Genomic DNA, 288,358 nt, shown 5'->3' with positions numbered 1-288,358 from the left:
TTGCAGGGCACTCCAGACCCTAACGGGGTACATCTGTCACCTGAACTTAGGTGACCTGACATCCGCTCTCTGCACAGACTAAGATCTGCACAGGGATGATGTCACTGCTACTTTTAAAAGGTAATATCTGGGTTTGTAAAGGTGTTACTGTAGTGATATAGTATATAGTGGTGGGTGTATAATTAATTCGTTATTATAAGTACTCTTCCGCAGCAACCCAATTCTTCCAGAGAGATGCACTTTATTGACTTCCAACACAGAACAAAGCAAAGTCTTGCAACAGATGACACAATCCAACAACAATTACGACAACGCTAGTAAATATTCAGAGACCCATGTCTCTTAGACCTTGGTGCCTTCATAACCACACACCCAGACAAGTCTGAATGCCATGTTATATCCCCAACACACTGAATGGCTGAGCAATTTGATTGGGCCTTTCCATTAAATGCTTTGCTGTCCATGTGTCTTTCAGAGTGACAGAAGTTGACCCCTAGCCGTGAACAGCTGTAGTCATAAACTGCCATAATTCACATTTTTACATATTAACATCAACAAGTTTCCTTCAATATGTGGAATTAGATTAACAGATACCACTTTAACTGAAATCTGGCCTGGTAAATCTTGTACTGTATGTGTATTACAACATATACCCCCACTTGGGTCAGTTCTAACTACTAGAACTGACCCATAAATCAAGCAACAAACATATCATTACGATTTGAGGTTCTGGATGCTTTACAATGGCTCATATAAAATATAAAGTTGAAACTGGTTACATCTCTCTTCACCAGCCTCTAAAACAGGGGTGCCCAACCTTTTGAAGAGCGAGGGCCACTTAAGAGACTTGATAACTGGTCGCGGGCCACGATAAGTGAAGCGGAGAGAAGACAGATCTTTGTCCGCTCTGTATATGCAGAGCGGACATGGACAAAGTCCACTCTACTCTGTTGGCCCCCCTATCTGATCCAACCAGATGGAAGGGGACAGATCCCTTTCTGTTTTTTATTTTATTAGTGGATCGGATTGGAGGTAGGTGGGTGCAAATGGACACAAGTTTGTTTACATCTGCCACTCCATAGAGGTGAATGGAGGGTCCGCGTGAGTTGAACCGATCATGTGAAAGGGGCCTAAGGCTGCTTTCACACTGATGTGCAGCAGTTTACCTGCACTGTGGGTGCAGTACAGTGCAATTGTGGTTTTCCTGCAGGTTAGCTGCACTTTGCCATTGATGTCTATTATATCCTGCAGGTGTGGTGCACTTTCTGAAAGCACACCAAACCCGCAGATAATAACAGAAGTCTACCTCAGTGCAGGTAACCCGAAGGTGCAGTGTGCTACACCTGCGGATCAGTTTGAATGCAGCCCAGTAACCACTGCAGAACAGATATGCTGATATATACACTGCTTTTAGTAATAAACTTACCTTTAATAACAGTCTTCCTTTCAGGTATCGCTGGCTGTTGCTGTCCCAGGCAGAATGCATTTGGTATCACTCCGCTTGCGACAGCAGCCAGTGCTATACAGGAAGCATCTGCAAAGGTGGCTCTGCTCCCTCTGCAGCCGCTTGCTTCATCTACCGCTGGCTCAATTTAAAACACTGATGCTCTGGGATGGCAGGCGGCAGCCCACGATCTGGGCTTGAGAACCTGCTTTCCCAAAGCAGGAGGTCGTGGGCCACATCAGAAGGCTCCGCGGGCCACTGGTGTGGCACCCCTGCTCTAAAATATCCCCATGAAATTGTTATTAGATAATATAATTTTAGACCATGACTGGAAAAGGATTTGGTAAACATCAGTGGCCCATATAGCTGCTAGGCCTTATTATATCACATCAAGATCTTGAATATTGCGCAAAGACGAGCTGATGTCACAGTCCATTCTTTGGTCTGATTTCATCACATCTCTCACTGAAAGTAAACTTGGTATGCTCTGGGAGCTCCGATCCACATAAATCCAGGATTCTCTCATCTCCGGGCTCAAGGGTTTTCATTTTTAAAGATGCTTTTACACAAATATTCTACTTTCATCTTCATAATTAGAAGAACCATCAATGTACCAACACTCACTTTCAAGATCAGAAGGTTTGGAAAACACAGTAAAAACTCAGTGCTGCAAACTATTTCCTTGCACTTGACATTCATGAGTCCATCTTGCAAGAATTTTACAATTCACATCTGCTTCTTTCCACTTCCTATTTGAGCAATGATGACCTGTTGTATACCTGTCAAGTACCTGGACTTGTTGATTGCCAGCCACAATTTGCTTTTGTAATTTGCTGTAGGCCGACCCCTCATTGCCTTCAATAGAGCAGTTACTTGGATCATTCAGTCCATAATTCCACCTGAATGGTATACTAACTGAATGTTATATACATATACCGCCACACAATGGTTCAGATAGAATCAGCTTGACATCAGTGTTTATCAGATCTTCTAACCAGACAAAGTGGCAGTGAAAATTCTTGCCAGTATCCTCACCATGAAAGGTAGAAAGGTATTTTTCATCCATTAATGTCATAGCCTTTAGCATATTATAAACAACTGATTAAACAAAGTTTCAAATCATGACTGGAGTGATGAATTTCACTCACCCCTCTTATAAATTTAGGAAAACCACCCAACATAATATAATTTATGCTGTGCCAAGCCATTGTGCAGCATCTCACCTTAGATGTCAAATATGTTGATCAATATGTAATATGTACGGATGTTATGACAATTATGTTAGGTTTAAATGCTCCGCTGTTGTTTTAAGATAAAGTTCAAGAAATAAAACATCATGAAAATAAATAAATAAATAAAAGTAAAATATATCTGGGAAAGGGAGAAAAATAAAAATAAAAAATAGGGTGTTTGGGAAGAAAAGTCCATTGACAAGAAAAGAAAAAAAGGAAAAAAATGAAATTTGAATGTCCGAAAAAAAGGGTCCATTGCTTGATGAATATTGAGAGAGTCCATGAATTCTTTATAATTCCTTGTATAGTAATATATTGTCTATTCAGCTTTCTCCCCCACTAGCCAGCAATTTCAGATACTTCTAGTGCTTCTGCTATTCACATGCAAACGAGCATCTCTGGCAATATCTAAAAGACAAAAACTCTCCAACAAAAACTCATTAGTGAGGTCCTTAAACATTGTTTGAAGTTAAAACAAAGCACTATTTCCATGTTTACAGTTTGAAGCTAATTCACCCCCACTGCTATAGAAGTGTAATTTTGCATTCAAAAACAGATCTGGAGAATGTACATCTTTATGACACCCGGGAATCTCTTCAACTGTTCCAATAATGTGTAATGTTCTATTTTCATCTTATCATACTCAATCTTCAGGTGGTCATATTTCTGTTTTAACTTAGAAAATGGCATCCAGGTCTTGGACCTTTTCTTATTATTATTTTGGTCAACTCTGTTTTTCCCATTTATATCATCTATATTTGACCCGGTGTCTCCACTTTGGTTGTTATCATAAGATATTATCTTTTGATCTTTATGTTCAGTATTTGTCCTAAACAAGAAGTCAATAAGTGGTGTTGCGCTCCAAAGTCGATAAGTGGTGCTGCGCTCCAAAATGTGGCAAAATCAATTTTGACAGCGTGCTCTTTTGATTTTCTCCATAAATGGTCTGCTCTCAACAATATGTCTTTTAACCACTTTCAGACCGGACCAATTTGCTGGTCAAAGACCAGACCACTTTTTGCGATTCGCCACTGCGTCGCTTTAACTGACAATTGCGCGGTCGTGCGACGTGGCTCCCAAACAAAATTGACGTCCTTTTTTTCCCACAAATAGAGCTTTCTTTTGGTGGTATTTGATCACCCCTGCGGTTTTTATTTTTTGCGCTATAAACAAAAATAGAGCGACAATTTTGAAAAAAACGCATTATTTTTTACTTTTTGTTATAATAAATATCCCCCAAAAATATATAAAAAAACATTTTTTTCCCTCAATTTAGGCCGATACGTATTCTTCTACATATTTTTGGTAAAAAAAAATCGCAATAAGCGATTATTGATTGGTTTGCGCAAAAGTTATAGCGTTTACAAAATAGGGATAGTTTTATAGCATTTTTATTAATAATTTTTTATTATTTTTTTTTTTACTAGTAATGGCGGCGATCTGCGATTTTTATTGTGACTGCGACATTGTCGGGGACCCATCGGACATTTTTGACACATTTTTGGGACCATTGTCATTTATACAGTAATCACTGCTATATAAATGCAGTGATTCCTGTGTAAATGACACTGGCAGTGAAAGGGTTAACCTGTGGGTGGCAGTGTAGGGGTTAAGTGTTCCTAGGGGTGTGTTGCTAACTGTGGGGGGGTTGGGCTTTCATTTAGTGTACACTGATCTCTACTCCAATCACATGGAGCAGAGATCAGCGTCACTAGTTGCTAGGCAGAATGGGAAAATGTTGTTTATACAGCATTTCCTCCATTCGGCCGCTCCGTGAGACGATCGCGGGGATGCCCGCGGTGATCGAGTCCGCGGGTCCCGCGACCGGACTCACGGGGGTCCCGACCAGCGCGGGAGCGCGCCGCCGCCGGCGCGCTCCCGATGGCACGGCGGCAACGAATATTGGACGTACATGTACGCCAATATGCCTGCCCGTGCCATTCTGTCGACGTACATCGTCGTGCGCTGGTCGGGAAGTGGTTAAATCATGAGGATTTGGGGAAACGAATAATATATTTTGTTTGATATCTTCATGCAAAGCATCTAGAAACCTACTCATACGTATCAAGCCACCACGTGTGATAATTCATAGGGAGATTTGCATTTGTTGGATCTTCCCATGAATAGTAACATCAGAACGTGCAACATACAAAACACATTTCCTATAGAATGTTGCAAAACTCTTCCTAAATTAGATGGGTTGAAATTGTACATATCTCTGACCTGCTGCGCGTCACAAAACCATTTTAAAAATCTGTTTAAATCATGGTAGGGAATCATTCCTATTTCTTTAAGAATTGCGTCTAATTCTTTTGGTTTCAAAGGCTTTATTACAAGCTTAACTTCACCTGTATTATTATTATTGTTATAAATTGTGGTGGTCACAGTGGGTGTGGCTGGCAATGAATTATCAGATTTAATATGAGGTCCTGTTTCATTTGATAGAAAGTTTGTGTTTGCATTTTGCTGCAGATTGCTGAATCCAAGATTCTATGCATATCTGCATTCCTGAGATCTCTTCTCTAGTTCCATAATTCTTAATTTTAATCTCTCATTTTCCTCTGATAATTCATCACAGCGTTTAGATTTCTCAAGCAAAGCTCCCCCAATGATAACTGCATGCAATTTTAAATTTACTGTCTCAGTGTCTGGTTTTGTAACCTCTAACAAACATTGTTGCTATTAGCAACTGCATTCTCTATCTGGGTAATTTCCTCAACCTTGTCCTTCAAAGAACTTTCTATTGTTAACCACTTTCAGACCGGACCATTTTGCTGGTAAATGACCAGAGGTCTTTTTACAATTTGGCACTGCGCTGCTTTAACTGGTAATTGCGCGGTCATGCAATGTTGTACCCAAACAAAATTTGCGTCCTTTTCTTCCCACAAATAGAGCTTTCTTTTGATGGTATTTGATTGCCTCTGCGATTTTTATTTTTTGCGATATAAACGTAAAAAGACCGCAAATTTTGAAAAAAAATGATATTTTCTACTTTTTGTTATTAGAAAAATCCAATAAACTCAATTTTAGTCATACATTTAGGCCAAAATGTATTCAGCCACATGTCTTTGGTAAAAAAAAAGTCAATAACTGTATATTTATTGGTTTGCGCAAAAGTTGTCACATCTACAAACTAAGGTACGTTTTCTGGAATTTACGCAGCTTTTAGTTTACGCCTATCTCATTTCTTGAGGTGCTAAAATGGCAGGGCAGTACAAAACCCCCCCAAATGACCCCATTTTGAAAAGTAGACCCCCTAAGGAAATTGATAAGTGGCATGTTGAGCCCATTGAATATTTTATTTTTTTGCCTCAAGCGATTGAATAATGACAAAAAAAAAATATTTTTTTTTTTTACACAAAGTTGTCACTAAATGATATATTGCTCACACATGCTATGGGCATATGTGAAATGACACCCCAAAATAAATTCTGCTGCTTCTCCTGAGTACGGGGATACCCCATATGTGGGACTTTTTTGGAGCCTAGCCGCGTACGGGGCCCCGAAAACCAAGCACCGCCTTCAGGCTTTCTAAGGGCGTAAATTTTTGATTTCACTTCTCACTACCTATTACAGTTTTGAAGGCCATAAAATGCCAAGATGGCACAAAACCCCCACAAATGACCCCATTTTAGAAAGTAGACACCCCAAGCTATTTGCTGAGAGGCATGTTGAGTCCATGGAATATTTTATATTTTGCCACAAGTTGCGGGAAAATTACAAACTTTAATTTTTTTTTATTTTTTTTTCACAAAGTTGTCACTAAATGATATATTGCTCACACATGCCATGGGCATATGTGAAATGACACCCCAAAATAAATTCTGCTGCTTCTCCTGAGTACGGGGATACCACATGTGTGGGATTTTTTGGGAGCCTAGCCGCGTACGGGGCCCCGAAATCCAAGAACCGCCTTCAGGTTTTCTAAGGGCGTAAATATTTGACTTCACTCCTCACTACCTATTACAGTTTTGAAGGCCATAAAATGCCAAGATGGCACAAAACCCCCACAAATTACCCCATTTTAGAAAGTAGACACCCAAGCTATTTGCTGAGAGGCATGTTGAGTCCATGGAATATTTTATATTTTGCCACAAGTTGCGGGAAAATTCCAAACTTTTTTTTTTTTTTTCACAAAGTTGTCACTAAATGATATATTGCTCACGCATGCCATGGGCATATGTGAAATGACACCCCAAAATAAATTCTGCTGCTTCTCCTGAGTAGGATACTGAGTGTAGGATGTGGGACTTTTTGGGAGCCTAGCCGCGTACGGGGCCCCAAAAACCAAGCACCGCCTTCAGGCTTTCTAAGGGCGTTACAGTTTTGAAGGCCATAAAATGCCAAGATGGCACAAACCCCCCCCAAATTACCCCATTTTGGAAAGTAGACACCCCTAAATTTAGGGGTACACTAGTGAGACTAGGTAATAAATGGCGGGTGCCCTGAAACTATAAAAAAATAACTAACCAACCAGCGTCACCTGTAACAGTTATATGGTGATCACTGGTGAAAGGGTTAACTAGGGGGCAATCAGGGGGCTTTATGCGGTAGTATATGGGGGTCCCTGGAGCTATAAAAAGCTGCGGCGAACCTAAATACCTACCTGCCTAACTAGCGTCACCTGTGACACTAATACAGCGATCAGAAAAACGATCGCTTATTAGGCTGGGTTCACACTGGAGCGATGCGGGAACGCCACAAATCCACGGCGGGTTCCCGCATCGCATGCCTCCCGGCGGCAGTTCACACTGCCCTATGCGAACTGCTGGGAGTGTCAGTGAAATGTTAATGACACCCCCAGATCAGTTCGCATATCGCAGTGCGATCTGCAAACTCGGATCGCATGGTGTGAACACCCATGCGATCCGATTCTGCTGCGGACCAAAAAAAGGGTCCCGTGCGAATTTGCGGCGGGTGCGGCGGGTGCGGTCGAATTCAGCCATACTATCTGTATGGCTGAACTCGAATCGCACAGAGATCGGATGTGATTTGCACTGCAGTGCGGTGCGAATCACATCCGTTCTCATAAACCGCTGCAATGTGAACCCAGCCTTAGTGACACTGGCGACGGGGGGTGATCACTGGGTTAAACCTTTATTGGGGGGGTTAGGGGGGTACCTTAGAACTAAAGGGGGCTAACTCTAACTGCCCTAACAGTTATTACAGTCACAAATGACACCCGCCGGGTGATCAGGGGGTTAAACCTTTATTAGGTAATAAATGGCGGGTGCCCTGAAACTATAAAAAAATAACTAACCCTGAAGATAGATGGGGGAGTGGTCTGAGCATGGCTGAGTGAGGGTGTGCAGAGTCTGTGCTCCTAGCTGAACCGCCAGTCATAGGTGATTTGCACCTGAGGATCCCGGAATGAGTGCACCTAGACAGAGAGAAACGAAAACCTCGCGCAGAGCTGCAGGGTGTAGTGCCCCACAACCCGCTATACAGCAGTATTTCTCCCCGAGGCGGATGTCAGCTGCCGGGCACATCGCGGAGACTACGGACGTAGCTAAACCCCGCGAGGTGGCGAGCACTCGGACAAACAGGGGGGAGATGAAAAGCGCAATCGAGGCTGGGAACGGCAGAGAGGAAAACGAAGGAGCTACCCCTAGCACTAAACGATCGGAAGTGGAGGTGAGCGTGCGAGCGAATAGGGGGGAGATGAAAAGCTCAACCGAGGCTGGGAACGGCAGAGAGGAAAACGAAGGAGCTACCCCTCGTATTAAACGATCGGAAGCGGAGGCGAGTGCGCGGATGAACAGGGGAGAGATGGAAAGCTCAACCGAGACCGGGAACGGCAAAGAGGAAAACGGAGGAGTCACCCCTCGTAGTATACGATCGGAAGCGGAGGATCTGAAGAGCTTAATCCAGGCTCTACCAACGAAAGCCGATATAGAGGCTCTCATTAAGAGAGTGGAGAAGACACACCGTGCTGAGATTCAGCAAGTACACACTGAGATCCAGGTCATTTCCGACCGCTTGATAGCGGGGGAGGTAAGAGTGTCCTCATTTGAAGGAAAAATGGAGAGAGTGGAAAGGGAGAGCAAAGAGCAGGGTGAGATGTTGGTGGAGATGCAGCTTCAGATCGAGGAACTTGAAGATCGCAGTCGCCGCTGCAACTTGAGGCTCCGAGGTGTTCCAGAAGTCGCTGAGCAGGAGGACTTACAGGAGAAGGTAATGAGCATTTTTCACATGATCTTAGAGGGTAATGTCCCGCCCAACATGGACTTGGACAGAGTACACAGGGCGCTAGGGCCTAAACCAGCAGACCCGCAAAGGCCCAGGGATATAATTTGCCGCCTCCATAGATATGCGCATAAGGAGACTCTGCTGAGGAAGGCATGGGTGGCTGGCAATATTGAGATAGAGGGTTCAGTAGTGAAGCTCCTACCTGACTTATCCCGGGCTACATTACAGCGCAGAGCACAGTTGCGTACTGTCTTGGACTGTGCACGGCGGGAGGGACATACATACAAATGGAAATACCCTCTTGCTGTGGTAATAAGAAAAGGAACATCTACATGCACACTGAGACTATACAGCGATCTTCCAAAGTTATTCGCCTTTATAGGTGTGGAGCCGTTTATGGTGCCGAACTGGAGACTCCCACTCTCTCAGCTACAGAGAAAAAAAACAGAAAGTACAGGAGGGAAAGAGAGGGAGTGGGAAAGATGAGAAAGACATATTACAGTACAATGAGACTTGTGTTAGAAACTACACTAAATTAACTCATATCCCTGAACCTATCTTTTTTTTTTTTTTTCCTTTATTTTTATTTTTTTTTGGTGCGCCTGCTGGGGCTTTTCCCCTTCTTTGTTTACTTTTTTTTTTTTTCTCGTAGCCTCAACCCATAGGTTTTCAACTTGTCTAATCACTCTTGAGAAGTATGGGAGGAGAGAGATATGCTCTTAATTTCTTTTTTGGATTGGGATGAATGGAGATAATGGGAGGCGAGGTGGGGGTAGCGGGTGGGTGGGGGGACGGGGGGGGGGAATACAGGTGGAGAGTCTAAGATAAATACACAAATAATAAGATTAGATAATTATAATAAAGGGGGGGGGGGTTCGGGTCCCTGGGGGGGATTTACATGACCTAGGTTCCTAGAAGAGGTGGTCACTTAGGAGAGTATTATAATTCACTAGGGATAAAGAGAGATAAAGAGGGGGGAAATGGGATGATAGGGGTTGCAGTGGTTTTTCCTTTTTTTTCTTTAGATGTGTTGGGAGGAGGGGGGGATTTAATATAATACATAATTTTTTTTTTCTCTTGTTTTTTTTGGGGGGGGGGGAGGGAGTAATGAATGTGGAGGGTCAGTAAATGTATATGTGTATGATGGCGCACAGGGAATGGTTTAGACTTGTGAGGGATGAGAGGGCGGGATAAGGAGGGATAATGAGCAGGGGGGGAGAGAACATAGAACTAGAACACAAGAAACTGTGGGTTCTTTTTTTCTTTTTTTTGGATAATTAATTAATACGGTCAATCACTAATCACTAATCACTAATATCAGTAACCTTTAATATCACCACTAATAAAATAAAGCACATAGCTAGGGACCTGGGGGAAACAGAGGGCTTACGGATTGGGACCAGACCCCCCTACCGGAACCTAAGGATGAATAAAATAACTTTATAAGATGTGGCCTCCGGCTCCGTCCCCCCCCCTCTTTTCCTTTTCTCCCTCTCCCTCTCCCCACCTTGCCTCCCCTCCCCCCCCTTTTTTTATTTTTTCCTTTTTTTTTTCTTTTTTTTTTTTTTCTGTATTTTTTGGGGATGAGGAATGTAAGGTATTATATTGTATTGTTGTTTTATTGTATTAATGTACGGTTCTTTTGGGACAATGTCAATACACAATATGGCTCTTGGAGGAAGGAAGAGAGAAACGGAGATGAGACATGGAAAATGGGAAAGGGGGGGGATTGATATAAATTATATTATATATATACAGGGGAGGCTTAAGCTTTGGATAAATAAATATAGAGGTGGGAACATGTATGAATTTGCAAATACAGGCGCAGCTGTGGATGTGTGTGTCCATATATGTATATGCAAGGGTATAGGTGTATATATGTAAAAGTATATACGTAGATGGGAATTGACAGACATAATTAACTTTGCCTATATTATGGCCTCTGTCTCCTTTTTTTTTTTTTACCCCCCCTCTTTCAAAAGAGCCATGTTGGAGTAGACACAATTTGTGTAGAGAAGTAACAGGTGATAGTAGAAAACATGATATTATAAAAGACTGGCGGAGGGCACGGGGGAAGCTCGCCCAGGAGCAGCCAAGCACAACCACAAAACCCCATTAGGTAAACACTCATAACCCAGAGGGTCCGGAAATTGAGTGGTTAAAAGCAGTAGAGCTTTGAGATTCGTGGGGAGACCGTTGGTAAACGGCCAACCCAGGGATTGGTAGTGAGGGAGGGAGGGAGGGAGTGGTAGATTAGACGGGAGGGAGGGGGGTGGGAGGGGGTGGGGCTAGAGGGGGCTCTCCCCCCCTTTTTTTTCCTTTTCTTCTTTCCCCCCCCCTTTTTTTTTTTTTTTTCTTTTTTGCACCTTTATTTGTCTCTGCCTCTTTCCCCGAGGAGATATGGAAACTTTAAAAATAATGTCCCTGAATGACTGAACGTTCCGGAAAAAAGACGAATGTTATTCCATGATTTAAAGAGACTGAAGATAGATGTAGCGTTTATTCAAGAAACACATTTCAGAGAAAATAATCTCTCTCTGCTGAGGTCTACGGGGTATCCAACGGTTTACCATGCACTTAACCCGATTTCCAAAACTAAGGGAGTGACCATCATGATATCAAAAACAGTAGCATGGAATCATAGGGATTCCATGATAGATGTAAGGGAAGGTATCTCTTTGTAAAGGGGACTATAGGAGGGGTAGGAGTTACATTAGCAACATATTATGCCCCCAATATACAACAAGACCTCTTTGTTAAAGAGATACTTCACAAACTTATGGAATTTGAAGAAGGACAGTTGATTATGAGGGGAGACCTTAATATCCCATTAATCCCCAATGAAGACACCTCATCAGGGACATCATCAGTGACACCTAAAACAAGAAAGAGGATAGCCCAGGCATTAACAGAAACAAAACTGGTAGATATATGGCGATTATTACACCCCAAGGAAAGAGATTACTCTTTTTTCTCCAATCCGCATAGAGTGTACTCACGGATAGATATGTTTTTTATCCCGCATAAACAATTATCCTCAGTTAAGGAAGCCACTATTGGTCTAATTACCTGGTCAGATCATGCCCCAATTTTTTTAAAATATAACTTAACGGGGAAAAAACATTTAACCTCTAGGATGTGGAAACTTAATGAGAACCTCCTTCAGGATCCTTTAGTCCTGGAGGATGTTAGAAAGGAGATAAAATTCTTCTTTCAGGAGAATGAAGGCCCAGAAAGTTCCTCAGGAACAATCTGGGAAACGCACAAGGCAGTAATCAGAGGAGTATTGATTAAGCATGGAGCAAGGATTAAGAAGGAAAGAGAAACTAAGTTAACAGAATTATTAGTAAAAATGCAACACCTAGAAGCCCAACATAAACATGCCCAGAACTTAGAAGTTGAACAAGAATTAATAAGTATACGTAGGCAAGTTACAGATCTACTACAGTACAGAGCTAAAATGGCAATTCAGATAGGACGTAAGTGTAGCTATGAATCCGGCAATAAATGCGGAAAACAACTAGCGAGAGCATTACGGGAAATACAAACCAAGACATACATATCTATAATTAGAAAAAAAGGTGGGGAGGAAGAACGGGTGCCAGAACAGATTGCTGGTGTGTTTGGCGATTTCTACTCCTCATTGTATAATCTGAACTTGAGGGCATCAGATCAAGCTAAGATAAATGAATACATAAGTTCAAGTGAAATGCCGACTCTGACAAGTACTGCACGGGAGGAGATGGAATCCCCAATCACACTAGAAGAAGTACAAAACACGATAAAACAGATAAAAAGTGGGAAAGCACCTGGTCCAGATGGACTAACAGCCCAATATTATAAGACGCTTATGACGGAATTATGTCCATATATGGTTAAATTGTTTAATGAAATAGGAGACATATCGACTTTCCACTCAGATACACTTAAAGCTACAATTACAGTGATACAGAAAGAAGGTAAAGACCCGAAACAATGTGGAAGCTATAGGCCAATATCTTTACTGAACGCAGATTTGAAAATATTTAGCAAACTACTAGCCTTGAGGATACAACAGTATTTGCCCTCTTTGATTCATCAAGATCAAGTGGGATTTGTCCCAACAAGAGAATCAAGGGACAATACTATTAAGGCCTTAAACCTAATACATACAGTTAACTCTACCGAGACCCCCTGTATATTTCTGGGAACAGATGCAGAAAAGGCTTTTGATCGGGTGGGGTGGAGGTTTATGTTCTCGGTACTCCGACATATAAAGCTAGGAGGGAAAATGATGGGCTGGATAACAAGCCTGTATGAAAAACCTACAGCTCAAGTAAGAGTAAATGGAGTGGTATCTACATCTTTCCCAATAACAAATGGGACCAGACAGGGATGTCCATTGTCCCCTTTGTTATTTGCGTTGACCCTTGAACCACTTCTATGCAGAGTAAGGCTCAACAGGGATATCCAAGGAATAACCATAGGAGAAACCCATAATAAAGTTGCAGCATATGCAGATGATATGCTTTTTACAGTGACGAACCCGATAATCTCGCTCCCAAATCTATGTAAGGAAATCGAGACATACAGTACACTATCTTACTTTAAAATAAACTGCTCCAAGTCAGAAGCCTTAATGATAGCAGTCCCAGAGAAAATGATGAGACTAATAAAATTAAATTATAAATTTAACTGGACGGACTATGGCTTGAAATACTTGGGAATAACGATCACTACAGACCTCAATAAGATATATGAATTACATTTCGCACCAGTATTGAAGATGGTACGAGGATGCCTGGAGAGATGGCACAGGGGAATACATTCCTGGTTTGGAAGAAATAATATAATCAAGATGAATATTTTGCCAAAACTCCTGTACCTCCTCCAGGCAATCCCAATGTTAATACCAAGAAAATTTTTCAGAACTATACAAACATTACTTATGAAATTGATCTGGGCAGACAAACAACCAAGGATACGGAGGACATTATTAACATTACCAAAGCAATACGGGGGATTAGCAACACCAGACATATATAAATATTATCAGGCAATACATCTAGGTAGATTACTAGACTGGTGTCGACATGGAGATCAGAAAATATGGGTAAAATTAGAGCAAGCACAATGTAGGGAGCTATTACATAGAGCACCTTGGTGCTACAGAAATTTGACCTCAGACACGAAGCTACACCCTACAATAGGACCCACATTACAGATATGCTACCATCTCTTAGCTAAGAATAAGATATCGACACAGAACTCCCCTCTAGTCCCTATATTGGGCAACCCCCGATTTATACCAGGCATACAGAAAGGACCTTTTGATAAGTTGATTAAAAAAGGAATATACCAAGCCTCGCATTTCGTGAAAAAAGGTAAATGGCCAACAATGCAGGAGATGATAGATAGAAAAGGCCCCTTTCAATTAGATTTCTGGCAGGCGGCACAATTAGGACATTTTCTAAGAACAGAGATAGAGCCAGAGTTATTAGATCGAGACTATATGCCATTTGAGAAACTCTGTACGGAAAAGGAACCAATTACGCATGTAATCTCGAAAATGTATGCGTTACTGATTAAACCCGTAGAAAATTTTCAGTTACCCTTCTTTCGGAAGTGGGAAATAGACTTAGGAAGGATTTTCTCCGAGGAGCAGAAGAAAAAGATGATACAATCAATTTTTAAAACAGCAACATGCACAAAATTACAGGAAACTAATTATAAAATTATTGCACAGTGGTACAGAACACCAGAAAAACTTCAAAAATATTTCCCTCATATATCAAATAAGTGTTGGAGGTGCCAGAAAGAAGTGGGAAATGTTTTACATATATTTTGGTCATGTCCAAAAATTAAGAAATACTGGAAAGATGTACGAGAGATCGTTCAAAAATTTAGCGAAGTAGAAATACGGGAGGACCCAGCAGCATTCCTTCTGAACTTGTCAGAGACCTCAGGAAATATAGGTGGGAATTCCATCCTGTGTCACTTGGTAAATACAGCCAAGTCATGTATAACACTTAGGTGGAAACAAATACAACCCCCCAGTGTGAGCATGTGGTTGAAGAAAGTTGAGGAGGTGAACAGGATGGAAGACCTAATATGGACAGCTAGGAAAAGAAGGAAAACTTACTTGGAAATATGGACACCATGGAACCTCTATATCTCCTCGGGGGAGGGAAGGAGACGGATCGATGCGATTTAAGGGGGTGGGGGGGGAGATTTTGGGGAAGGAGATGGGAACTCCCCCTCTCTCCCCCCCCCCCTCTCTTTGGTTTGGTTCCCCCCTGTTTTTTTTTTTTCGGGGGGGGGGAGAAGAATAGGGGGGAAAATATTAGGGGGGGGAAGATGAGAAAGAAGAGGATAACAATACAACTCTGATCTGATTGGGAACAGTACCAACCTAGGATGAGACATGGGGTATGTGGGACTGAGAGAGAAGTTCCTATGATACTGTCCCGATATATTATATATATTACCACTAACCTTGCCTGTTCTCTCTGTGGATTTATACATTACACTATAAGGGGAGTAAGAAGCGAAGGGAATAGAATGAATTGTTATGCTATTTTTGTTTATTATGTATGAATATGGAAGCTTGATGTATGACTCTTAGATTGTTTATGTAAAATTCTATTCTTGTTTACTTGAGAAAAAAATGGAAAGGGAAAAAATAAATAAATAAAGAAATTGAAAAAAAAAAAAAACTAACCAACCAGCGTCACCTGTAACAGTTATATGGTGATCACTGGTGAAAGGGTTAACTAGGGGGCAATCAGGGGGCTTTATGCGGTAGTATATGGGGGTCCCTGGCGCTATAAAAAGCTGCGGCGAACCTAAATACCTACCTGCCTAACTAGCGTCACCTGTGACACTAATACAGCGATCAGAAAAATGATCGCTTATTAGGCTGGGTTCACACTGGAGCGATGCGGGAACGCCACGAATCCGCGGCGGGTTCCCGCATAGCATGCCTCCCGGCGGCAGTTCACACTGCCCTATGCGAACTGCTGGGAGTGTCAGTGAAATGTTAATGACACCCCCAGATCAGTTCGCATATCGCAGTGCGATCTGCAAACTCGGATCGCATGGTGTGAACACCCATGCGATCCGATTCTGCTGCGGACCAAAAAAAGGGTCCCGTGCGAATTTGCGGCGGGTGCGGCGCGAATTCAGCCATACTATCTGTATGGCTGAACTCGAATCGCACAGAGATCGGATGTGATTTGCACTGCAGTGCGGTGCGAATCACATTCGTTCTCATAAACCGCTGCAATGTGAACCCAGCCTTAGTGACACTGGCGACGGGGGGTGATCACGGGGTTAAACCTTTATTGGGGGGGTTAGGGGGGTACATTAGAACTAAAGGGGGCTAACCCTAACTGCCCTAACAGTTATTACAGTCACAAATGACACCAATGCAAAAAAAAAAAAAAAAAAATGACATTGGTGTCACTGTGACTGGGGGGCAGGGGTAATTGGGGGGGTGATCGGGGGGGGGTGTGCGTGTGCCTGGCATGTTCTACTGTGTAGTGTCGTGTTGGTGCAACTCACCGATCCTCTCTCCTCGGTGTCGGAACTAAAAATACCGACACGGAGGAGAGATTACATCACTTCCTCTCCTGTGTTTACATTACAGGAGAGGAAGTGATGTCACGGAGCATTTTCATTCGTCGGGAGCGATTGCGAGGGGGTGGCCATGAATAAATGGCCGCCCCCTCATCCCGGATCGCTCCCGAACGAATACCGACCGCCGCAGGCACCGGGGGGGGGGCCCGATCGGGCCCCCCACCCGCGGGAAGGCAGGGACGTACAGGTACGCCCATATGCCTGCCCGTGCCATTCTGTCGACGTACATCGTCATGCGGCGGTCGGCAAGTGGTTAAACAGCAAGATAATAAGCCCTGTACAATACAACCTTTTCTTTTACTTTCTGAAATTTTGCTATCAAAAACATTTTTCTCTAAAAATTCCTTCATCAGAGTCTACGTCTGCTTAAATTTTTCTGAAATTTCATAAGGACCGACATGACGCTTAATATATTTTAATACCAATCTGTTAACTTTATCAGAACTGACACTAGCTTCACACTGAGTAGGCATTTCGACTACATTACTAATAATTTTAAAAATGTTATTTACTCACTGCATTAGTTACTCCTTCAGCTTCCAGTTCAGGTCTTCTGGTACACAACACAGTCCTTTATTTTTCAGTTTCCAGTCTCCAGAGAATAATTCTGGAGTTCCAAACATGTTTAATTTTGTAGATCAGACTCTCTTGTGTCACAACCTGGCATTAGAATCACAGCACAGGTCTCCATCAGACTTTTGTCCACCTCACAAGATTGTTGTCACCACCGACTTCTGTTAATAAGTCTGAAAATGCTCTTGTGGTCACTTGAACGGCACCAATGTAGTGATATAGTATATAGTGGTAGGTATATAATTAATTAGTTATTATAATTACTCTTCCACAGCAACCCAATTATTCCAGAGAGATGCACTTTATTGACTTCCAACACAGAACAAAGTCTTGCAACAGATGACACAATTCAACAGAGTATAATTATGACAACGCTAGTAAATATTCAGAGACCAATGTCTCTTAGACCTTGGTGCCTTCATAACCACACACCCAGACAAGACTGAACGCCATGTTATATTCCCAACACACTGAATGGCTGAGCAATTTGATTGGTCCTTTCCATTAAATGCTTTGATCTCCATGTGTCTTTCAGAGTGAGAGAAGATGACCCCTAGCCGTGAACAGCTGTAGTCATAAACTGCCCTAATTCGCATTCTTGCATATTAACATCAACAAGTTTCCTTCAATATGCGCAATTAGATTAACAGATACCACCTTAACCACTTCGCATCCAGGCCAATTCTGACATTCCTCTCCTACATGTAAAATTCATCATTTTTTTGCTAGAAAATGACATGAAACCCCCAAACATTATATATGTTTTTTTAGCAAAGACCCTAGATAGAGAATACAATGGCGGTGATTGCAATTTTTTATCTTGCACGGTATTTGCGCTGCAATTTTTCGAACGCGTTTTTTTCAGAAAAAAAACAGTTTCCTGCTTAAAAAAAAAACAGTAAAGTTAGCCCAACATTTTTGCATAATGTGATAGATGAAGATACGCCGAGTAAATAGATACCCAACATGTCACACTTCAAAATTGCAAGCGCTTGTGGAATGACGCCAAACTTTGGTATTTAAAAATCCCCATAGGTGACGCTTAAATTTTTTTTACTGGTTACATGTTTTACGTTACAGAGGAGGTCTAGTGCTAGAATTATTGCTCTAGCTCTAACGTTCGCGGTGATACCTCACATGTGTGGTTTGCACATCGTTTTCATATGTGGACGGGACTTGTGTATGCGTTCGCTTCTGCGTACGAGCTCACGGGGACAGGGGCGCTTTAATTTTTTTTTTATTGTTAATCTTACTTAGTTTGATACTTAAAAAAAAAAAAATTACTTTTATTCTTATTACAAGGAATGTAAACATCCCTTGTAATAGAAATATGGCACGATCGGACCTATTTACAGTGAGATATGGGGTCAATAAGACCCCATATCTCATCTCTAGGTTGGGAAGCCTAAAATAATAAAAAAAAAACGATCCAAATCGGCGCCGTTATTTTGAATGCAGAGGCCGGGCGTGACGTCATAACATCGCGCCCGGCCTCCGAACGATCATAGAGACTCCGGGGATGATCTGGTCCACCGGAAATCTCTATGGTATTATCCGGAGGCCGGCGGATCCTGTGACCGACTCACCGATGGAAATGGTGAGTCGGTAGAAGCACCGGAGGGCGGCGGGAGGGGGGACGCCCCCTCCCGCCTCCCGTAAGAACGATCAAGCGGCGCAACAGCCGCTATGATCATTCTTATGGTGCAGGGAATCGCTGGCTGAAAACGCCGATATCTGAATGATGTCTGTGGCCTCAGGCATCATTCAGATATAACCACTGAAAGCCGAGGCCATCCCTGGACGTCCTACCCGCGCGAAGTGGTTAACTGAAATCTGGCCTGGCCAATATTTGTGTGGCCACCATTATTTTTCAGCACTGCCTTAACACTCTTGGGCATGGAATTTCCCAGAGCTTCACATGTGTCCTCTTCCACGCCTCCATGACGACATCACAGAGCTGGTGGATGTTACTTTGCGTTCCTCCACCTTCTGTTTGAGGATGCCCCACAGATGCTCAATAAGATTTAGGTCTAGAGACATACTTGACTAGTCCATCATCTTTACCCTCAAATTCTTTAGCAAGGCAGTGGTCATCTTGGAGTTGTGTTTGGGGTCGCTATCATGTTGGAATATTGCCCTTTGGCACAGTCTCTGAAGGGAGGTGATCATCCTCTTTTTCAGTATGTTACAGTACATGTTGGAATTCATGGTTCCCTCAATGAACTGTAGCTCCCTATTGTCGGCAGCACTCATGCAGTCCCAGACCATGACACTCCCACCACCATGCTTGACCAGGCATGTACTGGCCATAGGGACTATAGGGAGTTTCCCGGTGGGCCGATGGCTCAGTGGGCCGGTTTCAGTGACAGCCAGTGGTATCCCTGGGGGGGGGGACTTTTGGGGCCATATCCCTGAATCTGGGGCCCATAGCCCTGAGTCAGTCCAGGAGTCCCCAACCACAGGGTCCTGGCCCACTACCTGCCCTCTTTCTGGTGACCCTGATGTAAGGAGGGGCTCTCTGGGGAACCTGATGTTAGAGAGAGGCTCTCTGTGGACCCGGATGTAAGGGGGGGCTCTGCGGGGACCCGGATGTAAGGGGTTGGCTCTCTAGGGACCCTGATGTAAGGCGGATGATCTCTGGGGACTCTGATGTAAGAGGGGCTCTCTGGGGACCCTGATGTAAGGGGAAGGCTATATGGGGACCCTGACGTAAGGGGAGGCTCTCTGGGGACCCTGATTTACGTGGGGGGTCTCTGGGGACCCAGATGTAAGGAGGGGCTCTCTGTGGACCCTGATGTAAGGGGGGATCTCTAGGGGCTTTTTTGCCCAATTGCGTACAGTTTATATACTGTTTTTTGCGTGTTTGCAAAATTAAAGTGGGCCGGTCTGGGTGAAGTCCAGGGCCAAATTTTTGTCCCAGTCCAGCCCTGTGCTTGACTGTAGGCAAGACATACTTGTCTTTGTACTTCTCACCTAGTTGCCACCACACACGCTTGACACCATCTGCACCCAATAAGTTTATCTTGGTCTCATCAGACCACAGGACATGGTTCCAATAACCGATGTCCTTAGTCTGCTTGTCTTCAGCAAAATGTTTGTGAGCTTTCTTGTGAATCATCTTTAGTAGAGGCTTCTTTCTGGTACAACAGCCTTGCAGATCAATTTATGCAGTGTGCAGGTATTTTCTGAGCAATGACAGGCTGACTCCCCACCCCTTCAATCTCTGCAGCAATGCTGGCAGCACTCATAGGTCTATTTCCCAAAGACAAGCGCTGGATATGATGCTGAGCATGTGCGCTCAACTTCTTTGGGTGACCATGGCGAGGCCTGTTCTGAGTGGATCTGGTCCTGCTAAACTGCTGTATGGTCTTAGCCACCGTGCTACAGCTCAGTTTCAGGGTCTTGGCAATCTTCCTATAGCCTAAGCCATCTTTATGTAGAGCAACAATTCTTTTTTTCAGATCCTCAGAGAGTTCTTTGCAAAGAGGTGCCATGTTGAACTTCCAGTGACCAGTATGAGAGAGTGAGAGCGATAACACCAAATTTAGCACACCTGCTCCCCATTAATACCTGAGACCTTGTAACACTAACAAGTCACATGACACCGGGGAGGGAAAATGGTTAATTGGGCCCAATTTGGACATTTTCTCTTAGGGGTGTACTCACTTTTGTTTCCGGCGGTTTAGACATTAATGGCTGTGTGTTAAGTTATTTTGAGGGGACAGCAAATTTACACTGATATACAAGTTGTACACTCACTACTTTACATTGCAGCAAAGTGTAATTTCTGCAGTGCTGTCACATAAAAAGATATAATAAAAGAATTACAAAAATGTAAGGGGTGTACTCACTTTTGTGAGCTACTGTACATAGTTACTAGCTAGACAAATACAACTATGTATAAGATATCCATACTTGGAATTTCTCTTTAAAGTCTTCGTAATTAGGTTTATATATACTTTTATATTTTTGTCTCTGAGCTAGAGTGATATGTTACACAATTACTTCTGACAAAACAATTAATATCAAGTTTAAACAAAGAAATGAAAAAAAATAGTACTTATGAATCATGACTAGAAATGCACAAATTATCTATGCTGTCTATATTAGATCAGGCTAATTTGCAGGTCAGCAAAATGTCTTCATTTGTCTATAGATCAACGGAAATTTACTGCACTGTATAAATCACTTAAATTTACTGCTTTGCAATACTGACCTAGAAATCTGTAATAATTTTCCTAGTAATAAAAGAGAAAGAAAGTTAAAGTGTATCTCTCTGAGATTAAAATTGAACAGATGTTAGAATTAGATGAACAAGGGGATACATGATAAAATAGATTAATAATATGATAAACTAATGTGGATTGGAAAATCAACACATAAGCATTAAGTTTAGTAATATTGTATATATTATGTATAAATAGATGTATAGCATTAAGGCAAGTATAACAATTCTGCTCCAGAATTCAGAACAACTCTGTACACATACAATTCACTCATGTAGAGTATATTGCATTTTTGACAACACATTGGTTACTACTTTTGAGGCAAAGTTTATGAATTCCAGAATATTTTTGTCCATCACAACAAAATTAAAAAAATGAAATCCCCCCAAGCCCCCACTGTGCATTGGAAATACAAAGTGCCAATGTACTTTTTTAAGTTTTGATTAGAATGGAAACGATTAGAACACCTGTCAGGTTTGAACTGTTGGATCTCCATTAGAGATTTTTTTGTGACTGTCACGATGAAAGCAATTTTAGTAGGCAGGAATTCAGGAAAAATCTCAAACCACAGTGCTAACAGAATTCTAAATGTTTTTTTTTTTTTTTTAAAACACAATTTTATTTGAATAAAGTACAAAAATACAGAGGAACAAACATTTCCAACAACTGGTTGAATAAAATACCAGCGAAGTTTCAGAGTAAACAGAGTACACATTGCATAAAAACATATTGAAATTCACATGACCGTACGGGCTTGAGCAATAATCCAGCTAAGTGCTTGCCAGGTTGGTAAGTAGAGTGAAAGCAGCCTGGTATGGTTCGCAATTTATTACTTTAGAGGCTACCGCCCCAGGGTCTATGAAGAGGTCGGTTTGCGGGAGGGTATAGGGACTATTAATATGGAAAGGTGGTTCAGCCCTTGTGAAATCCCGGAGCTGGCGGTGAGTCATTTTTAGTGTCCAACTTAGCGGGTCGCAGCAGGGGAGTCCAGGTGGGAATCCGCCTATGATGGTGAAGGGTATGCGTTGTTGGGAGCACATGGTGTTAAGGGTAAAATGGCATGTGTGCACGTCTAGTCTGGGATGTTATGTTACCAGAATAGGTCGGGGGAAGGGGACGGGGGGAGGGATAAATGTTTATTTTTAAGTGCAGTTGGAAGGGCTGGAACCCATGACAGTTATTATTATGATACACAATTTCTTTACTACCAACAGTTGACACAGCACATACCTTATGATTCAGTAGAGTGTTGAGAGGTTGTGCTCATGAGAGCTTACAATCTAAAAGGTAGTGACACATGGTACAAAAGATAATAACTATGTGGGGATGGGTTAATGGAGAAAGTAAACATTCTTTTTGTTTTAGGTGATGGCAGGATAGGCTTCCCTGAAGGGATGGGTTTTCAGAGGGTGCCTAATGCCCCATACACACGATCGGAAATTCCACCAGCAAAAGTCCGATGAGAGCTTTTGGTCGGAAAATGTGATTGTGTGTATGCTCCATCAAACTTTTGCTGGCGGAATTTCAGCCAGAAAAAGATTGAGAGCATGTTCTCAATTTTTCAGTTGGAAAAAGTTCCGATCACCTGTACAAATTCTGAAGCACAAAATTCCTACACATGCTCGGAAACAATTCGTGTTGTACGTCACCGTGTTCTTGATGGTTGAAAGTTCAGAGAACTTTTGTGTGACCGTGTGTATGCAAGCCAAGCTTGAGCAGAATTCTGTCAGAAAAAACATCCAAGTTTTTTTCCAACGGAAAATCCGCTCGTGTGTACGGGGCATAAGGCTCCATGAACACTAGCATCTTTTTAAGCTCCTAGAAGCTGTTATTAGCATTTTCTTTCTGTTCCTAGAAGCAAAATAGTGTTATCCTATGTGTCCATTCACACTACTTTAGGCTATTAACATTTTTTGAGCTTCAGCGTCTAGGAGCAGAAAATACTGCTTTTGTTGAGTTTCTTGGAGCATTTTTCCAGCAGAAAAAAAACCTGATTGTCACTAAATGCTCCTAACTGCTTCTAAATGCTACTAAAATGCTCCTAACAGCTTTTTTTTAGCTTTTTGTTTTTTCTTTGTGTACTGCAAAAAACACTAATAAAATGCTAATGCCCCTAAATACTTCTAAAAGCTACTAAAATGCTATTAGAAGCTGGCACAAAAATGCTATTATCAGCAATTCTCAGCCAGCATTTTTCTGGAATTTTTTTTTTTAGTTTATAGTGTGCATGGAGCCTTATGCCTTGTAAACACAGTCGCAAATTCTGACGCAAAATGTCGGACCATGTTGTCAGAAAATCCGACCGTGTGTGGGCTCCATCGGACGTTTTCCATCGGAATTTCTGACCAACAAAGTTTGAGAGCTGGATGTCAAATTTTCCGACAACATGATCCGATCGCATCAATTCCGATCGTCTGTAGCCTAGTCCGACGGACAAAGTGCAACGCATTCTCAGAATAAATTCTGAGATGGAAGCGCTCGGTCGGGTAAAACTACCGTTCGTAATGAATATAGCACATTCGTCACGCTACAATGTCAAAAATTGTTTAATGCAGCGCATTCTCTTTTTCTTTATAATGCTAGAAGAATTACGTTGTTTTGCTGCTCATATTCACACAGACTTCTCCAAAACGTATTTCTTTATTCTTTTCCTGATTTCATGAATAGAATATTCATCAGATCTTCCTAATAATTTTTTATTTTTATTTATTTTTTGTCAAAATTTTGTTGTTGGTTTTTAATCAGGATCTCCTTTTTTGACATTTTGCCCATCTTTGTAATTTTTGTTGGTGTGTTTTATGTGTCAACTTACCACAACACCATATTATCTGTTTGTTTTATTTTTTAATCTCTAGGAGGTTGTTTGGTGTTGATGCCCCTTGTTAATTTGACTTTTTATTTTTGAAATGTACCTGCCTGCTCACAAACAAACTGTCCTTTTTGAAGTAAAACACATAGGGAAGTATTTCTTGAACCAAATAAAACCTTTATTAGGTATCATAAGCAAATAAACAGGAAGGCAACGCTGGAAAAACTGGTCAATTTGGCGAAGCCTTTGGCCCCCAGGGCAGACATCAATTATTTAAATGCAAAATTGGTGGCCTGAGCAGTCCATATCTAAGGGAGAACAGTCTGGTCCAGAAGAGATCAGGAAGAGCAGATGACAACTATGTCCCCAGGCTGTGGTCACACAAGAGCCTGCATCTTCTGTCAGACCAGACTGAACCCAGGCCATCGCTCTCTGGTCTTTCTTAGGCACTTCCCTCCAGGCTTCCTTCCAGGCTGTGGCTCTGCTGTTGTAGTTGTGGAAGGAGGTGGAGGAGGGCGATGGTCAACCTTCTGGCTGCCACTTGCCACAGCCTCCTCCCAGCTGCCACTTGCCACAGCCTCCTCCTGGCTGCCACTTGCCACAGCCTCCTCCCGGCTGCCATTTGCCATAGCCCCCTCCCGGCTGAGGTCTTCCTGTGTATGAAAATGGGACATAGTTTTAGTTTTTTTGTCATCAATCACACAATTTTCAGCTCATGACTGTTGCAAATTGAATGTTAATAAATAGAACAGATTATCATTCTGGGCCTAGCATTTTTCATTCTTGTCCTAATCATTTTTGGTCACAACTTACTGATCAATAATAACATCTAGTTAACATCATTAAATGAACAACAATAAATATATTGAACAATGCTATATCTGTCTCAAGCTGGGCCCCTCCACATGTTGCTGCCTGGAAGGCCCAGGTTGGACATCACATAGGTCATGTCTGCCGTGGGGACCATGATCTTCACCAAAGCAAGCAGTTTCTCCAGCGCTCCTCTTTTTTAGGTCCTTATAAAAGGGGTTGTTCATCTGTCACAGGTAGGGCAGCTCCCTGAGCATATCAATGACTAGCCCCAGAAAATGTGGTTACTTGAAGGGATCCATATTCTCTGCAAGACATAACACAAGACAAAACCTAATGTCAGGCTAAACTCTCCTAATCTTGTTCCAATATAAGCCTCAATCTAGAAGCAGTATAGGCTAGTGATGTACCAAGTTAAAATTGTACCTTGCTTCAAACGAACGGCGCATCAGTTCCTCCGCTCACAGATCGAATGTATGACGCACGCGCATTGCGTTTTATATATGGTGTGCATGCGTGAAACTCCGCCCGCCCCTGACGTTCTTTCTAGTCTATTCCCCACCCCTTCTCTTTCTGCGCAGTGAGGAGAGCTCATGGCGAAGACACAGCAGGTGCACACTAATTCTTCTACTAAAGAGGAGGAGGACGAGGAAAGCCCAGAGCCAGAAACGTTCCGATCCCAGAGGAAAAGATTTAAGGCCTCAAATGTGTCTTTTGGAGAGATGTTGGAGATGGTGGACATATTGAAAAGGAACGACTATGATGGGAAGTATGGACCTTACCCAAACCCAAATGTCAGAAAGTCCAAGATCATGACTTAAGTTGTGAAGAGTCTTCAGAAGAATTTTGGGGTACAACGATCCAAGGATCAACTGGGGAAACTCTGGTCAGACCTGAAACTGAGGAAGCATAAGCAGCAAGTTATTCAAAAAAATAAGTAGTTGTCGTGTGTTCATATTATTATTATTGCTTGCATACTGCTCCATGTGCTTTGATTTAATGTTGTACAATTTAAAATGGCCACTTTCATGTTCATGGGTTCAATCGTTCGTAATAAACATTGTTCGTTCGCCCACTTCAAAGACGATGTTTTGGCAAGTTGCACTTAACTAAATTTGTTCAGGCATATTTCTAGTCAAAGGAAGTTTGTTGTCTAGAGGGATTTGTAATAGAAAGAAATGCAAACTTGATTCAGTGTAAAGGAGAGGACACTCAGTAGCTGTTTACACATCTGGACTCAGGCGCACTAGTGTGGGACACCAGAGCACCATTTTCATTAGGGTGTTCCACACACGTGCTCGAGTGGTTACTATAGGGTTGTCTCCATCTGTCAAACTTGCACAAAACAGGTAAGCACTGCAGCTTTAGAAAGTGTAAAAAATAATGTTTTCAGCTTTGAACTCTGCAAAAAAACACAATTGTACGACACTTCCAAGCAGTGTTTCATATTACTATTTCTGCCCTCAAATATCAGTGTGCTAAGTATTACTTTTTTACATTCTCATAGGGGAGAGAAGACTCGGGACGTCTGAGGACACCAGGAACCCCACACCTCCCAAAGAAGGGGAAATACCAACACCAGAAGCAGAGGAGGAGGAGGAAGAGAGATTTTTGAAATTGGCGAAATTGTCACCACAACAGGTGAGTGTCTGAGACCACAGCTTCAGGTAAGTAATCAATGTATGCCTGCATATTTATAATACACAGTGTTTTTTTGGTTTATTTTTAGGTGATGTGGATATTGTGGTCGAAGAATCACATTTTACCAGTGAAAGTACCCAGATAATCATCGGGGAGATAATGGGGTGCAATCGCGATTTAGATAATATCAAGAAAAACATCAATTATGTTCAACAAAAAATGAAGAACATCATTGATGTTTTAGGGAGAATCTGAAACACCCAAAACTAGCTAGCATCCATTTTCAATTTTAAAAAACTGTTTTATATTTTTAGAAAAGCCAAATTTTGAAGATGCACACAGTGCGTTAACATGTGCTATCTCCCATCATGGGGGATCAATGATCGCGTTTTGTGGGTACAACCCCTTTCTTTCTACTAAAGTGGCTGAGATGAAGGGGTTGCAGCCCCAAAACACGTACATTGATCCCCCATGATGGGAGATAGCACATGTTGACATTAGGCATGGGATCAGAAGGAAAATGTCCAGTTTGATTCACAATTTGTGTGCATCTTCCAAATTTGGCTTTTACAGGGGTGACACCCCATGTGATGAAGGCAATATCAACACAGTTTGTACATACTCATGTCTGATATTGTCTTCACTTTTTAAAGTTGAACTTTGTAAGTTCCTCAGTTCTGAATCTTATACTTTGATACATGCCTGTTTCCACAAAAATGGCAAGTTATATTTAATGCTATCAAAAATAACGTTATATACACCAAATATGTTGGTTTGTTGTAAAACCCTTTTCTAAACGCACATGTGACTGTGCTTTGAGTAAAAAGTTTAATTATGAACAATGTGTGGCTTCCTTTTTCAATGCGCAAAAGCAGTATTTGTAGTAACGTTTTTGTTTTCTGTGCCAATGGGTGTTATTTACTAAAGGCAACTCCACTTTGCACGCCAAATGCAGTTTCAGGTGCAATTTTGCAGTGCATTTGTAGTGCATAGTGGATTTGCCTTTAGTAAATAACACCCACAGTGCTTTTTAATTTTCCCCAATCATGCCATTTTCATGACTCCACACATTTCTGTCATGGTGCTGAAAAAGAGCAATATTTTTGTCAGCAATGCACTACATACATTAACTAAAACAAGGTGTGTGTGTAGCAGACCCACAAAACAATACTATTATTATCTGAAGAAGAGACTGTCACCTCATCTCGCACAGAAATTGGGTTTGCACTGTTGAAGAAAAAGGCCCCCCAAAAAAACAAAAAAAAGCTAGGAGACACCAAAAACAAACCCAAGTGGTAAATGAAAACAAATATTATTGCAGTTTGAAAGAACTTATTATTATTATTATTATTATTATTTATTAAAAAAATGCCTCTCAGACATTGTCTGGCATATCAATGCCCCCTCTACCTGCAAAGTACTCCATATATCTGTTTCTGACCTCGCGGGCACTTTGGGGGGGAAAGCCAGGATGGCCCTTGAAGTCAGGTTGGCATGTTCAGGTAAATCTGCATCAGGCCCAACTGAGGCCACATAGTTTGGTGAGTATTTCTTCAAAAAATTGTTCAGAATGCAGCATGAAAGCACAATATGACTGAGTTTATATTCTGCCATGTGGATTGGAGTCAAAAATAGGCGGAACCGGCTGGCCATTATTCTGAAAGTGTTCTCAACTACTCTTCTGGCTCTGGCCAGCCGGAAATTAAAAACCCTCTGGTCCTGGGTAAGGGTCCTCATCCGGATGGTTTACCAGCACAAATGCTTCATCTGCAATGAAGATGAAGGGGAGTCCTTCCACATTCTCCTCTGGAGGTGGCAAGCCCAGACTGCCACTCTGGAGACGACAGTAGAACTCTGTCTGCGCAATCACTGCACCATCCGACATCCAGCCATTTTTCCCCACGTCCACTTACAGGAAGTCGTATGTCGCTGACACCACCGCCAACATCACAATACTATTATAACCCTTGTAATTATAATAGTAGGACCCTGAGTTGGGGGCTGGGATGATGCGGACGTGTTTCCCATCAATTGCACCTCCACAATTGGGAAAGTCCCAATGGGTGGCAAAGTGGGAGGCCACAGTCTGCCATTCCTAAGGCGTTGAAGGAAACTGTGGAGTCAAACAAGAAAAAAAATTTGTCATTTTGCACATCAACATTGCAAGCAGATTAGACGCAAACATTTTTGGCCAAGATCAGTATAACATTTTTGGAAATTAGTATTTAAATCCAAAAGTATAAGGTCCCCTTATCAGATTCCTCTTCCCCTCTGAAGGCCCATTGCTAAAAATTGGGGGGGGGGGGGGATGTTTTGGACAAGTAACCCTCTCCACTTCACTGAGAGTTGAATGCATAAATAATGCGTGATACTTTGGCCAGCCCCTCCTTACTAACACTATTGGCTGCCCACTGGACAGGTAAGAAGTGTCATAATACAAAAAAAAAGTGAAAAAAATGAACAAATGTAAGCACATTTTTACATTCTGCTATTACCTATCAATATAATAATAGGAGAAAAAAACTTAAAACAGTAGTATTTGAAAGTATTGAGACAGGCCCTTGCACTACATGCTTTGGTGAATTCATCCATAAATCTGACCACAAAAGAGGAGTTATAGTGAGCATTGGGTTTGGCAAAGTCAGCAGATAGAGGATTGGTATGAGCTGACCTAGCAGTTGGGGAAGGGGGGTTCCTAATGAGTTTGGCCCACCCAAAAAAATCCTCTGCCACTTTGAATGAATTTAAGCACACACATAACATTTGTACACATTTTAGGGGGTGTTTAGGGGAAAGCAATATTATGGAGCTGACAAAATACATAATACAATATATTGCTAAGTGACTAGGCTAGAGGTGTATGGGCCCAGAAGAGCATGCTGGGGAGGTTAGTGAAGGAGGCAAATATACATGAAGGACAATAGGGAACTTTAAAAGCTTCCGGCATGCATGAGGACAAAGGGACACAGCATATCAATTACAGCATATTGCAATCATGGTAATTGGGGAATGATAAAAAAAATACAATACATTGGAAAACATTAAATACATAGAATGTGATGTTAAAGGAGAAATCTTACCTTAATATAGTCCTTCTGCAGGACCTGTATGATGGCAGAACAGATCTCTGGAATAATGATCCCCAGAGCCTGGGGGGAGATGCCTGTCGAGAACTTGAGGTCCTGAAGACTTCTTGTCGCCAAGTACCACAACGTAGCAACTAGCCTCTGCTCCGGAGTGATGGCTTGCCACATGCAGGTATCCTGCCTGCTAATATAAGGGGACAGCAAAGCCAACAGATGGTGAAAAACGGGGTCTGTCATCCAGAGATAATTCCTGAAATCATCAGGATTATTCTCCCGGATCTCACGAAGCAAAGGTCGGGCTGAAGCAACCAATTCTTGCTCCATGAACTCCTCCTCGCCCTGTTCATGGACTAGGCTTGTGTCAAAGCTAAAAGCCCAACACCAAGCCCCTGCACGGCACGAACTCTATGACGAGTACGTACACAAAATATGGCTTCAAAACGGTCAGCTGGTCAGAACGGACTAACAGAAAGCACCGACAAACAGCAAGGCCTGAAAGAACGAACTGAAAACCAGAAACGAGCAGACATAAGCACTGAATTATCGAAGCGTACTATATAAAATATAGGCTGCAATGAGAAACAAATGCGAACTGACTACACGCACTGATAAGCAGATACGCACTGACAAGCACAAACTGTAGAGCAGTAATGATCTGAAGCACAAGTCTGAAAAGCTTGCATCTTCTCTAACTTCTTCTAACACAAGATAAACACGAGATCAGCAGAAGAAGCCCAAAGGGTGCCGCACGTGGTGCTGAACTTCCCTATGATAGTCCCGTCATATGCGGTTTACATCACTGCGTTCTTGACGATCGGAAATTCCAACAACATTGTCCAACCGTGTGTAGGCAACACCAGAAATTATCTAACGGATTTGGTGAGCGGAATGTCCGACCACATGTACGGGGGCTAAAGGTAGACAGAGTAGAAGATAGCCAGAGAGATTAGTATAGGAAGTTTTAGAGGACAAAAAAGCTCTGGAGCAAACATGTGTGAAGGCGATAGAGAACAGGATGTCTTCAGAGGAGCCGAGAGGATAGTTTGGGTGATATTTTAAGATGAGTTTGGTGATGTTGCCCATGGCAGACTTGTGAATGGCATTGTATGTTGTCAATATTTTGAATTTTATTCATTGGATGAGCGGAAGCCAGTGGAGGCATAGGGGACTGTGGCACTGACAGTTGGTCAGGTGGATAAGTCTTGCAGAAGCAATCCTGAGAGACTAAAGGAGGGGTAACCTGTGTATAGGAAGGTTAACAAAGAGACTTTTTTTTCTATTGACAGCAAAATCTGGCATTTTTTTTTTCATTTAACTCTTAGCGGAGAAGTCCACTGACAACTGATGACTCCTTTGTTGTTAAGGATGCAGCGACTGGTTTCCTGACTCCGCTCCTTAACAATGGGCAATGTTAAGCCTGAACTTATGCTCGGCCCGAACCATTCGCCCATCCAAACCTCAATGCATTCTGCAACCTTCTGCCTTTGGAACCAGTTTAAGCAACATGGTTAAATAAACCCTGCATTTACTCACTGTAAACATACCACACATATGCCACAGCCCTTGCATCCACACAATAAGCTGTAATTACTGTACCACAAGCGAGAGCCTAACAGACATGTACAACATTAAGCACAATTATTTAAAAAAATGAAGCTTTTTGCCTAAGTTAAAGATCTTCACAAAATAGTCAGTGACTACTTAGCAACCAGCAAATGCTGAGACAATGAACACTTTAGTCAAGTACAGTATCTCACAAAAGTGAGTACACCCCTCACATTTTTGTAAATACTTTGTTAAATCTTTTCATGTGACAACATTGAAGAAATTACACGTTGCTACAATGTAAAGCAGTAAGTGTACAGCTTGTATAACAGTATAAATTTGCTGTCCACTCAAAATAACTCAACACACAGCCATTCATGTCTAAACAGCTGGCAACAAAAGTGAGTACACCCCTAAGTGAAAGTGTCCAAATTGGGCCCAGAGTGTCAATATTTTGTGTGGCCACCATTATTGTCCAGCACTACCTTAACCCTCTTGGGCACGGAGTTCACCAGAGCTTCACAGGTTACCACTGAGTCCTCTTCCACTCCCCCATGATGACATCACAGAGCTGGTGGATGTTAGAGACGTTGAGCTCCTCCACCTTCCGTTTGAGGATGCCCCACAGACAGCTCAATAGGGTTTAGGTCTGGAGACATGCTTGGCCAGTCCATCACCTTTACCCTCAGTTTCTTTAGCAAGGCAGTGGTCATCTTTGAGGTCGTTATCATGTTGGAATACTGCTCTGTGGTCCAGTTTCTTAAGGGAGAGGATCATGCTCTGCTTCAGTATTTCACAGTACATGTGGGCATTCATGGTTCCCTCAATGAACTGTAGCTCCCCAGTGCCGGCAGCACTCATGCAGCCCCAGACCTTGACACTCCCATCACCATGTTTGACTGTAGGCAAGACACACTTGCCTTTGTACTCCTCACCTGGTTTGCCACCACACACACTTGACACCTTTTGAACCAAATACGTTTATCTTGGTCTCATCAGACCACAGGACTTGGCTCCGGTAGTCCATGTCCTTAGCCTGCTTTTCTTCAGAAAACCATTTGCGGGCTTTCTTGTGCATCCTCTTTAGAAGAGGCTACCTTCTGGGAGGGCAGCCATGCAGAACAGTTTGATGCAGTGAGCGGCTTATGGTCTGACAGGCTGACCCCCCACCCCTTCAACCTCTGCAGCAATGCTGGCAGCACGCAGACGTCTTTTTCCCAAAGACAACTTTTGGATATGGCGTTGCGCATGTGCACTTAACTTCTTTGGTCGACCATGGAAAGGCCTGTTCTAAGTGGAACCTGTCCTGTTAAACTGCTGTATGGTCTTAGCCACCATGCTACAGCTCAGTTTCAGGGTCTTGGCAACCTTCTTATAGCCTAGAGCATCTTTATGTAGAGCAACAATTATTTTTTTCAGATCCTCAGAGGGTTCTTTGCCATGAGGTGCCATGTTGAACCTCCAGTGACCAGTATGAGAGAGTGAGAGCGATAAAACCAAATTGAGCACACCTGCTCTCCATTCAAACCCGAGACCTTTTAACACTAATGAGTCACATGACACCGGGGAGGGAAAATGGCTAATTGGGCCCAATTTGGAAATTTTAAGTAAGGGGTGTACTTACATTTGTTGCCAGCAATTTAGACATTAATGGCTGTGTGTTGAGTTATTTTGAGGGGACAGCAAATCTACACTGTTATACAAGCTGCACAATTACTAATTTACATTATAGCAAAGTTTCATGTCTTCTAAGTGTCTACTCTCTGTTCTGCTATTTACTACCTCTATGACAAAATCTCACCTCTGTCTTGCCCTAGCCAGTTCTATCTACAACAGTTTACTGTCATCCTCCCTGGACACACTCACCCCCACCTCACTACACACAAAATAGGGCCCTGACCACTACAATGTTGGCAAACAGAGGACACCAGAAGTTTAAAAAAAATGTAGCCACATGTCTGTGGTGTAAGACTAAGGCCGCGTACACACGGGCGGACTGTCTGCCCAACTAGGTTCGTCAAACAGTTTGACAAACAGTCCGTTCAAAATTAGCATGAACGGACTTGACCACACACGACGAACGAACAGTCCGCTGAAAACTTGCGCGATGACGTGAACGGCACGTACGACGGGACGAGAAATTCGGCGTCCGATACACTGCAATGCAACCTTCGCCGTGTAAATTCTTTCTGAGCATGCGCGAGACTTAGTTTGCCGAACAAGCCTACACACGAGCGGACTGTCCGCTCAAACCAAGTTTCAGCGGACAGTCTTACGGAAATTCCAAAAAACTTTGTTCGTCAGACTGTCCGCTGAAACTGTCCGCTGAAGCCCACACACGAGCGGACTGTCCGCTGAAACACTGTTCAGCGGACAAAGTTGGACGAACAGTCCGCCCGTGTGTACGCGGCCTTTGTCTCAGAAAGACTTCAACCAAAATTAATTTGCCCTCCAAAAATACAATTCATGTCTCCCCATTGCCAAGCAGACCTATTTATCACTCTCATTAACAACACTCTCATTACTTCGACTCAACTGCCTCCACCCACTAACTCACTGCCCAGGAGATCACTAATCACTTCAAAAATAAGATTGATATAATTCACGATGGGATCTACACTGTACAGATACCTCCCCCGCTTAGCACTTCATGTCCATAGGTATACTATGCTTCCCTCATTTAACCCTGTTACTAAAGATGATGTTGCCAAACTTTTTTCTAGTGCCCACCTAACCATCTGCCCCATGAAATCTGTTCTCTCTCAAATTCTATGGTAATCTTCTGGCATTCCCCAAACCTGTAGAACATACAGTGGTCACCCCCATACTTAATTTCATTGGAGCCCACCAGTCTTAAAAACCTGCAACCCATCTCCTTACGCCCCTTTACATTCAATCTACTTGAACGCCTGGTTTACTACCAACTAAACTACCATCTCGCCGAGAATAACCTTCTTGCACCCGTTTAGTCTGGATTTTGCCTTCAAGACTCCACAGAAACTGCTCTTCTGAAACTAACAAGCAATTTACTAAGGGCTAAAAACAATGGTCACTATTCTGTACTCTTATGCCGCGTAGACACGATCGGATATCCCGACAATGAAATCTTGGGATTTTTTCCGACGGTTGTTGGCTCAAACTTGTCTTGATCGTCAAGAATGCGCTGACATAAAACACGTAGGATGGTACTATAAGGAGGAAGTTCAATAGCCAGTGCGCCACTCTTTGGGCTCCTTCTGCTAATCTGGTGTTAGTAGAAGTTTGGTGAGAGACGATTCGTGCTTTTCAGCCTCATGCTTTTCCAATCATTACTGCTCTTCAGTTTGTGCTTGTGGGTTCGTATCTGGTTTTCAGTGCGTGTAGTCAGTTCGCATCTTGTTTTCAGTGCATTCTATTTATAGTATGTATTTAATTTTCAGCTCGCTCTTCTCAGGCTTTTCTGATTTTCAGTGCATTCTGTTTATTCTGACCAGCTGACCGTTTTCTAGCTGTTGTGGGTATGTACTCATCGTAGAGTTTGTGTTGTGCAGGTGCTTGGTGTTGGGGTTCTTACTTTGACCCAAGCCTAGTCCATGAACAGGGCGTGGAGGAATTCATGAACGAAGAAGTGGTTGCTCCAGCGTGACCAATTCTCTCATATGTCTTTGTTGCGGGAGATCCGTGAGAATAATCCTGATGATTTCAGGAATTATCTCCGGATGACGGACCCCGTTTTTCACCATCTGTCAGTTTTGTTGTCCCCTTATATTATGAAGCAGGACACCTGCATGTGGCAAGCCATCAAATCTGAACAAAGGCTAGTCACCCCCTTGAGGTACTTGGCGACGGGGAGAAGTCTGCAGGACATTAAGTTCTTGACAGGCATCTCCCCCCAGGCTCTGGGGATCATTATTCCAGAGACCTGTTCTGCCATAATTCAGGTCCTGCAGAAGGACTATGTTTTCTCCTTTAACATCACATTATATGTATTTAGTGTTTGCTAATGTATTGTGTTTATTTCATCATTCCATAATTACTATGATTGTAATATGTTGTGAATGTCCCCTTGTCCTCATGCATGCTGGATGTTTTTAAAGTTCCTTTTTTGTCCTTCATGCATATTTACCTTCACTAACCTCCTCAGCATGCTATCCTGGGCCCATACACACCTAGCCTAGTCACTTAACAATGTGTTTTGTCAGCTCCATAGTAGTGCTTTTCCCTAAGCACCTCCTAAAATGTGTACAAATGTTATTCAGGCAGAGTGCCAGAGTCTTTTTTTGGGGTCACAAAATCATTTGGAACCCTCCCTCCCCCAACCGCTAAGTCAACTTTGCCAAACCCATATGCACTATACCTCTTTTGTGTTTATATTTATGGATGAATTCACCAAAGCATGTCGTGAAAGGGCCTGCCTGAATACTTTCTAATGGTACTGTTTAAAGTTTTGTTCTCCTATTATCTTGATAGGTAATTGCAGGATGTAAAAATGTGCTTAAATTTGGACAGTGTGTATTCATATTATTGGATTATGACACTTTTTACCTGTCCAGTGGGCTGCCAATAGTGTAAGTAAAGGAGGGGCTGGCCAAAGTAGCACACATTATTTATGCATTCAGCTCTCAATGAAGTGGAGAGGGTTACCTGTCCAAAACATCTCCCCGCCTAAAAATTTTACAATGGGCCATCAGAGGGGATGAGGAACCTGATAAGTGGACCCTTAGATTTTCTTTCTTTAACTACTCCTTCAAATAAATGTTATACTTATGTTGGCCAAGAATGTTTGTGTCTAATCTGCTTGCAATGTTATGTGCAAAAGTCCTATTTTTTTTTCTTGTTTCACTCCACAGTTTTCATCAATGCCACAGGAATGGCAGACTGGGGCTTCCCAATTTGCCCAGTGGTGGGACTTTCCCAACTGCCGAGGGGCAATAGAATGGGAAACACGTTGGGAAACATGTCCACATAGTCCCACCCCCCCCACTCGGGGTCATACTATTACAACTATAAGGGGATTAATAGTATTGTAATGTCGGCAACATATGATTTTCTCTATGTGGACATGGGGAAGAATGGGCAGATGTCGGATGATGGAGTCATCACCTAGACCGAGTTCTACGGACGGTTCCAGAGTAGTGGCTTGGGATTGCCACCTCCGGAAGACAAAATGGCTGGTCTGCCTTTTTCACCTTTGTCGCTGATGAAGCGTTTGGGCTGGGTGATCACCTGATACGGCCATTTCTGATGAGGACCCTCACCCCGGACCAGAGGGTTTTTAACTACCGACTGGTCAGAGCCAGAAGGGTGGTGCAATGCTTTCGGGATAATGGTCAGCAGGATCTGCCTATTCCTTACGCCAATCAACATGGTGGAATATAAACTTAACCATACAATCCTTTTGTTGTTAATGTATGTAATGCATTACTGATAAAAATATTCATCATTTTCAGCACCATGAATTTATTTTTTGGAGTGAGGAAAATGGCCTGCTTGGTGCAAATTATAAAGCACTGTGGGTGTTATTTACTAAAGGAAAATCCACTTTGCACTACAAGTGCACTGCAAAAGTGCACTCGAAAGTGCACTGAAACTGCACTGAGACGCACTTGTGCAAAGTGGATTTGGATAAATAACCCCCATTGTCACTGTAAACAACAACTTAAGCAAAAAACTGCTATTGAGCATTGAAAGAAGAAGCCACACATTGTTGAGTCTAAATTTTTTTTACTCTGTGCACATTCACATGTGCATTTAGAAAAGTTTTTTTTAACACATATTTTTGAAATAACATTTTTTTTTTAAAGTAGAAATATCCTTTTTTGTTGTAAACAGGCATGTTTTTTAAACCATAAAACAATACACAACTCAGGAACTTACAAAGTTCAATTTTGATAAACTGAAGGCAATATTAGACATTAGTATGTCCAAACTGTGTTGATCTTGCCTTCATCAGATGGGGGGATGTCACCCCTGTAAAAGCCAAATTTTGAAGATGCACACAAATGGAGAGTCAAAATGTGGATTTCCCTCCTGATCCAAGGCCTAATGTCAACATGTGCTTGCTCCCATCATGGGGGATTAATGGACGTATTTCAATGGTGCAACCCTTTCCTTTCATCTGCCTAAAACATCAATTATGTTTTTGAGTCTTTTTTCAACATCATTGATGTCTTCCTTGATCTTCTGTAAATCCCAACTGCACATCATGATCTCTCCGATGAGGATCTGTGCACTTGCACTTGTGAAATGAGATTCTTCTTCCACAACATCCACATCACCTACAATAAAAAACACACCATGTCTTATAAATAAAGCAGGCATCCATCTATTACCTGAAGCTGTTGTCTCAGACACTCACCTGTTGTGGTCACTATTTCGCCCACTTCATAAACCTCTCTTTCCTCCACATCCTGAGGTTGTTGTTTTGAGATTTCCCCTTCTTTAGGAGGTTGGGGGTCCCTGGTGACCTAAGATGTCTCGAGTCTTTTCTCCCCTATGTGAATAAAATAAAGGTATACTTATCACACAGATATTTGAGGCAAGAAATAGGAATATGGGACATTGCTTGGAAGTGTCATGCAATTGTATGTTTTGGCAGAGTTCAAAGCTGAAGACATGATTTTTTTCCCTTTACAAAGCTGAAATAATTACCTTTTTTGTTAAAGTATCACACAGAGACACCCCTAGTATCCACTAGAGCACCTGTGTGGGACACCCTAAAAAGTTTGTTCTGGTGTCCCACACTAGTGCTCCTGCATCCATATGTGTAAACAGCTGCTGAGTGTCCTCTCCTTACACTGAATAAAGTTTGCATTTCATTCTATTTCCAAACCCAGGTAGACAACAATGTACTAAACTTCTTTTAATACAAATAGGCATGAGAAAATGTAGTTAACCTGCATCTGCAAAAAACATTGTATTAGTGGGTGAAATAACGGTGTTTACTGTGAACGATTACTGTGCACACGAACCTGAAACTTGCCATTTTAAACTGTACAACAGTAAAGAAAAGCACATGGAACAGTTCAAATGTAATAATAATAATAATAGGAACATACGACAAAAAACTTACTTTTTTGCAGCACTCTCTTGATTCTTCTGTACTGACCAATAATAACATCTACTGCAACTTCCTCTTTATTGGGTTACCTTTACATAGGCTAACCCCCTTCAGACCAACATGAATGCTGCTGCCAGACTCAACCACCTCACCAATAGGGATGAGCCGAACACCCCCCGGTTCGGTTCGCACCAGAACTTGCGAACGACCCCCGCGTTCGGTACGAATGTTAGAACCCCATTGAAGTCTATGGGACTCGAACGTTCGAATTGGAAAGTGCTAATTTTAACGGCTAATATGCAAGATAGTGTCCTAAAAAGGGTTTGGCGACCTGCCTCCTGCCTCAGGGGACATGGGTCACTGCAAAAAAAAGTTTTAAAAACTACCGTTTTGGCGGGAGCACTGATTTTAATGACGATTAAAGTGAAAAAAAAAGTGAAATATTCCTTTAAATATGGTGCCTGGGGGGTGTCTATAGTATGCCTGTGAAGTGCCACGTGTTTCCCGTGTTTAGAACAGTCCCTGCACAAAATGACATTAAACGGAAATAACACCATTTAAAACTGCTTGCGGTTTTAATGTTATATCTGGTTCCTGCAATATGGTTGAAAATCATTCAGAAAAATGGCATGGGTAGCCCTCCCTGCCCATTACCAGCCTATTTGGGTCTTGTACACATATTAAGGGGAACCCCGTACCCATATTAAAAAAAGGAAATGCGTGTGGCCCCCAGGCCCTATATACTCAGAACAGCAGTATACAGGCGGTGCAAACAAGACAGGGACTGTGTAGGTTTGTTGTGTTAAGTTGAATCTGTTTGTCATTTTCAACTGGTACATTTTTAAAGTGTAGCTCCAGTCAAAAAAAATATCTTTAAGCTTTTTGGAAAACATAGGGAAGGGTTATCACCCCTGTATAATTTGTTTTGTCGTCCATCTTTTTTCATCTCACTTGCTGCTGTCTCCTTGCGTTTGCAAGTAGGAGATGTTTGTAAGTTGGATGTTTGAAAGTAGGGGCCTGCCCTATATTATATCTCCTAACACTACTGACTGCAAGCTCTATTATTAACCACTTGTTAGCCCAATGTTTGCATAAAGTGAAAGATGAAGTTATGCTGAGTAAATAGATATCAAACATGTCACTCTTCAAAATTGCATATGCCCGTGGAATGGCGCCAAACGTCGCTACTTAAAAAATCCCCATAGGCGACGCTTTAAATATTTTTTTACTGGTTACATGTTTTGAGTTGCAGAGGAGGTCTAGGACTAGAATTATTGCTCTCGCTCTAACATTCTCGGCGATACCTCACATGTGTGGCTCATGCGAGCACATGGGGACATGGGCGCTTTAATTTTTATTTTATTTTTTTATTGTTCATTTTACTTTATTTATTTTAGTTTGACATTTTTGATCACTTTTATTCCTATTACAAGAAATGTAAACATCCCTTGTAATAGGAATATGGGGTGACAGGTCCTCTTTACAGTGAAATCTGGGGGGTCAATATGACCCCACATCTCACCTCTAGGCTGGGAAGCCTGAAATAAAAAATAAAAAAAAGATTCTGGCTTTGATTGTACTGGCGAGTTGATAGAAGCACCGGAGGGCGGTGAGGGGTGGGGGGCGTCTATGGCTGGGTATTTCAGGGTATCACCGAGTATGGTTGGGTATCTCTGAGTATGGCTGGGTATGGCAATTTATGGCAGGGTATTACAGAGTATTGGCGGGGTATTGGCGGGGTACTACAGAGTAATAGCAGGGTACTGCAGAGTATTGGGGGTACTGCAGAGTAATGGCGGGTACTGCAGAGTATTGGGGGGTACTGCAGAGTAATGGGGGTTACTGCAGAGTAATGGGGGGTACTGCAGAGTAATGGCGGGGTACTGCAGAGTAATGGCAGGGTACTGCAGAGTAATGGCAGGGTACTGCACTGCAGAGTAATGGCAGGGTACTGCACTGCAGAGTAATGGCGGGGTACTGCAGAGTAATGGCGGGGTACTGCAGAGTAATGGCAGGGTACTGCACTGCAGAGTAATGGCGGGGTACTGCACTGCAGAGTAATGGCGGGGTACTGCAGAGTAATGGCGGGGTACTGCAGAGTAATGGCAGGGTACTGCAGAGTATGCACTGGTATTGCAGAGTATTGGCAGGGAATTGAGGGGTTAAATTCGGTGAGCAGCGATGTGGGCACTGCAGATGCAGCCCACATCGCTGCTGACACCGATCTCTTTCCCCTCCGCTGTACCGATCGGTACAGAAAGGGGAGGGAGGAACAGGCGTCATAACATGACGCCGGTTTGTTTCCAAGTGATCACTCCGTCATTTGACGGAGCAATCACGTGGTAAACGGCCGCTATGAGCGGCCGTTTACCGTGATGCGCCGGGTCCTATGGACCCGGCGGTCACGGATGCTCTCGAGTGCGCACACCTCGGGGCACGCGAGAGCAGAATTCTGGGAGGCCGTTAATTAACGGCCTCTCTGAGTTAAACAACCACCCTGAAGCCGTTAATCGGCAATGGGCAGTTGTTTAGTGGTTAAAGCTAGATCACTAGCTATATAGGTGAGGTGAATATAGTGGTGTATACTGCAGTCAGGGCACAGACAACAACCACTACACAGCAGCAAGATAGGAAATCAGCCAAAAACGATTGGTGTGTACTGTGTTGAAGGTACACAGAACACCCACTGCTTCAGATGCAAAGTAACACACTACAGGAGGCCGCCTTAAAGGTGGCCTTATATAGTGTGGGGCATGCACTACACAGCCTGAGCTATGATTGGTCACAGGCAGGATGCCTGTGGCCAATCATGGCTCTCCTCGCTGCCGGCACTGCGATTGGCCAAGCATGCGGGGTCACAGTGCATGCTTGGCCAATCATCGGGCAGCAATGCACTGCGCCAACGCAGTGCATTGTGGTCCGCGCGCGCGTCACTCGAATTTTGACGCGAACGGCCAAAACGTTCGGAATTCGCCGAACGCACGAACAGCCAATGTTCGAGTCGAACGTACGTTCGACTCGAACACGAAGCTCATCCCTACTCACCAACCGTTCAGTGCCTGCTATCCTTCTCTGACAATCTCTTCATTGGTTTGGGGCACAGGCAACAGGAGTGTATATTGCACAGGATCTATGGCTCAGGAGTTAACAATACACATGTACAACCAAAATTTTCCTCTCCCCAAATACCACCCAGTGCAGAGCTCTCTACCTAAATCGCCAAGTACAAATCTCTCCTCTCAACCCTCCAGTATAGTTCTCCCCCCAAATTCCCTCCAGTACAGATCTCCCCCCTTAAATTCCCCCCATGTACAGAGCTCTCCCTCAACTTGTAAATACTTCATCCCCAGAACATAATGGCAGAAATGTGGGCTGCTGTAGAAGAGCAGCTAATACTTACTATAGGGGTGTAGGTGCTCTTGAGGTAGTGAGAACTGCAGTGATGGTAGAATAACCCCAGCTATCTGCCCTAAGTATACCGGTAAGAGTGCCACAGGTGTAGAGAAAAAGTCACCATTGCTGGCTCCAGGGGAGGAGGGGGAGGGTGTTGGCAAGGGCTGCAAGAGAGACTGATGAGGCTCTGTAATTTTTCTACCACTTCCTCTGAAGTCATATGGTGCAGAGAGGGTTCTGTGATGGAGCTGCTCAGAGAGGTGCACTGTCATTTAAAAACACAGAAGCTGGGTGTGCATGCGCGAGGCCGCGATCATCTAAAGCTCCGCTGCCTCGAGGAACGATGGAACCTCTACCGCACGACACGGCCACCCTTCCGCTTACCGAGCTGTAGAGACAGACTCCCGGAGAGTTGGGGCACACAGTCGAATGACCGGGGGACCGGCTAAACGCAACCTGGGCCCGCCGTTCGCATCATTGGACGTGTGGGAGAAATCCAAGATGGCCACCGCAGCACAGCTCCTATCCCAGGAACACAGATCCACAGGCTTGGCGGATTTCAGGTCAGATACAGACTTTCCTCCTCTCCACGCCACCCCAGGCAACCTCAGGGGCCCACCCAAGGAGGCCACACCGTCCCCGGCCTCCACGGTCTCCCTGCTGGAACGCACCCTCCAGGAATTCTCCCCATCCCCCGCGGGGACACACAGGGCCGCCCAGGCCGCCATGGCCTCACATGAGGCTACTCATGCAGACCCAGTCTCCCACATGGATGCCCTGTTTGGCAAATTCTCTGAACTATTGGAAAGGGGACTCTCCCAAACTGCCATGAAAATCACAGGGGAATTAAAAGCAGACTTTATTAACCTGGGCTCCCGGATCGAAACGATCGAGCATAAAATGGAGGACACAATTGCCAGATCCATCCAAAACTCCAGGCACATTTATTCAGTGCAGGAGCAACTAGACCTAGCCATGGCTCGTATTGACGACCTTGAAAATAGGTCACGCAGATACAACATCAGAATCCGAGGGCTTCCAGAATCGATAACTGATGTGTCCAAGGCAGTGCATGGCTTCATTACTCAGCTAATCCCTGACATCCCGGCTCCAAAGCTAGAACTTGACAGGGTCCACAGAACCCTTGGCCCCCCTAGGAAGGATGGCACTCCACGTAATGTACTGGCCAAGCCACACCATTTTTCGGTGAAAGAAGAAGTTATGAAGAGAGCCAGATCCCTGCAACACGTCACATACCAGGGCCACCAGGTTCAGATCTTTGCGGACCTCTCCCCCTCCACCATACAGAGACGGAGAGCCCTGAAACCCCTCTTGCTTGCACTGTCACAAAGAGACATAAAATACAAGTGGGCATTCCCATTTGCGGTCAGGTTCACGGATAAAGGGAAAACATATGCTTTCTCAACATTCCCCGAGGGGGAAAAGCTCCTCACCAGGCTGAAAATTATTTCTCAAGAAGCTGACATGGACACTTCTAACTCTGGCCAGGGCTCACACAAACGGCCCACACCTAACAGCCCACAATCCCCGTTGTGGACCTCCGGAAGAGCCAAGAAGGTCAAGGACAATGCACCCACCTGAGTAACATTCAGGCCTCCACTTCTACTCTCCATTGTGTGTCTGACCGTCCGAGGTCCTGGAGAGGGCCAGAGGACTTTTCCCCAACCATTGGAAGTTTGGTCCTCCACCTTTGTTGCCCACCCCCTTCCTAGGACCTGTGCTACCCCTTTCCCCTTTGCCTTCATTAGCCCTGGACGCTATGCAGTCTTCCATACACCTTCTGGACTGTCCACAACCCCTCTCATTGTCTGCGCCCCCTCGAGATAGGCCCTCCGAGCTTTTCAACGGACACTATAGAGGGCTGCAGTCCCCAGCACTTTCCCCGGATATGTAACCTCACTTTATGGTTGATGACCAGCTTTTACTGATCAGCCCCAGTGTCTCCTAAACATTAAGTTTGGCCGTGCCTTAAGTTCGTTATTTTTGTTTAACTTCTATTACTGTATGCTGTTGAATCCACAGATCGGGTTGTTTCCCAACTAGGGGTCCCCAGTTCCGCGAGGGACCACTTGTGCAACTCCCCCTCCCTCGGTCTCTCTCGGGTGCCTGAGGGTCAGGACATCTGACCCTATGGGTCAGCTGTTAACACTGTTCTTTCTTGGGATTTCGGGGGGTGTGTCCTGCCCTGATCTCCTCTTTCCTTTCCCAGGAACACTTTCTTTCCTTGCCCTATCTCTTTCTGTCTCCCCACTAGATGGTAAGCTACTCCTATTGAATGTTTGCATGACACTATTGTTTGTTTCAGGTATGGCTGAGCTAACCCTGCCGGCAATGTATTCCACGAGAAAATCACAGGCCGTCAATCCCAACACTGCTGCCGGGAACTCCGCCACTGACTGGGTAAGTGAGGTCATCTTCAGATGCTGGGCTCCCCCTCTGCTCCATGGCTGACCAACAAGCTGTTAAGCTTAAGATAGCTACCCACAATATACAGGGCCTTAATTCCCCCGTCAAACGCAGAAAAGCTCTTGATTACTATAAATCCCTGAAACTGGATATAATCCTACTTCAGGAAACGCACCTTCCTGTCCGGTATAGTCCCAAGTTCCTTCACGCCCACTTCCCTCAGTTCTACCTAGCCAATGCAGAATCCAAAACCAAGGGGGTGGCCATCCTGATAGCCAAAACGTGCAAATTCAACAAAAGTTTTGAAAAGGCGGATCCGGAGGGCAGGTTTTTACTTGTAAAGGGCACTGTGGGAGACCACCTTTACTCCCTGGTCTCCTACTATGCCCCGAACACAGGTCAGGTCAAATTCTTTGAATCCCTGTTGCGCACCCTGGCACCTCTTTTAGAAGGGACGGTTATTCTCGGTGGGGACGTCGCCTTTGATCAAGGACTCGACAAATCCTCCTCCTCTCATGCCCGATTAACCCGGCCCATGAAGGCAAGCCTGCGGATCGCCAAATTGCTCCACGCTTATGGTTTATCCGATGCTTGGAGGGAATTAAACCCCACAAGGAGAGACTATACCCACTTCTCAGCACCACACCAATCCTATGCAAGGATTGACCACATCCTTGTTCCCTCTTCGCTCCTACCCCGGGTGCTCAAAGCCTCCATCACTGACACGGTGGTCTCGGATCACTCTTTGGTAATTGTGATGGCCCTCGGGGGTTCGAGTGGGAGACACCCCAGACATTGGAGGTTAAACGAATCTCTCCTGTCAGAGCCATCACGAATTATGGATCTTGACAAAGCACTACAGGAATATTTTTCTATTAATGTGACACCTGATGTCTCCCTCGAAACCCTGTGGGCGGCGCACAAAGCATTTATTAGGGGAAAACTCATCCAACTAGGAACTCAAATAAAACGGGAAAGGCAATCAACCATTCTTAAGCTAGAAGCAGTGGCGGAATTATAGGGGTCACCAAGATCGCCATGGCGACCGGGCCCCTTGCTGCAGGGGGCCCGAGGGCCCCCTGTACTTCTGCGATAGGAGGGAAGGCTGAGAGGAGCTCACAATCATCAGCCAAACTGAAATCAGCACTGTGCGGCAGCTCCTCATATTAGGCTTAGTGAAAGCAATGTGTGCTCTTTGTCTCCCCCTAGAGTGCAGTACCCGCCAGGAAGAGGTAAATGTCTGCTGTTTTTTTTTAATAAGCCTATCTACTGTATTTGTGTTTGTATGTGTGTGTGTGTGAGCATGCTTGTATGAGTGAACATGCTTGTATGTGTGTGTGTGTGAGCATGCTTGTATGAGTGAACATGCTTTTATGTGTGTGTGTGAGCATGCTTGTATGAGTGAACATGCTTGTATGTGTGTGTGTGAGCATGCTTGTATGAGTGAACATGCTTGTGTGTGTATGCATGCTTGTATGAGTGAACATGCTTTTATGTGTGTGTGTGAGCATGCTTGTATGAGTGAACATGCTTGTGTGTGTGTGTGAACATGCTTGTATGTATGTGTGTGTGAGCATGCTCGTATGTGTGTGTGTGAGCATGCATGTATGTGTGTGTGTGTGTGTGAGCATGCATGCTTGTGTGTGTGTGTGAGCATGCTTGTATGTGTGTGTGTGTGAGCATGCATGTATGTGTGTGTGTGTGAGCATGCATGTATGTGTGTGTGTGTGAGCATGCATGTATGTGTGTGTGTGCGAGCATGCTTGTATGTGTGTGCATGAGCATGCTTGTATGTATGTGTGTGTGTGTGAGCATGTATGTGTGTGTGTGAGCATTAATGTATGTGTGTGTGTGTAAGCATGCTTGTGTGTGTGCGTGTGAGCATGCTTGTATGTGTGTGTGTGAGCATGCTTGTATGTGTGTGTGAGAGCATGCATGTATGTGTGTGTGTGTGTGTGTGTGTGTGTGTGTGTGTGTGTGTGTGTGTGTGTGTGTGTGTGTGTGTGTGTGTGTGTGTGTGTGTGAGAGAGCATGCATGTATGTATGTGTGTATGTGTTCATATATGTATGTGTATGTATGCATGTGTGTGTGCATGTGTTTATCAGTGGCGGTGCATCCAAAAGGGTGCACAGGTTCCACCCCCTCTATGACCAATGGATAGATTCATGCATAGCATAGCATGAATCTATCCATGGCCACCGCTGCCACCCCCATATTTAGGTGTCTGGTTCCTTTTGGGGTGTCGGGTGCCTGAATTACAGCGGCGGGGGGTGTTTTTGCAGAGCCTGATTAGAGCCATGGGCTATAATAGGCTTCAAAATAGGTGAACTGCGAGCGCCATGCTTGACGCTCACAGTCTACCCAGCCAGGTGTGTTAGAAAAGTGAATTAATATTCACTTTCCTAACACTGAACCGCCTCTCCACCAATCAGGTGTGCGGGTCTTTTACCCATCACTTGATTGGCTGAAACGATAGACACAGCTATTGGACGCCCATCAGGAGGAGAGGACGGGAGATGAGGATGGCAGTAGCTGCATGGAGGACCCCGCTCATGGCCGTTACCCGCTGCCCCACCAAGACACGGTAAGTGGCAGGCAGACAGTGAGCGGGCAGTGGGGATTCACAGTGGCAGCATTTGATGGGCACAGTAGCAGCATTTGATGGGCACAGTGGTAGCATTTGATGGGCACAGCGGTGGCATTTGATGGGCACAGCGGCAGAGTTTGATGGGCACAGTAGTGACATTTGATGGTACAGTGGTGGCATTAGATGGTACAGTGGTGGCGTTTGATGGGCACAGTGGCTGTAATTGATGTTTTTTAAATCGGTTCCTTTATATGCAGCCACCCACTTGGGACTGGGCCCTGGTGTTCCACCATCGGGCTTGGAGAAAAGAGTCCTGTCCGGAGGTCGGGGGGGGGGGGGGGCCCGCCATGGTTTCCTGCATCGGGGCCCTGAAGGTTCTAGTTACGCCACTGGCTAGAAGAGGAATACTCTAGACTCAGGGCTCTTCACAAATGGGACCCCCTCCGCACCCTCACCACCTTGCTTGACAAGACTCGTTTAGAACTCAATCTCGCTCTCACCACGAAAGCAGAAAAATCGGTTAGGTGGTCTGGCCACAAATTTTATTCACAGGCAGACAAAATAGGCACACTCCTGGCTAATAGACTCTCCCCTAGAACCAAGCTAAGCACCCTCCCCCGGATCAGAAGTGCAGGACGCCCGCCCACGTCTAACCTGGTCACAGTTCTGAATGCCTTTCAGGACTTTTACACCTCTCTTTACAGCAGTCCCCCATCTCCCAACGCAAACCTCCTTCCACAGTTTTTGGAGGGACTCCCCATCCCTGTCTTGTCGGACGCTCACAAACAAATCATGGAATACCCCTTTCAGGCGGAGGAGATTTTGGGAGTCATAAAGGAACTCAAAAAAAGCTCCGCCCCTGGCCCCGACGGTCTTTCGATCCCTTATTATAAAGCCTTTGCCAACATGCTTGCCCCCCATCTGGCCAATCTCGGCAATCATAAAGCTAATGGAAGCCCCCTAGATCCCCACCTTAATACGGTGTACATCACAGTCATACCCAAACCTGATAAGAACTTGGAAGATGTCAGTAACTACAGGCCGATATCCCTCATTAATAATGACCTCAAAATTCTTGAGAAAGTCATGGCCAATAGGCTGGCCTCCTTTATCGGACGCTATGTCCACAAGGACCAAGTCGGATTTATCCCTGGCAGGCAGGGACCTGACCAAATACGGAGGGCGGTTGACATTATCTCCATTCTGCAGTCTAATTGGGAAGGGGGAACCAAACAATCGGGCTTTCTCCTCTCCTTAGATATCCAGAAGGCTTTTGATTCGGTCTCATGGCAGTACATCTTCCAGCTCTTTGACAGGTGGGGATTTGGGGCTCGCTTCCTTGGCTTACTGCGAGCCTTATACTCTCAGCCGAGGGCCCAAATTCGACTTCAGGGATACCTATCCACTCCCATTCCCATTACTAGAGGGACTAGACAAGGGTGCCCCCTTTCACCCCTCATATTCGCAATAGCCATTGAAACGCTAGCGATAGCAGTCCGCCACAATATAGACATTGGAGGTGTCCAGTGTGGCAGCCAAACGCACAAATGCGGACTCTTTGCAGATGACATATTGTTATTCCTTACTTCCCCCCTCACTACCTTGCCCAATTTATCTCGAGTACTGGACGACTTTGCCAAGGTCTCAGGCTTACAAGTTAACTACTCTAAGTCTGTGGCACTGAATATTTCTCTTCCCACCCACCCACCAAGTTTTCTCACTCAAACAATCCTTTCCGTTCCAATGGAGTGACACTGCCATCAAATATTTGGGTGTCTCCCTTACACCCAAGACGGAAATGTTGTATGCCCACAATTACCCCAAACTATACAGACAGTTGGAAACTGATCTCTGTTCATGGTCTAAACATGAATTGTCCTGGCTTGGCCAGATTAACTCCATAAAAATGACCCTTCTTCCCAAAATCCTATACTATTTCCGAGCCCTCCCCATACCGGTCCGGAAGGACCATCTTTGCTCTCTGCAAAGCAAAATATTGAAATATATCTGGGGCAACAAAGGGTACCATCTATCGCAAAACACGCTATTCCTGCACAGACGCAGGGGTGGGTTGGGTCTGCCTAACCTCCAAAAATATTACCTTGCAGCTCGCCTGGCCCAACTCTCCACGCTCTACTCTAAATACGAGAAGCCGGATTGGCTGTCCATTGAACGCTGCTCCGTACCCTCTTTTACAGTGGATTATCTGTTGTGGTGTCCACCCAAAGCCAGGCCGCCCATCATGTCTCCATCCCTCTCTCACTCCTGTGCCCTATGGGACAGACTCCGCTGAGAGCCTTCCCTGGTCTCCACTTTAAGACCCCTTGCTCACATCTTCCGAAATCACGATTTTCCCCCTGGCCTGAATATTGAGGCCTTCAGGTGGTGGCTGGACAAGGGACTATACCGGATAAGGGGTCCAATTTCCCTTGCCTATTGTATCGAACACTTAGAGCTACCAGACTCAGAGAGGTTCCGCTTCCAACAAATATCTTATTTCTTACACTCACTTTGGAAGAACAAGCCCCTTCCTCCCCCCTTTACTGATTACGAAGCCTGGTGTGGTGGGATCGGGGAGCAGAGGGGCGGTATTTCAGTAATCTATGCGGCTCCCACTGCCCCAATGGGCAAATCCCCCTACATGAAGGCATGGGATTCTGACCTTCAAACCTCTGGCAGTCTTGAAACCTGGCAGCTGGCCCTAGCCAGATCCTTTCGTGGGATCCAAAACACATCTCTCATGGAAGCTAGCATCAAATTGATAACCAGGTGGTACCTCACTCCAGCCAGGCTAGCCAAAATTTATCCCACGGCAAACCCCTTATGCTTTAGGGGGTGCCAACTTCGTGGCACCATGATCCACATCTGATGGGAATGCCCTAGGCTTCGATCGTTCTGGACCAAAATCTTTAACTTGATTCACAGGGTCACAGGCTGCCAGGTTCCAAAAACTCCTGAGATTGCGCTGCTCATTGCCCCGGCTCTTTTGTTGCCTGGTTACACTCAGAAACTAACCCATTTTATCCTCTTAGGAGCCAAAATTGCGATTGCCTCCGCCTGGAAGCAACCCAGACCCTCCTTCCTCGCAGTAAAGAGGAAGATATCCTGGATAATGTCCCAAGAAAAACTGTCAGGCATTCTGTCGGATACCACGCCTAAATTTCGAAAGGTGTGGGATCCTTGGGCCCGATACATGGGAATATCTCTTCTGCCGGGAATGCCCCCAGGCTCTCCCTTAGCGACCCGATCTCATCCTTAAAGCTCTCCTTCTCTTATTGAGTGCTAAGCATTCTGACACCGTACCCCACCACCCTTTTCGGAAATAGCTTACCCCCTTACCCCTCTGTTCTCCTCCTTTCTTCCTCTCTGCTCTCTTCTGTCCTTCTTGATTTCTTGTTTTTATGGTTTTCTCAACAGAGCTATAATTGACAGGTTCACTGTACAGACAAATTGATTGCAGAGGTGCCCCCTGTGGATGGCTCATCGAATACTTTCTCCCTTTGAGAAGGGGGGACCCGGGAGAGTACGCCCCCACCCTGACACAGCAAGCTCCCTCTTAGGGGTGTCGGGGGGGGGCTCCTGGTTGCTCCCCCTCACAGATGTTCTGGATGGGCTCCTCGCGGGGGGGGGGTGACCCTTTGTTTTATTGTATGGCCCCTCGCTGCGGCGGGGCAGGATATTTGTACCTATTTGCCATTTTCTGATTTTCACAACTATCTTCTTTTATTATTACTTGCACTGTGACAGCAGGCTTGCCCTGCTGAAGATTGTTTGTTTTAATGGTATGTTCTTGCAAGTGCCTTTGTCATAAAAAAAAATCTTTTGAAAGTAAAAAAAAAAAAAAACACAGAAGCTGGCCAGAAGAATGAACATTTCCTCTGCCAGTTTCTGTGTTTAGAAGTGACAGAAGGAAAGTTGATGAGTACAGGGTCAGTGTTGGAGGTGCCAGAAAAAAAGGCCTGCACAAAACACCTCTCATACAATTAGATTTTTCATAGAATAAAAGGTGAAAACCTTAAAGCTGAGATGTGTCCTGTGCTGGCCTGCCTGGCCATTGTATGTTTGGATGTAAATGTATGACCGATTTAAGTCAATGGAGGGAAAGCACTTAAAACTGAAGGATAGAAGAAGAGTCCCAATTCATCTACCATCTTGTGGGCTGAAATGGAGAGATCCCTGCACTTCAGTGGTCTACACACCTCTGGCAGCAGATGCAAGAGTCTTTCTCATTTCTCAGTTTAATTTTTCATTTATAAATGTTACATTTATTTTGAATTAAACCACATTAATGTGGCAGAGAGCTGGAAACTTGTAGACAAAATGCCACTGAATTGTGTGTTGGCGCAGTGCCACTGAAGACACCAAAAGATACACAAAGCCAATTTTACTGGTCAAACACAGTAGGCGTTTGATTAGTTGTTTCCATATAATAGCAAGAATAAGCTCATTAGCTCAAATTTATGCAATTTTAGATAAATAATCTCTAAGCAATCTAAACACTGTTGCTGATAAAACTGGTTGACCTGGCGAGTTGTGGGTAGGGCTACATGGGCAGGTTTAGCGTCAAAATGTGTAAAACTAAATAGGAAAATAAAGATGCCCTTGCACAAATATGTATAAATAAAACCCTTCAACATAATTCCAATTTTGCAATATGTCCAAATGTCCATACAATCCAAATCCACAGACTAAACATGCTTGTGTCCTATGAGTCAATTATGTGTGAGTCCAATCACCAGGTATACAGTATGGTGCAGCAAAACTTCTTCCAAAACACCAAAAAGTGCTCCACTATGTGCTGACAAATAATGCACTTACGAGATCTAATAGATCAACAAGCACTCAGCGAACCTGTAGATGTAAAAGCCATCATCTCCACAGCTGTTTCTCTCCTCGTAGGTTCAGATATTCCTCATGTACCAGAACAGAAAGAAATCCCAACAATAGGGGACATATAGTGTGATACAATTTATTTAAAAACCAAGCGTAAAAAATGTTTTATGTATGCCAATGACAATAAAACCAGCATATATAGTTCCCTCAGTCTGGAGTAGATTATCCCAGCTGCTCACGTGCCACCAAAGCTACGTGCATTCCACAGACCCGGTGCTCTGTCAAAATAGCCACAACAGTGGCCATTTTGTTGGTTAGTATCAGAGCGGACTAACAATATCCACTCATAATGCTATGTACCGGAGTGTATATGGTTGCTGGTGTTGTGTCAAAACAGTAAGCCCTTGAAATCTCCAATTATTGACGGTTTACAGTAACCGGAAGTGACGTAATTGGAAATCCTAATGAATTTACTATTTTAACGGAACACCGGAAACTACACAGGATCAAAAACGGTAAATGACGTCGACCTCTCTGCCTCTATGCATTTTGCACAGGCATGCATCTTCAGTAAGGGAAGTTGACACCATTTTACTGGAGGTATTTATAATAGGACTCATGCCCTGATTGGAGGGCGTACCCTAAGACAGGACCGGAAGCCAGGACAACACCATTTTCTAGTAGCCAATTCCCATATAAATATACATTTTAATAGTCTTAACGTTACCCCTCCATATTTTCAGAGATGTTTCCAGGTATGCCAATATCAAAAGAAATGTCCATCAAACATTTTCCAACTGTATACAGTACATATACAGCAGCAAGGCAGCTCTCCTGTGTCTATGTAAACAAGGCGGTTCTGTCAGAGGGGAAGGCAGTAATCCTTTGTCTCTGTTGAGCAGGAACATGGATCTCTGCCATCACACTGTAAAAACACATCCTCCACAGTTAGCAAGCACTCTCTAGGAACACATTTAACCCTTTGATTTCCCCTGATTTTAACCCCTTCCCTGCCAGTGCCATTAGTACAGTGGCAGTGCATATTTTTAGCACTGATTACTGTATTAGTGTCACTGGTCCCCAAAAAAGTGTCAAAAGAGTCAGTTAGTGTCAGATTTGTAAGCCACAATGTCAAAGTCCCGTTATAAGTCGCTGATCGCCACCATTACTACTAAAAAAAATAAAAAAAAATACAAATTACATAAATATATCCCATAGTTTGTAGATGATATAACTTTTGCGCAAATCAATCAATATACGTTTATTGGGAATTTTGTTATATATGTAGCAGACTACATGTTGGGTTAAATTAATGTAGAAATTATATTTTTTACATTTTTTTATTGGATGTGTTTTATAGCAGAAAGCAAAAAACTTTTTTTTTTTTTATTTCAAAATTGTCGGTATTTTTTTGTTTCAAGCGCAAAAAATGTAAAACTGCAGAGGCGATCAAGTACCACCAAAAGAAATCTCTATTTGTGGGAAAAAAAGACAAATTTTATTTGGGTGCAGCGTCGCATGACCATTCAGTTGTCAGATAAAGTAAGGCCGCGTACACACGGGCGGACTGTCTGACGGACTTGGTCCGCTGAAACGTGTTTCAGCGGACAATCCGCTCGTGTGTGGGCTTCAGCTGACTTTTTCAGCGGACAGTCTGGCGGACTAAGTCTTTCGGAATTTCCGTAATATTGTCCGTCCAAACTTGGTTTCAGCGGACAGTCCCCTCGTGAGTAGGCTAGTTCGACGGACTAAGTATGGCGCATGCTCAGAAAGGATTTACACGGCCGAAGGTTGCATTGCAGTGTATTGGACGTCGTATTTCTAGTCCCGTCGTACGTGCCGTACACGTCATCGCGCAAGCTTTCAGCGGACTGTCTGTTCGTCGTGTGTGGTCAAGTCCGTTCATTCAAAAGTAGGACGGACTGTCTGTCGGATTGTCTGATGGACTTAGTTGGACGGATAGTCCGCCGTGTGTACGCGGCCTAATGCAGTGCCTTATCACAAAAAATTGCCTGGTTATTAAGGGTACCCTTAACATTTAACAATGTTGTAGATGCATTTACTAAACACTAAAGTTCCTATACATTAAACCACAATACTATACCCTATGCACATATACAACCCCTGTAATTTATGTAAATTGAAAACATTTTAGATGGATACTAAGTGCATTTAAAAATTTAAAATATACAATCCATATATAACCGTTTCATGACTAAGCTTATTTTTGACATTTGGTGTTTACAAGTTAAAATCCATATTTTTTGCTAGAAAATTACTTGGAACCCCCAAACATTATATATATTTTTTAGCAGAGACTCTAGAGAATAAAATGGCGATTGTTGCAATATTTTATGTCACACGGTATTTGCACAGTGGTGTTTTAAACGCAAATTTTTGGGAAAAGGGACACTTTCATGAATAAAAAAAAACAGTAAAATTAGCCCAATTTTTTGCATAATGTAAAAGATAATGTCGAATGTCGGAATGACGACAAATTACGGTACCTAAAAATCTCAATAGGTGACTCTTTAAAAAAAAAAATTGGTTACCAAGTTAGAGTTACAGAGGAGGTCTAGTGCTAGAATTATTGTTCTCGCTCTGGCGATCGCGGCGATACCTCACATGTGTGATTTGAACACTGTTTACATATGCGGGCGCGACTTCCGTATGCGTTTTCTTTGCTGCTCGCGCTCGCGGGGACGGGGGGCACGTTAAAAAAAATTCTTATTTATTTTACTTATTAAATTAATAAAATGTTTTAAAAAAAATTTGATCACTTTTATTGCTGTCACAAGGAATGTAAACATCCCTTGTGACAGTAATAGGTGGGGACATGTACCCTTTACACTTCAAAGTATTCAGATCGCCGTTTTTGGCAATTCTGAATACTGTATATATTTTTAAATCCGGCGCCATTGGCAGCCGAGTAAACCGGACGTGACGTCATGACGTCGCTTCCGTGTTTACAATTAGGAGACTGGAATGAAGCCACTTATGGCTTCATTCCAGTCCCTCCCTAGCCGCCAGAGTCATTGGATTCTGCATCGGTGCTCCCGATTGAACAGGAGTCCCGGTAAGAGTGGCGGGAGGCGGTGGGAGGGGGGACGCTCCTCTCACTCCTCCGGCATAACACCCGAGCGGCTTTTAGCCGCATCGGTTGTTATGGCTGGAAAGCCAATTGCTGGAAAGCCAATCGCCCGCTCTAAAAATCAGTGCCGGGATGATGCCTGCAGGTGCGGGCATCATCCCGGTATAACCTCCGGAAGCCGAGTACGCACATCTGCGTACGCTCGGTGGCAAGGGGATAACATGGCTTCATCTCATAATAAAAATATCTACAATTTATAAACATTACTTTATTTCCAAAAACGGAAATTAGATAAATGAACAAATAAACCAAAGGATAAAAATAAAACTGAGAATTATATTAGTAAAACACTGATTAAATAATACCATTTAATATGACTGAATACCAGATATAAACTAGAAAATGCATTTCTTGGAGAAAATGCATGGGAATGCTGAATAGCTAGCTGCCTGTCCCCTGAACACACTGTAAAAAACATTTCCTTACTATCTACTAGCTGCCTGAGTGAGAGACTGTGTGAGAGAATCCTTCAAAGAAGCCTTAATAAATTCACAGTACATGCTATCGAAACAGCGACTACACGGCCTTTGTGAACGTATCGGTATAAAATTTATGTTGATAAACTTAAAAATGTCAGCAATTTAAAAAAGAAGTTGGCTGTGTGTTTCGCAGGGGAATGTAAAGAATTTTATACATCAAAACTGCCCCATCATATTGCCACCATCAAAACGGCCCCTATCAAATTTGTCCCATCAAAACTGCCCCATCATATTGCCCCATCAAAACTGCCCCATCAAAATGGCCCCCATCAACACTGCCCCATCAAAATTGTCCTTATTAAACTGCCCCCATCAAAATTGCCCCATCATGTTGCCACAGTCATAACTGCCCCATCAAAACTGCCCCATCATATTGCCACCATCAAAACTGCCCCATCAAAACTGCCCCATCAAAATTGCTCCATCAAAATGCCCCCATCAAAATTGCCCCATCATATTACCACCGTCAAAACTGCCCCATCATATTCCCACCATAAAAACTGGCCCATCAAACTGTCCTATCATATTGCCCCTATCAAAACTGCCCCATCATATTGCCCCATCAAAAAAGCCCCCATCATATTGCCACCATCAAAACAACCCCCATCAAAATGGCCCCATCAAAACTTCCCCATCATATTGCCCCATAAAAATTGCCCCATCATATTGGCCCCATCAAAACTGCTCCATCATATTGCCCCATGAAAACAGCCCCTATCATATTGCCACCATGAAAACTGCCCCATCATGTTGCCACCATCAAAACTGCCCCATCATATTGCCACCATCAAAACAGCCCCCATCAAAACTGCCCCATCATATTGCCCCCATCAAACTGCTCCCATGAAAACTGCCCTCATCAAAACTGCCCCATCATATTGCCACCATCAAAATGGCCTCATCAAGATTGCCCCATCATATTACCACCATGAAAACTGCCCCATCATATTGCTACCATCAAAACTGACCCCATCAAAACTGCACCAAAAAAATTGCCCATCATATTGCCACCATCAAAATGGCCCCCATCAAAACTTCTCCCATCATATTGCCCCATCAAAACTGCCCCATCAAATTTGCCCCATCATATTGCCCAAATCAAAATAGGCCCATCAAAACTGCCCCATCATATTGCCACCATCAAAACTTCCCCATAAAATTGCTCCCGTCAAAACTGCCCCATCATATTGTCACCATCCAAACTGCCCCATCAAAACTGTCCCATCATATTGCCACCATCAAAACTGCCCCATCATATTGCCCCCATTAAAATTATATATATGGGTTAAGTATGCTCCATTTCCCTCTGCTAAACTTTAAATGTTGTGTGACTAAATACTATATTCTGTATCCTCCCTATGTACTGATATCCACACTCACATTCTAAAACATAGGTCACATGTGTGGTATTGCAGGTGATGAATTTCCTGATTTTATATTCCCTTTCCGTTTGAATGGATCTAAAAAAAATTCTCCTTCTATTCGTCCTAGAAACCTCCAGATATGCAGTACACCTTCCACACCAAAAAAAAAAAAAAACTTTCCTATCCAAAACATTTACAGTCTTTCTGGGTGGGTTAGGTACTGAATATTATTTACCACGTTCAACCTGAAATTAGGGGCCCTATAGACAAATTGTGGTCTTTTAGGTAAAACCTTTCCTAATGTGGGATCTCTACACAGAATTGGACAGCACTTCCTTATGAAAGCCCAATCCTGGCTGTTTCCTACTTTCTGTCTATTTACTAATAGGGGACCTCTATCCATACCCCCCCACTTGTATTTGCCTCAACTGTTCTATCTGATGATTATGTCATCCATGTACCTTTTGTGCAATGTTATGGCTGGCCATCTAGACCCAAAAATATCCTCCTGCTCCCACTTATTCAAGAAGTACTGGGGGGAGGGCATGTTTAGCCCCCATGGCTACTCCTGTTATTAATTATAATAGACATGGTGAAACCAGAAAAAAATATTCCTTGTGGCCAGCTCCAACCTACAAATACTGCAGCTGCTGACTTTTAAAATATGGACACTTACCCGTCCAGCCAGCCCGCGATGTCGGCACCCGAAGCCGATCTGTAGCCTGGCTCTTGGGTGCTGCCGCTGCCATCTTGGGTATGGGAATTAGGAAGTGGAGCCTTGTGGCTTCACTTCCCGGTTCCCTACTGCACATGTGCGAGTCGTGCTGCGCAATAAGGATGGTCCCTGCTGTCTCTGGGATCCATGTGTTTCCTAGCAGACAGCGGGGGCCCCCGCAGGAAGTGGCGTAAATGCAGATTCTGCAAATATCTATGCCCGGAAGTGGGTGCAGATACCTGTATTATACAGGTATCTGTACACCCCACCCCCCTGAAAGGTGCCAATTGTAGCACCGGAGGGGGTGAGGGTTCCGATGAGTGGAAGTTCCACTTTAGGGTCGAACTCCTCTTTCATTTTGTAATAGTGCCCATCTTACAGCTTCTAATGCATCCTTCTGTTTTATGTTGGTGTAAAGGGACTCTACATCAATAGTGACAAGTAGGCTATTATGGTCCACCTCTAGTTCCTATAATCCAATCAGGTCCCTGCTATCTTTAATATTTGCAGTTCCCTTACTGCCTGTTTAAGTTCTTATTTAGTTGTACATAAAAAAACAGACAGTTCTACTAAGCATACAAGAGGCCTTTTAAAACAGCTTCTCCCTTTAGGTGCTTGTGTGCGACTGTTCATTGGACAGTGCAGCTTTCTGAATGAACGTACAGGGTTGCTCTGTACCATGTGATTGCTGTGACCAATCACAACAATCACATATTATTTACCCTGGCTGTGGTTAGCAGTAGATATCATCTTAAACTTACCCAGCAATTGCTGTGTGAAATGAACAGTATGTTCCTGATCACATCAGCACGCAGTAAAAAAACAACAAAAGTATACTAATACCAGACACATCAACCCTCAAGAGTATATGTCAGCCCTATCCTGTTACTAATCTGACCTGTATATGAACCCCCCATATCTGCCTTACCCTGCAAATTAACCCATTTCATCTACATTGTCCCATTGTATATGACCTGTACATTAGCCCCTTCAGCTTCTGATCCCTCTGCGCATGACTTGTAATTTCAATGCGCCTAGTGCACCATTTACCAAGCTTCATGATTTCACCCCCCTCAATTACCTTCAGATCTTTTCATTGAAAAAAATTGCGTCAAAAAATCAGATCACTTTTGGGTATACAAAAAGAGGTAATTTCATGGGAATTCATATAATCCTGAAATTTTTTTTTTCACATTTTTTTTATTGGGAATCCAAAAGACATTTGTACAGGTTATCATTAGTCATTTTTCAGGCAATACTGCACCAGAGCAAATGAGACTTAGGAAGAAAAACATGTATCATCCAAACAAAGCATATGATAACAAATGGCATGATAAGTATAAAAGCCAAAACAACTAACATTGTAGGTATGTAGACAGCCTGTTTAACAAAAGAAACCTCATTTAATGAGGCTATGTTAAGTCCCCTTGTAAAATAACGCTAGAATATAGTAGCTAGACAAATAAATAAAAGAGAGGAAACTGGATGGATCTGTGTACTAACCCCTGAAAAATGGTCAGTGAGATGGAGAGGGGTTATAACCGGGGAGACAGGGGAGGAAGGGGGGGGGGGAAATAGTGGGCCGCAATATGAATGAAACATGATGAGGTAGTCCCGAGGATGACCATTGGGTATTGTACCAACCAGAAGCGATGACGGGTGGAGGGTAAAATTTAGGATTGCAATTCCTCAGGGATTGGCTCATCGAAGGAGAGTGTATGTAGTGCCAGTTGGTCATCTGAAGAGAGAGCTGAGGAGATGAAAGCTTGCCATCGAAAAAAGAAGCGAGATCTGGATTTGGGATCTTTAAAGTCCGTGAGGAGTCGTTCTCTGAATAAAAGGTTAAGACATTCTTGCTTGAGTTGGGAGATGGCTTTGAGAAGGTATCCAATTCTTGAGGATAAGTCTTCTAGCAATGAGTAGGCAAATCAGGATCCAGTCTCTGGAGGGAGGGTAAACGGCCGGTCTTGTAAGGGTAGAGGCCTTGGAAGATAAGGACCAGGGTAACAGTAGGGGGTCCCAGTAGCCTTCGGCAGTTTCAGCAAGGTGACCTCCAGTATGAAGGCTATGACTTGATCCCAGAATGAGGAGATGAAGGAGCATGACCAGAAATGTTGTGAAAGAGAGGGTCTAGGGACCGAACATAAAGTGCAAAGTGCTCCATCCTTGTTGGATTTGGGGGAGAGGAAAGGGATATAGGCTCGGTGAGCAATTTTGAGCTGAGTTTCCCTCCAAGTTTAATTCGGGGTTAGGCGGAAAACCTCCTGGAGGCCAGAGAGGAGCTTATCAACTAAGTCGGAATCTGGGAAGTCTTTACACCAGTTGGCCACAGACGATGACAAGAGCGGTGGTGAGATGTCCCTTAAAAGAGGTTTGTATATATATCCGAGATTGAGTAGTGGCCATTCTGAAGTAGGAGGTCCAAAAAGCTAGGTTTAAACCTCAGAGATTCCACTTTGCATGTGCTGGAAAGAAAACTGATGCATTGTTTGTAATAAAAGGAGTGAGAGGTAGGTAGGGAAAACAAGGTTGATACAGTCGAAAAGGGTAGCGGCTTTCCAGTAGAGGTATTACACAGTGTGGAGAATTTTGAGAGGCCACGTTGCTGCCATAGTTCAAAGGATTTGTAGTGGAAACCAGGGAGGAATCCAGGGTTCCCTTGGATGGGCAAGTGAGACAAGATGAAAGGCGGGAGCTTGAGGATTTTTCTGATCTCTCTCCAGGCCAAGGCCGTGTCCCGTAGCAGAAGATTGTGTTGATGTGGGGGGGGGGCAGCTTTCCATTTGCAGTGAAGGAGGGCCACCAAAGAATAAGGGTGGGCCATAGCAGATTCCATATCATAGTTCGAGTGACGTGATTGTTGAGTTAACCAGTGTAGACTGGTCCTTAGCAGACAAGCAAGGTTATACATTCTAATATGAGGTAGACTAATACCCCCAGGATGTCAGTTGAGGGATTGGATGTGAAAATGAGGACGTCGTCTGCGAAGAGAGATGTACGGAGTTCCGTAGAACCTACAGTGATGCCTCGTAGGGCAGTACTTTGGGACAGAAATCTGGAGAGAGGTTCCAGGGCGATGTTAAATAGTAGGGGGGACAGAGGACATCCTTGTCTGGTCCCTGTGTGGAGGTGGAATTCCTCAGAGAGAAGACCCACTGCAACCAATCTAGCTGAGGGGGCTGTGTACATAGAATTTATGAGGTGACAGAAGGGGCCCAAAAAAACAATTTTGTCGAGTGAAAGTGAGAGCCAGTCAAAGCTGACATTATCGAATGCTTTCTCTGCATCTAGGGTGATGATGGTGTAATCTCCCTTAGGGTCTCGTTTGGCTTGTTTGAGGGCTAAAACCTTGCGTATGTTCAAGGTGGGTGTATGTCCTTTTAGCCAGAGCCAAGCCAAGCCAGATTGGGCAGGGTGTATGAGATCAGGAAGGATGGCCACTAGCCTGAAGGCTGCAATTTTTGACAGGATTTTTACATCCAAGTTGAGCAAAGAGATAGGCCTGTAGGAACCTGGTTCCAGTGGATCTTTTCCCTTCTTGGCAAGGAGTTTGATGATAGCTTGATTGCCCGTAGGAAGATATGGGCCACCTGACCAGATGCCAGAGTAAACAGAATGGAGTATGGGTACCATGATATTAGGGAGAGTTTTGTAGAACTCTCCGTTAAAACCATCTGGGCCGGGAGCTTTAGAAGGGCGAAGGCTTCTGATGGTGCGTTCTATTTCGTCAGCTGTGATAAGGGAGTTCAGGGACTCTAACTGGGTGGGAGAGATGTGTGGTATCTGCACTTTGCTAGGAAAGAGCGGGCTGCATTCTTGTCAATTGGGTCTGGGCCATAGAGGGCTGTGTAAAAATTCAGCATAGTCTTGTTTATGCCGGGGGGGGGGGGGGGGTGGAATGAAGTGGTCACGGAGGGAGGTAATGTGAGTTGGCTGGGAAGGGCCTTTGCAAAGCCTGGAAAGAAGCTTGCCAGACTTATTCCCAAATTTGTGTAGGGGGGCGTCGAAGTATGCTCTTTTGGTGAGTTCGAGGGTAGATGCCTTCCTTTTAAACGTGGAGGCATAGGATATGATCCGACCCAGTAGGAATGCTTTACCAGCATCCCACAGGAGGTTCGGATCACTCAAATGAGGGGGATCGGCAGAGGAGAACTCCTCCCAGGAGCGTTCCATATGGTCCCTGAAGTCAGTATTGTTGTGGAGGAACGAGGGGAAACGCCAAATGTTAGGGTGTGGTGGGAGGTCCAAATGTTATGGGGGTGTGATCAGAAATAGCTATGTCTTCTACACCTGAATCCAAGATCAGAGTTAGAAGATTGTCGGATCCAAAAAAATAGTCAATCCTGGTCAGGACCTTGTGGGGGTTAGAATAAAAGGTGAATTCCCTATCTATCGGATGGTATAGCCGCCAAATGTCCGTGAGATGTAAGGATTCCATAGTGGAGGCAAAAAGGGAGGGGGTGACGGGGGGGATTCAAAGGAAAGAGTTTTGGGGAGGACCTGTCATCTGCAGGATCCATGATATTGTTAAAATCTCCCCGATTAGATGGGGAATATGGGTGATATTAAGGAGCCATGTGGATAGCTGACAGTAAAAGGATTTGGATGGACTGTTGGGGGTGTATATATGGGAGATCATCAATTCCTTGGAGCCTATTTTAACTCGGGTCAAGAGAAGCCGCCCTTGGTCATCTGTGTGAGTGGAGAGTACAGAACATGGGAGGTTCCTATGAATCAGGAGGAGGACACTAGCTTTTCGTCCAACTGATTCTGAGCCCAGGACCAAGCCCACCCAAAGTTTCTGCATACGATGGAAGTCAGAAGCTGGGAGGTGGGTTTCTTGTAATAAGGCTATGTCAGTCTTTAACCGTTTAGGGTGGCGAAGGATCTTCATTCTCTTATGAGGAGAACGGAGACCCTTTACATTCCATGATACTACCCTAAGAGATTATAAGGTGGAGAGAATGTGCAAAAAGGCCGTAGGTCTGGTGCTCCATTAGTGGAATAGTGGAGACTTCACTTAAGGCAAGGACTAAAGGAAAAATAGAAGCGTCTAGCCCTCAGGTGGAGGATGTAAGGGGTAGGGTAGAGGGGGAAGGGGGAGAGGGGGAGGAAGGGTGGAAAGGTCAGGACAGGTAGAACCCAACAACACAACAACTACAGCAACTATTAGTGCAAACTTCACTTTTTTCCCGCATGAGTTCACTGTGCAAAGCGGCTCCCCATACAGGACCCTGTATGGAAGTAGGGGATAGCAAATGTGCTTGAGCGCCCTAGAGTCACTGATAAGGCATGTGGGCGATCCGGGGCGGGTGCTAGAGAGAAAAAGCCAGGCTTGGTGCACAGTGGACTCTTGAAGAAGTAAAGGCACATACAAAAAAATGAAAAATCTTTACAACATAGCATAATTGGAGAAAACCGTGGAATAAGAAACTTTAACATCATGAGAGAGACCAGTGGCCAGTAGGCCTTGTGGTACGTCTATGAATGATAACAGTGTTGGATATTGCATGAGGCCAGTGTCCATGTACTGGAAGGCCCGAACAAAGATAACTTAATGCCCCAGTGGTCTGAACAGGGGTCAGAGTCCAGATGTTGTCTCTGGGCTGCTGCTGGATTAGGGCATTGCAGCTGCTCGGAAAGAAAAACACACAAGATACAAGTCATACGACCTGAGGTAGAGGAGTAGAAATCCTTAGGCGGACCAGCAGATTTCAGCGCAGGGTGTTGTGGTTGCAGTGATCAGGAACAGAAGGCCATTTGGGAGAGTCTTTGCGTGGGCTACGCTGTTCCAGAGAGCGGAGGCTGGCTGCAGATTTGGAAGGCGTGTGGGGGAGTGAGTCCGGCCTAAGCGAATGAAGATAATATTCCGCTTCCGAGTGATCCTAGAATGAAAGCTGATCTCCTTTAGGTGACTTAAGGCGTAAGGTTGCCGGGAATGCCAGGGTACATTTTATTTGCTGCTTGAACAATTCGGAGCAAATCGGTTGGAAGGCTTTTCTCTTCTTGGAGACTTCAATAGAATAATCGGCAAAGATGAGGAGTTTTACCCCATCAATGTGAAGATCAGGGGATTGCCGGAATTTCTGGAGGAGAAGCAACTTGTCGGCATAGTTGAGATACTTGGCAATGATGGGCCGCGGGGACTTGCGTTCAGCAGTGAAGGATCCCATACGGTGTGCACGTTCCACCGTAAATGGGCCTGCGAGGCCCATGGCTTCAGGAATGCGTTTTGAGCAAAATTCTGTTAAAGCAGCAGAAGGGAGTGACTCAGGGGTGCCTACAAAACGCAGGTTACTCCGCCTAGATCTGTTTTCCAGGTCTTCCAATTTTTGGATGATGTATTGGTTAGTTTTATCTTGGGATTGGTCCATGGCTTGGGCTTGGTAGAGTTTATCTTCTACCTCTGATACGCGGTGTTCCAGTTCATTTAATCTGGTGATGTGTTCGGTTAGTTGTGCTTTTAACTGCTTCATGCCAGCATTGACCACTTTCTCCACAGAGGCTGCGATCATGGGGGTCAGGAGGGCCGCCACTGCCTGTGCAATGTGGTGTGTGTGTCCATCCTCCCCAGGGGGGGTGTTGGAGATGTTGACCGCTGGCGGGGTTTGCAAGGATAGTGGAGGAGCTGATCCCTGGGGTGGAGTGGTGTGCAAGGTGGGGGTGCCGGGGCAGAGCTGCCACTAACCTCCATGTCCGATATCTGAGCGTTCGTTGCAGTGTGCGGGTAGGCCGAAGCCTGGGGCTCAATTTGCGGTCTGTCGGCGGAGCTGCTGCGGCCGCGTACGAACGGGCACCGTTTTTTCCACAAAGCGGTCCATCTGTGCGTGGGTGAGGAGGAACACCCGGTGGTGGCGGATGGGCTGAAGAGGCCTCTCAGGCCGGTTTTTCAGGCCGATTTAGGGTGCCTGGAGCGGGAGCTATGAGACGGCGCAGCTACCACATGCGGCGCCAGAACCGGAATGGTTCTGACATTTTAATTTGCTGGGTTTTATAAGTAAAAAATATTTTAAAATATCAGTGGTTAAGAAATAGTTCCAAAAGAAATCTCTATCTTTATAAAAAAAAAAAAAGGATAAAAACCTAATTTGGGTACAATTTTGCATGATCAAGTAATTGTCAGTCAATGTGTCATGGAATGGTGACTGGATAGAAAGAGGGTTTAACATGCTGATCCTCAATTGGATAACCAACTTTCTTATCTGGTGTTAGAAAATCTTTTTTAACAGCTAGGAAAACATGACTGAAGTTGTAACCTATCCACTACTTATTTAAAAAAAAATCTAGATTTACTTTTTTACTGAGAGGTTTAACAACTTGTTGACATTAATCTTATTTGAAGCACATTAATTTCATTGCACTGCAAATTACGTCATTGTCAACAGGTGATTGTATCACTTAGTAGCCAGTTAAAAAGGAATAAAAAAATAAATATCCCAAGTGACTCTGACCTAAGACTAGCTAAAAAAAAGAAAATTCAATTTTCAAAATCAATACATTTAATATGCATGTTCTTTTTTGTGTAATTGTTATGTATTTGAAAATTAAAAAATTAAAACAGAATTAGATCAAGAATGATGGATGAATTTATGCTGAGGTGACATTGCAGCACTGTAATTTTAGAGCAAGTGGCTGTCATTGAACAACCGTGGAATAAAATCAAAATCAGATTTAACAGTACAAACAGTAAAGGTTGATCACATAATTGTTTTATGTCTGTGATATTCAAAAATCTGCTTGCTATGCCACACTCCATCATTGTACTGCTTATTTCAATTTTATGTTCAATAATGTTCGCTTAAAGTTTACTTCACTCCCATGTGATCTACAACTATTTCTCTCCTTCCTCCAAACTAACTGCGTTGCATTTTTTTTTTGGAGAGAGGGTAGAGTGAGTACCGTTTTGTAGGCGGTACCCAATCCCACTTCCTCAATCTTTGCATAGGCCCTTCCCTCCTCCCTGCCTAAAGCCTCCTGGGACACGTCACACATTTTACCATGTCACCTGCAGGGCCAGTATCACTGCGCCAAAAGATCTCTTGCTTGAGCAGTGGAAAGCCTGCTGGGATTTATAGAGAAATCACAGCTGGCTCTCGAACCCAGCATGGCGGCATGGGGAACTTGCAGCAGTGAGAAAAATCAGCTTTGGGAAATGAGTGTTAGAATCCATGAACTAATTATAGTGTTTAATACCCCAGCATTTCATATTCCTGATATGTGTCTGCTGTACCATGTACTTGTATGGAAAAATATCCTGTTCTCTTTGTATTGCTTACTTCCTTGTGAAATCTCTGGTGTTCCTGCCACTCACTCTGCTTTCCTATCAAAAGCTGACCACACTAAGCAGAAGAACACACCACGGACAGTTCTCTAGCTATGCTGGGACCTTAGTGTGCTCTCCACCAATGATTAGACTTGTCCTGACACCCCCTGCACAGCCTTTCATTCAGAAGATCAGTGGCCTGCAGCTCCCCCCCCCCCCCCCCCGCTCTTATGCAGCTGAGAACAGAGACAACACAACAGAGGGAATGTGATCACTTTTTTTTTTTTTAAAAGGAAAAAATTGTATTTAAAAAATCTACAGACAATACGTTTCTAATGAATACCTGAAATAATGCTAAATAGCTTGAACTGAATTGTTATACCATAAAGCGCATCAATAATTGACCAATGGTGATATACATATGATGTGATTAATAATTGATTGATATAAAAATGGTAAATTCCAAAACATATCTTGTTAATTCTTGAAAGCAGCGAATAATTCCTTCACCGTTTACATAAGAAACACACCCAAAGTGCTCCAATATAATAACTGTTCACCAAAAGGATATGACCTCTTTACTTAAAAAGAAGGCCTATTGTGCTGTAGGGAAATCCTGATTGCATACCCTTGGTTAAAGGATACATTCTCTGTGCTGTAAAAACACAGGAAATTTCCCCAGGGGTTTTTTAGCAGCAGAGAGTTGGTGTAAAGATAGTTGATGTAAAAAATAATTTATTTGACAAACAATAGTAATTCCAAATGAACAATAGTACATCATCCATATAGGTAGTGCGACAAATACAAACATGGAACATCACTCATAGTATAAAACTCTATGTACAGGCATGGTTTGCCAAGTGTATTCGTAACATATGTATCACCATGAAAAACCCCGATGCATTTCGACCCTTGCGATTTCCGGTCTCTTCAGGGGGATTTATATTCTAGGGAAATGTCAAAATATCTAATTAGAGACTTTGGACAATATAAAAATATATATAGGTATAGTATTTCAAATTAAGCAAAAATATGTCTCCATGCATATAGAGATATAGTTACCAATGGGTGTATGAGGACATGAGGACGTGTCGCATGAACCGGTATTGCAGGATTATAACCATCCAGTGATCCCATCGCTGCCACATGTTCCCCCCGTGCCCTCTGGGTGGGTGCATAGTCCACTGAGCTTACAGGGGGCCACTTTTTAGGACCCAGAGAGGAGGATGGGGGGTAAAACACCTGCAGATGGACATGCAAAAAACTTTTTGTAAGTCATCATTAAATAATATTAGAGGGAGTATATAGAAGTGCTTGGCAGTTATAGGCTGTGTCCGCCTCTCCTCCTAGTTATCTCATAAGGAAACAAAGGGACAATCCATAGCGCAATACTGTATTCTTATTAAAATATGGAAACGTCCTGATGACGTATTAACTACGAAACGTACGTCGAGGCACTTCCAGTTATGTCACTACCGGATCCCAGCTTCCAGTTTTCTCCCATGCACGAGTGGCATGCATGACCGCTCTGAACGTAAGCCCAGCGGCGAGCAACGTTCACATTGCAATTTCTGCAGGCTATCCTCAGTGCCAGGCTAAGGCACCTACTAATGTAAGCAGGCCCCCCATCTTTGAATTGTTTTAATAAAAATGCAGTATTGTGCTATGGATTGTCCCTTTGTTTCCTCATGAGATAATTTGGAGGAGAGGAAGACACAGCACAGAGGATACATCCATTAACCAAGGGTATGCAATCAGGATTTCCCTACAGCACAATAGGCCTTCTTTTTAAGTAAAGAGGTCATATCCTTTTGGTGAACAGTTATTATATTGGAGCACTTTGGGTGTGTTTCTTATATAAACGGTGAAGGAATTATTCGCTGCTTTCAAGAATTAACAAGATATGTTTTGGAATTTACCATTTTTATATCAATCAATTATTAATCACATCATATGTATATCACCATTGGTCAATTATTGATGCACTCTATGGTATAACAGTTCAGTTCACGCTAATTAGCATTATTTCAGGTATTAATTAGTAATATATTTGCACTTTTTTGCACTTGTCACTTTATTCCCCCCTATTCATGTATCCGGCCTCCTCATCTTCACGCAGGGCATCGGATTCCAATTGGTTTGTTTGCCACCCCCCCAAATAAAAAAAACACCAGCCGCCACTGATATCTATACACAATGTTATGCCTTTCATTTCAATTTTACATCGAATGGGTTGTTTTACAATCACTTTAAGTTTCTGATTTTTAAAAGTCAGCAGCTACAGTATTTGTAGCTGCTAACTTTTAATTATTTTTTTTAATGGATTGAGTTCATCTTTGATAAAGTTTGAATGAGAACTGTAGAAATTATCAATTTTTTTATATAAACGCTCATTCATTAAAGTAACATTAAAAGCAATATTAATATGCAAATAGCAGCATTGCATAGCAACCATTTCCATTCCATGTAGATGCCTATGAAGAGTTGTATCTACAGTTAACAGGTAGTAACAAAATACATTTTAATATTTCCCATTGGATAAAATATTAATTAAAAAAAAAAATATTGGACACTATTTACAAGGTTTACTTTCTTACAGTGCTGCTTTACATTCTCGTTATGCCTGAAAAGAGGAGCTGCAGTAAGGACCCCAACAAAGAAAATACCCTTCTAGACTACAAAGTCATGGGTGGCTGCTCCTAAGGGAAAACATATGGATTGCGACAATTTGAAATGTATAGGAATGGTGAACAGATGGCCTAACAAATTAATTATGTATAATGAAGAATTCTTTGTTCTTGTTGTTGGCAATGGGCCCCTGTTGGTCTCAGAGCCTCAGAGCAATTGCATAGGCTTTACTTTGGGCAGTTACACCCTATAGTTAGTGTGCATAGAATGTCATACATTTGTTAGCATTTAACAATATAAGTGTATAGACATATATTTTACAACCCCTTTAAATACACATGCTTTTGATAATTGTTATTTTGTTAACTGATTTGCTAAATTAAGTATTGTCAAACAATAATGAGAAAACAACCGTGAATTCTTAGAGCGGGAACAGATGTTGCATGGTTAACTAATACTTAATGTTCTATTTTTTTTTTTCATTTAAAAGCCAAACCTCTTAGCATGACTTGCATGAAAAAATATTTTGGTTTCCTAAGTTTTCGACAGAATAGTTGTCATCTTTCCAAATACAAAAGGGGAACTCCCAATTTTCCATTCAACCCTTTGCTCCCCAGAGTATTTTCCCAGATACTATATATCACAGCCCACCATTCTTCAGCAGCGTTGTAACAGATGCTTTGAGAACATCATTTCCTCTACATCCATACTTTGTTACAAGGCTGCTGTGAATTACCAGTGTGATTGTTTTTAATTTCATTTTTGCCTCTACAATTTTGTTGTCCTTAAAAAAAAGGTGAGAAAACACCCTAAGCCTAACTAAGAAAATTAGGCATGAACATTTTTTTTTTAATGAATGGAACATTGTTTGCTTGGGCAATATGCAAATACCAGTTTGATTTAATAAACTATTTTATCCTTATTCAAGGGTATTAAAACAACCTGATTTTGTAAGCAGAGGATATTTTGTGAGCTATAATGGGAGTTTTTTTGCATCTCATGTAAGATGAATGATCATTCTGTAAAACAACAAATAGTCTCTTCAGCATTATAACAGAATCATTTATAGGGATTCTGATAGGTTCTGTTATTTAGATGTGTCTGTTGTTACTGTAAAGTATGCTAGCAAATGGCTAGATTAAAGTGGTTCTCAAGTTTAACCGTTTTTTTTTTTTAACTTTAATGCATTCCCTGCTGTGGGTGGGGTAGAGTGCTGTACTTTGGGGTGCTGAGGAGAGGAGGGAGAACTCTATGTATTGAGGAAGTTGGGCAGCTATGTAGACGGTGGATGGGAGGAGGGTGGAGCTCTGTGTACTGGGGTGAGAGGAGGGGAAGCTCTGTACTAGTGGGGGGAGAAGAGGGGGGCCTCTGTACTGGAGGGGATAGCAGGTGGGGGGGGGATGCTGTACTGAGAAGGTAGGATAAAGGGGAGCTGTGCTCTGGTAAAGGCTAGTGGGTGGGGGGGCTCTGGACTCGGTGTGGGAGGAGAGGGAGCTCTGTACTGGAGAAAGATAGGGGTCAGCTTTGTAGTGTGGAAGGGGTGGAGTTGAAGGACGAGCCCTGTACTGGGAGTGGGGGAGGAGCTTTGTAGTGGTGTCTCTTCCTTTGAGACCACCAACATAGGGATACTTTGTTCCTTTCAGTGACACCACCAATGCAGGGATAGTTTTTTCTTTTCGGTGACACTACCATTGTAGGGACAATTTTTTTTTTCTTTCATTGGCACCACTGACACATTGAACATTTTTTCCTTCCAGTGACACCATCAACTCCGGTATTTTTCTTTTCAAAGACACCCCAACTAAGTTGGCGGTTTCTTCTCCCTAAAAAGCAGGCAGGAAAAAACAGCCAGAGTGGAAAGTAAAAGTAACACACATTACACATTATTAGGCACACAGTTAACGCCTTCAGTGGCCCTAAATGTTAACCCCTTCCTAGCCAGTGTCATTAGTACAGTGTCAGTGTACAATATTATCACTGATCACTTTAATAAGGTCACTAGCGATGTCAGTGTCAGTTAGTGACCCTCCCAGCTAGTGTCTGTTAGCGCCAGATTGCCCACCACCCTATCACAGTCACACTATAAGTCGCTGATCACCGCCATTACAATATAGCATCTATAGCTGCGTAAAATTAGATATATACAGTGGATAAAAAAAGTCTACACACCCCTGTTAAAATGCAACCAAATTATATATTTATTTTTATTTTTACCCCCCCCCCCTAAAAGATTTCAGTTTGTTTTTCAACTGAGTTGTTCAGTTTATACCGTGGTTCCCCAAAAATAAGACCAGGTCTTATATTAATTTTGGTTACAAAAAAAACACAGTATTCCGGTGGCATACTGGTGTAGTGGTTAGCACTCTCACCTAGCAGGAAAAAGGGTGGCTGGTTCAAATCCCAACCACAACACTACCTGCCTGGAGTTTGCATGTTTGGCCTGTGTGGGTTTCCTCCAGGTACTCTGGTTTCCTCCCACACTCCCAAGACAAGCAGGTAGGTTAATTGGATAATGTCCAAAATTGGCCCTAGTATATGAATGGGAACCTTGGATTGTGGGCTCCTTGAGGGTAGGGACCAATGTGAGTGTGCAATGTACATGGGCAGGGACAATTGTAGACACTCCCTCAGGTTGGACTGGTGTCTTTATTCAACCTTACTAACTATGTAAATATATAACTAGGGCTTATTTTCAGGGAATGTCCTATTTATTTACAGTATGTACATTAAACTACATTTATTCAAATACAGTCATGTCATCTTCTTCTGGAATATCACAATATACACCTGTATCTACCCTTTATTGCTGGTGTTCTCTTATAAAGCCATCTGCAGGAGTTAGTGGGTGTTGTGTGCCTCCAGCACAGCACAATATACATCTGTATCTACCCTTCATTGCTGGTATTCTCTAATACAGCCATCTGCAGGAGTTAGTTGGTGTTGTGTGCCTCCAGCACAGCACAATATACACCTGTATCTACCCTTTATTGCTAGTGTTCTATAATAAAGGCATCTGCAGGAGTTAGTGGGTGTTATGTGCCTCCAGCACAGCACAGTATACACCTGTATCTACCCTTTTTTGCTGGCGTTCTCTAATAAAGCAATCTGCAGGAGTTAGTGGGTGTTGTGTGCCTCCAGCACAGCACAGTATACACCTGTATCTACTGTGGCAGCACGCAGGTAAAGTCACCTGGTTGTATCCAGGATGGGAAATATGTGTGCCCTAGATTCAGGCTTTATGCAGACTTTTACAATTAGAGGGGAAGAGTTAATGAGCCCAGCTGAAGTAAGTGGGCTCATTAAGACCTCTACAAAAAACCCCAGCATGCTTAGGGAGATGCTCCATCCTGGAACCAGTTTTGTGTTGTATAGACTGGGGAGTGTGACACCTGTTCTGTGCGGTGAGTTAACGCCTGTGTGGCAAACCTCTACAACAGAGACAGGGACTGGTGCAGCACAAGGCTGCACTCAGTTGTTAGATAGGGAATCTAAGTGTGTAATTAGAGGTCAAGCTGACCAGGATTTATTTTCATGTTTTATTTTTGTTTGGCTGTTATATGTTTCACTGCATGTAGCATAAATAAACCGCATCTTTTGTTTTTTTTGCACCTACAACGCTGTCTGCTGTGCCTGATTTTGTGTTGTGAACCCATCCAGGGGGTCACACACACCCGCTGCCGAGCTAACCACTCACACTACCCTTTATTGCTGGTGTTCTCTCATACAGGCATATGCAGTAGTTAGTGGGTGTTGTGTGCCTCCAGCACAGCACAGTATACACCTGTATCTACCCTTTATTGCTGGTGTTCTATCATACAGGCATCTGCAGGAGTTAGTGGGTGTTGTGTGCCTCCAGCACAATATACACTACCCAATGGCCCTACAGGCCATTACTATGTCTGGAAGGCCAACAAGGAGAGGCAGACAGTCACGAGCCAATAAAAGAGGGCAAGCAGGCCATGCGTCTAGAGTCAACAGTGCTGGTCATGGATGCGGTACATCGTCATCAGCACGTGGCCATGGGACGCGCTTGTCCTTATTTTCGGCAGCTGGACGTGTTGAGCCGCATCATGCCGAAGACTTGGTAGAGTGGATGACCAAGCCCTCTTCGTCCTCCTCATCCTCTCTCACCCAGGCTCAGGGTACTAGCAAAGCAGCTGCCAATGCATCCTCTTTCCTCATCTAAATGTCATCATCAGTCACTCCTTCCCTAGACTCACCATGTCCTCCTGAGGAGTCCCCCGAACTGTTTGAGCACAGTGTTGGGTACATGCTCCAGGAGGATGCCCAGTGTTTTGAAGGCTTTGATGATGATACTCAGCTAGAGGAAGGCAGTAGCGTGAGCACAGAGAGAGGGGATGCGCAAGAAGGACAGCAATCTGGCAGTCATTTTCCACCAGCTGCAGCATACTGCCAGGTTTGCTCCAGTGATTAAGAGTGAGGGGATGATGAGGTCACTGACTCCACGTGGGTGCCTGATAGGAGAGAGGAGGAGGAGGCACATCAACAACGAGGCAGGATGCCCTCCGGGGGCCAGCTTAGGGGCAGCACACCGACTGAATCACACCGCAGAGCTCCGCCTTTGCAGGGCACTACCTCTGCGTGTTATTCCAAAAGTTCTTTGGTGTGGGCCTTTTTTGAGATGAGTGCATCAGATCGCACCGCTGCTATTTGCAACATATGTCTCAAGCATATCTCGCATGGCCAAAACATTAGCCACTTGAGCACCACATGATTGACCAGACATATGTTTTTTTTATTTATTCTTTATTTTCAGATTTTTCAGAATATACAAACATAAACTATTCAATAAATTGATAAATACAACAACATTTCTTTAAGAATGAACTCCCTTATCCCTCCCTCCCCACCCCTCTCACTCGGTCCCTTCCCCGGGCCTTTTCCATTTTTCCTACTCTGTCTTATTTTCCCCTCTTTCTGATTTTTCCCTTCTTCCTTACTGACAGTCAAGTAGCTTTAAATAACCTTCAGTTTTTCCAAATTGTATCCACGGTAGCCATTTATATTGATATCTCCCTTCTAGGTTATCCAGTTTATAGATTGTCTCTTCAATATTTCGTGTCCTTTCTAACCTTTCTACCCACTCCTTCATCGAGGGGGGGTCGGGTTTCCTCCATCTACGCGGGATCAGTGCCTTAGCGGAGTTCAATAGGCAAGGAACCAGGGAGTACCCATACTCTCTCTCTCCTTTTTCCGAGTCGTGAAATAAGCAAACCCATGGGTCTCTTCTAATCCCTTCCCCTGTTATTTCAAAGATAGCTTTTATAATTTTCTCCCAGAATATCTGTATCTTGGGGCACTCCCACCATATATGAGCAAAGGTCCCCACCGCTGAGCAGCCTCTCCAGCATGTTGCGGGGGTCTCGCTACTAATTTTATTTCCTTGCTGTGGAGTTATTTACCACCTTGTTAAAAGTTTATATGACATCTCTCTAGTTTGAAGGTCTTTGGCCACCGAGTACGTTCGTCTAATAATCCTATTTCTATGGAGATCATTATTCAGCGGTCCCAGTTCATTTTCCCACTTCTCCATATAGGGGGGGTATTTTTGCTCTTCTACCTCTATTAAGATGTCATATATTTTTGAGATCCTTTTTACAACGCATTGAGGGTTCCCTATCAACTTCTCCAGAGGTCTAAGTTGCTCCGAGCCTCGTAGTGGTTGTGTTAAAGACTGAATAAAATAATATAATTGTGAATATCTCCACTTATCTAAAGGCTTGTGCCCCCACTTTTCTATTAATTCCTCATATGTGCATACCCTATTCCCTTCCATAACCTCATGTAATTTAATTTTATCTTTCTTAGCCCATCTACTGTAATATACATATTCCTCTTGCCCTGGTAAAAAAAATTTAGTGTCTAGTAATGGCATAAATGGTGAGTTATGTTCCCACTTGTGTCTCTTATTTATTATGTCCCATATTCGCAGTGACCCTTTTGTCAATAAATTTGTGCTAATCCCTAATTCTCTATATTTTGCGGGTATCCATATTATCTCCCCTAATTCCCTTCTACTTAGCTTAATTTCTAATTCCACCCAATCCTTCCCCTTTTTATTATGTGTCCAGTCTGTGATTCGTGAGATTGCTATGGCCTCGTAGTACTTTTTGAAATCGGGCATTGCTAATCCTCCTCTGGCTTTCCTTCTTATCAAAGTATTGAGGGCCACCCTCGCCGCTTTTTTTTTCCATATGAATCTTTTAATCATCATTTTTAATTTATTAAGATATCCCTGTGGTAATATTATGGGGACCATTTGACATATGTAAGTAAACATTGGTAAAATAAACATTTTAACTGTGTTTATTCTCCCTATCCATGATAAAGCTTTGTATTGGATCCTATCTAAATGATGTTTAATTTTGTTCAGTAGGGGGATATAATTAGCCTCATACAAGTCCCCCATCCCTGCTGTAAGCTTTATTCCTAAGTAGGCCAATTCCCTCCCACTCCATCTAAAAGGGTATTTAGTTTGTAGGGTTCTCTGTTCTTCTACTGGTATATTTAAGTTTAGGATTTCGGATTTGGTTGCGTTAACCTTAAAATTGGAGACTTTCCCATATTTTTTTAGTTCTTCCATAATCGCCGGTATAGAGGTCTCCGGGCTAGAGATATAGAGCAGAAGATCGTCTGCAAAAGCAGCAACCCGATAATCCCTCTCATCTACCCGTATTCCCTGGATGTTTTGATTCTTCCTAATAGCAGTCAGGAGGGGTTCTAGTGCCAGAATGAATAGAATTGGGGAGAGCGGGCAGCCCTGTCTTGTCCCGTTGCACAGTTCAAGGGGGCAGGACAGGGTCCCGTTTATTCTTATTTTAGCTTTAGGCTTAGTATACAAAGCTTCTATCCACCCTCTCATCCTCTGTCCCAATCCATATCGCTCCAACACTTCGAATAAGAACCCCCAACTAACCCTGTCAAATGCCTTTTCAGCATCTATAGACATGAGTATCGAGGGGATCTTCTGTCTTATGGTTTCCTGGCTTAGCATAATAGTCTTTAGTGCGTTATCCCGACCTTCTCTCCCCTGAGTAAAACCTACCTGATCCTGCTGTATCCACTCTGGGACATGAGGTCTTAATCGTTCAGAGATAATTTTTGCAAAAAGTTTAATATCTGAATTTAGCAAGGAAATTGGCCTGTAGCTTTCCACTGCCAACGGATCCTTAGCCTCTTTCAGGATCAGGACCACATGCGCCAGTAGTGTCTCTTCTCGAAAATTTCCATCCCTCCCCACTGCATTAAAATACGCGCATAATTTTGGGGTCAGCTGTTTTTGAAATTCCTTGTAGTATGATATCGGGAACCCATCTGGCCCGGGGCACCCTCCCTTAGCTGTATTTTTGATCGCCCATTCGACTTCCAGTTTTGATATTGGGGCTTCTAGTGCTTCCATTTCCATTTGTTTAGCCTTGGGGATATCTATCCCTTTCAAATAGTCCTTTATTGCATCCCGGCCTCCATTCTCTAAGGTTTCCTGTTGGATGTTATATAGGGTTTTGTAATATGTATAGAATGTGTTCATTATATCCTCCGGCATATTTTGTATGTCCCCCGCCTCATTTCTTACTTTTGGAATAAAGGTTCTGCTTTTCTTATCCTTCACCCTCTTGGCCAGCCATTTACCGGCTTTGTTTCCCCATTGATACATCTCTGTTCCTAGGATGTGATAGGCGGCCCTCCTGTCCTGTTCTAGAGAGTCTTCTAGTTCTCTCTTTTTTTTTACTAGATCCCGGGTATCGTGCAGTCCCCTTGGTCTGCTGCCCAGCTCCAGTCTCTGAATTTCTTCATACAGTAGGGCTTTCCTGCTCTCTCTCTCTCTCTTTTTCCCTGCTCCAATCCCTATTAATACCCCTCTTATTACCACTTTATGCGTTTCCCATAGTATAGGGCTTGAAATTCCCGGTGTATCATTTAATCTGAAGAACTGTTCTATCTCCCTCTCAACCTTACTTGCAGAGTCCTTGTCCTGTAACAGAGATTCATTCAGTCTCCAATTCAGCCTCGGTCCATGGTCCTCTCCTATCTCCAACCCAATCATAACTGGTGCATGATCTGACACAGTTCTAACTTTTATTTCCGCCTTCTTAAGTGCTTTCAGAAATGAATGCTCCAGGAAGATATAGTCTATTCGGGAGAAGGAACCATGGACCGAGGAGAAGCAAGAGTAATCCCTATCCTTTGGGTGAAGTACTCTCCAGGTATCCTGTAGTTGGAATGCAGCCAACGCCCTTAAAAACATTCTCTGCTTATATACCGATGTCCTTGGGCCTCCTGCTGAAGTATCAACTTTGGGGTTTACACTCCAGTTAAAATCTCCAGCAAGAATTAATTTCCCCTCTTTAAAATCCTCTAGTTTGTTCAATATTTTCTTTAGGAATATGTCCGCATTCTCGTTTGGGGCATAAATGTTTACAATTGTGCATTTAAGGTTAAACAACATTCCTTTTAAACACAGGTATCGTCCCTCCGGGTCCACTAGTCGCTCCTCTAAATTAAACCTCGTTGTTTTACTAAAGCCTATTGCAACCCCTCTGGAGTACGAGGATGGGGAATCCCCATAAATCCATACCGGGAAATCAATCGAATTCAGTCTGACCCCTGAGGTGCATGTTAAGTGCGTCTCCTGGAGACATGCTATATTTGCCTCCATATGCTGCAACTCATCGTTTATTCTATGTCTTTTCATTTTTGTATTTAAGCCCCTTACATTATAGGTAATAACGTTAACTATCCCCATACCTCTCTTCCAAGGGGCATTCTCCCTCTCTTTTTGGAGCGTCTAGTGAACCCGTTGGTGACCATGCCTGTTACCCCTGTAGAAGGACCGAGTGAGAGCCCATAAAAAACCCCCAAAAACCCAAAACCCCCCTCCCTCCCCCCTCCCTCCCCTTGTCCTATAACAAAACGTCTCGTAAGACTGGGTAGGACTCCCCTTTTCATGTTAAACCTATGGGACTGGTAGGCCAGTGTCGGTGGTCTCCTCTCCCCATAGTGTCCCTGGGGTTCGCCCCCATGTCCGTCCGAAACTTCCCCAAGCCTCCCCTCTCTCCTCCCCTCCTCCCTCCTCCTCTTAGTCCCCTGTTCAAATTTATCTCAGCTTCAGGTAATTGGATTCTTTCGAGTCCAATCGCTCGGCCTATCCTGTCTAGTAGTCCTTTGGGTCCCACTCCTCTCACCCCCTAGAACCTCTTCAGTGTCCCATTCTATCTGTGGAGCAGGATGTATCCCTAACTGTTCACAGAATTCTTGTAGGTCCTCCGGGAAACGTAGAACCGCAGATCGGCCGTCTTTCTTCCCTATGAGGCACGCCGGAAATCCCCACTGATATGGGATGTCGGCTGCTCTCAATAGTTCCGTTAGCGGTTTCAACCGTCTCCTTCTTCCAAGCGTCTCCCCCGCTAAGTCGGAGTAAATCTGCAATTCCACGTCTCCGTAGAGCACCCCTGGCTGTGTTCTAACTTTTCTCATTACCTGCATTTTTTCCGCTACGTGGTGAAATCTCGCTATGACATCTCGTGGGGCTTCTGATCTAACTCCAAGAGGTCGCGTCATCCTGTGTATTCTATCTAGCTTCAGTGGGGTTGTAGCTTCTCTATCTAATAAGGGATTGAGAATCTGTTGGGCTATCTCTCCAAGGGCAGATGCGCTAACAGTCTCAGGTAGACCTTTTATTCGTATGTTCTTCCTTCTGCTTCTATTCTCCTGGTCTTCTAGTTTGTATCTAATTGTTCTATTTCCCCTACGGAGGGCTGTTACCTGCTCTAAGATTCCATCTATTCTGTGCTCCTGGGCCTCTACTTTGTTTTCCACCTCCTCAACTCTCCCCAAAACCAAGCCTATGTCCTCCCTTATAGTTGCGATATCTGCCCTTAGAGAGGTCTCCATTCTCATGAACATCTCTGAGAGCATCTCTCTAATCTGTGGGGACTGGTCAAATTCCCTTTGTCCATCCAGACTCCTTTCTCCTGCCTCTAGATGTTCTTGTCCCTCCCTTCCTTGAGCTTCATTCTGGCTGCTATCCCCACTGTATAAGTTCACGCTATGTTTTTTTTTAAGTTCAGTTGCCTTAACGACCGGGTTCTTTGTCCCTCTGCTATCCTCTCCCCTCTGTCTGCCAGGGCCCGGGCGGAGCAGTTTTTCCATCCTGGGGCTACCGGACTCTTCTTCTGCTCTTATGCTAGTGTTTGCGGCCATATATTTTTGAATTCCGACCGGGCTTGCGGCGGGGGTTACTTGTTTATTTATCTTGCCTGCTTTCCCTCTCATCCTGGCAGCCCTATCAAAATTTAATTCCCTTCCTCCTATCAAAGGATATCGGCCTAAATCTTTACAGCCACTTTAAATAGCTCCCCCCAAAAAAAAAAAAAAGAAAGAACCCTACCGCAAAAACAACAGTACAGTGTTATTATGTTATTACATTTGGGGGTGGACAGTACCAATTGAATTTTATCAACCAGAATGTCCAACAAAACAAAACAAAACAAAATGTCCAGCAAAACAAAAAAAAACAGAAGAGAAGAGAAAAAAAAACAGAGGGTCATAGAATAACCGATGAGTCCTCTATCATAATGTCACAGAGTTGTTCAGATCAAGTTACCCGCAAAAAAAAAAAAAAGAGGAAAATTCCTTTTCTTTTCTTTTCACTTCTTCCTTCTTCCTTATGATCCGCTCCTTCCTCCTCTTTATATTGGGCTACTAATATTGATTAGCAGACTGTAGGATACAATCTTACTATACATTCTTTAAACCATGCAGTATGTTTCCCAAAAAAAAAAAAATCAGGAGAGTGTAAATCAGCTTAACAGCGGTAGGGTCTCTTACATCAGCATTTGAACTCCTACAGCAACTATTGTTGGCAACATAACAAATGTCCCTTGCAGACTCTGTTTTTGGCGACTGCCCACAAAAGAAGCTGACCCCTATAGCCAGGGGGGGGGAGGGTTTCTGGGAAAACGTCCTTTAGTTAACACTGTTTTTTCCTTTTCCTTTTCCCTCCCCTGGTAGCAAATAGCTCCTGCAATCGAGTCACCTCAACGGCAAAAATGTAGAACCAGCTCAAGCAGCCATTCCTTATATTGTTCTGTCTAATCAAATTAAACTTTAAGGCAGAGGAAGGTAGGGCAGGATAGGCTCCAATTTACCTAGGGGTATCTCCCCTTCTCTAGTGTAGCGTCCGTGACCATGCCTCTCACCTCTCACCAATCCAGCAGAGACTCAGCAGAGACTCCCCATGCTTCCCCCTCCTGCTGCTTATCTTACCGCTCTGTCGTCTGTGTACTGTGTAACACCTTCTATCAGCCTTTTCTTTGCTCCGGTGAATCCTCCGTTTCAGGGGTATGCAGTCCGGGTCCCGTCCCGCCTTAGCAGCGGTTTGAAGAACGCAGAACTCCACTGCTGTGCTGCTGTATTCTTGGGCAGCCCCTCCGCTGGCGTGGGGTGCGCTGTGTTTGGCGGGGGTGGTTCCTGGTCCTCGGAGCACAGAGTCAGGCCGCTTCAGAGCGGCGTCCCGGCGTCTCGGGAGCACACGGCCTCAGGCAATGTAATCATGGGGAGATGCGTACCGGCGGGAGACAGGGCAGGGAGGCTCGGACGGGCGCTCGGACGGACGGACGCCTGTCTCCTACGTCATGGCTCCTCCCCCTACCATCCCCCCTGACCAGACATATGTTGACCTGCCATGCAGCTCATTGGCAAGAGTACCTTAAAGACCCACACCAAAGAACAAAGCAGACCTCTCCTTGCTCCTCATCAGCTGGGATCTCCAACCCCACTAGACCTTCAGACCTCTCTGAAACCTGCTTTGAGAAGAATGAAGGTGTATAATTAGGTGTGTCACAGCCAAGTACTTGCGGGCACTCTGCTAGCAGTACACCCACGTCTGATTGTAGCAGGCACATTTCCCTGCCCCAGCTGCTGGACCGTCAAAAGAAGTTCACTCCCAGTCATCCACATGCCCAGTGGTTGAATGCTAGCTTGGCTAAATTGCTAGCACTTCAGCTGCTGCCTTTTCAGTTGGTAGACTCGGCCCCCTTCTATGAGTTTGTGCAATATGCGGTTCCTCAGTGGCAGGTCCCTAAACGCCACTTTTTCTCACAGAAGGCGAATTCGGCTCTCTACTGGCATGTGGAAGGCAATGTCCTTGCCTCGCTGGACAGGGCGGTCACCGGTAAGGTGCATATTACCGCTGACTCATGGTCCAGCAGGCATGGACAGGGACGTTACCTATCTTTCACGGCTCATTGGGTCACTCTTCTGGCAGCTGGGAAGGATGCAGGACAAGGTGCAGTAGTGTTGGAGGTTGTTCCTCCACCACGCCTCCAAAATGCTACTACTGGTTGTAAAACATCTCTCTCCTCCACCTTCTCCTCTTCTTCTTCCTCCATGGCCTCTTCCAGTGCTCTGTCCTTGGAACCAGCGGTGCTTCGTACGCATTCAAGGGGCTACGCAAGTACGCAGGCAAAAAGAAGCCATGCCGTGCTTGCGCTGGTTTGTTTGGGTGACAGGAGCCACACTGGGGCAAATATTTTGTGAGCTATGCAGGGACAGGCCGAGAGGTGGTTGACACCACACCAGCTTAAGCCAGGAATGGGGGTTTGCGACAATGGCACCAACCTCCTCTCCGCCCGCTTACAGGGACAACTGACCCATGTGCCCTGTGTGGCTCACGTTCTTAACCTGGTGGTGCAGCGGTTCTTGGGCAGGTACAGGATGTCCTGAAGCAGGCCAGGAAAGTCTGTGTGCATTTCCGCCGATCATTTAATGCCAGTGCTCGCCTTATATGTGACATGCCCACCAGGTGGAACTCAACGTTGGCCATGCTGCAGCGGCTGCACACGCAGCAGAGGGCCATCAATGAGTACCTGTGCGACTACGGCACCAGGACAGGGTCAGGGGAGCTCGGTTTTTTCTCACTACACCAGTGGGGCATGATCAGGGATGCATGCACTGTCCTGTCACCGTATGAGGAGGCCACAAGGATGGTGAGCAGTGACAGTGCATGCATTAGTGACCCTGTACCTCTTGTCCACCTGTTTGAGCATACATTGCGTGGAATAATGGACAGGGCACTTGAGGCAGAACAGAGGCAGGAAGAGGAGGACTTCCTTGCCTCTCAAGGTCCCCTTTATCCAGACAGTGTTCCTGCTGTCCCACCCATCACACAGGAAGAGGACGAGGAGGAGGATTGTGTGAGCATGGAGGTGGAGCCTGGCACTCAGCATCAGCAGCAGCAGTCTTGTAGGGATGATTTACAGTCACAAGAAACCCGTGGATTTCTATGTGCCTGGGAGGAGGTGGCTATGGATCATGTTGTCCTTAATGACCCAGAGGACTTCGGACTGAATGCCTCAGCTAACCTACGCTGCATGGCCTCCCTGATCCTGCCAAGCCTGCGGAAGGATCCTCCTATTCTTTGGATCAAGGAGAGGGACCATTACTGGCTGGCCACTCTCCTTGATCTACGGTACAAGGGTAAGGTTGCGGACCTTATCTTGCCATTGCAGAGGGAGCAGAGGATGGGACATCTCTGGGAGGTCTTGCAGAAAGGTCTGTGCAACGTGTTCCCAGAGGTTACAAATTCCTGGTCCTGGACAACGTGTTGCTGAGGCTTTGGTCCATCACAGAAGGAGCGGTGGAGAAGGTGGCCATCTGACTGATGCATTCAGGGCTCATGCCTGCACTCCAAATAGAGTATATGGGAGAGGTTGCAGTGTCGTGGCACCAGCACCAGTGCCTAAGGCCCAATCTTTCAGCCCCTGTTTAACGGGGGAGTGTAATTACAATTTATGATGCAATGCTTTGCAACAGGGCTCATTCCTGCACTCCAATTAGAGTATATGGTAGAGGTTGCAGTGTCGTAGCACCAGCACCAGTGCCTAAGGCCCAATTTTTCAGCCCCTGTTTAACAGGGGCATGTAATACAATTTTTGATGCAATGCTTTGCAGCAGGGCTCATTCCTGCACTCCAACTAGAGTATATGGTAGAGGTTGCAATGTATAGGCCCAATTTTTCAGACCCTGTTTAACAGGGGCATGTAATACAATTTTTGATGCAATGCTTTGCAGCAGGGCTCATTCCTGCACTCCAACTAGAGTATCTGGGAGAGGTTGCAGTGTTGTGGCACCAGCAAGCAGTGCCTAAGGCCCAATTTTTCAGACCCTGTTTAACAGGGGCATGTAATTACAATTCTTGATATATTATTTCACAGCAGGGCCCCTTCCTGCGCCCGCCGAGAGTAACTGTGAGGACTTATAGTGTTGTGGCACCAGCACCACCACCACAACCACCAAAGGCCCAATTTTTATACCACTGTTCAAGAATGGCATGTAATTACAATTCTTGATATAATCGTTCACAGCAGGGCGCTCCAGCGCCCACCAAGAGTCACTTTGAGGGCTTACAGTGTTGTGACAACACCAACATTTTAGGCTCCCATTTCTGCAGCGCATATAGGACAGGCCCTTACTTTCAAACATCCAACTTACAAACGTGAGGAAGTGAAATGAAAAAAGATGGATGGCAAACAAAATTATACAGGGGTGATAATCCTTCCCTATGTTTTCCAAAAATCTTAAAAATTGATTTTTTAACTGGAGCTAAATTTTAAAAATGTAACACAACAAGTCCCTGTCTTGTTTGCATCTCCTGTATACTGCTGTTCTAAGTATATGGGGCCTGGGGGTCCCACGCCTTTCCTTTTTTTAATATGGGTACTGGTTCCCCTTAGTATCCGTACAAAACCCAAAGGGGCTGGTAATGGGCAGAGGGGGGCTACCCATGCCATTTTTCTCAATGATTTTCATCCATATTGCCGGAACCAGATATTACATTAAAACCGCAAGCAGTTTTAAATGACTTTTTTTCCGTTAAATGTCAATTTGTATAGGGACTGTTCTAAACACGGGAAACACGTGCCACTTTACACGCATACTATAGACACTCCCCAGGTGCGATATTTAAAGGAATATTTCACTTTTTTTCACGTTAAAATCAGTGCTCCCGAAAAAACGTCCGTTTAAAAAAAAAAAATTGTCATTGAACCATATCCCCTGGGGCAGGAAACAGGTCCCCAAACCCTTTTTAGGACAATATCTTGCATATTAGCCATTAAAATTAGCACTTTTTATTTCAAACGTTTGAGTCCCATAGACTTCAATGGGGTTCTAAAGTTTGCACGAATTTTCGGTCCGTTCGAAAGTTCTGGTGCAAACCGAACCGGGGGTGTTCGGCTCATCCCTAATAGGCAGCATTGATGGGCGCTGATAGGTGGCACTGGTGGACACTGATGGGTGGCACTGATGGACATTGATAGATGGCACTGATAGGCATCACTGATGGCACTGGCAGGCATTGCTTATGGACACTGATTGGCATTATGTCTGGGCACTGATTGGCATCATGCCTGGGCACTGACAGGCATCCCCGGTGTTCCAGGGTGGCATACCTGGTGGACATCCATGATTGGCATCCACGGTGGTCCTGGCAGCATCTCTGGTGGTCCATGGGGGTGCAGAACTGATAATCAATCAGCGCAGACCCCCCTGTCAGGAGAGCACTCGATTAGCTCTCCTTTACTCGCGTCTGTCAGATGCGAGTGAGGAAAAGCCGATAAATTGCTTTTCCTGTTTACACTGTGATCAGCCTTGATTGGACATGGCTGATTACGTGGTAAAGAGCCTCCATCAGAGGCTCTTTACCAAGATCGGTGTTGTGGCGTTTCAGACTGACATGCCTCACCAATGATCGCTGAGCTGCGCAACCCCACGTGCGCGTTATCCTGAAAAACTTCATATGACATCCATTCAGGATAATTTAACCACTGTCCAGCCGTCATTTTGCTATAGGCCAGAGGGTAAGTGGTTAACTACTTAAGGGCCAAGCCTCTTTCTTAGATTTGTTGTTTAAAAACTGTTTTTTTTGTTAGAAAATTACTTAGAACTCCCAAACATTATACATTTTTCTTTCTAATGCCCTACAGAATAAAATGGTGGTCGTTGCAATGATTTCTGTCACCGTATTTGCGCAGCGGTCTTATAAGAGCACTTTTTGGGGAAAAATACACTTTTTTTAATTGAAAATAAGACAACAGTAAAGTTAGCCCAATTTCTTTTTACAGTATATTACGAAAGACAATAGTATGCCGAGTAAATTGATACAGAGCATGTCACGCTTCAAAATTGTGCCCGCTCATGGAATGGCAACACAATTTTATCCTTAAAAATCTCCATAGACGACGTTTAAAAAATTCTACATGTTGCATGTTTTGAGTTACAGAGGATGTCTAGAACTAGAATTATTGCTCTCATTTACCAATCATGGTGATACTTCACATGTGTGGTTTGAACACCATTTTCATATGTGGGCTCTACTCACATTTGTTTTTGCTTCTGCAAGCGAGCTCAGCAGGACGGGGCATGTTTAAAAAATAAATATTTTTTGCTTTTCTTATTTATTTTACCGTTTATTTTATTTTTCTACACTGTTCTTTAAAAAAAAAATGTGTCACTTTTATTCCTATTACAAGGAATGTAAACATCCCTTGTAATAGAAAAAAGCATGGCAGGACCTCTTAAACATGAGATCTGGGGTCAAAAAGATCTCAGATCTCATATTTACACTAATATGCAAAACAAAAAGTTGTCATTTGAAAAAGAAAAAGGCCCTTTAAGAGCTATGGGCGGAAGTGACATTTTGACTTGGCTTCTAACCTGCAATGGTATGGAGACGGGTGGGGGGCCATCTTCCCCTCACTCATCACCCTACCTAACACTGAAGAGAACTCGATTACCTCCACTGCTGTTGATAGCTCTGGTAAGTGGCGGAGGGCACCAGAGATCGGCTGGAGGGGGGACCCATCTTCTGAGGCAGATATAAGTATTCTCACAAATCCTAGCTAGCTGCTGCCATAACAAAGATATCCCTCTTCAAAGAGAGGACGTATATCGGCATCCAGAAGTGGTTAAAGTCTACAAACTGGACAACTTCCTCATCAAACACACTACTGAAGTCTTAAAGAAAAATACCAAAAATAACAAGTTGTACCGGCGCTTAACCTCCCCCTTGCTGTGCTTGAGGGTCCGCTGCAATCCAAGTCTTAGCCCCCCCAGAAAAACCAGGGTAAGTGGATGATGTATATGTATATCTTTAGGGGATTGCGCCTCCCACTCACTATTTATACTCCCCCCCTCTCAATAAAATATGCTTAATAATACTTATATTCACTAAATAATTACTGTGCCCCCATATTATCCAAAATATATACACAAGACATTAATTTATAATTGCAAAAAATATAGTGTCCTTATTATGCAATATTTTAATTCGATTGCTCCAATTGTGCCGTCTTAATCACCGATCATCTTCTAATCAAAAGTCCACTTGTGTCAACTAAAATAACCAGAGGTCAGGATGTGCAGACCTGTGTTTCAGCAAGTGAAGAGAGACTCCTGAGGAGGACGAAAAGATCAGAAAAGTGTGGCAGGGCGGGGACCCCTTCCGACACCAACAGCCAGGAAGAATCGCCCAGATTCCAATTCCTGCTCGACTCTTTGATGTGATGGAAACTCTGTGGCTCACAACCAATAGAGGAAACTTAATTTTTGGGATCGTGGAATAAGATGTGTATATGTGAATACTGCTTTTCATTACGGTGAGCTGATCCATTAAAAGGAGGACTATTCTGAGGAGATTAAGGATATATTTACAACGCTTTAATTAAGCTTCCATCTGGTAAGCGCACTCACTATAAGGTGACGGGCACTTGTGCGCATTTCGAGTGTGTGTAACCACCGTGGTGTTTTTACATAGGATCGCAACTGTGGATTATCTATGGACTCTTTCATGAACTCTTTAATTATGAATTCATATTAATTGTCATTTTTTATCGATAAGTTTTGAATATATCAACTATTTATAATCTTCATTTTATTTTTTATTTTTTATTTTATTTTATTTTGGATAGTTAACGTATAGATTATTTTCTTGTTGGCGCAGCTTTTTGTATTTCCTTATTGCTGTTAGGTGTGTGTATCTCACTTATTGCTGCTGCCTTCTTTATACATTATTATTAATTTTTGTTTGTTTTGTTTCACTCAAGCGCAGTTTATTTTTCCTTTATGTCGTTAAACAAATTGATTGTTGACCACTTCAACCACGGAGAATTTTATCCCCTTCCTGGCCAGAGCACTTTTTGTGATTCGGCACCGCATTGCTTTAACTGACAATTAGGCGCTCTTGCGACGTTGTACCCAAACAAAATTGATGTCCTTTTTTTTCCCCACAAATAGAGCTTTCTTTTGGTGGTATTTGATCGCCTCTGCGGTTTTTATTTTTTGCACTAAGAGAGCGACAATTTTGAAAAAAACACAATATTTTTTACTTGTTGCTGTAATAAATATCCCCCAAAAATATATAAATATATGTTTATTTCCTCTGTTTATGCTGATAAGTATTCTTCTACATATTTTTGGTAATTAAAATTGCAATAAGCGTATATTGATTGGTTTGCACAACATTTATAATGTCTACAAAATAGGGGATAGTTTTATGGCATTTTTTATTAGTAATGGTGGCGATTCTGCGGGGCCCACAGAAGAAAATCACCTGGCTTTTAGGAAAAAACTCAAGACCTTCCTCTTTTAGCAGATGATCAAAGCTCGCCACAGCGCCTAGAGGCGATTCAGTTCGCATTGTGCGCTATATAAGTATTTCATTCATTCATTCATTCACAGTCACGGAGACTGCGCGTGCGCCCGCGACAACGCTTCTTAAAGGGGACATACCTGTACGCCCTTTTACCTACCAATGTCATTCTGCCGATGCAAATCGGCATGCGCTGCTCAGCAAGCGGTTAAACGAGGAGTTACAAGAAATCAATTTTTTAAGCATTCTTAACTACTGAACTGTACTGCATTGTGAAAAAAAGGTCTAAACACAAAACCCCCGCTCAATAACGTATGGGTATCTGAGGGACAGAGGACTGAAGATTTCAAGCAACACAGCAGCCACCAGCACAAAAGACACTTTTTCCTGTCTTGTAGGTACTCTACCTGGTGCTGTTTTTTTCAGGAAAAAAAATCTGTGAACTTAAGCTTTAATATTCAATCCTTTAATCACATAATTCTGTGCTGTGCAATTTCCTTTTTTTCTGTGTAGTAGACAGCAAGGAGCCTAGTTAGTAAGACTGAGCCCATGCTAGTTATCAAATAGTTTTTTCTAATCTCATTTCCTTGTTATTTTAACCATCTCTTTCACACTTTTAAAAAGTCAAGTTTAACAGATGCTTATATTTCTATGTTTTTAGGGAGCTCAGTAGTCTGAAGAAATGCCCATTAGAATTTACAGCTCATTACAAAGCCATCTAATGATGTAAAGCATCTAGGGTAGATTTTCTTCAAGCCCAACTCTGGACTCAGACCCATGTTCTGTGTGAAATGTGATTCCCAGTGCTTCCCTTACACTCCTGGAGGCCCTTCCTAGCTATGCTTTTTCTTTTTTTAAATACTCATCTATTTCTTAAGTCTTCAGGATCATCGCATGATGTCACAAACCCTTCTCTTATCCTTACACTGTGAGTATAGAGGGTGGTAATGATGCGTAAAACTAAATTACAGGGAGTCCCGCAGCTAGCATCCACTAGGGGGAGGTAGGCGCAGGGACGGCATGACATGTGCTGGACTGCACAGTCGCCGTTTTAAGGGGAGGTGTGGCCGCTTTAAGGATGTGGGGTGGGCGGAGCCGGGGGCTGAGCCACGGCGGCCATCTCGTGCTAGCAAGGGTCAGTGCTAGCAGTTGGAGAGCGGAGGAGGAAGGAATCAGACGTACCCTCCCGCTCTGTGTTCCCGGAATCCAAGATGGCGGCGGCGGACTTTCTGGCGCAGTTGCGCTCGGCTATTGACACCCAGGGCGCTGCATGGCTCCAACAGCAGATAGCGGCCATGGCGGCAGACGGCGGTGCGGCGGCCGGCGGGGGAGCGGTGATGACACCTCGGGCGCGGCGTTCTCGGCCGCCCGAGCGGTACAGCCCGGATGTTGGTCCGGGGGGCCCTCTGGGAGCTGCTTCGAGGATGGATTGGAGAGGGATCGGAGCGGTGGCTCACCCCCAGCTGCAGGACACCCCGGCCTCCACCCCATCGGGGGTCGGGAGCGGCAGGTATGCCACGAGGAGAAGGAGGCCAGCTTGTCCCAGGTTTCCCCCCCCACTAGCTCGGCGTAGATGTTTGGGGCGCAGCGCAGACGCCAGGAGGCCTGGGGCTGCAGGTCCATCCGGTCAGCGAGGGCAGGAGGCTCAGCGGGTGGGGGGCCGGGCGGCAGACGCACCCCCCAGTCCCAGCACGGACAGCAGACAGCAGAGGGGTGGCCAGGGTGTGGTGCGGCTATCCGGAGCGAGAGGAGGTGCAGATGGCAGTCAGACTGGACGGCGGGATCGGGTGGGTCAGCGGGTGGGGGTCCAGGCCTCTGGAACGGCCCCCAGTCCTCGGCAGAGCGAACCTGGGCGGAGGAGTGGCCAGAGGGCCAGCGGGGTGGTCATGGAGTCGCAGGACAGTGGGAGTCGGCTGGATCGGAGACGTATGAGCATGTCGCCTAGGCGGGAGAATGGGGCTGGCGGGCGGAGGAGCAGGGACTCTCTTCCACAGCGCACCAGACCCCAGGATGACGGAACAGGCTCGTCAGGGAATCGCACCCCACGCCAGCAGCATGTGGTCGCAGACGGGAGGTCCGAAGGCGAACTGTCGGAGTCGAAGGGAGAAGGAGATCGTGGTCGGTCGTCTCCGTTGGGTCCGATGTCGGCGGCTGTGAGGCCCGGTCCTGGGCAGCCCGGTGAGTGCGAATCTTCTGTTTCCATTACTTCTTTGTTGCATGACTTGCTTGCACGGGGTAGTTCACGAGGGGGAGACGGGGCCGGGGGGCGGAGGTAGTCCCTTCGGCGTCGGGGGTGGAGGACGCGCATATGGGGCAGGGCAGCAGGGGGGGTCTGCTCTTGGGGCTCAAGGAGCTGGTTAGGAAGTTCGATCAAGGGGCGGGTGGTCCGGCACAGGCGTGGCGCCCGGTGGCTGAATCGGCCGCTTGCGCGGTGGCGACCGGGGTGCAGGCACCCGCGGTCGCTTCGGGGGCGCCCGCCGAGCTGCCGGCCAGCTCGATTGCGGTCGGGGAGGCGGCTAAGGCGCCTGAGAAGGTCACGGATGCGGTGCGGCTGGCGGATGCAGCAAAAAGCGAGGTCTACGTCTGCTTTGAAGGCCCGTTGGGAGCACATCTGAAACCGGAGGTGAAGGAGAAGATTTGGAAAGGTGAGTATATTGAGATCTTCACACTGCTGCCGCTGGAAAAGTTCAACCTGGACAGGTTGAAGCCTGAGGAGAGGAAGAAGGAGGACGAGGAGAAGCGTAGGTATCGGTTGATCCCTCGCACCTTTGCAAACTGGCTGCAGGCATTCGCCATTTTGGCCAGCGTGGTAGGGGAAAAAGCTCCGGAACACTGTTCCGCGCTGTTTGTGTACTTGGAAGCCATCAGTGAGGCGCATAGGACTTACGGTGGGACAGCATGGCTTCGGTACGATGAGCAATTCAGGCAGAGGATGGCAGTCCGACCGTCGCTTCGCTGGGACCATAAGGACATTAGCCTATGGATGAAGTTGATGGCGGCGGCGCGGGCTCCTAACCAGTTTTTTCAGCCGGGGGTCGGAGGTTCAGCTACCTCAGGGCAACCGACCGAAAAACGTTGGGGTTTCTGCTGGCAGTTTAACGAAGGCTCCTGCAAGTTTGGGGCCAACTGCCGATTCAAGCACACTTGTTCCGGCTGCGGGGGATCCCACGCTCTGTCGAAGTGTTTCCGCAAAAGAAAGGGACGTCCCGGAGATCTTGTGAACAAGAGGGACGACTCCGGTGCGGGTGGCAAGGATGCTACCTTTTCTGCGTAGATATCCGGACCAGGTTGGGGCCCGTCTGCTGGCGGACGGCTTTACGTACGGTTTCAAGATTCCTTGTTCTCTTACGACCGTCCCGCCTTTGGCAAAAAACTTGAAGTCTGCGTTACTGCACTCGGCGGTTGTCACCGACAAATTGGGGAAGGAAGTTGCGTTAGGCCGCGTGGCCGGCCCTTTTCCGACGGCGCCCCTTCCGGATATGGTGGTCTCGCCACTGGGGGTGGTGCCGAAGAAGGAGCCCAATAAGTTTTGGTTAATTCACCATCTGTCCTTCCCAAAGGGGGCTTCCGTCAATGATTCCATTGCCCCGGAGGAGTGTGCGGTGTCATACACCTCTTTTGATGCGGCAGTGTCATGGGTTCGGCGCTATGGGCAGGGGGCTATGATGGTGAAATCGGACATTGAATCAGCCTTTCGGCTTCTGCCAGTGCACCCGGATAGCTTTCGGCTGTTGGGCTGTATGTGGGAAGGGGGGTTCTACGTCGATCGGTGCCTGCCGATGGGGTGTTCGATTTCATGCGCCTTTTTCAATCAGTTTATCTCCTTCTTGGAATGGGCTGTTCGGGAGGTGTCGGGTATCAACTCGGTCATCCACTATCTGGATGACTTCTTGTGCGTTGGCCCGGCCCGCACCAACGTTTGTGCGGTTCTGTTGGGGACGCTGCAACACGTGGCGGGCGCTTTGGGGTTCCGTTGGCTCCTGAAAAGACGGAGGGCCCCACGGATTGCATAGTGTTCTTGGGGATCGTGATCGATTCGGTGAAGATGGAGTGCAGGTTGCCGGCGGACAAGCTCGAGCAACTGCAGGCCGAAATTTGTGGGACCATGGGGGTGAGGAAGATGCAACTACGGCGGTTGCAGTCGCTCCTTGGAAAACTGAACTTTGCATGTCGGATTATGCCTATGGGGCGGGTGTTTTGCCGCCGGCTGGCGGCCGCTACCGCTGGTGTTCGGGCCCCCACGCATTACGTGACCCTTACGCGGGACCATAGGGAGGACTTGAAGGTTTGGCAGGGATTCTTGGAGTCGTTTAATGGCCAGGCGCTTTGGATGTCGGGTCCAATCAGCAATGGGGATCTTGAGTTGTTTACCGATGCGGCGGGGTCCACGGGTTTTGGGGCCATCTTTAAGGGCCAATGGTGCGCCGCTCCCTGGCCAGTGGAATGGGCCGAGGCGGGGTTGCTGAAGAACTTGGTTCTACTGGAATTGTTCCCCATCGTGGTGGCGGTGGAGCTGTGGGGGGAGGCGTTCAGAAATATGAAAGTGAGGTTTAACTGTGATAACTTGGGAGTGGTGCAGGTGGTCAATCGGCTGACGGCGGCCTCCGGGCCGGTGGTCAGGCTTCTACGACACCTGGTATTGCGGTGTCTTCAGGTGAATGCTTTCATTTATGCTGTGCACTTGCCTGGGGTGGAGAACACAATGGCTGACGATCTGTCTCGTTTTCAGTGGGACAGATTTCGGGGACTGGCGCCAGCGGCGGAGCGTCAAGGGATCGACTGCCCCACTTGGTTGTGGGGCGTTGCGCTGGAGTAGCAGAGAGGTGGATTCAGCAGTCTGTGAGCGAGGCTACCTGGAGGGCCTACGCGACGGTGTGGCAAGAGTGGTCGGCTTGCCTGGTGGTTATCGGCATGGCCCCGGGCGACGCGGGCATGGCTCAGGCGGTCTTTTATTTTCTGAGTGGGGCTATGGATAGAGGAGTGTCGGCTGCCACGATCGACCGGAAGCTGTCAGCTTTGGCTTTCTTATTCAAATGGCAGGGGCAACGGGATCATACGAAGGAGTTTTGGTTGCGGCAAGCGGTCAAAGGTTACAGGAGGGCGCACAAGAGTAGGGATGGGAGAAGGCCTGTTTCTTTTGGCCTCCTCCAGGGGTTGTGCCGGGCGGTGGCCGGGGTCTGCAGTTCAGCTTATGAACAGGCGCTGTTTAGGGCAGCATTCGCCCTTGCTTTCTTTGGTGCATTGAGGGTGGGTGAATTGGTTAGCCGGTCAAGGAAAATGGCAGGGGGTTTGGCGCTGGGGGATGTGGAGCTGGGCCAGGACAGGGTTCGCATCTGGATCCGTCGGTCCAAGACTGATCAAACCGGGAAAGGGTTTGCTGTGGAAGTGGCTGGGATTGCAGAAGACGAGATTTCCCCGGTGAAGGCAGTGGACAGATTTCTGGCTGTGCGACCGAGGGTCGCGGGCCCCTTTTTCATTCATTTGTATGGCTCTTCCCTGTCCAAGTTTCAGTTTGTATCGGTTTTCCGGAAGTGCGTGAGGGCATCCGGTTTCGACCCGCTGAATTTTTCCTCCCATTCCTTTAGGATCGGGGCGGCTACAGAGGCTTCCAGGGCTGGTTTGGGTTCTGCGGCGGTCAGGAGGATTCCTGCTCAGCTCAGCTATCAGCTCCTGAAGAAGTGTCATTGTAGACACGAAACATGTAGAGCACCAAAAATATATGCAACCGTTGACTGTATGATTGATATCCTTGATCCCTCATTTGTATAGATATATACTTTGTTTTTTTTCTTTTCCTTTTTGGAAATTTGAAAAGGTTGTTATTATGTTTGATAGGATGTCAATTAGGTCTTAATTGTGCAATTTTAAGGAGGAAACTTTTTCCCTTTTTTTGTGTAAAAGGGAAATTGAACTTTTTCCTGTTCTTTTTAAATTGTCTTTTTTATTTTAAATAAATAGAAATAATTATTTTTCATACCGGTTGTGTTTACAACTTTCTTTATGCCTAAAAAGTCCAACTGAACCCACATTTTTTTGAGGTCTTTTTGTGTGAAGGTTCTTTCATTTCTTTTTTTTTATTTTTTTTCCCTCATTTCCCCTTTTCCCTGTCAATATTTATATTCACAAAGTGATAATTAGGACGCGGCATTTTTTCTATCAGTGTATCCACAGACACCACCCTGTGATAGATACACAATTGTTCATTTTTCCAAGGTCAGGAGGATTGGGAGGTGGGATTCTGATTGTTTTAGATTATATGTCCGCCCGCACTGGTTGGGTGATTGAGCGGGTTGGGGACTGGGTAGGGGTGGTGGGGTATGCTTTAGTAGGGTGAGAGCTGTTCTAACCCTCCCCCTTTTTTCCTATTTCGTTTTTTCATTTACAGGTTATGAAGTTGGTCTGGTGTGGATACTGGGCCATTCTTTTGTGTTCTGGGGTGCGAAGAGGGCCGACATTCGGCCGAACGGCAGACAACTCCGCATACCTAGGCAGGAGGCGCAAGTACGGTGGATTGGGGTTCCGGGCATGCGGTGGAACAGGGTCTTAGGAGAAGTCCGTAGATTCGCCAGACTGGACAGGCCTCCGAATGTTCTGTTATTTCATGTTGGGGGCAATGACATGGGGGCTAGGTCTATGAGGCAACTGATCCGGGACATCAAGTGTGATTTTCTGAGGTTACAATCGGATTACCCGGGAATGGTCATGGTCTGGTCGGATATGGTGGGTAGATCTTCCTGGCGTTGGGCGTTGTCGGATAAAAAGGTTGACAGGGCCAGGGTAAAAGTAAACAAAGAAGTCAGCAGGTTCTTCATTAAAAATGGGGGCCTGGCTATCCGCCATAGGGAGTTGGAAGTTGACACCTGGCGGTATTTGCGGAGTGACGGAGTCCACTTGAATGATGTGGGTACTGATATATGGTCTCTGGGCCTTCAGGACGGCATTCAACGTGGACTGTGTGTGTGGAGGTGCTCGAAAGGGTAAGGGGTTACCCCTTTCGGGCTGTGGCGGTTCAGGGGGCTTTAGATGAAGAAGTGAGGTACAGGTAAAAAGGCCTGTTGTACCCATCCATGGGATGGGAGTGGTTGTAGGTACTTCCAGGTTACGAGGGTTTAACCTGGAAGGGTTTAAAACGGGTAGGTCACTGCTACAGTTGGTTATTGCCTCCGAGACAGGGGTTGCCGTCTGGAGGTCAAGAGGTTACAGTTGAAGTTGTAGGCAGTGACCAATTTGATGTTGGGATGCTACGTACCCATGACCCCTTGGAAAGGCTGGGGAAGTTTATTATCGTATTTAATGTTGGTATTTATTAAAGATTATATTTTGGTTAATAAAAAGTTTAGGCCTGATGGCCATTTACTCCAAACAATCTGTCCAGTCATTTTTTAAGAGGGACAAGGTTGGGAGGGGGCAGGAAGCCGGGTTTTAAGGTTACGAGGTATATAAATATAACACTGGGTTGAGTCCTACAGATGTCAAGCTTTTGATATACTTTACATAGTTTGTTTGGGCCAAGCTGGCCCAAATGAACTATGCCCTTTACTAACATGTGAAGCTGCTGGATGGTGGTATAAACCACTGAAGCTACATACAGCATACGGCACTGTGTTCTGGGTTCAAGCCGAGACTTCCTGTCTCATGCCTGGAGCACAATAGAATCTATCTGAACGACGCTTAGCCATTCAGAGAAAATGATGTATTCTGGCAATAAATACAATAAATACAAAGCTTCCTCTAATTGGCTGTGTCACAGGTTGTGATATCATCAGCCTGCCTCTCTGACCCAGCCAATCAGCCAGAGGAAGCTTTGTATTCATTGCTAGACTACATTGATTTCTCTTAATAGCTAAGCACTGATCATGAGACAGAAAGTCTTGGCTCAAACTCGAAGCACAGTGCAGTAATCTAACTTGACGTACAGTGCGGTATGCTCTATGTATTCTCAGCTACATACAGTTTATACTGCACATCCAGCGGCCCTTATGTTAGTAAGGGGCATAGATTGTTTGGGCCAGCTTGACCCAAACTAACTATGTAAAGTGTATCAAAAGCTGGAGTTCAGCTTTAAAGTGTGGGTCCATGATGCCATGCATTCACAGTATGTACTCAATCTTTTGGTAGGCATCATTCAACTTGAACACTGAGGACTAGTGATGGACGAACTTCCGACGGGACGTTTCGCGAACGCGGACCGCGAACGCGGCCGATAGTTCGCAAACCGTAACGTTCGCGGCGGACCCCATTGACTTTAATGGGAGGCGAACTTTGCAAACCTACAGGTCAAATTTGCAGCCACAAAATAATTACTAGCTGTGCAAACATAGTCCCACCACATGGCCAATGACATAACACATGTATGAGGTGAATCTGGGATCGACAACTACAAGCATTCTTTTTTTATATGTGAAATTGTGACAATTCAGGACTGTGGAGCGCATGAAGGCAATGGAGGAGAGGGAAGGTCAGGGTAGGCAAAGAAGAGGGTGCAGGAGATGATCACCAGCAGCGTGACATACAGCAATGACACCTGCACCGTGATAGAGTGATCTGACACCAGCACCGTGATAGAGAGCACTGACATCAGCAGCGTGACATACAGCAATGACACCTGCACCGTGTTAGAGTGATCTGACACCAGCACCATGATAGAGAGCACTGACATCAGCAGCGTGACATACAGCAATGACACCTGCTCCGTGATAGAGTGATCTGACACCAGCACTGTGATAGAGAGCACTGACATCAGCAGCGTGACATACAGCAATGACACCTGCACCGTAATAGAGTGATCTAACACCAGCACCGTGATAGAGAGCACTGACATCAGCAGCGTGACATAAAGCACTCACACCAGCACCGTGATATACATCACTGACACCAGCACCGTGATAGAGAGCACTGACATCAGCAGCGTGACATAAAGCACTCACACCAGCACCGTGATATACAGCATTGACACCAGCACCGTGATATACAGCACTGACACCTGCACCATAAGCAGCCCCAGGAGGAAGTCAGCATAGCACAGGGATGGTGGGAGCCCCTCATAATGAGCATAGCACAGGGATGGTGGGAGCCCCTCATAATATGCACAGCAGAGGTACAGCCCCAGGAGGAAGTCAGCACAGCACAGGGATGGTGGGAGCCCCTCATAATAAGCAGCCCCAGGAGGATGTCAGCATAGCACAGGGATGGTGGGAGCCCCTCATAATAAGCAGCCCCAGGAGGAAGTCAGCACAGCACAGGGATGGTGGGAGCCCCTCATAATGAGCATAGCACAGGGATGGTGGGAGCCCCTAATAATGAGCATAGCACAGGGATGGTGGGAGCCCCTCATAATATGCACAGGAGAGGTACAGCCCCAGGAGGAAGTCAGCACAGGGATGGTGGGAGCCCCTCATATCAAGCAGCCCCAGGAGGAAGTCAGCACAGCACAGGGATGGTGGGAGCCCCTCATAATAAGCAGCCCCAGGAGGATGTCAGCATAGCACAGGGATGGTGGGAGCCCCTCATAATAAGCAGCCCCAGGAGGAAGTCAGCACAGCACAGGGATGGTGGGAGCCCCTCATAATGAGCATAGTACAGGGATGGTGGGAGCCCCTCATAATATGCACAGCAGAGGTACAGCCCCAGGAGGAAGTCAGCACAGCACAGAGATGGTGGGAGCCCCTCATAATAAGCAGCCCCAGGAGGATGTCAGCATAGCACAGGGATGGTGGGAGCCCCTCATAATAAGCAGCCCCAGGAGGAAGACAGCACAGCACAGGGATGGTGGGAGCCCCTCATAATGAGCATAGCACAGGGATGGTGGGAGCCCCTCATAATATGCACAGCAGAGGTACAGCCCCAGGAGGAAGTCAGCACAGCACAGCACAGGGATGGTGGGAGCCCCTCACAATAAGCAGCCCCAGGAGGAAGTCAGCACAGCACAGGGATGATGGGAGCCCCTCATAATAAGCAGCCCCAGTAGAAATATGACACAGCTCAACCTCTTCAAACAGGAGGGTACGGGCATATAGTACGGTGTGCTTTTTTTGGACAAGGAAGTGAGCCAAATGAAGAAAGAAGGTCTGTGTGCTTGATTAAAAAAATCGTTTATAGACATATACATGGTCTACTGGACACATGTGTTGAATTCCTCCGAGATCCATGCCTCATTCATTTTTAGAAATGTGAGGTAGTTAACACTGTCGTGAGCTAGGCGAGTACGCTTATCGGTCACGATCCCCCTGCTGCGCTGAACGTCCTTTCGGACAGGACACTGGACGAGGGGCAAGCCAACAGTTCGAATGCAAATTGGGCAAGCTCTGGCCAGAGGTCAAGCCTGCCCACCCAGTAGTCCAGGGGTTCATCACTCCTCAGAGCGTTCACATCAGCCGTTAACCCGATGTAGTCGGACACCTGACGGTCTAGGCGTTCCCTGATGCTCCATCCGGATGACACCTGTCGATGGGTCGGCTGAAAGAATGACCTCATATCAGAAGTCACCAACACATCTTCAAACCGGCCTCTTCTTGCAGGCGCTGTTGGATTGGTACCCGCAACTCCTTCTCTGGGAGTGGGAATTGCTCCTCTGCCAGCGCACGCAAAAGCAGACTGCAGCATTTCTCGAAGCAAGGCCTGGAAGTGCTCCATTCTGACAGCCCTCTGTGACGGCGGTAACATTTCCGCCATTTTGTGTTTGTACCGGGGGTCTAAGTACGTTGCCACCCAGTACTGGTCCTTGACCCATATGCTTTTTATACGGGGGTCCCTATTAAAACACTGGAGCATGAAGGCCCCCATTTGCACTAAACTGGAAGAGGTGTGATGGCCTGGCTCCTGCTCATCATCCAGGATAATGTCGTCCTCTTCATTCTCCTCTCCCCATCCACGCACAACAACAGGGATCCCAGAAAGGTTTAAAGCATGCTCTTCTTGCTCCTCCTCATCCGCCCTGGCACCATCCTCCTCTGACTCCTCTTCAGACTCCTGTTGTTCACTTGTCTCAGATAGAGTAGCCCCCCCCTGGGAATTCATCCAGCATTGCGACTTCCTCATCTTCCCGCTCCTGCTCCTCCACAGCTTGATCAATGACACGACGCAATGCACGCGCCATAAAGAAGGCATAAGGTACCATGTCACTGATGGCGCCATGGCTGCGACTGACCAGTTTGGTGATCTCCTCAAATGGCCGCAGAAGTCTGCATGTGTCGCGCATGAGCAGCCACTGGCGTGGTGAAAAAAAAAACAGCTCCCCAGAACCTGTTCTGCCGCAGAGTTCATACAGGTAGACGTTAACTGCACATTTCTGCTGGAGCAGCCTATCAAGCATATAGAAGGTTGAGTTCCATTGCGTTGGGCAATCACAAATAGCCACTGATCTGCCTGTGAACACAAAGCTGAAAGGAGTGCCGGGCCAGTGTGGCTCTTGGCTTCCAGGCACAACAGACGCAGCACGGCATGGCAACGTCTCACCTGGCATGTCGAATAGGTTCTGGGAGCTTGGGCGGCGCAGTGGAAGAGACGCTAGCAGCGGAAAAGGAGGAGTCAGCCAAGGAGGAGAGGGAGGAGGATGGAGTAGGAGGAGGAGAAGAAGAGCCAGGCCTGCATGCAATCCGTGGCGGTAAAACCAAATCTACACGGGTGTCACGGGTTACATGCTTGACGGCCTTCAGAAGGTTCACCCAGTGGGCAGTAAAAGTGATATACCTTCCCTGCCCGTGTTTGCTAGACCATGTGTCTGTGGTCAGATGTATCTTGGCACCGACACTGTGTGCCAGAGATACATTCAATTGCCGCTGAACATGGCCATATAGCTCTGGGATGCCCTTCTGTGAGAAATACTTTCTTCCTGGGACCTTCCATTGTGTTGTTCCAATGGCCACAAATTTGTGAAAGTCCTCCGAGTCCACCAGTTTATATGGCAGTAGTTGGCGGGCTATCAGTTCTGACAAGCCAGCCGTCAACCGCTGGGCAAGAGGGTTGTCCGGCGTCATCTTTTTTTTATGCTTGAACATTAGGCCCACGGAAGCCTGCCTTTTTGCAGAAAAACGTGAGCTTGGCATGATGGAATGTGGAGTGGAGGACAATTGTGAGGAGAGAGGAGAAGTAGAAGACGAGGCTGGACGGTGAGAGCCTGGAGTGTGGCTTTGTGTGTTCCGTTGCTCCCACTGGGCTCGGTGATGGCTGCTCATGTGCCTTCTTAAGGCGATCGTCCCTAGGTGAGTGTTGGGCTTACCGCAACTAATGCGTTGACTACAAAGATTGCAGATGGCAACACTATTGTCAGCAGCGGACACGTTAAAAAAAGCCCACACTGCGGAGCCATGTGCCGGCATCCTGGGAGCGCCAGATGTGACCGTTCATGGTCGATGCCTCGCTCCTGATACATTAGCAGTCTGCTTTGTCCCTCCTGTGCAATGTAAGTTATTCCTGCTTCTCCTCCCTATCTGCTGGTCCATATCTCCCTCTGAACTCCCCTCCTCTTCCTCTCTTGTGGGTACCCACGTGACATCACTAGACACGTCATCATCAACGTCACCTTCCCCACCGCTATAAGTAGAGATCTCGGAGTAGGCAGCAACACCGGGGACCAACCTCCTCCTTGGGCTGATCTGGGTACTGTCGTCAGACTGCTGAGTGGCGGTTCTTGCTACCTCCTCTTCCTGATCCAATGCCAAGAGTGGCTGTGCATCAGAAATGTCTTGATATGGATCGGAAAATAATTCCTGTGACTCAAGCGGAAGGTATGTGGTGGTGGTGGTGTTGTTGGTGGTAGTGTCTTTGGGGGTGCACATAGCAGAGAGTGAAGAAGAGGGTGCAGATCGAGAGGATGAGGAGGGTGCAGAAGAGTAAGGCTGAGTGAGCCACTCAACCAAGTCTGGTGCATCCTTTAAAGTAATTAAACGCACCTTCTGCAACTTCTCACTTTGGCTCAAGCCTGTTGCTCTTGCCCTACCCCTACCACCCCTGCGGAAGGGCCTGCCTCTTCCTCTGCCTGTCATTTTTTAAATGACCCTGTGACAAAACTCTCAGTCCCTATACTGATAAAGGACTACTGCAGTATAGGGCAGCAGTCAGCAGTAGTGCACCTCAACCCTATATATTGTGGACCTATACCAGTCCTTAAGGAATAGCAGACTGTACCTCACTCAATCCTATGTACTGTAGTACCCTATACCTTACCAGTCCTTATAAGGACCTTTGTGGAACTAGCAGGTTGTGAATGATTAGCAAACTGTACCTCAGTCCCTATACTCATAAAGGACTGCTGCAGCAGAAGGGCAGCAGTCAGCAGTAGTGCACCTCAACCCTATATATTGTGGACTAGGGATGAGCTTCGTGTTTGAGTCGTCCGTTCGGCGAAGTCCGAACATTTTGGTCCGTTCGCGCCAAATTCGTGTGGCGCTCACGGCCCACAATGCACTGCGATGGCACAGTGCATTGCTGGCTCATGATTGGCCAAGCATGCACTGTGACCCCGCATGCTTGGCCAATCGCAGCGCCAGCAGCGAGGAGAGCCATGATTGGCCACAGGCAGGATGCCTGTGGCCAATCATAGCTCAGGCTGTGTAGTGCACGCCCCACACTATATAAGGCCACCAGCGCGGCGGCCTTGTGTAGTGTGTTGGCGTCTGAAGCAGCGGGTGTTCTGTGTACCTTCAACACAGTACACACCGATCATTTTCGGATGATTTTCGATCTTGCTGTTGTGTAGTGGTTGTTGTTTGCGTGCCCTGACCGCAGTATACACCGCTATATTCACCTCACCTATATAGCTAGTGATCTATCTTTTATAATAGAGCTTGCAGTCAGTAGTGTTAGGAGCTTGTGCGTGCTGTCTGCGTGCTCTGTACCCAGTACATACCGCTATATCCACCTACATAGCTGTTCTCTATTTGAGCCCACTTGCCATCTGCAGGAGTTATTGGAAGTTGTGTGTGCCTCCAGCACAGCACAGTATACATCTGTATATACCCCTTTATCTCTGGTGTTCTATAATAAAGGCATCTGCAGGAGTTAGTGGGTGTTCTGTGTACCTTCAACACAGTACACACCGATCGTTTTTGGACGATTTTCGATCTTGCTGTTGTGTAGTGGTTGTTGTCTGCGTGCCCTGACCGCAGTATACACCGCTATATTCACCTCACCTATATAGCTAGTGATCTATCTTTTATAATAGAGCTTGCAGTCAGTAGTGTTAGGAGCTTGTGCGTGCTGTCTGCGTGCTCTGTACCCAGTACATACCGCTATATCCACTTACATAGCTCTTCTCTATTTGAGACCACTTGCCATCTGCAGGAGTTATTGGAAGTTGTGTGTGCCTCCAGCACAGCACAGTATACATCTGTATATACCCCTTTATCTCTGGTGTTCTATAATAAAGGCATCTGCCGGAGTTAGTGGGTGTTGTGTGCCTCTAGCACAATATACACTACCCAACTGATTTTTTACCCAACTCCCTTCAGGCCATTACCATGTCTGGAAGGCCAGCAAGGAGAGGCAGACAGGCGCGAGCCAATAAAAGAGGGCAAGCAGGCTCTGTGTCTAGAGACAACAGTGCTGGTCGTGGACGCGGTGCATTGTCATCAGCACGTGGCCATGGGACACGTTTGTCCTTCTTTTCTGCAGCTGGACATGTTGAGCCGCAACATGCCAACGACTTGGTAGAGTGGATGACCAAGCCCTCTTCATCCTCCTCATCCTCTCTCACCCAGTCTCAGGGTACTAGCAAAGCAGCTGCCAACGCATCGTCTTCCCTCCTCTCAATGTCATCATCAGTGACTCCTTCCCTAGACCCACCACGTCCTCCTGAGGAGTCTCCTGAACTCTTTGAGCACAGTGTCGGGTACATGCTCCAGGAGGATGCCCAGTGTTTTGTGGGCTCTGATGATGACACTCAGCTAGAGGAAGGCAGTAGCGTGAGCGCAGAGAGAGGGGATACTCAAGAAGGACAGCAATCTGGCAGTCATGTTCCACAAGCTGCAGCATACTGCCAGGTTTGCTACAGCGATGAAGAGGGAGGGGATGATGAGGGCACTGACTCCACGTGGATGCCTGGAAGGAGAGAGGAGGAGGAGGAGGAGGCACATGTCCAACGAGGCAGGATGCCCTCCGGGGGCCAGCTTAAGGGCAGCACACCGACTGAATCACACCGCAGAGCTCCACCTGTGCAGGGCGCTGCCTCTGCGCGTTATTCTAAAAGTTCTTTGGTGTGGGCCTTTTTTGAGACGAGTGCATCAGATCATACCGCTGCTATTTGCAACATATGTCTCAAGCGTATCTCGCGTGGCCAAAACATCAGCCGCTTGGGCACCACATGCTTGACCAGACATATGTTGACCTGCCATGCAGCTCGTTGGCAAGCGTACCTCAAAGACCCACACCAAAGAACAAAGCGGACCTCTCCTTGCTCCTCATCAGCTGGCATCTCCAACCCCACTAGACCTTCAGTCCTCTCTGAAACCTGCTCTGAGAGGAATGAAGGTGTAGAATTAGGTGTGTCACAGCCAAGTGCTTCCGGGAACTCTGCTAGCGGTACACCCACGTCCGATTATAGCAGGCAAATGTCCCTGCCCCAGCTGCTGGACCGGCGAAAGAAGTTCACTCCCAGCCATCCACATGCCCAGCGGTTGAATGCTAGCTTGGCTAAATTGCTAGCACTTCAACTGCTGCCTTTTCAGTTGTTAGACTCGGCCCCCTTCCGTGAGTTTGTACAATGTGCGGTTCCTCAGTGGCAGGTCCTCAAACGCCACTTTTTCTCACGGAAGGCGATTCCGGCTCTCTACCGGCATGTGGAAGGCAATGTCCTTGCCTCGCTGGACAGGGCGGTCAGCGGTAAGGTGCATATTACCGCTGACTCATGGTCCAGCAGGCATGGACAGGGACGTTACCTGTCTTTCACGGCCCATTGGGTCACTCTTCTGGCAGCTGGGAAGGATGCAGGACAAGGTGCAGTAGTGTTGGAGGTTGTTCCACCACCACGCCTCCAAAATGCTACTATTGGTTGTGACACACCTCTCTCCTCCACCCCCTCCTCTTCTTCTTCCTCCATGGCCTCTTCCAGTGCTCTGTCCTCAGAACCAGCGGTGCTCCGTAGGCGTTCCAGGGGCTACGCAAGTACGCAGGCAAAACGATGCCATGCCGTGCTTGCGCTGGTTTGTTTGGGGGACAGGAGCCACACTGGGGCGGATGTTTTGTCAGCTCTGCAGGGGCAGGATGAGAGGTGGTTGACGCCACGCCAGCTTAAGCCAGGAATGGTGGTTTGTGACAATGGCACCAACCTCCTCTCCGCCCTCCGACAGGGACAACTGACCTATGTGCCCTGTGTAGCTCACGTCCTTAACCTGGTGGTGCAGCGGTTCTTGGGAAGGTACCCCGGCTTACAGGATGTCCTGAAGCAGGCCAGGAAAGTCTGTTTGCATTTCCGCCGATCATTTAATGCCTGTGCTCGGCTGGCTAAGCTCCAAAAGTAGTTGAACCTGCCCAAGAACCGCCTTATATGTGACATGCCCACCAGATGGAACTCAACGTTGGCCATGCTGCAGCGGCTGCACAAGCAGCAGAGGGCCATCAATGAGTACCTGTGCGACTACGGCACCAGGACAGGGTCAGGGGAGCTCGGTTTTTTCTCACCACGCCAGTGGGGCATGATCAGGGATGCATGCACTGTCCTGTCACCGTTTGAGGAGGCCACAAGGATGGTGAGCAGTGACAGTGTATGCATCAGTGACACTGTACCTCTTGTCCACCTCTTGGAGCATACGCTGCGTGGAATAATGGACAGGGCACTTGAGGCAGAACAGAGGCAGGAAGAGGAGGACTTCCTTGCCTCTCAAGGCCCCCTTTATCCAGACAGTGTTCCTGCTGTGCCACCCATCACACAGGAAGAGGATGAGGAAGAGGAAGAGGAGGAGGAGGATGATTGTGTCAGCATGGAGGTGGAGGCTGGCACTCAACATCAGCAGCAGCAGCAGCAGTCTTGTAGGGATGATTTACAGTCCCAAGAAACACGTGGACTTGTACGTGGCTGGGAGGAGGTAGCTGCGGATCATGTTGTCCTTAGTGACCCAGAGGACTCCGGACCGAATGCCTCAGCTAACCTACGCTGCATGGCCTCCCTGATCCTGCCAAGCCTGCGGAAGGATCCTTGTATTCTTCGGATCAAGGAGAGGGACCATTACTGGCTGGCCACTCTCCTTGATCCACGGTACAAGGGTAAGGTTGCCGACCTTATCTTGCCATCGCAGAGGGAGCAGAGGATGAGACATCTCCGGGAGGCCTTGCAGAAAGGTCTGTGCAACGCGTTCCCAGAGACTGGGAGGTTACAAACTCCTGGTCCTGGACAACGTGTTGCTGAGGCATCGGTCAGAAGGAGCGGTGGAGAAGGTGGCTGTCTGACTGATGCTTTCAGACAATTTTTTAGTCCGCAGCCCCAAGGTATGATCGGTTCCAGCACCCATCGCCGGCGTCTGATTTACATGGTGCAGGAATACCTAGGGGCAAGGTCAGACTTGGACACCTTTCCCACTGAAAATCCTCTGGCTTACTGGGTCTTGAGGATGGATCACTGGCCAGAGCTTGCACAGTATGCAATTGAGCTACTGGCCTGTCCTGCATCCAGCGTTCTTTCGGAACGCACCTTCAGTGCTGCTGGTGGCTCTGTTACCGATCACAGGGTGCGCCTGTCCACCGAATCAGTTGATCGACTGACCTTCATCAAGATGAATCAGTCTTGGATCACCCACAGCTACCAAGCACCTGAAGCTGATGTAACAGAATAATTTTTTTTGAAATATCACATCCCTTCAAGACTGCCTATGCTGATGCTGAGTGACTGTCCTGTTATGTTGATTGTCTATCCTCTTCCTCCTCCGCTGATATGTTGGAAGAACATTTTTTGGTTCTGGGTGATGCCATCAGCCCAATTTTTCTGCCCCTGTTTAACAGGGGCGTTTAAGTACCATTTTTGATGCAATGCTTTGCAGCAGGGCTAATTCCTGCAATCAAACAAGAGTATATGGGAGAGGTTGCAGTGTGGTGGCACCAGCACCAGTGCCAAAGGCCCAATTTTTCTGCCCCTGTTTAACAGGGGCGTTTAATTACAATTTTTGATGCAATGCTTTGCAGCAGGGCTAATTCCTGCAATAAAACTAGAGTATATGGAAGAGGTTGCAGTGTGGTGGCACCAGCACCAGTGCCAAAGGCCCAATTTTTCTGCCCCTGTTTAACAGGGGCGTTTAAGTACAATTTTTGATGCAATGCTTTGCAGCAGGGCTAATTCCTGCAATAAAAGTAGAGTATATGGGAGAGGTTGCAGTGTGGTGGCACCAGCACCAGTGCCTAAGGCCCAATTTTTATGCCCCTGTTTAACAGGGGCGTTTAATTACAATTTTTGATGCAATGCTTTGCAGCAGGGCTAATTCCTGCAATAAAACTAGAGTATATGGCAGAGGTTGCAGTGTGGTGGCACCAGCACCAGTGCCTAAGGCCCAATTTTTCTGCCCCTGTTTAACAGGGGCGTTTAAGTACAATTTTTGATGCAATGCTTTGCAGCAGGGCTAATTCCTGCAATAAAACTAGAGTATATGGGAGAGGTTGCAGTGTGGTGGCACCAGCAGCAGTGCCTAAGGCCAAATTTTTCTGCCCCTGTTTAACAGGGACATGTAATTACAATTCTTGATATAATATTTCACAGGAGGGCCCCTTCCTGTGCCCACCCAGAGTAACGGCGAGGACTTATAGTGTTGTGGCACCAGCACCACAACCACCAAAGGTAAATTTTTCTACCACTGTTCAACAATGGCATGTAATTACAATTCTTGATATAATCGTTCACAGCAGGGCGCTCCAGCGCCCACCAAGAGTCACTTTGAGGGCTTACAATGTTGTGGCAAAACCAACACCTTGTTCCGCCATTTCTGCAGAGCATATAGGGCAGGCCCCTACTTTCAAACATCCAATTTACAAACATCTCCTACTTGTAAATGGAAGGAGACAACAGCAAGTGAGATGAAAAAAGGATGGACGACAAAACAAATTATACAGGGGTGATAACCCTTCCCTATGTTTTCCAAAAAGCTTAAAAATAGTTTTTTTGACTGGAGCTACACTTTAAAAATGTACCAGTTGAAAATTACAAACAGATTCAACTTAACACAACAAACCTACACAGTCCCTGTCTTGTTTGCACCGCTTGTATACTGCTGTTCTGAGTATATAGGGCCTGGGGGCCACACGCATTTCCTTTTTTTAATATGGGTACAGGGTTCCCCTTAATATGCGTACAAGACCCAAATAGGCTGGTAATGGGCAGGGAGGGCTACCCATGCCATTTTTCTCAATGATTTTCAACCATATTGCAGGAACCAGATATAACATTAAAACCGCAAGCAGTTTTAAATGGTGTTATTTCCGTTTAATGTCATTTTGTGCAGGGACTGTTCTAAACACGGGAAACACATGGCACTTCACAGGCATACTACAGACACCCCCCAGGCACCATATTTAAAGGAATATTTCAATTTTTTTTTTCACTTTAATCGTCATTAAAATCAGTGCTCCCGCCAAAACGGCCATTTTTAAAAACATTTTAGGCATTGACCCATGTCCCCTGGGGCAGGAGCCAGGTCCCCAAACCCTTTTTAGGACAGTATCTTGCATATTAGCTGTTAAAATTAGCACTTTTAATTTCGAACGTTCAAGTCCCATAGACTTCAATGGGGTTCTAAAGTTCGTTCGAATTTGGGGTCCGTTCGAAAGTTCTGGTGCGAACCGAACCGGGGGGTGTTCGGCTCATCCCTATTGTGGACCTATACCAGTCCTTAAGGAAAAGCAGACTGTACCTCACTTAACCCTATGTACTGTAGTACCCTATACCTTACAAGTCCTTATAAGGACCTTTGTGGAACTAGTAGGTTGTGAATGATTAGCAGACTGTACCTCAGTCCCTATACTCATAAAGGACTACTGCAGCAGAAGGGCAGCAGTCAAGTATAATATTCTTTCTATATTTGGAAGAAAGAATATTATACGTGTACAAGCCTATTACCATACCAGTCCTGAAAAGAACCTTTGTGGACCTAATAGTACCAGCTACTGATTAAACTGACTGTCCCTCACTGCCACACACAGCTTCCTGCCTGTCCCTATTTAAACTGACAAAACACAGGCTGCTGGAACAATAACTTGAATAGCACTCAAAACTATATCCTGTACTACTTTACCATACCAGTCCTGAAAAGGACTTTTGTGGACCTAATAGTAACAGCTAATGATTAAACTGACTGTCCCTGCTGCACACAGCGTCCTGTCCCTCTCTCTACACTGACAAAAGACAGGCTGCTGCAACAATCAGTAGCACAGCAGTGCCTCAAACCTATATCCTGAACTACACCTAACACCTATACCATACCAGTCCTGAAAAGAACTTTTGTGGACCTAATAGCTAGCAATTTGGGTCACTGCAGTCTCTCCCTGCTCCACACAGCAACCTATCCCTATAGTGACATACGAAAGAATGTAAAATGGCCACCGGATCGGGTCTATTTATAAATTTGGGGGAATGTCCAAGTGTCCATGTGCTGTAATGTCTCAATTGGCTGTCCTGTACCCCATGATAGATGTGTCATCATAGGTCAAAGTTCTTTTACACAGTAAACACGGAAGTCCGCCGGGCGAACGGCGGCAACAGTCCACCGATCGGATGGACCGCGAACAGCCAAAATTCGACGCGAAACGACCGTCGGGCGAACTGTTCGGCAATCCCTAGTGTTGTGTGCCTCCAGCACAATATACACATGAAGTTACCCTTTATTACTGGTGCTCTGTAATACAGGCATCTGAAGCATTTACAGTGGGTGTGGTGTGCCTCCTGCACAGTATACACCTGAAGCTACCCCTTATTGCTGGTGTTGTTCTGTTTCTGTAACACAGGCAGGCAGCTGCAGTAATTACAGTCGGTGTACTGTGTCATCTGCTCAGTGTGCACGTAAAGCTACCCAATTGCTGCTTTTCCCATCTCCCTGCAGGTCATTACTATGTCTGGAAGGCCAACAAGGAGAGGCAGACAGTCACAAGCCAATAAAAGAGGGCAAGCAGGCTCTGTGTCTAGAGACAACATTGCTGGTCGTGGATGCGGTGCATTGTCATCAGCACGTGGCCATGGGACGCGCTTGTCCTTATTTTCAGCAGCTGGACGTGTTGAGCTGCATCATGCCGAAGACTTGGTAGAGTGTATGACCAAGCCCTCCTCATCCTCCTCATCCTCTCTCACCCAGGCTCAGGGTACTAGCAAAGCAGCTGCCAACGCGTCCTCTTCCCTCGTCTCAATGTCATCAGTCACTCCTTCCCTAGACCCACCATGTCCTCCTGAGGAGTCTCTTGAACTGTTTGAGCACAGTGTTGGGTACACGCTCCAGGAGGATGCCCAGCATTTTGAAGGCTCTGCTGATGATACCCAGCTAGAGGAAGGCAGTAGCGTGATCCCAGAGAGAGGGGATGCCCAAGAAGGACAGCAATCTGGCAGTCATGTTCCACTAGCTGCAGCATACTGCCAGGTTTGCTCCAGTGATGAGGAGGGAGGGGATGATGAGGTCATTGACTCCCCACGGGTGCCTGATAGATGAAAGGAGGAGACACATCTCCAATGAGGCAGGATGCCCTCCAGGGGCTAGCTTAAGGGCAGCACACCTACTGAAACACACCGCAGAGCTCCGCCTGTGCAGGGCGCTGCCTCTGCGTGTTAGTCCAAAAGTTCTTTGGTGTGGGCCTTTTTTGAGACGAGTGCATCAGCTCGCACCGCTGCTATTTGCAACATATGTCTTAAGGTCAAGACATCAAACGCTTGGGCACCACATGCTTGACCAGACATATGTTGACCTGCCATGCAGTTCATTGGCAAGCTTACCTTAAAGACCCACACCAAAGAACAAAGCAGACCTCTCCTTGCGCCTCATCAGCTGGGATCTCCAACTCCACTATACCTTCAGTCCTCTCGTAAACCTGCACTGAGAAGAATGAAGGTGTAGAATTAGGTGTGTCACAGCCAAGTACTTGCGGGCACTCTGCTAGCAGTATACTGACGTCTGATTGTAACAGGCAACTTTCCCTGCCCCAGCTGCCGGATCGTCGAAAAAAGTACACTCCCAGCCATCCACATGCCCAGCGGTTGAATGCTAGCTTGGCTAAATTGCTAGCACTTCAACTGCTGCCTTTTCAGTTGATAGACTCGGCCCCCTTCCGTAAGTTTGTGCAATGTGCGGTTCCTCAGTGGGAAATTCCCAAACGTCACTTTTTCTAATGGAAGGCAATTCCGGCTCTCTACCGGCATGTGGAAGGCAATGTCTATGCCTCACTGGACCGGGCGGTCAGCGGTAAGGTGCATATTACCACTGACTCATGGTCCAGCAGGCATGGACAGGGACGTTACCTATCTTTCACGGCGCATTTGGTCACTCTTCTGGCAGCTGGGAAGGATGCAGGACAAGGTGCAGTAGTGTTGGAGGTTGTTCCACCACCACGCCTCCAAAATGCTACTACTGGTTGTGACACCCCTCTCTCCTCCACCCCTCCTCTTCTTCTTCCTCCATGGTCTCTTACTGTGCTTTGTCCTCGGAACCAGCGGTGCTCCGTAGGCATTCAATGGGCTACTCAAGTATGCAAGCAAAAAGATGCCATGCCATGCTTGCGCTAGTGTGCTTGGGGGACAGGAGCCGCACTAGGGCAGATATTCTGTCAGCTCTGCGGGGGCAGGCTGAGAGGTGGTTGACGCCATGCCAGCTTTGGCCAGGAATGGTGGTTTACGACGATGTTACAAACCTCCTCTCTGACCTCCGACAGGGACAACTGACCAATGTATGTGTGTGGCTCACGTCCTTAACTTGGTGGTGCAGCGGTTCTTGGGCAGGTATCAGGCTTACAGGATGTCCTGAGGCAGGCCAGGAAAGTTTGTGTACATTTCTGCCGGTCATATAATGCCAGTGCTCGGCTGGCTGAGCTCCAAAAGGAATTGAACCTGCTCAAGAACCGCCTAATCTGACCATGCTGCAGCGGCTGCACATGCAGCAAAGGGCCATCAATGTGTACCTGTGTGACTACGGCACCAGGACAGGGTCAAGGGAGCTCGTGTTTTTTCCCTCGCCAGTGGGCCATGATCAGGAATGCATGCACTGTCCTGTCACCATTTGAGGAGGCCACGAGGATGGTGAGCAGTGACTGTGCATGCATCAATGACACTGTACCTCTTGTCCACCTGTTGGAGCATATGCTGCGTGGAATAATGGACAGTCGCAGGGCACTTGAGGCAGAGCAGAGGCAGGAAGAGGAGGACTTCCTTACCTCTCAAGGCCCCCTTTTTCCAGACAGTGTTCCTGCTGGCCCGCCGATCACACAGGAAGAGGACGAGAAGGAGGAGAAGGAGCAGGAGGATTGTGACAGCATGGAGGTGAAGCCTGGCACTCAGCATCAGCAGCAGCACTCTTTTAGGGATGATTTACAGTCCCAAGAAACCCGTGGACTTGTATGTGGCTGGGAGGAGGTGACTGCCGATCATGTCGTCCTTAGTGACCCAGAGGACTCCGGACCGAATGCCTCAGCTAACCTACTTTGCATGGCCTACCTGATCCTGCAAAGCCTGTGGAAGGATCCTCGTATTCTTCGGATCAAGGAGAGGGACCATCACTGGCTGGCCACTCTCCTAGATCCACGGTACAAGGGTAAGGTTTCGGACCTTATTTTGCCATCGCAGAGGGAGCAGAGGATGAGACATCTCTGGGAGGCCTTGCAGAAAGGTCTGTGCAACGTGTTCCCAGAGACTGGGAGGTTACAAATTCTTGGTCCTGGACAACGCGTTGCTGGGGCTTCGGTCAGTCACAGAAGGAGCGGTGGAGAAGGTGACTGTCTGACAGATGCATTTAGACAATTTTTTAGTCCGCAGCCCCAAGGTATGATCGGTTCCAGCAACCATCGCTAGTGTCTGATTTACATGGTGCAGGAATACCTAGGGGCAAGATCAGACTTGGACACCTTTCCCACCGAAAATCATCTGGCTTACTGGGTCTTGAGGATGGATCACTGGCCAGAGCTTGCACAGTATGCAATTGAGCTACTTGCCTGTCCTGCATCCAGCGTTCTTTCGGAACACACATTCAATGCTGCTGGAGGTTTTGTAACCGATCACTGTGTGCGACTGTCCACCGACTCGGTTGATCGTCTGACCTTCATAAAGATGAATCAGTCTTGGATCACCACCAGCTACCAAGCACCTGAAGCTGATGTAACTGAATAATTTTTTTTTAAATGTCACATCTCTTAAAGACTGCCTATGCTGATGCTGAGTGACTATCCTGTTATGCTGACTGACTATACTCTTCCTCCTGTGTAATTACAATTTTTGATGCAATATTTTGCAGGAGGGTTCATTGCTGTGCTCAACTACAATATGAGATGTGATTGGTTGCAGTGTTGCGGCACCAGCACCAGTGGCTAAGGCCGAATTTTTCAGCCCCTGTTTAATAGGGGCATATAATTACAATGTTTGATGCTATACTTTACAGCAGGTCTCATTCCTGCTCTCCAACTAGAGTTTCTGTGAGGTGTTGCAGTGTTGTGGCACCAGTGCCTAAAGCCCAATTTTTCAGCCCCTGTTTAACAGGTGCATGTAATTATAATTCTTTTTTGTAAATTTGTTTTTATTAACAGTTTTTCAACACAAACAACACATACAAACATATGACCCAGAACCCCTCCCACCCATACCCCTGTGCAGCCCCCCAGTCAAATACAAATCACATAACATATTCATCAGCCGTATCCCACAGAGAAAAACTGGCTCCCCAAAAAGTAATGATGCACCCTGACTCCGAATGCACAACAGAAAGACCCATAGAGCTCATAGCATCAATCTGCCCCGTGCACCTATTGGCTATCCAGGAGTCCTCTCCCCACTCAGCAAACTAATTCAAAGTATCTTTGGCGTCTAGCCAGCCCTGCCACACTTTCTCAAATTTTTTGGAGCATCCCCTACTAAGGTACGTGGCCTTGTAAAGCGGAAGTGCTTTGTTAATCAGGCTTTTCCAATAGGACACAGTAGGTGGTTCAGGCCTTTTCCAATATAGCAGGATGGCTTTACGCGCATAGAACAAAGACAGAGATATCATAGTCCTTTGTGCCCTTCTAGGAGCCAACTCCTCCACCAGCCCCAGCAAACAAACCGCGACCGTAAGAGGAATCGGCACCAAGAGGACTGTTTGTATGGTGTCCGTCACTCCCCTCCAAAAGTCCCTAATCTGTGGGCACTGCCAAAATATATGATCAAAACCAGCTCGGTCCTCCGTACACCTCCAGCACCCCGCCGCACCCGTACCATACATTCCAGCTAGCCTTGCAGGTGTGTAGTGTACCCTGTATAGAATTTTATATTGAATAAGTCTATCTCTGGCCGACACCAGAGTCTGGAAAGGATAGGCCCACATGTCGTCCCAGTCCTCCCCCCCAAAGTCCGTCACCAAAGCGCTCCATGTGTCCCTACATTTTTGTACCACACTGGGTCTATCAACGAACAACTCTTTGTAGACCGCGGACACGGGCTTCAAAAGGTCCCCCGTCCGCAGCACCCTCTCCAGGGGAGACACACCCAGCTCCAAAGCATCAGAACCGAACTGGGTGAGGAAGGCGTGTCTCAACTGGAGGTAGCGAAAAAGAAACCAGTTCGGTAGATTGTATTTCGTTTTCAGTTAATCAAAAGTGTATAGCCTAGTCCCCCCCACTATGTGCATGAGTTGTTTGATGCCAACCCTGGCCTATATCACCGGGTCAGGAATCGCACCAAAATGCAGCAGCCTGGGATTAAACCAGAGAGGGGCGTCCGGCGACCAGCACCCCCCTCTGTTCTTCATCAAGACCTGCGCCCTGTCCCAAGCTCACACCGTTACTCGCATGGAGACTGTCAGGGAAGGAGAGGCCCCCGGACCCCTATACACCAGGTAGAATAAGCTCTCATACGAGCCCATAAGGGCTGCCTCTAGTACCGTGGCGGAGTCCCCATCATCCCTTGTTAACCATCTCCTGGCGACCACCATCTGTCCAGCTATAAAATACTTAAAGAGATCCGGTAATGCCAAGCCACCTTGACCCCAGGGCTCCTGTAAAACACGGAGACTTATCCTGGGATGTGCAGCGGCCCACAAAAAAACGAACTGAACAGACTGTTCACCCTTCTGAAAAAGGAGCAGGGGATCCAAACTGGCGTGTTTCGCAAAAAGTATAAAAACACTGGTAAAACTTTCATTTTCAGTAGGTTAACCCTACCAATCAGGGACAGCGGCAAATGTTTCCATGCATCCAGTTGTACCTTCACCTTGGCCAGCAATGGAAGAAGATTGAGAGACATATAGTCACCTACTCTTGGGGACACCCTCACACCCAAATACCTGAACTCCTGCACCCATGCAATGGGGACCTTAGTGGTCCCCAAAGCACGAGCCCCCCCGTCAATAGCCATAACGTTTGACTTCTCCCAATTAACCCGAAGCCCGGAGTATGTGGCAAAGGTGTCAAGCACCCCAAACACAGCCTCCAAGGAAGGCCCTGCGTCCTGCAGAAATAGAAGCATGTCATCCGCATATAACGTTAAGCATTCCTTGATACCCCCTACCTCCAAAGCTCCAACCTCAGGGGACCTCCGCAGAGCTATAGCCAAGGGCTCTATCGCTAACGCAAATAAGGATGGAGACAGCGGGCACCCTTGACGCGTGCCCCTGCCCACTTTAAACTGAGAGGAGATCAAGGCACCTATTTTGATAACCGCCCGGGGGTTGCTATAAAGTAGAGAAATCCAAGTTACAAAAACCTCCCCAAAACCCATGTGCCGCAGAACTGCTAGCATATACTGCCAATCTACAGAATCGAAGGCCTTAGCCATGTCGAGGGAGACCACTACTCTCTCGCCCGTCCTGTCATGTTCGACCTGCAGATGAGTAAACAGCCTGCGCAAGTTGGTATCCGTAGACTTCTGCGGAATAAATCCCGTCTGATCTATGTCCACCAAGGTAGTGATGACTTGGGAAAGTCTGGTAGCCAAAATTTTGGTTAAGATTTTCAAATCTTGATTCAGCAGTGCTATTGGCCTGTAAGATGAACATGACAGGGGATCCTTACCCGGCTTTGGCAGTAGAATAACCTGCGCCTCTAATAGGGATTCAGGAAGACACTTATGTTCAATACAGTAGTGAAAGAGACACTTTAGCCTGGGTACCAAGTCCTCTAAATGTGCCCTGTACCATTCAACACAGAAACCATCGGAACCCGGAGACTTATGTGGAGGGAAGGACCTAATGGCCCTCTCAATGTCCTCCTCAGTTATATCAGCGTCCAACATGTCCCTGTCCCCTTCAGACAGCACCGGGACATCCAGGGACGCCAACAGCCCGTCTAGTTCCAGTGAGCTGTAAGCCGGGAGAGGAGCATATAGGGTTCTGTAGAATTCCACAAAAGTGTCCAAGATAGCCACAGGATCTGTGAGAATGTCCCCCCGATCGTTTTTAATGCAAGGTATGTTAGTCTGAACTCTCTGTTCCGCTACCAACATAGCAAGCAACTTGCCATTTTTGTCCCCCCGCTCAAAAAGGGATTCAGCCAGCTTTGTCCTAGACGTGTGAGCTAATTCGGTATAGTGGAGTGCCAAAACACGCCTCGCCTCCAGAAGTTCACCATACGTGGCATCCGAATGGCTATTAGCATGTGCCAAAGCACACACCCTCTCCCTGTCCTGCAATTCCTGCTCTTTCTGATTATGAGACCTGCGTGCCTGCTTAATAGCCGAGATATAGTGACCGCGCATGCAAGCTTTAAACGCATCCCACACCACGGTTGGAGCGGCAGTTCCCACATTATCCTCCCAATACTTACCAAAGTGTGGCGCAACCTGAGTGGACACCTCCTCCACCTCCAGCCAGCCAGGGTTAAGCCTCCAGCCCCCCCCCCTAGAGCCTGAGGTGAGACTAATATGTATTGACAGGGGCGTATGATCAGACAAACCAGCAATCTGAATCTGGAAAGGGGGTGGAATATAAACATTAACTAAGACCACCTTGTATGTGCCAATATCAGCGACTACAATCAGATACCTTCCCCCAGGGTCCGAGATCACACGATGTACGGTGCAGGGTACCGCCTTACTGATTAAGATTGACACTCCCCTGGAGTAAGTAGAGTAAGTTGCATGTATCGCCCGTTGTACCCAGGCTCTACGTAAGGCCAGCACCCTGCTCCCATCCAGATGCGTCTCCTGCAGGAACACCACCTGAGGACTAAGCGGTTTTAAGAATTGAAACATTAAAGCTCTACGGAATTTGTCATTCAGTCCTCGGACATTCCAGGAGACCACATTAAACATTTGTCCCGCCATCATCCCCCATTAAACCTGTCCAGCAAGAGACACAATACACAAAGTAACAGAAGGAAATACAGTTGACCATGTGTGACATACGTGTAACCAAGCATATGAAAAAAAATAAAAAAACTGACTTGGAGGGCTGCATGTACTAAAAACCCCACCCCCTGATCCCCATAAACTCCCTGCTGCTGTGTAGCAAACCAAAAAAACAGGTACACGCAGCTTGTCCCCAAACCGTGTCCTAAAATAGTCCTTGAGGGCATACCATCATGAGGCCAAAAAGGACCTGAAGACACAAAGAAAAAAGTTGACACCCCCCTAAAAAACAATAAAAAGGGGTGTTAAAGTGTCACCAAAATAAACTGTCATAAACACGGTGTCCGGTGTCCCAGAGCTCCCAACTCTGCTTCAGGACCCTCCCGCCTTTGCTGCCACATCCGGACCTCATATGCCCCTTCAGTTCCCAGGATGCGATGTGTCCAAGAGGATAGCCAAACAGATACTGAAGAAGAAGGGGCACTGCACTCAACTATGTGTTCATAGAGATGTACTTGTGAGGAGAGGGCAGCCACCTTCAAATTTCCCCCCCCCCCACCCCAAGCCCGAGGGAGCAAACTTCCATGGCAGGGAAACCCTATGAAGGCACAACGGGTAACTCAACCTTCAAGGAGCAGACCGGCCAAACTCTTGAAGGGGGCCATGGCAAAAGGCAAAAAGGAAAAGAAAAACGAAGAGAAGAACCAATCCCGCCGTGTAGTAAGTAGACCATGTCCGGCCTCGCCTATCTCAGTGACTGGAGCCAGGCATCTGCTTCAGCAGGAGTATCAAAAAACTTCACCGAACCTCCATGTTGTACCCGCAGCCGACTAGGATAGAGCATGGAGTATTTCAAATCTTTCTCTCGCAGCCGTCTTCTGATGTCCGTAAAGGTCTTGCGCTGTCTCTGCAAGTCAGCCGAAAAATCAGGATACAGATGCACCACCGTGTTCTCAAAAGGCAGGGTCTGGTGTTTGCGTGCCTCGCGCAGTATACAGTCCCGGTCCCTAAAATTGAGGAATCGTACCAGGAATGGCCTGGGCTGAGCCCCAGGCGGACCTCGGCCAGTGGGTACCCTGTGAGCCCTTTCCACCACATATGTTGGGGGGACCTCGGTTAAATGAAGAAGTGATTTGAAAAAGCTCTCCGCAAACTCAGCAGGACGCTCCCCCTCAGCTCCCTCTGGGAGGCCCAGAACCCTAACATTGTTCCTCCGCATGCGATTTTCTGCGTCGTCGGCTTTCGCCACCAAATTCTGAACAGTGCACTGCAGAGCATGAATGGCTTCATCATGGCGACTAGTGGTGTCCTCCGTCGCCGAGACTCGGGATTCGGTTTCAGAAAGTCGGCCCCTAAATTTGTCCAAATCAGCTCTTATGAGATTGCACTCCTCCGCCAAATGGTCTATGCGGACCAGCAATGATGTTCTGCTTTGCTCAATTGCCGCCAGAATAACAGTGGTATCATTGGCTTGAGGGGTAGCAGGCACGGGCGGAGCGGCCGCCTGCGGTGCCGCCTGTTCCATATCCGCCATCAGCGCCTTGAATTGGTTCAAAAAATCACTAGGGCTCTGTACAGGCTGCGGCGGTGCCTTCTTAGCAGCAGACTTGCCTTTGGAGGGCATGAAGGAGCAGGCAAACAGACTGAGAGTATGTAGGATGGTATACAGGCAGTAAGGTGCGCCCCTTTAAGAGCAGAGCAGCCACAGAGCGAACAAACAGCTAAAATATATGTATAGTGCAGCGCAATACTTTGCTTAGCATAAGTTCAGCAGGAGGATTCAGCAGCAACAGACACAGTCCAGCAGGTTGCATACAGAACAGGAGATGTCCCTTTAAGAGAGTCCAGCCAAAAACCAGTGTGAGAGAGCAACAATGCTGACAATATCTGACACAGGCCCCCACCTCACTCCCTCAGTCTCAGTCCTGGGGCACCCTGCAGCTGACCCCAACTCCAAGGCTCACCTCCCCTCCTGGATCTCGGCCTCCACACACTCCAGGCGATCTGCCGCCCCTGCCGCCGCGCGGCCGGCCGCCGCGGTACGATCCGAACGCGGCCGCGACAATTTCGGTGAGGGGTCCGGCCACAGCCCGCAGTGCACGTCCGCGATAGTCCACTTCCGCACGGCCCGCTCGTAGATGCGCTCCGCGAGCGCAGCACTCCACCGCGGGCGTCCCGGAGGCTTCACAGGCCTCAAAGATGGCGGCCGGACTCCACCAGGCAGCTAGGCCGCAGCCGACCGGAGCTCCAGAAACACCGCCGGGCTCCGAAATAAACAGCCCAGCCGGTTCCGAGGATGGTCCGCAGTGCAGGGGAGAGTCTAGCAGCGTCCCCGGGTCCGTCAGCAGAGAGGATGGAGCAGGATTACAAAAGGATGCCTGGAGCTCATTCACCGTGCGTCCTCCCTGGTTCACATCCGGCCACGCCCCGCGTAATTATAATTCTTGATATAATATTTCACAGCAGGGCCCGTTCCAGTGCCCACCGAGAGTAACTGTGAGGACTTACAGTGTTGTGGCACCAGCACCAGCACCACAACCACCAAAGGCCCAATTTTTTTTACCACTGTTCAACCTATGGTATGTAATTATAATTCTTGATATAATAGTTCACAGCAGGGAGCTCCAGCACCCACCAAGAGTCACTTTTGAGGGCTTACAGTGTTAACTTGTGGCAACACCAACACCTTAGGCCCAAATTTCTGCAGAGCATAGAGGGCAGGCCCCTACTTTAAAACATCCAACTTACAAACATCTCCTACTTGCAAACGGAAGGAGACAATGGGAAGTGAGATAAAAAAAGACGGACGGCAAAAAAAAATTATACACGGGTGATAACCTTCCCTATGTTTTCCAAAAAGCTTAAAAATAGATTTTTGGACTGGAGCTACACTTTAAAAATGTACCAGTTCAAAATTACAAACAGATTCTACTTAACACAACAAACCTACACAGTCTCTGTCTTGTTTGCACCACCTCTATACTGCTGTTCTGAGTATATAGGGCCTGGAGGCCCCATGCCTTTCCTTTTTTGTAATTTGGGTATGGGGTTCCCCTTAATATCCGTACAAGACCCAAAGGGGCTGGTAATGGCCAGGGGGGCTACCCATGCCATTTTTTCTCAATGATTTTCATCCATATTAATGGAACCAGACATTACATTAAAACCACAAGCAGTTTTAAATTACTTTTTTTCCGTTAGAAATGTAATTTCATGCAGGGACTGTTCTAAACACGGGAAATACGTGGCACTTCACAGGCATACTATAGACACCCCCCAGGCATGATATTTAAAGGAATGTTTTACCTTTTTTCACTTTAAGAGTCATTAAAATCAGTGCTCCTGAAAAAAACGGCCATTTTTAAAACCAATTTTTTTGCATTGATACATGTCCCCTGGGGAAGGAGCCGGGTCCCCAAACCCTTTTTAGGACAATAACTTGTATATTAGCCTTTAAAATTAGCACTTTTGATTTTGACCGTTCGAGTCCCATAGACTTTAATAGGGTTCTAAAGTTTGCACGAATTTTCGATCCGTTCACATGTTCTGGTGTGAACCGAACTGGGGGTGTTCAGCTCATCCCTACTAAATAGTAATTGCACCTGATAGGAGGCAGTTACTGTTAAGGTGATAATTTTCCACCTGACAATTTTTAAATTGATCTTTGCTGAGTGGTGCTTGCAGGTTTTTTTTTTTAATTATTCTTTATTTTTAAATTTTTCAAAGTATACAAACATAAGCTATTCAACATAATAATAAATACAACAGCATTTCTTTAAGAATGGTCTACCTTATCCCTCCCTCCCTTCCCCTCTCACTCGGTCCCTACCCCGGGCCTTTTCCATTTTTTCACTCTCTTCCTTATTTTTCCCCTCTTTCTGCTTTTTCCCTTCTTCTTTACTAACAGTCAAGCAGCTTTAGATAGCCTTCAGTTTTTCCGAATTGTATCCAAAGTCGCCATTTATATTGATATCTCCCTTCTAAGTTATCCAATTTATACATTGTCTCTTCAATATTTAGTGTCCTTTCTAACCTTTCTACCCACTCCTTCATCGAGGGAGGGTCGGATTTCCTCCATCTTCGCGGGATCAGTGCCTTAGCAGAATTCAGTAGACCAGGAACCAGGGAATGCCCATACTCTCTCTCTCCTTTTTCAGAGTCGTGGAATAAGCAAACCCATGGGTCTCTTCTAATCCCTTCGCCTGTTATTTCAAAGATAGCTTTTATAATTTTCTCCCAAAATAACTGTATCTTAGGGCACTCCCACCATATATGGGCGAAGGAACCCACCGCTGAGCATCCTCTCCAGCATGTTGAGGGGGCCTCGCTGCTAATTTTATTTCCTTGCTGTGGAGTTATATACCACCTTGTTAAAAGTTTATATGACATCTCTCTAGTTTGAAGGTCTTTGGCAACCGAGTACGTTCGTCTGATGATCCTGTTTCTATGGAGGTCATTATCCAGCGGTCCCAGTTCACTTTCCCACTTCTCCATATAGGGGGGGTATTTTTGCTCTTCTACCTCTATTAAGATTTCATATATTTTTGAGATCCTTTTTACCAAGCATTGGGGATTCCCTATCAACTTCTCCAGAGGTCTAAGTTGCTCCTGTCCTCGTAGTGGTTGTGTTAAAGACTGAGTAAAATAATATAGTTGTAAATATCTCCACTTATCTAAAGGCTTGTGACCCCACTTTCCTATAATTTCCTCATATGTGCATACCCTATTCCCTTCCATAACCTCTTGTAATTTAATTTTATCTTTCTTAGCCCATCTACTATAATATACATATTCCTCTTGACCTGGTAAAAAAAAATTTAGTGTCTAGTAATGGCATAAATGGTGAATTGTGCTCCCACTTGTGTCTCTCATTTATTGTATCCCATATTCGCAGTGACCCTTTTGTCAATAAATTTGTGCTAATCCCTAGTTCTCTATATTTTGCGGGTATCCATATTATCTCCCCTAATTCCCTTCTACTTAACTTCATTTCTAATTCCACCCAGTCCTTCCCCTTTTTGTTATGTGTCCAGTCTGTGATTCGTGAGATTGCTATAGCCTCGTAATACCTTTTGAAATCGGGCATTGCTAATCCTCCTCTGTCTTTACTTCTTGTCAAAGTGTTAAGAGCCACCCTCGCCGCTTTTTTTTTCCATATGAATCTTTTAATCATCGTTTTTAATTTATTTAAATATCCCTGTGATAATAATATGGGGACCATTTGACATATGTAAGTAAACATTGGTAAAATGAACATTTTAACTGTGTTTATTCTCCCTATCCAAGATAAAGCTTTGTATTGGATCCTATCTAAATGCTGTTTGATTTTGTTTAGTAGGGGATGTAGTTAGCCTCAAACAAGTCACCCATCCCTGCCGTAAGCTTTATTCCTAAATAGGCCAGCTCCCTCCCACACCATCTAAAAGGGTATTTAGTTTGTAGGATTCTCTGCTCTTCTACTGGTATGTTTAAGTTTAGAATTTCAGATTTAGTTGCGTTAACCTTAAAATTGGAGACTTTCCCATATTTTTTTAGTTCTTCCATAGTCGCCGGTATAGAGGTCTCCGGGCTAGAGATATAGAGCAGAAGATCGTCTGCAAAAGCAGCAACCCGATACTTCCTCCCATCGACCCGTATTCCCTGGATGTTTTGATTCTTCCTAATAGCCGTCAGGAGGGGTTCTAGTGCCAGAATGAATAATATTGGGGAGAGCGGGCAGCCCTGTCTTGTCCCGTTGCACAATTCAAGGGGGCAGGACAGGGCCCCGTTTATTCTTATTTTAGCTTTAGGCTTAGTATACAAAGCTTCTATCCACCCTCTCATCCTCTCCCCTAATCCATATCGTTCCAACACTTCGAATAAGAACCCCCAACTAACCCTGTCAAATGCCTTTTCAGCATCTATAGACATGAGTATCGTGGGGGTCTTCTGTCTTATGGTTTCCTGGCTTAGCATAATGGTCTTTAATACGTTATCCCGCCCTTCTCTCCCTTGAATAAATCCAACCTGATCCTGCTGTATCCACTCTGGCACATGAGGTCTTAATCGTTCAGAAATAATTTTTGCAAAAAGTTTAATATCTGAATTTAGCAAGGAAATTGGCCTGTAGCTTTCCACTGCGAGCGGATCCTTTGCCTCTTTCAAGATCAGGACCACATGCGCCAGTAATGTCTCTTCTCGAAATTTTCCATCCCTCCCCACTGCGTTAAAATACTCGCATAGTTTTGGGACCAGCTGTTTTTGAAATTCCTTGTAATATGAGATCGGGAAACCATCTGGCCCGGGGCAACTTCCCTTAGCTGTATTTTTAATCGCCCATTCAACTTCCAACTTTGATATTGGGGCTTCTAATGCTTCCATTTCTATTTGTTTAGCCCTGGGAATATCTATCCCTTTCAAATAGTCCTTTATTGCGTCCCGGCCTCTATTCTCTGAACTATCCTGTTGAATATTATATAGGGCCCTGTAATATGTATAGAACGTATTCACTATATCCTCCGGCATATTTTGTATGTCCCCCGCCTCATTTCTCACTTTTTGGGATAAAGGTTCTGCTTTTCTTATCCTTCACCCTCCTGGCCAGCCATTTACCGGCTTTGTTTCCCCATTGATACATCTCTGTTCCCAGAATATGATAGGCGACCTTCCTGTCCTGCTCTAGGTAGTCTTCTAGTTCTCTTTTTTTTTTTACTAAATCCTGAGTGTCGTGTAATCCCCTTGGTCTACTACCAGCTCCAGTCTCTGGATTTCTTCATACAGTAGGGTTTTCCTCCTCTCTCTCTCTCTCTTTTTCCCCGCTCCGATCCCTATTAATACCCCTCTTATTACCACTTTATGCGTTTCCCATAGTATAGGGCTGGAGATTCCCGGTGTATCATTTAATCTAAAAAATTGTTCCATCTCCCTCTCAACCCTACTTACAGAGTCCTTATCCTGTAACAGAGATTCATTCAATCTCCAATTCAACCTCGGTCCATGATCCTCCCCTATCTCCAACTTAATCGTGACTGGCGCATGATCTGACACCGTTCTAATTTTTATTTCCGCCTTCTTAAGTGCTTTCAGGAATGAATGTTCCAAGAAAATATAATCTATTCGAGAGAAGGAGCCATGGACCGAGGAGAAGCATGTATAATCCCTATCCTTTGGATGAAGTACTCTCCAGGTATCCTGTAGCTGGTATGAAGCCAGAGCCCTTAAAAACATTCTCTGCTTATATACTGATGTCCTGGGACCTCCCGCTGAAGTATCAATTTTAGGGTTTACACTCCAGTTAAAATCTCCAGCAAGAATTAGTTTCCCCTCTTTGAAATCCTCTATTTTGTTCAATATTTTCCTTAAAAATATATCCGCATTCTCATTTGGGGCATAAATATTTACAGTTGTACATTTAAGGTTAAACAGCATTCCTTTTAAGCACAAGTATCGTCTCTCCGGGTCCACTAGTCGCTCCTCCAAATTAAACCTCGTTGTTTTACTAAAACCTATTGCAACCCCTCTGGAGTACGAGGATGGGGAATCCCCATAAATCCATACCGGGAAATCAGTCGAATTCAGTCTGACCCCAGAAGCGCATGTTATATGCGTCTCCTGGAGACATGCTATATTTGCTTCCATGTGCTGCAACTCATCATTTATTCTATGTCTTTTCATTTTTGTATTTAAGCCCCTTACATTATAAGTAATAACATTAACTATCCCCATACCTCTCTTCCAATGGTCATTCTCCCTCTCTTTTTGGAGCGTCTAGTGAACCCGTTGGTAACCATACCTGCTGCCCCTATAGAAGGACCGAGTGAGAGCCCATAAAAAACCCCAAAAAACCAAAACCTCCCTCCCTCCCCCCTCCCCCCTCCCCCCCTTGTCCTATAACAAAACATCTCGTAAGACTGGGTAGGACTCCCCTTTTCTTGTTAAACCTATGGGACTGGTAGGCCAATATCAATAGTCTCCTTTCCCCCATAGTATCCCTGGGGTTCACCCCCATGTCCGTCCGAAACTCCCCCAACCCCCCCCTCCTCCCTCCTCCTCTTAGCCCCCCATTCAAATTTGTCTCAGCTTCAGGTAGTTGGATTCTTTCGTCTCCAATCGCTCGGCCTATCCTGTCTCATAGTCCTTTGAGTCGTGCTCCTCTCACCCCCTAGATCCTCTTCACTGTCCCATTCTATCTGTGGAGCAGGGTGTATCCCTAGCTGTTCGCAGAATTCTTGAAGATCCTCCGGGAAACGTAGAACCGCAGATCGTCCGTCTTTCTTCCCTATGAGGCTCGCAGGAAATCCCCATTGATATGGGATGTCGGCTGCTCTCAATAGTTCCGTTAGCGGTTTCAAACGTCTCCTTCTTCCAAGCGTCTCTCCCGCTAAGTCGGAATAAATCTGCAGTTCCATGTCCCCGTAGATCACCCCTGGCCTTGTTCTAACTTTTCTCATTACCTGCATTTTTTCTGCTACATGGTGAAATCTCGCTATGACATCTCGTGGGGTTTCTGATCTAACTCCAAAAGGTCGTGTCATCCTGTGTATTCTATCTAGTTTCAGTGGGGCTGTAACTTCTCTATCTAATAAGGGATTGAAGATCTGCTGAGCTATCTCTCCAAGGGCAGATGCGCTAAATGTCTCAGGGAGACCTTTTATTCGTATGTTCTTCCTTCTGCTTCTATTCTCCTGGTCTTCTAATTTATATCTAATTGTTCTATTTCCCCTACGGAGGGCTGTTACCTGCTCTAAAATTCCATCTATTCTGTGCTCCTGGGCCTCTACTTTGTTTTCCACCTCCTCTACTCTCCCCAAGACCAAGCCTATGTCCTCCCTTATAGTTGCGATATCTGCCCTTAGAGAGACCTCCATTCTCATGAACATCTCTGAGAGCATCTCCCTAATCTGTGGGGACTGGGAGGTTTCCCCTTGTCTATCCAGACCCCTTTCTCCTGCCTCCAGATGTTCTGACCCCTCCCTTCCTTGAGCTTCATTCTGACTAATATCCCCACTATGTGAATTTGCACTATTTTTTTTTTTTAATTCAGTTGGCTTAATAACCGGGTTTTTTGTCCCTCTGCTATCTTCCCCCTTCTGTCTGCTTGGGCCCGAGAGGAGCAATTTTTCCATCCTGGGGCTAACAGCCTCTTCTTCTGCCCTTATGCTAGTGTTCGCAGCCATATATTTTTGAATTCCGACCGGGCTTGCGGCAGGGGTTACTTGTTTATTTGTCTTGCCTGCTTTCCCTCTCATCCTGGCAGAGCTATCAAAACTTGACTCCCTTCCCCCTATTCAAAATATCAGCATAAATCTTTACAACCACTTTATATAGCTCCCCTTCAAAAAACCCGCCTACCCCAAAAACATCAATCACAATGTTATTACATTCGTTTGGGGTGGTCAGTACCAATTAACCAATTAAATTTCATCAACCCAAATGTCCACCCAAATGTCCACAAAAAAAAAAAAAAAACAGGGGGGAGGGGTTATTATTCAATAACCGATGAGCCTCCTATCCTGATGTCTCAGGCGTTGTTCAGTTCCAAATACCCCAAAAAAAAAAAAAAAAAAAAAAATTTTTTTTTAAAAGGCCGTTTGATGGAAAAAGGAGAAGAAAAGTTTTTTTTTTATCTGTTCCGCTACTTCCACTTTTCTATATTGGGCTACTACTATTAATTAGCAATATCTATAGGATATGTCCATATTATACATTCTTTAATCCATAGAATATGTTTCCCAGATACCCTCCAAAAAAAAAGAACTCAGGAGAGTATAAATCAACTTGTCAACAGCAGGGGCTCTTACAGCAGCATTTAGATTCCTCCAGCGACTGTTGTTAATAGCATAACAAATTTCCTCCTGCAGTTTTTGTATGGGTGATTGTATACATAAGAAGCTGTCCCTTATAGCCAGGGGGGAGGGGACTTCAGAAAAAACCTCCTTTAGTTATCAATATCTTTTCCTTTTCTCTCCCCTGGTAGCAAAAAAAATGTAGAGCCAGTTCTAACAGTCACTCCATATGTGGTTCTGTCAGGTCAGTTTATTCCTTAGGGACGAAAAGAGGTAGGGCAGGCTCCAGTTTACCTAGGGGTATCTCCCCTTATCTAGCATAATGTCCATGTCCATGCCTCTCACCAATCCAGCAAAAACTCCCCCTGCAACCCCATCCAACTGCTTGCCTTACCGCTCTGCCGAATGTGTAGCACCTTGGGTCAGCCTCTTCCTGTGCTTCGGTGGACTCCAGCAAGGATCCTCGCCTCCAATCAGGGTATGCAGCCCAGGTCCCGTCCCGCCGTATGTCAGCGTCTTAAGGTGCTCCACCGCTGTGCTCCTGGGCAGCCTTTCCGCTGGCGTGGGCTGCGGCTAGGTTTGGCAGGGCCGGTTCCCGGAGCCGCGATGGCCGAAAAATCAGCCCGAGTCGGAGCAGTATCTCGGGAGCGCGCGGCCTCAGGCTATGGGGTTATGGGGAGGTGCATGGCGGAAGGAGGTAGAACGAGGGCCTTGCTTGCAGGTTACCTGCAATTTGGTTTAAATCAAATTCAGCTTGAAATGGCCAAAATTCAAGCTGTCTGTGGCCATTCTTACAGTCCTAGGTTCAATGATCATTTTGCAGGGAAATGATACTCCACCAGGATAATTAATGCACCAAGTTTTGCAAGGTAATTTTTGTGTCTGTTCAAAAGACAACTGACTATTTTAGCTTAAATACTGCAATGATTACACCAGGGGTAGGCAACCCCCGACACGCAAAGCCTCTTTTGCCGGCACTCAACTCCCTCCCCATCAGCAGAGCAGCGCAGGGAAGTGCCAGTTAGACACTAATGTATTCCAATTACAGAATTCCCCACACCACACCTGCACTGAGGGGTAGTCATTGCACCCTGGGGGGGGGGGGGGCGGTCCCTGTTTACAGAAGGAGGAGGACTGTCATTGGCTAATGCTAAAGCCAATCACAGTCCTGCTAGCCCCTCCTACCATCTGGAGGAAGATGACTTGCTTGGTTGCCACTACTAATGTCATAAAGAATGAATTTCACTGTGATTGAGAAAACCACAATCAGGTGACAGTACGTTGAATTACTGTTGAGCTTCTGGGAACTTTGTTGAAATTATTCCTGAACCTTTGCTTCACTTACTACTGCACCCTTACACTCTGTGTCCCTTTAAGCCACAGCCAGTATTCAGTGCAATGAAAAATCACACCCAATTTTTTCTAAACTGCGGGGGTCCAACTTGTCAAATTTGTTTATTGAATTTTAACAATTAGTATACATAATTACATATGGTGGCAGCAAAATATATATATATATATATATATATGGTAATAATATTGAGTTGTAGTTCCAACATAAACTAAAAGTAGTTTAACTAAAACAATTTTAGCATGGTTCTAACTGCTCAAAAGATTGTGTCATACATTGTATAAGAGAGGATAAAACCAACTTAGACCAGGTTAATATAGAGTGACCTCAGATGAAAAAAGGGGGTCTTAATTATTATCAAGAGTATAGTTTTTAAATAAAAAAATAAAAAAAGATATAAATAATTTATTAATAGAATCTAAAATCTTATAATACATATTGGAACTATGCACAGTTGGTGTAATGATAACCAAGGAAATAAAAGTTCTGCTACCAGAACTATATGAAGTGTAAATTGAAAGAGGAGAGAGAGAATAGCGGGAAAATGTAGAATAGAGAAAGAAGATAAAAGAAAAAGTAATCTTAGGTAGGAGAAAAAATTGATAGGGAAGAAAGAAATGAGAGGTGGTAGGGGTCCTTGTGTTAGCACATGGTAATAAACACATACCATGAATGCAGAGAATGGAAGTATAAATCAAGATGATAAAGGTCTTTGTAGGGAAGCATCAAATTTGGAAGGCAAAAAGTGATTCACCCAGGCATTCCATATATTCTCAAAGCTGGATATTTTATCTTGAATTATAACCTCTGTTTTGGCATGGATCATTGCTTGATTGCTTGAGTGACTCTATTTTTAGTTTCAGAAAGTATTAAGGACGGGGATTTCCAAGCTTTGGCAATTGTTTATAGTAATCTCTAATAGGAGTTTGAATTGGCAATAAGAGAGAGTGGCCGGTTTTAAGTTTACAAGTGCTATTGTAAGATCAGGATTGATATGGATTTCAAATAGTGTTGAAAACAAGATGGGAAATAATTTGGAGCATATTTCGCAATTCTGAAAGGGACCAAATGCCACCGTGTGAGTACTTTGCAATTTGTCTCTAAGGCAGCTATGTTTTGTGAGGGTGACTTAGTTGTGATCAAAATCTTATCCCAATCAGCTGCTTCCAACGAAAACCCAAGATCCATCTCCCACTTAGCCAAATATGATGGTGGGTCTGAGTTGGGTTTAGTAATAAGATGTGCGTAAAGAGTTGAAATAAGTCCCTTTAGTGTGTGGGTCACATTTACATTTATTTTCAAAGCATGCTAATTTATCTAAATGAATTCTTCCTTGTATATAGGGCATAACTTTTTTTAATCTGAAGATATCGAAAGAGCTATGAATTAGGAAGTTTGTGACATAAGTCAGGGAAAGTTTTGAATGAAGTAGAGGATGCTAGTTCACAGAGTTGAGTTAAATTAGTGGAGGTCCATGCTTTAAAAGATTAAGAGGAAGACCAAGCAGGATAGAAAAGTGATTTTTTAAGAAATGATAAAAGAGGTATATGGGGAGATTGTAGTCCATTTACTAATTAAAATTTATCCCAAATGGCTAGCGTATGTTTAGTTATAGGATTATTGAGTTTTTTACGGTCTGAGGATTTAGACCATACGAGGTTGGATATTGAAAGTGGGTCACAAGCTATTGATTCCAGCACAACCCAAAGCGGAATTTCACATTTTGCATGAGATTTAGGGATATGGGCCAATTGAGCTGCATGGTAATAAGTGGTAAAATTAGTAAACCCTAGTCCCCCTTTGGGCTTTGTAAGGTAAACAGTGTGTTTGGACAGGCGGGGTTTAAAGGAACCCCAAGAAAAAATGAATGCCTTACGTTGTAGTATTCTGAGAAAGTATGCTGGAACAGGGGTATGTAAAACTCGAAAAAGATAAAGAATTTTGGGGAGTATAGCCATCTTTATCACAATAATTTTACCTATACAAGATAAAGGTAGAGAGGAGCATTTTGTCAGAAGATTAGATATTTGACGCAAAATTGGAGGATAAATCAAACCTATTTGACATCTGTAGGGGTACGTGTCAGGAATGTCCACTTTCCCCACTCTTATTTGACCTACTTATTGAACCCCTTGCTCAATCAATCCATACTTACCCCTCTATTAAATGTCTAGATTTAGGTCACCAACATAAACTTTGACTATTTGCTGAAAGTTATCCCTAGGTAAAGAAGGCGTCAAGTGGACCATGAGAAAGGGAGAGATGTTTACGCTTGTTGTAAAATATGAAGAGGTAAAGATATATTAAAGGCTATAGATTTTGAGAGTTAACAAGATTAGGAGCAGAAATATGAGGGGATGGCACAAAGATTAAGATATCATCAGCAAACAGGCAAAGTTTATGTTGGTGACCAGCTAAATCTAGATGTTTAATAGAGGGGTCAGTATGGATTGATCGATCAAGGGTTTCAATAAGTAGGTCAAATAAGAGTGGGGAAAGTGGACATCCCTGATGCGTACCCCTACAGATGTCAAATAGGTTTGATTTATATGAAGCATATTTGACATAAGCTTTGGGATTTTTGTATAATGAGGAGACCCTGCTAAAAGAATGAGGACCAAACCCCTAATGCTGCAGAACAAAATGTAGGTAATATTTGTTGTGATTTAACTGCTTGAATTAGTAAAGTAGTCCTGCGTACATTATTTGCCGCTTGATGCTGTGGGATAAAGCCAACCTGGTCTTTATGTATTAAAGAACCTATTACATTATTTAAGTGGGTCGCTATGACTTTTGCTAGTAACTTAATGTCAAGGTTGAGTAATGATATGGGTCTATAGTTAGAACAAGATGTATTGTCTGACTGAGGTTTGGGGATCATTGAAATTATAGTCGTTAATAGGATATGAGAGAATTTCTTATAGTATAGGGCAGAGAAGCCATCTGGGCCTGGACGTATTTGGTTTAAGAGAATTAATTGCTAATTTAATTTTGATAGCTGTAATAGGGCTTTTAAGACAATCACATTGGGCTAAAGGAATAGTAGTAAGTTTGATTTGTGAAAAAATATTCCGCTAAAGTTTGATCAAAATATCCCTCTTTTTTATATAAGGAGGTAAGATGTTTTTGAAAGGTGTGGAGGATCTTTACTGGATTACTAGTAAATGTATAATGAGATAATTTCAGTTGAATCGGTTTAAAGGAGCAATTTCATTTTTTAAGTGCTCAGGCTAAAAGAGCATCTGGTTTATTCGCTTTAAGATAAAATGTATGTTTAGACTTACATAACATTTTATCAACAGATTCGGATAAAAAAAAGGTCAAGGTTTAAACATGTTTTATGAAGCTGTAATTTAGTCACAGGGTAGGATTGGATTGAAAGATTGTGTGGCATGTATTAAATTCTGCTTCTAATTTTTGTTTTAGTTGTCATTGGCATATACAAACCCCACAGAGAACAGGTTTATGAGCTTCCCATAGGGTCAACTGGGATATAGCAGGGGTCTCAATATTGGCCAGGTATTCTTTTATGGCTATTTCTAGATCAGAGGAGTGTTATGGATGAGATAGGATTGAGTCATTAATATGCCATGTAGAATCTTGTGTTTTGGGTATTAGAGAAATAAATGTTGAAAGTACAGCACCGTGGTCAGTCCATGTAAAAGGGATAATAGATGAAGAAAGGAGTTCAACGGTCATGCCTATTGAGATCAAAATGTGATCAATACGGGAAAATGATTTATGGGGATGAGGTAAGGGGGGAAGAGAAAGGGGGTAAATGGATAAAACACAAAATATGTTTATCTGAGGTTGTGGGGGGTTAAAAGGGGAAGTTAAAAATGTATTATTTTAAATAAGTTTAGTCAGATTATACTGAAGGTGGTAAATTACTTAGTGACCAAGGAAAGGCAAAGCCTTAAGATTGAATACACTTCAAGAGGAGGAGTGAAAGTCATTCAGTCCATTGTTTCTACAGGATCTATATCGTTGAATCGACATCTCTTAGAGGAATTTTTTCGGCCTCTATCTTTTTCAGATTTGGTGGATTCTTAAGGGGAGCTGGATGTTGTGCGTTGACGATGACTAGTTGAAGATCTTTCGATCAGATGTAGTTCTTGTAGAGTGTTTTGTAGTTCATCTGAGAATCTACAGGGATGTTTGACACCTTGATAGATAAAGCGGGTAGAAAATGGGAATCCCCATTGATAAGGGATCTGGTGTTTCTGTAGATTATGAAGTAACGTTTTCAGTGCATGTCATTTAGCCACAGTAATTGGGGAAAGGTCAGTAAAATGCTGATAAGGATGATCTTGAAAGATGAGGGAATCTTTTCCTCTAGCTGCAGCCATGAGTTGTTCCTTGGTGCGATAGAATTGGAATTTTGCAATAAAATCTCGAGGGGGACCTTCTAGTTTGCGCGGGGCCAACCTATGATCCTGCACATAAGCCAACTGCTTTCAGAAAATGCCCCTGACCTGAGCTCATCATTGTGCATCCATTCCAGATGCTTGTGTGTGGCATCACATACATCACATACAGCACATACACCCCATACATAACATACAGTGGTGTGAAAAAGTGTTTGCCCCCTTCCTCATTTCCTGTTCCTTTGCATGTTTGTCACACTTAAGTGTTTCGGAACATCAAACCAATTTAAACAATAGTCAAGGACAACACAAGTAAACACAAAATGCAATTTGTAAATGAAGGTGTTTATTATTAAAGGTGAAAAAAAATCCAAACCATCATGGCCCTGTGTGAAAAAGTGATTGCCCCCTAAACCTAATAACTGGTTGGGCCACCCTTAGCAGCAACAACTGCAACCAAGCGTTTGCGATAACGTGCAATGAGGCTTTTACAGCGTCCTGGAGGAATTTTGGCCCACTCATCTTTGCAGAATTGTCCTAATTCAGTTACATTAGAGGGTTTTCGAGCATGAACGGCCTTTTTAAGGTCATACCACAACATCTCAATAGGATTCAGGTCAGGACTTTGGCTAGGCCACTCCAAAGTCTTCATTTTGTTTTTCTTGAGCCATTCGGTGGTGGACTTGCTGGTGTGTTTAGGATCATTGTCCTGCTGCAGAACCCAAGTTCGTTTCAGCTTGAGTACACGAACAGATGGTCGGACATTCTCCTTCAGGATCTCTTGGTAGACAGCAGAATTCATAGTTCCTTTTATCACGGCAAGTCTTCCAGGTCCTGAAGCAGCAAAACAGCCCCAGACCATCACACTACCACCACCATATTTTACTGTTGGTATAATGTTCTTTTTATGAAATGCAGTGTTCCTTCTACGCCAGATATACTTGGACACACACCTTCCAAAGAGTTCCACTTTTGTCTCATCAGTCCACAGAATGTTGTCCCAAAAGTCTTGGGGATCATCAAGATGTGTTGTGGAGAAATTGAGATGAGCTTTGATGTTCTTTTTGCTCAGCAGTGGTTTTCTCCTTGGAACTCTGCCATGCAGGCCATTTTTGCCCAGTCTTTTTCCTGATGGTGGAGGCATGAACGCTGACCTTAACTGAGGCAAGTGAGGCCTGCAGTTCCTTGGACATTGTTGTGGGGTCTTTTGTGACCTCTTGGATGAGTCGTCGCTGCGCTCTTGGGGTAATTTTGGGCGGCCGGCCACTCCTGGGAAGGTTCACCACTGTTCCATGTCTTCGCCATTTGTGGATAATGGCTCTCACTGTGGTTCGCTGGATTCCCAAAGCTTTGGAAATGGCTTTATAACCCTTTCCAGACTGATAGATCTCAATTACTTTCTTTCTCAATTGTTCCTGAATTTCTTTGGGTCTCGGCATGATGTGTAGCTTTTAAGGATCTTCTGGTGGACCTTACTGTGTCAAGCAGCTCCTATTTAAGCGATGCCTTGATTGTGAACAGGTGTGGCAATAATCAGGCCTGGGTGTGGCTAGAGAAATTGAACTCAGGTGTGGACAACCACAGTTATAGTATGTTTTAACAAGGGGGGCAATCACTTTTTCACACAGGGCCATGATGGTTTGGATTTTTTTTCACCTTTAATAATAAACACCTTCATTTACAAATTGCATTTTGTGTTTACTTGTGTTGTCCTTGACTATTGTTTAAATTGGTTTGATGTTCCGAAACACTTAAGTGTGACAAACATGCAAAGGAACAGGAAATGAGGAAGGGGGCAAACACTTTTTCACACCACTGTACGTTACATACATCCCATACATCACATGCATCCCATACATCACATACATCCCATAAACCACATACATCCCATACACCACATACATCCCATACATCTCATACATCACATACATACATCACATTCATCACATATATCACATACATCCAATACATAACATACATCCCATACATCCCATACATCCAATACATCCCATACATCACATACATACATCCCATACATCATATACATCAAATATATCACACACATCCAATACATCACATACATTACATACATCCCATACATCCTATACATTCCATACATCCCATATATCCCATAAATTCCATACAGCCAATAGATCCCATACATCCCATACATCACATACATCAAATACAGCACGTACATCACATACAAGCACATGGGCTAGATGCAAGAGGTGAATCAGCAGTATGAATGTGCCAGGGTAGGTAGATGTTTCTCATCTCTGCTTCCTTTCACCACTCTACATATCACACATATCATAGATGAGAAGAGGGTACAGCGGTGGAGCAGATGAGCAGGATGGGTTCAGAGGTGGGACAGATGAGAAAGTGGTTACATTGGTGGGGCAGATGAGCAGGGTGGTACAGTGGCAGGGCAGGTGAGCAGGAGGAAGCAGTGGTGGGGCAGATGTGCAGGGGGTACAGTGGTGGGGAAGATGTGCAGGGTAGTACAGTGGTAGGGCAGATGTGTAGGGTAGTACAGTGGTGGGGCAGATGTGCAAGGGGTACAGTGGTGGGGCAGATGTGCAGGGGATGCAGTGGTGGGGCAGATGTGTAGGGTAGTACAGTGGTGGGGCAGATGTGCAGGGGGTACAGTGGTGGGGCAGATGTTCAGGGGTACAGTGATGGGGCAGATGTTCAGGGAAGTACAGTGGTGGGGCAGATGTGCAGGAGGATACGGTGATGGGGCAGATGTGCAGGGTAGTACAGTGGTGGGACAGGTGAGCAGGGGGGTACAGTGGTGGGGCAGATGTGCAGGGGGTTACAGTGGTGGGGCAGATGTGCAGGGGGTTACAGTGGTGGGACAGATGTGCAGGGTGGTACAGTGGTGGGGCAGATGAGCAGGGGGGGACAGTGGTAAAACGGGCTATTCTGAAGCGTGAAAGTACAGGATGTTCATTTCTCACTATTACTCAAGTAGTTTACAGCATTTACGTTATAAAAAATCCTTTTAGTGATTGAGAGTATGAAGGTGACATTTTTTGGGTTATAAAATCAACACGCTCAATTTCTTTGAAAACATTTTTCGGTACAGTGTGCTCAAAAGGTTGCCTACCCCTAGATTACACTTATATGGTCAACAAACCAAAATAAATACAAATGAAACTCACTTACCAGTTGCTAATTTTAAATTAAACTAAATACAAAAGTGTTTGCTTATTTTTAACACAGTTTGTTACCTTTTTCACAGATATTATGCCCTCTAACTATTTTTCAATTATAGCTGCAAGCTGGCAACATATGGAATCCATGTACCATATGGGCTGTGTAATACGCTGACTTGCAAATAGGACATGAGTGATAGAATTTTCTTCTCAATGTGTTTATCTTCAACTTGTTTAGTAAAAATAAAACAGTAAACCCCATGTATTGAGTTATGCAGTTTTATTTTTCATTTGTTAGATTACAGTAAATACTAGCTTTGATCACTGTTATGAATATATTTAAATGCTATTTTTCTTTAGCTTGTCGCAGAATGTGGTGGATCCCTGGTCTTACCAACACATGAGGGTGAGTGAATTCATATATTGGGTATTGCCATGCATACCAGACTGATAGAAACAATACTAGGACTATTGTTTATATTTTATAACCATAAATAAAAATAATGGGCTTCCCACTGACAGCTGAATAAGAAAAAAAAAAAAAAACAATGTGGAGCCCCCCCCAGTCCATATCATGTCCTTTGGGTCTGGTATGGATTTTAAGGGGAACCCCATGCCAAAATAATTTATTTGCCAAAATAATTAAAAATAACAGTGTCGCCCCCCCCCCCCCTCTCTCAAAATCCATACCAGACCGTTGTCTGAGCATGCAGGAAAGGAAGGGGGAGGGGAAGAGCAAGCGCTCCCCCTCCTTAACCATACCAGGCCACATGCCCTCAACATTAGGCGGGGGCGTGCTTTGGGGCAAGAGGGGTTTTACCCTAGGCTTTGGTTGTGGGGGTCTGCGGGCAGGGGACTTATTGCAATCTAATGCCGGCTCCCTACCCATTCACCAAAAAAGTGTAAAAATAAATAAAGACAGGCATTTACTCTGTGCTAATAAACAATACTAACTATAATAAGCAAGTCTAATTTAACCCCTTGCCGCCGAGCATACGCAGATGTGCATACTCGGCTTCTGGGGGTTATACTGGGATGATGCCCACACCTGCAGGCATCATCCCGGTACCGTTTTTCAGAGCGGGCGATTGGCTTTCCAGCCATAACTACCGATGCGGCTAAAAGCCGCTTGGCTGTTATGCCGGAGGAGCGGGAGGGGACATTCCCCCCTCCTGCCGCCTCCCACCGCTCTTAGCGGGGCTCCCGTTCAATCGGGAGCACCGATGCACAATCCGCCACTTCTGGCAGCTAGGGAGGGACAGGAATGAAGCCGTAAGCGGCTTCATTCCAGTCTCCTAATTGTAAACATGGAAGCGACGTCATAACATCACTTCCGGTTTACTCAGCTGCCAATGGCGCCGGATTTAAAAATATATACAGTATTCATAATCACCGAAAATGGCGATCTGAATACTTTGAAGTGTAAAGGAGGGATCGGGGGTCTTTTAGACCCCCGATCCCTCCATAAAGAGTACCTGTCACCACTTATTGCTGTCACAAGGGATGTTTACATTCCTTGTGACAGCAATAAAAGTGATCAATTTTTTTTTAAAACAATTTATTAATTTTAAAATAAATAAAATAAATAAGAAAAAAAAAAAAATAATTTAAAGCATCGCCTATTGAGTTTTTTAGGTACCATAGTTTGTCATCATTCCATGAGTGCGTGCAATTATAAAGTGTGACATGTTAGTATCTATTTACTCATAACAACACGTAACATTATCTTTCACATTATGCAAAAAAATTGGGCTAATTTTACTGTTTCGTTTTTTTAAATTCATGAAAGTGTCCCTTCGTGCCCCACGTTTAAAACACTGATGCGCAAATACCGTGTGACATAAAATATTGCAACAATCGCCGTTTTATTTTCTAGAGTCTCTGCTAAAAAAATATATATAATGTTTGGGGATTCGAGGTAATTTTCTAGCAAAAAATATGGATTTTTTTTTTTTTTTTTTTTTTATAATTTTTATTGAAAATTTTACATGGTACAAATAATAAAACAAGTACAAATAGTGGTGGACTACGGAATGTTAATTAACAACCAAAGTTAAGTAAAGAGAGAAAGAAAAGAGAGAAAGGAAAGAAAAAGAAAAGAGAGTTACGTTTATGAACGTAGTTTAAGCATTTCACCTCTAATGACACATTCATATCTTTGTAAACAGTTCAGTGGGATTGGTTGAAATACAACTATTGTGAATACATAGGATGTTCAATTTTCGCATTTTTGGAACGCCATCTGGCTCCCCGGCACCCCATCTGGGATCACGCTGTGACGGGGGCCATCTGGCGTGCTTCTAGATAAGAAGTATCACATTGTCAGGCAGATTATTTCCTGTACCACTCTGTCCAGCACTTCCATTGCTGGTCAAATTTCAAGCCGCAAGAGTTTCTCAGTGCTAACAATCTTTCATAATGATAGTTTAAGTTCACCTGGACTAGTACTTCAGAAGGATTTGGGGATTGTGTACTTTTCCAATGACGGGCAATTATTAATTTGGCAGTAGTTAAAACGTGTATCACTACTATGCGGAATTGGGGTGGGTAGTCATCTATACTAAGATGCAGTATCGCTAAGGCTGGATTTGGGGATTGAATTATTCCGGTGATTTCCGTGAGTATGCCAAATATCTTTCTCCAATAGCTAGAAACATTTTTGCAATGCCAAAAAATATGTAAGATAGTACCTACACTGCCGCAATCTCTCCAGCAAAGTGAAGAGTGCGTGGAAAACATTCTTGCCAGTTGGTGCGGAGTCCTGTACCATTTATGGAGAACTTTTTGGTTGAGCTCCCAGTGGTTGGCGCAGTGAGTGGCTGCATAGTTATATGCAAGGGCTTTACTCCATTGGCTTATATCGTATGTTTGGTTCAGATCCCTCTCCCAAGTAATCATGGAGGGGGATTTTACCAGACATTGCTTGTATTGTAAGGTGTTGTAAATAAGCGAAATGCCTCGGGTTTTGAGGGTGGGAGATACAAAGTACTGCCATATTGGGCTGTTGACTTCAATAATTGGTGGGGGAGATCTCTGTAGAAAAGATGACACCTGATTATATAGATATATACTAGTTGGGGGGATATTGTATGCGTGTCGTATGAAAAATATGGATTTTAACTTGTAAACACCAAATGTCAAAAATAGGCTTAGTCATGAAAGGTACAAAGTGCAATATTCAAGGAAGAAAATCTTCATAAAAAAGTGTGCAAATATGTAATAACATCAAAATAAATAACTTTCATGGGAATGTGCAAATTTAAAGTGCAAAATGCGCCAAAGTGATAATTAGTGCAAAAATCGTGTCCAATCATAAAATTTTTGTCTAAAGTTCATAAAGTAATGTGCGTGTGCAAAAACCAAAGAAATCCAATTCATTCAAGTGTTTCCACAATCCACTGTGGGCTAATAGTTTGCCCCAGCCTCTCACCTCATACAGAGACCCCTATAGGTCAAGTCAAGCCTTCTTTCTATGTGGATGGAGTACTGATTCCACAGCAATCGATTAATTTCCAGAGGTAGCTAAGATAAGATGACACGAGTATAATGATCAGTTTCCAGGCTCATCAAATGCAGATTACATGCAATAAAAGAGGGGGGGGAGCTCTATGGTGTAGTAACCCAGTGCAATTTATTAAAAAGACAAGTAGTAACTTACAGTTAAAATACCTCAATACAGCTTCAAGAAAGAAGAGGCTTCCGATCTCGAACACGACCAGAAGTAATGACACCTCTCTGAGGTGTTGCGTCACTTTGGTTTCCTGAGAACTTTCCAACTTTCCTCCATGACCTCAATATGCCCCTGCTGGAACTCCCGGGTTGGCAGGATCCTATACCAACGTTCTTGGTCCCCTTGGACCCCCAATGGCAGAAAACCCTCTAAAAAAAGAGGCACACAGCGGCACGAGTTCCTCTCAGAAAAATGGGTGAGACGCACTCCGTGCATTCCCTTTGCATCCACATATACCCACAATCACTATGGCTGTTACACTGTTATTACGTTTTTGTGACACTTCTCCATCACAGTTCTTAGTTACATAGTTACAGAGTAGGTGAGGTTGTAAAAAGTCCATCAAGTCTAACCTATCTGTGTAATTATATGTCAGTATTACATTGTATATCCCTGTATGTTGCAGTCATTCAGGTGCTTATCTAATAGTTTCTTGAAACTATCAATCCCCCCACTGAGACCACCGCCTGTGGAAAGGAATTCCACATCCTTGCCGCTCTTAAAATAAAGAACCCGCTACGTAGTTTAAGTTCTCTTTCTGAGACCAGAGACCTAATGAATAGTGATGGACGAACTTCTGACGGGACGTTTCGCGAACGCGGCCGATAGTCCGCGAACCGTAACGTTCGTGGCGGGCCCCATTGACTTCAATGGGAGGCGAACTTTGCAAACCTACAGGTCAAATTTGCAGCCACAAAATAATTACTAGCTGTGCAAACATAGTCCCACAACATGGCCAATGACATAACACATGTATGAGGTGAATCTGGGATCGACAACTACAAGCATTCTTTTTTATATGTAAAATTGTTGTGACAATTCAGGACTGTGGAGCGCATGAAGGCAATGGAGGAGAGGGAAGTCAGGGTAGGCAAAGAAGAGGGTGCAGGAGATGATCACCAGCAGCGTGACATACAGCAATGACACCTGCACCGTGATAGAGTCATCTGACACCAGCACCGTGATAGAGAGCACTGACATCAGCTGCGTGACATAAAGCACTGACACCAGCACCGTGATATACAGCACTGACACCAGCACCATGATATACAGCACTGACATCAGCAGCGTGACATACAGCAATGACACCTGCACCGTGATAGAGTGATCTGACACCAGCACTGTGATAGAGAACACTGACATCAGCAGCGTGACATAACGCACTGACACCAGCACCATGATATACAGCACTGACACCAGCACCGTGATGGAGAGCACTGACATCAGCAGCGTGACATACAGCAATGACACCTGCACCGTGATAGAGTGATCTGACACCATCACCGTGATAGAGAGCACTGACATCAGCAGCGTGACATAAAGCACTGACACCAGCACCATGATATACAGCACTGACACCAGCACCGTGATAGAGAGCACTGACATCAGCAGCATGACATAAAGCACTGACACCAGCACCGTGATATACAGCACTGACACCAGCACCGTGATATACAGCACTGACACCTGCACCGTAAGCAGCCCCAGGAGGAAGTCAGCATAGCACAGGGATGGTGGGAGCACCTCATAATGAGCATAGCACAGGGATGGTGGGAGCCCCTCATAATATGCACAACAGAGGTACAGCCCCAGGAGGAAGTCAGCACAGCACAGAGATGGTGGGAGCCCCTCATAATAAGCAGCCCCAGGAGGAAGTCAGCACAGCACAGGGATGGTGGGAGCCCCTCATAATAAGCATCCGCAGGAGGATGTCAGCATAGCACAGGGATGGTGGGAGCCCCTCATAATGAGCATAGCACAGGGATGGTGGGAGCCCCTCATAATATGCACAGCAGAGGTACAGCCCCAGGAGGAAGTCAGCACAGGGATGGTGGGAGCCCCTCATAATAAGCAGCCCCAGGAGGATGTCAGCATAGCACAGGGATGGTGGGAGCCCCTCATAATAAGCAGCCCCAGGAGGAAGTCAGCACAGCACAGGGATGGTGGGAGCCCCTCATAATGAGCATAGCACAGGGATGGTGGGAGCCCCTCATAATATGCACAGCAGAGGTACAGCCCCAGGAGGAAGTCAGCAAAGCACAGGGATAGTGGGAGCCCCTCATAATAAGCAGCCCCAGTAGAAATATGACACCGCTCAACCTCTTCAAACAGGAGGGTACGGGCATATAGTACGGTGTGCTTTTTTTGGACAAGGAAGTGAGCCAAATGAAGAAAGAAGGTCTGTGTGCTTGATTTAAAAAATTGTTTATAGACATATACATGGTCTACTGGTCACATGTATTGAATTCCTCGGAGATCCATGCCTCATTCATTTTTAGAAATGTGAGGTAGTTAACACTGTCGTGAGTACGCTTATCGGTCACGATCCCCCCTGCTGCGCTGAACGTCCTTTCTGACAGGACACTGGACGAGGGGCAAGCCAACAGTTCGAATGCAAATTGGGCAAGCTCTGGCCAGAGGTCAAGCCTGCCCACCCAGTAGTCCAGGGGTTCATCACTCCTCAGAGCGTCCACATCGGCCGTTAACCCGATGTAGTCGGACACCTGACGGTCTAGGCCTTCCCTGATGCTGGATCCGGATGACACCTGTCGATGGGTCGGCTGAAAGAATGACCTCATATCAGAAGTCACCAACACATCTTTCAAACCGGCCTCTTCTTGCAGGTGATGTTGGATTAGTACCCGCAACTCCTTCTCTGGGAGTGGGAATTGCTCCTCTGCCAGCGCACGCAAAAGCAGAATGCAGCATTTCGCAAAGCAAGGCCTGGAAGTGCTCCATTCTGACAGCCCTCTGTGACGGCGGTAACATTTCCGCCATCTTGCGTTTGTACTGGGGGTCTAAGTACGTTGCCACCCAGTACTGGTCCTTGACCCTTATGCTTTTTATACGGGGGTCCCTGTTAAAACACTGGAGCATGAAGGCCCCCATTTGCACTAAATTGGAAGCGGTGTGGTGGCCTGGCTCCTGCTCATCATCCAGGATAATGTCGTCCTCTTCATTCTCCTCTCCCCATCCACGCACAACAACAGGGACGAAAATGGATATATGGAGGGCCGGGCCACCCGTCACCTGACCCCGCCCCCCTCTGACGCAAGGGGAAACCCGGGGTTCCCTGTGACGTATGGGTGACCCCGCACCCCTCTGATGTAACACAGGCAGGTTTCCGTTACATCAGAGGGGGGCGGGGTCACCCATACGTCACAGGGAACCCCGGGTTTCCCCTTGCGTCAGAGGGGGCGGGGTCAGGTGACAGGTGGCCCCGCCCTCCGTATATAAGAAACGTCAGGCCGCTGGAATGGCTGCAGTGTCTCCTCCGCGGAGACAGAAGAAGGATGGATTTGCTGCGCTGGATGAGATGAGCCATCGCTGGAGAGATGACCGTCCGTTGCTGGATAGCAAGAGTGGATTACCGCCGCTGGAATCTTTTTTTTTATTTTTTTTATTTTTAATAAAGATATTTTTTAAAAGTGTGTTTGTCTTATTTAACTATTTGTTACACTTTCTTTGTGAAATGGTAGGGGTACTTTTGTACCCCCTTACAATTTCAAACAGGGGGGGCGGGATCTGGGGGTTCCCTGGTTAAAGGGGGCTTCCAGATTCTGATAAGCCCCCCGCCCGCAGACCTCCACAACCACCGGCCACGGTTGTGGGGATGAGGCCCTTGTCCTCATCAACATGGGGACAAGGTGCTTTGAGGGGTCACAGACCCCCAAAGCATCCTCCCAATGTTGAGGGCATGTGGTCTGGTACGGTTCAGGAGGGAGGGGGGGGCCGCTCTCTCGTCCCCCCCTCTTTTCCTGCGGCCTGCCAGGTTGCGTGCTCGGATAAAGGGTCTGGTATGGATTTTTAGGGGGACCCCCACGTCAATTTTTTTTTAAATTTGACGCGGGGTTCCCCTTAATATCCATACCAGACCTGAAGGGTCTGGTTATGGATATTTAGGGGGAACCCCACGTCAAATTTTTTCTTAAATTTGAGGCAGGGTTCCCCTTAATATCCATACCAGACCTGAAGGGCCTGGTAATTGAATTTGGGGGACCCCCACGCTTTTTTTTTTTTTTATCAATGACTTTCAATGAGTGTTCTCTGTATTACGGGAGCCGACAATTCATAATAGCTGCGAGTGATTTTAAAGGACTTTTTTTCCTGCATAAATGACACTTTGTGCAGGGACAGTTCTAAGCACCAGAAACATGCGCCCCTTCACAGGCATACTATAGACAACCCCCCCCCCCCTACGAAATTTAAAGGAATATTACACTTTTATTGTTTCACTTTAATCATTATTAAAATCACTGCTCCCGAAAAAACTGCCGTTTTTAAAACTTTTTTTTGCATTGATACATGTCCCCTGGGGCAGGACCCGGGTCCCCAAACACTTTTTAGGAGAGTAACTTGCAAATTAGCCTTTAAAATTAGCACTTTAGATTTTGAACGTTGGAGTCCCATAGACTTTAATAGGGTTCTAAAGTATACTATATACTAGCTCCGTCGAATCTTCTTTATACATTCGACAGACACCATAAGCCTTCAAAGACAGATTCGACCGTAATTCATGTGGATTTTCGGACGAATGCAATTTTTGAACGAAAAACGAAATAAATAAAAACGAATTTCGGGAGTAACTAAATAAATTAAGTTTTCGGACGAAAACGAAATTCCGAAACAAAATATTTTACTCTGCACATGTCTACTTGGTAGTGCAGCCGATGTGACATGCTGAGCAGGGAGACCTCAGGCAGACTGACCCATTGTCACAATGCTCTCACTCTCTGTTAAATTCTAACAGCCCAGTGGGTGAGTACAACTCCCCCCCTCCCTCCACAGGGATGGAAGAGTCTGCATTGGCCCTGTGCTGCGTCTGAAAGGAATGTTGGGGCGGTGACATTTAAACAGTGTGAGGAAGAACATCCAAGTAAGTTATCACTGTCCCTGTGTCCAGACTCTGCCCTCTCTCTCTCTCCCAAATCTCATTCAATCTCTTTCCTCTGTTGTCCTCCAGAGTCTTCCCATCATGTTCCCATCATATTCCCATCATGTTCCTTTACCAGGGTTTACACTAGTGTGTTCATAGACATTACATGTGATTAGCACCAAATTTCTGTGCAAATCACATGCAATGTCTGTGCGATGCAAATTCAGTCATACAAACTGTATGGCTGAAATCGCATTTGCACCAAAATGGTGAGGGACTCTTTTTTTGGTCTGCACTGGAATTGGATTGGATGGGTGTTTACACCTATGCAATCCGATTCCTGCACCATTTCACAGTTCTCACTGCGATTTGCAAACCGATCGGGGGATGTCATTAATTTTACATTAACACCCGTAGCAGCTTGCAAAGGGCAGCGTAAACAGCCAACAAGCAACATGCAATGCAGGAATCTGCACTGGAATCTCGCTGGTTCCTGCATCGCATATATGTGAACCAGGACTCAAGTAGGTTCATACTGATGCGCTGTGGTTCAGTTGCCTCAATTTTCACTACAGTCCCACAGACTTCTGTTAGGTTACACATTTTTGCACCATTTTCTGAAAGCGCACCAAATGTCCTCTATACTGAATCTTTCAGAAAACACAGTAAAATTACACAAGCTAATAGACGTCTGTGGGACTGCAGCTAAAAATTAGGATTATATGCAGAAAAACTGCATATACCCCAGCACTGCGACAAACTCCAGGACACCAGTGTAAACCCAAAGGCTTCAGGGCGCTGTGTAATGTAAAGGGGTCCTGAGGTGCAGGGGGTTGTGTAATATAAAGGGGTCCTGAGGTGCAGGGGGTTGTGTAATGTAAAGGGGTCCTGGGGTGCAGGGGGTTGTGTAATGTAAAGGGGTCCTGAGGTGCAGGGGGTTGTGTAATGTAAAGGGGTCCTGAGGTGCAGGGGGTTGTGTAATGTAAAGGGGTCCTGAGGTGCAGGGGGTTGTGTAATGTAAAGGGGTCCTGAGGTGCAGGGGGATTGTGTAATGTAAAGGGGACCACAGGTGCAGGGTGCTGTGTAATGTAAAGGGGTCCAAAGGTGCAGAGGGTTTTGTAATGTAAAGGTGTCCTGAGGTGCAGGGTGTTGTGTAATGTAAAGGGGTCTAGAGGTGCAGGGTGCTGTGTAATGTAAAGGGGCCCTGAGGTTCAGGGGGTTGTGTAATGTAAATGGGTTCAGAGATGCAGGGTGCTGTGTAATGTAAAGGGGTCCAAAGGTGCAGAGGGTTTTGTAATGTAAAGGTGTCCTGAGGTGCACAGTGCTGTGTAATGTAAAGGGTCCACAGGTGCAGGGTGCTGTGTAATGTAAAGGGGTCCAGGAGGTGCAGAGGGTTTTGTAATGTAAAGGTGTCCTGAGGTGCAGGGTGTTGTGTAATGTAAAGGGGTCTAGAGGTGCAGGATGCTGTGTAATGTAAAGGTGCCCTGAGGTTCAGGGGGTTGTGTAATGTAAAGGGGTCTAGAGGAGCAGGGGGGTTGTGTAATGTAAATGGGTCCAGAGGTGCAGAGGGTTGTGTAATGTAAAGGGGTCCTGAGGTTCACCGGTTCTGTAATGTAAAGGGGTCCAGAGGTGTGTAATGTAAAGGGATCCAGAGCTGCGGGGGGCTGTGCAATGTAAAGGGGCCCAGTTGTGGAGAGGGGGTACAAAGTAGTGACAAAGAGATATTGGGGGATGCAGAGGTATGCAGGGGACACAGTGCAGTGTTTTTACCTTTTAAAGTGAGAGGGGGTGCCAGATATAGGAGTCGCCCCGGGTGCCGAATGCTCTAGGTACGCCCCTGCCTGGACCCCAGGGTATTTGACAACGAATCACTGCCCGACCAAGTTTAAGATGTGTGCCATGCATGGCACGTGCGTAATTTTGCCCTGTTTCAATGCGCTAAGCAGATTGGCACCGTTGTCACACACCACTTTACCAACTGTCAAATTGAGCGGTGTTAGCCACTGATCTGCCTGTGAATGCAAAGCTGAAAGGAGTGCCGGGCCAGAGTGGCTCTTGGCTTCCAGGCACAACAGACGCAGCACGGCATGGCAATGTCTCACCTGGCATGTCAAATAGGTTCTGGGGAGCTTGGGCGGCTCAGCGGAAGAGACGCTAGCAGCGGAAAAGGAGGAGTCAGCCGAGGAGGAGAGGGAGGAGGATGGAGTAGGAGGAGGAGGAGAAGAAGAGCTAGGCCTGCATGCAATCCATGGCGGTAAAACCAAATCTACACGGGTGCCACGGGTTACATGCTTGACGGCCGTCAGAAGGTTCACCCAGTGGGCAGTAAAAGTGATATACCTTCCCTGCCCGTGTTTGCTAGACCACGTGTCTGTGGTCAGATGTATCTTGGCACCGACACTGTGTGTCAGTGATACATTCACTTGCCGCTGAACATGGCCATATAGCTCTGGGATGCCCTTCTGTGAGAAATACTTTCTTCCTGGGACCTTCCATTGTCGTGTTCCAATGGCCACAAATTTGCGAAAGGCCTCCGAGTCCACCAGTTTATATGGCAGTAGTTGGCGGGCAATCAGTTCTGACAAGCCAGCCGTCAACCGTTGGGCAAGAGGGTTATCCGGCGTCATCATTTTTTTACGCTCGAACATTAGGCCCATGGAAGCCTGCCTTTTTGCAGAAAAACGTGAGCTTGGCGTGATGGAAGGTGGAGTGGAGGACAATTGTGAGGAGAGAGGAGAAGGAGAAGTAGAAGACGAGACTGGACGGTGAGAGCCTGGAGTGTGGCTTTGTGTGTTCCGTTGCTCCCACTGGGCTCGGTGATGGCTGCTCATGTGCCTTCTTAAGGCGGTCGTCCCTAGGTGAGTGTTGGGCTTAGCGCGACTAATGTGTTGACTGCAAAGATTGTCAGCAGCGGACACGTTAAAAAAAGCCCACACTGCAAGAGCCATGTGCCGGTGTCCTGGGAGCGCCAGATGTGACCGTACATGGTCGATGACTCGCTCCTGATACATTTGCAGTCTGCTTTGTCCCTCCTGTGCAATGTAAGTTATTCCTGCTTCTCCTCCCTATCTGCTGGTCCATATCTCCCTCTGAACTCCCCTCCTCTTCCTCTCTTGTGGGCACCCACGTGACATCACTAGACACGTCATCATCGACGTCACCTTCCCCACCGCTATAAGTAGAGATCTCGGAGTAGGCCGCAACAGCAGGGATCAACCTCCTCCTTGGGCTGATCTGGGTACTGTCGTCAGACTGCTGAGTGGCGGTTGTTGCTACCTCCTCTTCCTGATCCAATACCAAGAGTGGCTGCGCATCAGAAATGTCTTGATATGGATCGGAAAATAATTCCTGTGACTCAAGCGGAAGGTATGTGGTGGTGGTGGTGTTGTTGGTGGTAGTGACCTTGGGGGTGCACATAGCAGAGAGTGAAGAAGAGGGTGCAGATCGAGAGGATGAGGAGGGTGCAGAAGAGTAAGGCTGAGTGAGCCACTCAACCAAGTCTGGTGCGTCCTTTAAAGTAATTGAACGCACCTTCTGCAACTTCCCACTTTGGCTCAAGGCTGTTGCTCCTGCCCTAACCCTACCACCCCTGCGGAAGGGCCTGCCTCTTCCTCTGCCTGTCATTTTTTAAATGACCCTGTGACAAAACTCTCAGTCCCTATACTGATAAAGGACTGCTGCAGTATAGGGCAGCAGTCAGCAGTAGTGCACCTCAACCCTATGTATTGTGGACCTATACCAGTCCTTACGGAATAGCAGGCTGTACCGCACTCAACCCTATGTACTGTATTATCCTATACCTTACCAGTCCTTATAAGGACCTTTGTGGAACAAATAGGTTGTGAATAATTAGCAGACTGTACCTCAGTCCCTATACTGATAAAGGACTACTGCAGCAGAAGGGCAGCAGTCAGCAGTAGTGCACCTCAACCCTATGTATTGTGGACCTATACCAGTCCTTACGGAATAGCAGACTGTACCTCACCCAACCCTATGTACTGTAGTACCCTATACCTTACCAGTCCTTATAAGGACCTTTGTGGAACAAGTAGGTTGTGAATGATTAGCAGACTGTACCTCAGTCCCTATACTGATAAAGGACTACTGCAGCAGAAGGGCAGCAGTCAGCAGTAGTGCACCTCAACTTTATGTAATGTGGACCTATACCAGTCCTTAAGGAATAGCAGACTGTACCTCACTCAACCCTATGTACTGTAGTACCCTATACCTTACCAGTCCTTATAAGGACCTTTGTGGAACAAGTAGGTTGTGAATGATTAGCAGACTGTACCTCAGTCCCTATACTGATAAATGACTACTGCAGCAGAAGGGCAGCAGTCAGCAGTAGTACACCTCAACCCTATGTATTGTGGACCTATACCAGTCCTTAAGGAATAGCAGACTGTACCTCACTCAACCCTATGTACTGTAGTACCCTATACCTTACCAGTCCTTATAAGGACCTTTGTGGAACAAGTAGGTTGTGAATGATTAGCAGACTGTACCTCAGTCCCTATACTGATAAAGGACTACTGCAGCAGAAGGGCAGCAGTCAAGTATAATATTCTTTCTATATTTGGAAGAAAGAATATTATACGTGTACAAGCCTATTACCATACCAGTCCTGAAAAGAACCTTTGTGGACTTAATAGTAACAGCTACTGATTAAACTGACTGTCCCTCACTGCCTCACACACAGCTTCCTGCCTGTCCCCATTTAAACTGACAAAACAGAGGCTGCTGGAACAATAACTTGAATAGCACTTTTGTGGACCTAATAGTAACAGCTAATGATTAAACTGACTGTCCCTGCAGCACACAGCATCCTGTCCCTCTCTCTACACTGACAAAAGACAGGCTGCTGCAAAAATCAGTAGCACAGCAGTGCCTCAAACCTATATCCTGAACTACACCTAACACCTATACCAGTCCTGAAAAGAACTTTTGTGGACCAAATAGCTAGCAATTTGGGTCACTGCAATCTCTCCCTGCTCCACACAGCAACCTCTCCCTATAGTGACAGAAGAAAGAATGTAAAATGGCCACTGAATCGGGTCTATTTATAAGTTAGGGGGAATGTCCAAGTGTCCATGTGCTGTAATGTCTCAATTGGCTGTCCTGTACCCCATGATGGATGTGTCATCATAGGTCAAAGTTCTTTTACACAGTAAACACGGAAGTCCGCCGGGCGAACAGCGGCAATAGTCCGCCGATCGGGCTGACGGCGAACAGCCGAAATTCGCCGTGAAATGACCGTCGGGCGAACTGTTCGGTCATCCCTACTAATGAATATTTGACACCAATCCAGCTTCTGCTCTATTCGTTATTACACTGTTGAACTATTATTTACTATGGTCTACTACTCCTGTATTATTTTTTCCTGTTTTAGCATTGCTAAAAGTTTAATTTTTGTTCATAAGTAACACATAGGCAGTATGCTGACAGGGCCCACTGCCCCCAGCCAATGCTCTTATCTTTTTGTATGTTCCTTACTCCTCTCCTTTATGGGCTGAGGGCTTATACACCGCTGACACAATGGCTACTCTAATGGTTATGTCATATAAAGTAAGGGGCTTAAATGTGTCTGTGAAATGGCATCAAGTACTATGAGAACTGAAAAAAATCTTCCTCTTCAATTACCTTTCTTTAAGAGACACATTTGACACACTCATCCTCTGTTAAACTATTTTCGCCTTATTTCCCGGAATGATAATATAGTTTATCTGACACTATTAAAGCCAAGGGAGTGGCCACTGGGTTCAGTGGAAGTGTATCCTTTAGACTCACTGACATGGTAGCGGACGATCGGGATTGCTTTCTTTTCCTCAAGGGCTTTCTGGGAAACACCCAATGCACCCTAGCGAATGTCTATTGCCCAAACCACAACTAACCTGCTTTTATTTCCCAAATCCTCGCTAAACTATTGCAATTTGCTAAGGGGTCATTATCCTTGTAGGTGACATAAACATGCCCTGGATCCCATTATAGGCACTTCACAGAGTCGCTCTAGTATCCTGTTTAAACTCCTAGCTTATGTTAAAAAAAGGCTTCTTAATCTCCAATTAATAAATGTGTGGTGTTTATTCCACCCCAAAAATAAAGATTATTCCCATTTTTCCAAAACACACCACTCTTACTCCAGAATAGACAATATTTTCATAGATCATTTTCACCTCCCTCTTCTGCTTTCGGCTTCTATAGGTACCACATCTATATCAGTACATGCACCTGTCTTTATGCGTCTGACCATGCCCACTTTGCTACATGGCACCAATAATTGAAAACTCAATGACTCTCTCCTCTCCAATCCCACTGAAGTCTCCATATTATCTTCATCACTGACCCAATACTTCACGGAGAATGCATCTCCTGAAACTGCCCCTCGATACTGTTGGAGGCTTATAAAGCTATGATGAGGGGTAGACTTATTGAATTCAGTGCGAGGAAAAAAAGAGAGCATGGCCACCAGCTTAAAATGGTTCTACAACAGGTTGCAGAATTAGACAAACAGCACAAGTTATCCTTACATGCTTCACACCTTGAAGCTCTTACACTCAAAAGGGAAGAGCTCAAAGCTCTCCTGGACTTAGAAACTAAAAATAAATTCCATTTAATTTTGCAAAAAATGTACAAAGAAGAAGAGGGTGCAGATCGAGAGGATGAGGAGGGTGCAGAAGAGTAAGGCTGAGTGAGCCACTCAACCAAGTCTGGTGCGTCCTTTAAAGTAATTGAACGCACCTTCTGCAACTTCCCACTTTGGCTCAAGGCTGTTGCTCCTGCCCTACCCCTACCACCCCTGCGGAAGGGCCTGCCTCTTCCTCTGCCTGTCATTTTTTAAATGACCCTGTGACAAAACTCTCAGTCCCTATACTGATAAAGGACTGCTGCAGTATAGGGCAGCAGTCAGCAGTAGTGCACCTCAACCCTATATATTGTGGACCTATACCAGTCCTTACGGAATAGCAGACTGTACCTCACTCAACCCTATGTATTGTAGTACCCTATACCTTACCAGTCCTTATAAGGACCTTTGTGGAACAAGAAGGCTGTGAATGATTAGCAGACTGTACCTCAGTCCCTATACTGATAAAGGACTACTGCAGCAGAAGGGCAGCAGTCAGCAGTAGTGCACCTCAACCTCATGTATTGTGGACCTATACCAGTCCTTAAGGAATAGCAGACTGTACCTCACCCAACCCTATGTACTGTAGTACCCTATACCTTACCAGTCCTTATTCTGGGCGGCACAGTGGTATAGTGGTTAGCACTCTCACCTAGCAGTAAGAAGGGTCGCTGGTTCAAATCCCAACCACGACACTACCTGCCTGGAGTTTGCATGTTCTCCCTGTGCCTGCGTGGGTTTCCTCCGGGTACTCCGGTTTCGTCCCACAATCCAAAGACATGCAGGTAGGTTAATTGGCTTCTGTCCAAAATTGGTCCTAGTATATGAATGGGGACCTTGGATTGTGGGCTCTTTGAGGGTAGGGACCGATGTGAGTGTGCAATGTGCAGGGATATGGGCAATTGTAGACACTCACTCAGGTTGAACTGGATGGACTGGTGTCTTTATTCAACCTTACTAACTATGAAACTATGAAACAAATGGGGGAACAAACCCGGTAAACAATTGTCTAGATCCCTTTGAGCAAAGAAAACAATGTCCTTTATCCCTAAAATCAAATTCCAAACAGGTGCCACCCCTCAATTTACCAAGGCCTTCAGAGAATTCTATGCTGACTTGTATAACACTAAGGGGGTTATTTACTAAAGACAAATCCACTTTGCACTACAAGTGCACTTAGAAGTGCAGTCGCTGGAGATCTGAGGGGTAGATCTGAAATGAGGGGAAGCTCTGCTGATTTTATCATCCAATCATGTGCAAGCTAAAATGCTGTTTTTTTATTTTCATTGCATGTCCCCCTCGGATCTACAGCAACTGCACTTCCAAGTGCACCTGTAGTGCAAACTGGATTTGCCTTTAGTAAATAACCCCCTAAATGTGACTTAGTTTTTCTTTCTCAGGAAGAGAAGCGCAAACGAATACTCTCCTATTTGAAGGCAGCAAAACTCCCCAAACTCTCACAAACGGCCCTTAGAAAAATGGAAACTGACTTCTCCATTGAGGAATTCCAAAGCGCATTAAAATCTTCACCCACGGGTAAAGCTCCTGGACCAGATGGATTCACAGTCCTTTATTACAAAACAAAAGCAATATCTTACTCCCCCATCTCACAGCTTATGCCAACTCACTTTCTAACACCTCAGGTTTACGCCCGGAATCCCTCTCTGCCCATATAACATTTATCCCTAAACCTGGCAAAGATCCTACCTTTTGTAGTATCTACAGACCCATTTCATTATTAATCATGGACACTAAACTTTATGCCAAAGTCATGGCAAATAGATTTCTCCCCTTACTTCCCCGATGGATTACAGCAGACCAAATGAGTTTTATACCCAACAGAGAGGCCAGAGATAACTACCTACGATTCCTATTGCTGATCAAATACGTTCATAGATACGCCCAGCCCACCCTTCTCCTCTCTACTGACGCTAAAAAAAGCATGATAGGGTGAACTGGGATTATTTTAAGACTACCTTACTTTATTTTGGACTAGGGCCCAAAATGTACCACCGCATTTCCTCTCTTTACTCTTACTCATCTGCACAAATTCGTATTAATGGATCTCTAAGTGACCCCTTTATACTACACAATGGCACCAGACAGGGTTGCCCCCTATCCCCTGTTCTTTTGCCCTCACTTTATAACCTTTTGTGACTACAATTAGACACAACGAAACCTTCCAAGGTATTTAGGTAGGAAATAGAACCCATAAATATGCAGCTTATGCCAACAACATTTTCTTTTCTATCCAACAGCCATGCATTTCACTCCCAAATTTAATATCAACCTTTTCTACTTTCCAAACAATATCCAACTTCAAAATAAATTTATCTAAATCTGAGATCCTAAACATTAATATCCCTCGCTCAGAAGCTGACCAACTGAAACCTCTCTTTCCCTTCAGCTAGAAACTAAAGAGCATGAAATACTTGGGCATCTATCTCACCCCCAGTCTCCATTCTCTTTTCAAACATAATTATATCCCCCTATTGAATAATATCAGAATAGACCTCTGGAAATGGTCTTCCCTATACCATTCCTGGTTAGGTAAAATGAGTAGCATCAAAATTAACATTCTGCCCTGTATACTCTTTATTTTTCAAATGCTGCCATAGGGTTCTTCTCCTTACTCCAGACCATGATCAGTCACTTGATTTGGAGGGACAGGCACCCCAAAATATCCAGATCCAAATTTAAAGCATATTATCATGCTGTAGTACTATCATGTGTAGTATAATGGAAATATGCTGCCACCTCCAAATTATGGGTTCAATTGGAATATGCTTTAAGTGGTACCGACTTATCCATTATCCCCCAGATACCCTGCTCAGCCAGAGCCCTCTCTCCATGTACCTCACCTCTCACCACCTCCTCCCTTGATGTATGGGAAAAAAATGTCTTGGTCCTATGATTCCCCTTGATGCCGCTCCTACACCACAACCTCTTTCTACCCGGCTCCATGGATCCGGGATTCAAAACGTGGTCATCAGGGAAACTCCTTCTGATTCATCATATCCTCTATTCAAACCCTCAAGGCCCAAATCCCATCACATTTATGGACAAATGGAGGTACAACCAGGTACAATGCTTCCTCCTGACCTTTCCTCAGCCACTACGAGGCATGCAGAATTCTAACTGGAATTGATTCCCTGTTCAACTACAAGGACCCTCCATTACACTGCATTTTTCAGTTCTACAATGCCTTCATCAAACTACAAAGCTCTTCATACCCTGCTTTTCATGCTAAATGGGAAACCAACATTGAATCTACTCTTACAAACAAGCAAAGGGATAACATCTTACAATTTGCACATGTCTGCTCACTAACTTAGAGAATGATGGCAACCAACTACAAACTACTCACCAGGTGGCACTACACCCCATCCAAAGTGCACCAAATGTTCCCCTCCGGTTCCCCGCTGTGAGGGAAGAACTGTGGGAACAACGCTACTCATGCTGACATTTGTTGGGCCTGCCCTCTAATCCGCTCGATTTGGACCGACATTCTCAAATTAATGCACCAGATAACCGACATCCACCTTCCTCGTGATCCATGGACAATACTCTTCCATGCCACTCTTGAGCCCATTGGCACGTATAAACGATCCCTCATCCCTCCCTTGCTAAATACAGCTAAGGCCCTCATACCTGCTCTCTGGGGCCAATCTATAATCCCATTCATGAAGAACTGGCTACAAAAGTAAATGAGACATTGCTAGAGGAAATGCTAAACACCATTCCTTAATTTCACCCCATGGATTGAAATCACATCCACCCCTTGCTACAAAGATATCATATCTACAACCCTGCATAACACCCAATCGCATATGAACAATTCACCATCTTAACCGATTTAGCCCCGGAAGATTTTACCCCCTTCCTGACCAGAGCAATTTTTGCGATACAGCACTGCATTACTTTAACTGACAATTGCGCGGCTGCACCCAAACAAAGTTGATGTCCTTTTGTTCCCACAAATAGAGCTTTCTTTCGGTGGTATTTGATCTCCTCTGTGGATGTATTTTTTTTTTTCTCAATCAAAAGTTTTATTGAAAACAAAGTCAGGTTTACAGTCAATGTTTGAATACACGTATTATAGCTGTCTATCTGTAAACAGTAAAAACAAATAATTACATCTCCAGTGTGTTCTGATTTGGTTAACGATAAAATATGAGGTGATTACACAATAGAGGACATTAAATAGCGTACAATATTTGAGGAAGGGTGAGTATTGAGTGGGGTGTTTGGGGGGGGGGGGGGAGAGGTGGTGGCAGGGGGTGAGGGGAGGGGAGGGGAATGTGGGATGTGGTTCGCCCTTTGCAATAGTATATAACTCCGCTTGTTACATATACTCTTTGTCATTCTGAGCCTGGTTCCTACTCTGTTGAGGGTCAAAAGATGTTGGAAAGGTTAGCCTTTAAGTGTACGAAATTCGAGAAGAGAGTGTGAAGGTCAGCCATGGTTGCCATGTTTTGTTAAAATTTGTGCTGTTTTCATGTTTGGTTGCCACAATCTCCTCCATCTTGTAGATATATTGTACTCTGTTAAGCCAGTCTGTAATTCCCGGGGCTTTGGTCGTTTTCCAATGAATTGGTATCAGTGTTTTGGCAGCTGTGAGAAGATGTCGGGTCAGCGATTTTTTGTATCGGTTTAAATTGATGGGGACCAGATTAATCAAGCATGTGGCCGCATTCAATTCCAGGCGAGTTTCTGTGATGTGCTTTATCCAGGTTCTAATTGCATCCCAATAGGTTCGTATTAGGGGACACTCCCACCATATGTGCAGGAAGGTGCCTATATGTGTTTTACATCTCCAGCATGTGTCCGAGGTGGAGGGAGACCATCTCCTGGCTTTTTGTGGTGTAATATACCATTGAGCGAAAATTTCATAGGATATTTCCTGGTATTTGGAGCTTAAGGAGCACTTATGTGCCAAAATGCATGCCTTGTTCCATTGCTCATCAGATATACTGGTCTGGAGATCACATTCCCACTTTGTTTTGAATTTAGTTTTGTCATCATGTGACGCTTGAGTTAACATCGAGTATGCAAGAGATGTGGTATTCACTATTGGTGATCTCTGTAAACATATATTCTCAATCGGAGTCAATGGGAGGCAAAATTGATGCTTGTGTTTGTTATTTACCAGGAAGTCCTTCAGTTGGATGTAAAACCAACTTCCAGGAAACAGCTCCCCCACCTCGGCATTTAGTGTTTCGAATGTCTTGACTTGTGAACCTGACATACAAGTGTGTACCAGGAAGTCTTCTGGCATTTTGTGGTGTAGGCCAGGAATGAATTCAGGGTTGTTCGTGAGTGGTGTCAGGGGACCTGGGTTTGTTGCGATTTTTTGCAACTTTACCAGTGCTTGCCAAATCTTTATGGTGGTTTCGATTAATGGGTGATCTATACGTTTTGGCTTTCTGGAATGAAGCGACCATGGGAGGTAGAGGGTGTTGCGCGTTGCCAAATTACTTTCTAGTTGGACCCAATCCGTATGCGATCCGTGGCAATGCCAGTCTATCACTCTTGTGACGTGGGTGGCCTGGTGGTACTTTTTAAAGTCCGGCAGTCCTATACCCCCATCCCTTTTAGACAGTGTTAAATGTCGGAATTGGATTCTAGGCTTCTTATCTGCCCAAAGAAATCGTCTTTGAATTTGGCTCAGTGTGTTAAAAAAGGGTTCTGGAATTTTAATTGGTAGAGCGTTAAATACGTACAGAAGCTTGGGAAGTACCGTCATCTTTAATATTGAGGCCCTTCCAAACCAGGAGAACATTTTTACATTCCATTTGAGAAGGTCCCTTTTGATCGTGGCAAGTAAAGGTTTGTAGTTTACATCATATAGTGATTCAATTTTACTGGTTAAGTTTATGCCCAAATACCTAAGGGTGCCTCGTTCCCATTTATAGGGGTGATTGTCTTGTATACTTTTAAGGTGGTTCTGTGATAGGGTAAGGTTCAGGGCTTCAGATTTCGACTGATTTACTTTAAAGTTGGATATATACCCAAAGGTTTGGAATATTTTGTGGAGGTTAGGTATCGAAATGTGGGGATTGGTGAGGAAGAACAGGAGGTCATCCGCATAAGCAGCAATTTTGTACTCTCTATCCTTTAGTGTAAAGCCCTGAATATCAGCGTTTAGATTAATCGTTCTGATTAGAGGTTCTAGGGTAAGGATAAAAAGGAGTGGCGATAAAGGGCAACCTTGGCGGGTACCATTATGGATGGAGATAGGTTCTGAAAAAATATTATAAATTTTGATTTTGGCTTGGGGATTCCGATAGAGAGCCGAGATCCATGACAACATGTTTCCGTTGAGGCCAATATGAGCGCATGTAGCCATCATGCAGTCCCAGGAGACCCTATCGAAGGCCTTCTCGGCATCAGTAGAGAGCAGCATGCCTTTGGTGTCAGATTTCCGTGCATAATGAATTAGGTTCAAGGCCTTGATGGTGTTGTCACGGGCCTCCCTCCCCGGCATGAATCCCACTTGTTCGGGGCCGATTATTTTTGCTAAAAGAGGTTTTAGTCTAGTGGCTAGAATTTTAGCTAGGAGTTTAAGGTCTGTGTTAAGAAGTGAGATAGGTCTAAAGTTAGCGCAGTCCGTGTGTTCCTTATTGGGCTTGGGGATTACAGCTATATGTGCCATAAGGAAGGAGTGGGAGTCATGTTGGTTCTTCGCTAGAAAATTAAAGGCCGAACGAAGGGGCTTTATAAGAGAGTTAGTGTAAGTCTTATAGTATTGTGACGTGAAGCCATCGGGTCCGGGGCTCTTTCCTGCTTTTAAGTCTGCAATCGCGTTCGAGATTTCAGTGGTGGTTATGGGGTCCTCTAGTGCATTTGTATCTTCTATCGTCAGGGAGGGCAGTCCACTATTCTGTAGGAAGTCACGTATAGTGTCCTGTTTTGTGCTCTTCAGGTGAGATGGTTTGTGTTGTGCCGGAATTTTATATAGTTTAGAATAGTAGGCATGGAACAATTCCGCTATTTCTTCTGAATTGTGTTTTAAAACACCCCTTTTGTCTTTTAAAGCATGAATATGGTTTGACAACGTGGCCTCTTTTAGGGCTTTGGCCAGTTGCTTGCCACTCTTGTCTCCGTATTCGTAGAAAATGCTTTTCTTAAAGAAAAGAGAACGTTTAATCTTCATGTCTAGCAGAAGCCTCAGGGAGGTTCTGTGTTGTGTTAATTGGTTTTCTAGTCTGAGTGACTGGGATTGTTTATGTTGTAGTTCAAGGTTTGCTATTTGTTGGGAGAGTTTATTAATTTCATCTTCCCTTTCTCTTTTTTTCCAAGCACCCCATTTGATAAGTTCGCCTCTTATCACTGATTTGTGTGCCTCCCAATTGTTTAACGGGTTCGTGTCAGAGTCGATGTTGTGGGAAAAATATGTGTTAATGACGTTCAGGATGTCGTCTTTTATAATTGGGTCGGTGAGGAGGGTGGAATTCAATCTCCAATTAAATGCGGACTTGTGCGGTGTATTGAGGTGTAATGTGACCGCCGTGGGTGCATGGTCGGAGAGGGCTATGATGCCTATCTCCGCTGAGAGCAGGTTACCAAGGTCCCTTTGCGAGATGAATATCATGTCGATTCTCGAGTACTTTTTATGGGGTGCCGAGAAGAAGGTGTAGTCCCTGCCTGTGGGGTGCATGGACCTCCACGTATCTACTAGTGTTAGGGACTGCAGTAGCGCTTTTATTCGTTTGAGGGTCCTGTACGGGACTTGCGTGTGTCCTGTCGAGGTGTCTTTAAGGGGTGCAAGGGGGACGTTAAAATCTCCTCCAAGGATGGTACACCCTTCAGCAAACCATTTGAGTTCCTCTACCAGTTTGTTGCAGAAAGAAATATGAGAGGAATTCGGGAAGTACACATTAGCTAAGGTTACAGGTGACCCCTCCCAGGAGCCTTTGAGAAATAGAAATCGTCCCTCGGGGTCTGTCAATTGTTGTTTTAGCACAAAGGGAGCATCCTTCTGAAGAAGAATGGATACTCCCTTGGTTTTGGCCAAGGGGTTGGTGGCGTGATACACTGTGGTAAAGGTACCATCAGTGAGTCTAGGGATATTGCTGCCTATAAAGTGAGTTTCCTGTAGGAATACGATAAAGGGTCGAGCTTTTTTAAGTTCCCTTAATAATTTGGACCTTTTTTCGGGTACGTTCAGACCATTTACATTATGGGAAAGGACGGTTGGTGCTCTCCCTAGGAAAGCGTATGCCATGTCGTAAGCAGAACTGCAAGAGGTGGATGTCCAGAGATATATTGAGTATACTAGCAGTGTACTCCATATTTGCTGCGGTCGCGGGGCGTAAGCGGGCAGGGATAATATAGAAGGAATGGAACAATTGTGTAGTTAAGGGATAAATGTAGGTGGGGGGGGGATGGGGTGAGACTTGTGGGGTGATGTGAAGGGATGAACTAATCTGTCACTACTGGAGGGTGAGTCAGCCTGGTGTCTGACTCGTTCTAGAGTAAGGAGGTATTTCCCCTGTGGGGGGTAGTGGGAGGTGTTATAGTAAAGGTAGTATTTATGTTGCGCTAGGTAGAAGCGCGGTGTGTATTTGTTAGTAGGTAACCCTGAGTAAAGGTCCAGCGGGACCTGGGGATCCAGATATCAGGACGGGGGAAGTGTCCCCCTGAGAGTAGGGTAACTGGGATCATGTGTGCGAGCAATCCTAGATAGAGGTTAGCAGCTTATGGTGTCGTGTGAGATATTGACTTTACATTGGAATTGTTTCCATTCTGTCTGTTAGCATCTTATACTCTATCAACATTTTATAACTGCAAAATACTTACAAAATAGTCAAAGAGGAGAACTTCTAAAGAAAAAGGGAAAAAAGAAAATAACATTTCAAGTCATATATAACTTAAACATAATGATCTGTCAACCAAAAGCAGGAGTTTAGCACTCTGCAACCTAGTACGAGATAGCAAACATTAGGTGACTCTACACTGTAACATATTCATTAATCCTATTAACAAGGAGTAAGGGCCTAAGGTAAATAAGTAAATAAGCTCAGCTATACTCCCCGGCATGTACCAAAGGTCTCCACCGAGGGAGATTTAAAGTGTCTTGCACCGGATTCTAGATATGTAATCGCCTCCCAGAAAAGGGGGTAGTGGTAAACTGGACTATCAATATACCGCAGTTAGGGTTAGCAAGACGACCAGACAGCAAAAAGTGGGTAAACAGTGTTGGGGTTTTCCCTCCACTTTCTTGGCCAGTCCCATTCCCAATGCAAGGCCTTGCGTGGTACAGGCTAAAAGATTTGCGTCAACCCTTCCATAAGTTGCAAAGGGGTAGCAACCAAGGCCTCTACTTCTGCATAACTTCAGCCGGGAATGAACTGTACAAGGTTCCTCCCGGGAGACAGTAGGAGGTACGGTTCGTGTTACTCACAGTTCAGCTAGAGGCAGTGGCCCAAGTTTGTTAGCAGGTTATAATTTCCAGGGGTCAGTCATTACCTAAATCTGTATGTGGGACTGGCCAGTTCCCAAAAGGTCAGAAAAAAGTTAAGAAAAGCTGCCGTGGAAGGTGTGGCGGTGAGGTTGGTAAGCTCGATAGTCCAGCTTAGGCTGTGAACCGGTCGCAGTTTGTGTTCGGGTGCCGATCTCGCACTAACTTGGCGCCTGTTAACCTAAGGCAATCTAACGGCCTTAGCGTTCAATAGGTGACAGAAACTTACAACTTGCAGGAATAAAACTTATGCGTAGCATCTGCATGTCAGTAGCCCCTTGTGTCTCTTCCTCTTGGGCTCCTAGCACTTCTAGAGGGATACGGAGGCTCACAACTGCTCCTGTCTGGATTCCTGCGGTGTTTGCTTGATTGATAGGGCGACTGTGCATGGGACGGTCCTGGTGAGAATTGCGGATTGTTCACTTCTGGGGGTGTACGGAATTCTGCGTACTATTCCGGGAGGTCCAGGGTGTCGATCTGGAGGTCTTCACAAAATTTATTTAGATCCTCTGGGACTTTGAGCACAAATTGTTTCCCCAGGAAACTTGCTTGAAGTGCGAATGGGAACTTCCATCTGTAATTGATTCCCTTTTGCCGCAGCACCTCTAGGAGTGGCTTCAGGGCCCTCCTGTTTTTGAGCGTAATGGGCGACAGGTCCTGGAAAAGTTGTATTACAGCTTCCTCATGTACAATCCGTTCTTTGGCCCTGGCCTTTTGGAGAATGTCTTCCTTCAGGCAGTAGCTGGGTAGGCAGCATATGATGTCCCTCGGGGGGTTTCTGTCTGGTGCTCTAGGCCTGAGGGCCCTATGTGCCCTGTCAAAATCAATAAGGGATTGTTCTGGTCTGTCTATGAGGGTATTGAATATGGCAGTGAGAGTAGGCCTGATTTGTTCTTGGGATATAGTCTCAGGTACCCCTCTGATTCTGATATTGTTCCTGCGTCCTCGATTGTCTAAGTCTTCGATTTGCCGGTTCATATCGATCAGGTGTTGAGAATGCGTGGTTGCGATGTCATCCAATCTAATCAGGGCTCTGTCTCTCCTTTTCCCCGCACGGTCTGATATTGCCAGTTGTTCCGTTAGGCGCAGAATTTCCGTTTTGATGTCAGTGATCGCTGCAGCGAAGGAGCTTTTAATGTCAGCCGCGATGTCTGTCATGGCCGCATAGGTAAGCAGATGTTCATTCTTATTAGGTTCAGGATGCCAAGCAGCGGCAGGTACAAAGGGGGGGGGGGGCGGGCTTTGCAGTACCCACTGTGTGCTGTAGGCCTAAGATGTGGCCTGTACTCCTGTGGAGCCTAGCCGCGGTTTGGGGCTCGCCGATGGCGTTCCGTGGCTTCCCTGGGCCTGCCCGGATGCTGCAGTACTCGGCCCGGGTGATGTACTCCCGGGATGCTGCGTCTCAGGCGGCGGTACGTGGCGTGGAGCGGCTCGTCAGTAGGCCCCAAGATGGCGCCCGCTGTTGTTTACAGCCTTGCGGCGGCCCGCGGCTTCAGCACTGTCCCCGCCGCACAAATAACACCCCGATGTGCAGCCCAGAGTTCGCGGCAGCTGCCCCGTGCAGGATGGGTGTTCGACTGTGTGGAAATAGCTCCGGATGGCAATGGATTGCGATCGCCCTCCTGGAGCTCAGCTTCCACACGTCTGCTCTCCTCCTCGGTTGGACACGCCCCCTGTGGATGTATTTTTTTGCGCTATAAACAAAAAAAGAGCGACAATTTTGAAAAAAAAATGCATTATTTTTAACTTTTTGCTATATTCAATATCCCCCAAAAATATATACATTTTTTTTTATCAGTTTAGGCCAAATTGTATTCTTCTACATATGTTTGTTAAAAAATATCGCAATAAGCATATATTGATTGGTTTGCGCAAAAGTTATAGCGTCTACAAAATAGGGGATAGATTTATAGCATTTTTATTATAATTTTTTTTTTATTAGTAATGGCGGCGATCTGTGACTTTGATCAGGACTGCAACATTATGGTGGACAGATCGGACAATTTTGACACATTTTTGGGACAATTGGCATTTTTACAGCGAGCAGTGCTATAAAAATTCATTGATTACTGTAAAAATGTCATTGGCAGTGAAGGGGTTAACACTAGGGGACAATGAAGGGGTTAATGTATTCCCTATTGTGTGTTCTAACTGAAGGGGGTGGCGACTGTGTAGGGAAAGAGATAGATCGCTGTTCATACTCTGTATGAACAGACGATCTGTAACTTCTCCCCCTCAGAGAACCGGAAACTATGTGTTTACACACACACAGATCCCGGTTTTCCTTGTGCCCCGAGCGATCGAGTGACCATTGTTCATTCTATTTGTGTGCTTGAGATCTGAAAGTTAACTTGACTACCAGCAATCCACCCTCCCCACCCCTTACCTTTCTCCCCACCCCCACCCCCACACTTTACCCTCCCACCTCTCCCCCCTCTTCTTTTTCTTTCCCTTAAGTTCTTTGTCTGTCACTCTTTTCTCTTAAAACCACTACCTTGTCAATTGATTTCTTTCAATTATGTTTGCTCTAATGCCCGCCTAGATCCTGGTCTCTACTCTACTAGGTCGCTGTAGATCTTTTTATTGAATCTCCATGTTCCTAGAGGCCTTCGGATTTGAATTGTTTATCTGCTTGATCTTATACGCATGTGAGCTCATGTAAAATATATCAATGACTATTATGAATATCCCTGTATGTTCGATCAGTTTTTTCTTAAAATAAACAGATATTAAACAAAAAAAAGGGGTCACTCCTCCTCCCCCTTACCTGGCCTGCCAGGCTGCGTGCTCGGATAAGGGGCTGGTATGGATTTTGGGGGGGACTCCATGGCATTTTTTTTAAATGTTGGCCTGGGATTCCTCGTTACAAGCCAATACCAGACCTGAAGGGCTTGGTATGGACTGGGGGGGGGACCCTACGCCATTTTAAAAAATATTTTTCTATTGCCTGTAATGTTATTGTATTGCTGTCAATTTAAGTGTCATTTCATTAATTTTTTATTTTTTTTTTATATAATTTTTGCTGCAGCATGTTCTATATAGATGTGCCTCTTTCAGGCAGACTAAGGGGACCCCCCAAGGACTATATTTAAAATGATTTTTCATTTTTATTGTTGCACTTTAAGCCTCATTAAAACCACTGCTCCTGTAAAAAAAAAAATTTTTTTTTTAAAAGATTGTGCTCGTTAAAAATCAATTTTAGAGATAACTCAACAGTTTGACAAGATCCTTTACTCAATAGGACACTACCTCAATCACATATGCATCTTAAACTAAAAAAATCTGGCCAGTATTTTGAAGGATAAACAGCCAAGGTTGAGAGAATCCTTGGGTACACTCTCCCCTTTGAAACTAAGATTGTGGAGTGTATGGGAGTGGTTGTGTAGCATGGGTTGCTTGCCAAGGGGGGGGGGGGGGGCTAATGCCCAGTATACACAACCGGTTTTCCCGTCTGAATAAACTCTGAAGACTTTTCTGACGAAGTTCCCACTGAATTTTGCTGAAACTGTCTTGCGTACACATTATCACACCAAAGTCCGATCATCAAAAACGTGGTGACGTACAGCACGTATGACGGGACTAGAAAAAGGAAGTTCAATAGCCAGTAGCCAATAGCTTCTGTCTCGTACTTGCTTCAGAGCATGCGTTGTTTTTGTTCCGTCGGAACAGCATACAGACGAGCGGTTTTCCTCATACAAATTAGTTCAGTCGGAAATATTTAGAACATGTTCTATTTCTAGGTCCTTCAGAATTTTCAAAAAAAAAAGTCAGATGAGGCATACACACGATCAGAATATACAATGAAAAGCTTCTGTCTGACTTTTTCTGTCGGACATTCCGCTTGTGTGTTGGAATTACTCTTAAACTAGCCATATACTTGTATATGGAGAATAGTTGGATAAATGTTCATATGAATGTTCATTAAAAAATGAACATTCGTACGAACATTTATACAATTCTCCATACATTCAATGACTTGATCAATGTTGCTCGAAAATACGTCAAAAATGAATTTGCTTTTAACATTCAACTTTGGAATGGGTGAAATTCTCTAAACAAACACTACATACACTTTTAAAATTGGTTTGTTTAACCACTTCACAACCACGCCATAGCCGAATGACAGCTACAGCGTGGCTCCCACGCGTCCCCTGGGGTGCTCACACGGGAGTATCCCTGTGCTCATTGCAGCCTCATCCAGCCATCCATCAATCCATGCTCAGCCATCGCTCTGTCATACTCATCCAGCCATCCATGCTCAGCAATACTCATCCATCCATCCATGCTCAGCCATCCATTCTCAGCAATACTCATCCATCCATCAAACCCCATCCATACTCAGCCATACTCAGCCATACCCAGTCATACTCAGCCATACTCAGTTATACCCAGCCATACTCAGCCATACCCAGTCGTACTCAGCCGTACCCAGCAATAATCAACCGCACCCAGCCGTACTTAGCCGTACTCTGCCGTACCCTGCCATACTCAGCCATACCCATCAATACTCAGACATACTAAACCATACCCAGCCATACTCATTCATGCTCAGTCATCCCGTCCATACTCAGCAATCCACAATTATGGCTCAACCATGCTCATCCATTCCAATCCATGGCACATCGATCCCCATTTATGCTCATCCATGCCACATCAGTTCTCATCCATGCCACATCCATGCCACTACAGTACCTTACAAAAGTGTAATAGGTAGTCAAATTTGTTTTGAAATGTATGCCCTAGAACACCCGACGGTGCTCCCTGCATATTTGGCCTCTGTATGTGGCCTGGCTCTGAAGAAAGTCTCCCACATGTGGTATTGGCATACTCGGGAGGAGTAGGAGAATCTATTTTGGAGGGTAATTTTTGGTATGCACATGCTATGTGTTAGAAATATTGTATAAATGGTCAACTTTGTGTAAAAAAAATGAGTTTTCATTTTCTTTCCACATTTTCCAAAAACTTGTAGAAAAAAATGACATGTTCAAAAGACACATTATGCCTCAGAGATTATACGTTGTGGTGTTTTGTTACAAAATGGGGTCATTTTTGGGGCGCTTCCATTGTCCTGATGCTCCAGGGCCTTCAAAAGTGTAAGAGGTAGTCAAGAAATGATATGTGTAATTTACAGTATGCTCCTAGAATGCCTGCTGGTGCTCCCTCAATTTTGGGCCTCTGTATGTAACTATGCTGTGTAAAAGTCTCACATATGTGGAATCGCCATACTCAGTACTCAGTAGCAGAATGTCTTTTGGGGTGTAATTTGTCTTATGCATATGCTGTGTGTGAGAAATAACCTGCTAATATGACAATTTTGTTAAAAAAAAAAAAACCTTGATATTACAAAGGATTTTGGGAAAAAACTTCAAAAAACTCACCATGCCTCTTACTAAATACCTTGGAATATCTAATTTCCAAAAAGGGGTCATTTGGGGGGTATTTTTACTTTCCTGGCTTGTTAGGGTCTCAAGAAATGAAAGCCGTACACAGAGGTGCAGCACTACAAGGGGTACACTTCTCCCCTATGTATGCAGCAATACCAACTTGAGCCCCAACAAAAAGTCTCCCCCTATGTGATAAGCACAGTTTTTACACATTCAGATATTCCACTTGCCTCCAGGGGCAGACTGACAACTCATGGGGCCCCCGGGCAATAGGAGATTATGGATCCCCCAGGCAATCAGACATTATGGGGCCACACTGTATACACAAACACACACACACACACACACAGTATGCAATCACACAGTATACACAGACATGTTTCTATTGGCTGAGAAGGTACTGGAGAGCTGGGGCAGCTATAATCTCTGGATTTTTAGACCAAAGGATGTCAGGAAGGGACATTTCAGAGACAGATGTAAAAAAAAAAACACAGATTTTTACATACTTTCCCTGGTTTTACTGAGGCTGGCAACCCTGATGGGGCCCCCTAGTGGCAGGGGGCCCTCTGGGAAGTGCCCGAGTGGCCCAATGGTCAGTCTGCCCCTGCTTGCCTCTATACTTAAGGGGACTGTATACTTACCCATTTAATAACTTGGTCTGGTATCCATGGGCCATCTCTTGGTATTATTGATATTGTATTGAACACGCCTATAGTGGGAATTTGTGAGCACTTACTGCTGTGTGTGATTTATAGTTAATAAAAAAGTCCAGCGCTCAAATAAAACAAAAAGTATAACTATATATGATTGTCCATATGAAAAATCAAATAAAGATAACGTAGATCCTCCACAAAGTTTCAATCTGCATGTAAAAAGCACACCACACCCACGTGCAGGCAATGTAATCATATGATGCAAGAGTTCAGTAATGGACTTGAATGGCACACTCCAAACTTGATAAGCAGGTCATAAAGATTTCTAGGTTCATCAATATCAGAAAAAAAATAAGGACTCACACCAGATGATGGATGTATTGTGCAGTAAATCACCAGGATGTAAACCCCAATGAAGAAAAAAGCAACAATAGTGAAGCCCTAATAGGTAAAACACACGTATATTTAGTGTAGTCTACTTACAGGACAGAAGAAACATCAAGACATATAAAAGACACCTCTGATGATATCCACATAGGATGAAACATGTGAGGCTGGCTGATGCAAGCATGCTGTGAACCGCAGAGTTTTTATATGTCTTGATGTTTCTTCTGTCCTGTAAGTAGACTGGCCGCTATATCCATATATTCATAGCTATATTATATCCAATAACAGAGAGTGGATGGGTCACCAAGGGGCTGGATAGCATCAGCATGTGTTTTTCTATGTGAGGCAGCTGTGGAATCGTCCCTGGAAGCAGAACCCAGTAACGAGGAGAGCACATCCTGCAAACAGATTAGTGTAACATGTACAGGACAGTGTCAGCAGGGTACAGACCCGTCTTATACACTAGCACCATACAGTATATACAGACCAGTCTGTACCCCAACACTGTACTATATATGTTATACACACACCACCAGTCTAAAAAATGTAAGGTATGGTGTCAGTGTACAGACTGGTCTGTACCTAACGCCCTGTACTGCGCCATCCTAACACTCTCCTAATGCCCTGTACTGCACCATCCTAACACCCTCCTAACGCCCTGTACTGCTCCCTCCTAACACGCCCCACAAAAAGCCCTGTACTGCGCCATCCTAACACCCTCCTATCTCCCTGTACTGTTCCTTCAAAACACCCTCCTAACGCCCTGTACTGCACCTTCCTAAACCCTCCTAACGTCCTGTACTGTGCCTTCCTAACACTCTCCTAACGCCGTGTATTGCGCCTTCCTAACACCCTCCTAACGCCCTTTACTGTGCCCTCCTAACACCTTGTACTGCGTCCTCCTAACGCCCTGTACTGCGCCCTCCTAACGCCCTGTACTATGCCCTCCCTGTTTTGCCTCCTGCTTCCCTCCCACCAGCTGTCACCTCTGCCCCCATGTCTTTCAATGATCTCTCCCATCCTCTTCCCCCAGCAATCACAGTCTTTTTCTTCTCAATTCTCCCACCCCACAATCACTATTTCATCGCACCCTCAATTACCCTGCCCTCACTTACCCCTCTACTTCCCTCCCTGTCCTCACCCCAGCCTCGCCCAACTCCCTAACAACCCCCCTCCCAAACCACCCTCCTACCTATGCGATAGGTATCGGTAATTGGCATTGGTGAGTACTTACAAAAAAGTATCGGTACTCGTACTCGTTGTTAAAAAAGTGGTATCGGTGTAATCCTAGAAATAGATAAGTGACATCATAAATCCTGATATAAGGTCAAAAAAAGACATGTACGTAGCTGTAGTGCAACGTAAGCATAGGACATACATGACAGGGTGCAAGGCTTACGCAGGGGAATGGTACGAGGGGTTAAGAAAGTTACAAGGCTTACCTGATTGGAGGATGGAGTAAGAGGGGGTGGAGTAGAGTTGATGTGAAGGCACGTGAGTGTAGGAAGGTCAGCAGTCTGGAGCAGCAGGTCAGGAGGAACGTTCCCGCCCGCCCGCCCTTAATAGGGAGGGTTTGGTGAATATGAGTTGAACATGAGTGCAGGTGGCGGTAGGGTCCTTGACGGCTGGTATACAATTTATACTGTTCAAGATGAGGTTTTGGAAAAGTTAGGACCCATCATAGGTATGGAGTCCTCCCGGGTGGTCTGGCGGCTGGCCAGACTGACGGGCTAATAAGTTGGGGGTCTGTGGTCAATTGGTAAGTCCCCGAGGCAAGTTGGCGGCTGGGGACGAATGCCATAAAAAGTTGGGATTACAGGCTCAAGAAAAAATGGGGTCGTAAGGGATCAACAACTGTTTATCTGATGAGCTGGTTTTTGTTACAAGAAAATAGATGGTAAAATAAAATGGTTTACAGAAGTTTTAAATAAAAAGTTTAGTTTGGTTTATTGTTAAAATAAAGGCCTAAAAGGCCATTTACATCCAGCAGGTGTCTGTGTCATTATTTATAGAATAAGGTATAAAAGGGGTGTACATGTATGGATTGGCGTAGTAAGGTATCTGGCTACCTTGTCATGCCTTTTACTCTCACATTGTGTGAGCAATGGATGCATTTAATAGCACCATTTTGCTTACCCCAATCTCCTCATTTGCGTCCTCAATAAATCTAACAAAATCCCAATGTTTAGGGCTGTTAGGGAAAGGGTGTGTTGTCAGAGGAAATAACCTGCAAAATGCATAGAAATTTAACATGCATAAAAATGCGTGTTAGTACATGTCAAGCCTTGCTAAAATACATGCCAGCATGCATGAAAATGCATGTCAATGGAAGACAATGTACATTTCTTGAGCATTTTTATGCATTTTAATGCACCTTTATGAGTGAAAAGGCTCTTAGAAGTAGATTTAATTACATACAAAAGCAGGATTACTTCAAATCGATTCCTTTGAGTTTAAAAAAAAATTATGTAGCACTGACCCCGAATAAGCGGCTGGTTTTGCTGGGCTTACCGTTTACTTTCTGCACCTTGTTCTTGTCTAGGGGTTCCCGAGGTTGATGCCCCAATAACTTCAGAGACCAACGCTTGAATCCCTTTTTAGGAATTTTTATTTGCATAAAATGTTGACAGAACACAGTCTCTCAGTTGGGAATAGAGGGTATGTGTAGTAAAGCTCGGGTACTTTTTTGGAAACTGCTGACACTTGAAATGCCTCTCTCTAGATGATCCAGGGAATAGCCATTCGCAACTGGATATTTCAACTACTGGATAAATCCCTGTTTGTGGATTTAGCAGCCAACAGGGGATTTAAGATTAACAAAGTCTCTGCCACAGACTTGGTTTTAGAACTTTGAGTTAGCACAGAAACTTAGGTGTAACCGAAGGATGAAATTAGGAACTTTCTTACAGTACCAGTATCTTGCAGCCGGTCCGGCGATAACGTAAGAATGCGGATTTGCTTGGTGTCCTTTCAGCTCAGCTTCCAGGCTCTTACCGAGCAGCCAGCCTTGTGCGTGGCCCTCTTCTGAAGAGTCCTCCCCTTGTTGTGTTTTGAGTTGCTTGGCCTCTCCAAACCCGAGATGGCACCAGACCACCTTGAAATCCTCCGTCCAGTTACTGTGCCCCAGACTAGCCAGTCCCGAGACTCGGAAATGGATGGATACGCACCCCAGGCCATGAGGGCCTCTGGGGGCTGGTCAGGAGGACTAGGACCTCCAAATACTTTTGGACCGGAACCCAGAACCACATGACCTCAGCACCCTCTCCCGGAATACACAGCAAGACAACGCACCCGTGATTGGCTCTGAGAGAGAGATTGGTACCTAATGCGTCCAACCAGACTGCGTTTCAATGCCTGTCAGAGATGATACATACACCTATGACCAGGCAGAATACAATACAGTCCAGCCAAACTGATGCCAGAATCACAATTGACATAATTTAACCCTAAGACCCAACTATGGTCTTAGAAAAACTAAATTTACAAAACATAGCGCGTGCTCTTCAGGAGTACCGGCACTATAATTACAAATTTTTTTTCATCAAATAATAGTAGCTTTGAGCAGCAGATAAAAATTGCCCAGTGAATTGATTCCTCCATTTATACACCGTGAATGGTCAAACCCCCCTCCTGCCATCAGCAGTAGGCAGAATACACAAATCTAATTGGATGCAGCCTCAGCTGGCAATTTTCCATCTGGCAACTTAAATTTTTCAATCGACGGATGCTGGACGGGTGGGGGCCGGCATGTCCACCCACTAAGTGAATTTCAGCCGGTTCACCTGGAACTTGGCTAAATATTTACATACTGTAGACCTAATGGTGCTATTTGACAGTGCTATGTAAATCTATGTAAAGAAAGGAGAGACAAAAATGCAAATTTTTTAATAGGTAAAACAGCTCTCTTTATGTCCTTTTTTTCTTTGCCTGGAATTCAGCTTTAAATATTAATATTGTTATTAAAATTGTTAATATTAATTACAGAAGAGATTAGTATAAAGCAGGCATGTCCAAAGTCTGGCCTGCTGGCCATTTGCGGCCCGCGTTCCAGTTTGATGTGGTCCCCACTTGGAATTTGAATATATATACATCTGTGCCCCCCCCAAAGCTCGAGCATGTTGTGTTTTTTATGCTGTTAATATATCTATCTTCTTTAGCCTGACAAATCCCGAGCACCGAGCTCATTCTTAGTATGAGCAGGGGCATGTGCCTGGGCGTGTTCACAAGTCTATGTGCCCGAGCTGCTATGAAGCTGACAGCGTGAAGAGCCAATCACAGGCACTGTGACTATTTCCGATCTCTGCATCTGCAGACTGCAGAGATCAGGGAAATGTCACAGCGCCTGTGATTGGTGGTGGTGCTGCGCGATGTCAGCTTCCTTGTGAGCTCAGGAACATAGACATGTGAACATGCCCAGCCACACACCCCGGCTCATACTAAGAATGAGCTTGGCACTCCGGATTTGTCAGGCTAAAGAAGATAGATATATTAACAGCATAAAAAACATAACACACTCAAGCTTTGGACCATGAGGACGGCCTCAATCGAAAGTGCAGAAAATAAAGGAACGTGACGGGTCATCTAACATGAAATGCTGAGACTCATCTCGAAACGCCCTGAAAGTGCTGTGGGCCTACGAACTGGAAGCAGCAAAAAACAAAAAGACAATAGGAACTGGATGTTAACCATCAGGACTGGAAACCTAGACCAGAGAGCCTGGAAAACATGCCAAGCAGTGTCATGAGCCTTCCTGGTAAAAAAACAAAACCTAACGATCAAGGCTGCTGCAACAGCCAAATGGAAAACCAATCCACCACGAAACTGGAACTAAAGAGAAAGTTCCTGCTTCTGAGACCCGAGCCTACTAATACCGGCCCGAGCCCCGAGAGGGTCCCGGGATCCACCAAAGCCCCTGAGCCAGTAGAAGTTGCGGAGCATCAATAGGCTGATTTACCAACCATTCCATACCACTGTGCAACTCCTGGCTGGACGTAGCTAGGAAATAAAAAAGTAGTGTAGAATGACACCCAACTGGTCAGGAACACAACTAGCGAGAGAACCGTGAGCAGACAAAAAAACCTGTGACAAGCCTGCAACCTGCTAGAAGGAAATGTGACTGAACGAGAAACATGAGTAGTGTGAGCTGATAAACATGAGCAGCATAAGAACCGAGGCTGCAAGAAAAACACCCCCCGCATAAGAAACGCAGGTTACATGAGAATGTGAATCAATGAAACCACAAGAGAAAACCTGGGGGCACGAGAGAAAACCTGGGGGCACAAAAGAAAACCTGGGGGCACGAGAGAAAACCTGGGGCACGAGAGAAAAACCCTGGGGGCACGAGAGAAAAACCCTGGGGACACAAGAGAAAAACCCTGGGGAAATGAGAAACCTGGAAAAACTACAGAAACCTGGAAAACAAGAGAACCTAGAAAAGGAGAGAAACGTAAAATTGCATGAGAAACATAATATTGCATGAGAAATGAAACATTACATGAGAAACGAAACATTGCATGAGAAACTTAACATTTGCGTAAGAAACGTAACATTGTGTGAGAAACGTAACATAGCGTGAGAATCGTAACATTGCGTGAGAAACGTAACATGGCGAGAGAAGCATAACATAGCATGGGAAACGTAACATTGTATGAGAACCGTAACATTGCATGAGAACCGTGAATTGCATGAGAACTGTGAATTGCATGAAAAACTTACCTGCATAAGAACTAACCGCATGAGAAACTAACTGCATGAGAAACGTGAGTTCGAACAAAATGTGATTGGTGTAAGAACAGATGAGGAGACTTGCCATCGAACAAGCCAATTAAAAACGATCACCTCAATCTGTTAAACCCAAAGGTGGAAGAACATGGACAACCCAGCTGAGTGAAACAACCAGAAAACCTAATAAAACAACCCCGCCCGTGACACCACAATCCCCCTGGTACCTGATAAGTATAAGGACGTGGGACCTAATAAGTATAAAGATGTGGGTGCCAAAATGACAGGACCAACAGCGCATGAATGTGAACCTGATGACAACATCAACCTAATGAATGCAGCAGTGAGCCCGAGCAACTTGCAGCGCCAAGACAGGAAATTAAAATGAACACTCACAATACCCACAGACCGTGGTGGGTAGTAGTAAAAGGTGTAATGGTGAATGTATACGTCTGATGTGTGGACTACAGGTGAGAAGATTGTGGGATGACAATCAATTAACAACGAAACCTCAGTCCGTATGGACCTGTAGATGTGACAGATCCTGACTGTAAGTACCAGCTAACGTAAATGCAGCGAACAAAGGGCAATAACATGAAATGCACGACACTAGGGAATATGTAAGAAACATGGGGAAAATGTAAGAAACATGGGGAAAACATACGAAGCATGGGAAAAAACATAAGAAACATGGGAAAAACGTAAGAAACATGGGAAAAAACATAAGAAACAAGGGAAAATTTGAGAAACAAGGGAAACGTAAGAAACAAAAAAAACATAAAAGTTGCCTGAGACACGTAAATTGCATCAGACATGTAAATTGCATCAGACACGTAAATACAACAGACACTAAATTGCATCAGACATGTCAATTGCATCAGACACGCAAATTGCATGAGAAAATGTAAAACCTGAGGACCATAAATTCCATGAAAACCATATAAGAACCGTAAAACGTGTAAAAAACGTCAACCACCTGAGAAACGCAAAACACATGAGCAATGCAAATTGCATGAGAAACGCAAATTGCAAGAAAACCTGTGAATTGCAGAAAACTGTAAATTGTGCAAGAAACTGTAATTTGCAGAAAATTGTAAATTGCGTAAGAAACCGTAAATTGCATGAAAAATGTAAATTGCATGAAACCATAAATCGCACGAGAAACTGTAAATTGCATGAGAAACCGCAATTGAATGAAACGTCAACTACATAAGACATACAAATTGCATGAGAACCGTAAATTGCGTAAAAAACGTAATTTGCATAAAGCCGTCAGTTGCAGAAAAACTTAAATTGCGTAATAACCCGGAAATTGCATGATACCGTAAATTTGCATAAGAAAACCATGAATTGTATGAGAAAACTGTAAATTGCATGAGAAACCGTAAACTGCATGAGAAACCGTAAACTGCACGAGAAACCATAAACTGCATGAGAAACCGTAAACTGCATGAGAAACCGTAAACTACATGAGATACCATAAATTGCATGAGAACCGTAAATTGCATGAGACTGTAAATTGCATGAGACCGTAAAATAGCATGAAAAGCGTGAACTTGCATGAGAAACCGTAAATTGCATGAGAAACCTGAAAAAATTGAGTGGGAAACAATACATGCGTGAGAACCGTAAATTGCATGAGGACCACCACCAGGCGGACGGCCCCCCCCTCCCCGGCAGAACTAGGAGACCGAATCCTCCCCCTCCCCCTGGCAGAAACACCAGCAGAAGGAGGCGGGCGGGAGAAGCGCCCCCCTGGAGCCACCAGGCGGACGAACCCCCCCTCCCCCGACAGAAGCTGGCAACCTAAACCTCCCCTCCCCCCAGCAGAAACACCGGGAGAAGGAGGCGGGTGGGAGAAGCATCTCCCCCGCAGCCACTGGTCGAACTAACCCCCCTCCCCTCGGATGACCCCCCTCCCCTCGGCAGAGGCAGGCGATTGAATCCTCCCCCCTCCCCCCAGCAGAAACACCGGGAGAAGGAGACGGGCAGGAGAAGCGGCTCCCCAGCATCCACCAGGTGGACTAACCCCCCTCCCCTCGGCAGGTGATTGAAACCTCCCCCCTCCCCAGCAGAACCACCAGGAGCATGAGGCGGGCGGGAGAAGCGACTCCCCCGCAGCCAGGCGGACGAACCCCCCTCCCCTCGGAAGAGGCAGGTGATTGAATCCACCCCCTCCCCTCGACAGAAACACCAGGAGAAAGAGGCAGGCAGGAGAAACGGCTCCCTAGATGAGACCAGAGCCGCCAAGCAGATGAACCCCCCCTTCCCCGGCAGCATGCCAGGAGAAGCGTGTGGGAGAAACAAGCGGGCGCCCTCTCGTGGAGCCGGACGAGTCAACGCGAGAGCCAGCATCCACGAGAGGAGGAGGCAGAGGAGGGCAGGCTTTATGCAGCCTGACTCCTCCCACAAACACAGGCTGACCTGCGGTCAGCCTTACACATATTTTTTTCAACATAACACACCTGAGCTCATCTTTACTCTGTGCTGAGAAGAGAAGATATATATACTATATATCATCATATATTTTCATCAATGTTATGAAATGAATAGTATGCCGTTTGCAATAAACTTTGCAAAAAATATTTCATTTGCATTTAATTTTAATGGTTCAAAAAATGGCAGACAAAATGGTCATTCCTCACGCATGTTCACTTCATGAAATCTGGCCCTCTTTGAAAAAGTTTGGACGCCCCTGATATAAAGGCTGCACTGTTTTTCCCACATGGGTTTAACTGATAAAGAGCCATATACTGTACATGGTATTAACGTAGTAGCAGTCTTCAATTGAAGGTTTATATCAAGGAAACTCATATAGACCCACACAGAATGCAAATGTGCAAACTTAATGTGAGTCAATCATTATACTTCCAAACCTTTATGTAGTTGTGCACCATAAAGATCAATGTATTATTTAATAAAGCAATATTAGTGTAGAGGGAAATATTGACTTGCCATTGGTGGCAAGCCATAATTTATGTTATCATTGAGCTTTTAGAGTATATTTGATGAGCATCCATCAAGTATCAAATAGGCAAGGTAGAAAATTTAATTTCATAATGACGTGAGTCCCTTGGGAGGAAAGCACTATAGAAATATTATTAAGTTGTATTATTATTAAAAATGTATTATATCCGGGCATTTTATGAACACAGTTCAAGAACTGTTTTTTTTCCATTAATATTAGCCAAATCAATAAAAAGGTATGTAAACCCTAACATGAACTAATTCCAATTCTCTTATCTGGTTCTTTTTTGTCTGGCAAACATACCATTGAAAGCTTTTTGTTTAGGATTAGCTATGGGCAAACAGTTCTTCGATTGTTCAGCAAACAGCCAAACAAACGGGCCATTTGCCCGTTTGTTCGGCCCCTTAAACTGACCACAATGCATTGTGGCGCTGAACAGTGCTTTGTAAACCCTGATTGGCTGAAGCAGAGTCATGATTGAACACTGTCATCATAACTTTATCCAATTATGGCTCATTCCTGCCCCACGATATAAAAGCATTATTTTAATGGCAGACATTTTTAGTGTCATTTCAGTGTGGAGGGAGATAGAACAGGGCTCGGTTCAGTGCTATCAGTTAGTTAGTGTGCTATACTGTGCTATTTTCCTTCAATTGTCAGTGTAGAATATTGGTTTAATGTCAGTCTAGAGTTAGTATAAGTGTAGTGAGGAGGGCCATCATTCAGCTTTGTATAGTGTGAGTAGGGACAGCTCAGATAGTTTCACTGTAGTGTAGTGAGAATGTGTCATTCATAGTGTGAGTAGGGACAGCTCAGATAGTTTCACTGTAGTGTAGTGAGAATGTGTCATTCATACATACATTAGTGTGTAGTAGGGACAGCTCATATAGTTTCAGTGTAGTATAGTGAGACCGTGTCAGTAATCTTGACATTAGTATATAGCTAGAGTAGGGACAGTTCAGATAGCTTTAGTGTAGTGACGGTTTTACACAGTCTATTTTATTGCGTTACTGCCAGTTTAACACCATTTACGTCTGTGTGCGTTGCTGCCAGTTTAACACCTTTTACTTCTGTGTGCGATACTGCCAGTTTAATGCCATATAGTTTTGCGCATGTTACTGCCAGTTTAACACCATATAGTTCTGTGTGAGTTACTGTCAGTTAAATGCCATATAGTTTTGCGTGCGTTACTGCCAGTTTAACGACATATAGTCCTGTGTGCGTTACTGCCAGTTTAATACCATATAGTTTTGTGTGAGTTACTGCCAGTTTAACGCCATATAGTTTTGTGCGTTACTGCCGGTTTAACGCCATATAGTTCTGTGTGCGTTACTGCCAGTTTAACGCCATATAGTTTTGAGTGTTACTGCCAGTTTAACGCCATATAGTTTTGTGCATTACTGCCATATAGTTTTGTGCGTTGCTGCTAGTTTAAAGCCATATAGTTCTTTGTGCGTTACTGCCAGTTTAACGCCATATAGTTTTGTGTGCGATGCAGACAGTTTAATGCCATATAGTGTTGTGCGTCACTGTACGTTTGGTGCATTGTATTGCAGTATATCCGTGGAGTGTGTCTGTGTATTGTGAGTACTCAAATTAAAGTGCACCAAACACCTCTTTACATTGATTAAAGTGCATCTACGTACCGATTTCAACTTCTTCATTACATTTGCTTATAAGCACTGCCCTCTCCCTCCAAATAATATCTGAGAGGACAACAAGGAAAGGCAAACTTTCCCTTGGCACTGTAAGGGGGCCAGGAACAAATGTGTCCACAGGCAAAGGTGGATGTGGTGGTCAGTCCTCAGGCAGGGCATCATTTCCTCTGTTTAGTGAGTTTGCCCGTGCTATCCAGCCACAGCATGCAGAGGAGGCAGTGAACCGGCTTACCAAACCTTCCTCATCCTCCTCCCTTTCAGCAGCCTCCACTGATAGGAATGATGGTATAGCACAGAGTGTCCCAAGTCATAGCAGCACATCTGCAAGCAGCACACCACCAGCTGTAGACTGTAGCTGGCAAATTTCTCTGCCCCATCTGCTGACGCAGAAATAAAACTACAGCCCCTGCCCCCCACATGCCCAGCGTCTGAATGCAAGCTTTTTAAAGCTGTTGGCTCTCCAACTTCTGCCTTTCCGCCTGGTAGATTCTGCCCCCTTTTGTGAATTTGAACAATGTGCTGTACCACAATGGCAGGTTCCCAGTCGCTACTACGTTTTATGTAAGGCCGTTCCATCTCTCTACCATTACATGGAAGGGAATGTTCTGGCATTGTTGGGCAGGGCAGTCAGCCGTAAAATCCACCTTACTACTAACACATGGTCCAGCAAGCATGGGCAGGGATTATATATTTTGCTTACAGCACACTGGGTAAAGCTGCTTGCAACTCGATAGGATGCAGGACAGGGCTTGGTGCTGCAGCTTGTTGTGCCCCCAAATTTCCATATAGCTGGTAGTGATGATGCCAGACCTGTGGGCTCTACTGCCTTCTCCTCCTCCTCTGCCACCTCCATGCCCTCCTCTGAAGAATTGTCCTATGAACATCAGGCATTCCTTAAGCGTTCAAAGGGCTCTTTCCAGAGCCAGGCTAAAAGGTGCCATGCAGTGCTTCAGATGGTGTGTTTGGGGAACAGTAAGCACACTGGAGCAGAGATTCTTGAAGCTCTGCAGGGACAGGCCCAGAGGTGGTTCACACCACGCTAGCTGGAGGCAGGAATGGTGGTGTCCGATAATGGCTCAAACCTCCTGTCTGCCCTTAGACAGGAAAAGTTGTCACATGTGCCATGCCTGGCACGTGTCCTCAATTTGGTGGTGCAGCATTTCCTAAATACGTACCCAGGTTTTCAAGATATACTAAAACAGGCCAGAAGCCATTTCAGGCGGTCATACGCAGCCAGTGCTCGGTTGGCTGAAATTCAGTGGGAATTCCACCTGCCCCTAAACCACCTGCTTTGTGACATGTTCACCAGGTGGAACTCAATTTTGGGAATGCTGCAGCGGCTATACATGCAGCAGAGGACAGTCAACAAGTATCTGTGCCATTATGGCATGGCGACAGGCTCAGGCTGCCTGGGTTTTTTTCCCCCATGCCAATGACTGATCATTAAGGATGCATGCACTATATTACAGAGGGGAGCAAAAGTGAAGGGATTATAATGGTGCCAAGAACAAAATAATACAGATTATATATAAAAGTATAAAATTTTATTACAGGGAATTAAAAAAGTGCTAATATATAAAGACACATATACAAAAACAAAAATAAATAATGTAGAGGAGCAAATAGGCAATCTACAGACTGAGATGGTGGTGACCAGGGTGTTAATGACAGGTCACTTGTTCCTACTAGTTTTGCCATGGCATTGGCTTCATCGGGGAATAGAATACAAGAGGGTACATACATTGCTCTGAAAGAAAACAATGATTAAAAAAAAATATATTAAAATAAAAATAATCATATCAGATAAATGCGTGTTTCTAGATGATCAGGCAACATGGTAATATATGTCCAGACCCCCTCCCCCACATGATCACACCAACAGCCCCTCACAAATAACGGGAAACCCATAAGCCCAAAATATCAACCAAACGTACCCCAGTAGCACCAAAGAACAGGGTTGTGCGGTCTAATGCTAAAGAGGGGGGCAAACCCACACGGAAACACTATGGCTGCAGAGGGCGAAAGAGAGACCTAGTAAAAACAGAAAAAAGGGAAAAAATAAAAAAAAATGAAAACAAAAATAGCTCAGAAGAGCTCATGTCAATATCATAGAAATAGCTAAATAGCCTCAGTACATGCATCTTCAACAATAAATAGAATAGGGGCCCTGTGTTTGTCCAGCAAAAATGATCCAACCAGCACAGGGCATATGCCTGGATAATCTTAAAAGGAAGATTGCTCAATGGAAGCAGAAAAAAACATCAGAGGATGTGATGTATGAAGGAAATAGAATAAATTAAATAAACTACATACAAGGAGACACCCTATCCATTGCTGAGGATGCTTACCCCAGAAACAGTGTGGTGCAACCCAGGTCACTCAGCAGGCTTTAGAGTAATCGAGATAGGCAGGGGACCGTTGTGAAGGACAGAGCCAGGTGTAACTGGCCAAAAATGTCCAAACACACAGATACCTATCAACTGTAAGGAGACAGGCATCAACCAAATAAAGCAACAGCAAGAAATTACAATCCAAATGTACAGCGTACCAAGTGCAACAAGAGGACCGTGTAGCGTGGACAAAGGTGGGCGTGGCAATTAAGGCCCTGATGGTGGGATGGACAGATGGTCTGCCATATCCAATAGGAGGGTGTAAAATGCAGCAGATATACACGGGGAAAGCTACGGGGCAGTTGGAGGCTGTGGGGCGGGTTTAATGTCAAAGACAACAAGCCCTTGGGTGTCCATACAGCCAAAGGCCACAAACCAAAATACCCCTCAAGGATGGACCAGCGACAAACCATGCACATAGGGGAATCAAGGCAGGTTGGGAGAAATGGAACAGGCAAAAGTGAGAAACCGGTTGAGTAAACAGAGAGAAAGGGATGGACAGGAAAAGCCATGTAGTGTACCTAACCATCCAACATGTCCAAGCATCATATATTATCCAGAAGACAAAAGTGTATAACAAAATGACAACAGTACAATAAAGTATACTACAATAATGTGTTTCACAATGCAGAAAGTAATTCAAACATGTATTATAATTAATTGAAAATAAAGAAAGATAGAAAAATGTATTAAATTAATTATGATAGAGAACAATAATTAATTTCTTATTAAGTAAAAAAATAGAGACACAAAAATTCTCTGTGTAGATCCTGAGGAGGATGGAGGGATCAAAAGGGCAGTGAAATTTCAATTGTGGAGAGGGGGAGGAAAAAAAGGTGATGGAATGCAGGAAAAGACAATTTCAAACATCCTGACCAAAACAAATGGAGACACAGCCTGGACACCAGAAAGAACACAGGATTTTATATAAACAGACCAAAAAAAATCATAGTATATAAAGTGATATTATAAAAAGATTTAAAATGAATGTTTTAATTTAAACCTGGGTATTTGATGGTGTCCAAATTGTGTATCCACCTGGTTTCTATCTGTAACAAAGTAACATCAGTATCACCACCACAAGCATGTAAGGATACATGCTCTAAGGCGGCAAAGCGTATAGTGTTTGGATCAAAATCATGTTGGCTTCTGATGTGTCTATTTAGAGCAGTGGTTCTGAGTCGTTTGTAAAGTGGCATAATGTGGTCCGAATGCACTTGAAGAACAAGCATTTGGTCTTACTGACCTAAAAACATCCACAAATGCAGGTGGCCAAATAGACCACTCCAATTGTTTTACATGTGACTCTGTATTTAACAACATGCGTTTGACCATTGGGGAGAACAATGTTTCTGGAATTGGTAATAAAGGAACAGACTTCACAATGTCCGCAAGGGAATGTGATAATGATAGTAGAATCTAATGATTTTTTGGGCGCATGATGACTAGTAACCAGACAATCCCTCATAGAGGGCACCTGGCGATAAATGATCTCAGGATATGGTTTTATATATTTTCTAATTACATTATCTAAGAAAAATAAAGTAAAAAATCAACCAGCGCTAAAAAACACAACAAGTACAGTGGAAAGAAATATAAAAGTGCAGCTAGAATACTGTAGGTCAAATTACCAAATCCCACATTTCAAAATTCATAAAATATATCAGTACAGCGCAAATACAAAGTGATACAGAAAATATCATAAAGTGAAAAAAATATAAATAAGAAGTCCATATAGTGAAAGAGATATTTCAGAAAGAGTCCACTTGTGTAATATATCTTCAATCAATAAATCAAGTGACGATGTGATCCCTTCACCATTGAGCAAGTTGAACTCTCACCTCAACAAGTGGACCTCTGATAAATCAGATAGGTCAAAAACGCATGTTCCCATCAAGGGTAGATCATAAGATTACAGCAGACCAAGCGGAAGCATTTCCAGGTAAAGTTCTCCTCCGTATCATCAGATCAATGTGATATCATATAAAAAAGAACAGGCAAATCTAGTGCTCTCCGTTGATGTAAATTTATTAAACAGATAAATAAAAACAAATACCACTCACATTTAGAGGCACTGATCTCCAGTGCTGAGTGCTCAGATAAAAAGTACCATGCATGGATCAGTGTGTCAGCTGGCGGATGACGTCACGACGCAGGTCACGTGGTCCGTACGCGTTGCGTCCCAGAAAGTAGGCGGGACTTCATCAGCGGTGACGGAATGACGTCGGACGGCCGCTTTTATACCAACACACCGTTAGAGAACCAATAGTAGGCGGAGTTGTGCGCAAGACAGATACCCTAGGCAGCACATATCAAATGTGACACCGGAACATACATCTGCGTTCACTCCAAACACAGGAAGGAGAGAGAGAGTATCAAAAAATAAATATGCTATAGAGACATAAAAACAAAACCAGAGGGAAACAAAATAATAGTCTGCTAATTGGCAACAGGATAACATCCTTTAAATATTCTCACATCAACTATGTGAGATCCAGAAAAAAAGGATATTGCCTAAAGAAACAGAACAATATAATCCCCTGGTAAGTCAAAACTAGAGATCTAGTAAGTAAGCCCGCAATGTCGTTGACGTCATCAGAAAGCTACACTGATCCACACATGGATTGATAACAATAAGTACCAAAATATAACTCAGAGCTAAAAATGAGAACAAATAAAATAAATAATAAATTTAAAAATATAATTAAATGAGAATAAAATGAAAATAAAATACAAATACAAATATAAAAGGAATAAATTCTAATGCAATGAAAACAATTCAATTATCTGTCCGAAATGAAACAATTTAAATCAAAATCCACGTTTAGACCTCTAGGGGCAAGAACCCTTGTCTCATGGATCCAATAAGATTCACGTTTGCTTAGTTGGCGTATGAAGTTACCTCCACGCCAATGTTTGGTCACCTTCTCAATCCCCCAGAAACTTAAACCTCTGGGATTCTGAGAGTGCACCAATTTGAAATGGCGAGACACATTATGGGTTTTTAAACCCTTTTTAATATTATTTACGTGTTCACCCAACCTCACGTGTAGGGGTCTAGAGGTTCTGCCAATATATTGGAGACCACATTCACATTGTAACATATATACCACCCCTATAGTAGAGCAGGTAATAAGTTTATCGATCTTATATTCCTTATTGTTACTTGTAGCTATAAAAGATTTTCTCCTTTTTACATTGCATCTAGAGTGTCTGCATGCCGTACATCTACCGCAAGCATAGAAGCCGGACAAGAAGGAGAAAAGTCTGCTTTCAGTTTGTACAGGGGGATCGATAACACTTGGTGCTATTTGGTCACGTAATGATGGCGCCTTCTTATATATGAAAGAGGGCCGTGCAGGCAATAAAGGGCCCAACACTCGATCCTGTTTCAATATAAACCAATTTTTGGCAACAACCTTTTCGAATTTCTTATACTGTACGTTATAGTCAAGAACCATTCTAAAGTTAACCCCTTCCACTCCTGATTCTTTTATCTTATCTCTAACCAAAAGGGACCTATCCATCTGTTGGACCAAAGAGATTTCATGTTCAAGAACAGAACGATCATATCCCTTTTCTTGGAATTTAGAAGATAAGGAATGAGCTTGATGCACAAAATCATCCATGCTGGAGCAGTTCCGCCTTAATCTTACATACTGTCCCCTGGGGATATTGCATAACCAAGACTTATGGTGGCAGCTCCCCAGGGGAATGTACGAATTCCGATCGGTTGGCTTAAAATGATTTTTTAGTACTAGCCCATCATTCGCTTTAGAGATCTCAAGATCAAGAAACACCATCCGTTCTTGGCTGATATTCCATGATAACTTGATGTTTTTTTCATTGCCATTCATGGTGCCAATAAAATCATCCAGACCAAGCCGGTCACCATCCCATATAAGGATAAGATCATCTATAAATCTATTGTAGCAAATTAACTCCTTGGGGCGGTTCCGAAACACAACGTCCTCCTCCCAGTGGGCCATAAAAAGATTGGCCACACTGGGAGCAAACTTAGCCCCCATGGCAACCCCCCTTACTTGTAAAAAGAACTGATGGTTAAACCAAAAATAGTTCCTCGATAAACAAAAATCTAAACATTTGAGAATATATTTTCTGTGACACTCGGATAAATTAGAATAAGTGGACATAGCCCACTGGACTGAAGCTCGTGCATCATTGTGTCCTATAATAGTGTACAGTGAACCAACGTCGGCAGTCACAAAGAAACAAGAGGCTGTGATCTCTAGTGATTCAAGAATTTGTATGATGTGTTTAGTATCTTTGAGGAATGCTCTGGTTTTAAACACAAGGGGTTGTAAAAAGGTGTCAATGTATTGACCCACTCTAGAAGAGATAGAGTCAATACCATTGACAATAGGTCTGCCAGGCGGGTTGACACAATCCTTGTGGATTTTTGGTAGGCTATATATAATCGGGGTTCTGCAAAATAATGGATCAAGATAAGATCCCTCCTTTTTATTAAGAATATTTTTATTTTTTCCTTCTTCTATTAACCAATGTAATTCATCCTTATACTGCAACATAGGGTCTTTGTTCAGAATATGGTATGTGTCAGTATCACCGACAAGTTTATTCATTTCGGACATATAATTGATCCTATTTAAAATAACCAATCCTCCCCCTTTATCTGCAGGGCGTATGATGATATCATCCCTGCTCCTAAGGGATTCCATTCCCAATTTGATATACTGGGGGTCCTTTACTTTGCGTACTCTGAGATTGTCTAAATCATTTATGACAACATTCTTAAACACCTCCAGAAACTTATTATCAGCATTTAAAGGGTTAAACGTGGATTTGTTACGGAGATTGGAGTGTTGACTTTCAAATGCTTTCACTTGTCTGACCGGATTAGATAAGAAATATTTTTTCATGTTTAAATTCCTGACGAACTTCTGAATGTTAACATAAGTGTGGAATTTATTCAAATTCCTAACCGGGGCAAATTTTAAACCCCTATCCAAAACTTTTAACTCGTTATCACTTAGTGGACATCCACTTAAGTTATATATACCTGCTCCTATTGGGGTTTTTGCTTTTTGAATTCTCCTACCCCCTCTCCTTCCTCTCTCTCTTTTCTTTTTCGAATCTGATTGCCCGACCGGGGGGTTCCATACGGTTGCTGTCTCCACCACTCCTGATGGATAGGTGGGGGTGCAAATGGTGGATTGGTGGGTTGGTGGACAGGGGGTTGCACGTAAGGACCCCTTCCGGGTCCGCTCTGTGCACCCGAAAAATCCCCTCCTTCTCCAGCTCCTCCATACTGTAATGGTGTATACCTATTGGACACAGGCAATGAATATCTCGGTTGGCCACCATAGAAAGCCCTTTGGTGGGAACCATAATCAGACTGGTACCCACCCTGTCTGTTAGGGGAATGATAATCATAATAGTACTGAGATTCATTAACAGGGACTTCCCTGGAATCAAAATTCCTGTCATGATTACCATTACCTCTACCTCTTTTTCTTCCGTTATTGTTACGGGGTCCCTTATTAAATGTGCCACCCCTGGGAGCACCACTCCTAGTGTTGCTGGACTCAGATACCAGATGTTCCAAAACAGGGGTGCCTAATGAGCCAGGTGGGGGTACAGGGGCCATGACATCAACCTCAATAGGAGTATTGTGATGAATATCTCCCTCAGTTTGATTCATTTTTTGCCATTTAAAGATATTTCCCCCATTGAAATCATCAGAATCCCTTATGAACTTTTTCTTTTTCTTGTTTTGGATCTCAAAGTCCCACTTTGCCATCTTATCCTTTAATTCAACAGAGAGTCTGATGAAGTCAGGGGTATCCTTAAATGATTCAATAGAGTTTTTAATCTCATTGATCTGACTTTCTAAAATGGTCATTTTTCTTTGTTTACGTTTCAACAGAAATTCCATTAATTCTAAACCTTTATTGAGAAAAAAACTTTCCCATTCCAACATGGAATCTCTATCAAGGAGTCCATCGTTAGGGGGAACATCCCATCTTAAACGACGTGGTATTAATCTAGCTGAAATATATTGCTGAAAGGAAACAATATCCCACCAAGCTTTAACCTTTTTCTCGAAAACATGACCAAGTTTTCTAAAAGCCAAAACTACATCTGGGGTTTGTTCAGAAATCGGGGTACGTGAGAAAATATCACTTAATTTAACCTCTCTATTCTCCAAATACTGAAATACATCCATATTAGCTGCTGAAATTGTAGTAAATTGGTGTAAGAAAAATAAAGTAAAAAATCAACCAGCGCTAAAAAACACAACAAGTACAGTGGAAAGAAATATAAAAGTGCAGCTAGAATACTGTAGGTCAAATTACCAAATCCCACATTTCAAAATTCATAAAATATATCAGTACAGCGCAAATACAAAGTGATACAGAAAATATCATAAAGTGAAAAAAATATAAATAAGAAGTCCATATAGTGAAAGAGATATTTCAGAAAGAGTCCACTTGTGTAATATATCTTCAATCAATAAATCAAGTGACGATGTGATCCCTTCACCATTGAGCAAGTTGAACTCTCACCTCAACAAGTGGACCTCTGATAAATCAGATAGGTCAAAAACGCATGTTCCCATCAAGGGTAGATCATAAGATTACAGCAGACCAAGCGGAAGCATTTCCAGGTAAAGTTCTCCTCCGTATCATCAGATCAATGTGATATCATATAAAAAAGAACAGGCAAATCTAGTGCTCTCCGTTGATGTAAATTTATTAAACAGATAAATAAAAACAAATACCACTCACATTTAGAGGCACTGATCTCCAGTGCTGAGTGCTCAGATAAAAAGTACCATGCATGGATCAGTGTGTCAGCTGGCGGATGACGTCACGACGCAGGTCACGTGGTCCGTACGCGTTGCGTCCCAGAAAGCAGGCGGGACTTCATCAGCGGTGACGGAATGACGTCGGACGGCCGCTTTTATACCAACACACCGTTAGAGAACCTATAGTAGGCGGAGTTGTGCGCAAGACAGATACCCTAGGCAGCACATATCAAATGTGACACCGGAACATACATCTGCGTTCACTCCAAACACAGGAAGGAGAGAGAGAGTATCAAAAAATAAATATGCTATAGAGACATAAAAACAAAACCAGAGGGAAACAAAATAATAGTCTGCTAATTGGCAACAGGATAACATCCTTTAAATATTCTCACATCAACTATGTGAGATCCAGAAAAAAAGGATATTGCCTAAAGAAACAGAACAATATAATCCCCTGGTAAGTCAAAACTAGAGATCTAGTAAGTAAGCCCGCAATGTCGTTGACGTCATCAGAAAGCTACACTGATCCACACATGGATTGATAACAATAAGTACCAAAATATAACTCAGAGCTAAAAATGAGAACAAATAAAATAAATAATAAATTTAAAAATATAATTAAATGAGAGTAAAATGAAAATAAAATACAAATACAAATATAAAAGGAATAAATTCTAATGCAATGAAAACAATTCAATTATCTGTCCGAAATGAAACAATTTAAATCAAAATCCACGTTTAGACCTCTAGGGGCAAGAACCCTTGTCTCATGGATCCAATAAGATTCACGTTTGCTTAGTTGGCGTATGAAGTTACCTCCACGCCAATGTTTGGTCACCTTCTCAATCCCCCAGAAACTTAAACCTCTGGGATTCTGAGAGTGCACCAATTTGAAATGGCGAGACACATTATGGGTTTTTAAACCCTTTTTAATATTATTTACGTGTTCACCCAACCTCACGTGTAGGGGTCTAGAGGTTCTGCCAATATATTGGAGACCACATTCACATTGTAACATATATACCACCCCTATAGTAGAGCAGGTAATAAGTTTATCGATCTTATATTCCTTATTGTTACTTGTAGCTATAAAAGATTTTCTCCTTTTTACATTGCATCTAGAGTGTCTGCATGCCGTACATCTACCGCAAGCATAGAAGCCGGACAAGAAGGAGAAAAGTCTGCTTTCAGTTTGTACAGGGGGATCGATAACACTTGGTGCTATTTGGTCACGTAATGATGGCGCCTTCTTATATATGAAAGAGGGCCGTGCAGGCAATAAAGGGCCCAACACTCGATCCTGTTTCAATATAAACCAATTTTTGGCAACAACCTTTTCGAATTTCTTATACTGTACGTTATAGTCAAGAACCATTCTAAAGTTAACCCCTTCCACTCCTGATTCTTTTATCTTATCTCTAACCAAAAGGGACCTATCCATCTGTTGGACCAAAGAGATTTCATGTTCAAGAACAGAACGATCATATCCCTTTTCTTGGAATTTAGAAGATAAGGAATGAGCTTGATGCACAAAATCATCCATGCTGGAGCAGTTCCGCCTTAATCTTACATACTGTCCCCTGGGGATATTGCATAACCAAGACTTATGGTGGCAGCTCCCCAGGGGAATGTACGAATTCCGATCGGTTGGCTTAAAATGATTTTTTAGTACTAGCCCATCATTCGCTTTAGAGATCTCAAGATCAAGAAACACCATCCGTTCTTGGCTGATATTCCATGATATTCCATGATAACTTGATGTTTTTTTCATTGCCATTCATGGTGCCAATAAAATCATCCAGACCAAGCCGGTCACCATCCCATATAAGGATAAGATCATCTATAAATCTATTGTAGCAAATTAACTCCTTGGGGCGGTTCCGAAACACAACGTCCTCCTCCCAGTGGGCCATAAAAAGATTGGCCACACTGGATAGGGGTTTAAAATTTGCCCCGGTTAGGAATTTGAATAAATTCCACACTTATGTTAACATTCAGAAGTTCGTCAGGAATTTAAACATGAAAAAATATTTCTTATCTAATCCGGTCAGACAAGTGAAAGCATTTGAAAGTCAACACTCCAATCTCCGTAACAAATCCACGTTTAACCCTTTAAATGCTGATAATAAGTTTCTGGAGGTGTTTAAGAATGTTGTCATAAATGATTTAGACAATCTCAGAGTACGCAAAGTAAAGGACCCCCAGTATATCAAATTGGGAATGGAATCCCTTAGGAGCAGGGATGATATCATCATACGCCCTGCAGATAAAGGGGGAGGATTGGTTATTTTAAATAGGATCAATTATATGTCCGAAATGAATAAACTTGTCGGTGATACTGACACATACCATATTCTGAACAAAGACCCTATGTTGCAGTATAAGGATGAATTACATTGGTTAATAGAAGAAGGAAAAAATAAAAATATTCTTAATAAAAAGGAGGGATCTTATCTTGATCCATTATTTTGCAGAACCCCGATTATATATAGCCTACCAAAAATCCACAAGGATTGTGTCAACCCGCCTGGCAGACCTATTGTCAATGGTATTGACTCTATCTCTTCTAGAGTGGGTCAATACATTGACACCTTTTTACAACCCCTTGTGTTTAAAACCAGAGCATTCCTCAAAGATACTAAACACATCATACAAATTCTTGAATCACTAGAGATCACAGCCTCTTGTTTCTTTGTGACTGCCGACGTTGGTTCACTGTACACTATTATAGGACACAATGATGCACGAGCTTCAGTCCAGTGGGCTATGTCCACTTATTCTAATTTATCCGAGTGTCACAGAAAATATATTCTCAAATGTTTAGATTTTTGTTTATCGAGGAACTATTTTTGGTTTAACCATCAGTTCTTTTTACAAGTAAGGGGGGTTGCCATGGGGGCTAAGTTTGCTCCCAGTGTGGCCAATCTTTTTATGGCCCACTGGGAGGAGGACGTTGTGTTTCGGAACCGCCCCAAGGAGTTAATTTGCTACAATAGATTTATAGATGATCTTATCCTTATATGGGATGGTGACCGGCTTGGTCTGGATGATTTTATTGGCACCATGAATGGCAATGAAAAAAACATCAAGTTATCATGGAATATCAGCCAAGAACGGATGGTGTTTCTTGATCTTGAGATCTCTAAAGCGAATGATGGGCTAGTACTAAAAAATCATTTTAAGCCAACCGATCGGAATTTGTACATTCCCCTGGGGAGCTGCCACCATAAGTCTTGGTTATGCAATATCCCCAGGGGACAGTATGTAAGATTAAGGCGGAACTGCTCCAGCATGGATGATTTTGTGCATCAAGCTCATTCCTTATCTTCTAAATTCCAAGAAAAGGGATATGATCGTTCTGTTCTTGAACATGAAATCTCTTTGGTCCAACAGATGGATAGGTCCCTTTTGGTTAGAGATAAGATAAAAGAATCAGGAGTGGAAGGGGTTAACTTTAGAATGGTTCTTGACTATAACGTACAGTATAAGAAATTCGAAAAGGTTGTTGCCAAAAATTGGTTTATATTGAAACAGGATCGAGTGTTGGGCCCTTTATTGCCTGCACGGCCCTCTTTCATATATAAGAAGGCGCCATCATTACGTGACCAAATAGCACCAAGTGTTATCGATCCCCCTGTACAAACTGAAAGCAGACTTTTCTCCTTCTTGTCCGGCTTCTATGCTTGCGGTAGATGTACGGCATGCAGACACTCTAGATGCAATGTAAAAAGGAGAAAATCTTTTATAGCTACAAGTAACAATAAGGAATATAAGATCGATAAACTTATTACCTGCTCTACTATAGGGGTGGTATATATGTTACAATGTGAATGTGGTCTCCAATATATTGGCAGAACCTCTAGACCCCTACACGTGAGGTTGGGTGAACACGTAAATAATATTAAAAAGGGTTTAAAAACCCATAATGTGTCTCGCCATTTCAAATTGGTGCACTCTCAGAATCCCAGAGGTTTAAGTTTCTGGGGGATTGAGAAGGTGACCAAACATTGGCGTGGAGGTAACTTCATACGCCAACTAAGCAAACGTGAATCTTATTGGATCCATGAGACAAGGGTTCTTGCCCCTAGAGGTCTAAACGTGGATTTTGATTTAAATTGTTTCATTTCGGACAGATAATTGAATTGTTTTCATTGCATTAGAATTTATTCCTTTTATATTTGTATTTGTATTTTATTTTCATTTTACTCTCATTTAATTATATTTTTAAATTTATTATTTATTTTATTTGTTCTCATTTTTAGCTCTGAGTTATATTTTGGTACTTATTGTTATCAATCCATGTGTGGATCAGTGTAGCTTTCTGATGACGTCAACGACATTGCGCGCTTACTTACTAGATCTCTAGTTTTGACTTACCAGGGGATTATATTGTTCTGTTTCTTTAGGCAATATCCTTTTTTTCTGGATCTCACATAGTTGATGTGAGAATATTTAAAGGATGTTATCCTGTTGCCAATTAGCAGACTATTATTTTGTTTCCCTCTGGTTTTGTTTTTATGTCTCTATAGCATATTTATTTTTTGATACTCTCTCTCTCCTTCCTGTGTTTGGAGTGAACGCAGATGTATGTTCCGGTGTCACATTTGATATGTGCTGCCTAGGGTATCTGTCTTGCGCACAACTCCGCCTACTATAGGTTCTCTAACGGTGTGTTGGTATAAAAGCGGCCGTCCGACGTCATTCCGTCACCGCTGAAGTCCCGCCTACTTTCTGGGACGCAACGCGTACGGACCACGTGACCTGCGTCGTGACGTCATCCGCCAGCTGACACACTGAACCATGCATGGTACTTTTTATCTGAGCACTCAGCACTGGAGATCAGTGCCTCTAAATGTGAGTGGTATTTGTTTTTATTTATCTGTTTAATAAATTTACATCAACGGAGAGCACTAGATTTGCCTGTTCTTTTTTATATGATATCACATTGATCTGATGATACGGAGGAGAACTTTACCTGGAAATGCTTCCGCTTGGTCTGCTGTAATCTTATGATCTACCCTTGATGGGAACATGCGTTTTTGACCTATCTGATTTATCAGAGGTCCACTTGTTGAGGTGAGAGTTCAACTTGCTCAATGGTGAAGGGATCACATCGTCACTTGATTTATTGATTGAAGATATATTACACAAGTGGACTCTTTCTGAAATATCTCTTTCACTATATGGACTTCTTATTTATATTTTTTTCACTTTATGATATTTTCTGTATCACTTTGTATTTGCGCTGTACTGATATATTTTATGAATTTTGAAATGTGGGATTTGGTAATTTGACCTACAGTATTCTAGCTGCACTTTTATATTTCTTTCCACTGTACTTGTTGTGTTTTTTAGCGCTGGTTGATTTTTTACTTTATTTTTCTTACACCAATTTACTACAATTTCAGCAGCTAATATGGATGTATTTCAGTATTTGGAGAATAGAGAGGTTAAATTAAGTGATATTTTCTCACGTACCCCGATTTCTGAACAAACCCCAGATGTAGTTTTGGCTTTTAGAAAACTTGGTCATGTTTTCGAGAAAAAGGTTAAAGCTTGGTGGGATATTGTTTCCTTTCAGCAATATATTTCAGCTAGATTAATACCACGTCGTTTAAGATGGGATGTTCCCCCTAACGATGGACTCCTTGATAGAGATTCCATGTTGGAATGGGAAAGTTTTTTTCTCAATAAAGGTTTAGAATTAATGGAATTTCTGTTGAAACGTAAACAAAGAAAAATGACCATTTTAGAAAGTCAGATCAATGAGATTAAAAACTCTATTGAATCATTTAAGGATACCCCTGACTTCATCAGACTCTCTGTTGAATTAAAGGATAAGATGGCAAAGTGGGACTTTGAGATCCAAAACAAGAAAAAGAAAAAGTTCATAAGGGATTCTGATGATTTCAATGGGGGAAATATCTTTAAATGGCAAAAAATGAATCAAACTGAGGGAGATATTCATCACAATACTCCTATTGAGGTTGATGTCATGGCCCCTGTACCCCCACCTGGCTCATTAGGCACCCCTGTTTTGGAACATCTGGTATCTGAGTCCAGCAACACTAGGAGTGGTGCTCCCAGGGGTGGCACATTTAATAAGGGACCCCGTAACAATAACGGAAGAAAAAGAGGTAGAGGTAATGGTAATCATGACAGGAATTTTGATTCCAGGGAAGTCCCTGTTAATGAATCTCAGTACTATTATGATTATCATTCCCCTAACAGACAGGGTGGGTACCAGTCTGATTATGGTTCCCACCAAAGGGCTTTCTATGGTGGCCAACCGAGATATTCATTGCCTGTGTCCAATAGGTATACACCATTACAGTATGGAGGAGCTGGAGAAGGAGGGGATTTTTCGGGTGCACAGAGCGGACCCGGAAGGGGTCCTTACGTGCAACCCCCTGTCCACCAACCCACCAATCCACCATTTGCACCCCCACCTATCCATCAGGAGTGGTGGAGACAGCAACCGTATGGAACCCCCCGGTCGGGCAATCAGATTCGAAAAAGAAAAGAGAGAGAGGAAGGAGAGGGGGTAGGAGAATTCAAAAAGCAAAAACCCCAATAGGAGCAGGTATATATAACTTAAGTGGATGTCCACTAAGTGATAACGAGTTAAAAGTTTTGGATAGGGGTTTAAAATTTGCCCCGGTTAGGAATTTGAATAAATTCCACACTTATGTTAACATTCAGAAGTTCGTCAGGAATTTAAACATGAAAAAATATTTCTTATCTAATCCGGTCAGACAAGTGAAAGCATTTGAAAGTCAACACTCCAATCTCCGTAACAAATTCACGTTTAACCCTTTAAATGCTGATAATAAGTTTCTGGAGGTGTTTAAGAATGTTGTCATAAATGATTTAGACAATCTCAGAGTACGCAAAGTAAAGGACCCCCAGTATATCAAATTGGGAATGGAATCCCTTAGGAGCAGGGATGATATCATCATACGCCCTGCAGATAAAGGGGGAGGATTGGTTATTTTAAATAGGATCAATTATATGTCCGAAATGAATAAACTTGTCGGTGATACTGACACATACCATATTCTGAACAAAGACCCTATGTTGCAGTATAAGGATGAATTACATTGGTTAATAGAAGAAGGAAAAAATAAAAATATTCTTAATAAAAAGGAGGGATCTTATCTTGATCCATTATTTTGCAGAACCCCGATTATATATAGCCTACCAAAAATCCACAAGGATTGTGTCAACCCGCCTGGCAGACCTATTGTCAATGGTATTGACTCTATCTCTTCTAGAGTGGGTCAATACATTGACACCTTTTTACAACCCCTTGTGTTTAAAACCAGAGCATTCCTCAAAGATACTAAACACATCATACAAATTCTTGAATCACTAGAGATCACATCCTCTTGTTTCTTTGTGACTGCCGACGTTGGTTCACTGTACACTATTATAGGACACAATGATGCACGAGCTTCAGTCCAGTGGGCTATGTCCACTTATTCTAATTTATCCGAGTGTCACAGAAAATATATTCTCAAATGTTTAGATTTTTGTTTATCGAGGAACTATTTTTGGTTTAACCATCAGTTCTTTTTACAAGTAAGGGGGGTTGCCATGGGGGCTAAGTTTGCTCCCAGTGTGGCCAATCTTTTTATGGCCCACTGGGAGGAGGACGTTGTGTTTCGGAACCGCCCCAAGGAGTTAATTTGCTACAATAGATTTATAGATGATCTTATCCTTATATGGGATGGTGACCGGCTTGGTCTGGATGATTTTATTGGCACCATGAATGGCAATGAAAAAAACATCAAGTTATCATGGAATATCAGCCAAGAACGGATGGTGTTTCTTGATCTTGAGATCTCTAAAGCGAATGATGGGCTAGTACTAAAAAATCATTTTAAGCCAACCGATCGGAATTCGTACATTCCCCTGGGGAGCTGCCACCATAAGTCTTGGTTATGCAATATCCCCAGGGGACAGTATGTAAGATTAAGGCGGAACTGCTCCAGCATGGATGATTTTGTGCATCAAGCTCATTCCTTATCTTCTAAATTCCAAGAAAAGGGATATGATCGTTCTGTTCTTGAACATGAAATCTCTTTGGTCCAACAGATGGATAGGTCCCTTTTGGTTAGAGATAAGATAAAAGAATCAGGAGTGGAAGGGGTTAACTTTAGAATGGTTCTTGACTATAACGTACAGTATAAGAAATTCGAAAAGGTTGTTGCCAAAAATTGGTTTATATTGAAACAGGATCGAGTGTTGGGCCCTTTATTGCCTGCACGGCCCTCTTTCATATATAAGAAGGCGCCATCATTACGTGACCAAATAGCACCAAGTGTTATCGATCCCCCTGTACAAACTGAAAGCAGACTTTTCTCCTTCTTGTCCGGCTTCTATGCTTGCGGTAGATGTACGGCATGCAGACACTCTAGATGCAATGTAAAAAGGAGAAAATCTTTTATAGCTACAAGTAACAATAAGGAATATAAGATCGATAAACTTATTACCTGCTCTACTATAGGGGTGGTATATATGTTACAATGTGAATGTGGTCTCCAATATATTGGCAGAACCTCTAGACCCCTACACGTGAGGTTGGGTGAACACGTAAATAATATTAAAAAGGGTTTAAAAACCCATAATGTGTCTCGCCATTTCAAATTGGTGCACTCTCAGAATCCCAGAGGTTTAAGTTTCTGGGGGATTGAGAAGGTGACCAAACATTGGCGTGGAGGTAACTTCATACGCCAACTAAGCAAACGTGAATCTTATTGGATCCATGAGACAAGGGTTCTTGCCCCTAGAGGTCTAAACGTGGATTTTGATTTAAATTGTTTCATTTCGGACAGATAATTGAATTGTTTTCATTGCATTAGAATTTATTCCTTTTATATTTGTATTTGTATTTTATTTTCATTTTATTCTCATTTAATTATATTTTTAAATTTATTATTTATTTTATTTGTTCTCATTTTTAGCTCTGAGTTATATTTTGGTACTTATTGTTATCAATCCATGTGTGGATCAGTGTAGCTTTCTGATGACGTCAACGACATTGCGGGCTTACTTACTAGATCTCTAGTTTTGACTTACCAGGGGATTATATTGTTCTGTTTCTTTAGGCAATATCCTTTTTTTCTGGATCTCACATAGTTGATGTGAGAATATTTAAAGGATGTTATCCTGTTGCCAATTAGCAGACTATTATTTTGTTTCCCTCTGGTTTTGTTTTTATGTCTCTATAGCATATTTATTTTTTGATACTCTCTCTCTCCTTCCTGTGTTTGGAGTGAACGCAGATGTATGTTCCGGTGTCACATTTGATATGTGCTGCCTAGGGTATCTGTCTTGCGCACAACTCCGCCTACTATTGGTTCTCTAACGGTGTGTTGGTATAAAAGCGGCCGTCCGACGTCATTCCGTCACCGCTGATGAAGTCCCGCCTACTTTCTGGGACGCAACGCGTACGGACCACGTGACCTGCGTCGTGACGTCATCCGCCAGCTGACACACTGATCCATGCATGGTACTTTTTATCTGAGCACTCAGCACTGGAGATCAGTGCCTCTAAATGTGAGTGGTATTTGTTTTTATTTATCTGTTTAATAAATTTACATCAACGGAGAGCACTAGATTTGCCTGTTCTTTTTTATATGATATCACATTGATCTGATGATACGGAGGAGAACTTTACCTGGAAATGCTTCCGCTTGGTCTGCTGTAATCTTATGATCTACCCTTGATGGGAACATGCGTTTTTGACCTATCTGATTTATCAGAGGTCCACTTGTTGAGGTGAGAGTTCAACTTGCTCAATGGTGAAGGGATCACATCGTCACTTGATTTATTGATTGAAGATATATTACACAAGTGGACTCTTTCTGAAATATCTCTTTCACTATATGGACTTCTTATTTATATTTTTTTCACTTTATGATATTTTCTGTATCACTTTGTATTTGCGCTGTACTGATATATTTTATTAATTACATTATCTGCTGTCAAGAGGGTTCAGAATTTCTTAAAGATATCTCTCATCTGGGTGTGCTGTTTTAACAATTGAATGATAATATGAACCGAGGAGTCAGATTTAGAGGCTTTTTTAGAGTAAATGAGATCTTGTCTATTAAGTTTAACTACTCTGTTAAAGGCCCTTTTCAATAGAGATCAACTATATCCTCTTTGGTGTAGTCTATCATAGAGATCTCCGGACCCAAGATAAAAATCTGCATCCAGAGTACAATTTCTCTTTAATCGCGGAAACTGACTGTAGGGAATGCTGTCCAACAAAGGTTGTGGATATGCACTAGTAGCGTGGAGTATCATGTTGCCAGCAGACGGCTTGCAATATAAAGAAGAATGTAATGTCCCATCAATGTCGACATGGATTTGTAGGTCCGGAAAATTAATTTTGGACTGACTACATTCAAAAGTAAAACTCAAGTTGTAAGTGTTAGTGAACAGTGAGTCTATCAGCCGTGAGAGTTCATCTCGGGTACCGGACCATAGAATAAAGATATCATCAATATATCTCTACAAGAGATGACATGCCAGAGTAAGTCAGATAGAGAATCATCAGCAAAAAGATCTTTCTCCCACCCCCCAGGTACAAGTTGGCATGGGAGGGGGCACATTTGGTCCACATAGCCACCCCCTGTACCTGGAGGAAGTGGGAGGAGCCGAACATAAAAAACATCTTTTTTATAATATCATTTTATATACTATCATTTTTTTGGTCTGATTATATAACATTCCGTGTTCTTTCTGGTGTCCGGTCTGTGTCTCCATTTTTTTTGGTCAGAATGTTTGCAAGTGGCTTTTTCCTACATTCCATTGCCTTTTTTCCTCCCCCTTGCCGCAATTGATATTTCACTGCCCTTTTGATCCCTCCATCCTCCTCGGGATCTACACAGAGAATTTTCATGTCTCTATTTTTTTTTACTTAATAACAAATTGATTATTGTTCTGTATCATAATTAATTTAAAACATCTTTCTATCTTTCTTTATTTTCAAATAATTATAATATGTTTGAATTACTTTCTGCATTGTGAAACACATTACTATAGTATGCTTTATTGTACTGTTGTCATTTTGTTGTACACTTTTGTCTTCTTGATATGATATGATGCTTGTACATGTTGGATGGTTAGGTACATGTTAGAATTATCCTATTGGATATGGCAGACGATCTGTCCATCTCACCGTAAGGGCCTTAATTGCCACGCCCACCTTTGTTCCTTCCTTGTGGCATGGCTCTCGTTGCACTTGGCATTCTGGGCATTGTCGGCGTCCGGTTGATGATTCTGTGCAGGCGCGAAGGCTGTTTTCCGTCAGCTCCCAATTGGTTAGCTTCCTTGCCAATTGGGTGGAGGGCCTTGTAAGGTCGACCTGGCTGATTGTTAGTTCCTGACTTACTGGGGCACTGACACGCTGTACATTTGGACTGGAGGGAATTTCTTGCTGTCGCTTTATTTGGTTCATGCCTGTCTCCTTACAGTTGATAGGTATCTTACGCAAATGCTCTGTTTTTGTTTGAGTTACTCTGATTCACTTTTTCCTTGATTAGGTTCGTGAACGCTGTGTGTTTGGACATTTTGGGCCAGTTACACCTCACTCTGTCCTTCCCCATGGTCCCCTGTCTATCTCTATTACTCACATTTAGCAACAAAACAATGAATAATACAAAACGAGCGCCGCGCTCATGCTCTGGACATCACTTCCTGTGTCCTCCTATCTCTGTTGTATTCCTATGTGTATCGTCACTAGTTACGTGACTTCATCAGGGCGACACTTGTTTTGTATTATTCATTGTTTTGTTGCTAAATGTGAGTACCCAGGACTTTTTTCCTTTTTATGAATAAACGTGAATATTATTACATACTTCACTATTGGAGTTCCCACTTCCTTTTATGGTAACCATGCTATACTGCCTGAGTACCTAGTGGGGATTTACCTGCAGTGTTTGCAGCAGTTTGCAGCAGTATCCAGCCCATATCCCTGGAGTTACTAATGCTGTTTACCTTACAGCAGTAAGGTAAGATGGCCATTGCACCTATTGTGTGAACACACTGAGAAATTGCAAGATCACCTTTTGAATCACTTTCACTTTCATGGATTTTCCTAGTTTTGGCACTATGTGGACTCACAGACTGCATGATTTGATGTACATGGTTTACTGCTGTTGTGGACTTTAGACACATCAAATTCTATTTGGACATGTTTTTATTCTTTTTCTATTTTATTTTATTTAAGTTGTCACATATGCACTTTATGGTATATGGTTATCAGCCACAGTGTCTGAACAATGTGTTTTATTAATTAAGTTTGTTAATGCACTTTGTTATGCACTTTATTGGATGTTCTTGACAATGTTAAGGCACGAATGCACTTTAGAAGAGTAATTTATGGGAAGCGTTCACAATTAGTATTGTTAGCACATTTTGCACTATATATCTTTTAAAGGGCATAATTTAGGCCATAGGCACGATATAATTTTTTATATATTTTTTTATAATATCTTTAATTATTCACTTATTTATTCTCCTGAGTACTGATATGTTACCTAGTAGCAATATTGGCTACATATTTGGAGCACAACACCATATATTGATTTCTTTCTTCATTTATACACTTGGGGAGGGTTTGTACCCCTGTCGGTGGTTTGCTGCAACCATAGCTTAATTTGTTTAACTATTGATTTTAATACATATTTTTGGCGTGAGAATACCTTATAACTCTTTAGAAATAGAACGAGTTTCAAATCTTTCTGCCGAAACCAGTTCCTATCGAGAAAACCGCTCGTCTGTATGCAGGTCCAACGGACCAACAATGATGCCCAGGCAGCTATTGGCTACTGGCTATTGTCCCGTCGTATGTCATCATGTTAAACAATCAGACTTTGGTGTGATCGTGTGTAGGCAAGTCCATTTCAGCGGGAACTCTATCGGAACTCCATCGAAAAAGTCAGTCAGAGTTCATTCTGATGGAAAGTCCGGTCGTGTGTACGTGGCATAATATCGCTTTAAGTCCTGTGTGCTCAGTTCACAGTTTGTACTGAAAATAATAGGACATACGGTACTTTTTTTTCAACATTGTGTTGCGACATACTGTAGTACACCACATTGTAACTCACTGAGGTGAATTAAGATGAATGAAGTGTTATTCCCCATACACATGATCGGATATTGATCGGACATTCTGCCAACAAAATCCATGGATTTTTTCCGACGGATGTTGGCTCAAACTTGTCTCGCATACACGCGGTCACACAATGTTGTCGGAAATTACAAACATCAAGAACGCGGTGACATATGACAAGCAGAGAAAAATTGAAGTTCAATAGCCAGTGCGGCTCTTCTGCTTGATTCCGAGCATGTGTAGAACTTTGTGCTTCGGAAATTGTGTACACATGATCGGAATTTCCAACAATGGATTTTTTTGTCGGAAAATTTGAGATCCAGATCTCAAATTTTGTGTGTTGGAAACTCCGATGGAAAATGTCTAATGGAGCCTACACATGGTCAGAATTTCCGAAAAGAAGCTCCCATTGAACATTTTCCGTCAGAAAATCCAACTGTGTGTTTGGGGCATTACTTTGTGAAAAAGTTACAAAAAATGTGAAAAAACAAACAGTGAGATACGTCATTTATGACACATCGCCTCTGCTCCCTTCACAGCACACACAAATGACCATGGTAGAATGTGACTGCTGGTGGGAACAGAGTTACATTGTCTCTGAGGACTACAGAACTACACGTCTCTATGTTATTGGGAAAAGGAGAGGAGTAGAGTACAGTAGTCTTATCCTGTTTCTGTTGTCCTTATACGGGAGGGCAAGTGAGCACTGTCCTCTTAGAACTTAAAGTGTGTTACAAGCAGAATCAGCAGGTGAAAATAAAGGAAAAATAGCTTGAAGAGAGAAAACAAATGCAGTCATCACTAGACATGTGCATTCGTTTTCGTCCGAATGCATTTTCGTCCGAATTTCAGCTATTTTCGTTTTCGTTTTGACAAACGATAACGAAAGCACAAAATCCGAAAAACGAAAGATCCGACATAAATAAATGCTTTATTTTCGTTTTCATTGTTACAACAGTTCGATATAGAATAGGAGATTCGACATGACTCTGACAATAACAATCTGTCTATAGAACCTGTGGTCGAATGTGCCTAACCTTACCTCTATTAGTCCAAGATTATATAGAGAAAATATTAGACAGAGAAAAAAGATTTGACAGAGAGAAAAGATTCTGCAAGTTATTGTCCTAAAAAGTGTTTGGGGACCCGGGTCCTGCCCCAGGGGACATGGATCAATGCAAAAAAAAGTTTTAAAAACGGCCGTTTTTTCGGGAGCAGTGATTTTAATAATGATTAAAGTGAAACAATAAAAGTGTAATATTCCTTTAAATTTCGTAGGGGGGGGGGGGTTGTCTATAGTATGCCTGTGAAGGGGCGCATGTTTCTGGTGCTTAGAACTGTCCCTGCACAAAGTGTCATTTATGCAGGAAAAAAAGTCCTTTAAAATCACTCGCAGCTATTATGAATTGTCGGCTCCCGTAATACAGAGAACACTCATTGAAAGTCATTGATAAAAAATAAATAAATAAATAAATAAAAAAAGCGTGGGGGTCCCCCAAATTCAATTACCAGGCCCTTCAGGTCTGGTATGGATATTAAGGGGAACCCTGCCTCAAATTTAAGAAAAAATTTGACGTGGGGTTCCCCCTAAATATCCATAACCAGACCCTTCAGGTCTGGTATGGATATTAAGGGGAACCCCGCGTCAAATTGAAAAAAAAATTGACGTGGGGTCCCCCTAAAAATCCATACCAGACCCTTTATCCGAGCACGCAACCTGGCAGGCCGCAGGAAAAGAGGGGGGGGGACGAGAGAGCACCCCCCCCCCTCCCTCCTGAACCGTACCAGGCCACATGCCCTCAACATTGGGAGGATGCTTTGGGGGTCTGTGACCCCTCAAAGCACCTTGTCCCCATGTTGATGAGGACAAGGGCCTCATCCCCACAACCGTGGCCAGTGGTTGTGGAGGTCTGCGGGCGGGGGGCTTATCAGAATCTGGAAGCCCCCTTTAACAAGGGGACCCCCAGATCCCGGCCCCCCCTGTTTGAAATGGTAAGGGGGTACAAAAGTACCCCTACCATTTCACAAAGAAAGTGTAAAAACTAGTTAAATAAGACAAACACACTTTTGAAAAATATCTTTATATAAAAAAAAAAGATTCCAGCGGCGGTAATCCACTCTTGCTATCCAGCGACGGACGGTCATCTCTCCAGCGATGGCTCATCTCATCCAGCGCAGCGTATCCACCCTTCTTCTGTCTCCACGGAGGAGACACTGCAAGGATTCCGGCGGCCTGACGTTTCTTATATACGGAGGGCGGGGCCACCCGTCACCTGACCCCGCCCCCCTCTGACGCAAGGGGAAACCCGGGGTTCCCTGTGATGTATGGGTGACCCCGCACCCCTCTGATGTAACACAGGCAGGTTTCCGTTACATCAGAGGGGGCGGGGTCACCCATACGTCACGGGGAACCCCGGGTTTCCCCTTGCGTCAGAGGGGGGCGAAGTCAGGTGACGGGTGGCCCCGCCCTCCGTATATAAGAAACGTCAGGCCGCCGGAATCCTTGCAGTGTCTCCTCTGCGGAGACACAAGAAGGATGTATTCGCTGCGCTGGATGAGATGAGCCATCGCTGGAGAGATGACCGTCCGTCGCTGGATAGCAAGAGTGGATTACCACCGCTGGAATCTTTTTTTTATTTTTTTTTATTTTTAATAAAGATATTTTTCAAAAGTGTGTTTGTCTTATTTAACTATTTTTTACACTTTCTTTGTGAAATGGTAGGGGTACTTTTGTACCCCCTTACCATTTCAAACAGGGGGGGGCGGGATCTGGGGGTTCCCTGGTTAAAGGGGGCTTCCAGATTCTGATAAGCCCCCCGCCCGCAGACCTCCATAACCACCGGCCACGGTTGTGGGGATGAGGCCCTTGTCCTCATCAACATGGGGACAAGGTGCTTTGAGGGGTCACAGACCCCCAAAGCATCCTCCCAATGTTGAGGGCATGTGGCCTGGTACGGTTCAGGAGGGAGGGGGGGCCGCTCTCTCGTCCCCCCCTCTTTTCCTGCGGCCTGCCAGGTTGCGTGCTCGGATAAAGGGTCTGGTTATGGATATTTAGGGGGAACCCCACGTCAAATTTTTTCTTAAATTTGAGGCAGGGTTCCCCTTAATATCCATACCAGACCTGAAGGGCCTGGTAATTGAATTTGGGGGACCCCCATGCTTTTTTATTTATTTATTTATTTATTTTATCAATGACTTTCAATGAGTGTTCTCTGTATTACGGAGCCGACAATTCATAATAGCTGCGAGTGATTTTAAAGGACTTTTTTTCCTGCATAAAAGACACTTTGTGCAGGGACAGTTCTAAGCACCAGAAACATGCGCCCCTTCACAGGCCTACTATAGACAACCCCCCCCCCCCCCTACGAAATTTAAAGGTATATTACACTTTAATTGTTTCACTTTAATCATTATTAAAATCACTGCTCCTGAAAAAACGGCCGTTTTTAAAACTTTTTTTTGCATTGATACATGTTCCCTGGGGCAGGACCCGGGTCCCCAAACACTTTTTAGGACAGTAACTTGCAAATTAGTCTTTAAAATTAGCACTTTAGATTTTGAATGTTGGAGTCCCATAGACTTTAACAGGGGTTCTAAAGTATGCTATATACTAGCTCCGTCTAATCTTCTTTATACATTCGACAGACACCATAAGCCTTAAAGACAGATTCGACCGTAATTCATGTGGATTTTCGGACGAATGCAATTTTTGAACGAAAAACTAAATAAATAAAAACGAATTTCGGGAGTAACTAAATAAATTAAGTTTTCGGACGAAAACGAAATTCCGAAACGAAATATTTTACTCTGCACATGTCTAGTCATCTATGGAAATATATTGATTATCTGCCAAGCTGCGCAATGTAAATGACAAGGCTAGCTGACCAGACTGCAAATTCTTTAGCTGATAAGATGGTTAGTATGCATGTAAAAGAGCAATTTCAAAATTTTCATACCTTAACCATTCTTATTTGAATCCACTTCCACCTGACCATTTTCAGCCAATCACACCCTAGTTACTTATGTAGCACCCCTCTATCCCCTGGTATCGGGCCAGGCTGACATTTGACCTCAGGATGAACAGGAGTAAAAATATAGGTAACAGTAACTTTTAATACCTGAACAAAAGTGAGTATATTGCTCAAACAATGGAAATTTAGGGAGAGAGGGGTAAGGGCACAGGACACTCTAGAAAAAGTATACAAGTATACATACAAACTAGCAGACTTCTCAAAAAAGGGAAAAAAAAGGAAAAAGGAATATAAAGATAGACAGCAGTACAAAAAATGCCTTTAGGCTGTACCCAGTGCCCAGTGTTCTGTACTTTCTTATCAACAGCTGTCTCCAATAGCAACCACAACTCACAGTAACACAGTAAAGTGCAGGACTTGATTGAGTGAATCTGTCTGATGCTTTCCCAGTCTCTTTCACAGTTCCTTGCTCATGTCAGAGAGGCTCCTGGTACTCCATATCAAGTTCCCATCAACTCCTACATATACACAGACCGGCCCTCGATTGCAGAGCCTGGACAATACGGCTGGGCCTTAGGCTTCAGGCCTACCCAACACAGCAGTTCCTCCCACATCCACACAAGACCAAGGTCTGGGCAGGAAGACCCCAATCACTTGACCTCCTTGAATATTTATAATCTCTCCCAGCATGCACCAGTGACCAGGAAATCCTACTGATTGGCTTGAAGAAGTATGTATATTCATAACCTAGTTTCACTGCAGCTCATCATACTAATGCTAGAGGTACCAATGACACCTACTTATAAAAGGGAGGAACTACACTGAACTTAGGGGAAACCCCAAATGTCCTAATGGGTTACAAATAAACCAGGTTACCTACAACTCAGCAGTGCTAAATTTAACTGGTAGCCTATGTTTAGGAATGGGTGCTACACTTAGTTCACCAGACCATTCTTACCTAATCTCACTCCTATTGCCTCACTCACCATTCTTTCACATCTCCATTGCCTGATTCAATCGACCAGTCACACCCTACTATAGTTAAGGTAATAACCTTACTTCTGTGCACCTTTGCTTAGGATAACCTCCGCCCGTTAACCACGCAAATAAAAGGCGCTTAGCATCAAAGAATATGCTTTCTACCTGGGAACTGTGGAATTTAAGCAGCTGTTCTAAAGGGTATTAAATCAATAAAACCACTAGAAAACATTAAACAAAAATCTGCGAGGTGAATGGATCAATCAATTCACCCGTAGAAAAAACAGCGCATAATACTTCATAGAAAAAAGAAGAAATTATATGTGATTTATGCTAATGCGAACTATGGAAAAAACATTTATATCTTCCCAAATGCAGTCATACACACTAAGTATTGTCCATGAACACTGTCCATATATCCAAATTAGGCTGAGTAATTAGGATAGTTTCAGGAAAAAAGTTGAAACGAGATATCTATTTCAGTCCTTCAACAGACAATAGAATTAAGAGGCAAAACTGAAACAAAGTGTCCTGGTACAAATCATAAGGAGTGAACGATGCAATCCTTCCTTAACATGATTATACTTCCACTAGTAAAATGCAGTGATCCCGAATTTACTGGGGTGCAATCTCAAGGATGAGGTGACCCCCCTTAGTAATATTCTTACCAGATATGCCTGGTTACATAGGCTCTCAGATATTACTCTTCATCGGTTCGATCTCATCAGCTTCATAAGCGCCAGGTAATACACGATCGGATGTGCTTGGTTACACGGGCTCTCAGATGTTACTCATCGGCTGGATCTCATCCACTGCATAAATGTCGGGTGATTCAGGATCTCCGAAAGAAGCAATTACGGGAAAACAAACATAGCGTGATACTGTCTTATAAAAACACAATTTATTTAGGTAAAAATGTTGCACTCACACAAAATTAATTCTTTAAGGCATTGATTCATTCAGCGTGCATAGTTCTTAACCACAGTCTCGGGGGAAGTAATAGCATCAGCCGCTAATGGCCGTCACCACTTAGTAGCTCACGGTTAAAGCTGTGCGTCTCTTCCTCCCTCCTGTCAGTTCCTCTATGCTGCAAACATGTGCTACCACCCTGACGCGTTTCGTCGTATTGACATCATCTGATGATGTCAATACGACGAAACGCGTCAGGGTGGTAGCACATGTTTGCAGCATAGAGGAACTGACAGGAGGGAGGAAGAGACGCACAGCTTTAACCGTGAGCTACTAAGTGGTGACGGCCATTAGCGGCTGATGCTATTACTTCCCCCGAGACTGTGGTTAAGAACTATGCACGCTGAATGAATCAATGCCTTAAAGAATTAATTTTGTGTGAGTGCAACATTTTTACCTAAATAAATTGTGTTTTTATAAGACAGTATCACGCTATGTTTGTTTTCCCGTAATTGCTTCTTTCGGAGATCCTGAATCACCCGACATTTATGCAGTGGATGAGATCCAGCCGATGAGTAACATCTGAGAGCCCGTGTAACCAAGCACATCCGATCGTGTATTACCTGGCGCTTATGAAGCTGATGAGATCGAACCGATGAGGAGTAATATCTGAGAGCCTATGTAACCAGGCATATCTGGTAAGAATATTACTAAGGGGGGTCACCTCATCCTTGAGATTGCACCCCAGTAAATTCGGGATCACTGCATTTTACTAGTGGAAGTATAATCATGTTAAGGAAGGATTGCATCGTTCACTCCTTATGATTTGTACCAGGACACTTTGTTTCAGTTTTGCCTCTTAATTCTATTGTCTGTTGAAGGACTGAAATAGATATCTCGTTTCAACTTTTTTCCTGAAACTATCCTAATTACTCAGCCTAATTTGGATATATGGACAGTGTTCATGGACAATACTTAGTGTGTATGACTGCATTTGGGAAGATATAAATGTTTTTTCCATAGTTCGCATTAGCATAAATCACATATAATTTCTTCTTTTTTCTATGAAGTATTATGCGCTGTTTTTTCTACGGGTGAATTGATTGATCCATTCAACTCGCAGATTTTTGTTTAAAATAACCTTACTTACCTATCTTATCCTCCCTCCTTCATTTCACTCACCTGACTATTCGCAGCCCTTCACACTCCTTTCACCTGACCAATCTCACCTTATCCCATCCCTATTACATCTTGACCTCATACCTCACAGTTCCTCACTTTCCAAGTTTACTGTTTAAGTTTATCTTTTATATTTTTACAGAAAACTATTATTCCTATAAAATATCACAAACCTGCACCTTAAAACTGATCTTCAGCTTTTAGTGAAGTTTAAATAGTTCATTGGGCGGAACCATGGATGGAAGGAAAAGAAAACCCCTTGATTCCCCCATCAGCACTGACTATGAATGCCTCCTGCAACACTATTGTGTTTTGCCGGCGAGGGGATGCAGGAAGCCTTCTTGGTCGGCAGAACACATTGATTATTGCTAGCAGCTATAACTGTTGGCAGTAATCAAATGAATCGGCTTGGATACAATCAGCCTGCCCATACTAGAATTGATTCTTGGCCTGCTGAATCAGATGAATTTTTGACCATGTATGGCCAGTTTAAGGGATGCAGTGGCTGGGAGTGTTGTATAAACTGTATGTACCCTCAGCAACATACAGTGGAGCAGTGGGATAGGAACTTCCCTTTCCACACCCGAAATAAAATCAAGTTGGGCTGAGATATGCTCAACCGTTTACAGGGAACTTTTACAGGGAACTTTGTATTCTGTGACTAAATACAAAGCTTCCTCTGACTGGCTAAGTCAAAGATTGTGACATCATCTGCCTGGCCCTCTGACTCAGCCTATCTGAGGAAGCTTTGTTACATAGTTACATAGTCAGGTGGAAAAAAGACACAGGTCCATCTAGATGAACCATAAAAATAAATAAATAAAAAATAATATCATACAATCCTATATACCCAATCCTATACCCACAGTTGATCCAGAGGAAGGTGAAAAACCCTCATTCCTTGAATACAAAGCTCCCTGCAAATGTCTGAGCAGTGCTCAGCCGATTTTATTTTGTTCTGGGTATGAGAATGGAAGTTCTGCACTCTAGTCAGCACTCTCAACCATTGGCAGACCTTTTTTGCTCATGCTTCTTCGACAGACGCCAGCTGTTCTGCTGCTGCAGTGCTGCAGTACACACAGGCCAAATGCTAGCCAACATTCGGCCCATGTGTACTAGACTTAAGTGAAGGTAATAATTTGTTGGGGCCAGCTTTACCACATTTATTAAGCTCTGGGGAAAATGAGTGCAACTGCACTTTTAGAGTGCATTGTCTATTTGCCTTAGTTAACCTACCACAAGGTATTTACGTATCTATTACCATCTGGCCAAGAAAGTTTCTTGGGACTGTAAATCATCCCTACAAGAAAGAGGCAGAAAGAAATGATTTTCATGGCCCCAGACACTATCCTAAGTTAAGGAATTAACCACTTGTTTTCAGGATTTATAAAATGAGATATGTAGATGCCATCCATATTAGAATGGTTCTATTGTGCTTTGCAGTGGCTTGGTGGAGGGGTTTTTGGTTCCTTTTGGCCCACCAAATCATAAGCTGTGAAGCTTTACCTTTTTATTTCTTTCCCATGCCCAACTTAATAGAAGCTATTGTTTCCCTGCACTGTACTAATGATGGCAAACAAGCAAGCAACAATTGAATTTTAAACAAATGGTTTTATCGGGCGGTACAGTATTTGTGCTATGAGTCAATATGTTTACATTGTGAAAGATCTTTGACCCATGATGACACATCCATCATGGGGTACAGGACAGCCAAAGGAGACATTTCAGCACATGGACAATTGGACATTCCCCCTAATTTATAAATAGACCTGATCTGGCGGCCATTTTACATTCTTTCTTGTGTCATTATAAGGAGAGGTTGCTGTGTGGAGCAGGGAGAGACTGCAGTGACACAAATCACTAGCAAAAGTCCTTTTAAGGACTGGTATGGTATAGGTGTAGTACAGGATATAGGGTTGAGTGCACAGCTGTGCTGGTGATCGTTGCAGCAGCCTGTCTTTTGTCAGTGCAGAGAGGGACAGGACGCTGTGTGCAGCAGGGGCAGTCAGTTTAATCACTAGCTGTTACTATTAGGTCCACAAAGGTCCTTTTAAGGACTGGTATTGGTGTACAGTATATAGGGTTCAGTGCACTGCTGTGCTTGTGATTGGAGCAGCCTATCTTTTGTCAGTGCAGCAGGGACAGTCAGTTTAATCACTAGCTGTTACTATTAGGTCCACAAAGGTCCTTTTACGGACTGGTATGGTATAGGTGTAGTACAGTATATAGGGTTGTACACGTATAATATACTTTCTTCCAAATATAGAAAGAATATTATACTTGACTGCTGCCTTATTCTGCAGCAGTCCTTTATGAGTGTAGGGACTGAGTACAGTCTGCACATCACTAGCTACTCGGTTCACAAAGGTCCTTGTAAGGACTGGTATAGCTGTACAATATATAGGTTGCTGGTGCACTACTGCTGACCGCTGGCCTATTCTGCAGCAGCCCTTTATCAGTGTAGGATAGGGATGAGCCGAACACACCAGAACTTTCGAACGGACCCCAAATTCGAACGAACTTTAGAACCCCATTGAAGTCTATGGGACTCGAACGTTCGAAATTAAAAGTGCTAATTTTAACGGCTAATATGCAAGATACTGTCCTAAAAAGGGTTTGGGGACCTGGCTCCTGCCCCAGGGGACATGGGTCAATGCCTAAAATGTTTTTAAAAATGGCAGTTTTGGCGGGAGCACTGATTTTAATGATGATTAAAGTGAAAAAAAAGTGAAATATTCCTTTAAATATGGTGCCTGGGGGGTGTCTATAGTATGCCTGTGAAGTGCCACGTGTTTCCCATGTTTAGAACAGTCCCTGCACAAAATGACATTAAACAGAAATAACATCATTTAAAACTGCTTGCGGTTTTAATGTTATATCTGGTTTCTGCAATATGGTTGAAAATCATTGAGAAAAATGGCATGGGTAGCCCTCCCTGCCCATTACCAGACCCTTTGGGTCTTGTACGCATATTAAGGGGAACCCCGTACCCATATTAAAAAAAGGAAATGCGTGTGGCCCCCAGGCCCTATATACTCAGAACAGCAGTATACAGGTGGTGCAAACAAGACAGGGACTGTGTAGGTTTGTTGTGTTAAGTTGAATCTGTTTGTAATTTTCAACTGGTACATTTTTAAAGTGTAGCTCCAGTCAAAAAAACTATTTTTAAGCTTTTTGGAAAACATAGGGAAGGGTTATCACCCCTGTATAATTTGTTTTGTCGTACATCTTTTTTCATCTCACTTGCTGTTGTCTCCTTCCGTTTGCAAGTAGGAGATGTTTGTAAGTTGGATGTTTGAAAGTAGGGGCCTGCCCTATATGCTCTGCAGAAATGGCGGAACAAGGTGTTGGTTTTGCCACAACATTCTAAGCCCTCAAAGTGACTCTTGCTGGGCGCTGGAGCGCCCTGCTGTGAATGATTATATCAAGAATTGTAATTACATGCCATTGTTGAACAGTGGTAGAAAAATTGACCTTTGGTGGTTGTGGTGCTGGTGCCACAACACTATAAGTCCTCACAGTTACTCTGGGTGGGCACAGGAATGGGCCCTCCTGTGAAATATTATATCAAGAATTGTAATTACATGTCCCTGTTAAACAGGGGCAGAAAAATTGGGCCTTAGTGTCATGTATCAGATAAGACCAGAACTGTGTGGACTGCAACAGAGGAAACCCAAACGTGTATAAGTGAAATATGATTTATTAAAGAAAGTGAATAATATAAATACAACCACACAGTGCAATAAACCAACCAACAAGACCCTCAAACAACAACAGACAGATATGTACAATAAATGGGTAATGCAAGGACCGTAAACGATAGGCAGGCCAGGGTCATACACAGAGGATCAGCAAATAAACAAGGGCAGTCCAGAATCAGAGTCACAAGCCAGGCCAAGGTCATACACGGGGAGATCAGCAAATGGGGTAAGGAACACAGGACAGGGAGAGGATGGACGAATCAGACTGCAGGACAGGGATAATGGTAACAGGTGGGACAAGGTAGGGACCAGGACAGGGAAACAGGATCAGAACCACAGGGCACAGGAATAGGTTCAGAATCAGGATCGCCAGCAGCAGGTCAGGGCACAAGGAACAATACCAAGGCGAGGTGTGTGTGCACCTGCCGGGTATTTATAATGGCTGCTGTCAGTCATGTGACACCTGACTGTAGAAGGCAAAACCTGCTCCACACTGCCAGGATCCCTCCGCTGGTGGACACCAGTACTGCGGACCAAAGATTACATAATTCCAGCAGGAGACACCTGCTGGTGGATCGCAGTACTGCATGCCAAATGATTGATATTACCAGCGGAGGGAACCTTTCCTGACACTTAGGCACTGGTGCTGGTGCCACGACACTGCAACCTCTCCCATATACTCTAGTTTTATTGCAGGAATTAGCCCTGCTGCAAAGCATTGCATCAAAAATTGTACTTAAACGCCCCTGTTAAACAGGGGCAGAAAAATTGGGCCTTAGGCACTGGTGCTGGTGCCACCACACTGCAACCTCTCCCATATACTCTAGTTTTATTGCAGGAATTAGCCCTGCTGCAAAGCATTGAATCAAAAATTGTAATTAAATGCCCCTGTTAAACAGGGGCAGAAAAATTGGGCTTTAGACACTGGTGCTGGTGCCACCACACTGCAACCTCTGCCATATACTCTAGTTTTATTGCAGGAATTAGCCCTGCTGCAAAGCATTGCATCAAAAATTGTACTTAAATGCCCTTGTTAAACAGGGGCAGAAAAATTGGGCCTTAGGCACTGGTGCTGGTGCCACCACACTGGAACCTCTCCCATATACTCTAGTTTTATTGCAGGAATTAGCCCTGCTGCAAAGCATTGCATCAAAAATAGTACTTAAACGCCCCTGTTAAACAGGGGCAGAAAAATTGGGCCTTAGGCACTGGTGCTGGTGCCACCACACTGCAACCTCTCCCATATACTCTAGTTTTATTGCAGAAATTAGCCCTGCTGCAAAGCATTGCATCAAAAATTGTAATTAAACGCCCCTGTTAAACAGGGGCAGAAAAATTGGGCTGATGGCATCACCCAGAACCAGAAATGTTCTTCCAACATATCAATGGAAGAGGAAGAGGATAGACAATCAACATAACAGGACAGTCACTCAGCATCAGCATAGGCAGTCTTGAAGGGATGTGATATTTCCAAAAAAATTATTCGGTTACATCAGCTTCAGGTGCTTGGTAGCTGTGGGTGATCCAAGACTGATTCATCTTGATGAAGGTCAGTCGATCAACTGATTCGGTGGACAGGCGTACCCTGTGATCGGTAACAAAGCCACCAGCAGCACTGAAGGTGCATTCCGAAAGAACGCTGGATGCAGGACAGGCCAGTAGCTCAATTGCATACTGTGCAAGCTCTGGCCAGTGATCCATCCTCAAGACCCAGAAAGCCAGAGGATTTTCGTTGGGAAAGGTGTCCAAGTCTGACCTTGCCCCTAGGTTTTCCTGCACTATGTAAATCAGACGCTGGCGATGGTTGCTGGAACCGATCATACCTTGGGGCTTCGGACTAAAAAATTGTCTGAAAGCATCAGTCAGACGGCCATCTTCTCCACTGCTCCTTCTGACCGATGCCTCAGCAACACATTGTCCAGGACCAGGAGTTTGTAACCTCCCAGTCTCTGGGAACGCGTTGCACAGACCTTCCTGCAAGGCCTCCCGGAGATGTCTCATCCTCTGCTCCCTCTGCGATGGCAAGATAAGGTCGGCAACCTTACCCTTGTACCGTGGATCAAGGAGAGTGGCCAGCCAGTAATGGTCCCTCTCCTTGATCCGAAGAATACGAGGATCCTTCCGCAGGCTTTGCAGGATCAGGGAGGCCATGCAGCGTAGGTTAGCTGAGGCATTCGGTCCGGAGTCCTCTGGGTCACTAAGGGCAACATGATCCGCAGCTACCTCCTCCCAGCCACGTACAAGTCCACGTGTTTCTTGGGACTGTAAATCATCCCTACAAGACTGCTGCTGCTGATGCTGAGTGCCAGCCTCCACCTCCATGCTGACACAATCATCCTCCTCCTCCTCTTCCTCCTCCTCATCCTCTTCCTGTGTGATGGGTGGCACAGCAGGAACACTGTCTGGATAAAGGGGGCCTTGAGAGGCAAGGAAGTCCTCCTCTTCCTGCCTCTGTTCTGCCTCAAGTGCCCTGTCCATTATTCCACGCAGCGTATGCTCCAAGAGGTGGACAAGAGGTACAGTGTCACTGATGCATGCACTGTCACTGCTCACTATCCTTGTGGCCTCCTCAAACGGTGACAGGACAGTGCATGCATCCCTGATCATGCCCCACTGGCGTGCTGAGAAAAAACCGAGCTCCCCTGACCCTGTCCTGGTGCCGTAGTCACACAGGTACTCATTGATGGCCCTCTGCTGCGTGTGCAGCCGCTGCAGCATGGCCAACGTTGAGTTCCACCTGGTGGGCATGTCACATAATAAGGCGGTTCTTGGGCAGGTTCAACTCCTTTTGGAGCTCAGCCAGCCGAGCACAGGCATTAAATGATCGGTGGAAATGCACACAGACTTTCCTGGCCTGCTTCAGGACATCCTGTAAGCCGGGGTACCTGCCCAAGAACCGCTGCACCACCAGGTTAAGGACGTGAGGTACACAGGGCACATGGGTCAGTTGTCCCTGTCGGAGGGCGGAGAGGAGGTTGGTGCCATTGTCACAAACCACCATTCCTGGCTTAAGCTGGCGTGGCGTCAACCACCTCTCGGCCTGCCCCTGCAGAGCTGACAAAACATCCACCCCAGTGTGGCTCCTGTCCCCCAAACAAACCAGCGCAACCACGGCATGGCATCGTTTTGCCTGCGTACTTACGTAGCCCCTGGAACGCCTACGGAGCACCGCTGGTTGTGAGGACAGAGCACTGGAAGAGGCCATGGAGGAAGAAGAAGAGGAGGGGGTGGAGGAGAGAGGTGTGTCACAACCAATAGTAGCATTTTGGAGGCGTGGTGGCGGAACAACCTCCAACACTACTGCACCTTGTCCTGCATCCTTCCCAGCTGCCAGAAGAGTGACCCAATGGGCCGTGAAAGACAGGTAACGTCCCTGTCCATGCCTGCTGGACCATGAGTCAGCGGTAATAGGCACCTTACCGCTGACCGCCCTGTCCAGCGAGGCAAGGACATTGCCTTCCACATGCCGGTAGAGAGCCGGAATCGCCTTCCGTGAGAAAAAGTGGCGTTTGGGGACCTGCCACTGAGGAACCGCACATTGTACAAACTCACGGAAGGGGGCCGAGTCTACCAACTGAAAAGGCAGCAGTTGAAGTGCTAGCAATTTAGCCAAGCTAGCATTCAACCGTTGGGCATGTGGATGGCTGGGAGTGAACTTCTTTCGCCGGTCCAGCAGCTGGGGCAGGGACATTTGCCTGCTATAATCGGACGTGGGTGTACTGCTAGCAGAGTGCCCGGAAGCACTTGGCTGTGACACACCTAATTCTACACCTTCATTCCTCTCAGAGCAGGTTTCAGACTGAAGGTCTAGTGGGGTTGGAGATGCCAGCTGATGAGCAGCAAGGAGAGGTCCGCTTTGTTCTTTGGTGTGGGTCTTTGAGGTACGCTTGCCAGGCTGGTCAACATATGTCTGGTCAAGCATGTGGTGCCCAAGCGGCTGATGTTTTGGCCACGCGAGATACGCTTGAGACATATGTTGCAAATAGCAGCGGTGCGATCTGATGCACTCGTCTCAAAAAAGGCCCACACCAAAGAACTTTTAGAATAACACGCAGAGGCAGCGCCCTGCACAGGCGGAGCTCTGCGGTGTGATTCAGTCGGTGGGCTGCCCCTAAGCTGGCCCCCGGAGGGCATCCTGCCTCGTTGGACATGTGCCTCCTCCTCCTCCTCCTCTCTCCTACCAGGCACCCATGTGGAGTCAGTGCCCTCATCATCCCCTCCCTCTTCATCGCTGTAGCAAACCTGGCAGTATGCTGCAGCTTGTGGAACATGACTGCCAGATTGCTGTCCTTCTTGGGCATCCCCTCTCTCTGCGCTCACGCTACTGCCTTCCTCTAGCTGAGTGTCATCATCAGAGCCTACAAAACACTGGGCATCCTCCTGGAGCATGTACCCAACACTGTGCTCAAAGAGTTCAGGAGACTCCTCAGGAGGACGTGGTGGGTCTAGGGAAGGAGTCACTGATGATGACATTGAGACGAGGGAAGACGATGCGTTGGCAGCTGCTTTGCTAGTACCCTGAGACTGGGTGAGAGAGGATGAGGAGGATGAAGAGGGCTTGGTCATCCACTCTACCAAGTCATTGGCATTTTGTGGTTCAACATGTCCAGCTGCCGAAAAGAAGGACAAGCGTGTCCCATGGGCACGTGCTGATGACAATGCACCGCGTCCACGACCAGCACTGTTGTCTCTAGACACAGAGCCTGCTTGCCCTCTTTTATCGGCTCGCGCCTGTCTGCCTCTCCTTGCTGGCCTTCCAGACATGGTAATGGTCTGAAGGGAGTTGGGTAAAACAGCAGTGTAATGGAGTCACACAACACCCACTAAGCCCTGCAGATGGCTCTATTAGAGAACAGCAATAAACGGTAGATACAGGTGGATATTGTGCTGGAGTCACACAACACCCACTAACTCCTGCAGATGCCTTTATTATAGAACACCAGAGATAAAGGGGTATACTGTAATTGAGTCACACGTACCCACTAAGGCTGATCCACCCCGAACGGGATCATAACTCTGGTGAGAGCAATTGCATAAGTGGTCACAGAGCACTGGGAGCAACAGTTGAAGTCACCTTCCCTCTTCCCTTCACCTCCACTTATAGAGGATACCCCACTACTTTTCTCATTTTTTAGGACACCATTTTTTGGGACATTATTTACCATCAATTCTACTTTCATTTTTTATTTTTACTTTTCAGTTTTAGTGTTATTTTTATTTTATTTTAAATTTTATCACATTTTTTTCACCTTTTGTATTTTTACGCATTTTTATCCTATGTAATTACTTTTGCAAGTACCTTTAACCACAGTTGCACCATGTGAGGATCCGATATGTGAAACAGATAATCGGACTATATATATTATATATTTTATATTCCAATCTTCATACTATTGGTTTTCACCTTTTACCCTTATAGTTCCTTTTTTTCACATTACTAGTGATTGTATTTTTGCATTTTGACATTGACACTATTCGTTCACTGGCACTCTGCACTTTAATATTGGCATTTAGTAACTGTATGTTGCTTTAATTGATCTATGGCTCATGAATTTATGATTCCAATGACATGTATGGTTTCTAAGATATAATGATCGTTTGTTGACATCCATTGATAAGCACATTTATACCAGTTGGTAACACATATTTATTTTTATTTTTATCTCTATTTTATTTTATTATCCAGCACGCTGGAAAATTCCTGCTTATTGCTTATCTGAATTTTAAATTTTAAACGGTATAGCGCCAAGCCTATTTCCCCCCCCCCCACTTTACCTCTCTGTTTTCACCCACATTGGGTTGAAATTAAAATAGGGGCCGCTCTTACCAGAATCACAATCCATAGCACGACCTAAACCCCCCCCCCCTCGCTCTTGTCAAATAGAGAAGAGCTATGTAGGTGGATATAGCGGTGTGTACTGGGTACAGAGCACGCAGACAGCACGCACAAGCTCCTAACACTACTGACTGCAAGCTCTATTATAAAAGATAGATCACTAGCTATATAGGTGAGGTGAATATAGCGGTGTATACTGCGGTCAGGGCAAGCAGACAACAACCACTACAGAAGAGCAAGATCGAAAATCGGTCGATTACGATCGGTGTGTACTGTGTTGAAGGTACACAGAACACCCACTAACTGCTTCAGACGCCAACACACTACCCAAGGCCGCCGCACTGGCGGCCTTATATAGTGTGGGGCGTGTACTACACAGCCTGAGCTATGATTGGCCACAGGCATCCTGCCTGTGGCCAATCGTGGCTCTCCTCGCTGCTGGCGCTGTGATTGGCCAAGCATGCGGGGTCACAGTGCATGCTTGGCCAATCATGAGCCAGCAATGCACTGCGATGATGCAGTGCATTGTGGGCCGTGAGCGCCACACGAATTTGGCGTGAACGGCCCATAACGTTCGGAATTCGCCGAACGGGCGAACAGCCGATGTTCGAGTCGAACGTATGTTCGACTCGAACACGAAGCTCATCCCTAGTGTAGGAACCGAGGTACAGTCTGCACATCACTAGCTACTCGGTTCACAAAGGTCCTTGTAAGGACTGGTATAGCTGTACAATATATAGGGTGCTGGTGCACTACTGCTGACCGCTGCCCTATTCTTCAGCAGTCTTTTATCAGTGTAGGGACTGAGGTACAGTCTGCACATCACTAGCTACTTGGTTCACAAAGGTCCTTATAAGGACTATTATAGCTGTACAATATATAGGGTGCTGGTGCACTACTGCTGACCGCTGTCCTATTCTGCAGCAGTCCTTTATCAGTGTAGGGGCTGAGGTACAGTCTGCGCATCACTAGCTATTCAGTTCACAAATGTCCTTGTAAGGACTGGTATAGCTGTACAATATATAGGGTGCTGGTGCACTGCTGCAGATTGCTGCCCTATTCTGCAGCAGTCCTTTATCAGTGTAGGGACTGAGGTACAGTCTGCACATCACTAGCTACTCGGTTCACAAAGGTCCTTGTAAGGACTGGTATAGCTGTACAATATATAGGGTGCTGGTGCACTACTGCTGACCGCTGCCCTATTCTGCAGCAGTCCTTTATCAGTGTAGGGACTGAGGTACAGTCTGCACATCACTAGCTACTCGGTTCACAAAGGTCCTTGTAAGGACTGGTATAATTGTACAATATATAGGGTGCTGGTGCACTGCTGCAGATTGCTGCCCTATTCTGCAGCAGTCCTTTATCAGTGTAGGGACTGAGGTACAGTCTGCAGATCACTAGCTACTCGGTTCACAAAGGTCCTTGTAAGGACTGGTATATCTGTACAATATATAGGGTTGTGGTGCACTGCTGCAGATTGCTGCCCTATTCTGCAGCAGTCCTTTATCAGTGTAGGGACTGAGGTACAGTCTGCAGATCACTAGCTACTCGGTCTACAAAGGTCCTTGTAAGGACTGGTATAGGTGTACTATTTGGTGAGCAGTATATAGGTGTGTAATACATGTATAAAATACTTGCACATATAGAAAGCATAGTATAGTGCATTTCCACTGTGCAGCATTGTGACTACTGAGCGGTTCTGCAGCGATACTACAGAGAGCGACAAACGCAATAAAAAAAAGTATTATAACTTGTGTGATAGACCAGTGGCCCCCAAAAACAACAGATTGAATCAGGGTGTTATATACCTTTTTCCACATACATATTGCACTTCTCTAGAGACTTTTGTCACAGGGTCATTTAAAAAATGACAGGCAGAGGAAGAGGCAGGCCCTTCCGCAGGGGTGGTAGGGGTAGGGCAGGAGCAAATTGCAGAAGGTGCGCGTGATTACGTAAAAGGACGCACCAGACTTGGTTTAGTGGCTCACTCAACCTTACTCTTCTGCACCCTCCTCATCCTCTCGATCTGCACCCTCTTCTTCACTCTCTGCTATGTGCACCCCCAAAGACACTACCACCAACACCACCACCACCAGGTACCTTCCGCTTGAGTCACAGGAATTATTTTCTGATCCATATCAAGACATTTCCGATGTGCAGCCACTCTTGGCATTGGATCAGGAAGAGGAGGTAGCAACAACCACCGATCAGCAGTCTGACGACAGTACCCAGATCAGCCCAAGGAGGAGGTTTGTCCCCGCTGTTGCTGCCTACTCCGAAATCTCTAATTATAGCGGTGGGGAAGGTGACATCGATGATGACGTGTCTAGTGATGTCACGTGGGTGCCCACAAGAGAGGAAGAGGAGGAGAGTTCAGAGGGAGATATGGACCAGCAGATAGGATTGCACGGGAAGGACAAAGCAGAATGTGAATGTATCAGGAGCGAGGCATCAACAATGTACGGTCACATCTGGTGCTCCCAGGACTTCGGCACATGGCTCCGCAGTGTGGGCTTTTTTAACGTGTCCGCTAATGACAATAGTGTTGCCATCTGCAATCTTTGCAGTCAACGCATAAGTTGCGGTAAGCCTAACACTCACCTAGGGACGACCGCCTTAAGAAGGCACATGAGCTGCCATCACCAAGCCCAGTGGGAGCAACGGAACACACAAAGCCACACTCCAGGCTCTCACCATCCAGCCTCGTCTTCTACTTCTCCTTCTCCTCTCTCCTCACAATTGTCCTCCACTCCTCCGTCCATCACGCCATCCTCACGTTTTTCTGCAAAAAGGCAGGCTTCCGTGGGCCAAATGTTCGAGCGTAAAAAAATGATGACGCAGTATAACCCTCTTGCCCAACGGTTGACGGCTTGCTTGTCAGAACTCATAGCCTGCCAACTACTGCCATATAAACTGGTGGACTCGGAGGCCTTTTCGAAAATTTGTGGCCATTGGAACAGCATAATGGAAGGTCCCAGGAAGGAAGTATTTCTCACAGAAGGGCATCCCAGAGCTATATGGCCATGTTCAGCGGCAAGTAAATGTATCTCTGGCACACAGTATCGGTGCCAAGATACATCTGACCACAGACACGTGGTCTAGCAAACACGGGCAGGGAAGGTATATCACTTTTACTGCCCACTGGGTGAACCTTCTGACAGCAGTGAAGCATGTAACCCGTGGCACCTGTGTAGATTTGGATTGCATGAAGGCCTGGCTCTTCTTCTCCTCCTATTCCATCCTCCTCCCTCTCCTCCTCGGCTGACTCCTCCTTTTCCGCTGCTAGCGTCTCTTCCACTGCACCACCCAAGCTCCCCAGAACCTATTCGACATGCCAGGTGAGACGTTGCCATGCCCTGCTGCGTCTGTTGTGCCTGGAAGCCAAGAGCCACACTGGCCCGGCACTCCTTTCAGCTTTGCGTTCACAGGCAGATCAGTGGCTAACACCGCTCAATTTGACAGTTGGTAAAGTGGTGTGTGACAACGGTGCCAATCTGCTTAGCGCATGGCACACGTCTTAAACTTGGTCGTGCAGCGATTCGTTGTCAAATACCCTGGGGTCCAAGACATCTTGCGGCAGGCAAGGAAAATCTCGGCCCATTTCAGAAGATCTTACACGGCCATGGCTCGCCTTGCTGACATTCAGCCGCGACACAATCTTCCGGTCAGACGTCTTGTTTGCAATTGCCCGACGCAATGGAGCTCAACCTTCTATATGCTTGATAGGCTGCTCCAGCAGAAACGTGCAGTTAACGTCTACCTGTATGAACTCTGCGGCAGACCAGGTTCTGGGGAGCTTGTTTTTTTTTCACCGCGCCAGTGGCTGCTCATGCGTGACGCATGCAGACTTCTGCGGCCATTTGATGAGATCACCAAACTGGTCAGTCGCAGCCATGGCGCCATCAGTGACATGCAACCTTATGCCTTCTTTATGGAGCGTGCATTGCGTTGTGTCATTGATCAAGCCATGGAGGAGCAGGAGCGGGAAGATGAGGAAGTCGCAATGCTGGATGAATTCCCAGGGGGGGCTACTCTATCTGAGACAAGTCAACAACAGGAGTCTGAAGAGAAGTCAGAGGAGGATGGTGCCGGGAGGAGGAGCAAGAAGAGCATGCTTTAAACCTTTCTGGGATCTCTGTTGTTGTGCGTGGATGGGGAGAGGAGAACGAGGAGGACGATATTATCCTGGATGATGAGCAGGAGCCTGGCCACCACACTGCTTCCAGTTTAGTGCAAATGGGGGCCTTCATGCTCCAGTGTTTTAACAGGGACCCCCGTATAAAAAGCATAAGGGTCAAGGACCAGTACTGGGTAGCAACGTACTTAGACCCCCGGTACAAACACAAAATGGCAGAAATGTTACCACTGTCACAGAGGGCTGTCAGAATGGAGAACTTCCAGGCCTTGCTTCGAGAAATGCTGCATTCTGCTTTTGCGTGCGCTGGCAGAGGAGCAATTCCCACTCCCAGAGAAAGAGTTGCGTGTACCAATCCAACAGCGCCTGCAAGAAGAGGGCGGTTTGAAGATGTGTTGGTGACTTCTGATATGAGGTCATTCTTTCAGCCGACCCATCAACAGTTCTCATCCGTATCCAGCATCAGGGAATGCCTAGACCGACAGGTGTCCGACTACATCGGGTTAACAGCCGATGTGGACGCTCTGAGGAGTGATGAACCCCTGGACTACTGGGTGGGCAGACTTGACCTCTGGACAGAGCTTGCCCAATTTGCAATAGAACTATTGGCTTGCCCCTCGTCCAGTGTCCTGTCCGAAAGGACGTTCAGTGCAGCAGGGGGGATCGTGACCGATAAGCGCACTCGCCTAGCTCACAACAGTGTTGACTACCTCACATTTCTGAAAATGAATGAGGCATGGATCGCGGAGGAATTTAACACATGTGACCAGTAGACCATGTATATCTCTATAAACAATTTATTTAATCGAGCACACAGACCTTTTTTCTACATTTGGCTCACTTCCTTGTACAAAAAAAGCACACTGTACTATATGCTCGTACCTGCCTGTTTGAAGAGGTTGAGCGGTGTCATATTTTTGGGGCCCAGCAGTGAGTTGCTGGTATCAGTGCTGCCGTCAGTGCTCTCTATCTCGGTGCTGGTGTCAGTGCTCTATATCACATTGCTGGTGTCAGTGCACTCTATCACATTGCTGGTGTCAGTGCACTCTATCACAGTGCTGGTGTCAGTGCTCTATATCACGGTGCTGGTGTCAGTGCACTCTATCACGGTGCTGGTGTCAATGCTCTATATCACGGTGCTGGTGTCAATGCTCTATATCACGGTGCTGGTGTCAGTGTTCTATATCACAGTGCTGGTGTCAGTGCTCTATATCACGGTGCTGGTGTCAGTGAACTCTATCTTGGTGCTGGTGTCAGTGCTCTATATCACGGTGCTGGTGTCAGTGCACTCTATCATGGTGCTGGTGTCAGTGCTCTATATCACGGTGCTGGTGTCAGTGTTCTATATCACAGTGCTGGTGTCTGTGCTCTATATCACGGTGCTGGTGTCAGTGCACTCTATCTCAGTGCTGGTCTCAGTGCTCTCTATCACGGTGCTGGTGTCAGTGCTCTATATCACGGTGCTGGTGTCAGTGCACTCTATCGTGGTGCTGTGTCAGTGCTCTATATCACGGTGCTGGTGTCAGTGTTCTATATCACAGTGCTGGTGTCAGTGCTCTATATCATGGTGCTGGTGTCAGTGCACTCTGTCTCAGGGCTGGTCTCAGTGCTCTCTATCACGGTGCTGGTGTCAGTGCTCTATATCACGGTGCTGGTGTCAGTGCACCCTATCGTGGTGCTGGTGTCAGTTCTCTATATCACGGTGCTGGTGTCAGTGTTCTATATCACAGTGCTGGTGTCAGTGCTCTATATCATGGTGCTGGTGTCAGTGCACTCTATCTCAGTGCTGGTCTCAGTGCTCTCTATCATGGTGCTGGTGTCAGTGCTCTATATCACAGTGCTGGTGTCAGTGCTCTATGTCACGCTGTTGGTGTCAGTGTTCGATATCACAGTGCTGGTGTCAGTGCTCTATATCACGGTGCTGGTGTCAGTGCACTCTATCACAGTGTTGTTGTCAGTGCACTCTATCACGGTGCTGGTGTGAGTGCTCTATATCACGGTGCTGGTGTCTGTGCTCTATATCATGGTGCTGGTGTCAGTGCACTCTATCTCAGTGCTGGTCTCAGTGCTCTATATCACGGTGCTGGTGTCAGTGTTCTATATCACTCTGCTGGTGTTAGTGCACTCTATCACGGTGCTGGTGTCAGTGCTCTATATCACGGTTCTGGTGTCAGTGCACTCTATCATGGTGCTGGTGTCAGTTCTCTATATCCTGGTGCTGATGTCAGTGTTCTATATCACAGTGCTGGTGTCAGTGCTCGATATCACGGTGCTGGTGTCAGTGCACTCTATCATGGTGCTGGTGTCAGTGCTCTACATCACGGTGCTGGTGTCAGTGTTCTATATCACATTGCTGGTGTCAGTGCACTCTATCTCAGTGCTGGTGTCAGTGCTCTATATCAAGGTGCTGGTGTCAATGTTCTATATCACAGTGCTGGTGTCAGTGCTCTATATCACGGTGCTGGTGTCAGTGCATTCTATCACAGTGCTGGTGTCAGTGTTCTATATCACAGTGCTGGTGTCAGTGCTCTATATCACTGTGCTGGTGTCAGTGTTCTATATCACGGTGCTGGTGATCATCTTCTGCACCCTCTTCATAGCCTTCCCTGACCTTTCCTCTCCTCCATTGCCTTCATGTGCTCCTGAGTCCTGAATTGTCAAAATTTCACATATAAAAAAAGAATGCTTGTAGTTGTCGATCCCAGATTCACTTCATACATGTGTTATGTCAGTGGCCATGTGGTGGGACTATGTTTGCACCGCTAGTAATTATTTTGTGGCTGGAAATATGACCTGTAGGTTTTCAAAGTTCGCCTGCCATTGAAGTCAATGGGGCCCGCCGCAAACTTTGCGGTTCGCAAACTTTTGGCCGCGTTCGTGGTTTGCGTTAGCGAAACATCCCATCATCAGTTCATCCATCTCTAGTAATTATCATTCCTGGTAGTGATATAAAAAAAGGATCCCTTAACTTTATCTTTAAAGACCCCTGTCAAGTCTGTAAATGTTTTAAGCCAGCAGGTCTCTGCAATAGGAGATATTTTCCTCCCTGGCAGCCCATTTCTTCTTTTTCTTCCATTCCAGACTCAGAAGGCTTCCTTGGCATTTGATACTTCCATGAATGTTGGATGCCTGTCTCCCTATCATGCTCTGGTTCCTTTCTTCAATCTCCTAATCATCTGGTGAGTTTTACAATGGTATAGCTGGGACCTGCTAACCTAATGCCGTGTACACACAAGCGGAATGTCCCAGAGAAAAAGTCCAGACTTTCTCCGTCGGAAATTCTGACGGACCTAGAAAGAGAACATGTTCTAAATTTTTCAGATGGAACCAATTTCTATCAGGAAAACGGCTTATCTATATGCTGTTCCGACGTAACAAAAATGATGCATGCTCTGAAGCAAGAGACGGAAGCGTTCGTTGTGGTAAAACTAGTATTCATAATGGAGATAGCACATTCCTCATGCAGCAAATTCTGTGATCTTTTAATGCAGTGCATTCTTCTGTATAATGCTAGAATAATGAAATTGTTTTGCTGCTCATATTCACACAGAGTTCTCACAAACGTATTTCTTGATTATTTCTCCTGATCTCATGAATAATCTTTTAATTTTTAAAAGCCAGATCTCCATAATAATGTTTAGAATTTTTTTTATAGTCTTTTATTTTTATAGTCTTTTATTTTTATTTTTAATTTCATCAAGATCTCCTTTTTTTTGTATTAAATTAAATTATTTTCTAGTGATTGCCATATATTTTTTTTTGTGTGTCAAGTTACAACAATAACAATATTAACTTGTATTTTTTGTTAACCTTATTAACCTCAAGGAGGTTGGTGTCCCTTGTTAATTTGACATTGTCTTTTAGAAAAATAGCTGCCTTCTCACAAACTGTCTTTTTTGTAGAAAAACACATAGGCAAGTATTTTCAGAAAAAAAAATCTCCATTTATTCGGGGGTAACAAAATAAAGAGGAAGGCAACGCTGGAGAAACTTTTGGAATTTGTGAAGCCTTTTGGCCCCCGGGGCACACATCAAGTCTGTGGAAAATAAAATTGGTAGCTTGAAGAGTCCATATAATTTGGAGCCCAATCTAGTCCAGGACTCCCAGAGATTAGGACCAGCAGCAGATGACATATATGTCCCCAGGCTGTAATACTACACCAGCCTGCATTTCTGTCAGACCAGACTGAAGCCAGGTCATCACTTTCTTCTCTTCGCTGCAGCCTTCCCTCCATGTTTCCCTCCAGCCTTCCCTGCAGCCTTCCCTGCAGCCTTCCATAGAGGCTGTGGCTCTGTTGGTGGACTTGTGGCAGGAGGAGGAGGATGGGCAAGCTCACATAGGTGGCTGTTGTCAGTCAGCTGGCCCCTCAACCCCTTCTTTAGGGCCTCACCAAAATTTTCCTCACAGAGGAGGCATTGGCCCTCCTCCAATTTCAGCAATCTTGTGGCTAGATAGCAGCCATAGGCCTCTTCAGCATTGCATTGGGGGGGGGCTTCTGAGGACACCACTTGCTTCCCTAATGAGGCCCAGTGCTGCCTCCTTCATCATTGTCCCCTTCCTGGGCCTTTTTGTTGTAAGGCGGAGGGGAGGCACCTGGGATTGGGTGAGGCTCTTACTTGGCCCACCTACCTCCTGGCTGACACTGAGGAGAGCTTCCTCCTGCCTGACACTTTCCAGACCCTCCTTCTGGCTGCTCTCATCCTGTGTATAAAAAAGGGACATAGTTTTCGTTTTTGCTTCATCAATCACTCACAATTTTCAGCTCATGACTTGCAAATTGAATGTTAATAAATAGAAAAGACTATCATTCTGACCCCAGCATTTTTCATTCTTGTCTCAAACATCTCCTTGTATTCATCAGGGAAGAATAGGACAACGGAAGTGACATCCGCAGTACGAGCGCTGTGCTTGTTTGTACTATGCATGTTTTCTTTGATGTTTCCGAGTACCTTTTGCCACTTTTAATTTAACATAAATGTATTTATGTACTTCACTATCAGAGCTCCCCTTCTTTCCTTTTATGAGATCTTCATGTAAATAGCGAAATTATTAGCGCCAGTCATGTGGGGTGTCAGTTCATCCAACCAGGAAAGGGATACAGCCTCTGGATCTCTGAAAATTTGCTGTTTACCTTACAGCAGTAAGGTAAGGGGCCATTTCACCTAGTGTGCTGTGAACACTGGAGAGGCACAGGAGTATTAATCCACCTGTATTTCACTGGAGAGGCACAAGAATAAGTCACTGAATGTCACCAAATTCCATCCTGTTTATGGACTCTATTTATTTGCTTGTTTGCACTGTGTGATTCACGGTCCTTATCTATCGAATTTGTTGTTTTATGTTACTTGTTTCAAATGCGCATGATTTGATTCTTTATCCTGATTTTTTTGCACTTTATTATTGCACATTTGGAGGCTGCTATTTGTAATATTTGATCTACAGATTTTTAATACGCAAGTTTTTTACAGTTTATATTGTGTATATTCAGGCACCAGGCACTTTGAATATTTGTAATTGATTCCTTTCTGAGGAATTGCTATATTTATTATAAAATTCATCTAAGTTGGGTTTGCACCTGCAATTAGTTCTCTATAAAATATATGTGATTCACTTTATACTTATGCACTAGGCACTTTAGTTAATATTTATATTTGGTAGCTCAACACCATTTATTGATATTTATATTTATCTATTTTGGTGGGGTTTGCACCTCTGTCGGTGGTTTGCTGCAAATAATTTTAGTTTATTTATTAGCTTTGTTTCTCGTTGCAATAGATTTTTATTGTAAATTATAACAACAGTGTACAAAACATGTCAATAGTAATTATTAGCTTTGTTTATGGTAGCGCGGGGATACTCTAATATCTCTTTAATACACTTGCACTGCTGATGCTCCTGATCTGAGTGATTTCTGGATCTTATTATGCTCCTTCTTATACATGTTCCTCAAGATCCCAATTTTCTTTTCCAAGAACACGATGGTTGCATCGGGGACCGAGTCGTCACAAATTCCAGAAGTTTCTTCAATGTTGACCTTCTAGCTTGTTTATTATAATATAAGCTGTGTTTCACCTCCCACAAATTCCTCATCTCCCTGTATTTGTCTATGAAACTGGCCATGAATTCTGGGTCATTTAAGTGATTCATATTTGCTGTAAGACAATACACAAGACAAAAACAATAATGTCAGTCTAAACTGTCATAATCTTATCCCAATATAGGCCTCAATCTTGAATCAGTATAGGCCACTGATGTCCCAAGTTAAAATGTTACTTTCGTTAGAACGTTCGTCCTCCTTCCTCCGAACACAGAACGTACATACGACACACGCGTGTTAACTTTATATACACTGCACATGCATGAAACTCTGCCAGCCAATGACATTCTTTCTAGAATATTCCTCGCCCCTTCTATTCGGTGCGTAGTAGGAGCGATATGGCAGAGACACAGCAGGTGTGTGATTGGAGTCATAATGAGGAGGAGGAAAGCACAGAGGCCGAAATGTCCCTATTCCAGAGGCGAAGATTTAAGGCCTCAAATATGGCCTTTTTTGAGATGGGGGACAACTTGAGGGGGAATGACTATGATTGCAAGAATGGACTGTACACCAACCCGAATGTGAGAAAGAACAAAATCATGACGAAAGTTGTGAAGAGTCTGCACACAAAGCTTGGGGTACGACGATCAAAGGAGCAAATAAGGAAATGCTGGTCAGACCTGAAACTGAGGGAACAGGATCAGTATAGAAGGGTCAAGAAAGTGCTTCTAAAGTAGTTGTCATGTGTTCCAATTATTATTATTACTTGCATGCTGCGCCATGTTATTTTCGTTACTGTTGTACAGTTTAAAATGACGACTTTTATGTTTTCGGGCACATTAATTGGTCGTAGGAAACATTGTTCGCTCATTAAATACGATGTTTTGGGCAGCTACAGGTTAAGTACAATTGGTCATGCCTATTTGTCTAAAAATAAGTTTGGGACATTGTTAAAAGAAATATGCGGCGCTACCCCACTTACCCATAAACTACAAATATTACTAAAAAATATTTTTTTAAATAAAAAAGTGAAAATCGAAAGTGATGTGACGCAAAGCGTCAGGGAGGAGCCAGGTGTCACGATCATCACTTCCGGTCGCGGCCGAGACCGAAAGTCCTCTTGTTTTTTTTAAATCAGAAACGTTTTTATTAGAAAACATAATAATACAAGACATCCGTAACATTGACCATACAGCGCACCAAAGTACATAGTATTGAATCTGGATAACATGCAGAATCTCCATACAGGGAATAAAGCAAAGGGGTACAATTAGTTTGACCAAGTAAAGCAGATTCATTGGTACACAGACAAAATGAGGAAAGTTGTCATATATCAGGACATCCTTACAAAAAAAAAAAAAAGAGAGGAGAAGCCTTCTGTTTGTTTTCATTTTTTGACTTTTTGTTTCCTTTTTTTGGTGAAATAAAAAAAAAAAATAGAAAACAGTATAGGGGGAGGGGGGGGGAAGAGAGTCAGAAATCCCTGAGAATCCTAACATATGGGAGTAGTGGCGTGCATAGCACCCTCACCCTAACATTGTTCAACAGCATGCCCCAAACAATTGTGTACAGAAACTCGAGACAGGTAGTGTAGATCTCATGGTTAAGGTTGAGGTCGGGTCAGCCCTGTAGCAGCCTATGTTGAATCAACTGGTGCGGCGCCAGGCCTGGGAGGTCAAGCCAGTCTTGCCAAAGGTTATAGAATTTTTGGGGGGCGTTCCTATGTTGGTATGTCAGCTTTTCGCGTATCAGCATTCTATTAACCTGATCAATCCACTGTTGCCTGCTGGGTACCCTGGGCGTGACCCATAGTTGGGCTATCAGTTTACGGGCTACATACAGTAATCGGAGTATTGCCTTGTGTACAGCTGGGGTTAGGGATTCTTCATCCAGGGTTCCCAGCAGGCAGATCACAGGATTTGTGGGAATCGCAACTCTGAATACCTGAGTAATAGTCTCCAGAATTGCAGTCCAGTAGCAAACCAATTTAGGGCACCTCCAAAACATATGGAGAAGATCTCCATGATCTCTTTTACATTTAGGGCACAAGAGAGAGTCCCGCAGGCCCCAGCCATATAATTTGGCCGGCGTCCTGTAGGCTCTATGTAACAAGTAAAGATGTGAAAGTTTTTGGGAGGCCGACACTGAGACCAGGGGAGCAGAGACAAGGCAAAGATCCCAAGTCTCTCCATCCATCGGTCCCAGGTCCTCCTCCCATTTACGCCTGCTTGGCAACGTGGCCGAGTTTTGAAGCGCACCAAGGATAATGGCATACCCCCTTGAAATCATACCCTTTTTACTATCGGTCATCATGATTGATTGCACAACAACATGATCGGTCAGGCCAAGAGGTGTATCTCTGGACTGGGACTGCAAAGCATGCCTCAATTGAAGATACCTAAAGAAGTCGTTGCGTGGTATTGCAAACTCCCCCTGTAGCTCTAAAAAAGGACTTGAGAACCGGGCCACTGTACAGCTGGGTCAGATATTCCAGGCCTTTCACCTGCCAGCCGCGGAAACCCTTGAGCTTCAGCAACTGGTGATAATAAGCATTGTCCCAAATAGGAGTAAGAGAAAAAAAAACCTGTATCTTCAACAGCCGCTTAACATACTTCCAGAGTGTGTTCAATAGAACTACAGTTGGTGCCCCCCTAGGTAGATAGGGGAAACCTGCTTGTAAGTTTGAGAATGCTATACGGTGGTGAACCGGGGAGTCCAGCAACCTCCGAATGGGGTCCAGCGGGTCTTCCAGTCCCCACCCACCGTGCTGCTGCAATTGGGAAGCCAAAAAATAGGTCCTGGCATGCGGAACTGCCAAGCCCCCCGCCTCCTTACCATACTGCAGTATCCTCAGACCAATTTTGGCAATTTTTTTACGCCAGATCAACACTCGGAACTGGGAGTCTATTTTATCAAACCAGTACTTACCGATCCACACCGGGGAATTATGGCAAATGTATAATAACTGGGGGGCCCACACCATTTTAATAAGATTAGCCCGCCCCACCACAGATAATGCCAGTTTACACCAAGCCTTGCACTTTTCCCTAAATTTAGCCAACAGGGGCACCAGATTTAGGGGGACATATTGGGAGACCTCCCGGGAGACCTGCACCCCTAGATATCTAAAAGTGGACACTATCTGAATCGTAGCTGCACATTCAGGGAGGGGGGCCGGTAAAGGATCCAGGGGCAGTAATACCGACTTATTACAATTAATGCAGAAGCCAGACAGAGCTCCAAAGTCAGTAATTAGGTTCATAGTTGCCGTCAGGGAGCCCTGCGTGTCACCTAGGTATAATAGGGTGTCGTCCGCATACAGTGACACCACGTCCACTCCCGTAGGTCGATGAAAGCCCACAATACAGTCATCTCCCCTTATTCTAGCTGCAAGAGGCTCCAGTGCTAGGGCAAATAGCAAGGGAGATAGAGGGCAACCCTGTCTAGTACCACGAAACAGTGGGAAGGGCTCCGACGTTGTAGAGTTAACCCGGATCTTAGCTGAAGGTTTGGTATAAAGCAATCTGACCCAACTAATGAACCTTTCGCCCAGGCCCATTCTCTCCAAAACCTTCCACAGGTAAGGCCACTCGACGCTGTCGAAGGCCTTAGCCACGTCTAGTGAGAGGATGGCCCGGTTACCGGGATTCAGTACGGGGATTTGAATATTCAAGTAAAGACGTCTTATATTTTGTGCCGTGGATCTCGTGGGTATGAAGCCTGACTGGTCACTGTGCACTAAACTCTGAATAACTTGAGATAGTCTGGTTGCCAGGACTCTAGCTAGCAGTTTAACATCTGTCATTAGTAGGGAGATGGGTCAGTAGGAATCGGGGGACGTGGGCTCCTTACCCGGTTTCAATATCACAATTATGACTGCTTCATTCATGGAATCCGGGAGCGTGCCAGATTCTAAAGCACTATTAAAAACCTTCAAAAGTGTTGGTAGTAAAGTAGCTGCATATCGCTTATACACCTCAGTGGGAAGCCCGTCCGCTCCTGGAGATTTGTTGTTGTGGGATTGCTCTAGTGCCAGAGCAAGTTCATCTATGTCTATTGGGGCATCCAACCTACAAGCGTCTGAAGCAGATAAGCGAGGCAATTCACTCCTTGCCAGAAAAGCATCTATCTCTTCTGCACTGGGGTGGACCTTGGAGGCATACAAATCTGCGTAAAACAAGCGAAAGATTTGCAATATGGAGGGGGTGTCCGTATGGAGAGTCCCCTGCGCATCACACAGAGAAGAAACCACTGGGGCGGAGCCCTGGGCTCTCGCCAGCATAGCCAGCATATGACCAGTGGACTCTCCCTCCTCAAAATGCGTTTGCTGCAAAAAAAATCTCTTGTTTTCCGCTAGCCGAAGAGCAAGCTGAGTAGCCATAGCCTGGGCTCCCAGCCAAGCCTTTCTGGTTGTGTCTGAGGGGCGGTTGACATATTGGTCTTCCGAGTCTCTAAGTGTTTTGCATACCTCCCTTTCCCAGGCCTTGGTGTTCGTTTTAATAGCATTAATGGTAGTAATGAACTGACCCCTTAAAAAGGCTTTCGCTGTGTCCCAAACCGTACCCAAGAAGGCAGAACTGAGGTTGTCCCGCAGAAAGAGCTTAAGGTTGTCACTAACGGGCACGGGTGAGGGAAAAAGCGCCAGCCAAAAAGGATTCAATTTCCATTCCCTAGGGCTAACAGCAGTGAACAGTTTAAGTTCAACCCAAAAAGATGAGTGATCAGAAATGTGTCTATCCCCATAACCGGAGTCTACAACCAGAGGGAGTAAGACCGCATTCCCCAGCCCCAGGTCAATGCGCGACAGGCTTCCATGAGCGGTAGAGTAGCACGAGTAACACCTGACCTGGGGGTGAGAGGTCCGCCACACATCTGTCAAACCAAGTTCTGCTAGTAGGTCTGGTAGAGCAGCACGAGTAACACCTGACCTGGGGGTGAGAGGTCCGCCACACATCTGTCAAACCAAGTTCTGCTAGTAGGTCTGCAAATGGGGTATCACCAGTAGGACGAGAGGGCATGGGCGGGGGGATGGGTATCTTGTCCCACTGGTGATTTAAATAATTATTAAAGTCACCCAACGCCAACAAGGGGACAGTGGGGTGCGGGGCCATGAACCTGGCCAGACATCTGAGAGCCTCAGCTGAGTAAGGGGGTGGTATATAGATAGTAGCAATAATGCATGCCCAATGAGTAATTCTACCCAATAGAAATATATATCTTCCCCCTGGATCAATGACTTTTTGAGAACAAGTGAAGCGGGCATCCTGACGAATCAAGATACTCACTCCCCTTGCAAATGCAGAGAACGTGGAGTGAAATCGAGTAGGGTACACCCTTGGGCTAAGACTAGGTATATGGTCCGGGGGAAAATTAGTCTCTTGCAGACAAACAATTCCTGGACCCATGGCCTTCAAATGTCTTAGGACCGCCAAACATTTCACAGGACTGCACAGCCCCCTAACATTCCGGGAAAGGCACCTAACGGTCGTCGACATTATAAAAAAAACATAAAAATGTGCATACCCAGCATAAGTTTTAGCAATAGTAGGAAAAATAGACAGGTATTACTGAACCAAACAACCCAGGTACAGTCACTCCTTATACTAAAATACCCGGGCAGGAGAAGTAAGGGCCTCCCGCCATAGTTCTGGAACCAGATCGTGAGGGTGATGTCTCTGCAGTAAATAAAAGATAGCGTAATCAGAGGGACTCTGCAAAAAGAAGGGTAGGGGAAGGGAAGCAAATAAAAAAAAAAAAAAAAAAGTGGGGGATAAGGAAGTCAGTTGCAGAGCCAACCGGGCTCTGGACCTGCAAAACAGAGGTGTAACACGGCCCCAACTCCACTATTGGGGGGGGGGGAGGCCACGGAAACACCCAGGGAAAACATTCCCAGGTAACAAAAGGGGTTTCACCCGCACAAGCAGCATAGGTCTATTTTCAGGTAGAAGTTGTAGCTGTGTTCTTTTCACTCCGCCGAGCCTGCATGTAGATAGTCCCCGTCAGAAGGAATCATCCGGAACTGGGATTAAACAGGAGGCCATTGGTGTCTGGCATCTTTAAGAGCTTTATCCTCTCGGTCCAGCCATTGCGTGGCCGCAGCAGGACTTTCAAAAAAATGGGTAGAGCCCAAGGCGGTAACTCGAAGTCGAGCCGGGTACAGCATGCCATATTGGATATTAAGATCCCTAAGCCTCTTTTTGACTTCAATAAATGTTGCCCTTTTTTTCTGTAATTCTGCTGAGAAGTCAGGGAACAGCGATATTCTGGCATTATCAATCACCATCTTGTCAGAAAATTCCCTTGCCTTGGAGAGAACAGCATCCCTGTGTTTGTAGTTAAATAGCTTAAACAGGAAGGGCTGGGGATGGTTACCCGGGGGTAGCGGCGGGAGGGCACCCTGTGGGCCCGCTCCACAGCAAAGAGGGGGAGAAGGACTCTCTACTAAACGTTGAAATCAACCAATTCTCAATAAAGTCCACAGGATTTTTGCCCTCAGCCCTTTCTGGTATCCCCAGGGCACGCGCATTATTGTGCCTCATGCGATTTTCCATTTCGTTGAGTCGCATAGCATGTTGCTCAGTGAGATGGCAATTAAATCTCAAGTCTCTCTGCATAGGTATCATGTCATCTTCCACTGTGCTCAGTCTCCCTTCCAGGGCTGAAGCCCTCTCTCTGAGTTTTTGCATATCATGGCGGACAAATGTAATTTCAGCTTTTACACCTTTTGATATCAGCAGAAAGAGCAGTTATAAAATAATTGCATGAGGTGACCGCAGTAAATATGTCCCTCAATGTGGGTTCTGTCACATCAGCAGCAGGAGAGTGGGCTTGCGACTCACTGCGTTCCACACCGCAAGGAATCTGTCAGCATCCTCCAGGGGGACAGTGTCATCAGCGTCCGGAGACCCCCGTGGGGTAGCCCTCTATGTGGGTTGGCCAGCCAGGGCTTCTTTGTAAGACTTTCCCCCATACAGGAGTTTCTGTGCGGCCTCCTTGTAGCAGTCCTTCGCCGCGCGCCGGCGCCATCTTGGTCAGGGGGGTCCGACAGGGCCTTGCTCCCATTATGTCTGCTAGACATGTCCGCTGTCTTACGGCAGAGCCCGCTCGTCTCCCTGTACCCGGTGGAGCAATCCTGGGGTGTATCGCTGCCTGAGGCGTTGCCAGGAACACACGTCCTTCTACATTCGCTTCTAAGCCACACACCCCGGAAGTCCTCTTGTTTACCTATTTGCGAGTGTTACTATGAACTGTAAGTGTGGATATTGTTTAATAAAGTATTGTAATTTACGTTCTACCCATGGGAGCCCCCCTCTTGTCTCTTTTTCATCTGGTTTATGGTTGGTTAATTATCTACACTGATGGGCTGTAAAAACGAGGAGAGAAGGAAGAGTCAGTGGGTCACCTTTATAACGCTTGATTTGGCCATTGATGGTCTCTATTGGAGGTGAGAGGCTGGGGGAAACAGGCGGTGCACAAGTTATGCACTGAATTGATGGTGGACTGTCACATTATCTGGAGCAGGTATAGCTTCCATTTCACTGCACGGATTTGGCAACGGATCACAGTATTTTATTGGAGCCTGCACTGCACTGATCGTTTGTGTGTTTTATGAACAGTTTGCACTTTTTGCATTTTTTATGAACACTGCTGCTGATTGGAGGTTGCACTGCACTGATTATCTGTGTGCTATATGGACTTTTTTGCACTTTAATTTATGTTATATCTATATTGCATTTGACTTTGTTGATTGCACTTTATTGCATAGGTTTAGTTTATGTGTGTTTATTTTGTATACTGTTTTGCGGGTTTGCACATCTATTTTTGACACATAGGTATATATTTTTATTTTAAAAAAAATATTTTTTAGTACTATTTGTAGTTTATGGGTAAGTGGGGTAGCGCCGCATATTTCTTTTAACATATTCCTTAGGCCGCGTACACACGCGGGGACTGTTCGCTCAACTTTGTCCGCTGAACAGTGTTTCGGCGGACAGTCCGCTCGTGTGTGGGCTTTCAGCGGACAGTTTCAGCGGACAGTCTGCTGAACAAAGTTTTTCGGAAATTCCGAAAAACTGTCCGCTGAAACTTTGTTTCAGCGAACAGTCCCCTCGTGTGTAGGCTTGTTCGTCAAACTAAGTTCCGTGCATGCTCAGAAAGGATTTACACGCCGAAGTTTGCATTGCAGTGTATAGGACGTCGTTTTCTAGTCCCGTCGTACGTGCCATTCACGTCATCGCGCACAGTTTCAGTGGACTGTTCGTTCGTCGTGTGTGGCCAAGTCCGTCCATGCTAATTTTGAGCGGACTGTCCGCTGAAACTGTTTGACGGACAAAGTTGAGCGAACAGTCCCCGCGTGTGTACGCGGCCTTACTGGTGTAGAGATCACTTTCTATGCTGGCTGCTTCACTTAATTGATTATTTCATTAGGGCTAATAGTTAGGTGGAGCGCACTAGTATCTTTTGTTTACACGTTTGGGACATTGATGTCTAGATGTGTTTGTAACTAGAATGAAATGCAAGCTTGATTCAGTGTAATGTAAGGAGAGGACACTCAGCAGCTGTTTACACATCTGGACTCAGGAGCACTAGTGTGTGACACAAGAACAAACTTTTTAAGGTGTCCCACATAGGTGCTCCAGTGGATACTTGATGTGTCTCCATCTGTGAAAATTGACAGAAAAAGCTAAGTATTCCAGCTTGGGTAAGGTAAAAAATTGTGTCTTCAGCTTGGAACTCTGCCCAAAGCAGACAATTGTACCCAACTTCCCAGCAATGTTTCATATTCCTATTTCTAAATACATGTTTTTAATCAAATTTTTAGGTGATGTGCTGGTTGTTGACGAGCAATCTGAGCATTTCACAAGTGACAGTGCACAAAGGCTAATCAACGACATCATGGTGTGGAATGGTGAAATTGACATCATAAAGAAGAAACTCAAAGTTATGGAACAACAAATAAAGACCATGGGTAGAATCTGAATTTCTTCCAAAAGCTATGTAATTTTTCCATTTCTTGGACTTTACCAAAACTTTTTTTTGACATTTTAAAAGCCACATTTTGAAGATGTATGCAGTGTGTCAACATGTGCTACTTGTCATCAGGGGATGTCAATGTATACGTTTTGTAGGTGCAACCCCTTCCTCGTAACTCTACCTTGTTTTCCCTAAAATAAGACCTAGCGTGATTGTCGACGATGGCTGCAATATAAGCCCTACCCCCCAAATAAGCCCTAGTTAAAGTCCTTCTATGTCTTATTCTCAGGGTAGGGCTTATTTTTGGGGAAAGAGGGTGGGGCTTATTTAAGGGGTAGGGCTTATATTGCAGCCATCACCGACACTCACGCTAGGTCTTATTTTAGGGGAAACAGGGTAGTAGGAGTTAGGAAAGGGTTGCACCCCCAAAACATGTCCATAGATCCCCCCATGATGGCAGATAGCACATGTTGACATTAGGCATGGGATCAGGAGGGAAATACCCAGTTTGACTCCCAAATTGTGTGCATCTTCAAAATTTGGCTTTTACAGGGGTGACATCACTCCATCTGATGAAGGCAATATCAAGACATTTTTGAAACTATAATGTCTGATATTGCCTTTAGTTTTTCTACATTCAACTTTGTAAGTTCCAGAGTTTTGTATGTTATGTTTCTAAACATGCGTGTTAATACCAAACATTTTTTTAAAAATTAAGAAAAAAAATGTTTACATCAAAATTTTATAACGCACATGTGAATGTGCACAGAGTAAAAACTTTGCTAATAAACAATGTGTGGCTTCTTTTTTCAATGCTCAATACCAGTTTTTGAAGTAATTTTGTGTTTACGGTGACAATGGGGCTTATTTACTAAAGGAAAATCCACTTGGCACTACAAGTGCACTAGGGAGAACCTAGGAGACAGCCAAAAACAAACACATGCAATAAAGAAAATTCAAGATTTTATCAGATCTTTTTTTTTATTAAAAAAAAAATACACATTGTCTGGCATAGCAATGGCTTCCCTACTCGTAAAATAATTTACATAATTCTGCCGAACTTCACAGGCACTTTGGGGTGCCAAGCCTGGATGGACAGTATCAGGGGATTCTCAGGAAGTCCCACCTCTGGCCCAACTGAGGCAATATAATTTTTGGAATTTTTCCTTAAAAATTGTGCAATATGCAGCAGGATAATATGATGTGGTTGATTTTGTAGTCCGCCATATGGATTGCTGTCAGAAACAGGCGGAACCGGCTCGCCATTATCCCAAAGGTATTCTCAACGTCTCTTCTCACTCTGGCCAGCCAGTAGTTAAAAACCCTCCTCTCCGGGGTTAGGGTCCCTTGGGGGAATGGCCTCAGAGGGTGCTTGCCCAGACCGAAAGCTTCATCAGCAATAAGGGCGAATGGGAGTCCTTCCATGTTGTCCACATCAGGTGGCAATGCCAGGCCTACAGTCTGGAGACGTTGGTAAAACTCTTTCTGGGCAACGACTCCTCCATCCAACATCCAGCCATTCTTCCCAACATCCACATAGAGGAACTCATATTGTGCCGACACCACCACCTTTAACACTATACTATTAAACCCCTTATAGTTATAATAGTAAGATCCTGAATGGGGTGGTGGCACAATGTGCACGTGCTTCCCATCTATAGCCCCTCCACAGTTGGGAAAGTCCCAACGTTTGGCAAAATGGGATGCCACAGTCTGCCATTCCTGTGGCATTGAAGGAAACTGTGGAGTCAAAACAGAAAAAAAATATTAGTACTTTTGCACATAACATTGCAAGCAGATTAGACACAAACATTATTGGCTGACATCAGTATAACATTTTTTTAAGGAGTATTTCAAGACAAAAATCTAAGGTCTACTCATCAGATTCTTCACCCACTCTGATGGCCCATTGTAAAAACTTTAGGGAGGGGAGGGTTTGAGCTGAATTTGGGAGCCAAAAAAAAGCCTATGGCACTCTGCCTGAATTTAAGGACACACATAACATTTGTACACATTTTAGGGAGTGTTTAGCATAAAGTACTACAATGGAGCTGACAAAATACATTGTTAAGTGACTAGGCTATAGGTATATATGGGCCCAGGATAGCATGCTGGGAGGTTAGTGAAGGCAAATATGCATGTAGGCCAAAAAAGGAGCATTAAAAGCTTACAGCAAGCGTGAGGACAAAGGGGACATTCACAGCATATTACAATCATGGTAATTAGGGAATGATGAAATAAATACAATACATTGGCAAACATTAAATACATATAATGTCATGTTAAAGGAGAAAACTTACCTTAATACAGCATTTCTGCAGGACCTGAATGATGGCAGAACAGGTCTCTGGGATAATGATCCCCAGAGCCTGGGGGGAGATGCCTGTAGAGAATTTAAGGTCCTGTAGACTTCCCCCAGTCGCCAAGTACCGCAAAGGTGGCGACTAGCCTCTGCTCCGGAGTGATGGCTTGCCTCATGCAGGTGTCCTGCTTCATAATATAAGCGGTGACCAAAGTCAACAGATGGTGAAAAACGGGGTCCGTCATCCGGAAAAAGTTCCAGAAATCATCAGGATTATTCTTCTGGATCTCACGCAGCAGAGGCATATGAGAGAATTGGTCACACTGGAGTAACCAATTCTTTGTCCATGAATTCCTCCTCACCCTGTTTATGGAATGGACTTGGGTCAAAGTATGAACCCCAACACCAAGCCCCCACACAGCACGAACTGTACGACGAGTACGTACCCGCAACATGGTTTCAAAATGGTCGGCTGGTCAGAACGAACTTAACAGAACGCACTGAAGTACAGCAAGGCCTGTAAAGAGCGAGCTGAAAATCAGCAACAAGCAGACAAGAACGCACTGAAAAACAGATACGAACTGACTTCACACACTGAAAGCCGGATATAAACACACAAGCACAAACTGAACAGCAGTTCAAATGATCTGAAAAGCAAGAATCCGAAAAGCGCAAATAATCTCTAACCAAACTTCTATTAACATGAGATAAGCAGAAGGAGCCCAAAATGTGGAGCACTGGATATTGAACTTTCTTTTTCTAGTCCTGCCGTACATGTCGTACATCACCACATTCTTGACAGTTGGACTTTGGTGTGATCGTGTGAACGCAAGACAGTTTAAGCGGAATTCCGTCTGAAAAACCTTCAGAATTTATTCCGACAGGAAAGCCGGCAGTGTTTATACAGTATAAAACATTTAGAGACCTGACAGGGGCTCTTTTAGCTTTCTACAAATGCAGGCATAAAGTTCTTAAGCATAATTTGTGTGAATGACACATGAAACAGTTATTGCTATAAGTTATGAGAGGTATAATACATACACCTGGGTAATCAAGCAATTGTGACATCATCTTAAAAACTGTGCCAAAAAGGTACTTTGAGGCTTTCAAAATGTTAATTTACTGTTGTAAAACAAAATCAGGTATACAGTTAATATTCACAGCTGCCTCTTAAAAAGAAAACCATTTCAAAAGAATAAAATTTGTATGATAATTGTAGCTGGCAAAAACTCATAACTGGTGGAAGATAAAAAAAAAAACTAAGTGAAATTTTAAAACATAAATTTATGTGAAAGCAGACTATTTTGTGCAAATCGAATGGCGCTTTTAATAATGCAATCTATTAACTGTGAAACTAACTTTGTTAAACTGCATCAATTTCATATTGTTTTACAGTGTGCATTATAAAGACTGGAATTTAATGACAGAATAGCACAAATGAAAATACAATGATTCAGTTTATTAGGTGACACTGAAGATAATCAACTGTAGGATATGCCATAGCTCCCAACTGTCCCTGATTTGGAGGGGAATTACCTCTTTTGGAACAAAGCAGCTATGCTTTCTATCTCATTTGTCCCTCATTTTGGTCTGATGTACAGTATATACAGTACCTCATTTTGGTCTGATGTACACTATATACAGTACCTCATTTTGGTCTGATGTAAAAAAAAAAAAAAACAACACTATTTATTTGCCAGAAAGTGTGCTAAACCTTTCATTACCTTTAGAAATTGTTGCATTTGTACATTTCAAAGCCAGTATAAAGTAAGACTGGCCATAAATTGTACAATTTTCTTGAACAATTTTCCTTTAGTTTTACCAAAACCATATAATATGAGGTCATACTTAACCACTTGAGACCCACGCTATAGCCGAAGGACGGCTACAGCGCGGACCTCCTTTGCCAGGACTACATCTATTGACGTCGTCCCGTGCACGAGCGGTCTGCGTCCCCCCTGAGGGGCGCGCGCGGCGCGCTCTGTGATCGGCGAGTCTATGAGACTCGCCTGATTACTGATCCGAGCAAGGGGTCGATCCTGACCCCTTATCACGTGATCAGCTGTCAGCCAATGACAGCTAATCATGTGATACAACGGAGCCGGTAATCGCCTATTATTCTTCCTCGTGCTGACAGCGCGAGGAGAAAAAAAAAGAGCCGATCACCGGCGGCCGTGATCGGGACTGATGTCCCGATCACGGCCAGCCCTGCCAGTGCCCACCTGCCCCCTGCCAGTGCCACCTCATTAAAAAATGCCCCCAGCAGTGCCCATAGTGCCACCCAGCAGTGCCCACAGTGCCACCCAGCAGTGCCACCCAGCAGTGCCCACAGTGCCACCCAGCAGTGCCCACAATCTGCCTCAACAAAGGTGCTGCACCCCAGTGCCACATATCCATGCCCATCAGTGTCATCTACCAGTGCCCATCAGTGTCCAGCAGTGCCGCCCATCAGTGCCCAGCAGTGCCACCTATCAGAGCCACCTATCAGTGCCACCTATCAGTGCCCATCAGTCCCATCTATCAGTGGTACCTATCAGTGCCCCTTAGTGCCACCTATCCATGCCACCCACCTGTGCCACCCATCCGTGCCATCTTATCTGTGCCCATCTTTGCCCATCAGTGCCGCCTTATCTGTGCCCATCTGTACTACCTTATCTGTGCCTATTAGTGCCGCCTTAGCTATGCCTATCAGTGCCCACCAGTGCAGCCTATCAGTGCCCACCAATGCAGCCTATCAGTGCCCCCAATGCAGCCTATCAGTGCCCACCGGTGCAGCCTATCAGTGCCGCCTCATCAGCGCACTTCAATGAAGGAGAAAAATGACCTGTTTGCAAAATTGTATAACAAACTATTAAACATGATTTTTTTTTTTTTGCATCTTTTTTTGTTTGTTTAGCAAAAAATAAAACTCCCAGCTGTAATTAAATACCACCAAAAGAAAGCTCTATTTGTGGGAAAAAAATTATAAAAATTTTTTTTTGTGTACAGTGTTGTATGACCGCGCAATTGTCATTCAAAGTGCATCAGCGCTGAAAGCTGAAAATTGGTCTGGGCAGGAGGTGGGTTTAAGTGCCCAGTAAGCAAGTGGTTAAACACTTTCAATTTGTATACAGGCCTTTGCACTACATACAGTAGTAGAAGATAAATCTAAAAGAAATTGAATAAGAACATTGTTTAATGTATGGCCAGCCTAATAGTAGTGGTAAAAAGCACTTGTGGGTTTAAGCAGGCAGTCATCTTTGTGTAGTATTTTCTATGTAGCAAGGGTGTGATAGGGATGTGCCCTTGCCTACATACTTTTTGCTAATACGTATCCCTCTTTCCCAGCTCAGAAAGTTGGGAGGCATGCACATACCTATAATTTATGATAATATATATGTAAAGCCAAACCATTTTTTCTATGCTTTTGAAAGAGAGAATGGTTAAACTCCCATTCTAAGTTTTTTTTTCTTTCTGTGTCTGATTAAGGTGACTTTTCTTCACCTGTCTTGGAGTAACAACTGAACAACTGGAAGTGAGAAGAAATCTCATTAAAGATAAGGGTAATCCCCTCCTAAGCTGTCCATATTCCTATCTTTCATCCTGCCTATGAACCATACAGCATGGCTGGATGAATCTCCCACTATGTCTATTGTATATTGACACCCTTTTTCTGACTGATTCCATTTCTCCACCTGGCTCCTTAAATTTTCAGATATCGGACGGAGGCAGCAGACAGTGGCATCAACCACACACATTTTGGCTGGTTCCTCTTCGTGCAGTGCATGGTCAAATTTAGACAATGGTCATAAGAACAGATTTCCTCTTTGAAAAATTTCTGTTCACTTCCTGATTCAGTAACAACTGTAAAATGTTGGTTTTCTCATCATCCATGCAAGCTGTAATAAGGATACGTGTAAGGCTAACCGCAGGTCAACCTGTGTTTGTGGAAGGAGTCAGGCTGCATAAAGCCTGCCCTCCTCTGCCTCCTCCTCTCGTGGACGCTGGCTTTCGTGTGGTCGTTTCCGGGTCAGCCTAACACACTACTTCCAGTTTCGTTTGGCTGAGCAGCAGCGTGGAAGGCGGCAGGGGGCATGACTCAGGGCTCATGGTTCCGGTAGGTGCGGGCGGGGGGGCATCAATGGAGGACTGCTCCGGATGCCTTCCATCCCACTCTAGTGGCTGCCTGCCAGTCCCTCTTTCCCCATGTTATTTCAGCTGCCCCCGCCTCCTTCCCCGGTGTTCATGCTGGGGGATTTTTGGCCCCCGCCAGCTCCACTCATTGACCCCACTTTCTCCCGGTGTTCCGCTGGGGTGGGGGGGGGTGTTCGGCCACCTGACGGCTGGTGAAATTGACATCATAAAGAGGAAACTCAAAGTTATGGAACAACAAATGAAGACCATGATTGATGTGTTGGGTAGAATCTGAATTTCTTCCAAAAGCTATGTAATTTTTCCATTTCTTGGACTTCACCAAAACTTTTTTTTGACATTTTAAAAGCCAAATTTTGAAGATGCATGCAGTGTGTCAACATGTGCTATTTGTCATCAGGGGATGTCAATGTACGCGTTTTGTAGGTGCAACCCCTTCCTCATAACTCTACCCTGTTTCCCCTAAAATAAGACCTAGCGTGATTGTCGACGATGGCTGCAATATAAGCCCTACCCCCCAAATAAGCCCTAGTTAAAGTCCTTCTATGTCTTATTCTCAGGGTAGGGCTTAGTTTCGGGGAAAGAGGGTGGGGCTTATTTGGGGGTAGGGCTTATATTGCAGCCATCACCGACACTCACGCTAGGTCTTATTTTAGGGGAAACAGGTTAGTAGGAGTTAGGAAAGGGTTGCACCCCCAAAACATGTCCATTGATCCCTCCATGATGGCAGATAGCACATGTTGACATTAGGCATGGGATCAGGAGAAATACTCAATTTGACTCCCAAATTGTGTGCATCTTCAAAATTTGGCTTTTACAGGGGTGACATCACTCCATCTGATGAAGGCAATATCAAGACATTTTTGAAACTATAATGTCTGACATTGCCTTCAGTTTCTCTACATTCAACTTTGTAAGTTCCAGAGTTTTGTATGTTATGTTTCTAAACATGCGTGTTAATACCAAAAAAATGTAAAAAAATTGAGAAAAAAAATGTTTACATCAAAATTTTATAACACACATGTGAATGTGCACAGAGTAAAAACTTTGCTAATAAACAATGTGTGGCTTCTTTTTTCAATGCTCAATACCAGTTTTTGAAGTAATTTTGTGTTTACGGTGACAATGGGGCTTATTTACTAAAGGAAAATCCACTTGGCACTACAAGTGCACTAGGGAGAACCTAGGAGACAGCCAAAAACAAACACATGCAATAAAGAAAATTCAAGATTTTATCAGATCTTTTTTTTTTATTAAAAAAAAAATACACATTGTCTGGCATAGCAATGGCTTCCCTACTCGTAAAATAATTTACATAATTCTGCCGAACTTCACAGGCACTTTGGGGTGCCAAGCCTGGATGGACAGTATTAGGGGATTCTCAGGAAGTCCCACCTCTGGCCCAACTGAGGCAATATAATTTTTGGAATTTTTCCTTAAAAATTGTGCAATATGCAGCAGGATAGTATGAGGTGGTTGATTTTGTAGTCCGCCATATGGATCCTCCTTCTCCCGGTGTTTCTGCCGGGGGAGGGGGAGGATTCAATCGCCCGCCTCTGCCGAGGGGAGGGGGGTTCTTCTGAGGGGAGGGGGGTTAGTCTGCCTGGTGGCTGCGGGGGAGATGCTTCTTCCGCCCGCCTCCTTCTCCTGGTGGTTCTGCCGGGGGGGAGGGGGGAGAATTCAGTCGCCTGGTTCTGCCGTGGGAGGGGGGGTCCGTCTGGCTGGTGGTGGTGGTCCTCATGCAATTTTACGGTTCTCATGCATGTATGGTTTCCCGCACAATTTTTTTTGTTTCTCATGCACGTTTACGTTGGCTACATTAGTTGGTACTTACATCCAGGATCTGTCATTTCTACAGGTCCATACGGGTTTCATTGTTAATTGATTGTCGTCCCACTATCTTCTCGCCTGTAGTCCACACATCATACGTATACATTCACCTTTACACCTTTTACTACTACCCACCACTGTCTGTGGGTACCTTAGCCCCGAGTGTTCGTTGTAATTTCCTGTCTTGGCGCTGCAGGTTGCTCGAGCTCACTGCTGCATTCATTAGGGTGGTGTTGTCATCAGGTTCACATTCATGCGCTGTTGGTCCTGTCATTTTGGCACCCACATCTTTATACTTATTAGGTCCCACGTCCTTATACTTATCAGGTACCAGGGGGATTGTGGTGTCACGGACGGGTTGTTTTATTAGGTTTTCTGATTGTTTCACACAGCTGGGTTGTCCATGTTCTTCCACTGTGGGTTACCCATCACGCCTATGGGTTTAACAGATTGAGGTGATCGTTTTTAATTTGCTTGTTCGGTGGCAAGTCTCCTCATCTGTTCTTACACCACTCACATTTTGTTCGAACTCACGTTTCTCATGCAGTTAGTTTCTCATGCGGTTAGTTCTTATGCAGGTAGGTTTTTCATGCAGTTCACGGTTCTCATGCAATGTTACGGTTCTCATGCAATGTTACGTTTCCCACACTATGTTACATTTCTCACGCAATGTTACGTTTCTTACGCAAATGTTACGTTTCTCATGCAATGTTACGTTTCTCATGCAATGTTTCATTTCTCATGCAATAATATGTTTCTCTTGCAATATTATGTTTCTCATGCAATTTTATGTTTCTCTCCTTTTCTAGGTTCTCTCGTTTTCCAGGTTTCTGTCGTTTTTCCAGGTTTCTCGTGTCCCCAGGGTTTTCTCTTGTGCCCCCAGGGTTTCTCTTGTGCCCCAGGGTTTCTCTTGTGCCCCCAAGGTTTCTCTTGTGCCCCCAAGGTTTCTCTTGTGCCCCCAGGGTTTCTCTTGTGCCCTTAGGGTTTCTCTTGTGCCTCCAGGGTTTCTCTCGTGCCCCCAGGGATTCTCTCATGCCCCCAGGTTTTCTCTCGTGGTTTCATCGATTCACGTTCTCACTTAACCTGCGTTTCTTATGCAGGGGATGTTTCTCTTGCAGCCTCGGTTCTTATGCTGCTCATGTTTATCAGATCACGCTACTCATGTTTCTCGTTCAGTCATGTTTCCTTCTAGCAGGTTGCAGGTTTGTCACAGGTTTTTTTGTCTGCTCACGGTTCTCTCGCTAGTTGTGTTCCTGACCAGTTGGGTGTTGTTCCACTACCTTTTTATTTCCTAGCTGCGTCCAGCCAGGAGTTGCGCAATGGTATGGAACGATTGGTAAATCAGCCTATTGCAGCTCCGCAGCTTCCACTGGCTCAGGGGCTTTGGAGGATCCCTGGACCCTCTCGGGGCTCGGGCCGGTATCAGTAGGCTTGGGTCTCAGAAGCAGGTACCGGCATTGCACTTTTTCTTCAGTTCCAGTTTCGTGGTGGTTTGGTTTTCCATTTGGCTGTCTATTTGCTATTTGTTGCAGTGCATCTTTCTAAAAATAGTGCATGCACTATTTTCTCTGCATTGATGTGTCAAAATCACAATAAAATGGAATGCATGGGCATTAAGACATGCAGAACCTATTGCATTAGGGTATGCACCCATAAGTTCAAACACACATGCGTGCATGCGTGCATACATATACACTGCCTTGAAAAAGTATTCATACCCCTTGAAGTTTTCCATATTTTGTCATGTTACAACCAAATATGTAAATGTATTTGTAGCGGGGATATAATGGTGTATTAATGCAATAAATGTGAAATATAATTTAAATCGATGGACAGTGTATTCACTAGTATTGGATGCCATCTAGTGACCAAAAACTGGAACTGGACCTTAGCTATTTTTCTTTTCTATGGTGTTGAAAGAAAACAGGAAGTGACTGTGTTTACTTTGGTCACCCAGGAGTCTATGTGACCTACCCATGAACACTTTGATATGAAGTTCATGCTGGGTAGGGTATAAAAGGGACTGCAGCAGCCATTTTAGGTCTCTTGGATCCACGTTGCCTGCCTGTGCTGAACTATGTGTAAGGTTCTCGTACACATTGGTAGATAGTCACCGTGGAGTGCAAACTGGACTGTTTGCTGGGTGACTGGACAGAGCCAAGAGCTGGTGATCAGACCAACGGGGATTGGAGAGGCTTATTGGAGCAGCGGACAGATCCGGATCCATTCAGTGGAGTGACGCAGAGCATCTGGCCTAGTCAGCGGAAGGAAGCTGCAGCTGTAGGACTCAAGCCATCACTCAGAACTCTAATCCGATTGATGAGCGGGTTGCAGCCCACCGTTTAATCTATTACACATACTTAGAATTACTAATAGGCCTTTCTGGAACCTGTTGTTCCACGGAAGTGCAACTGAGCAACTGACACTTAGTAGGCCCAAGGCTGTTACACTTTGGTATCTAAGTGTGATTACAAATTTCTGGAGTTACACCTGGAGTGTTCTAAGTTAACTTTCTCTACTTACCCCCTTTGGATTACAATTATTTGAGAAACTATTTAAGCTAGCAAAGAAAGAAGATAAAGGAGGAAATACATTAAGTGAGGCCTCACGTTAGGTTTTAAATAAGGTGAGCTCCCAGGTCTAGATAGTAATATACCTGCATGCTGTTTATTGTATTTGACTGTTGATTTATGCTGTGCTGACGTTCTACGTTGGAACGACAGTGCAAACTCTGTAACCACCTATTTGCTATATTTTCAGTAAAAGTATTCCTGTTTAAGAGTACAAGTGTGTGGTTTACTGTCTTTCCCCACCAGGTGGAGCCAGAGGATCCTGAGGGATAGACACAGGTACATTATATTGTTTACACTGTATTGTGTTATTATTGCACCACAGCTGTGCCAAAGGGACAGAGTCATTCAGAAGGAGGGTTTCTCAGTAGCGTGCAGGCCCAATTTAAATCAGCAGCTCCTTCGGGGGTCAGTGCTACACGTGGGGGCTCGTCTGGGATTTCTGTCACTCATGAGAGACCCCGCCCACTGGCTACTATGGTACTATGGACCCCGATAAGACAGTCCAGTGGTGTGAAGCAGAAGGGATATGCTCGGAGGCAAGTGTGGCTATTGAGTTTCCTGGAAGTGACTGGGGAGAGAAGGAAATTAAAGAAGTTGTACAGGCCTTGTCCCCAGACAAGAAAGCTTATGTGGTCTCAGTAAGACCTGGCCACAAAACTGACTGCACCTATGCACTGATAGAATGGAGGCAAGATGTCCCTGAGACCTTCCATGGTGCCAGCATAAAATCGTCTGAGAGAATGGAATTTCCTATGACACACCCTAGTAAGAAAGTGTTGGGCTCTCCAACTCAGAAGCAGCCGGAGCCTTCGAGTCAAGAAACCAGAGTTGCTGCTAAGCAGGGAGCTGGATAACAGGTGGCTGATCCGAAGGGACACTTTGAAGAAATGAATGCGAAATTTCAGGAAACCTCCAGACTTATGGCTGAACGCCTCAGTGGAGCATGTGCCTTTCAAGAAAGTTCCCCTGTTGGCCAAACTGTTGAGAGCCCTAGCCTCGTGCAGAAGATGCACCCCTCGGGCCCTCTACAAGAAATAACCATTCGGAAAGATTTCCGCATAGATGGACAAATAGGAGAAAAAGGACAGAAAGACAAACTGTCCTACATCAGTCTCACATACCAAGTGGAGTTGGGGCTAGAGAGAGGATACTCAGACTCTGAAATCAAGGAGGCAGTAATTTAGGCTATCAGTCCCGGGTCTAGTGTCAGGGCCATGTTGGAAAGGAAAGCTGGATTGGCCCTGAATCAATTGATGAGAGTCCTGAAGAGCTACTATGAGGAGGAAGATACTCTTGAGTTGTATTATAAACTGATGAACATTACGCAGGGTGATAATGAGACCTCCCAAACTTTCTATTCTGGGCTATTGAGCTCAAGGATCGCCTGTTGGCAGCCACACAGGAGGAAGGACTTGGAGATCACTTTGGGGCAGTTCCGGAGATCAGTGACCACAGGGTTGAAGAGTGACCATGTCAAGGTAGCCCTGAGACAGTACTTGGAGAACCCCTCCACACCAGATGAAGTCCTTACTGACAAGGTGAACGAAGCAGAGAAAGTAGAGCTTGAGAGAGACCAGAAACAGAGGAAACCTTGTCCCCCTAGTCCTTCCAGTGTTGATGTCCGGCAAGTAGATGCTTCCTCGGATGTCTGAGAGCCTAGTGTATTGGCAGCAAGGGCTGAACAAGGATCCTGGCTCTCGCCCAATCACCACCTTTGCGCAAGTCAGACCGGGCTGGAGAAGTTGCTTTTTGGAAATGATGACAATACTGATGACTCAACTGGCAAGCCCTCATCTGGATAAAGAAACCTCAGACACTTTTGACCGCCCTACCAAACTCCATCTAGAACCTGCTTCAAATGTAGAAGGATAGGACATTTCAGGCGGGTGTGCCCTAGCCCAGTGGCAGAAACAAAGCCAAAACAGCCGGCGGAAAACTTCAGATGGCCCCAGTGAAGGAGTCAACTGGGTGCCTGGCTTTTGAAAAACCTCCCATACCGACTCCAACACCCTCTGCCTCTAAAAGGCCCACAAAGCGAAGAGCGAAGGTACAGGCCACCAAACAGTGGGATCCCTCCCAATCTAGTGGGACCCTCACCAATTGTCCCCATACAAGTTGAAGGGATCTACATGAAGGCATTACTGGACACCGGAGCTCAGGTGACCTATTATACAGGGACTTCTACTACCAACAACTCAAGCACTTACTGCTACAGAAGCTAGAAGAGCTGGAAATATGGGGGTTAGGTACCCAGAACTTCCCATATGATGGTTATCTACCAGTCAGACTCATGGTTGACCCCAGCACAGCGGGAAAGGCTGTAACGTTTGACACCTTAGTTGTGGTGTGCCCTCGCCCCCGAGGAACTGATAAGAATTCAGACCTACAAGAATCTCAAGCAGGAAGAAGAGACTCCCAAAGAGGGAGTAGGAAAGGTTTGGTTTGTGGGCAAAAGAGAGAAGTATGTTTCGCCTGGAGAAGTGGTGTGCCTAAAGGCCCTCGTCAAGTTGAGATGGAAAACTCTGGGGCCTTTTCTTCTCCTTGAAGGTAAAAATCACGAGGGCCGAAGGGGGCTGGAACTCATCCCAGAAGTGCTGCCTACCAGAACACTGAAGAGGACTCACGGAAAGATTCCAGTCAGTATCCGTAACACGGGAACTACCCCAGTGAAGCTACCACCCAGATGGCTGCTGGGACAGGTTAGCTCTCTCACACCCATCGCAGCAAGTGATCAAGAGGAAGAAAGACAGACAGAGACTCCGTTGGAGGAGTTCTGTCTGAAGGATACACCACTGACCCCTGCCTGGAAGGAAAGAGCAAAGGCTCAACTGCTAAGATGGAAGGACGCTTTCTCTAAGAACGAATTCGACGTGGGACTAGCTAAAAGTGCCACTCCCCGAATCCGCCTGGAAGAGAACAGCCCTTTTAGAGAAAGGGTGAGGCAAATCCCACTAGGAAATCTGGAAGACCTGAGAGAGCAGTTGGCTGAGCTGAAGAGGACAGGCATCATCCGGGAGTCTAGAAGCCCATATGCCTCCCCCATAGTAGTGGTGAGAAAGAAGAATGGGTCACTGCGTCTGTGCATCGACTATAGAACCCTGAACAGAAGGACCATTCCCGATCAGCACACCACCCCTCAGATAAAAGATGCCTTACAGAGCCTATCGGGGGCCCAGTGGTTCAGTGTGTTGGACCTGAAGAGAAGGTATTATCAGATCCCAATGTGCCCCGAAGATAAGGAAAAGACTGCCTTCATCACCCCAGTGGGGTTCTTCGAGTTCAACCGGATGCCTTAAGGGTTGTCTGGGGCCCCAGCAACTTTTCGAACGCTTATGGAGAAGACGGTGGGCGACATGAACTTGATAGAAGTGTTAATCTACCTGGATGACATAATAGTCTTTGGGAGAACACTGGAAGAGCATGAGGCACGTCTGGAAAAGGTCCTGAAGAGACTTCACGAAGAGGGTTTGAAGCTTTCCATGGAGAAGTGCCAATTCTACCAACCCTCAGTGACTTACTTGGGACATGTCGTGTCCAAAGAGGACGTTCGACATTGGAACGACAGTGCAAACTCTGTAACCACCTATTTGCTATATTTTCAGTAAAAGTATTCCTGTTTAAGAGTACAAGTGTGGGGTTTATTGTCTTTCCCCACCAGGTGGAGCCAGAGGATCCTGAGGGATAGACACATTATATGTACATTATAAGTACATTATATTGTTTACACTCTATTGTATTATTATTGCACCACAACTGTGCCAAGGGGACAGAGTCATTCAGAAGGGGGGTTTCTCAGTAGAATACAGGCCCAATTTAAATCAGCAGCTCCTTCGGGGGTCAGTGCTACATATTTTATTGGGATTTTTTTCTCATAGACCAACACAAAGTGGCACATAATTGTGTAGTGGAGGGAAAATAATAAATGGTTTTCAAATTTTTTACAAATAAATATGTGAAAAATGTGGCATGTATTTGTATTTAGCCCCCTTTACTCTGATACCCCTAACTAAAATCTAGTGGAACCAATTGGCTTCAGAAGTCACCCAATTTGTGAATAGAGTCTGTGCAATTTAATCTCAGTATACATACAGCTGTTCTGTGACGCCCTCTGAGGTTTGTTAGATAATCTTAGTGAACATACAGCATCACAAAGGCAAGAAACACACCAGACAGGTCAAGGATAAAGTTTTGGAAAAGTTTAAAGCAGGGCGAGGTTATAAAAAAATATCCCAAGCTTTGAATATCTCACAGAGCACTGTTCAATCCATCATCCGAAAATGGAAAGAATGTGGCACAACTGCAAACCTACCAAGACATGGCCACGCACCTAAACTGACAGGCTGGGCAAGGAGAGCATTAATCAGAGAAGCAGCCAAGAGGCCCATGATAACTCTGAAGGAGCTACAGTCATCTACAGCTTAGATGGGAGAATCTGTCCACAGAACAACTATTATTTGTGCACTCCACAAATCTGGGCTTTATGGAAGAGTGGCAAGAATGAATGAAAGCCATAAGAAGTCCCGTTTGCAGTTTGCCAGAAGCCCAAGACCAAAATTGAACTTTTTGGCCTAAAAGTAAAATGCTATGTGTGGCACAAAACTAACACTGCACATCACCCTGAACACACCATCCCCACAGTGCAACATGGTGGTGGTAGCATCATGTTGTGGGGATGCTTTTCTTCAGTAGGGCCAGGGAAGTTGGTCAGAGTTGATGGGACGATGGATGAAGCCAAATACAGGGCAATTTTAGAAGAAAACCTGGTAGAGTCTGCAAAAGACTTGAGAATGGAGCGGAGGTTCATCATCCAGCAGGACAATGACCCTAAACATACAGCCAAAACTACAATGGAATGGTTTAGATAAAAGCAGATTCATGTGTTAGAATTGCCCAGTCAAAGTCCAGACCTAAATCCAATTGAGAATTTGTGGCAAGACTTGAAAATTGCTCTCCATCCAATCTGACAGAGTTTGAACTATATTGCAAAGAAGAATGGGCAAAAATGGCACTCTCTAGATGTGCAAAGCTGGTAGACTGCCCAAAAAGACTTGCAGCTATAATTGCAGTGAAAGGTGGTTCTACAAAGCATTGACTTGGGGGGCTAAATACACGCCACGCTTTTCAGATACTTATTTGTAAAACATTTTGAAAACCATTTATCATTTTCACAATTATGTGCCACTTTGTGTTGGTCTATTACATAAAATACCAATAAAATAAATTTACGTTTTTAGTTGTAACATGACAACATGTGGAAAATGTCAAGGGGTGTGAATACTTTTTAAAGGCACTGTATATATATATATATATATATATAGATATATATATATATATATATAGATATATATATATATATATATATAGATATATATATATATATATATAGATATATATATATATATATATATATATATATATATATATATATATATATATATATATATATAAATACATGCGCAATTTTATGAATATATATAAACAAACATTTTAAAACATTAAAACATTTTTTAACCACTTGATCTCCAGAAGGTTTTACCTCCTTCACAACCAGGCCATTTTTTGCTATTCATACTGCACACCTTCAACTGTGCAGTCATGCCACACTGTACCCAAATTAAATGTATATCTTTTTTTTTTACACACAAATAGAGCTTTCTTTTGGTGTTTTTTTATTTTTTGCGATATAATTAAAAGAAGACTTGGAGCATTTCTTCAATTCTTTGTGTGCAGCACAGATGGAGCAAGAAGGGAATTCCTCCAGTGATAAAGGTAAACTTCTCCTCCTTAGCCACTTACCACATGACTGGCAGTAGAGGACTCCCAGACTGCCATCTCTGCTCCCCCTCTTTCCCAGTTTCAGCTGCTCGATCAGCCAGAGCAACTATCTGTAAGTGTGTATGAAGGAGTTCAGCCACACCCCTGGCCCACGCATCACCTCCTCAGCCTGGGGAAATACAGCTGGGAGCCTCTGCGGGCTGCAATCCCCATTATGCTCTGTGCAGGGCATTAGATAAACACTGCAGCTGGGGTAGAAATTCAAAGGCATACCATGCTGACCCAGTGATAGAGATGGTGACAGGGGTTGATTGTGAATCTAAGCACCCCCTTGGAGCTGGGCCTGAATTAGGGTGTGCCCAAGCACACCTGGCACACCCCATGTTAAGCGCCTATGTGTGGGAATCACACAGGAATGTGTACTATTTTCCTGTGTAATCCCGCTGTGAACTGGCCATGTGGAAGGGACAAAGGTTCTATCATTTATTTTTACATTCCTGTCTACATTCCTTTACATTACATGCCTTACATTCGTGTCCCTAATTTGATGATTCCCTCACTTCCAGTGTAATTGTCAGGGCAGGACGTGAGGGGCTATCTCTTTATTGGGAAAACTAAGAAAATGTTTGCCTAGGGTAGAGTTAGTAGTGCTCTTATTTTTGATGTCTGAGACCTGTGGCCACATAAAGGAACATTGATATGATACAGCACAGTGCTTAACCACTTAAGGACCCCCTCACGCCGATATACATCAGCAGAATGGCACGGCTGGGCCCAATCACGTACCGGTACATGATTCTTTGAGTGGGCAGCCGTGGGTCGGGAGCGTGCCGGCGGCGGCGTGCTCCTGACCCAGTCCTGTGCTCCGTGACCGTGGCCGCGGGACCGGTGGGCCCGATCGCCATTGGTGTCCCGCGATTAGGTCACAGAGCTGAAGAACGAGGAGAGGTCTGTGTAAACAAACCTCTCCCTGTGCTTCCCTGTGTGGCTGTCACTGATCGTCTGTTCCCTTTTATAGGGAAGGACGATCAGTGACGTCACAAGCCAGGCCACGCCCCCTACAATACAAAACACATCACGTTGTACATAACCCCTACACTGCCCCCTAGTGGTTAATTCCTTCACTGCCAGTGTCATTTACACAGGAATCAGTGCATTTAAATAGCACTGATTGCTGTATAAATGACAATGGTCCCAAAAATGTGTCAAAAATGTCCGATGTATCCACCATGTTGCAGTCACAATAAAAATAGCTGATCGCCGTAATTACTAGTAAAAAAAAATATTAATAAAAATGCTATAAAACTATCCCCTATTTTGTAAACGCTATAACTTTTGTGCAAACCAATCAATAATCGCTAATTGCGATTTTTTACCAAAAATATGTAGAAGAATATGTATCGGCCTAAACTGAGGAAAAAAAATGTTTTTTTTATATATTTTTTGGGGATATTTATTATTGCAAAAAGTAAAAAATATTGAATTGTTTTCAAAATTGTCGCTCTATTTTTGTTTATAGCGCAAAAAATAAAAACCGCAGAGGTGATCAAATACCACCAAAAGAAAGCTCTATTTGTGGGAAAAAAGGACGCCAATTTTGTTTGGGAGCCACATCACACAACCGCGCAATTGTCAGTTACAGCGATGCAGTGCCGAATCACAAAAAGGGGCCTGGTTCTTTGGCTGCAAATTGGTCCGGGGCTTAAGTGGTTAAGCGTGTTTCTTCATTATGGTGCAGTAAGGATCTGCAAGACTATCAGTAGCAGAGAAGAATGTCAGTCAAGGTATAGAAACAATATGTGAAAAACTATGGAAATTAACTGTGACAGTAAGGATGGAAAACAGCTGCAGCACAGTTTCCTTTGAGACAACGTTATCCCCTTTTTCCTTTACAGATAAGCCTTCTACCACATCTACAGAAATAAGTTCCACTTAAGCTGAACATTTTATAGATAGTAATATCATTAACAGTGAATTACTTCAATCTTTGTATACCTTATATCACTAATTATTCATCATGAATGTACATAAGCATATAAATGGTGTATGTAACAATTTTGCCCATACCAATTCTTTATTACATATCACATTAAAACGTTATTTTTAATTCATATAACCATAAAAAAATCTTATGAACTTTTATTTTAATTTCTGCCAATACATAAACAAGCCAAAAGCTTGTTGATGGAATAGTTGCCTATTCATTTGTGCAATTACAGATACATTTGGTGTACACATAATATATTTTCTTCTTGTTTTTGTCTGACTCCATCATAAATTACAGCAGGGGAGCCATTCCAAGTCTGTCTGCATATACAAGAACTATGTCTGCAATCCAGTTCGGTCCTATATATTATATCCTTCTATACCTGTGCACTCCTGCTTGGCTTGTAAATGTTTCCAATGACCTGTGGCATTCAATTCCAATGTCCACAGGTATCAATTTATCTTTCAACAGAAATAAACTTCAAATACAGACATCCAATTGCAATGTCCATATTATCTGTAATTTGCAATTTCATATCCAGTTGCAATGCCCAAAAATCTATATTCATTTTTGCACAGTGAAAAACTCTCTGTGTTGGCATCCATTCACATTGTCCACAAAAATCTGTAATCCCAGTGCGCTAGACATTTTATCCTTTAGGTTGTTTGGTTACATAGAATTGCATATTTTCAAACAAGTTATCCTTTGCAAAATTATTATTATTTTTTTAACCAAAAGATTTTTATTAAGTTTTGCACATTACAAGTATCAAAAACAGTAAAGCAGGTATCAATGAAATACACAGTTATGGCAATAATCTGTGGGTGATTAGTCTTGGAACTATATCTCACATTAGAGCTACTTAGCATAGTTTAAGAACATGGCCTCGTAGGAGGCAAAGCCCGCCACCCCACATGGGTTCATACTGTGAGCAGGCTCAGATCCAGTATTGAAAAAAAAGAGAGAAAAAGTAGCTCCCCTTGACCTTAATGAGGGTCTAGGGTGGTAAAACTGGGGTGCGTACGTTCCCATAACAACCCTTGAGCATCTAGGTATCTTGTCTGATGACAGCAAAACGTTTCAAGAAGCTTAGGGAAAACAGTAAACAAATTCGAAAACAGTGATATGTGTTCAACTCTTGACACTACACCTGAGTCAAAGTGGGGGTGACTGTGCCCACCACACCCCCTAGGGAGTGTCCTGGTGTCGCAGTCACCTCCAGTTATATAAGTACTCACTTCATCTAATGGTTGGGTTTAAAACCTAAGGCAACTCTTGTTAGAAAATATGTTTTCATCAAGAAATCTGGTCTAGTTCACAAGTGTGAGAAGGCATATTTGGAAGATTTCCATGTTTCCCAATGTTTGTGGAAACCTGGAACTCTTCTTTCTTTATATGCTAGAAGCTTTTCCATTAGAAATTGATTATTCACTCTGGCTATTACCACCTCTAAGGAAGGTGGCTTAGGAGACCGCCATTCTTTCGCCAATGAAATGCGAGCAGCATATAAAATATTTACCACTATTTTTCTCAGCTCCGGAGAGAACTGTTCAATACCAATACTGAGCAGTGCTAATTCTGGTTCAAGGATAATTATAGTTTGCGTAACTTCCCTGAGTAAGGATTCTATATTTTTCCAGTATTGTGTTATGGCCTTGCAGCTCCATAGAGTGTGGAGGAGGCTCCCAGTGTTTTGGCAGTTTCTCCAGCACATTGGGGTTACATGCGGGTGCATTTTGTGGAGGCGTAACGGTGTTAGGTACCACCGATGAAGTATTTTTTGGGCGTTATCTCAATGATCTATACAGGCAGAGGATTTACCATTATATTTATGAGTATTCTTTCTGCAATTCCTGTTCCCAGCGTACCATGCAGGGCAATTTGGAGTTCATGTAGAGAGGATTCACAAATTTATAAAATAGTGATATCCCCTTCCTGCTTTTAGATTGTTTATTTAGAAGAAAATCCCAAAGTGCTTGAGGGATTTCCACTGGTCTAGTTGCGTTAAATAAGCTATAGTGTTTATTTTGATATAGTCTATATGTGTCTGACATATCTCTCTCTCTTTCGGGGGGTGCAAGGAAGTAGTTGCACGTTTGTTTCCAATGGTGGGTCGACATATTGGGTACGTATGAGGTATTGATAAGTCGCTAGGGGGATTGGTATTGTGCACATTGGTGTATCAGTGATTTTTCTATGGAGCAGGTCAGACCATGCCTTTAATGTGGCCTGCACAGTAGGGTATTGTGGGGTATCAGGTTTGTGATATATGCTGGCCGCCATAGCCAGAGCCGGGAGATCATGTCCAGGAGTGATAGCACATTCTATATCTGACCATCTATTGTCAGATTGGCATGAGAACCAGTATTTCATTTGGTCCAGTACTGCTGCTTGATAGTATATTTGTGCATTCGGAAGTCCCATTCCTCCCAGGTATTTGGGTTTGTAAAGTTGTACTAGTGCTATTCTTGGTTCCCCCCCATATAAATGTGTTCAGATTTTTGGATAATTGAGTGAAGAATTTTTGGGGTATAGGCACTGGTAGCATCCTAAAATGGTATAATAGCTTAGGCAGAATTTGCATTTGATATGCTGCTATCCTCCCCACCCAAGAAAGTTGCACTTTGGCTATTTGGCTCATTTCATCCACCATCCTGCTCAATAAAGGGGAATAGCTGTGGAGGTAGGTGTCAGCAGATGAGGGGGATAGCTGCACCCCTAGATAGGTGATAGATGGGGGGTTCCAATTACATGGAAAGACGTGTTTAAGTTTATGTTGAGTGTTGGATGGCATATTAAGCGCCAGTGCATAGCATTTATTTGTATTGACCTTATAGAAGGATACTTTCCCGAAATTGTTTATCAGGGTTTGAAGGGATGCAAGGGATGATACAGGGTTTGTGATGGTGAGGATGACATCGTCGGCAAAGAGGCCTATTTTATGGGTCTCCGATCCTACCCTAATGCCCTGTACGGCTTCAGTGTTTCTAATACTCTCTGCTAAGGGTTCTATGACGAGTGAGAATATAATAGGGGATAGCGGGCATCCTTGCCTAGTGCCGTTAGTAAGGTTGAAGGGGTCAGGGAGAAGGCCTGAGTTGTAAGCTCTTGCAGACGGTTGGGAATACAAAGACATTATAGCCGTATGGATTTGGCCTGTCAGTCCGAATTTTTGTAGGGTCTTAGAAAGATATGGCCAGTTCACCCTATTGAAGGCCTTTTCTGCATCTAAGGCTAAGAAAGCACTAGGGAGTTTGTTAAGTTCAGTGTATCGTAGTAGGTTGAGCATCCTTCTTGTCCCATCCAGAGCTTGCCTGCCTTTAACAAAGCCTACTTGGTCTAGTCTTAGAAGGGAGGGGGTAATATCCATTAGTCTATTGGCGAGCACTTTAGCATAAATTTTTAGATCCGAATTCAAAAGTGAGATCGGCCTAAAGTTCTGGGGGAGGGAGCTATCTTTGCCTGGCTTCGGGATCGTGACTATAATAGCCTGTAGCATTTCTTTTGGAAAGGAACCCATGATAGTAGCTAAGTTAAAGATATCTGTTAGTTTAGGGGTCGGGACCGTTGTGAATGCCTTGTAGTATTCGGCCGAGAAGCCATCTGCCTCTGGGGATTTGTGCATGGGTAGAGATTTGATTACTGTGGCCACTTCCTTGCAAGTAATAGGGGAGTTTAATGTGAGTAGTGTGGAAGCATCTATCTTGGGCAATTTAAGATCATGAAGAAATTTGTCAATTTCCATTTCAGAGGGCTGGTGGGTGTCCGGGTCTTGACTAAGATTGTATAGTGAGTGATAGTAATCTTTGAATGTGTTCGCTATATCTTTAGGGTTGCGGAAAACCTGATGTGAACTGTGATGTCGGATTAGGGGTAGATTAGTTTTAGCCTGCCGTTTTTTTAGTTGGTGGGCCATGAGTTTGCTTGCTCTATTATTTTGTGAATAGTAGGATAGGTTCATTCTTTTGAAGTAAATGTCGTGGTCTACTTTAAGTTCTTGTCGTAGCTCTTCACGACATTTAGTAAGGTGCTGGAGTATGCTAGGGGAGGAGGTGGTTGGGTTTTTGTGTAGACATTCCAATTCAGCAATCGTTTTGTGGAGCTGTGCTATACAGTGGTTTTTTTTTTACGTTCTCTCGAGGCTATCTGTATAAGAATGCCTCTGGTAAAGGCCTTGTGAGCCCACCATATCATGGTCGGGGAGCACTCCTCACTAGTATTGAGATGAAAGAACTCCTTGATCTTTGCTTCTATCTCATCTCTAATAAGGGGACGAGACAGAAGAAAGGTATTGTTACGCCAGAGAGGTCTGCAAGCAGATTTGTTGATGTCCAAAACTTCAATTGTCACTGGAGCATGATCTGACCATGTGATGTTATGGACATCAGTTCTAAAAACATTTTGTAAAATATGCATATCCGTGAGAAAAAAATCAACCCTTGAATAGCTATCATGTACTGTAGAGTAGTACGTATAGTCCTTCTCAGTGCCCCTGGTGCAGCGCCAGGGATCAAAAAGTCTTTCCTCATGGCAAAAGTTACCTAAGCAAGGTCGCTGCCTGAGGGCCACAGAGGAGGAGTCAAGTTCAGCATTAAGCACTACATTAAAATCACCACATATTATTAAGTAACCTTTCTGCATAAGTTTAGCCTTATGCACCACTTTACGGATAAAGTGTATAGACTTCACTTTTGGTGCATAGAGGTTTACCAGTGTATACACAGAATTATTAATTTCGGCAATCAGGATGATATATCGACCTCAAGGGTCAGTGTGTTCCTGCAATAAAGCGAAGGTTACAGTGTCCCTTACGGCGATCATTACTCCATTCTTTTTCGTCTGATCATTTGCAGTAAATATATGTGGGAATTTCCTATGTGTGCATCTAGGTGGATTAGCACTAGCGAAATTAGTTTCTTGCACACATAGAATATCACAGTGTATGTCAGAAGCAGATTTCCAGAGCGCCCTATGTTTGTGGGTGCTATTTAGGCCTCTCACATTGTGAGACATGAATATAATGTTCATTCCAAGGTAGGTGAGCTATCCGTTGCCATCCAGGGGTAAGAATTAGAAGTGAGACCAGGAAGTCATTACCGGTGACCAGGTGAGTAGTAAACAACAGCATGTTTGATAGAGATAGTGGGGGGATAAGGAACTGGGAACAAGACCATGAGCGGTCATCAAATAACTGGGTAGGATCATCCATAAGGAGGTCCAATAAACAGAATACAGGGTTCATCCTGTAAATGCGAAAGGTGGGAAATAAATGTTCATGAGTAGCCGTTCAGCGGGTGCTTAGTTGAAACAATGCCTGGGTAATCAATAATATAGGCACTTGGGTAGTAAAGTGCAGAAAGGCTGGGAGAGGAGGGCGGGAGAAGATCTCAGCAATAAAGCACTGTTGTGCGAGTCGTCTACTTATCTGTTCCGTCTGTGGTGCCGGTGGTAGTTCCGCCGGTCCTGCAGGGGGTCAGGGCCCACCGCTTCTCCACTGGTTGGTAGGAGACGCCACTTCTTGAGTAGTTCCATGCCTTTTTCTACAGAAGCAGTCACATGCGATTCATTATTCATTTCCAGTAGGAGCTTAGCTGGAAAGCCCCACTTATACAATATCTTATGGTTACGTAGTATCTTGGTGATGGGGACCAGGTTATGTCTAGCCGTGAGCATAACTTGTGACAGGTCAGCATATAGAGCGATCCCTGTAAAGGGGTCCAGTAGGGACACGTGCTGTCTTGCATATCGCATTAGTTGATCTTTCACGTGGTAGAAGTGGATTCTTGCTATAACATTTCTGGGGACTTGCTCAGATAAAAATGAGGTTTTAGGCAGTCTGTGTGCTCTGTCAATGATAACATCTGTAGGTCCCAGCGTTGGGAGAGCAGTGGTCATAAGCTTCTGAAGATAGGCAGTAAGGTCAGCTGGTTTAACAGTTTCCAGGACTCCTCTAAACTTCACATTATTTCTGCTTGCCCTGTCTTCAATATCCGCCATTTTAAGGCGCATAGCTTTTATTTCATCTTCAACATCAAAATGAACATCAACTAGTTCATTATGTGCAAAAGTGAATTCTTCCATTTTACATTCCACATATGTCACTCTAGCTTTAACTGCAGACAGTTCTGCCTTAGTGTAGTGTACAAATGAAGCCATGTCCTGCTACAGGGCCCCCCTCAGTGTTTGTAACATTTCCTTCATAGTGGTGTCCAATATAGGTTGCCCTGATGTGGGGAAAGTATCCAGCTGCTGTGCAGATATGGAGGATTCTTCCATGCCATCTCCCTCTATTTCTGTGTCTGCCTGGGTGTCCTCACCCTCCCCTATTCTTCTTTTCTGCTTGACTGGACTCACAAATGGGGAGGGGGGCATCGGGGGAGTGATGGACATAACTCACCCAAGTCCGTCTGAGCTGCATAGGCTGTGTGTCCAGGGGAGGCCGCCGCGCTGTGTGTCTCGCGGGCGCCATCTTGGATCTCTCTGCCTGCTGCTGGAGGGAAGAAATCGGTCAGTTTCTGTGGTCCTTCTCATTCCTTTCTTTTGCTCATGGCGATCAGTGTGTGCCTGGCAGGTTCCCCGATCAGAGGATGCTATTTTTGGGCTTGTAGGTTCGCTGTGTGCCGCGTTAATATTCCCGCTGTGTCAGAGCTCTCCTCTCACACCACTATGCGCTCCGGCTGCCGGCTCCGCCCCCATCCTTTGCAAAATTTGATTGCAATGTTGCAGGTACTGTTAATACCACATGCAAACAGTAGTGCTATATATGTGTTTTTATTGCTCATAGGCCAGGCTTTCGTTACAAGTCACAATGTATTGGGCACTGTATGTTCACACATGTTAAATGTATGTAAGTGACATACAGCAAATATGCTCAAAGCAACTTAAATTCATGTTTGGCTTTGTGTGAGTTATTTGGATTGTTCCTGATACATGTGATGCATCTTGATACGTGATCCTTAACCCTCCCAGGGAGTTCTGAGATGTAAAAGTCTTTCTCCAGTAGTTCACAAGTGGCTTTCCAGGCTCTGTGACCTACTTCATGATACTGAGCAATAAAAACTGATGCACTAGCAAACGGAATACATGGCCTCCCCTCTTTGCAGAGAAGTCCAGTCTTTGGATCTTTCTGCACACCCTTTTTATCCCAGTCCCTTAGATCAGCTTCTTCTGCATATCACTGCATATCTGCAAGTGATAGTTCATATGGGTTTAGGTCAGGTATCAACATGGCCATTTGGATATCTGCTGTTTGTGAGATAGCTGCTTGGTCAGCCAAAGCATTTCTACTGTTAAGTAGATTAATGGAACACATATTCTGGGATGGGGTCACCAGCCTTTTGCTTCTGGGCTCCTTTAGGATCCACTCAGCAGTGCTGAACATAAATATTTCTAGGGATGTTATTTTCCTCACTACCCTGTGATGGACTGCCCAGGGAGAGCAATAATCTTATTTGGATGTTGTCACAGTCAGGAAAGCCAGACCCTAACAACCAGGCTCCGATAAGCTAGACAGGGGGCATCAGATTGGCCAGATGGCCAGGTTTTAAGCACCACCTGTGACGGAAGCAAGTATCAGATCCTGGCCCTCCTCACTGACTCGTGACAAAGGACTCGGCAATTCCACAGCATGCTTGCACTTGCGTAACAATTCCGCTCTCAGCTGCATCTTGTGCAAAGATTTTCCAGCTTGTGGGACCACAATCTAGGTGCCAGCAGCCTGAGAGTAACTGGGCTACATTGATTAACTCTTTCATTACTAACACCCCCTTGATCAGAGCAGGCGGAACTTGTAATTCTAGCAATACCAATTATGATTTTAGAATAATCGTCTGTAACACACATTGTCACCACAAACAGGTATGTTCATAAGATTTATCCTATGGGATAAATATAGGGATGAGCCGAACACCCCCTCAGTTCGGATCACAGCAGAACATGTGAACATGCGAATTTTTTGAACACTGTTAGGCCCCTTTCACACTAACGTCCCGTTCAGGCCCGCCTGTCAGTTTTTCAGGCGGACCTGAACGGGTGCTCCATAGAGGTCTATGGAGCGTCGGATGTCAGCGGTGACATGTCCGCTGACATCCGACCCGCTCCGATCCGAAAAAGTGTGACGGAGGAAAAAGCTATTTTTCCATCCGTCTGCGGATCGGATCGGATGACGACGGGCACTGCGGTCCGTCGTCATCCGATCTCCCATAGGGGAGAGCGGCGCTGTGACAGGTCCGTCCCTGCACAGTGTGCGGAGACAGACCTGTCATCTCCCTGCTCAGCGGGGATCGGCGGAGTGATCCCCGCTGAGCAAACGGACATCCACGGGGCGGATCAGAACTGATCCGCCCCGTGTGAAAGGACCCTTAAAGTCTATGGAACACGAACATGAAAATTCAAAAGTGCTAATTTTAAAGGCTTATATGCAAGTTATTGCCAAAAAATTGTATGGGGACATGTATCAATTCTAACAACATTTTAAAAACTGCCCTTTTTCCAGGAGCAGTGATTTTAATAATGGTTAAAGTGGAACAATAAAAATGAAATGTTCCTTTAAATATCGTGCCCGAGGGGGGGGGGGCTTAGTCTGCCTGCAAAGTAGCGCATCTTTCCCATGTTCATAAGAGTCCCGAAGAAAAATTACATTTCTAAAGGAAAAAAATTCATTAAATATTGCTTGCGACTGTAATGTATTGCCGTATCCCAGCAATATACATAAAAAATCATCAAAAAAAACAACGTGGGTTCCCCCCAGGTGGTAAAGCGATTGCAGACCAAAGGTTTTAATAAGGTGACAAGGAAGGTCTAATGTGTAAGCCACTGAGTTAATCCTGTGAAGAATATGGAAAGGCCCAATAAACCGAGGTGCGAACTTCAGAGAGGTAACATGAAGTTGGAGGCTGTGAGATGACAGCCAAACTCTGTCCCCAACCTGGTAGGAAGGCGCAGGCAGGCATCTGCGGTCAGCATGGAGTCTGTACCTATCATTATCATGTCGCAAAGCCTCCTGGACTTGTGCCCAAGTGGAATGAAGACAACAGAGATGCTCCTTTAATGCAGAACAAATGAGTCAGGCAAAATGGAAGGTTGGAAACCATAGTTCACCATATATGGGAACAATCGGGAAGCAGAATTCAAGGCACTATTGTGAGAAAACTTCACCCATGGTAAGAGGTCTGACCAGTTGTTATGATGGTCAGAAATATAGCAACATAGGAATTGTTCCAAGGACTGATTGGCTTGTTCTGCCTCCCCTTTAGACTGCAGGTGATATTCAGAGGAGAAAGCAAGCTGAATTCCCAACTGCGCACAGAAGGCTCGCCAGAACTGGGACACAAACTGACTACCCTTGTCTGAGACAATCACCTCGGGTAGCCCATGAAAGTGAAAGATCTCCTGAGCAAAAATGGAAGCCAGTTCCTTAGAAGTGGACAACTTTTTACTGAATCACAGAAACCAGAACCAACTCCATCTTGTAAGTGGAAGAAAATTGTTGTAACAAAGTATCAGCCCTTACATTCATGGTACCGGGTAAGAATGAGACAATGTAATTGAAATTTGACAAGAAACAAGCCCATTGCACACTTCTGGGAGAGAGGTGTTTAGCCTCAGGCAAGAATGTGAGATTCTTATGGTCAGCAAGATTGTGAACAAGCAAAATGGAACCTTTGAGGAGATGTCTCCATTCTTTCAGGGCTAAAATGATTGCTAACAACTCTTTCACCAATCTCGTAATTGCACTCTGCAGGTCACAAGTAGGGATGAGCTTCGAGTTCGAGTCAAACTCATGTTCAACTCGAACATTGCCTGTTCGCCTGTTCAGCGAACAGTGAACAATTTGGGCTGTTCGCAGCAAATTCGAAAAGCCGGAACAAGTCTATGGGAGAAATCGAAAGTGCTAATTTTAAAGGGTAATATGCAAGTTACTGTCCTAAAAAGTGTTTGGGGACCTGGGTCCTGCCCCAGGGGACATGGATCAATGCAAAAAAAAGTTTTAAAAACGGCCGTTTTTTCAGGAGCAGTGATTTTAATAATGATTAAAGTGAAACAATAAAAGTGTAATATTCCTTTACATTTCGTAGCTGGGGGGTATCTATAGTATGCCTGTGAAGGGGCGCATGTTTCTGGTGCTTAGAACTGTCCCTGCACAAAGTGTCATTTGTGCAGGAAAAAAAGTCTTTTAAAATCACTTGCGGCTAAATTGTCGGCTCCCCGTAATACAGAGAACACTCAATGAGTGTTCTCTGTATTAGCCGACAATTCATTCATTCATTAATAAAAATTTTTAAAATAAAGCGTGGGGGTTCCCCTAAATTCAATTACCAGGCCCTTCAGGTCTGACATGGATATTAAGGGGAACCCCGTGTCAAATTAAAAAAAAAAATTGATGTGGGGGTCCCCCTAAATATCCATACCAGACCCTTCAGGTCTAATATGGATATTAAGGGGAACCCCGCATAAAATTAAAAAAAAATTGATGTGGGGGTCCCCCTAAAAATCCATACCAGACCATTTATCTGAGTACGCAACCTGGCAGGCCGCAGGAAAAGAGGGGGGGATGAGAGAGTGGCCCCCCTCCCTCCTGAACCGTATCAGGCCACATACCCTCAACATTGGGAGGATGCTTTGGGGGTCTGTGACAAGGGCCTCATCCTCACAACCCTGGCCGGTGGTTGTGAGGGTCTGCGGGCGGGGGCCTTATCAGAATCTGGAAGCCCCCTTTAACAAGGGGACCCCCAGATCCCAGCCCCCCCCTGTTTGAAATGGTAAGGGGGTACAAAAGTACCCCTACCATTTCACAAAGAAAGTGTAAAAATGGTTAAATAAGACAAACACACTTTTGGAAAATTCCTTTATTAAAAATAAAAAAAATAAAAAAAAGATTCCAGCGGTGCTAATCCACTCTTGCTATCCAGCGACGAATCTCCGGGGGTCCAGCGATGGATGATCATATCCAGCGACGGGGGATCTCTCAGTCCAGCGCTGTCCATACATCCGTCTTCTGTCTCCAGTGCGGAGACACTGCAGAGATCCCAGCGCTGACGTTTCTTATATTAGGAGGGCGGGGCCACCCGTCACCTGACCCCGCCCCCTCTGACGCTGGTGAAGGGAGCCAGGGGTTCCCCAGTGACGTATGGGTGACCCCGCCCCCTCTGATGTAACGGAAACCTGTATGGACAGCGCTGGACTGAGAGATCCCCCGTCGCTGGATATGATCATCTATCGCTGGACCCCGGAGATCCGTCGCTGGATAGCAAGAGTGGATTAGCACCGCTGGAATCTTTTTTTTATTTTTAATAAAGGAATTTTTCAAAAGTGTGTTTGTCTTATTTAACCATTTTTACACTTTCTTTGTGAAATGGTAGGGGTACTTTTGTACCCCATTACCATTTCAAACAGGGGGGGGCCAGGATCTGGGGGTCCCCTTGTTAGATTCTGATAAGTCCCCCGCCCGCAGACCCTCACAACCACCGGCCAGGGTTGTGAGGATGAGGCCCTTGTCCTCATTAACATGGGGACAAGGTGCTTTGAGGGGTCACAGACCCCCAAAGCATCCTCCCAATGTTGAGGGTATGTGGCCTGGTATGGTTCAGGAGGGAGGGGGGCCGCTCTCTCGTCCCCCCCTATTTTCCTGCGGCCTGCCAGGTTGCATGCTCGGATAAAGGGTCTGGTATGGATTTTTAGGGGGACCCCCACGTCAATTTTTTTTTTAAATTTGATGCGGGGTTCCCCTTAATATCCATATCAGACCTGAAGGGTCTGGTATGGATATTTAGGGGGACCCCCACGTCAAATTTTATTTTTTTTGACACGGGGTTCCTCTTAATATCCATGTCAGACCTGAAGGGCCTGGTAATTGAATGAATGAATTGTCGGCTAATACAGAGAACACTCATTGAGTGTTCTCTGTATTACGAGGAGCCGACAATTTAGCCTCAAGTGATTTTAAAAGACTTTTTTTCCTGCACAAATGACACTTTGTGCAGGGACAGTTCTAAGCCCCAGAAACATGCGCCCTTTCACAGGCATACTATAGATACCCCCCAGCTAGGAAATTTAAAGGAATATTACACTTTTATTGTTTCACTTTAATCATTATTAAAATCACTGCTCCTGAAAAAACGGCAGTTTTTAAAACTTTTTTTTGCATTGATCCATGTCCCCTGGGGCAGGACCCAGGTCCCCAAACACTTTTTAGGACAGTAACTTGCATATTACCCTTTAAAATGAGCACTTTAGATTGTGAACATTCGAGTCCCATAGACTTTAATAGGGTTCTAAAGTTCACACAAAGTTTAGGTCATGTTCGCAGGTTCTGGTGCGAACCGAACAGGGGGGTGTTCGGCTCATCCCTAGTCACAAGTCAAAAAGTAGCCACAAGGATGTATAGCACTCTCAAAGGTAGAATGTTGAGACAGAAGGGCGCCGACTCCAGTCTCAGAAGCATCAACCTCAAGGATAAAAGGTAACGTAGGATCAGCATGTGCCTACACAGGAGCAGAAGCAAAGGCAGCCTTGAGACTTTTAAAGGCATTAATGAACTCCGGAGACCAACTCTGCGGGTTACCGTCCTTTCTTGTCATATCAGTCAGGGGCTTGACCAGAGATGAGAAGTTATGAACTTCAGATAATAGTTGGCAAAGTCAAGAAAATGTTGCAGCGGACATAAACCCTGTCAGAAACCGTGAATCAGACTAAGACAGAAGTACAATTAAATCACACTTGTTTATTAATAAAAATAAAAAGGTAAATTGAAAAAGCGTAGTCAAGCATAGCCAGAGTCCAATAACCAGATCGGGTAGTCAGCCAGTCCAAAGTTCAATAACCAGATCGGTACTCAGCCAGGCCAGAAGTCAGGGGTCCAAGTAGAGCAGCTGCAAACAGGATAAGGAGCCAGGATGGATGTCAGCAAGCCAGTCTTGAAACAAACAGCAGGAGATGGTTCCTTTTGATGTTACCAATGCGAAGGCAGAGGTGAAGTGAGCTGGAAGGCTTTAAGTAAGCAGGTCAGACGAGCATCATCAGGAACAGCTGGTAACTATGGAGAGAGAAGAGAGCTGGCAATTAGCTGACAGCTGAGCGGACAGCCCAGAGAAGGAAGGGCTAAGCCAGCCCTGACAGTACCCCCTCCTCAATGACCCCTCTCACTCGGAGGGCCACCAGGCTTGAGGGGAAACCATCTATGGAACTGGCGGAGGAGGACAGGGGCATGTACGTCAGAGGATGAAACCCAGGAGCGTTCCTCCGGACCGTACCCCTTCCAATGCACCAGGTACTGTATGCGCCCACGGAACCTACGGGAGTCAACAATGGATTGTACCTCATACTCCTCATGGTTCTCAATCTGAATAGGATGAGGACGTGGCACCGAAGTGGTAAATCGTTTACAGACCAACGGTTTCAATAAGGAGACATGAAACACATTTAAGATGAGCATACTAGGAGGAAGGTCCAACGCGTAAGCCACTGGGTTAATCCTGCGGATACAGAAAGACCCAATAAAAAAAGGTACAAACTTCAGTGAGGGAACACAAAGCCGGAGGTTGCGAGATGACAGCCAGACCCTGTCCCCAACCTGGTAGGAAGGCGCAGGCAGGTGTCTGCGGTCAGCATGGAGTCTGTACCTATCATTAGCATGACGCAAAGCCTCCTGGACTTGTACCGAAGAGGAACAAAGACCACGGAGATGCTCCTCTAATGCAGGAATACTCTGCAGAACTGTCAGGGCTGGCTTAGCTCTTCCTCCTCTGGGCTGGCCGCTCAGCTGTCGGCTAATTGCCAGCTTTCTTCTCTTTCCACAGTTACCAGCTGTTCCCGATGATGCTCGTCTGACCTGCCTATTTAAAGCCTTCCAGCTGACTCTTTCCTTTGCTTTCGCGTTGGACACATCACAAGGAACCATCTCCTGCTGTTTGTTTCAAGACTGGCCTGCTGACATCCCTCCCGGCTTCTTATCCTGCTTGCAGTTGCTCTCCTTGGATCCCTGACTTCAGGCCTGGCTGATTACCCGATCTGGTTAATGAATGCTTGACTATGCTTTTTTCTATTTACCTTTTTATTTTTATTAATAAACAAGTGTGATTTGATTGTACTTCTGTCTCAGTCTGTTTCATGGTTTCTGACAGGAACAAACGAGTCAGGCAAAATGAAAGGTTGGAAACCATAATTCGCCATAAATGGAGACAATTGGGAGGCAGAATTCAAGGCACTGTTGTGAGCAAACTCTGCCCAAGGTAATAGGTCAGACCAGTTGTTATGATGGTCAGAAATATAGCAATGTAGGAATTGCTCCAAGGACTGATTGGCTCGTTGTGCGGTTAGACTGCAGGTGATACGCAGAAGAGAACGCAAGCTGGATTCCCAACTGTGCACAAAAGGCTCGCCAGAACTGGGAGACAAACTGACTGCCCCTGTCCGAGACAATCACCTTGGGTAGCCCATGTAAGCAAAAGATCTCCCGAGCAAAAATGGAAGCCAGTTCCTTATAGGTGGACAACTTCTTAAGTGGAATACAATGACACATCTTTGAGAACCAGTCAACCACCATAAGGATAACAGTGTTGCCTTGGGAGTTGGGCAACTCCACAATGAAATCCATAGACCGGTGAGTCCAGGGCCTCTCTCCATTGGGTATGGGTTGTAGGAGGCCCACTGGAAGGTGTCGTGGAGTCTTACTCTGAGCACACACTGGACAGGCAGCTACGAAGGCAGTAACATCAGCCCATAGACTAGGCCACCAGAATTGTTGGGAAATGGCCCAAATGAGTTGATTCTTCCCAGGATGGCCAGCTGCATTGGGAGAATGGTAAGTCTGGAGTACAGCAGTACGGAGACTCACAAGGTTTATCAGCAGGAGCATGGACCTGAGCAGCAAGAATTTTGTCACCCAAAGGAGAAGTAAGACTGGGGCGAACCGTAACCAAGATACGATCAGGAGGAATCATAGGAACCGGTACCGACTCTGACTTGGAAGTGGAGGAAAATTGTCGTGACAAGGCATCAGCCCTTACATTCTTAGTACTGGGTAAGAATGAGACAATGTAATTAAAGCTCAACAAGAAAAGAGCCAATCGCGCCCTTCTGGCAGAGAGTCGCTTAGCCTCAGACAAGAATGTAAGATTCTTATGGTCAGTAAGAATAAGAACGGACACAGTGGTACCTTCAAGGAGATGTCTCCATTCTTTCAGGGCTAAAATGATCACCAACAGCTCCCTGTCACCAATCTCATAATTGCACCCAGCAGGTGACAATTTATTGGAAAAGTAGCCACACAGATGCATAGCGCTTTCAGAGTTAGGACGTTGAGACAGAAGGGTGCCAACTCCAGTCTCAGAAGCATCAACTTCTAGGATAAAAGGCAACGTAGAATCAGGATGTGCCAACACAGGAGCAGAAACAAAGGCAGCCTTGAGAGTCTCAAAGGCCCTAATGGACTCCGGAGACCAACTCTGTGGGTTACCATCCTTTCTGGTCATATCAGTCAGAGGCTTGACCATAGACGAGAAGTTACGAATAAACTTCCGATAGTAGTTGGCAAAGCCCAGGAAACGCTGCAGAGGACGTAAACCCATGGGTCGAGGCCACTGTAGGACTGCCGAAAGTTTCTCTGGGTCCATCGAAAAACCAGCAGTTGAAATGACATTGCCCAGGAATAGGGATGAGCTTGGTGTTCGAGTCGAACGCAGGTTCGTCTAAGCCAGAACTCTGTGGGCGGTTCGTGCTAAATTTGCTCATGGCCCACAATGCACTGCACATTCTCCAATTGAGCCATCTGCCATCTGCAGGAGTTAGTGGGCGACTGGGTGTTGTCTGTGTGCTTGCACCGCAGAATACACCTGTATCTACCCATTGTTGCTGTTCTCTAATTGAGCCATCTGCCATCTGCAGGAGTTAGTGGGTGACTGGGTGTTGTCTGTGTGCCTGCACCGCAGAATATATCTGTATCTACCCCTGATTGCTGTTCTCTAATTGAGCCATCTGCCATCTGCAGGAGTTAGTTTGTGTTTTGTGCCTCCAGTGCAGTATACACCTGTAGCTACCTATATTGCTCTTCTCTAATTGAGCCATCTGCAGAAGTTAGTTGGTGTTGTGTGCCTTCAGCGCAGTATTCACCTGAATCTACCCTTTATTGCTGCTGTTCTATAATAAAGGCATCTGCAGGAGTTAGTGGGTGTTGTGTGCCTCCAGCACAGCACAGTATACACCTTTATCTACCCTTTAATTGCTGGTGTTCTATAATAAAGGCATCTGCAGGAGTTAGTGGATGTTGTGTGCCTCCAGCACAGCACAGTATACACCTATATCTACCCTTTATTGATGGTGTTCTATAATAAATGCATCTGTAGGAGTTAGTGGGTGTTGTGTGCCTCCAGCACAGCACATTATACACCTGTATCTGCCCTTTATTGCTGGTGTTCTATAATAAAGGCATCTGCAGGAGTTAGTGGGTGTTTTGTGCCTCCAGTGCAATATACACTACCCAATTGCTGATTTTCCCCTCTCCCTGCAGACCATTACTATGTCTGGAAGGCCAACAAGGAGAGGCAGACAGACACGAGCCAATAAAAGAGGGCAAGCAGGCTCTGTGTCTAGAGACAACAGTGCTGGTCGTGGATGTGGTGCATCGTCAGCACGTGGCCATGGGACACGCTTGTCCTTATTTTTGGCAGCTGGGCGTGTTGAGCCGCATCATGCCGAAGACTTGGTAGAGTGGATGACCAAGCCCTCTTCATCCTCCTCATCCTCTCTCACCCAGGTTCAGGGTACTAGCAAAGCAGCTGCCAAGGCATCCTCTTCCCTCGTCTCAATGTCATCATCAGTGACTTCTTTCCTAGACCCACCACGTCCTCCTGAAGAGTCCCCCGAACTGTTTCAGCACAGTGTTGGGTACATGCTCCAGGAGGATCCCCAGTGTTTTGTAGGCTCTGATGATGATACTCAGCTAAAGGAAGGCAGTAGCGTGAGCGCAGAGAGAGGGGATGCTCAAGAAGGACAGCAATCTAGCAGTTATGTTCCACAAGCTGCAGCATACTGCCAGGTTTGCTCCAGTGATGAAGAGGTAGGGGATGATGAGGGCACTGACTCCACGTGGGTGCCTGGTAGGAGAGAGGAGGAGGAGGAGACACATCTTCAAGAGGCAGGATGCCCTCCGGGGGGCAGCTTAGGGGCAGCACACCGACTGAATCACAACGCAGAGCTCTGCCTGTGCAGGGCGTTGCCTCTGTGCGTTATTCTAGAAGTTCTTTGGTGTGGGCCTTTTTTGAGACGAGTGCATCAGATCGCACTGCTGCTATTTGCAACATATGTCTCAAGTGTATCTCGCGTGGCCAAAACATCAGCCGCTTGGGCACCACATGCTTGACCAGACATATGTTGACCTGCCATGCAGCTCATTGGCAAGCTTACCTCAAAGACCTACACCAAAGAACAAAGTTGACCTCTCCTTGCTTCTCATCAGCTGGGATCTCCAATCCCACTAGACCATCAGTCCTCTCTGAAACCTGTGCTGAGTGGAATGAAGGTATAGAATTAGGTGTGTCAAAGCCAAGTGCTTGCTGGGCACTCTGCTAGCAGTACACCCACGTCCGATTGTAGCAGGCAAATTTCCCTGCCCCAGCTGCTGGACCGTAGAAAGAAGTTCACTCCCAGCCATCCACATGCCCAGCGGTTGAATGCTAGCTTGGCTAAATTGCTAGCACTTCAACTGCTACCTTTTCAGTTGGTAGACTCGGCCCCCTTCCGTGAGTTTGTGCAATGTGCGGTTCCTCAGTGGCAGGTCCCCAACCGCCACTTTTTCTCACGGAAGGCGATTCCGGCTCTCTACCGGTATGTGGAAGGCAATGTCCTTGCCTCGCTGGACAGGGTGGTCAGGTGCATATTATTGCTGACTCATGGTCCAGAAGGCATGGACAGGGACCTTACCCATCTTTCACTGCCCATTGGGTCACTCTTCTGGCAGCTGGGAAGGATGCAGGACAAGGTGCAGTAGTGTTGGAGGTTGTTCCGCCACCACGAGTCCAAAATGCTACTACTGGTTGTGACACACCTCTCTCCTCCATCCCCTCCACTTCTTCTTCCTCCATGGCCTCTTCCTGTGCTCTGTCCTCGGAACCAGCGGTGCTCCGTAGGCTTTCAAGGGGCTACGCAAGTACGCAGGCAAAACTATGCCATGCTTGGTTTGTTTTGGGGGACAGGAGCCACACTGGGGCAGATATTTTGTCAGCTCTGCAGGGGCAGGCCGAGAGGTGGTTGACGCCACACCAGCTTATGCCAGGATTGGTGGTTTGCGACAATGGCACCAACCTCCTCTCCGCCCTCCGACAGGGATAACTGACCCATGTGCCCTGTGTGGCTAACATCCTTAACCTGGTGGTGCAGCGGTTCTTGGGCAGGTATCCGGGCTTACAGGATGTCCTGAAGCAGGCCAGGAAAGTCTGTGTGCATTTCCGCGGATCATTTAATGCTTGTGCTCGGCTGGCTGAGCTCCAAAAGGAGTTGAACTTGCTCAAGAACCGCCTTATATGTAACTAGGTGGAACTCAACTTTGGCCATGCTGCAGCGCACATAGCAGAGGGCCATCAATGAGTACCTGTGTGACTACGGCACCAGGTCAGGGTCAGGGGAGATGGGTTTTTCTCACCATGCCAGTGGGGCATGATCAGGGATGCATGCACTGTCCTGCCACCATTTGAGGAGGCCACAAGGATGGTGAGCAGTGACAGTGCATGCATCAGTGACACTGTACCTCTTGTCCACCTGTTGGAGCATACGCTGCGTGGAATAATGGACAGGGCACTTGAGGCAGAACAGAGGCAGGAAAAGGAGGACTTCCTTGCCTCTCAAGGCCCCCTTTATCCAGACAGTGTTCCTGCTGTCCCACCCATCACACAGGAAGAGGATGAGGAGGATAATGATTGTGTCAGCGTGGAGGTGGAGCCTGGCACTCAGTATCAGCAGCAGCAGTCTTGTAGGGATGATTTACAGTCCCAAGAAACTCGTGGACTTGTATGTGGCTAGGAGGAGGTAGCTGTGGATCATGTTGTCCTTAGTGACCCAGAGGACTCTGTATTGAATGCCTCAGCTAACCTACGCTGCATGGCCTCCCTGATCCTGCAAAGCCTGCGGAAAGGACCCTCATATTCTTCGGCTCAAGGAGAGGGACCATTACTGGCTGGCCACTCTCCTTGATCCACGGTACAAGGGTAAGGTTGCGGACCTTATCTTGCCCTCGCAGAGGGAGCAGAGGATGAGACATCTCCACATCTCCGGGAGGCCTTGCAGAAAGGTCTGCGCAATGCGTTTCCAGAGACTGGGAGGTTACAAACTCCTGGTCCTGGACAACGTGTTGCTGAGGCATCGTTCAGAAGGAGTGGTGGAGAAGGTGGCCGTCTGATCGATGTGTTCAGACAATTTTTTAGTCCGCAGCCCCAAGGTATGATCGGTTCCAGCAACCATCGCCAGCGTCTGATTTACATGCAGGAATACCATTACCTAGGTGCAAGGTCAGACTTGGACACCTTTCCCACCGAAAATCCTCTGGTTACTGGGTCTTGAGGATGGATCACTGGCCAGAGCTTACACAGCATGCAATTGAGCTACTGGCCTGTCCTGCATCCAGCGTTCTTTGGGAACGCACCTTCAGTGCTGCTGGTGGCTTTAAACCGATCACAGGGTGCGCCTGTCCACCGATTTGGTTGATCGACTGACCTTCATAAAGATGAATCAGTCTTGGATCACCACCAGCTACCAAGCACCTGAAGCTGATGTAACCGAATTTTTTTTTTTTAAATATCACATCCCTTCAAGACTGCCTATGCTGATGCTGAGTGACTGTCCTGATATGTTGACTATCTATCCTCTTCCTCCTCCTCTGATATCTTGGAAGAACATTTTTGGTTCTGGGTGTTGCCACCAGCCCAATTTTTCAGCCCCTATTTAACAGGGGCGTGTAATTACAATTCTTGATGCAATGCTTTGCAGCAGGGCTCATTCCTGCACTCCAACTAGAGTATATGGTAGAGGTTGCAGTGTATAGGCCCAATTTTCAGCCCCTGTTTAACAGGGGCATGTAATACAATTTTTGATGCAATGCTTTGCAGCAGGGCTCATTCCTGCACTCCAACTAGAGTATCTGGGAGAGGTTGCAGTGTTGTGGCACCAGCACCAGTGCCTAAGGCCCAATTTTTCAGCACCTGTTTAACAGGGGCGTGTAATTACAATTTTTGATGCAATGCTTTGCAGCAGGACTCATTCCTGCACTCCAACTAGAGTATATGGTAGAGGTTGCAGTGTATAGGCCCAATTTTCAGCCCCTGTTTAACAGGGGCATGTAATGAAATTTTTGATGCGAAGCTTTGCAGCAGGGCTCATTCCTGCACTCCAACTAGAGTATCTGGGAGAGGTTGCAGTGTTGTGGCACCTAAGGCCAAATTTTTCAGCCCCTGTTACAATTCTTGATATAATATTTCACAGCAGGGCCCGTTCCTGCGCCCGCCAGAGTAACTGTGAGGACTTACAGTGTTGTGGCACCAGCACCACTACCACCACCACAACCACCAAAGGCCCTATTTTTCTACCACTGTTCAACAATGGCATGTAATTACAATTCTTGATATAATTGTTCACAACAGGGCTCTAGGGCCAACCAAGAGTCACTTTGAGGGCTTACAGTGTTGTGGGAACACCAACACCTTAGGCGCAAGTTTCTGCAGAGAATATAGGGCAGGCCCCTACTTTCAAACATCCGACTTACAAGCGTCTCCTACTTGCAAATGGAAGGAGACAAAAGAAAGTGAGATGAAAAAAGACGGACGGCAAAACAAATTATACAGGGATGATAACCCTTACCTATGTTTTCCAAAAAGCTTAAAAATAGATTTTTTGACTGGAGCTACACTTTAAAAATGTACCAGTTCAAAATTACAAGCAGATTCTACTTAACACAACAAACCTACACAGTCCCTGTCTTGTTTGTACCGCCTGTATACTCCTGTTCTGAGTATATAGGGTCTGGGGGCCCCATGCCTTTTCTGATGTGGACCTGGGGGGGACCCCCCAAGCCAATTTTTTCAGCATTGGGGTTCCCTTTTAAGTCCATACCAGGTGGAGGGGCCAGCGACACATCCTTTGCGGGCCCCGCCTACCTGGAGACGCGCTCAAAATGAGCGGACTTTTCTCCGGGCGGGAAAAGTCAGTTCATTTTGAAAGTACGGCGGACTGGCGTACGCACGGCCGGATTGTCCGCCGAAATGCAAGTCCGGCGGGAAGATTGGAGTGCAAAGCTACTTTCTAAGTCCGCCGTACTTTCGGGTAAAAAAAGTATGCCGGAGGCTACACAGGGGGGGATTGTCCGGCGGACTTGAGTTTGCCGGACTTTTCCACCCGATTGTTTGATCGTGTGTACGCGGCATAACTGAAGCTAACTGACTCACCTGCCTATTCTATCTAACTTAAATCAATCTCTCTCCGCCACCGCAACACACTACACATGGCCGCCATGCAGGCGGCCTTATATAGTGTGGGGCGTGTACTAAACCCCCTGAGACATAATTGGCCAAAGTCACCCTGGCATGGGCCAATCATGGCTCTCCATTTTTTTTGCACTGTCTTTGGCCAAAGCATGCGGGTCATAGTGCATGCTTGGCCAATCAGCAGCCAGCAACTCTCTGCTGTGCCACAGTGAATTATGGGCCGTGACGCACCACTCAAATTTGGCGCGAACGGCCCATAATGTTCGGAATTCACCAAACGGGCGAACAGATGATGTTCGAGTAGAACATGGGTTTGACTCGAACACGAAGCTCATCCCTAATTGTAAATTCCATTTTGTTGGTTTTATTATTATTATTATTATCTTCTTCCACAAGGATTGAAGTGTTTCATGTTGTCTCTGTTCTAAGTTCAAAATGCCTTCCTTTTTTTTACGTGTGTTTTTTTTTTTTACTCCTTTTTATATTCCCTTGTTTTTGAATGACTAAGATTCTGGAATGCTTTTTGGATTCCATTGCCCATAGAACACAGTATGTAGAATGTGTTGTCGATTGTGTGAATCAATGAGGTGTTCACAGAATAAAGTTTATAACAAACAGTGTACATTCCACTAGAAATATTAGCTTCCAGTATTGGATCTAACATTTTAATCTGTTGCCAAGCAACCACTGTGACTTTAAGATTAAAGTCATACTTTAATATTATAAGGATAAGTTAATGTCATTTTCTGTGCCCCCACTGAAGTTCAGCATACACAGCACACCCAGCAAACCCAGCACACCCATCAAAGAGCACACACAGTACAGAACATACACAAACCAAAGCACACAGCTTACAAAAGAGATATGGCATGCACAGCTAACATGACATAAAAATCACAGCACAGAGTGTACATGGCATAGATCATATGCAGTTGGAGCACACACCCAGCTAACACAGCATAGAAAAAAGACGGCATATAATATAGTAAATACCACACAGAACCTTCATAGCACACAACAAATTTAAGCAAATTTACCAAATTAATTGAGTATATGCCTACAATAAATTGTTAGTAGATGGATTTCAATCATTCAATCACTTGAACACAAAATCTATTTTTACCTATTTATTCTGCACATTACCGGGGAATTTAAGAGCCCGTTCACACAGGGGCAACTCGGGATCCGATTTCAGGTCGCCCCAAGTCGCACTGTTGTAATCAATGTTAGTTAATGGAGCCTTCTTAATGTATACTACAGCAGTCGCTCTGACTTCAAAAAAGGTTCCTGTACTACTTCAATCCGACTTCTAGGTGACTTGTACCCATTGATTTCAATGGAAGTCGCCTCCAAGTTAGATCTCCATCTATATTGAAGCGACAATGTCGCATCTCTCACAGAATAATCAGCTCTCGATGCGGAACTCCACTCCAAATTTTAAATAAAAAACGGCATGGGTTCCCCTTCCAGGAGCATACCAGGCCCTAAGGTCTGGTATGGATTTTAAGGGGAATCCCCCTACGCCGAAAAAACTGTGTGGGGGTCCCCCCAAAATCCATACCAGACCCTTATCCAAGCACGTAGCCTGGCCAGTCAGGAAAGGGGGTGGGGATGAGTGAGCACCCCCCCTCCTGAACCATACCAGGCCGCATGCCCTCAACATATCGGGGTGGGTGCTTTGGGGAAAGGGGGCGCCCTGCAGCCCCCCCACCGCAAAGCACCATGTCCCCATGTTGATGAGAACAAAGGCCTCTTCCTGACAACCCTGGCCGTTGGTTGTCAGAGTCTGTGGGCGGGAGGCTTATCAGAATCCAGGAGCCCCCTTTAATAAGGGGGCCCCCACATCCTGGCCCCCCCACCCTATGTGACTGACTATGGGGTACATCGTACCCCTACCCATTCACCTGAGGAAAAAAGTGTCAATAAAAAAAAAAAACAACACAGGTTTTTAAAGTAATTTATTAATCAGCTCCGGGGATCTTCTTCTGACTTCGGGGGTCTTCTTCTGACTTCTCTCCTCTGTTCGGCCTCTTCTCCCAGTGTCCGGCCTCTTCTCCCGTTCTCCGGCGTCATCTCCCGCTCTCCGGTTCTTCTGCCAACTCCTCCACTATTTTCTTCGGGGTCTTTTACTAGCGGAGGAGCCCGGGCTCCTCCGTCCTTCTTCCCTCTCTCTTCTTTCTTCTTTCTTCTTCCAATGTTGACACAATGCTCTCTTCCGCTGTAATGGCTTGTGTGACGAGCGCAGTGACTTATACAGGCATGGGGTGTGGTCACCGGGTGATGTCACAAGGTGACCCCACCCCTTATGACATCAAGTTCCGGGGCATGCTGGGACTGTGACTTCATAAGGATAAGGGGCGGGGTCACCATGTGACATCGCCCGGTGACCACGCCCCATGCCTATATAAGCCACCCTGCACGTCGCACAAGCCATTACAGTGGAAGAGAGCTATTATTAAGTGTATGTTAAGTTGGTATCTTACAATTAAAAACGTTGCATCTATTTAGTATTGCCATTAATATCACATTTATGGGGTACAATAATCTGTGGCTCATATGATGGCTGTTAGTGCAGGGGACATGATGAATGAATATGTAGAGGGCTATAGGAAAACAGCATTATGTTAAACCCACATTTAACACATGCCTTTAACCTGTGTAGCTTTGACCAGAATCATCCATACACCCATGGGCGTAGCATAAGGGGTTGCAGGGGTCAAAATCGCAACCCCACCCCTAGCTCCAGGGGGCTCCTGCAGCCTCCCTGTCATATTATTATATTCTCCACAAAATTCAGCTCCAATCTGCCCTAGGGCCCCACATCCACGCTCCAGTACTGGGGTTTACTTTGTCTACCAAAGTCCACACCCCTCTGTTCCCAATGGCTGAGGAGAAGCTGTGAGACATTTCCTTTCAGGGCTGGCTTAGCCCTTCCTCCTCTGGGCTGGCCGCTCAGCTGTCGGCTAATTGCCAGCTCTCTTCTCTTTCCACAGTTACCAGCTGTTCCCGATGATGCTTGTCTGACCGGCCTATTTAAAGCCTTCCTGCTCACTTTTTCATTTGCCTTTGCGTTGGTCACATCACAAGGAACCATCTCCTGCTGTTTGTTTCAAGACTGGCTTGCTGACATCCCACCTGGCTTCTTATACTGCTTGCAGTTGCTCTCCTTGGATCCCTGACTTCCGGCCTGGCTGATTACCCAATCTGGCTTATGAACTTTAGACTGGCTGACTACCCGATCTGGCTACTGGACTCTGGCTATGCTTGACTATGCTTTTTTCTATTTACCTTTTTATTTTTGTTAATAAACAAGTGTGATTTGATTGTACTTCTGTCTCTGTCTGTTTCATGGTTCCTGACAGTACGCGAAGGCCATGAATTCAGAAGATACAGTCAATCCACTTGTTGGTAATATTTTTTCCAGATTGGATAAGCAAGATTACCACATGGATCAGTTTGCCTTGGTGTTAAAAACGCTCCTGAATCACACAGCTCACCTAGAATCCCCCTGGCTGCTCCAGTACAACCTGAGTCGCAGGCCGTCCCTGCTGCTGCGTCAGTCTCTGTGCAGGCACCTGCCTTGAGTATTACCTCTATAAGAGGTATGTCTGGTTCTGCTCTGCTTCCCCAGCGATTTGGAAGTGATCCAGTTCAATGCAGAGGGTTTCTCAATCAGGTTGAGATATACTTTGAAATACTGCCCCAGGCATTTCCCATGGACAGAAGCAAAGTAGGTTTCGTGATATCTTAGCTTTCTGAGATAGCCTTGGCCTGGGCTAACCCTCTATAGGAGACACAAAAACGTGTTGTCTTGAGTTACCCTCTATTTGCGGCCTCCTTTAAAAGGGTTTTTGACGCTCCCGCACGCTCCGCTTCTGCTGCCAAGTGCCTCATGTCCATCAAACAGAGTACGAGAACTGTTGCCAACTACGCCATTGAATTCCGTACTTTGGCAGCAGAGGTTGCTTGGAACAATGAGGCCCTCGTGGCTGCTTTTTCTCATGGTCTCTCGGATTCCATCAAGGATGAGATAGCAGCCCGAGATATACCCACTGAGCTGGAGAGCTTGATCTCGTTTGCCATCCTCATTGACTCCAGACTCAGAGAAAGACTTTCTCTTAAGGAGCGCTTGCGGAAGCCTCCTGTATGTTTGCCTCCGAGCTTTGTAGTCCCACCCATGCCTCCCTTACCTCCCATGCCTCCCTTACCTCCCATGCCTCCTGGTACCGAGTTGGTCAGTGAAGATGAACCCATGCACCTGGGCTTCATGCATCTCTCTGTGGATGAGAGAGCCTTTAGGAGGAGGGAGAGATTGTGCCTTTATTGTGGCCAGGCAGGTCACTTTTTAAAGTCTTGTCCTACCCGTCCAGGGAACGCCCGAACCTTGAGGTCTTGTCATGGACAGACCTTAGGTGGCGTTGTTTCGTCCCCAGTTATCCAGAAGAATAAGCCCCTGGTTTTGGTCACCCTTTCTTGGGCTGAGTCGTCCATCGAGATACAGACTCTAATCGACTCTGGGGCTGCAGGCCTGTTCATTGATGCTGCATTTGTTTCGCAGCACTCGATTCCGCTGCAGCTGCGTGACACTCCATTTGCCTTTGAGACTCTCAAGACTGCCTTTGTTTCTGCTCCTGTGTTGGCACATCCAGATCCTACGTTGCCTTTTATCCTAGAAGTTGAAGCTTCTGAGACGGGAGTTGGCGCTCTTCTGTCTCAATGTCCTAACTCTGAGAGCGCTATGCATCCGTGTAGCTACTTTTCCAAGAAATTGTCACCTGCTGAGTGCAATTATGAGATTGGTGACAGAGAACTGTTGGCGATCATTTTAGCCCTGAAAGAATGGAGACATCTCCTTGAAGGTACCACTGTGCCCGTTCTTATTCTTACTGACCATAAGAATCTTAAATTCTTGTCTGAGGCTAAGCGACTCTCTCCCAGAAGGGCGCGATGGGCTCTTTTCTTGTCGAGCTTTAATTACATTGTCCCCAAAGAGAGAGAGAGAGAGAGAATTATTTAGTACCAAATGAAAGCCCTACATGTCCTGAAAAAAATAAGGTATAATCCACCTGGATGCACAAAGTAGTTGTGAAGATATATATGGTTTTACTAACACATGTCAAAATTGCAAAATTGTACTTAGGCTTTTAGATTTCATTTACCCTCAGGTGTGAATGGTTTAATAGAAGTATAAAGAGTGAACAGCATCTTTACGTAAACAGATTGACTATGTAATTTAACAAAACTGTCTATAACCAATCCATATGCAAAATATGAATGAAATGAAAATTAACTGCTTCAGATCCACGCTATAGCCAAATGACAGTTACAGTGCAGATCTGCTTTGCCAGGAGTATGTCCTGAAGGGCGTGTACAGCGTGCACTGTGATCATCCGAGGCAATGAGATCCCTGCACCTTACCAAATGATCAGCTGAGAGCCAATGACAGCTGATCACGTTGTAAACAGAAGATCTGTAATCTTTTTTTTTCTTTTCTTCTTACACTGACAGCGTGAGGAGAAAAGGAAGGAACATCCATCCCGAAGAGGAAGAGCCTCATAGGTGCCGACCAGTCCCGCCTGCCAGTGCTACGAATCAGTGCCCACAATGGCATGAATCAGTGCCCACAGTACGTAAGTGCCACCTATCAATGCCCACCAGTGGTGCCAATCAGTACCTCATCAGTGCCACCTAGCAGTGCTGCCTATCAGTGTCACCTACCAGTGCCATCAGTGCCTATCACTGGCACCTATTAGTGCTCTTCAGTACAACCCATCAGTGCCACCTCATCAGTGCCCACCAGTGCCGCCTATCAGTGGCCATCAGTGCCCATTAGTGTAACCTCATCAGCGTACATCAACGAAGGAGAAAAATTACCTGTTTGCAAAATGTGTTAACAAAATATTAAATGTTTTTTTATTTATTTTTTAAATGTAGTCTCTTTGATTTTTTTTTAACAAAAAATAAAAAACCCAGAGGTGATCAAATACCACCCAAAGAAAGCTCTATTTGTGGGAAAAAAATAATAAAAATTAAATTTGGGTACAGTGTTGTATGACAGCGCAATTGTCATTCAAAGAGTGACAGTGCTAAAAGCTGAAAACTGGGCTGGGCTGGAGGGTGGGGGGGGGGGGGGGGCTAGGGGGGCTGGGGTTAGGTGCCCAGTAAGCAAGTGGTTAAAGAGGAAGTAAACTCTGATGAGTTTACTTCCTCTTTCATTTCCTGCAAAGGTAAAGCATAATGGACTATGCATCGCATAGTAGTCCATTATGTGTCACTTACCTGACACAGGAGCCAGCGAAGTAACCGCTGTCCCCTGTAGTCCGGTGCATCCATCTTCTTGGTGGGTCTCGCCGCTCCGCCGCTCCTCCGCTGTTATTCGGCGAAGCCACCATGACGTCATTCCCACGCGTAGGATCTGTTTTTTTTTTCAAGGGCAACAAACGCTTTAAGGTAACAAAAATAAATTTTGAATTGGGAAAAAATTTAATTCAAGCTCAGCAGATTTGTTTATATTTATTTGTGACTTGTCTGGTGAAAATTATGCCTCTTCTAAGCCAGAACCCTGCAGAACTTTTTATCAAATCATATGGAGTATTTATACTCAATGTTCTGATTTTGAAAAGTGGCTCTGTAGCTTTGTGGGTGATATCTAGCTGTATAAGCCCTACACACGATCGGAGAAATCCGACGACCAAATCCATCGGAGTTATTCTGACGGATTAATTACGGACCCGGTCTGGAAGTGATGTTGCATACACACGGTCGGACCAAGTTGTCTGAATTTGCGGTTGCCAAGAACGCGGTGACGTAAGCCGTGTACAGCGGGACTAGAAAAGGGAAGTTCAGCACCACGTCCGGCACCCTTTGGGCTCCTTCTGCTGATCTCGTGTTAGTAGAAGTTTGGTGAGAGACGATTCGCGCTTTTCAGATAAGTGATTCAGATCGCTACTGCTCTTCGGTTTGTGCTTGTGTGTGCGTATCTGATAATCAGTGCATGCAGTCAGTAAGTATTTGTTTCTCATTGTGGACTATATCTTGGTATAGTACACTTTGAAAGGCATTTCTTATTGTCTGCTTGCTTCTGCTATTCAGGTCATTCTTTCAGGCTTTGCTGTTTATCGGTGCTTTCTGTTGTCCGTTCTGACGAGCCGACCGTTTTGAAGCCATGTTTAGTCTATGTACTCGTCGTAGAGTTTGTACTGTGCAGGGGCTTCGTGTTGGGGTTGTTACTTTGACACAAGCCCGGTCCATGAACAGGGAGGGGAGGCGTTTGTGGACCAAGAATTGGTTACACCAGCGTGACCAGTTCTCGCACATGCCTTTGCTCCGTGAGATCCTGGAGAATAATCCTGATGATTTCAGGAATTATCTCCGGATGACGGACCCCGCTTTTCACTGTCTGCTGGCTTTGCTGACCCCTTATATCAGCAGGCAGGATACCTGCATGCGGCAAGCCATCACTCCGGAGCAGAGGCTCATCGCCACGTTGCGCTACTTGGCGACAGGTAGAAGCCTTCAGGACCTCAAGTTCTCTACAGGCATCTCCCCCCAGGCTCTGGGGATCATTATTCCAGAGAACTGCTCTGCCATCATTCAGGTCCTGCAGAAGGACTATATGAAGGTAAGTTTTATCCTTTAATATCACATTCTATGTATTTCATGATTGCTAATGTCTTGCATTTCTTTCCTCATTCCCTAATTACCATCATTGCAATATGCTCTAATTCATATGCTCTGCCCCTTTGTCCTCAGGCATATTTGCCTCACTAACTTCCCCACCATGCTCTTCTTGGCCCATAAAACTATAGTCTAGTCACTTACCAATGTCTTTTGTCAGCTCCATAGTATTGTTTTCCCCTAAACACCCCCTATAATGTCTACAAATGTGATGTGTGTGCTTCAATTCATGCAGAGTCACTTTTAAAAAATTTTGGGTTTGTGCCAAACTCATTAGGAACCCCCCTCCCCCCAACTGCTAGCTCAGCTGATAGCAATCCTCTGTCTGATGACTTTACCAAACCCAATACACACTATATCTACCTTTTTGATGATCACATTTATGGATGAATTTACCTAAGCATGTAGTGCAAGGGCCTGCCTCAATACTTTCAAATGCTATTTTTATTTTGTTTTTTTACCTATTAATTATCTTGATATATAATAGCAGAATGTCAAAATGTGCTTCCATTTTGGTTTCATTTTGGTATTATGACACTTATTACGTGTCCGGTGGGCTGCCAATAGTGTAACTAAGGAGGGGCTTTCCAAAGTATCACACATTATTTAGGCATTCAGCTCTCAATAAAGTGGAGAGGGTTACCTGTCCAAAACATCCCCCCACATGGGGGTGGTGATGACTCTCATAAGGGGACCTTATACTTTAGGCTTTAAATACTCGGTTCCCAAAATGTTATACTAATTTTGACCAAAAATGTTGGTGTCTAATCTGCTTGCAATGTTGATTTGTCAAATTACTAATTTTGGTTCTTGTTTCACTCCACGGTGTCCTTCAATGCCACAGGAATGGCAGACTGTGGACTCCCACTTTGCCAGTCGTTGGGACTTTCCCAATTGTGGAGGAGCAATAGATGGGAAGCACGGCCGCATCGTCCCACCACCCAACTCGGGGTCTCACTATTTTAACTACAAGGGGTTTAATAGTATCGTGATGTTGGCGTAGGTGTCTGCGACATATGAGTTTTTGTATGTGGACGTGGGGCAAAATGGACGGATGTCGGATGGTGGAGTCTTCCCACGGACGGAGTTCTACTGGCATCTCCAGAGTGGCAGTCTGAGCTTGCCACCCCCAGAGGAGAATCAGGAAGGACTCCCGTTCGTCTTCGTCGCGGATGAGGCGTTTGCCCTGGTGAACCATCTGATGCAGCCTTTCCCGATGAGGACCCTCACCCCAGACCAGAGGATTTTTAATTTCCGCCTGTCCAGAGCCCAAAGAGTGGTGGAGAACACTTTTGGTATACTGGCCAGCCGGTTCTGCCTTTTTCTTATGCCTATTCACATGGCGGAATACAAACTCAATCACATAGTGCTGGCGTGCTGTGTTCTGCACAATTTTCTTAAAAAAGTTTCTACGAACTATGCGATCTCAGTTGGCCAACAAGAAGCAGACTTGCTGGAAAATGAAGATAACCTCACGGGCCTAGAAGCTGCTCATCCTGGCTTGCCCCCCCAAAGCGCCCATGAGGTTAGAACACAATACATGGACTACTTTGTGGGTAGGGGGCCATTGATATGCCATACAATGTCTGAGAGGCATTTTCAAAATATTTTTTTCTTTGAAACTCCTTCATTTACTGCTTGGCTTGGTTTTAAGTGTCTCCTAGATATATTTATGTTTTTTCAAGTTGTGCCTTTTTCAACAACAGTGCAAACCCAAGTTCTGAGCGAGATGAGGGGACAGTCTCTTCTTCAGATAAGCTTATTATGTTGTGGGTCTGCTGCACACACACCTTGTTTTTGGTAACTAATGTATGTAGTGCATTAGTGACCACAATCGTGCTCATTTTCAGCACCATGGCAAGAAAATGGCATGATTGTCCAAATTTACACATCACTGTGGGTGTTTTTTACTAAAGGCACATCTACTATGCACTACAAGTGCACTGCAAAAGTACACCTGAAACTGCACTTGGAGTGCAAAGTGGAGTTGCCTTTAGTAAATAACACCCATTCTCACCGCAAACTAAAATTTTACTCCAAATACATGTTTGGCGCAATGAAAAAGGAAGCCACACATTGTTGATAATTTAACTTTTTAATCCAAGCACATTCACATGTGCGTTTAGAAATGTTTTTTACAACAAAACAAGAAATTGTGTGTATCAAAAACAGACTTTCAGCTAATTTTGGTTTACTTTGTGTTTTTGTGTAAACAGGCATGTATCAAAGTGTAAAATACAGAACACAGGAACTTACAAAGTTCAACTTTGAAAAGTGAAGACAACATCAGACATGAGTATATACAAACTGGGCTGATATTGCCTTCATCACATGGGGTGTGACCCCTGGAAAATCCAAATTTGGAAGATGCACACAGTGTGTCAACATGTGCTATCTCCCATCATGGGGGATCAATGTACATGCTTTGGGGCTGCAACCCCTTCATCTCAGCCACTTTACACAAAACACGTACATTGATCCCCCATGATGGGAGATAGCGCATGTTTACACACTCTGTGCATCTTCCAAATTTCTATTTTCGAAAAATACAAAAGTTGTGTTTTAAAATGGCAAAACTAAAACCCTAGCTAGTTTTTGGTCTTTCACACTCTCCCCAAAACATCAATGATGTTCTTCATTTTATTTTTAACATCATTGATGATTTGCTGTATGTTTTCCAAATCCCGATTGCACCCCATTATCTCCCCAATCAGGATCTGGGCACTTTCACTGGTAAAACGGGAATCTTCTTCCACATGACCTACAAAACAAAGCAAAAAAACACACCATGTAATAAAAATATGGTGAGATACATTGATGAGCTTACCGGAAGCTGTGTTCTCCGACACTCACCTGTTGTGGTGACAATTTGTCCAACCTCAACGATCTCTCCTTCCTCCTCCTCCTCCTCCTCCTCCTCCTGCTCCTCTGCTCCTGGATTTGGAATTTGGCCTTCTTTGGGAGGGGTGTGGTCCCTGGTGTCCTCATACTTGCCGAGTCTTCTCTCCCCTATGAGAATGAAAAAAAAAGAATAATTAGCACACAGAGGGCAGAATTAGCAATATGAAACATTGTTTGGAAGTGTTGCACAATTGTTTCTTTTGGCAGAGCTTCAAGGTGAGAACATTATTGGGGACACTGTGTTCAGCTGGAATACTTACCTGCAGAACGATGTTTCCTACAAACAAATGAAACCATGAACTTGAAAGTGGCCATTTTAAACTGCACAACATGAAATCAAAGCACATGGAGCAGGATGCAAGCAATAATAATCATATGAACACACAACAACTACTTACTTTTGTCAAGAACACGCTTGATCCTTCTGTACTGCTTGTGCTCTCTCAGTTTCAGGTCTGACCAGCGTTTTCTCAGTTGATCCTTGGATCGACGTACCCCAAAATTCTTATGAAGACTCTTCGCAACTTTATTCATGATCTTGGCCTTTCTGATATTTGAGTTTGGGTAAGGTCCATACTTCCCATCATAGTCGGTCCTGTTCAATATGTCCACCATCTCCAACATCTCTCCAAAAGACATATTTGAGGCCTTAAATCTTGTCTTCCTGGATCGGGACGTTTCAGGCTCCGGGGCTTTCCTCACCCTCCTCCTCGTTAGTGGAACTAGTATTAGTGCGCACCTGTGTTCTCTCCGCCATGTGCTCTCCCCACTGCGCCGGAAGCGAAGGGGCGGGGAATAGTCTAGAAAGAACGTCAGGGGCGGGCGGAGTTTCACGTGCAAACGAAGGTAAAATTTTAAACTTGGTACATCACTAGGCTATACTGCTTCTAGATTGAGGCCTGCATTAGTGGAGTTTAGACTGACATTAGGGTTTGTCTTGTGTTGTGTCTTGCAGACATTATGGACGGGTTCAACGATCATAGCTTCCTCCCTCTGTTCATCGATAAATACAGAGACATGCTTTGCCTGTGGCAACCAACACACCCACAATATAGTAACAGACACAAGAGGCAGGCAGCAATGTTGAAACTGGTTGAGTTTGTGAAGCCGGTGGTCCCCAAGGCAGACGTCAACTATTTAAAAAATAAAATTGGTGGCCTCAGGAGTACATATATGAAGGAGAGGAAGAAGGTGCTGAAGTCCATGCAATCTGGAGCTTCAGCAGATGACGTTTATGTTCCCACCCTGTGGTATTATGACAGGATGCATTTTCTGTCAGACCAGGCTGAGGTCAGAGAATCCCTCTCTACTCTTCTTCCACGCGTCCTATGCTACATTCCACACCTGATGAGTCTTCCGACGCCCAACCTGAACCTTCCACTCAGGAAGAACTGTGGGAGCCCAGCTTGAGCCAGCTATACTATTGTTGTACATATTTTGGGAGTAAAAATGAATGATGTTAACTTGATTTTTGCTCACTAATTGCTGAGTTTTGAAAGTGTTTCACATATCAATAGAAAGTAGTGGCCAAAACCTTGGGGACAAGAAAGAAAAATGTTGGGCACAGAATGATAGTCTTTTCTATTGGTTAACAATTTGCAACAGTGTTGATGTGAGAATTGTGTGTGTTTGATGAACCAAAAACTCAAACTATGTCTCTTTTTTTTCATACACAGGAAGAACTCAGCCAGGAACAGGAGGGTGTGGAATGCAGCAGCCAGGAGGTGGCTGTGGAAAGTGGCAGCCAGGAGGAGGCGGGGTAAGCGGCAGCAAAGCGTGGGCGGCCAAAGGAGCATCTCTGAATGCCAGGTCCCTCCCCTCCACCTTCCATGCAAAAGGGCGAGAAAGGGGGGGAATGTTGAGGAGTCGGCCCTGAGGCTGATTGGTGAGGCTTCTATGACCCTCCAAGCAAAACCCACCTACCAAGAGGCCTTTGCCGCCTTGGTTGCGTGCAAGCTTGATAAAATGGAGCAGGGGCAACAGCTCTTGTGTGAGGAGGTTATTATACACACCCTCAACAAGGGTCTGTTGGGCCAAATGACACAAACACACTTGTATGGTTTGGCCCATGCCCCTGCTCCTCCTCCTCCTCCTCCTTCTGCCACACCTCCAGCACCACAGCCACAGCCTGGAAGGAAGCGTGGAAGGAAGACCAGAGAGTGATGACCTGGGTTCAGTCTGGTCTGACAGAAGATGCAGCCTGTTGTAGTACCACAGCCTGGGAACATAGATGTCATCTGCTGCTGTTCTGGGTTTCATGGACTTCAGGACCAGACTTCTCTCCCTCAGACATGTATTCCTCAGGCCACCAAGTTTTGCATTTAAATAGTTGATGTGTGCCCTGGGGGCCAAAGGCTTCGCTAATCTCCCCAGTTTCGACATCGCTGCCTCCCTCTTTATCTGTTACTGACACCAAAATAAAGGTATTTTTGTTTGAAGAAATACTTGCATATGTGTTTTACTTCCAAAAGGCCAGTTTATTTGTGAGCAAACACTAAGTGACATGAATAACAAGGGGCACCAACACTAAACAACCTCCTGTAGATTAAAAAAGAAAAACAAAATATCAAAAATACAATAATGTTGTTGTGGTAAGTTAACACACCAAAAACACGCTAAAAAATGCAGAAATTAGCAAGCTGACAAAAAAGGAGATGTTTAGGAAAAAACAAAAAAAATGCATCCGAAAAAGAATAAACAAAATCTAAAATTGTGTAGATGTGACGAAATCCAAAATTGTATTGCCAAAATGGTTAAAAAAGAGTCAGGAAATAAGTTCGGGAGAAGTGTGTGTGACTATGAGCATCAAAAGAAGTTCCTTCTTGCAGCATTGTAAAGAACAAGAGAATGCGCTTCATGAAAGAATTTTTAACATTGCAGGGTGACGAATATGCTATATCGATGACGAGCAGTAGTTTTACCTGAACGAGCGCTTCCGTGTCGGAATTTGATTGTGAGCATGCATGGCACCTTGTCCGTCGGAGTAGGCTACACATGATCAGAGTATGTCCGATCGGAGCAGTTTGTCAGAAAATATTTCCAGCAAGTTGAAAAATTTGGTCAGACGGATATTCCGACAGAAACAGTCCGATGCATACCACACACAGTCGGAATATCCGACAAAACACCGACCGTGTGTACAAGGGCTTAGGTCAAATCAACCAGTGAATTCGCTCTGATGATTTCATGATGTCCACTATTTGATAAGGAATGCAGATGGAATGCAGCCGAAAGCAGGATGCATTTGACCCTTCCACCCAAAACATTTAAAGGGATCTTACTTTAAGGTAAATAATTGGTATATGTGATTGACTGTTTTCTGAAAAACTAAAAGACTGAACAATTTAATTGCAAATCTATTCGATTTTAGGCCTCATTCAGACTATACTTGCATAAAAACTGCTGGATTTTTTTTTAATTGCATAGAATATTGTGGGCTTGTTCACACCATACTCAAAGACGTGTATTTTATTAGGTAGGTCTCTGCAGGGACATCTGTTTTCTATGTGCCCTGTTCACACCATAACCCTACTGTCACGTGAGTTTTGTTTTTCTGTGCATGAATATGCAACATAAATTCTCTGCAAGGGCACTAGGAAAACAATTATTCGCTATGCTCCCTGTTCGCAGTGTTGGTGTCATTTTGTGGTGTGAATAAGGACATAGAGAACAATTGTTTTCTTTGTTCCCTTGTAGAAACACATAAAAAAATACTCATGTCTCTGTATATGGTATGGACGGGGCCTTAGTAGAAACCTTTCGCACAACAAATTAAAAAGAATTCCAGGTATAAATAATGAACATACATACATTATTCCATTCCATCCAGTTTGCACCAATGCAACTATGCGTATACAGTACCATACCTGCCCCTGAATGTTGGAAATCACTGAAGTAGGCTCAGGGCTGGTGCAAGGTATTTTGACACTCTAGGTCAGGGATATGCAATTAGTGGACCTCCAGCTGTTGCAGAACTACAATTCCAGTGAGGCATAGCAAGACTCTGACAACCACAAGCATGACACCTGGAGGCAGAGGCATGATGGGACTTGTAGTTTTGCAGCAGCTGGAGGTCCGCTAATTGCATATCCCTGCTCTAGGTGAAACCTTATTTTGCTGCCCCCTTGGCTCCGCCCTTGACTCTGCCCCCTTTGTCCTTGCCCTGAACTTTTTAATAACTGCTCTAAAAAAGAAATACTTTCAAAGTTGCTGCTTTCTCCACAAGCCAAACTTCTCCTGCAATACCCACTCCCTGCACCCTGCCATTCCTGCTCCCAGCAATACCCACTCCCAGCACCCTGCTATTCCTGCTCCCAGCAATCCCCACCCTCAGCACCCTGCCATTCCAGCTCCCAGCAATCCTCACTCTCAGCACCCTGCCATTCCTGCTCCCAGCAATCATCACATCCAGCACCCTGTCAACCCACCTCCCAGCACCCTGCCATCCCTTAGCCCAGC

Source organism: Lithobates pipiens, unplaced genomic scaffold, assembly GCF_037356315.1.
Source record: "Lithobates pipiens isolate NorthernLeopardFrog02 unplaced genomic scaffold, aLitPip1_a1.2 Scaffold_18, whole genome shotgun sequence".
Classification (NCBI taxonomy): domain Eukaryota; kingdom Metazoa; phylum Chordata; class Amphibia; order Anura; family Ranidae; genus Lithobates; species Lithobates pipiens.
This window is presented reverse-complemented; position numbering follows the sequence as displayed.